The sequence below is a fragment of the Pecten maximus genome, chromosome 8, assembly GCF_902652985.1.
Source record: "Pecten maximus chromosome 8, xPecMax1.1, whole genome shotgun sequence".
NCBI classification, from domain to species: Eukaryota; Metazoa; Mollusca; class Bivalvia; order Pectinida; family Pectinidae; genus Pecten; species Pecten maximus.
The window spans coordinates 8,825,571-9,113,928 of NC_047022.1; the positions used below are offsets into that span (position 1 = coordinate 8,825,571).

Here is a 288,358-nt window from a genome sequence, read left to right on the forward strand (position 1 = left end):
TTTGTCTTAGCAATAGCAGTTAACGACCTTTTATAAGCGTATATATTAGCTTCTTGGCCTCCTGTTCAAGGTCAATGAATTTAATTTCAGCGCATGCGCTCCTTGGTATTATCTTATTGTTTTTTCATATTTAAACTTTATATTAATAATCTATGCACACAATGTACATATTTATGGGGCGCCGTTTTACTATTTATTCCCATTTGGTGATATCACCTATTCAAATGAGTGATATCACCTATTCGAATAGGTGATATCACTTAAGAACTTTTTAAAGTGATATCACCTATTCGAATGAGCGATATCACCTATTCGAATAAGTGATATCACCTATTCGTTTCATTAAGTGATATCACCCATTCGAATATGTGATATTACTCATTCGAATAGGTGATATCACTTATTGAAACGAATAGGTGATATCACCAATTCGAATAGGTGATATCACTTAATGAAACGAATAGGTGATATCACTTATTTGAAAAATGAATTGGTGATATCACTGATTGAATAGGTGATTTCACCTATTCCAATAGGTGATATCACCAAATGGGAATAAATAGTAAAACGGCGCGCCATAGTGATATCACCTATTCGAATAGGTGATATCACTTAAGAATTTTATAAGTGATATCACCTATTCGAATTGGTGATATCACCTATTCGAATAGGTGATATCACTTAAGAATATTTTTAAGTGATATCACCTATTCCAATTGGTGATATCGCCTATTCGAATGAGTGATATCACCTATTCGTCTCATTAAGTGATATCACCTATTCGAATAGGTGATATCACTGATTGAATAGGTGATATCACCAAATGGGAATAAATAGTAAAACGGCGCCCCATAAATATTATTGTTCCAATGGCAAACAAGTCGGATGTATACGTGTACAACCATGTTTAGAGTTGTTCCCCCGACTGGTGTTTACACTGATCATATTTGCCGGGTAACTTAAACATTATTTTTATTTTCGTATACAGGAACTACCTATTCCATATGTAAATTACTCAAGAAAATAGCTACAAACCTCAAGCTACAAGGCTCAGTTCAGGAGAAACAGCATCTGATTGTATGATTTAGTTGTGTGGGTCCTTATACAACCCGGCTATTGCGAGGACGTTAATCCCCGTAAAAGCACACTTAAGATTTTAGAAGTAAGCCTAATTAGAGATTTAAGTAAGCCTAGCACTAATAAGAGATTTAAAGCTGAAATAAAAGTTATTCACAATCTTTTCGTGGCTAAACAGCAGGAAGTTAGTAAATCGGTGTTACTAATCAAGTCATCTTCCTACTTATCTGAAGATAATGTTTGTGACGTCATTTTAATCACGAAGTTATGATTGCCTAAATCTTAATTAACGTTCGCACATTGTTTGGTCACACAACGTAAATAAAATTTAGTTAAACTGAGACAGAAATCACCCAACTCTAAGACAGAGAAAATGCGTTAACATTTTCTGCAACGAACTACATTGACAGGTCCACGTACTGTAAGCTTAAACAAACTGGTAATGGTGTTCATATTATTTTTTATTGTGCAATCTCCTTTGAGTTAGTTTAAATCGTGTTGATCCATGGATATGGTATGGGGTGTTGTGTATGTAGGTTGTATGGGTGTTACGAGATCACATAATTGTACAGTCTAGGGGAGATAATCTAACTCCAGATGTATATGAGTTATTCCCCTTTGTTGTAATTCTTTTCGTTTGTGAGATACATTTTGTGGATTCATATAAAGACTTGGAACAGGAAAGACGTGTCTGGTTTTGCTTGCGATATGTAGCGTAAAGCGAGTTCCCCATACCTCACAACAGTACAGGGGGAAAAAAACAATGACAATCAAAGCTTCAGGATTCTTTTGTTTTGAAAAATTATGTGTATGCACTTTCGTAAGCTACGCCCTACTCCAATAATATTAGAGGTTTACATGACAGGAAACTTTTTAAAGGCTGTCGCAAGAAGACCTCATATACGTACAGGGGTAGCTACGCCCCTGATAGGGTTGGGCGGTAAAGTATGACGTTATACGTAGACCTATTATAATATATAATTATATTAATAGAGTAATTCAATACATAATTATTGTTATCAATTTTTCTCTCTTTAAAAAAACAAACAAACTAAAAAACAACTTGTTCACGGACAAGAATATTTCTGCGGAGTCAATCCATCCATCGTTCTCATTTTCTAGATTTTGACATTTCTTTCTGTATGTTTTGCGATTTGATCACATCCCTTAACATCGCTGACGAGTCATAGAATGACGAACCAGCTGTCTGCAGGTGTAATTCATTTTGGTTCTCGGCTGTTTGTATTCAACTCTCAATAACTTTTGAACGGTGCTAATATCTTGTGTATCTTTAATACAATCCTTTGATGACGCAACATAACCTTGCAAATAAGCAAAATACGCTTAACTATCCGAAACACCTGGTTCCGTCTACAAACCATTCTCATACCAAAGTATGAAATATGTACTCAACCCATCTTCCTATAAACTCGTTTAAATCATGAAATGAAAGTTTAAAAGAAAAATCTATTTCCTACAAACTATTGAACAAATAATAATCGAGATATCAGGTTTATCAACCATAGTATTTGAACTTGAACACAAAATGTGTTTTTTAGCATTTGTACGGTTAAGTGAATGAATATGGGTCGTGGTCTTATTCTCATTGCCCATGTTCAATGGTCTCCAATTATGCAATTTGCTAATATTTATCTGTTGTTTTTATCGATTTACGGTTAGAATTACGATTTCTCTGAATATTTTATGTATTATTAAAGTGAATGCAATCTGGGTGACCCATAACTAGAATGACTTCTGTTTGGGGAAATTGAATCAGCAATTCAGTATCTCGGCCCACCACCTCTTACACGTTAACAGACTACGTATATCAAGGAACATTAGAAATGTCTGACTTCATGACACAGGAAATGTCTTCATCAACCTTTGAATCAGAGCTGTGACAAAGCAACCTTATAATGAACATATAGTAGTGAAATGAATAAACCCCTAATGTCATCATACACGTGTTCTATAATTCTTCTGACGTCATAAATAAATGACGTCACGCGTTCACTTTTGTTTAAGTAGTCACTCGTCGCATTCTGAAAGGAAAATTGATGGTTTATCTTAAATATTTTCTCGTGAATATGACATACGCGATCTATAGAATATATCAGGATTTTTTTATGTAATCGTGGGGAATAGACATTTTGATGACGCCAAGTTGCAGATTAATTAAGATCGTGTGAAAGTTTTGAGGTCAATATCATGACATAAAATGTGTATTTCAAGATGTTTGCAGCTTGACGCTTAAGGTCAGATGATCTCACAAGAGGCACACGGGCATGATCTGTCACATGAGGTATGATACATTTAATCTAAGATCTGATAAATCTTGCACTGTGACCTTGAGTAAAGATAGAGGTTGAACAAACCTTGTAGCCATTCATCCCAACGTGCCAAATGCCTCTAATGTCCAAAGGCCTCTAGTTATTGAGAAGACATTCAAATATTAGAACACATTTGACCTCTGTGACCTTGATAGAAGGTCAAGGTCATTCGTTATCCAAATGCCTTTAGTTATTGAGAAGACATTCAAATATTAGAACACATTTGACCCGTGACCTTAAAAGAAGGTCAAGGTCATTCATTCGAACAAACACTGTTGTCCTTAATCCTACTGCCCTAGGCTGCTTGGTTAGTGATATGTTGGTTGATCATTTCGACATATATACTCCTATGACCTTGAAAGTGGTCAATGTCCCTTCCTACTGCCATTAGCCACCAGCCACGAGCAGGACCCCAGGCATCTTGGTTATTGAGAAGAAGTTGTTAAGTTCAACACATTTGACCCCTGTGACTTGATAGTAGGTCAAGGTCATTCATTTCAATAAATTTTAAAGTCCTTTTGTCAGCATGCTACTGGCCCAATACTGTAAGACAAGGCCTCTTGGTTATTTAGAAGAAATTGGAAATGTTCATAAAAGAACAACAACTGACAATAGGCGATCACAATCGGTGACTTGAGACTTCATTTCAAGTGACCTAAAAATCTTTCTGGTTGTTTCAAATCCAACTGCAGTTTCTCCTTTTGTCTGTGTATGACGCGCTACCAACACCAACAAATCTCCATAATTTGGACCTTGCAGAAATACCAGACTGCCCCCTGTGTGGACAGAGGGGAACCCTACAGCACATACTTTAACTCTTGTCGCATGGCTTCAGGGCAGGGGAGATACACATGGCGTCCCAACCAAGTCTTAAGGGAGCTGGAAGACATGGAAAAAGAACCCAAAGTAAAAGGCCAGCCAACCGAGCTCCAGACATACAATACCAAGCTCAGAGAAAACTTCCAGAATCCTCAGTCAGACAGGAGACTGGAAGCTGACTGTAAACCTGGGCCAGAGACTAACTTTTCCCGACATCGTACCAGCCAACCTCAAACCGGATATGGTTCTTTGGTCACCATTGACAAAGAATATCATTGTCATAGAGCTAAAAGTGCAATTGAGGAAAGGTGCAGTGAAGCCAACGAAAGGAAGAAAGCAAAGTACGAATCATTGCTGTTGGAGTGCAGGGAGAGAGGGTGGCGGACATGTAGCTACCCAGTGGAGGTTGGATGTAGAGGCTTCACAGTCTGTGGTGGAGAATTCTATCTGCATTGGGAGTACCTGGCAGGACTGAAAAATCAGCGGTGCAGAGGATTGCCAAGGCAGCAGAAAGATCTTCATGCTGGGTGTGGATGAGGAAGGACACCAGTAGCTGGACACCCACCACCGACGCGTGTCGACTGATCATCACTGTGGTCTCCCCATCCTGAGTGTACCGAGCTAGGGGTTGAAACACACGATGAGGGATGGCCTCGGCTGAGGACGTCGGCGGTGCAGCAGCATTGACATCATAGCTGTATATAGGTAATTATAATGATACAACAAAACTCAGCTTTTTGATTGGTACAAATTTTATTGCCAACATTTTAATATTGACTTATAATCCGACACGACAAAACTATTTGTGTATAAATCTCATTTTGACACAAACCATACCATAATAGACCTAAAAAGCATATGTGTGGACTTACAAAAAACATTTATGTGTGCTTAAAAACTTCAACTACAGAGAATTATCAATTGTAAGCAACATGAAAATGATGTTAAACTATTATGCAAACTAATTGTTGTAGTATTTTTTGCTATGTACATGTCGGCTAATTAGGTCTAAAATGGTACGCATACATACACATCTATATATATTACCAACAGTTGACAATAATTTAATAAGATATTTGAATCATTCTACATGTTAACAGCATTTCTCCTTGAGCTCAAGACAAAACTGGACACAGAATTGTGAATTTTTATAGTGCAATGTGTCCCTTGTAATATCGTTAGGACTCATAATCACGTTACATAAGTTTAACTTTATATTTTTGTTGTTAGGACTGAAAATCACGTTACATATGTTTAACTTGACATAAAATGTAAATTGGGAATTATTGGAAGGTCTGGCCAACACAGGTTCTGGATTAGACAGAATCCAATATCAAATATTGGGGACTTGACGTCTGGTGTCCACAGGTTTCCAGGTTAGACAGGTTCTTATCTAGAATGTAGAGCAGAACCAACAGCTATGTCTGGAATATTGGAAATTCTGATAAGACAGGTTTAAACTGTCATAAACTGAAGGACAGGCATTAATTTCCGGACCTGTCAAATCCAAAACCTCAATTCAGAAGAATATATTTGTTCAGATTACACAGGTATTGGTTCTATAAAATATCTTAGAAGCCTGTCTGAAACGACAACTTAACATCAGTGGTATCATAATTTTCATTCTAAACACGATTTCAGATTACAAATGTGTTATAACCAAATGGATACAGTTACACATGAATTGACCAGTGAAAACTTTTATTAGGCAATCTCAAGCCCTACTACCGTAAACATGTAATCTGATTAAAATTAGACTTGTAAATTCTGCTCCTCTACAAAACATACAAATTTACGCTAAATATTCACCCTATGTGAATTATTTTGTGATATTGATGTAACATGTGCAAAGGAAAAAAAAAATACTTATCAAATCCGCGAAATTAAATCCCCTACAAAAATAACGACATTTAAAGTATTGAAACAAGGAATTGCAATGTTAATTGGTTCAAAACGATTTTAATATTTAGGCCAGAGAGTCGATGCACACAACCTCAATTATTAGGCCAGAGAATTGGTGCATGCAGTTATAATAGGCCTCGATCATTAGACCAGATAATTGGAATGCAAACCCTCAACAGTCCTGTCATTAGGCCACACAGCCGTTAACCAGCCTCAGTCATTAGGCCACACAGCCGTTAACCAGCCTCAGTCATTAGGCCACACAGCCGTTAACCAGCCTCAGTCATTAGGCCACACAGCCGTTAACCAGCCTCAGTCATTAGGCCACACAGCCGTTAACCAGCCTCAGTCATTAGGCCACACAGCCGTTAACCAGCCTCAGTCATTAGGCCACACAGCCGTTAACCAGCCTCAGTCATTAGGACAGCAAATTGGCACACACACAGCACAGCCCTAACAGGCCAGTCATCAGGCCAGAGAATGGAAGTGCTAAGCCATAACAGGCCAGAGAATGGAAGTGCACAGCCATAACAGGCCAGTCATCAGGCCAGAGAATCGAAGTGCACAGCGATAACAGGCCAGTCCTTATACAGTACTTGGAACACTGGCCCAGATTAAGCTATTGACAAAATAATCAAAATGCAAACTATAGTCGAAATTATTAGACCATAGATCTAATTTTTTGCCCATGCACCAATTTTCATTTCTGAACAGAAGTCGTTAGGTCCAGGAGCTGTCTACAAATGATTTGCCACATAGACTATAGTTGGGACTAATATGTACATAGTTGAATTCAAAGAAATGTCCATTTAAATGTTTATGTACAGGATATCTGCAATGCAATTTCCATGATTGAGGTACCTAGGGTACTAAATAATGATCGACCATATAACATGTTGATGACAGTTGATTGTCACTCAATTTAAATTCTTAAACATTTGACTATAAAATGGATTTATTAAAGGGAAAACATTAAATTTCGGAAAATATCATATTTTGCAGCTCAAACCATGAAGATTGCAGATAAAAAATCTATGAATATCTGGCTTAACTATAATATATCGGGTATGAGCAGTATGACTAGCATAGATGACTATTGGGTTTGGATCAGCCAGAAGTTTTATCTGGTCAAGACTTAACGATCTTCAGACACGAGATGAAGAACAAATAATGAAAATCTCATAACAGGAACAAGAGGTATCAGTGCAATACAAAAACCCAGGCCGGTAACCATGGAGAAATTGCACAGGCCGGCAACCATGGAAAAATTACAAAGATTTTAGTGTTATTGGCTTTGTTAAGATGCGGTGACTTTTCGAAAAAAGTTGGGACAAGTTGGGTTTTAGCTGACCAAGGATTGTTGCCTTGTAAGTAAAAGACCAACTTGACTTGCTATTTATAAAAAAAAAAAAATTTAAAGTGCAGTCACTTATAATTACACCCCAGATATTAGCATTGACAGTGTCTCTTGATTAAGAAGTTCTACACTTTTGGTATTAAATGAGTAAAAAAAACCCCAAAAAAAACCAGTTATGGCGGAATGACGACAAATGTCAACAATATATGCCAAAACCATGAAATGATGAGGGCACAAAAATTTACAGATCAATTCAATATACCAGGGTATCTAATGAACGATTTCCTGATCTACCCCATTTTTACATTTGAAATTAGAATTTCTATTGTCAAACTTTACTTTTGGAAATGCACCACTTCAATTCTACAAACTATAATCATTTTAATACTTACACTTTTCAGTAAGGGATGCCAATTTTACTCTTGCAATATCTGAGGTTTAACATGAGGTTAGTGATATGTATTATGAAACATGAATACTGAATAGACTTTTAGTCATATCTATAATATCACAACCAGTGTTGGATTTTGGATAGGATGAGGGGGCCCATGCCTCGCATGTTTATTATTAGGTTTACACATAAAATAAACCGATTTATTCACTTGTTTGCTGGGTTAATAGCCCTGTGAACAGCCAGGGTAATTTTTAGGCTGGGTCTCCTTGTAGTAGTTGGTGACTACCTCACTGAAAAACATAGAGGAGGCCTGTCGCATGCCATCCAGAGCAATGAGGGTAAAGTGTCTTGCCCATTGACACAATCACAACAGCACAGACCAGTCCAATACACAAACCAATACGGGTCGAGTAGAATCGTCGAATCACGCACCTCAGATAAATATAGCCGAATCCACTTGCATACGGTTCAACAATACAGTGTATACACCATATAAGATCATAGTGTTGACAAAAAGAACTCTCGAATTGATATTTCAAACCCATACACTTCAAACTCTCCACTAGTAATTTGTCTGTGGAAAATCAAATACTGGCTGTGATATACCAAAATCGATTCATATAGGGCTAAAGAAAATTTGCCTTCAGGCCAATATGCTATGTTAACCTCAGTGAGACTTCTTTTAAAGCATTAGTAGAAGGGGATAATAGCTGCTCACAGTATCTCCTAATAATGTTATTGATATTTGACTAGAACATTACTGGTATGTAATCAACCATCTAGAATATTTCTAGTCCTTACTGATTAATCAGAGGGACAAAAAAAAAGTGTTTAGAAGAAATATCAAACCGTAATGCAATCTGATAATGAATATTTCACAGCTTTGTTTCACACTTGGCACTTATCAAAGAAAATTTAGTATTGGATTAAGAACCAGGAAAACAAATATTACCTAAATTATTTTTTGGATTTTCAAAAAACATATATATTGTCAAGCATATTTTCAAACTGAACATAATTTATAAGTTTAAGCGAAACCTGCTCAGAACTTACCTCGATATTATGTTGAGATACGCATTATTTTCAATGCATGATTTTGTTTTTTTTTCTTCTCTAGAAATTTTTCTAAAAAGTTTTCCTTCCATTCGAAATAGTGCTAGTTCTTTAATATATTTATGATGTGAGGCTAATGGTTGCATTGTATAGTATGGGACTAGTCTACTTTCAAATTCAAGGGTTCTTCAGTTTTACCTTGCCTTGTATAATAGGCAATACAGTGCATCCCGTCGAACCTTGATTTTTAGCAATTTCAGAAGTCAAATCACTATTTCTTAGAAATATGAAGGGTCAAAAAATATGTCAAATAGACAAGTCCCTTCAAACCCAAGAGTCGGATCTCATTGGGGCAGTCAAAAACATACTCTCAAGGGTCTACTTGATAACAGTAACTCAAAACCGACACCCTTTTACTTTATTTTTCAATATGTGAGTTGCATACTGTAATTACGGTCACAAAAAAATAATAATATGATAATGGTTTATCACAATAACAATTAATATCAATCAAAATAAGCAGGAACCCGCCTGTCAATAGGAAAACAGACTACATGGCCAACCAGAAATGGTTGATTCATAATTCATGGGCTACATTTCACAATGGACAGAAGGCCCTGGAAGATATGATGGACAATGACTTAAAAGAGGATCGTAATCCACAATTAATAGTAACTTATCAATAGCATTTAACAGATAATACTTCATACTCGCTTTGATGCATTCTAGAAAACAAAATGAAGTAAGTGTGATTAGCACAATCATAAATCAGAGAAATATTTCAGTGTGAACAATGCTTAAATTACATCACTGTAAAATAAGTAGGTTACCAGTTGAACCTCATTTTCTCAAGTCAGTAGGGGCCATGAAAAAAGTAAAAACACGAAGAGATATACATGTACCGAGTATTCCAGGTAACCGAGTATACTTTATATAGTTTTTAGCTGTTTGAACTGAAATTTTACTTCCGAGTTAATCAGGGTCTTTGAGCTATCAGATTTGGAGGTAAAAAAGTTTGACTATGTATAGAAAATCATTTCTGATATGTCAAAAAAAAAAAAAAAAAATGAAAAACACTCTTCTTGATATTTAAACAAATTCACATTGAATTATCATAATTTAATAATAACACAATTTCTAATATGCAGTATCTTACAATTACACCATGATTTGTTACAATCAAATGATTCTACAGAAAAAATCAGAAGATAATTAAGATTTCAAATAAAAAAAAGCATAATATTTCTTCAATCTCTTTCACACAAATATTTTTTGATTAATTTTATTCTTCATTGATAATATTTTTGTGATTATTTTCATAAAAACTGAATCATAACTACATCACATTATAGTTTCCAACATAAAACTAAAGCTGAAAGTACGAATTGGCTACATTTGACGACCAGCAGGTATGTAGGAGTATACTGGAATGTCTACACATAAGCACCGAGTAACTAGCAAAATCTACCACAAATAAATTGCGAAAAATATATATAAAGTAAAAAATAATCCTATTCTGTTGGGAGTAGAAGCAATGATCAGTGAGCAGGGCTCTTTCATCGAATAAAATATTCTTGTTCGATGGGGATATGGCAAAATGGACAAAGAAACACAGGTAGTTGTCTGCCTGCGTCAGTTTTCCCTCTGTGGATAAATAACAATGGTCCCTAAGACGAGCGTCCACGTCATAAGTCCAGACTCGTTACAGTTCCTGGTAAAGCCGAACTCTCCACTCTTAGCTTGCCTTTACTTTTAATGGCTTCCTGCAAATACATGAAGATCATTTTCTGTGACATCCATCTTTGTTAATGTAAACATCATCTTCATTAACAGAGTACCGACATTCTAAACATGGTAGATGTTTTAGCAGCTTTCCTACTTTTGAACTGAAAGCAATGTGCTCTAATATTATTGCACCAATTACATTTACAAGACAGTGCTTTCTGTAGCAAATACTGTTGATGGTCCCAATTTATCCTTGTGCTTAATAGCTAGAATATGATCATGATAACACACTAAAATTGAGGGTAAAAAAATATGTACATTTGCACATTTGAGTTTAAACTTTCGTTTATATAGTATTACCTTCTGTTTGTAGAGTTTTACCTTTTGTCTGTAGTTTTACCTCCTGTTTGTAAAGTTTTACCTTTTGTTTGTATAGTTTTACATATTTTGTTTTGTCGAGTTTTACATATTTTGTTTTGTAGAGTTTTACCTTTTGTCTGTAGAGTTTTACCTTCTGTTTGAAGAAATTTACATATTTTGTTTTGTCAAGTTTTACATATTTTGTTTTGTAGAGTTTTACCTTTTGTCTGTAGAGTTTTACCTCCTGTTTGTAAAGTTTTATCTTTTGTTTGTAGAGTTTTACCTTTTGTTTGTAGAGTTTTACATATTTTGTTTTGTAGAGTTTTACCTTTTGTCTGTAGAGTTTTACCTCCTGTTTGTAAAGTTTTATCTTTTGTTTGTAGAGTTTTACCTTTTGTTTGTAGAGTTTTACATATTTTGTTTTGTTGAGTTTTACCTTTTGTTTGTTGAGTTTTACCTTTTGTTTGTAGAGTTTTACCTTTTGTCTGTAGAGTTTTACCTTTTGTCTGTAGAGTTTTATCTTTTGTCTGTATAGTTTTATCTTCTGTTTGTAGAGTTATACCTTTTGTTTGTAGAGTTTTACCTTTTGTTTGTAGAGTTTTACCTTTTGTCTGTAGAGTTTTACCTTTTGTCTTTAGAGTTTTACCTTTTGTTTGTAGAGTTTTACCTTTTGTTTGTAGAGTTTTACCTTTTGTTTGTAGAGTTTTACCTTTTGTCTGTAGAGTTTTACCTCCTGTTTGTAGAGTTTTACCTTTTGTTTGTAGAGTTTCTCCATTTCCTCCTTGAGTTTATCCAGTACAGCAGTATTAGGTTTCTTTGAGCAGGTTTGTGACTGGAGTTCCGTAATGGAATGTTCTTCTCTCTAAGAAATGAAAACATTGAAATATTTTCCCCATAATCAACCTTTTATTCTGTTAATTGATCTCCCACATAATAGTTTTGCCTGTAACACTAGTGCATAATAATGACATTATGTCATACATTAGAAATGGTAGAACAAAACGACTGCCTCCGTTTGATATTGTTCTTCGTATCTTAAGTTAGATAATTATGTTTTAATGAATTAAAAGAGCTTGCATTGTGTTGATTTTATATGAAATTTCAATTTTGTCAAATTTTGTAATATATCAGAAAATATTTATCGGCGGTCAAAGGGTCAAAATGGTAAAACAGAACTTACCTTCTTTTCTTTGAGATTTTTCCATGAGGATCGCCCGTACAGCCTAAGAAGGGATCCCAGGTTTGTGATATGAGGATGCAGCTCCTATCAATATGACATTTCAAACATTACCGGAAATCAGTTTACAATGGTCAGAGTTGCTAAGCATGTAAATGAAGTGATAATCTGCCTGCCTGGGTCATCTCAAAATACTTTAATGAAATACTTAGATATGATACATTTTACTTTATCACCTGACTGGCCAGTTTAACAATGTAATACGGCCATGTCACAAAGACTGTAAGACACTTGTGATAACACTATTGTGTTGCCATATATAATATATGTCATATGAAGGTCTGTCAAGAAAAAAACATACTGTCAGTGTTGAAATATATATATAGAGTATTGATTTTAAGTTTTCATTTATATTCGATTATAAATATCAGTTATGTGATCAACAAATTCTTCAACTTCTGGCTATGTCATAATCTGACATGGCACAAGCCTTAGTATCAAACTATATATCTCCTTTGATAAATTCTATTTGACATAGCCACTCATGTAAGATCCTCTATTTCTGGAGCAGGTCAGATAGTCTACTGACCTGTAGGATGGTTAGAATAGAGTTTCCTGACCTGTAGGATGGTAAGGAATTAAAGGATATAGTCTACTGACCTGTAGGATGGTAAGGATAGAGTCTACTGACCTGTAGGAATGTAAGGATAGAGTCTACTGACCTGTAGGATGGTAAGGATAGTCTACTGACCTGTAGGATGGTAAGGATAGTCTACTGACCTGTAGGACGGTAAGGATAAAGTTTCCTGACCTGTAGGATGGTAAGGATAGAGTCTACTGACCTGTAGGATGGTAAGGATAGAGTTTACTGACCTGTAGGATGGTAAGTATAGAGTTTACTGACCTGTGGGATGGTAAGGATAGTCTACTGACCTGTAGGATGGTAAGGATAGAGTGTACTGACCTGTAGGATGGTTAGGATAGAGTTTACTGACCTGTAGGACGGTAAAGATAAAGTCTACTGACCTGTAGGATGGTAAGGATAGAGTCTAATGACCTGTAGGACAGTAAGGATAGAGTCTACTGACCTGTAGGATGGTAAGGATAGAGTGTACTGACCTGTAGGATGGTAAGGATAGAGTCTACTGACCTGTAGGATGGTAAGGATAGAGTCTACTGACCTGTAGGATGGTAAGGATAGAGTCTACTTACATGTAGGATGGTAAGAATAGAGTTTACTGACCTGTGGGATGGTAAGGATAGAGTTTACTGACCTGTAGGATGGGAAGGATGGAGTTTATTGACCTGTAGGATGGTAAGGATAGAGTCTACTGACCTGTAGGACGGTAAGGATAGAGTCTAATGACATGTAGGACGGTAAGGATAGTCTACTGACCTGTAGGATGGTAAGGATAGAGTCTACTGACCTGTAGGACGGTAAGGATGGAGTCTACTGACCTGTAGGACGGTAAGGATAGAGTGTACTGACCTGTAGGACGGTAAGGTTGGAGTCTACTGACCTGTAGGACGGTAAGGATAGAGTGTACTGACCTGTAGGATGGTAAGGATAGAGTTTACTGACCTGTAGGATGGGAAGGATGGAGTTTACTGACCTGTAGGATGGTAAGGATAGAGTCTACTGACCTGTAGGACGGTAAGGATAGAGTGTACTGACCTGTAGGATGGTTAGAATAGAGTCTACTGACCTGTAGGATGGTAAGGATGGAGTCTACTGACCTGTAGGACGGTAAGGATAGAGTGTACTGACCTGTAGGATGGTAAGGATAGAGTCTACTGACCTGTAGGACGGTAAGGATAGAGTGTACTGACCTGTAGGATGGTAAGGATAGAGTGTACTGACCTGTAGGATGGTTACAACAGAGTGTACTGACATGTAGGATGGTTAGGATAGAGTCTACTGACCTGTAGGACGGTAAGGATAGAGTCTACTGACCTGTAGGATGGTTGGGATAGAGTCTACTGTCCTGTAGGATGGTTAGGATAGAGTCTACTGACCTGTAGGATGGTAAAGATAGAGTCTACTGACCTGTAGGACGGTAAGGATAGAGTCTACTGTCCTGTAGGATGGTAAGGATAGAGTCTACTGTCCTGTAGGATGGTTAGGATAGTCTACTGACCTGTAGGATGGTTAGGATAGAGTCTACTGACCTGTAGGACGGTAAGGATAGTCTACTGACCTGTAGGATGGTAAGGATAGAGTCTACTTACATGTAGGACGGTAAGGATAGAGTCTACTGACCTGTAGGACAGTAAGGATAGAGTGTACTGACCTGTAGGATGGTAAGGATAGAGTCTACTGACCTGTAGGATGGTAAGGATAGAGTTTACTGACCTGTAGGATAGCCTGGGCTGCTCTCTGTTTACCTTCTCTCTTATTTTTACATACAACCTGTAAAACAGCCACACACATATCAATGGTCATATTCTAAACCAGATTTATCAATAAAAACCTTTTACAATGTTTATCCCCAAATTAGCCCCTCCCCAATTATAAACACCATACCTATCCTCAGATTAATCCCCAACCCCTGTGTTAAATTTGGATAGTGGTTATTTATTCACTTACCTCTTTATTCAAATATCATAGTAAGCTAGGTTTATTTATATTAATAAATTTTCTAGTCCTTCATTCCAGACCTAACTCAGACATACTGTGACTAACTCAGACTTACTGTGACTTAATCAGACTTACTGTGACCTAACTCAGACTTACTGTGACCTAACTCAGACTTACTGTGACCTAACTCAGACTAACTGTGACCTAACTCAGACTTACTGTGACCTAACTCAGACTTACTGTGACCTAACTCAGACTAACTGTGACCTAACTCAGACTAACTGTGACCTAACTCAGACTAACTGTGACCTAACTCAGTCTAACTGTGACCTAACTCAGACTAACTGTGACCTAACTCAGACTAACTGTGACCTAACTCAGTCTAACTGTGACCTAACTCAGACTTAGTGTGACATAACTCAGACTTACTGCGACCTAACTCAGACTTACTGTGACTATCTCAGACTTACTGTGACTATCTCAGACTAACTGTGACCTAACTCAGACATACTGTGACCTAACTCAGACTTACTGTGACCTAACTCAGACATACTGTGACCTAACTCAGACTTACTGTGACCTAACTCAGACATACTGTGACCTAACTCAGACTTACTGTCACCTAACTCAGACATACTGTGACCTAACTCAGACTAACTGTGACCTAACTCAGACTTACTGTGACTAACTCAGACATACTGTGACCTAACTCAGACTTACTGTGACCTAACTCAGACATACTGTGACCTAACTCAGACTTACTGTGACCTAACTCAGACATACTGTGACCTAACTCAGACTAACTGTGACCTAACTCAGACTTACTGTGACCTAACTAAGACTTACTGTGACTAACTCAGACATACTGTGACCTAACTCAGACATACTGTCACCTAACTCAGACATACTGTGACCTAACTCAGACATACTGTGACTAACTCAGACTTACTGTGACTTAATCAGACTTACTGTGACCTAACTCAGACATACTGTGACCTAACTCAGACTTACTGTGACCTAACTCAGACTTACTGTGACATGACTCAGACATACTGTGACCTAACTCAGACTTACTGTGACCTAACTCAGACTTACTGTGACCTAACTCAGACTTACTGTCATCTAACTCAGACTAACTGTGACCTAACTCAGACATACTGTGACTAACTCAGACTAACTCAGACTAACTGTGACCTAACTCAGACTAACTGTGACCTAACTCAGACTTACTGTGACTAACTCAGACTAACTGTGACCTAACTCAGACTAACTGTGACCTAACTCAGACTAACTGTGACCTAACTCAGACATACTGTGACCTAACACAGACATACTGTGACCTAACTCAGACATACTGTGACCTAACTCAGACTTACTGTGACCTAACTCAGACTAACTGTGACCTAACTCAGACTTACTGTGACTAACTCAGACATACTGTGACTAACTCAGACTTACTGTGACTAACTCAGACTAACTCAGACTTACTGTGACCTAACTCAGACATACTGTGACCTAACTCAGACATACTGTGACTTAACTCAGACTTACTGTGACTAACTCAGACTTACTGTGACTTAATCAGACTTAGTGTGACCTAACTCAGACTTACTGTGACCTAACTCAGACATACTGTGACCTAACTCAGACTTACTGTGACATAACTCAGACATACTGTGACCTAACTCAGACTTACTGTCATCTAACTCAGACTAACTGTGACCTAACTAAGACATACTGTGACCTAACTCAGACATACTGTGACCTAACTCAGACATACTGTGACTAACTCAGACTAACTGTGACGTAACTCAGACTAACTCAGACTAACTGTGACGTAACTCAGACTAACTGTGACATAACTCATACTTACTGTGACTAACTCAGACTTACTGTGACTAACTCAGACATACTGTGACTAACTCAGACTTACTGTGACCTAACTCAGACATACTGTGACCTAACTCAGACTAACTGTGACCTAACTCAGACTTACTGTGACCTAACTAAGACTTACTGTGACTAACTCAGACATACTGTGACCTAACTCAGACATACTGTCACCTAACTCAGACATACTGTGACCTAACTCAGACATACTGTGACTAACTCAGACTTACTGTGACTTAATCAGACTTACTGTGACCTAACTCAGACATACTGTGACCTAACTCAGACTTACTGTGACCTAACTCAGACTTACTGTGACATGACTCAGACATACTGTGACCTAACTCAGACTTACTGTGACCTAACTCAGACTTACTGTGACCTAACTCAGACTTACTGTCATCTAACTCAGACTAACTGTGACCTAACTCAGACATACTGTGACTAACTCAGACTAACTCAGACTAACTGTGACCTAACTCAGACTAACTGTGACCTAACTCAGACTTACTGTGACTAACTCAGACTAACTGTGACCTAACTCAGACTAACTGTGACCTAACTCAGACTAACTGTGACCTAACTCAGACATACTGTGACCTAACTCAGACTTACTGTGACCTAACTCAGACTTACTGTGACCTAACTCAGACTAACTGTGACCTAACTCAGACTAACTGTGACCTAACTCAGACTAACTGTGACCTAACTCAGTCTAACTGTGACCTAACTCAGACTAACTGTGACCTAACTCAGACTAACTGTGACCTAACTCAGTCTAACTGTGACCTAACTCAGACTTAGTGTGACATAACTCAGACTTACTGCGACCTAACTCAGACTTACTGTGACTATCTCAGACTTACTGTGACTATCTCAGACTAACTGTGACCTAACTCAGACATACTGTGACCTAACTCAGACTTACTGTGACCTAACTCAGACATACTGTGACCTAACTCAGACTTACTGTGACCTAACTCAGACATACTGTGACCTAACTCAGACTTACTGTCACCTAACTCAGACATACTGTGACCTAACTCAGACTAACTGTGACCTAACTCAGACTTACTGTGACTAACTCAGACATACTGTGACCTAACTCAGACTTACTGTGACCTAACTCAGACATACTGTGACCTAACTCAGACTTACTGTGACCTAACTCAGACATACTGTGACCTAACTCAGACTAACTGTGACCTAACTCAGACTTACTGTGACCTAACTAAGACTTACTGTGACTAACTCAGACATACTGTGACCTAACTCAGACATACTGTCACCTAACTCAGACATACTGTGACCTAACTCAGACATACTGTGACTAACTCAGACTTACTGTGACTTAATCAGACTTACTGTGACCTAACTCAGACATACTGTGACCTAACTCAGACTTACTGTGACCTAACTCAGACTTACTGTGACATGACTCAGACATACTGTGACCTAACTCAGACTTACTGTGACCTAACTCAGACTTACTGTGACCTAACTCAGACTTACTGTCATCTAACTCAGACTAACTGTGACCTAACTCAGACATACTGTGACTAACTCAGACTAACTCAGACTAACTGTGACCTAACTCAGACTAACTGTGACCTAACTCAGACTTACTGTGACTAACTCAGACTAACTGTGACCTAACTCAGACTAACTGTGACCTAACTCAGACTAACTGTGACCTAACTCAGACATACTGTGACCTAACACAGACATACTGTGACCTAACTCAGACATACTGTGACCTAACTCAGACTTACTGTGACCTAACTCAGACTAACTGTGACCTAACTCAGACTTACTGTGACTAACTCAGACATACTGTGACTAACTCAGACTTACTGTGACTAACTCAGACTAACTCAGACTTACTGTGACCTAACTCAGACATACTGTGACCTAACTCAGACATACTGTGACTTAACTCAGACTTACTGTGACTAACTCAGACTTACTGTGACTTAATCAGACTTAGTGTGACCTAACTCAGACTTACTGTGACCTAACTCAGACATACTGTGACCTAACTCAGACTTACTGTGACATAACTCAGACATACTGTGACCTAACTCAGACTTACTGTCATCTAACTCAGACTAACTGTGACCTAACTAAGACATACTGTGACCTAACTCAGACATACTGTGACCTAACTCAGACATACTGTGACTAACTCAGACTAACTGTGACGTAACTCAGACTAACTCAGACTAACTGTGACGTAACTCAGACTAACTGTGACATAACTCATACTTACTGTGACTAACTCAGACTTACTGTGACCTAACTCAGACTAACTGTGACCTAACTCAGACTTACTGTGACCTAACTCAGTCTAACTGTGACCTAACTCAGACATACTGTGACCTAACTCAGACTTACTGTGACCTAACTCAGACTTACTGTGACCTAACTCAGACATACAGTGACCTAACTCAGACTAACTGTGACCTAACTCAGACATACTGTGACCTAACTCAGACTAACTGTGACCTAACTCAGACTTACTGTGACCTAACTCAGACTAACTGTGACCTAACTCAGACATACTGTGACCTAACTCAGACTTACTGTGACCTAACTCAGACTTACTGTGACCTAACTCAGACTAACTGTGACCTAACTCAGACTAACTGTGACCTAACTCAGACATACTGTGACCTAACTCAGACTTAGTGTGACCTAACTCAGTCTAACTGTGACCTAACTCAGACATACTGTGACCTAACTCAGACTTACTGTGACCTAACTCAGACTTACTGTGACCTAACTCAGACTTACTGTGACCTAACTCAGACTTACTGTGACCTAACTCAGTCTAACTGTGACCTAACTCAGACTAACTGTGACCTAACTCAGACATACTGTGACCTAACTCAGACTTAGTGTGACCTAACTCAGTCTAACTGTGACCTAACTCAGACATACTGTGACCTAACTCAGACTTACTGTGACCTAACTCAGACTTACTGTGACCTAACTCAGACTTACTGTGACCTAACTCAGACTAACTGTGACCTAACTCAGACTTACTGTGACCTAACTCAGTCTAACTGTGACCTAACTCAGACTAACTGTGACCTGACTCAGACATACTGTGACCTGACTCAGACTTACTGTGACCTGACTCAGACATACTGTGACCTGACTCAGACTTACTGTGACTGTGCGTTTCCCAACAGTTAGAGAGTATTCACTCTTTTGGTGTTTTAGGGGTTTGACGTCAATTTTACAGTTTGTGTCTCCCATTCCATAGTTTCTGCAAAATGAATTTAAAACAATATTAATGAAAAAAACATCAGCTCATCATAAATGTGATTTCATAACAAAAAGTCAACTGATGTCACGATAGAAGTTACAAGAAAATCTGATATACAGCTTTCTACAGTTAACAGTACTTTACAATAATTGTCATTCTAACTCAAAATCTTTAAAACTAGGGCAAAACATGTATCGACCAAGTAAGCCTTTTATATATATATATTTGCATGGGGAACTTAGATAACACATCTGTGTCACTTTCTCCTAATAAATACATTAAAAGCAACATTTGTATTATTTCGAATGTATCTATATAAAGTCATAGTTTGAAAAATATTTGACAGACCTGCAACAGTATCAGAAGCTTTTATATATATATATATATACACATGCACTTACTATAATTTAATTTTGCTTGTAACAAGGATTTTCATTGGCTCAAAAAATTATGTTATCATCTCATAACATAAAAAAAAATAAAAGGAACTACTTTCAGTGACGACAGCGGAGTAATCGTTGTTCACAGGATTTTGTATTTATCAATGTGTTTTTAAATATCTGGAGCAAATTAAACATGTTAAACTTAATGAAAACGTTTCTTAATGTTGTTAATTAAATTATAAGGGTTAACTGTAATATTTTTTTTTACGTTATTGAGCAATAAGCTCAATGACGTAAAAAAATATTACAGTTAACCCTTAAATACATGTAACAATTAAATTAGAATTTTAAAAGTTAAATTTTCAACATCAGTAGGATAGAGATTTACCTGCTGAGGCACTCCTGTAGGATCTGGTAGGGACTGGGCTGCCCTACTTTGTTACATAGCTCATAGACACGTGGGTCCTCGATCTTGATCTCATCAAAAAACTGTAACACAATGTGGTAAAGATAACAGTGCTGCAGGTATGTTCTCAACAGATAATAAAGCATCAATTCTAGGCATGTTTGGAGAGTCTAGTATCACGCTATACTTTACTCTAACATTGGACAAAGCCAAATACATGATTGCGGCAATTTCAGGTGTTCAGGTGTAATTTGTAGTGAACGAAGCCATGGACAGATGATTCCATTCAGATTTGACATTCACATTGAGTAGAATTCACACCACGGATTCACATGTTGGGACAATTCCTACCAATATTCATATATGTAAATAATTCACACCAAAGATTCACATCTAGGGACAATTCCTAGCGATATTCATATATGTAAATAATTCACACCAAAGATTAACATGTGGGGACAATTCCTACCGATATTCATATATGTAAATAATTCACACCAAAGATTCACATGTGGGGACAATTCCTAGCGATATTCATATATAAATAATTCATACCAAAGATTCACATGTGGGGACAATTCCTACCGTTATTCATATGTGTAAATAATTCACACCAAATATTCACATGTAGGGACAATTCCTACCGATATTCATATATGTAAATAATTCACACCAAAGATTCACATGTGGGGACAATTCCTACCGATATTCATATATGTAAATAATTCACACCAAAGATTCACATGTGGGGACAATTCCTAGCGATATTCATATGTGTAAATAATTCACACCAAATATTCACATGTTGGGACAATTCCTAGCGATATTCATATATGTAAATAATTCACACCAAAGATTCACATGTGGGGACAATTCCTAGCGATATTCATATGTGTAAATAATTCACACCAAATATTCACATGTTGGGACAATTCCTAGCGATATTCATATATAAATAATTCATACCAAAGATTCACATGTGGGGACAATTCCTACCGTTATTCATATGTGTAAATAATTCACACCAAATATTCACATGTAGGGACAATTCCTACCGATATTCATATATGTAAATAATTCACACCAAAGATTCACATGTGGGGACAATTCCTAGCGATATTCATACATGTAAATAATTCACACCACAGATTCACATGTTGGAACAATTCCTATCACAGATTAACATTCACACCATAGATTCACATTTGTAGGACTCATATTTGGGGACAATATCAGATTCATTAAACAACATACCGATAGGTCCTCATCTTTATTAATCTCTTCTGTGACTTTGCTCATTTCTGGGATAAGTATTGTCAGGGTTTCTTTTGCTACAAGAAACAATGGATCATGATAACTAGAAATATCAGTACATTTAAAATTAAAAAGATAGCTAGAAATATCAGTACATTTAAATTAAACAGTACCCAGATGTAATAATGAAAATTAATGGAGTAATCAAAGATGCAACATTGCCAACAAAAGTGCAATTGCAACTTTTTTCAATATTTATTGGTTTATGAATATTCAAATCATTGATGTACCAATATTCATTTGTTTATGAATATTCAAATTCTTGAGTATAATATTTTTTGGTTTATGAATATTCAAATCCTTGGCGTATCAAAATTCATTAATATACCTGAATATTTATTGATATAAAATGTAGAATTTTATTAATATCGTAGAACTTACATTTACAAGAATTTATAAGTGAAAACTTTTTAGTTCAAGTGACGATCATACGACCTCATTTAATGATATCTTGTAGATAAGCTTAACATGGACCAACACGTAGTGATTTCTACATAACCAACCACTCCCCTCTATTAGGTGGGGTAGGTTGGATTAGAATAAATTTGCATAAGGAGAAAAGATTGTGCAAAAGACAAACAAGATATAAACACATTTCAAAACAAATAGTTTCTCTGCAGTGAACATAAACCATAACACATCAAATCATCAACAATCATCAAAGACATATATATTAAACTATATTATGAAAATCATATTTTTACACTTTCATATCCTCGGTTGATATTTTTCTTAGGTCAATACAACAATGTATCAAATTTATCAAAAGGCTATAATTGTATAGTGTTAATAGTCCATTTAAGTAAATCAATTTCTGTTGGATTTATTTAGAGCTATTCCATTAAAATACCTACCTGACCCAAGGACTCCACAATAAATCACTTCTATCCACGGATGGATTGCCTTCCTATTACTATTTAATCTGTTAAATAAATTCTAAAGGTGGTACCCCTTAACCAAACCTGGAGTCCTTGGGTGGGGTAGATGTTTTACTGGAATAGCCCTTAGTGATTATCCAATGTATAGGTAAAACAATTTAATTTTACCTGCTGCCATCTTGGCTGACTTTTTGCTGCTTGAATAACCGGTACCATATTCAATATCACCAATAACAACTGTGGCACTGTAGGGGTTCTGGGCATTCTCTGTGAACAAAGGAATACAAATATAACCTAGACAGTTATTACTGCTACCACTAACTTACAACTACTGACTTGTATTGGCATTCACACAATGATTTATGAACCTTAGAAAGACAATATTAACCTTCACTTGGATGTTGCACACATCTTCATGGTTCTACGCTATCGCAGACACTTACATATACCTAATTCTTTGAAGACACATCTAGGATGAATTCTGATTAGCCCAGACACTTATCTAATTCTTTGAAGACACATCTAGGATGAATTCTGATTAGACCAGACACTTACCTAATTCTTTGAAGACATATCTTGGCTGGATTCTGAGTGTGTGCTGTGCATATTCATGTAAAATACAGACATAGGATTTCCCCAATGGATTCAAAACAAACTCTGCAAATTAAAGAAAAACATCACTGTATCAATTTGATTCATTTTTCCCTTAAATACATTGAAATTTTGTGTTCCTGAATAGTCACTTAAGTAAGGTTAAAAAATATATATGAAATTATTGTGAGACAGTGATGAAGAGGGATGATAACACTTAAACATGTCACAACCTGTAATGAGGTAGCATATAGCCTTAAAGAAAGTTTGAATGATGGGTGAGTAACAAACAGCAGTTATTACCTTTGAGTTTAGGTTTTTCGTCTCCTTTCACTTGTGGAATTTTGCAAGTTATCAGCTTTGTAGTTGATGGCTGAAAAAAAGAGAGACAGAATTCTACCCTGGTGGAAAATCTTCTTGAAAATGACCATTAGTATACAGCTAACTACTGAAATCACTTCCTATCTTATACAATTGTCTTTATCACATACCCGAAAGTCACTGGATATTTCATGTCCAATATACACAACAATAGGATTAAGCAACAGGCTTTGCATGTATAGGCTCTCCCCATTTTACAGCATACTTCTAAGTCAAGGCAGAAGACAATTGTTTCATTAGAGACCAAAAATGAAAGGCCGTTTGGATACCCCCCAACTTTACTTACCAGGGCTGGGCGAGACTGTGACCTAATTGCATTTAAGTGTCGTCTTCTGTCTTTCCATGTTCTACAAAATCAGCAGCATTATCATCATTATGGATTCCTACTTCTAACAAATATAATAGTTATGTGCTCAACATAACTTTTAAACATGGTAGATATTTCACCCCTAACCTTAGAAAGTGGATGTTTTTTTTTTCCATCCTTCTAATGAATTTTGAAACGCGAAACAAAACTACAATATCTATGGCAAAATAGGCTAAGAATAGCCAACAATATGATTTTTTTCTTCACATTTTATAAATGCAATCTTTTTTTGCTTTTCACAATTCTGAAAAGAACACTTTTTAGTGAAAAACATATATCTTTGACATGACTACATATATCCAAATCAGTTGAAAATCAGACCCGGACACTGATAAAGTCATTCAGATTTGGTTTGTCTGATTTATCCCAAATCAATCATTTTTGCTGCATTATATTGGTAGGCACATAATATGATTTCACACAAGATATCTGGCTCACTGTTATCTAAACTTATGTTCTCATTAAGATATTGATAAAATATTACAGATGGAAATAGAAAACTGCACTAATGAACACTAAGATTCATTTACGGATTTAACTTACACCAGTGAGGCATGACAAAGTGATACTAATTTTATTTTATCTTTTATCATAAATTTGATATTTCGCCTGAAAAACCACCTGTGTTTCTGCTACAGGTACCACTACCGATACTAGATTTATTTTTATTCTGTTCCACAAATTGTACCAGAATAAAAATTGTACATGTAGGACAGGCAATCTTTTGATTGTTTTAATAGTTTTTACTGAGGTAATCTTTATCAGAAGAATCACCAAGATGTGATGAAAGTACTTAAGAAGTGTTGTTGAGTTGATCTAGGTAATTTATACAGATTCTAAGCTCATTATCATATTTTATTCATTTAATGATTTTTTAGCCCTTCATTCAACCATACTACTGCTCCAATATGAGGTCTCTGGGTCTCTTGGACATTGCAAAGTTGTTTAAAATTTTAGTATATCTGACCGTGATCTTGGATGTTGGTCAAGGTCATTCATTTGAACAAACTTGTCAACACTTCACCACAGCATGCTACTAGTCATATATCACGTCTCTCAGCCTCTTGGTCATCGAGAAGTTGTTTAAATATTTTTACACATTTGAACTCTGTGACCTACAATGTAGATCAAGGTCATTTACCCGAGCATGATACTTGCCCAATATCGGGGAAAAGTTTATGTGGACTTCAATGTCATTAGTTCACTTGCTAGGGAGGTGAGGTAAATAAAGTGGTTGTATAGGGTTAGCGGAAACACGGGTATCTTTTAGGCCTTATTCGCAGAGCTATAAATTAAGTTGCTGATCAAAGTACAAATTGGCAGTAAAAGTGGTTTCAGTCTGTTATTAAATATCAGATATAATACTCACTTAAATTTTTTTACTGTGATTGTCCTGAATTCAAACAGCTTTTCACAATATTCCCGTAGTTCAGTAGGATCTGAAATATAAGACAGGGAAACTGAATAGAAATTTTTGGTTTTTTATTTTGTTTAACGTCCTATTAACAGCCATGGTCATTTAAGGATGTGCCTGGTTTTGGAGGTGGAGGAAAGTCGCAGTACCTGGAGAAAAACCACCGGCCTATGGTCAGTACCAGGAAACTGCCCCACATGGGTTTCGAATGCGCAACCCATAGATGGAGGACTAGTGATAAAGTGTTGGAACACCTTAACAACTCGGCAACCGCGGCCAGAAATAGAAATTTCCAGATTGAATTTCTATTTAGTGATTATCACAATAGATTTTCCTATATACATGTATATATTTTACTGGTTAAAACTAAATATGTTTCTATTCTGTTACTCGTGACCAGGAAATGTCTGTGCGTTCTGAAAGACACTATCCTACTCTTTTAATATATAGCCCTGAAAATATCATGCAAGAAAAAAGAAATTACCAACCTATCTAACTTGTTACAGGAAACAAAAATATTTTGCCTCTAGGTGCTACAGTAACATAAATATCAGTATATATATATATATTGTATATTCACAGCAAATGCAATATAAATGGACTTTTGGTTCAGCCTACATAACTATTGTTGGTTCCCATATACAGTGGAACTTCGTTAACTCGAACTCGGATAACTCGAATACCCCGCTTAACTCGAAGTACCTCGCCGGTCCCGGCCGAATTCTCTCTTTATCTTAGTAAAAAAAACTCGGATAATTCGAATTCGGATAACTCGAAAAACTCGGATAATACGAAGTAAAAATTTGGTCCCAACAATAAAAATCCTACTTGAAATGTTCGGATAACTCGAAGTATAATTTTCGTCGATCGGTGGCAAACGCCGACATTTTTTAAGAGCTAAATTCCGTTTGTAATACTGAACATATCGGCACTACTAACCTACATGCTATTATAAGTGTTTCATAAATTCATAAAAGAAATTGTCGGTTGAATCTTATAACAACAAGTCTTGGTGATAAAAAGTACTGCTTTACTTACATCAGGTAATTTCCCAAGACGGTCGCCGATATCAGTACACACGATAGTCAACAACTCATCTACCCGTTCGCTCAAGCGGAACTAATCTCTGACACACCGGTAGATCTACCCGGCTGATGTTTTTACAGGTGTAGAAATGACACATTCACCGGCGCCTATTAAATCTTTAAACTGCTGAAACAATAGCGTAATTACTGCCGAGGTGTTCAGAGTACAACTGTAACGGTCAGTGCTGTCTATTAAATCGGATAAAACGCCAACTCAGTTACAGTAACATTTTATACGCACATGCGCAGCCCAACTTCCGGTGCTAATACACATGGAAATGGCGTGGTTATCAATAAAAAGTAAGTAGGCCGATCATACAGTATTTTATATATGTCCAATAAAAGGTAATGGTTCTGTAACGTTTTGTATGCTATCTGTGTTAAACTTAAACGGTTATTTGTTTTGACATTAATAACTTGTTATTTTGTCGAATTCCGTTTTATCGTTTACCTTTTGCAAACATGACTTGCACATCGGATCGTTATTGAAGTGACTAAGTGAAACTTTATCGTGACTGTATATCGGCAAAACTACACCAAATTACAAGTGACATAACGAAACATTACATATATATTTACATGTATTGACCAGTCTTTACACTGATCTGGTGAGCGACGGAGCGAAGTTATTATGATTATATAATGTTGACAAATATTGATCAAACTTTTCACCAAAAACGATAACTCGCTTAATTCGAACACTCGGATAACTCGAAGTTTTTTCGTGGTCCCGTCGACTTCGAGTTAACGAAGTTCCACTGTATATGCTGAAAATCTTTCTAACTCAATAATCAGTCAAACCTGGCATATGTGACCCTTCAAGGGGCCAAAAGGGCAAAATATGACAAGTGGTCTCTTAATCCAGGTTCATGATTCTACAAATAGTAAATAGCATTGGGAGGGGGAAATATGGTCACATATGAGAGTCGCTTAATTCTGGTGGTCGCTAAATCAGGTTTGACCGTAAATCATTTCATAATCATCTAAATAATCCCAATACTTTATCACTTCAACAAGGAAATGCGTGGAAGCTGGATTCCTTTTCTTCTCTTTTGAAAGTGGTCCATAACCAGTAATTTATAGTAACACCACAGCTTTCATGAACTATTAATGTATTCAATCCATCTGCCTTGGGCTGCTTTCCAGTCGTCTTTAAAATAGTGACTCAGAAAACTTGAACCTTACCTACAGTATTTTGTTTCTTTCTATCCTCGGCATATTCTATCTTGATGGGCGGGGCTATCACTGACCCATCTGCAGTGGTCACTAAGGGCGTCTCCTGTTCTCCAGTAGAAGCTGTTCCTGAAACTGGAACAGAAGTGCTTGATTTAGGACAAAATTTCAGTGGACATCGTCAATATTATCATTTGTGTGAATTTTAGTAAATAAAACACCATTTACATTTCACTGCATCGCCTCAGAGCTCTAAATAAACAAAATCAGCTGAAAGTGGTGAAACCACAGGGTGTACACATGTACATGACCTAATAAGGGCGCCCTTACCTTTTTTATAAGAAAAATATCTTTGAGTGTCAAAATGGTGTTCAAAAGTAACAATCCATGTGAAATGTTTTTTTTCTTTATGTGTTCAATTTTCTTTAGCAAATTAAGTCATTGGAACAGAAGTTTTCGCCACATTTAAACTATTCATACAGATGTCAGTATAAAGTGTGCCGAAACTATAAATGCTAAACGCACATACACATTACATATATCACTTACCATATCTTTTTGAAGGTAAAGTAAAAGACTTTCACGATATTAACTTAATGTTTTTAAGATCAGAAAGCTAATAAAAGACACTGTAAATCAATTATTAGGTCAAAGATGAAGTAAAACGATGTCGGATATGATCTGGGAAATCACCTGTGTCTATAAATAGAACACAAAAGAGTTCTATTTAAACATATAATGGCGGAACACAGCTAGCATGTTTTACAAGTTTACGGGAATATTCCAGTGATGTTTATGCTAGATAAATGATAATGAATAGATATCTTCATCAGGAATATTTTCATGACTGAATATTTTACTGTTTCCACAGACTTGGGCATTCTACTGCTATAAGATGAATCTACAAAGCAGTTTGATGACTGATAACAATCATGGAAGTGATCTTTAAACAAAAGTAATGATACCTGTGCCATTAGTTTCACCATTGGAGACTGGATCTGGTGGTTGCGGTGGTGCTTTCACTAGTTCAGTATGCATGTCAGAATTTTCACCATTTGCAATGGGTTCAGGAGGTAGCGGTGGTTGCGATTCCACAGCTTCGTTAGACATGTCAGCATTTTCACCATTAGGGACTGGTTCAGATGGAAGTGGTGGTCGTTCACCCATATACTCTGATTGCATGTGAGAATTTCCACCATTAGCGACTGGTTCTGTTGGTGGAAGCGGTGGCATCGATTCCTGGGACTGTGACCCAGGTTTCACAGATTCAGCCTGCCTGTCAGAACTTTCATCGTTACGGACAGTTGTACCCTGTTGTTGGTCTTGGAATTGCTGAGTATTGGAATTCTCTTTATGTAGCTCTCTCCTGTACTGAAGGCAGGGAACAGCACTAACGGGAATGTCATGTTTCTGAAGAAAAGTTCGAGCATCAAATCAGACACATATATGTACACAAAAAATCCCAGAGAGATCTTGGTGCCCACCATTGAATGATCTTTAATTGTTCCATGTCAGACAGATCTTTTCTTATCTACTATTTCCTTCTTTCCCCTTTTATTATTTCAGTACTATAGATAACAAATTTCACCTGTCAAAATTCAAGATGGCCACTTGTCCCGTCATTTTGTTTTCTCAATGACACAAAATAATGGGCACAAGAACCACAAGGAAACTACATATAAAATTGTGTAATATATATCTTCAGTACTTTTTCAAGAAGATTGTGATAATGTGATTGGTTTATGGACTGACAATGGACAAAGTGATTTGATCTGATGACGGTGCGCTATTAAGGAAAAGCATTGTAAGCAATCAATAATCTTCATGACCAACTTCAGTATCATAAGTAAAATGCTTACTATCAGAAACATGTAAACTATTTGACAAAACTTACTGGCCAGTAAATCTTCTCATTGTTTGTAATTATGTAATTCTTTATCAATCCCCAAAAAACCCCATCTTATTAGGTGTTATTTTACGGTAAGTAAAAGTAAGTTTGACAAACACAGGTCAATTTATGTTCTTTTCATAGGTTTTGAAACCAAACAAGTGTAATCAATATGAGGTTGCCACGTACAGTTTATAAGCAAACCAATGGGATCACAGAACCATTATTATACATTACCCTGACACTGCCTGGTCCGAGAAAATAAGGACGGGCCAAAGTGCACACTCTTGTTGTTTTGTGGAGGTAGACCGGCATACCGCTGTTATGGGTGATCACAACCCAACCCTCTGGTAGCACCTCAAATGGATTGTTTCCCCTCTCTGAAATTAACAGTAACCAACCCTGCCATGTTCAGCATCAATACTATCTCTCATGCAATATCTGGAATATATTGCACATTTTTATGCTTATAATACATGTACACACATTATGTCAGAAAAATATAGAATATTATTTTCAGAGAAAAATATTTTAATACAAATTCCTTTCAGAAATTTGGTCTTTTCTTCTCTCTTTCATGCATAAATCTGTTAACCTCTACATTTATATGTAAAATCCTAGTCTTTCATAGAACATTTTATCAGATATTTATCAATAACATCATTTCTTCAGCTTGAAGGGTATCTGGATTATCTGTCTTAGTGTCTAGAAAGGTACCTGTGAGAACAATCTTCTCTTTCTGTATAGGACAGTCTGTAGTGGTACGTCGTTCAAAGCCTTCATCAAGCCAGGCATAAATTTCACTGTCTTCGAGGTCATCCTCACTGTAGAAATCACCCATGTCATTATCTCCTTCAGCATCGCCCAGGTCATCAATGATCTCAAATTCCTGAGTTCCATCTGCAGGTTCCTTGGGAATATTCTCGGCACTATCTGCCCTCAGCAACTTGGCTGGCACTTCGTCATCTGATTCGTCTTCCTCTTTATCTTCCTCCAGCACAGCATGGGGACGCTTTGCTGCTTTTTGAGGTTGCGGTTTATCTTCCTGCCTGTCAATTTCTCTTTCCTCAAGCACTGTTAAAATTGAATTCTCTAAAGTCACACTTAATATGACTTACAAAGAAAAAGGTACGATAGTACTGTAAAATAAGTGACTTTAAGGAGTAGAAATTTAATTTATTGATTTAAAAATATTTCTGATTCAGTTTTAATTTTTGGAATGAGAAGCTATTACAACTGTTTTCTCGGTCATAATATTTCACCAGAGAGATGTTTTATTATGTTTGAATTCCTTTAATGACAAGACACCCTTATACAATAAATGATTTGCTTATGGATGAATGTTAAATAAGGTTTCTATAAATTCAATTCAAAAAGGTATGTGACAAATGGCGGCACATTCTAAAAGTGTGCCATCATTTCACATTGTAAATAACTGAGTGCTACTAGTCAGTCTCTATAGCAACCTTCCATTTTACCACGCAGTGTTGAAGTGATGCTGATGATTTCAAACACTTACAAGGATATATCCAATCTGGATTCAAGCAGTTGCAAGCTCTGAATGAACCCCTAAAATCTTCACATATTTAACTACATTACCTGAAGCTTTGTCCTCAGCTTCATTAATCTCAGCTTCTGACACAATTTCACCATCTGATTCAACTGGAGCGTTACTTGCTTCTGATGTGTTCTCGGTCTCCGGCCATTTTTCTGGCTCTAGTACTCTTGTAGCATCTTTGATACTTTCCACCTCTGATTCTATTTCCCCTTCTTCCAAATCTCCATCATCCATCTCTGATGTCATTTTCCCACCATTATCAGAGCCAATGTCCAACCTGTCAGTTTTTTGATTGGACGTTTGCGTTGACGATGGTGGTACTGTGGAATCTAGCTCATCTTCCATTGGTCCCGTTTCAGACAAATGTTTGTGTAAATATCGCAAATATTTTTACAAGTCTTCTATAAATGAACAATACACACAATGATAGAGACAAGTCTCAATGGCTGGGTTAATCAATTTTGGATATAAATACACTTTTGACCATTCAAGAACATTCTCCTCATGAAAGATATTGATACCTTTTAAAAGGGACACAATTTCAATGGATAAATAAATATAAACGATTCTGGCGAGAGATGCACACGGTCGGAGTACAAGCAAAGGTTAAGATTTTATTGTTGACACTTCACCTTTACTAATACACCCCACAATGCACTAAATACTATCAAGATAGGATGAAGAGGCATCACATTACAATTCAACAGGCATAAGTTACAAATACATGCACATACTTTGCATTTGCCAAGCCAGATACAATTTTACATCTTCAATGTTTCAACTTAAATAATATCACCCGATCTACATTTACGAAATATGCAGATCGCATATAAAAGCGAACTTCTGGAAAATTTGTAAAAGATTTGCAGATGCTATATAAACTGGAAATTTTATAAATCAATGCATCATATTCAGATATGAGTTCGACATAAAAATGGATTCATGTTCGACTAGGTGTCGCACACAAACTTGGCAGAATGAATCCAATAATACCTAAAAAAAGAAGTCGGATAGCTCGAGGTCTTTTTATGTTTGAGAAGTGAAACACCGATCTACTGATCAGAATGCATGTTACGTGTTTCTGACATCGAGGAAAATGTTGTGGTGAGCGAAAACAGGTGACATCGTCTTCAAAATTCAAGCACACAACAGCGCACCGCAAAAGACTAGATGGTGATTGAGTGCAAAATACGGAATTTCCGCTATGAAGCGGAAAGAAAACTGAATAATATTCATATTAAATAGCTTGTTTGGATTGATAATATTTGTTGCGTGGATATTTTTAATCATGGAAGACTTGTCGTCTGTTTAAATGAAATATTCTCAGTTGAATTAAAGATTATGCTCTATTTGATACTTCGTTTCGCTTTTCATTATTTCATTGACAGCGACACCTATATATTTCACCAATCTGAAGCGCCACCTGGAAAAGCTGAGAAACGTAACATTATTTAGGGCTACTCTGGAAAGGTATAATTAGATGAAGAAAATTAGTTGCCATGTGTTTATCTTGACCTAAGCTTGCACTATGAAATGAAATAACTTAAGTTCAAATTTGCTATGCCGTTTTCCAAAAAGATATTGTTTAGCGACAAAAACGTTACCGATGCTTGGTCACTCATAGATAGGGTTGCATACGTCTCCGATTTGAACAAGTAGATTATAAGTATCTATTAGATATTTCTTTGTCTAACAATCTAGTTTTTAAATGAAGACTAACAAAATTTATCAAACATAATAATGTATACTATTAATACACAATTTATTCTTAACATTTAAATCTGGAAATGAACTAAAAGCATCATTTTGAAAAGAATTTATGAGAATAAATAATTGGGTGTACAAAACAAAACAAAAACAAAAAAACATGCATTTATAGATCTAGAGATGGAAAATTATTAAATTTTGTACTAGAGCTGGACAGGTCGATCATCGGAGACCAGGTATGCATATACGTAGCTTAAGCATATGCATGGTTATTGTTTGGATCGAGGTAACCTGTGTTTGAACGCTGGTCTGGCTTTGCATTTTCTCACTCCTCTTTCAATTCTAGCCTTTGATTAAACCTTGTTTCCAGTGAGGTGAATACTTGACAAGGGAATAACCACACCTGGGTTGTGAGTTGCATGTTCGGTGACTTAGAAAAAGGGAGGGAAGTGTGTAGTGACTTAGAAAAAGGGAGGGAAGTGTGCAGTGGAATTTGAACAGGGCAATCATCTGCAACCAGTTAGCTCAATTGGTAAAGCTTTTGGGCTAGTGTTTGGAGGTCCCAGGTTCAAACCCCAGTCAGGTCGTGCATTTTCCCACTCGGCTAACAATTTCAAATTTTCTTCACAGATTGCAAGAACTATTATTTTTCCACACAATTTGTTTCACTAATTATTAATGGTTGATGTTTCGTGTTAGAACTTAGAATCATGATTCTTTAAATCACATCAATTTCATATAGTTTGCTCCTGGGGAGGGGGTAAACTTTACTTTAGTTTATATAGGGAAATTACATTTTTGACAATTATTTGTTCGATTTCTATTGGAATTCATTCTAATTGGTTAACATTATCAGCTTGGGATGACAGCTTTATAACTGGTATGCACATGTTGACCTTGACTGACCCCTTCGACTGCATGATGAATGGTGCCAAAAAGGGTCAATTGATTTGACTAAAATATTTCGAAATTCAGGTGACCGTCAAGGCCCATGGGCCTCTTGTTCTTGGGTGCAAGGAGGCTTATCACCCATTTCCTAACCTTCTTTTTTATTAGACTTTTGATTTAAAATAACTTCTTCTGTCTGCATTTTTGCAGTTTGTATTCATTTGGTTAATTTTGCATTTCATGTTGTAAAACAATTATTTTATAACACCATAGAAGATATATATAACGATATGCAGAATTTTTCATCGATTTTTTTCCTCTGGAGTTCTGTTTGAAAAAAATGAAGCCCTAGTCCTGTCATGAGTTGATATTTTTATTTTTAGCCCACCATCATCAGATGGTGGGCTATTCAAATCGCCCTGCGTCCGTGGTCCGTCGTCCCTCCGTCCGTCCGTCCGTAAACAATTCTTGTTATCGCTATTTCTCAGAAAGTACTGATGGGATCTTTCTCAAATTTCATATGTAGGTTCCCCTTGGTGCCTAGTTGTGCATATTGCATTTTGGGACCGATCGGAAAACAACATGGCCGACAGGCAGCCATCTTGGATTTTGACAATTGAAGTTTGTTATCTCTATTTCTGAGAAAGTATTGAAGAGATCTTTCTCAAATTTCATATGTAGGTTCCCCTTGGTGCCTAGTTATGCATATTGCATTTTGGGACCGATCAGAAAACAACATGGCCGACAGGCAGCCATCTTGGATTTTGACAATTGAAGTTTGTTATCTCTATTTCTGAGAAAGTATTGAAGAGATCTTTCTCAAATTTCATATGTAGGTTCCCCTTGGTGCCTAGTTATGCATATTGCATTTTGGGACCGATCAGAAAACAACATGGCCGACAGGCAGCCATCTTGGATTTTGACAATTAAAGTTTGTTATCGCTATTTCTGAGGAAGTACTAAAGGGATCTTTCTCAAATTTCATATGTAGGTTCCCTTTGGTGCCTAGTTATGCATATTGCATTTTGGGACCAATCGGAAAACAACATGGCCGACAGGCAGCCATCTTGGATTTTGACAATTTGAGTTTGTTATCGCTATTTCTGAGGAAGTACTGAAGGGATCTTTCTCAAATTTCATATATAGGTTCCCTTTGGTGCCTAGTTATGCATATTGCATTTTGGGACCAATCGGAAAACAAAATGGCCGACAGGCAGCCATCTTGGATTTTGACAATTGAAGTTTGTTATCGTTATTTCTGTGAAAGTACTGAAGGGATCTTTCTCAAATTTTATATGCAGGTTCCTCTTTGTTCCTGGTTATGCATATTGCATTTTGAGACTAATTAGAAAACAACATGGCCGACAGGCAGCCATCTTGGATTCTGACAATTAAAGTTTGTTATCGCTATTTCTGTGAAAGTAATGAAGGGATCTTTCTCAAATTTCATATGCAGGTTCCCCTCAGTGCCTAGTTATGCATATTGCATTTTGAGACCAATCGGAAAAAACAACATGGCCGACAGGCAGCCATCTTGGATTTTGACAATTGAAATTTGTTATCGCTTTTTCTGTGAAAGAACAGAAGGGATCTTTCTCAAATTTCATATGGAGGTTCCCCTTGGTGCCTACTTATGCATATTGCATTTTGAGACCAATCGGAAAACAAAATTGCTGACAGGCAGCCATCTTGGATTTTGACAATTAAAATTTGTTATCGCTATTTCTCAGAAAGTAATGAAGGGATCTTTCTGAAATTACATATGCAGGTTCCCCTCAGTGCCTAGTTATGCATATTGCATTTTGAGACTAATCAGAAAAGAACATGGCTGACAGGCAGCCATCTTGGAATTTTACAATTGGAGTTTGTTATCGCTATTTCTGTGAAAGTACTGAAGGGATCTTTTTCAAATTTCATATGTAGGTTCCCCTCAGTGCCTAGTTTTGCATACTGGGACCAATACGAAAACAACATGGCCGACAGACAGCCATTATAGCTAAATCTTAAATTCTATATATAGGTTCCCCTTGTTTGAATAGTACTAGAGGGCTGTTTCTGAATTTACACAGATAAGTAAGACTTAGAGGAAGGGAAAAGTAGGGAAAAGATCAATCTGACATGGAACCTATAAAGATCATTCAATGGGGGGCGCCAAGATCCCTCTGGGATCTCTTGTTATGTTTTCAATGTCGTACTGACGTGACTAAGTCACGTACCTAAACTTAATTACCAGGGGTCAAGTTTCAACTCAAATTGTAATGTACACTCATTTTGTCAACTAGGAGATATGAAGTAAAGGGACCTTGTAAGATCTAATAAATTATTAATTCATTGTAGGTATGGACCAGTACAGAAAATTATAGAATTGATCTGTCAAATGGAGATTACAATCCAGCTGGAGTTCTGTCTTGTGATTGGTCAATGAGTTCTTCATCATCGATGGTTCGGTACATCTATATTCTGTCATATTGGTAGACTAGTGACGACTTTCGTATATGAAGAGGAGACAAAAAAAATCCTTAAAAGGAAACATGAAACAGGTTCTCTAGAGACTAGAATGTTCTAAAGCTGAATATGTGGAACACATTGTGCAGAGGATGAAATTGTTTCAGACGGCTAGAGACAAAATAAAACCCTAAAATCTATTATTGTTCCGAAATTGAGGGAATGTCCAAGTATTGTTCAAGTGTAAATATGCAATGCAGTGGCAGTGAAAATATGAAAAAAGCTGAAAAAGACGGTTCTACAAAAGATGCGACCAAAGCCACCCAAAGCCAATTAACACTGATAGGAGTCAGGTGTAGTGAAATTTTGACAAAAGCTGCACAAATGCATGAGATTCAAAATGGTACTCCAGAAGCAAAAACAGTAGTTGTGTGTTCTGGTGCAGCTGATAATGTTACAACACCAACCTCAAAGACTGTCAAAATCAAACCAAAGCCATCACCAATCTCCAAGAATGTCAAAATCAAACCAAAGCCATTACCAATCTCAGAGTCTGTCAATATCAAACCAAAGACTTTGCATGGACAAATTCCACAAAGCATTGCACAGACAATCAAGCTAGCTTCAAAGTCCATTCCAATTCCTTCAAAAAGTCGCATGATTGTACTCAACTCTCCAGTCCTGCTGAATAGGGATGCACTGGTACAGGCCAGTCTGAATGCTGTAATGCAATCACAAGGTACCACGGCGACAGGGCAAGCTGATAATCAGGTAATGCAAATCTATATATAGGGTGTAAAAAATGACACTGCAGGCCGGTCTTTTCTTACCTCAGAACATATTTAATTCTTCACTCAAACTAGTTTTATTAAGAAAGATATTCAATTAGCAGACTAGAAATCCATTTGTGTGTGAAAAGTACTGGCTATGTTTTCTCGTGATTAGCTATAGGGATAGAAATGGCTTTTTTAGCCCACCATCATCAGATGGTGGGCTATTCAAATCGCCCTGCGTCCGTGGTCCGTCGTCCGTCCGTCCGTCCCTCCGTCCGTCCGTCCGTCCGTCCGTCCGTCCCTCCGTCCGTAAACAATTCTTGTTATCGCTAATCCTCAGAAAGTACTGAAGGGATCTTTCTCAAATTTCATATGTAGGTTCCCCTTGGTGCCTAGTTATGCATATTGCATTTTGGGACCGATCGGAAAACAACATGGCCGACAGGCAGCCATCTTGGATTTTGACAATTGAAGTTTGTTATCGCTATTTCTGAGAAAGTACTGAAGGGATCTTTCTCAAATTTCATATGTAGGTTCCCCTTGGTGCCTAGTTATGCATATTGCATTTTGGGACCGATCGGAAAACAACATGGCCGACAGGCAGCCATCTTGGATTTTGACAATTGAAGTTTGTTATCGCTATTTCTGAGAAAGTACTGAAGGGATCTTTCTCAAATTTCATATGTAGGTTCCCCTTGGTGCCTAGTTATGCATATTGCATTTTGGGACCGATCGGAAAACAACATGGCCGACAGGCAGCCATCTTGGATTTTGACAATTGAAGTTTGTTATCTCTATTTCTGAGAAAGTACTGAAGGGATCTTCCTGAAATTTCATATGTAGGTTCCCCTTGGTGTCTAGTTATGCATATTGCATTTTGGGACCGATCGCAAAACAACATGGCCGACAGGCAGCCATCTTGGATTTTGACTGTTGAAGTTTGTTATCGCTATTTCTGTGAAAGTACTGGAGGGATCTTCCTGAAATTTTATATGTAGGTTCCCCTTGGTGCCCAGTTATGCATATTGCATTTTGGGACCGATCGGAAAACAACATGGCCGACAGGCAGCCATCTTGGATTTTGACCATTGAAGTTTGTTATCGCTATTTCTGAGAAAGTACTGAATGGATCTTTCTCAAATTTCATATGTAGGTTCCCCTTGGTGCCTAGTTATGCATATTGCATTTTGGGACCGATCGAAAAACAACATGGCCGACAGGCAGCCATCTTGCATTTTGACAATTGAAGTTTGTTATCTCTATTTCTGAGAAAGTACTATAGGGATCTTCCTGAAATTTCATATCTAGGTTCCCCTTGGTGTCTAGTTATGCATATTGCATTTTGGGACCGATCGGAAAACAACATGGCCGACAGGCAGCCATCTTGGATTTTGACTGTTGAAGTTTGTTATCGCTATTCCTGAGAAAGAACTGGAGGGATCTTTCTCAAATTTCATATGGAGGTTCCCCTTGGTGCCTAGTTATGCATATTGCATTTTGAGACCAATCTGAAAACAACATGGCCGACAGGCAGCCATCTTGGATTTTGACAATTGAAGTTTGTTATCGCTTTTTCTGAGAAAGTACTGAAGGGATCTTTCTCAAATTTCATATGTAGGTTCCCCTTGGTGCCTTGTTATGCATATTGCGATTTGAGACTAATCGGAAAACAACATGGCCGACAGGCAGCCATCTCGGATTTTGACAATTGAAGTTTGTTATCACTATTTCTGAGAAAGTACTGAATGGATCTTTCTCAAATTTCATATGTAGGTTTCCCTTGGTGCCTAGTTATGCATATTGCATTTTGAGACCAATTGGATAACAACATGGCAGACAGGCAGCCATCTTGAATTTTGACAATTGAAGTTTGTTATCACTATTTCTGAGAAAGCACTGAAGGGATCTTCCTGAAATTTCATATGTAGGTTCCCCTTGGTGCCTAGTTATGCATATTGCATTAGTTATGCATATTGCATTTTGAGACCAATCTGAAAACAACATGGCCGACAGGCAGCCATCTTGGATTTTGACAGTTGAAGTTTGTTATCGCTATTTCTGAGAAAGTACTGAAGGGATCTTTCTCAAATTTCATAAGTAGGTTCCCCTTGGTCCCTTGTATTGCATGTTTGGACCAGTCTGTCCTGAAAACAACCTGACAAACAAACAGCCATTATCGTTAAATCTCAAATTTTTTATATAGCTAGGATTCCCTTGTTTGAAAAGTACTGGAGGGATGTCTCAATTTGCACAGATTAGTAAAATGAAGGGAAAAGTAGAGAAAAGATCAATCTGACATGGAACCTATGAAGATCATTCAATGGTGGGCGCCAAGATCCCTCTGGGATCTCTTGTATAAAATATACGGTGCATTTTAAGGTCACCTGAGATGCAGGTGGCCTTCTTTTATTTCCTATTGCCTTGACCTACTTTCAAGGTAAAAACAGTAATACATGATGTATACATGTGTTAAGATCTTTAAATGGCTTCTTGTCAATAACCAAGAGATTCAGGGTCATGTTGAATTTTACCAAACATTTTTCTAGGTCACCAGATCGCTAGAGATGAAGTTTCCAATGACCTCTTCTGATAGCCTTTTGGTTGTCATAGTACATATATATTCTCGACTTCTTCTCAGAAACCCTGAATCAATTTCAGTGAAATTTTGCAGAAACCTTCCATGGCCAAAGGCTAACCTAAATTAAAATTACATGTATATATATGGTCCCAAAAACACAGAAACCTAAGGCAGCGCAAAAAGGGGTCAAACAGACTGAAATTTCAAGAGCATATGAAAGTAGAATTGAACAAACTTCATCTAGATAGAAGGGTCTCAAGGTGCTAAAACCAAAATTGTAAACCGTGTGACCCTGATGCCATGTATTTCCCCCTGGGAGGTGTTGAATTTACTATAGTTTATGTAGGGAAATAATGTTTTTTTAGAATCATTCGTTGATTTTCCATTGGAAAAAACCAATTCAGCCTGAGATGGCAGTTTGATTTGGCCAAAAAAGGGTCAAAATGAATGAATTTGAAATTTCAAAACCATTCTTTATCAAGACTCGGATATATATATGGTGAAACCAATTACTTAAAATAGATGGAATGGTCTTGACCAAATTTGTGAATTTCATTCACCTCAGAACCTCACATGTCCCCCTCAGGCCCTGATGGGATGGGGCAAATTTTTTATTGTTTACCGTATTTATTCTAATAAATGCCCCAGGGGCATGAAATTTTTCCAGGGGGGGGGGGGGGGGGGGGGGCGTTTAATGGAGATCAAAATTTCAGAGTCGGTAAGTTGTGAGATCTGTTGTATGTACCCATTTCACACCATGAAACATGTGTATATGTATCCAAAACATTGTAAAACTAAGTGACAAACATTTTGACACCCGTGTATGAAATTGCAAGAAACATAAACTTTGTACATTACGTATTACATAACAACGGTAAGTCCTTTTTCACGAATTGAGAAATTTTTCTTTCCAAAAAAAGGGGGGGGGGGGGGGGGGTTATTAGGGTGGGGGCGTTTATTAGAATAAATACGGTATATAGAAAAATAATACTTAATAGCATCGTTTGTTAAATTAGAAATAATCAAAGAGAATTATCAGTATTGGATGGCAGTTTGATGGTATATGCACATATTGGCCCTGGATGACCACGAAGGACTGATGAACAGGGCTGAAATGGGTCAAATTGACTAAAATTAAAAAAAAAAATCATCTCAAGACTCGGATATCAAATCAAATACCCTTCATATAAAATGGTCTTATAATATAAGGTGCTTTACTGGAATTGCACATTTCACAACTCTTGAGTTTCACATTTCCCCTTGGGGAGGGGGTTAACTTCACTATAGTTTATAGCAGAAATAATATTTTTAAGCATCGTTAGTTGATTTGCCATTGGAAATAACCAAATTATTTAGAATCATTGGTATTTATTGGCAGTTTAATGGTATGCACATATTAGCCCTGTCTGATCATGACCCCTAAGAACTCATGGGAAGTGTCAGGATAGATCAATTTAAGATATATAAGAACTTGGTTGACAATTAAGGACCCTTTGTTTAGTTGATAATTGATGTGACATGATGTTTAAATCTTTCCAGACATCATAGATATTGATTTCAGATCTATGAGCACTAGTACTGCCGCCATATATAATGTATTAGTTCATTGTATGTTATGTATTTTTTACAGGAGACTCCAGTATTTGAAGTTGTTCAGGATTCAATGCAGAAACCATTTGACCCTAAACAGTCGCAGAGTATCAACTCGTCACCAGCCAACTTACAAATTCACCAAGTTCAAGTCCCAGTGTCTTCTAAATCAAACAAAGTGGACTCGTCACCAGCCAACTTACAACTTCGTCAAGTTCAAGTCCAAGCGCCTTCTAAATCAAACACAGTTGAGTCATCACCAGCCAACTTACAACTTCGTCAAGTTCAAGTCCAAGCGCCTTCTACATCAAACACAGTGGACTCGTCACCAGCCAACTTACAAATTCACCAAGTTCAAGTCCAAGCGCCTTCTAAATCAAACACAGTGGACTCGTCACCAGCCAACTTACAAATTCACCAAGTTCAAGTCCCAGTGTCTTCTAAATCAAACACAGTTGACTCGTCACCAGCCAACTTACAACTTCGTCAAGTTCTAGTCCATCTAGTCCAAGCGCCTTCTAAATCAAACACAGTTGACTCGTCACCAGCCAACTTACAACTTCGTCAAGTTCAAGTCCAAGCGCCTTCTAAATCAAACACAGTTGACTCGTTACCAGCCAACTTACAACTTTGTCAGGTTCAAGTCCAAGCGCCTTCTACATCAAACACAGTTGACTCGTCACCAGCCAACTTACAACTTCGTCAAGTTCAAGTCCACGCGCCTTCTACATCAAACACAGTTGACTCGTCACCAGCCAACTTACAACTTTCGTCAGGTTCAAGTCCAAGCGCCTTCTACATCAAACACAGTTGACTCGTCACCAGCCAACTTACAACTTCGTCAAGTTCAAGTCCAAGCGCCTTCTAAATCAAACACAGTTGACTCGTCACCAGCCAACTTACAACTTCGTCAAGTTCAAGTCCAAGCGCCTTCTAAATCAAACACAGTTGACTCGTCACCAGCCAACTTACAACTTTGTCAGGTTCAAGTCCAAGCGCCTTCTACATCAAACACAGTTGACTCGTCACCAGCCAACTTACAACTTCGTCAAGTTCAAGTCCACGCGCCTTCTACATCAAACACAGTTGACTCGTCACCAGCCAACTTACAACTTCGTCAGGTTCAAGTCCAAGCGCCTTCTATATTAAACACAGTTGACTCGTCACCAGCCAACTTACAACTTCGTCAAGTTCAAGTCCAAGCGCCTTCTACATCAAACACAGTTGACTCGTCACCAGCCAACTTACAACTTCGTCAAGTTCAAGTCCAAGCGCCTTCTAAATCAAACACAGTTGACTCGTCACCAGCCAACTTACAACTTCGTCAAGTTCAAGTCCAAGCGCCTTCTAAATCAAATACAGTTGACTCGTCACCAGCCAACTTACAACTTCGTCAAGTTCAAGTCCAAGCGCCTTCTAAATCAAACACAGTTGACTCATCACCAGCCAACTTACAACTTCCTCAAGTTCAAGTCAAAGCACCTTCTAAAACAGTTGACTCGTCACTTTCCAAGGCACACAGCATCAACTCCTCACAAACCAAATTAAAATTTCATCAAGTTCATTTTTTTGCACCTTCTGAATCACCCACAGTTGTCGCATCATCTTCCCACAGTATTAATTCATCACAAGTCAAATTAAAACGTAATCAAGTTCATTTTGCGGCGCCTTCTAAATCACACGTGGACTCGTCACTTTCCAAGGACCAGGTGGTCAACCCATCATCTTCCAAATTTGAACCTCATCAAGTTCGTTTATCGGCACCTTCTAAATCACAAACAGTTGACTCGTCACTTTCCAAGGACCAGGTGGTCAACCCATCATCTTCCAAATTTAAACCTCATCAAGTGCATGTCTTGGTACCTTCTAAATCGCAAACAGTGGACTCTTCACTTTCCAAAACCCGTAGCATCATCTCGTCACAAGTCAAATTACAACTTCAAGCGCATGCATCAGCATCTTCTAAATCCCACACTGATGACTTGCCACCTTCCAAACAGCACAGTATCAACTCGTTACCTGCAAAATCAAAACTTCATCAAATTTATATTGTGGCACATTCTAATAAACACAGCACCAGCTCCTCATCTTCGAAAGTAAAACTTCAACAAGTTCATACTTTAGCGCCTTCTAAACCACCTTTGAAGTTACAAACAGTTGATCTGTCACCTTCCAAAACACACAACATCAGCTCAGCACCAGCCAACTTGAAACTTCTTAAATGTGACTTTCCATCCTCCATGTCACAAAGCATCAACTTGTCTCCACCTTGTAATTCATCAACCTCCAACTCACAACACATTGACTCACCATCTGCTAAGCCAGACAGCATTGGCTCATCATTGACACACTCACAACTTGACAGCCTGTTGACTTCCAGTTCAGTTGACTCTGTACTATCTAGTCCAAATAGCAGTGATGAAATACAATCAGAACAGGACGATTCAATGTATTTTCAGAATGGGATGACAACATTAAAAGTCAAAGAAAATGATGCTCTTATTCTGACTAGCAGTTTGAAAAAATCTTCCAACGGTGTTATAGAAAAGTTTATTAATCATATTCCATGGCAATGTGAATGCCTCCCAGGCCAACGGCAAGCTGTCATGGCCGACCAGGTCATTGTGTGCAAAAAGGGCATTCTTCGACATTTACCAAACATTAGAATACTGCTAATTCACGGCCGGGAGATAGCAGGTGTTGTATTCAAGGGCGTGTTATATGTGAGCTTTACCGAAGTCCAGAAAAAGCTCCTGTCTGCAAAAGGCAAAATCTACTTGGCCAGATTTATAGAAGGACACCGTTCTGATTTGCGGCCTTTGGACAAAGAATTGAAGCTTTATCTTATGAAAGGAAATACCATATTCAGAGTGCTAAGTGAATACATGATAAGTGTTAACGGTCTGAAAAAATTCAAAACTGCTATGCTTGTATATGGTCTACGTGCACAGCATAAGATCTGGTCCAAGAAAACAAATGATTACTTCTTTGTGAGGAAAGGTGGAAAGATGTGGTGTATCTCATGTCATGGTTTCGTTCCTGAGGAGAGTTCCATGGACATATACACCGATATTTGGTTACCTGGCGAACAACCAGAACTTGATGGCAACCCCTGGGAAGCTCAAGGCCAAGACAACAGTGTTAGCTCTATAATCACCATAAAAAACCTGGCTGCATTAGAAGGAAGCAGTATTGACATGGAGTGTGGCTCTGATTCTCTGACTTGTAATTCAGTATATAAAGACACGCATGTAGAGGTTGGTAGTGTTACTATCAGCAGATCCACCTTCAAAGCTTTCAAAGTGAAGGACCTGTGTTTTATCAGCATTTTTCAATTACTGTGGAAAAGAGTCATCTCCCTTAGCTGCATTGAAAGAGAGTTGAATCTTCTGAATGCTGTTCCCCAGCCACCCCCAGCAGTTGTGGAGAAACACTTTAAGGAAACCAATAACATTTTTGTAAACAAAGAGTGGATTGACTTAAACACACTCAGGTGCGTGTGCTGTATGGAAAAGCCTCATGGGGAGTCCCTTGATAAGGATATTATCAATTCAATCGTGTCTGGCAAAATGAAAATGAAATTTGAGTATACATTTAAGGTGGTATCTATGGACAGTTCTGATTTCACTCCTGGATATATTGACAAGTCTGTCACCCTCATTGGTGCAAGGTTCCAGGTGGGCATGGACAAAATCAAAGAGAAGCCATACGCAAGAGGTAGAACAGCTCAAGAGGGAGTTTGGAAGTTACTTAACACTGATATCCCATCTACTTTAAATGACAAGATGTTGGAAAGTGAATGTGATGTTCAACTTCAACACACACAAACTCCTGAGAACAAGGAGTCAGAAGGTGGGTGTGATGTTCAAGGCAAACAAACTCCTGAGAACAAGGAGTCAGAAGGTGGGTGTGATGTTCAAGGCAAACAAACTCCTGAGAACAAGGAGTCAGAAGGTGGGTGTGATGTTCAAGGCAAACAAACTCCTGAGAACAAGGAGTCAGAAGGTGGGTGTGATGTTCAAGGCAAACAAACTCCTGAGCCGGTTCGATTAGGAAGAAAACGGGGGCACAAGACTTCAGAAATATTTGTCAAAAAGAAAAGGAAATGTCTGGAGAATTCAGTGAACCATCCAGTGGGGGAAGAGGTCAATTTACCTCCTCCAAATCTACCTGGAAGCAATGTTCCTGGGTCAGGAGATAACACAATAGATTCCTCTTTTGCCCACCTGTCTTCTCCTGGGCTTCAAAACAGCCAAGTTACAATAAAAACAGAACCAGTGGACTACCAAGTTACAATAAAAACAGAACCAGTGGACTACGAGGATAGTTTATCTGCCCCTGAACATCCTAGTTTTGTGATTGACCAGGGGATTATCAAACATGAAAACATTCAGGGCCTACCAGAGGAGCTATTACCTGATAATGTGAAGTCACAGTTCTTTCCGTTAGAAATGGAATGCGACACAATAACCACTGAAAATCCGTCTTTAGACTCCGTCTGTAATGGATTGTCACCAAAACATGTAGACCAGTTAATTAAGAGAGAAGAATCTGATAGTGAAGAAGACACCTGTCAATTTAAACATGAATATTTGATGCTAGGTGCTAGCTTTTGAAACAGAATCACACTAATATTAGTCAAAACATTAAGATAGAAAGGTCAGAATAAGAGATATCTCATGTCTCATGAAGACCGTTTTGATTTGGTTTAAATTTTCATTCTGATAATGAGACCATTTTTAGCCTATAGGGCTCATAACAAGGACGTTGCATTTGTTAACATTTTTTTTTTTTTTTTGCTGAATTTAATATCCATTGGAATTTGGTGGTATTTTACCAGGCAATGGCTTCTTTCAGGACTGAATTATAGTAATGAGATTCTTGTGTATGTTTTGGTTCAATGCAACTAAAATTTGTTTATGAATAAACAATATTTTGTGAATATAAGATCTGAAATCTAAAAAAAAAAAGAAAAAATTACATAAGAAAGTGAAGTACAGTAAAACCTCTCTATTAGGACCACCTGGGGAACTGAGCGAAAAAGGTATTAATTAAGCGGGGTTGTCTTCCCCTAGTGTGTCTATCACATTTTCAAACAACGTTATGTTTATCATGAAATAAGGGGCAGAATATAGTTAAAATATTATCCATCCTTCAAACTGCCTATTGCAATATTCTATAATGATGAAAATGCAGTCGTCAAAGCAATATCAAACATCTAGTTTGATACAACTTTACAAACAACCCTAATTATCATTATGTGTTGATACAACTTAACAAAGAACTGTTATATAAGATACTTCTATTTTCTTTTATTGCTTAAAATGTTGGGCATTAAAAATAATACAATCCAACCAGGTGTTGAAGTTTTCTTTAACCAGAGGGAAGGTGTCGAGTCTGAACATCCTTTTGTTTTTGTTCGACCTCACTGGCTCTATTTCGTACACTTCTCATTACTGGAGATTCATGCTTTGGTCATGTACTCACCCAGGTATATCAGTGTCATGTACAAAAAGTAGGTCAATTTGACCTACATGTTTATTTGGTGGGGAATTGTAATTCACTGAATTGTCTTTCATATGAAAATGGGCCTCTCATGAGCTTTGGGTACAAATGGCTTCCTCTCTTATCGATACAGCTCATTTGCTCTTCAAATACCAGTGATTTGCTCTCTCCCTTTAGGACGAATCCTTCCTTACACAATATACCTGTGATTTGTGTAAGTTATCTCCCTTTAGGACGAATCCTTCCTTACACAATATACCTGTGATTTGTGTAAGTTATCTCCCTTTAGGATGAATCCTTCCTTACGCAATACACCTGTGATTTATGCAAGTTACCTCCCTGCAGTATGTAGGCTTCCTTATGTAGCGGGACTGGACTGGGTCAATCATTGGTGACCAGGTAGCTCAATATTGGTAGAGCATCCGGCAAGGGTTTGGAGGTCCCTGGTTCGAACCCTGGTCTGGCCGCTACATTTTCTCCTCTCCTGTTACAAAAGTAGCGCCCAACTAAAATACCCACAGTGGTGGTATAAAGGTCTCGTGTGTCTTCGAGGGCGAAGACTTGGGGGGGGGGGGGGGAGGTGTGTAGCGGGACTGGACTGGGTCGATCATCGGTGCCAAGGTAGCTCAATTGGGAGAGCATCCGGCTAGGGTTCGGAGGTCCCGGGTTCGAACCCTGGTCTAGTCACTACATTTTCTTCTCTCCTGTTACACTTACACAATATACTTCATGTAAATTAAATTACCTCCCTGGTGTGTAGCGGGACTGGACTGGGTCGATCATCGGTGCCAAGGTAGCTCAATTGGGAGAGCATCCGGCTAGGGTTCGGAGGTCCCGGGTTCGAACCCTGGTCTAGTCACTACATTTTCTTCTCTCCTGTTACACTTACACAATATACTTCATGTAAATTAAATTACCTCCCTGTCAAATGTATGATTCCATAAACAATAAGCCTGTGATTTATGCAAGTTATCTCCCTTTAGAATATATGATTTGCTTGCACAATATACTATATTAAACCTCCCTTTTAAATATGTGATTTCCTAAACAATGTACCTATATTTGTGTAAGTTTCCCCATTGAGAATGTAGACCTCCGAACACCATACACTGTGATTTGTGTAAGTTATCTCCCTTTAGGAAGTATGATGCCTGTGATTTCTGTCCTATAAAATATGTATCGTGTCTTGTCAAAAGTTTTCCAATATTCTGAGTAAGGTCTGTAATCACTTGGTGGAAATGCTCAAAATGTTCATATCATTGTTTTCCCATCCTATAGAGGTTACTATCATGTGGTAAAATTGAAGAATCTGTCACAGCCATCTTCTGGATGAAACAAGAAAGTTTTCAACCTTTAGTTTTAAACCAAAAGAATCTTAAATTTGACGTTCTGTTAGATTAACTGGTTTTGAATTTGGTTGTTGCTCAGCTGTGATCATCAAAAGAAATGCACCAGTTTTGTTTTTGTCCCAACACCAAACAAATATCTCGCTATGTGCCTTTGATTCTGTCGTGAAATATATATATTCCAGTGATGCAAGAGCGAAAGTGAATTCATCCCCTGGAACTATCCAGCATGCTCTCAAGTAGACCTACCAGAAGATAATGACTAATCCATCAGGTTACTCTCCTTAAACAAGTCATCTTTAACATGATATGAATCTCCTCGCTATTCAACACTGACAATGAATACGCAACAAAAGATGGTAAAAATTGTTGCATAACAACGCCACTAATGGAAAGACTGCTAAATATTTTAACAAGTGAGGTAACAAAACTATCTGATAATTATATTAAATAACAGTGCCCAAAATTAAAGAGGGGCTTAATTTGGATCAAAGAGTCCAGATTTTTGTGATATTGACCTGAAGCGACATCAGATTATTTAAGTTTATTTGTGTGATATCGACCTTGGGTGATTTGAATACACAAAATAGTGAAAGTTATATAAAGATCTATTGAGCATTTATTTTCCATAATCAGTTTATCACATGTTGCTTCAGCAATAAAAATCAATCATTGTGATGATTTAATTGACAGATCATGACTGGGTTTAACTAATTTTGCCAGCTAGTTTTCACCTGTATAAAACAACCACAACCTATAGAGACCAGCTTTTACTAGTTCTCTTAGCACTCATAATAAACTTTACAAATATTACCAGTCACAACTGACAAAACAACATAAATATGGAATTTCCAAATATTACATTAAATCATTGCCGTAATGTTTGTAACATTTGTCCGATGTTTATCTGGTGTTAAATGTAGCCTGGCCAAGCTGTAAACATCTGATTTTGGACAGTACATGTATATGTTACTTAAGCTTAATATATTGGGTCCATTGCTTTAGGAAATGTGAAGCATCGTAGCAGCAGTCCATCCCAGAATCCCAGACTCCTGTCTAGGGTCAATTTGTATATTAGAGACCATACTTTTATATGTCAACATTGAAAGTCTTGCACCAGGAGACATGCCGGATGTTGGCCATCAGGTGGTCAGTCTGTTTGGGTGGTCAATCTATTTGGGTGGTCAGTCTGTTTGGGTGGTCAATCTATTTGGGTGGTCAGTCTGTTTGGGTGGTCAATCTATTTGGGTGGTCAGTCTGTTTGGTAGCCATCTTTTCAGTAGGCTTGTCTCACAGCACCGGTAATAGATTCACATTGATGGTCAAGCTTTTCATCAGTGGTCAAGTTTTCCATCTGTGGTCAAGCTTTTCATCGGTTGACGAAAAAAGATTTTTTTTCAGTGACAAAGCTTTTCTTCAGACAGTCAACCCTCCTAATGGACATCTGGATGCTGTTCCATCATCGTCAGTGAAGAAGGCGATTGTACTCTGCCATCAATTGAGATTTCTTAACAGCATCCCATGTTCTTGCAGCATAATGAAACCTGGTGGTAGAGAAAACAAATACTTTTTAGACATTCCTTAAATCAGCACAGCTTTTGCTGCATCTCTCAAAAAGAGTTAATTTTTTTACTATGATTGATTGAAAACATCAAGAAAAAACTGTTGTAAACTTTTATATGAAACTAACCATTCCTTGAGCAAGAACATAAAAAGAAATATATGCAATGTCTCTACATCAAAGATAAGGCTTTGGAATTATGGAATATTAACTAGAGATCAACCATTTTCCTTTGAAAATGATATATTTAAAGATGCTTAACGCTGAAATTGTATACACTGCAACTCACAAAATGGCACCCACATTATAGATATATCTACTAGCAATTGACACAAACAAATGACAAAATAAGTTTCCCCAATATAAGCTTTCACAATGATGAAGGTTACGCACCAATTTTTCTCGGAAAGTGTTGCATGGGTAAGCTGTTCTCGTGGGAGGGAGTAGATCTGCTGGCGAAGTCCGTTGATCAATGTAATAAAACTCGGATATCCTCTATACTCTGGCAGCAGGGTCAAGATGGCTTCTAGTGAATATAAACAAATATATCATAATTCTTGGTAATAAATGAATCTGATCATAGAACAAGACTGTTTTTGTTTCAAAGGCAGGACAATTTTCATGAAATGCACAATACTCAAAATATATTTCCCATGTTTTCCTCTTTTGACCTTTGACCTCATGATAAAGTTGTCTGTTTGTACAGAGACAAAAGTTGTATTCCTTGCTGAAAGAAAAACCCAAGAGATCTAAAATAGAGGGATCTTGGCACCCACCTTTGAGGGATGGTAATTGTTTTTTTGTTTGTAAGACTAAACTTCTCTATACTTTTCCTTCTTTTTCTCTACTTTTCCCTTCTTTCCTCACAATGTGTTCCGCTTATAATAATTTGAAATCTAAGAAAAACTTTCTGTGAAATTCTAAATTATAATGGTAATTTTGTTTAAAAAAAGTTGCTGTATGAACTATAAATATGTTGTTTTGCACATTACTACTTGAGAAAATCTAATATGACATGTATACCTTGTGATCATGTGGCCTTGACACTGGAGTGAAGTGATTTTTAATTAACACTATATAATAGTGTTACATTTGTAATTGAAAACCACTTCAAAAGACATCATCAATCATCACAATTTGTCAACTAATCAAGGTATGATTGTAGAACAGAAAGGGCAATACATCTACAATAACATTCATAAAAATGCAGAAAAAATGTGTTGGATATATCTTAGGGTATACATTGTGTATAGATATACTAATACCTTAAGTTTCAATTCAAATGAAATATGATGTAAATTTATCATAATTTTTCTTCATCAAAACACTTTACAACCCTAGCTCTGCTGTAAATCTCAACCATAATCAGCTATAAATCTTGAACCACAATCTGCTGTAAATTTCAACCACGATCTCATGTAAATCTTGAACCATGATCTGATATAAATCTCAACCACGATCTGCTGTAAATCTCAACCATGATCTGATGTAAATCTCAACCATGATCCGATGTAAATCTTGAACCATGATCTACTGTAAATCTCAACCATGATCTACTGTAAATCTCAACCATGACCTGCAGTAAATCTTAAACGTGATCTGCTGTAAATCTCAACACCGATCTGCTGTAAATCTTGAACCATGATCAATATCAGAAAACCATGATCCATTAGTCATATACATATACAGTAGCTGGGGTTAGAATGACTAATCATCTATTTAATTGATTAATCTGAATACCACTAATTATCAGAAGGACAATAACTTACCATGGTCGGATTTACCGTCTGAATCAATACGAGGTAAAGGGTAAAGGTTGACATCTGTTTTAACTGATCTTCGGTTCAAACCAGGCAACATTTTCCCATCAGCCATTGTAACTGAACCTAAAGAGTGAAACATAGGATGGTAAAAGAATCACTTAAGGGCATATGCTACATAGCTAAAAATGTATTATTCTCTTTTACAAGGGTTCCACATAAAGAACCAGGATAGTAAATTTAAATTACATTAACTTTTTTATTCAATTATATATATACATGTAAAATAACAAGTAATCTTTGGTTTAAACTCAAATATCAATCAATGACGTAGCTTTATTCCCTGACGTAGCTTTATTCCCCAGTTTGATGGTCTTTTACCTAATCTGGTCATATACATGTATTTTAATTCCTGGATGTAGGTTTAATATGGTTCTAAAGAAGAAGACATCTAGAAAGGTTAATTGATGGAAAATTGACAGACTGTCGCTGTACATCAATTGCATGATAGTTCCTGGTACATATATCTCTGAACTGATAATTTTGCTACAAATTATAAACCTAAATTATTTTTATAATTTTCAAAGTATATGTACTTTTTACATTCACAGATTTTATCAACTTCAAGATTTTATTAGAAAATTAATTTATAAATTTGAAACCAATTTAACAATTAACAAAGATGAAAACTTAGAAGTCTAGAAACTGCCCAATCGATAAATAAAGAAAACTTTATCATTGAAATTTGGATGCACAATTCATGAATAGCATTGTTTACCTCTGTATTTCAGCTTGGATGTTTCGAAAACCTTTATTAGTGTCTGCTGCATCGAATTGAACGTTTCCACATTAAAGTGATCCCATGCAGCTTTGTTCGGTATAAACACTGAAAGGAGACAAAGGATTGTTTTAATTAACATTGAGGCATTACATGGATGTATATGAGGAAAATGATTTTTTAATTTGTACACACAAAACAATAACATATACATACAGGATTGGAAAACAAGCTTAAAGCTTATACTAATTCCTTTCTTATTTTTTGACAACAAAAGACAGAAAAAATGTGACAATATATATTTATACTGTAATTCCTATCATCTACCCCAGTTGCCTTAAAGATTCTTTTGTAATAGGAGTGGAAAAATGCACAGCCAGACGCGGGACCTCCGAAGACTAGCTGGAAGCTCTATCGATTGAGCTACCTTGTCGCCTATAATCGACCCGGTCCAGTTCCGCTACACTTTAAAATTTCATATTTTTTTTTAAGATGAGATGTGACCCAAGGACTATCACAGTATTATTAATTTATATTTACTATGTTATGTATCACACACTTCTTTGATACTGATTAAGACACCCACACACTCTTCTCTCTTTCCCCTTGACCAAGGGGCACTCCAAACTGACATACTGACAAACATGATATATAAGTAAAAGGAGAGGAAAATGGATGGACCGGGGTTAGAACCCGGGACCTCTGAACACAAGCTACATTCTTCCCTCCCTTTTTAGGCACCAAATGTAGTAGGACTGAAAAAATGCACGGCCAGACTGGGGTTCGAACCTGGGACGTCCGAACACTAGCCGGATGCTCTACCAATTGAGCTACCTGGTCATCAATGATCAAACCAGTCCAGTTCCGCTACATTCCTCCCTCCTTAAAGAAAGTCTTCGACCCCGAAGACACACATGGGACCCTATCCCACCTCCATGGGTATTTAGTCGGGCGTCATATGTAATAGGAGAGGAAAACAGCACGGCCAGACCGGGGTTCGAACCAGGGACCTCTGAACACTAGCCAGATGCTCTATCAATTGAGCTACCTGGTCCCCGACGATCAACCAAGTCCAGTTCCCTGCATAATTAAAGGACTAAAGTAACTTTTCAAATTAAAATTTAGGTGCAATAACATATGCAATTATTTTCATATGTAGATAGTCATGCATCCTTTTTTTTTTTACTTTAGAATGACTCAATTTTCAGACTGCATGAAAAGTTTATGTGTCATACAGTGTAACTGTGTGGCCCCTGTTAAGGTTTGTTTGCTGGGTTTATCATCCCATGTTGTAGTCGGTATCTACCTCACTGAACAACATACTTTAGTATTCATATAAAGGAACATAGTGTTGCAGGAAAATTGGTTTGTTGTTATTCCCCCACCCCCTCAAACATGTGAACAATGGCAAGTTGCTTGAATGCTATAGATATTGCTTTTTCAACATACAAAATTTCATTTAAATCTATCCACGAATTGACTTTTAAAATTTGTAATTCATAAAAAAAAAAAAAAAAAAAGAGAAGGAAAAAAAAGGTGAAATTATATAGCACATTATAAAATTGTGAATTAAATTATTTTACACTACTGTTAATAAAATTACACACACATAATTAATGTGTGCATATATATTAGATGAAGACTAGAGGCTATGATACATGTACTATAATTTTATTATTCAATACCATATATTTACTTTTTTGATAATTTCAATTTATAATTGATTCAAATGTTCAAAATATAGTGCAATTATTTAAAATTATAACTTTTATCGTATTCAAAACTTGTACCGAGAAACGATGTAATATTTAACATAACTATAACATAACTACCTATTTTATACTAGTTACTGCATATTAGTTTGTGGTGCGTTTCCTTAAAATCGAGAGTTGCTTCCCTTTGCCTAATTATAATCTGACGTCATTGAATCCAGCCGCCATATTTCCTACGCTGGTCCGTTACTCGAGGTAAAAATCACCACGTGTCTTGTCACTTTTTCAACAAGAAAGAACATTGTATGGTTTCTAGGTAATTTATCATGCTGTTAAATGTTGTTCCAACTCCATTAATGGTCGGTTTCGGCGTGTGTCAGTAGTTCCGTTGTGTAGAATCTTGTGTTGCCGGTTCGTAGAGAATAACTAGGCTACCTAATGTCCACAGTAAATTATGTGGAATAAGTTCCTTATCAGACCCTTACCTGACCAGGCGCATCGCGTTATATTTTTAACAAATATTTTGAACTTGTAGAATTCATGTCTGATAGGTACCATATATTCATAGGACTTTCTGAAGGGTGGAGAGGGGGGTGTATTGGTTGGGTCTGAACTGCAGGGAATGCTAAAGATCTTTGTCTGACCAATAAGAAACCATAATGAGGTTAATGTGTGAAAATAGTTGTCAAAATTTGAGAAACAAAGTAACATACACGTGTTTGAGCAAGGGACCTCCATAGTAAATTGTGTTGTAGAATTATGATGATTTTTTTCTGTTGTAATTCATATGTTGTCTTTTTCATTTTCCTCAGCCTGAGCGAAAGGATTGGTTTTAATTTTTTTTACATATTTTTTTTCCTCCTCGCTGCTCGCTATGATGAACTTGATGTCCAGTTACGACCAACATGTCGGAAAACCAGACCAATCTGATTATCAACTACCTGCCCCAGACCCTGACTGATGCAGAATTCCACTCTATGTTTGCCTCCATTGGCAATATTAAAACATGCAAGATCGTCCGTGACAAGGCCTCTAACTACAGCTATGGTTTCGGCTTTGTCGATTATCAGACACCAGAGGATGCTCAGCGTGCTATACAGTCCCTGAATGGCCTTCAACTCCAAAATAAATACATCAAGGTGGCCTTGGCTCGGCCTGGGGGTGACAGCATCAAGGGAGCTAACTTGTATGTCAGGAACATTCCACGTGATTTCTCCGCTGGGGATCTGGAGAGTGTGTTTAAATGTTACGGTGAGATTATCCAATGTCGTGTTCTAACTGACCAAGATACTGGCAATTCTAAAGGTGTAGGCTTCATACTGTTCAGTCAAAAGTCTTCAGCAGATAATGCGTTGGCAGAAAAAAATGGAGTGCCCATTCGGGAGGGGGATTTACCTTTGATGATCAAATATGCAGAGGACAATGCACAGAAAGTTCGGCCACCAATTCAACCCATGTATCCAGCTGGCCCAAGGGGTTTCCCTGGTGGTCCAATGCGCAACATGCAAAATCGCTCGCGTTATAATCCAATGACTGGTGGGGGCTATGGAAGCCCAGGCAATGGCATGGATCCCCATGAGGGATATGTTCTGTTTGCGTATAACATTGGGCCAGAGACCAATGAAAAGAATCTATGGGCTCTCTTCTCTCGTTATGGTGTCGTACAAAAAGTGAATGTTATTTACGACCACCAGAAGGGCCTGACAAAGAACTATGGTTTTGTCACCATGGCAAATTACAATGCAGCTCAAATGGCCGTCAATTGTTTAAATGGTTACAAGTATTATAAGGGGAAGCCACTCTCGGTGTCTTTCAAAAATTAAATCTGAACACTTTTTCTCGAACTTTTCAATTTTTTGGGGTTTTTTTTCGTTTTAATAAGATCTACAATATTCCATCACATAATTCATGATCCACATGCAGTCCAGCAATTCATGTCTCTCATCAGAGTGCTTTTTGTTTTGGACCTCCATGGATTTTTTACTCTCTCTTTTATAATTCATTATTCATATAAACTAAAGTATATAACTTGACCTAAATGTCATAAAATGTGGGGTAATTGAAATTGCATTTGTTTGATTGCCAGTTAAATGAATCATTGCATTTAGATATGGATATCAATTTAGGTGTTATTTGAGTAATGTAAAAAGACATTGTCAGGTCGGTGTATAAAGCGACATTACGTTTTTCACTATTCCTGGTGTACTGAGAATGTTCTGATCAGTTAAAATGGCATAAGACAATATAAAAAATATGTAATTCTTTGAAACATGTTCAATTGTTGGAAAATACTGATAATAGTATTAATACAAGGTGCTTCCTAGGTCTAGAAAGTCCCTTATAGGGCTTTTCCTGTAAAATAACTTGCTAACAGGAGGACTCCAGATTTGTCAAACTGGAACCACCTACAAAAAGACTGATCAAAATATATACCATATGATCATGAGCCACTTTTTCCAGCACCCATCATCAGGGCTCAAAGTGGATATTTTTACCAGGTGGCCTATTTGGCTCTCGAGTTATAAGTTCTAGGCACCAATTGGAAAAAGTAGCCGTCTAGCCTATAGCTAGTTGTCTTGAATTTATGAAATAAAATCTTTTAATTCTTTAGATCAGTATAACATCTCTTTAACTTTTTCTATTGTGAACATCATTTAAGCATCGACTGCAGCCTTTGAAAGATTTTTTTAGTGGCCAAGCAGGCGCCTTATAGGTCAATAACTGGTCACCACTTGATGTAAATAGGCGCCACTTTGAGCCCTGAATTCATGCATATGATTATTTCTGGCGTCCTCCCATTGGATATGTATTTCATTGGAATAATTCTTATTTACAGTTCATCTGTTTCAATTCAATTGGATAGTTTTGCTTTGCAAGGCATGAAACAAATTTTCAATGTAGAAATGAACATTGATAAGAATATTCCGTCGTTTTGTAATGCAGAGTTATGTGCTCTTGTGAGCAGGTATTGCTTGTTATGTTGCTAGTTTGTGTGAGAAAGTTATAAACGATTTTACTCTCACAAACAAGTGATGTAACAAATACCTGCGCAAAAGAGCAGATCTCGCTGCATTATGAAAAGACAGAATATTATGATGCAAAGATGTTGACAAATATTGCCAAAATCATTAAATGTAGTTCGTGGAATCAATGGAAAACTAAACTTGACAGCCATATTACTGTTTGGAAAACTAAGTTCTGGAAACAATTTGTCTATTAGTCCCTTCTGCCCCTTGTCTTCAATAAGTGCAGACTTTAATTCACAATTTCCTACCTTTGATAATTTTGGCCTACAAATTTTGTAAGTAATATTTAGTTAATCATCTGCTACAATCTACATGCATTATTGAGAATAACGAGATGTGTTGCCCATCCAGGGAGCTCTGTTCTACAAATATATACCAGTATTATTGTCTAGTTATCAGAATGTGGGATGACGAGTTGAGGTAACAATTATTATCTTGTTAAATTATAACCTTTGCATTAAACAAATGCACCCTGCAAGTTACAAGAGTTTGAATATATGTGAAACCTTTACTGAAAATGTTCATGATAACAAACAAGTTTCATGTGTACTTTTCTGACATTTCAATTTTCAACCCATCAAAATCGATCGTATTTGACTGGTATTGCTAAAATAATCGGTGGAGTGGGGCAAAAGGTAAAATGAGTTAATTATAAGATGTTGGATAAATATACTCTAATATGAGCTACATCTAATCATTAAATAGTAAATATTTATATGTTGTACAAAGTACATCAAATGTAATTTTGTGTTGTCTTAATCAATTATCAAAGTCATATCCTCATCACCATCAAAGTCATATCCTCATCACCATGTTTTTAAAACAAATATTACCTGTTGGAAATTAACTGAACTTTAAAAATATTTTGCTTTGTTGCATTTTCACTTCCTTTTCCTTAAAATTTATCTTGTAATGGAAATGATAGGTGTATGTTTTATTGATCAAATTATACCTAACCCTTAAGTTATAATACACTTGAGCCAATTTTACAAAAAAAATGAAGTAAAACCGAATTCAGCATTTTCGGTTCATTTCATTTAGTTTTATGTGATCGGTTGAAATGCAGTTCAGTAGAAAACTTTTTTTATGAAAAAGGGCATTATTGCAGTTTTATAGTATGAACTACTTGAACTTCAATACTGATTTATATGCATACCATTTTTTTTTTAATTTTTTTTTTTTTTTTTTGTATAGACTTAGAAAAAATCCAATATTTTTGGTATAGTCTTAGATGTATAGTTTTTGTGTGTGAAGAGGCTTACAATTCCTAAATGTATACAATCATGTACTGAATAATAAATTTAAATAAACTGGAAAATCCAGACCATCCCCTGAATAAACAGAAATGCAAGACTTTTACTATTATGTCATTTTTGAATTAAGGTTTTCATACAGGTACTGTTCTGGCTCATATTAACGTTTATATACATGGTTATTCAATGCAAACTTTCATCGTCACATTTATTTAGCAGTTCCTTGCATGCTACAGAAACCATACAGTTATACCATGGCCAGACCTGGTTGGCTATGACTACTAGTACATGTTGTACTTAAATTTCTGTTTACAAGTATTCCTTTCATGTGATGATCTGATGCCAGAATTGTTTTGTGTGGGCTAATTATGAAATAAAGACAGGAAACTTTCCTCAAACTTTTACCAAATGGTATATATGTATGAGGATCCTTTTGAATTTCTGTATAACATGTTTCAATTTTCATTTTCAAGTACACTGTATTTTCAATAAATAACTTGAATGATTGGATCTGAAACAAAACAGTTTCTGATGAAAGCAATAAAAACAAATTTTTTGTGTAATTGTCTTCATACATGTGCTACATATAATCAACTTTTCAAACAAAATTCAAATTGTTTATCCTAAATATCGTAAACCATCCATGGTCTTAATCATTTGAGTAAACACCCCAGCAGTTTCTTTGTAAACATTTATTCAAAATAATGTAAGGTATGCTATGTGTGAGAATCCAGCCAGTTCTTTAACACTGTATTAAATATGTGTATAATGTTAAGATTATAATTGCATATATATGGACTGGCAAGAGGTATGCAGGTCGCATCCTACCAGCTCCAGTCTGCGAAACTGGTTCAAAATACTGTTTGTTGTTGAATTTGTATTTCTTGTAGAAGTTGAAGAATGTTAATAAAAACGATACAGAAAATTGAATTTGATGTTTTTTCTTGCTCTTTTAGGAAATGCAAGTCTTGCCTTCAAGATGTATGCTAACTTTAAAAATAGGACTTGTACTAGTACCCTTATGAAAAAGAATTTGTATAATTAGTACCCCAAGGGGACCTTTGTACAAACTCTAATAATATCATTTCTGCAGAGTTGAAATGGCAATAAAAAAACTTGCCATCTTTAGCCTTATATTTTCTACAACCATAGTGATATAAATGTTTTTCATTGCTGTGGTAAAAAGCTATGACAACAGATTTATATACATCTGTCATCAGTTCGTCTGTTTGCTTTGTTTTTTACCCTGTTAACAGCTAGGGTCATTTTGAGGTGGGGTCTCCTTGCAGTAGTTGGTGACTACGTATACCTCACCAATCAAAATACATGACCTGTCGCAGGCCATCCTGATAAATAATGGCTAAGTGTCTTGCCCAAGGAGACAACCATGACAGCACAGACGGGCCTATTTCTAGACTTCCTGAGAAACTGCCACGGGAATGGAGAATCGTACAACACTCCTTGGATCTTCACCTGAGGTTATGTGGTAAGCACTCTAACCGACTGATTTATGGCAGCCCTGCATCAACTCGAGACTGAAAGATGACTGCATATCAAACTCTAGGCATTAACATTCTTTCTCTATAATTTCCAAATTAGTCTTTTACTAAAGAGACTCGGGGGGGGGGGGGGGGGGGGGATTTTAATGAAGTAATATTTAATGATAAATATGAATTGTCCACTGTCCTCGAAGTTCATACCTAGGTTGGGAAAGTAATCGGATGTATCGTCACCACTAGGGTTGTCATGGTTACTGGATGGTGATGATGGTTTCAGCATCTCTGCAGTCAACAAAAATCTGTTAAGAAAATGTTTTTGTTTACTATTGGTATGGCATACTGACTTATATTTATAGTTCACACAGATCAAAAACATTTCAAGCAAAATAACCAATTTTAAAAGACTACTTGCTATAGATGAAGAGTAAAATCATTAAATCATGGTTGATAATTGTTTTGCCAGTATCTTTTTCACGAAGCAGATCTGTTCTGTGTGCACTGAAAGAGCCATAGAGGAAGAATTTACCGTGAATTTACAAATGATTGATAAATCATTAACAAGCATTTTCCAGTTAAATCCATTAGCTATGATTCTTTGGATTTACAATAACAATTTTTCAGTTAATTCAAAGACTTTACATTCAACAGCTATGGTAATTAAAGGATGATACTAAGTCAGTCAAAGGGAGACAACTGAATTACCTCCCCTACCTGACATTATCTCCATGCACAATGCGAGCAATGAATAAATTAAATGTTATGTGATGTAATAAAAGAATTGTGTTTAAAAGGTAAAAACGATATAAATCTTAATTGTCTTTGGACTCTACTTTACCTAAATTGGCCATCGAAAACACACCTTATTTAAACAAGAGGCCCATGGGCCTTAACGGTCACCTGAGATTTGAAATATTTCAGTTAGTTTGATTGACCCTTTTTGGCCCTACCCATCAGCCCCTAGGGGTCAGTCAGGGCCAACATGTGTATACCATTAAGCTGTCATCCAATGCTGATAATGTTAACAAAGTTAGAATGAATTCCAATAGAAAACAAATCATAGTCAAAAATGTGATTTCCCTATATAAACTATAGTAATAGTTACCCCCTCCCCTGGGGCAAACTTGAGACCCCAGGGTCATGAAATTCATAAATTTGGTAAAGCACCTTAAGACCCTTCCAACTATAAAGAGTATTTGATTCCACCTTATTTGGGTATTGTGGAGAAGATTTTTGAAATTTCAGTCAATTTGACCCTCGAGACTTTGTCTCAGGCTAACCTAAAAATTTGTATCATGCCACTGTCGGTAGAATAATCTTGTACTAGTGATGTTACCTGAGAAAGCTGGTGTCTGTGAACCAGTCCTCCACCACAAGTACGACGTGACACACGTTCATCAAGAAGGCTGCTTGCTGGAGGGACTACAGGAAAAACAATTAGGGAATTATGGTTAGATTAATAATTATAGACAAAATAATTAGCATCTGACTATATCACTTAATTGGGCTTGGATTCTACTCATTACTTTTGCAAATGAATTGAAAACTATGTTATATTCAATAAATAAAATCTGCCATTTTCTTTATTTTTCTGCTTTCTTATCTGTCCGCTCTTTATTTTTGTGTTTTGTCTACCTCCCTTACTGATTCCTTGACACCTGTCTTCATATCACCCTGGCTACTGTGATGACAGTTACAAAACCCCAACCCGATACAAATGGAAACACAAGATTGAACCTGCCCTAACAGCCACTTTTAGACCAGAAAATGGAATGAGGAAAAAGAACACAATTTCCTTTGGTAGTGAAATTTTACAAGATCTAATTTGACCCTTAATTAATCATGAATGACTTACCTGAATTTCGATGCAATTTTCTGCTGTACTGTACTCCGAACCGATTTTCTTGTCATGGCGGATTAACCGATCCAAGACTGATGCACTCATCACAGGCTGTCAAAATATGGTTGTATACAAGGGTTTTTGACACAAACAATTGCTTATGAAGGGCTATCAAATCATGGTCACTTTACACAGGTTTTATTATCAGACTCCAAAAATCATGGTCACTTTATTTACACTGGTTTTCTTGACGGTCTAAAAAAGCCATGACCATTTACTAATTTAACAGGACACAGACTTGTAAAGAAGATGGCTCAACATTATACAGTTATCAAATGGGTATGAGGGCGATAGTAATTTTGTCAGCCCCGAAGCAACAACTGTTGCACGAGGGCTTTAGCCCGAGAGCAACCGTTGTTGATGAGGGACTGACAAAATTACTATTGCCCGAATTAACCCATTTGATAACTGTTTTATTATACCTTTACGTTTTTTTCTCTATATAGATTTTTGTGCTGGTATGAGAATCTGCTATATAGTCCTCCATTAACTTGACAGACATTTGTATGACCCTTTTAGTGTTTTGGCTATCTCTGTCCGTTAATAATGACTCGATTTCTACGTCTGTGGCGTTTTGAAAACGCGTGTGTTGACAGTTTCGTGAGAGAAAACAAAATGTTAGGCTACCGTCTGCAACAACAAACAATCTGTGTCAATTAAGCGCTTGCATGTGGTTGTGTCTTTCAAACGTTCTGACGACGTTACAGCAGGGGTGTGACAGTTCGCCGTTTGACAGTTTGCCATGTGACAGTTTTTTCGAACTGTCACACGGTGCGATAGTCCGGGAAACACATGCGCAATACTCTCGAGGCTGATAGTTAAATTATCACATTACTTTTATATAGAGAAAAAAACGTAAAGGTATAATAATTTGTTTTGTTTTTTTGCAAAATTCTTAAGCACCTCCAACTTCCAATGAAAGAATTAAATCTGGGGACCTCTACAAATATCCAGTGAATACTAGCAGAAAGAAAGAAAGAAAAAAAAGAAAGAACAACAAACCTGTGTATCAAGAAAGATGATTCGTTCCCCAGATACAAACATGTCCACACCACTGGTTTGGTGTTCACAAAGCTCAACAGTGTCCTGGGTCTGGGGTGAAAACAGGAACTGTCTACACAACCAAAAAAAAAAAAAAATAATTTATAATAATTTTCAGAAATTATGTACACTTTTATCTTGAATTCCTTTAAAGTCCAGGCAGTGTAATTTACAGTATTTCTAGCTGCATCAAAATCTAACATTTTATTAAATCGACATTTCTATATGTCGATTTAATAAAATTTTCAATCTAACTTGAAAGTCGCAATATTCTAGTTGAAACCGGTTGTGTGCAGTAGTATCAGGACACTGGCCAACCCGTGACTAATTACATGTATCAGTAGGAAAGCTGGCCTTCAAATGATTGATTGAATTTAGATTACATAATTAGCTAACTGCATATTTAACTGAATGTGTCCCCAGTTGTTGTCATATTAATTAATATTAATGAAAATTTAGCTTAGAAATACACAATTTACCAAGAACTTGTATATGAACGAAAGGCTGAGATTCCATATACAATGTAAACAATATGCTATAAAATTTATTTGATTCAACACAGAACAAAATTTACAATCCAATGAATCTGAGCAGTTGATTTGAATAGACTTTTGAACACTTGTATAGCATATATTCAAACTTTGATACTAAATTTAACAAAAGAGGAAAGGGATTGATTGAGGATAAATACTGTACTTAACTTGACACTAGGAAAGGGGCTTATTTGAATATAAATTAATAAACTTTCACACTAGGAGAGGGGCTTATTTGATGATTAATATGTTAATAAACTTTTACTCAAGGGGAGTTTATAGCTAATTGGGGATAAATATCATATGACTGAGAGGGAGCTTATTTGAGGATAAATACTGAACTTAAACGTTGTACTAGGAGAGGTGGCTTATTTGGGGATAAATATGGTTCTTAACTTTTACACTAAGAGAGGGAGCTGATTTGAAGATAAATATGGTTAGGAGGGAGCTAATTTTAGGATAAATACTGTACCTAAATTTTACACTAGGGGAGGGGTTTTATATAGGGAGAAATACGGAACTCAACTCTTACACTATGGAAGGTACCTAATTTCAGAATAAAAATATGGTTTCAAACTTCTGCACTTGGGGAGGGGCTGACTTGAGAATGAGTATGGTACTAAACTTCAACACAAGGAGATTGGGGTTTATTTTAAGGATAAATATGGTGACTGTATTTTGTGACACACAGTACCTGTGGTTGTCGTCAGGTGAGTTACCCGCTAGCAGAGACATTACGGTAGACTTCCCACTGCCCTGAGGTCCAATTACCCCAACTACAAGGAAATCGGTTTGGTCCACCAGCATCTACAACACACAAACACCACTATAGAGGAACCTCGTCAATCTGATGCATTCAGACCCCAGATTCATCAATATTACTTAAATCACATAAAATTCACCATGTAGGAAAGCAAAGCTTTATTAAAAGGAGACTTCCTAATATTTGTTATGATTTCCCATTGTAAATCTTCAGTTCATTAAGAAAACTGCATTAATTTATAGCGTGGCCTCAATTTTGACCAAAGATTATTCAAACTGGAACTACTAGTATGAATTATGAGTTTGTGAGTAGGTGTTTGAGGTTTCAGGACAATTGGCAGTGGCATAGCCACCATGTATGCTTGCATGCCAAAGCATCCGCATTTTTTTACGAAAAAAATGAGGAAAAAAAAGCAGAAAGGGAGAGAAATATAAAGCATCTATATAATTTTTGCCTAGCTACACCACTGATTGGGTCCCATGGGTCTTAACAGTCATCTGAATATAAAGTCCCTAAGTACTGGTTCAGTAACACTGAGAATAATTGGGATTCCATTTTTAATTTTGACAAGTTTGAAAAATTACAACACTTGATCAGGACCATATCAGGATAATTCCTTGCAAGTTTTGATAAAATCCAACAGGTAAAACCGGAAAAGATTTTAAAACAGAATTTTCAAAATGGCAGCTTTCTTGGATTACCAATTGACCTGGAAAATGAAAACACTTGGCCAGGGTCATCTCAGGATCATTCCAGATCAGTTTGAGCAGGATCACACTGGTAGAAGCAGAAATTTGAAACACGAACATTTTACAGAAGGTACATGACGACGGACAAAGCACGATGGCTACAGATCCTCCTGACCCTTTGGGTCAGTTGATCTAATGATAAGTTGGTAGAGAGGAAATTATTTGGTAAGGCACATACATATATAGGTATGTACTTTCCTATATACATGCCTGATATCTCCTACCTGATGTGTGGTGAGTGGATATTATAATCAAAATCAATTTTAAAGAAATTTCTAAACTTTAAATGTTATGCTTCACTGATCTTCACCTTGTGTAATTTTTTCTTATTCTCACCTCCATTGCTGATTCTTGCCACATCTGTGATTCATCCACTAACTTGGTACATCTTGTCATCTCTGGGGGCGGGGCCAGGCGGTTTTGGCTTGAATCTGTCAAGGGGAGACAACTATCACATAAAATATTTGCGTTGGTACACACTAAACATAAAAGTCCTTTAGAATGAGTGAACATAAGTTCCATCCTGTACATAATATTATTAATAGTAATAAATTCTTGTGAAAGAAAAAAATTAATTTCAGAAATCTTCAAAATGAATTTGACCAAATCCTAATTGCTGTTATCAAATTACGTACCACTGTATCTCAAATTTTGAAATTAGTTTAATGAACTTGTGTGTTGTAATTTTCAAATATAATCAATTTGTATCCGTGTATTTCATTTAAAATTTCAAAAATTGAGAAAAATAATTTAAAACAACTTAAAAACTATATAGATTTTCCATTAACTGTCAAGTTAATATCCGGAATAAGTCATCATTGTATGCCAGTGTATTGTTCTTGTTTGCATCACAGGAAGTTGTTTCAATGTTTAGTTTGAAATAATAACTTAAGGTAGCACTGTAGCATGTTTTCAACATTTTCTCCACTGAACTACACCCTCACAAAACTAATCCCCGACATTGTGGCTGAACATACTCTCTGATGAAAAGTGTTGGGTACGCTGTACTGTATGTGTCGGCTGAGGAGGTGGGGTTTCACCAGAGGTCAAAGATGCTGGAATACTGGTCAAGTTCCCAGAGGTAGCTGATGGGGCATCATCACGATTTCTCAACATCACCATCTTTTCCGGAGTTTTACTTCCGAGTGCTGAAGGTGTGGCTGGTCCTCCACCACCAGCAGACCCTCCAGCTGTGGTTGAAGAGCTACCCTATTATACAAAAAAAAAAAAAAAAATAATGAGCACTTAGCAATTAGAAATCATATTTCAAAAAAGTATTCATTTTTTCATTAGCTGTTACTTATCACAATTATATTATGGAGATTTTTTTCCTATAATATGTAAAGTAAATTATACCACTGTTATTTCTAAATATAGTTAATTATTTAAATAGTGACAGTCTGACTGACAAAAGTCAGCATAGAGCTACAACCATATCTATGAACAATTCGATGCAATATTTTGATATGAATCAAATGTTTTCGATTTTCAAAGTCTACCAGTATTTACGGAGTGTTAGGACAACAAACTGGGGTTTGAACGGCAAACCTGATATACTGCCAAACTTGTTATATCGCCAAAATCGCAGAGAGCAGAAGGTGGCGATATAGCGTGGTTTTGCTGTACAATGTAAATTTGAAGTTATATACCTGTTCCTGAGTAGCTGGTTTGGCCAATATTATGGGGCGTGGCTTCTCTGATGTTTCACTTCCATACTCCTCCTAGACATGTATCAAAATTCTGGTGTAATATTAGTACTTCATATATATTTTAAATCCCATTTGGGTACATGTACTTATATTTGATAATTTCACAATTTTTTCCACAAAATCAGAAATGTGTCACAAATCCATCACCTTAATGATGGGATCTAATACTTTGACAAATGATATGAATAATCATAAATGGAGAATTACATTATTTTATTCACAACTGCATAACATATATTGAAATGTTGAATTGGCAGGATGAGATGTAGATCCAGTCTTAATTTTGCCACTGTTTTATTGAATTTAAGTATCTCAAACAAAGGAATTCCTGAAACAATTGATGCTCGACAAACTTGATAAATCAGAACAACATTATCTTATACTACGGGTATAATGTTTTATTGATTGATCAGTATTAGGAGTAGTTGACTTTCTCAAAAGCCTTTTTTGAAGTCTAGATGTTAATGAGGTCTGTTTGGTATTCTTCACCATGAATTCAAGCAGTGTACATGTGCCTCCACTGGGGATTGAACCAATGAACCTTCAACCCTAGGCTTGCCAGTCAACTCTGATTGAGTTAAAGGGAAATTCTCACTAGTACAGCTAAAAGGCCACTGCATCACTTTCTACACTCTATAGATATATATTCCTGTCACTAACCCCCCCCCCCCCCCCCCCCCCCCCCCCTTTTCAAACTGTGTTCAGCCCAAGCACACATCAACTTAAGTTCTAACTCTACTAAATCTCCTATAACTTACAGATGCAGCGGTCAACAGCATCAAAAAGTGTCTCCCCCCAGAATCAACCCCATGACTGTAGGCTTATCATTGGCCCTATCAGAGCTAAAGGAAATTTCCCTTAGTAGCATGAAGTAAGAAGCTTAAAGTGAATTTATCACCGTTTACACTATATACCAGTCACACCATGTTGGAAAGGATACAGAATGCTATATGTATAAGCATGTGACATGATTTTGGAGACCACAATATGTTTCATGATTTTCATTAATCTGCTACACATACACATGTAAATACTTATAGTAGCAATATATCCCTTAACTATATAGAGAAAAAAAATCTTAAGCTCCATTGGTTGAGTGTAAGAATAGTAATCCGAAGGTTGATTCTGGATTTGATCTCTATACTGGAGAAGTTGAAATAACTGGAATTTACAATAATGATCTCTGTAAACATTGGCGCCTTTGTAGACACTCAGGAATTACATGTAGCATTACCTAACATTAATTTATTTGTGAAAGCATCGCTGTGAAGCCTAAGGACGAATTCTTCTCTGGAGGGGAGTATGTAACCTTGGTTAATACTAGCCACAATATATACTGCTCGGCCAGGGAGAGATAAACTTCTCTTTAGATATGCTGCTACATCAGTAGTGTTTCATGCAAAACTAGTAATCCAGACGTACTGCGGTCAATCACCTATTCGATCCCAATGGAAGGCATTGCAATACATTGAATAAATTATGCTCACTATTACACTAGTAAATGTACTGTAGGGTAAATAAATTGGCCTGTGAATTAGAGCCATTTTTGGCAGTAGGTGAAAGTAAAATCATTAATCTGTCATTGTATGAAACGGTCATAACGACAAAAGCGCAAATGTACATGAAGGGGGTCCAATGTTATTTGTCTATGTTTAATATTGTGTTGATCTACTGTAGCGGTAAAAAAGACTTGGAATCGAACTCGGGTCCTCAAGAAACTGGTGTCTATATAAGTTTACAAATATTTATTAATACCGGTCGTTCAGATAAATATTCACAATTAAAAACAAACCTTGCGCTGCCTCTCAGGTCCACCCCCTCTTCCTCCCCTCCGTGGCCTTCTCCTCATCCCCCGGCCATCTCTGTCGCTCTGCGAAGACATTTTCACTGTCTGCCAGCGAGTGTTGTCGTTTTATGAAGGTGTGTTTTTTTTACCTCCAAATTGAAGAGCGCCAACTTTTGAACATTTCGAATTGATATTTATTTCTGGTAGAGTAAAGTGCCTTTATGTGATTATATTTTGATATTATCTAATTTTATATATATGTTTATATTGTCAATTAAATAAAATGTGCTTATGTATGAAAATGACACATAAGCAGAACGTTTCTTTTATTCATAAGATTCATAAAATTAGAATTATTTTGAGATCGTCCCCAGATTGGAACTCTTTTGTGGTGTGAGGCGAAGAAGTGATACGACGGTAAACACACTGCTTATTAACATTTTTATCCATATGATTCGTGTTTTTGCTCTAACGATAACAATAGTGCACGTTCCAGGGGTAAATTTACGTGTAGTGCTTCACCAAAGGGTATTGGAAAGGCTAAACTTCATTTCACGTGCATGCGACAGGTGGTTGGATTAAGCCGGGTCTAGACTCCGTGCGATCTACAGCGATAAGTTGATGATGTCATGATGAACACGATCATGATCATCATGCCACTATTTTTATATGAGGGTACTTATTAATTGTGAAATCTCAGTATTCAGATACCAGAGTCTAGCTGGTTTTGTGTAATTATCTATATATACATTGTTAATGAGTCGCTTAATACTGATATTTTTACTGTTGTTTCTAGTATAATTTGGTTAAAGAGATTTAAATCCAATTTTTTATTTTGTTATATGGACAAGGGTTGATTTCAGGAAGATTTTTAGAAAGTTTTACATATATTTTGCTGAAAACTCATTAAAATTTTCATAGTAGGAACACATTCTTCAAATGCATGAAAATTCTCCTTTAATTCATGATACAGAATTATTCATTTTTAAATTTCAAACTTTCTGTTTAAATCAATGAAATATACAAAATATAACTTATTAAAAAACGGAGATATTTTTATATATATAATATATTTTTTCAGAATACAGCAATATAAGAAATTGTACCAGATAATATAAGAAAGAAGAATTGTTTATACAGTTATACCGAGGTGGAAAAATAAATTTGAAGATATCATGCAGAAAAGCTAAGGATAGTGGCGCCAGTTCAATATTTCTATAAAGGATTGGACATGATTTCAGACAACAGTGAAGGTGCTAAGTAACAGACATGGGATGACGATGAGAATTAATATACAAAATGTTGGTCACCGAGAGGTTGTGTCACTGCACCTGCCTCTTATCATCGGAGAGATTGAGTCAACAACACCACCCTGTCAGACTCATCTGGAGGTTTGGAATGCTTCATGGCCGCAGTACTCAAAAATACACTGGCCAGTTATTGACAGAACATTTAAAGCTCTTGTAAGACTGGGAATTGGAGAAAATGTAATACATTTAAAATTTGAAAATGAGTTATCAACAATACATCTCATCCGCGAGATGCCAAGTTTTGTCCATTTTGTCCGTCCAGTGTACATTGTATGTTCAGACAACGACGGCTATTTTCAGGCCCCGGCAGATGAGGACTGTTCTCCTAACAGTGCTCAGGAAAGAATAAAACTGGCAGCCATGTTGATTCAGACATTCACTGCGGAGAAGATGAGAGAACATGGGTTTGGGAGACAGAATTTTCAGCTTGAACTAGATGAGTGCGGAGAACCTCTCTGCCACATTTTTCAAAGTAAACTAACATTGGATGAAGCCCACAGTAAGACAGGAAATGAATTATGGACCTTCTTTGCAAAAGAACTAATGAACTCTGACTTCGGCAAGAAAGAAACCTGCAAGTGGTTTTGTTTTATGTCTTTCACGAGGTATTTTCCACCTGAAGGCAAAATGCCAAAAACTCATGGCGAGGTTTTGAGCCATACACGCGGCCATACAGCATTAGGTAAGCTTACAGGCTATGACTAATTACATGTGTGGAGTTTAGAGGAATAACAATTTAAATGTCATACCTGGAAACCTCTTTATAACATATTGTAACTTAAATGCAAATTTCAAACTTCACCGTAAAAAAACTTGATACGTATGCAGGTTTTTTACAGTATCTCATTGCTGTTTGTGAAATATTATAACAATTTAGCCAATTAAATTTTGAAAAAGGTTTCCAATTATGTAAACTGGATATTCTTTTAAACAATAGATGATGATGTACATTATCCAGGTGCATCCATTTCCATCAAAGTTTGATGGTATATACAATGATATATTTATATATACATGATTTTTAAACTCAATAACATGGACTGTATACAATTTTATTAACTTTTGATCTAATATCTATGTATTTGTTAGGAGGTGGTGGTCTAGCCCTTTTTGGAACAGGTAATCTGCACACCTGGGCTCCCTCGTTAGAACAGGTATATGCCTACTTCACAAACAACAAGAAGATTGATCGCAGGGAACTCATGGATGACAGTGCTTACAGGTAAAATCTCCTGAGGTGTATTGATATCAGACATTTGTTAATGGTTACATATTGTACAGGTAAGACATTTTACTGTGTTAAAAAAATTGTACAGGCAATAGCTAGGCAATAACTGCTATACATCAGATGAAGTTTGTATTTAATGCAAAACCTGTCTAATCTGACCCCTGAGTAGCACAAACCCTGTCATATACCATTAGTGTTTTTGCTATTATAAATACTGGGTTGTCTTGAGTCCTAGCATTATGTTAGTAAGGAACTACATATTCAGTGGTAAGAAAATATATAATATGCATATAAAAAAATATAATATGTAATGATATATATTAAATAGAATATAGTGTTCTTATTTTTTCCTGTCAATCAGAAAAATATGTGTATCAATACTTGACGATACATTTTATGCAAAAGATATTGAAGATGAAAAATGTGAAGACAAATGATAATTTCATACGCTTGAACTTTTGTCATCTTTATAAGATGAAAAATGTGAAGACATGTCATGATGATTGCATACTTTTAACTTTTGTCCGCTATCAAAGATTTCATGTATTTTAATATTCCCGTTACAGAGAATATTATTGGGCCAACTATGCAACAGGTCTTGGTGCTTCTCTTCACGAACTTGGTCACACTTTTGACCTGGCACATACACCAACGGGTATAATGGCAAGAGGATTTGATGACATCTATAAAGTTTTCACAATACGTAAGTCACGGACCCGGGATCGCAGCAAGACCCGGCACCACTACCGCAGTGGAAGTCGTGACAGCAACATCTCACGGACATCGTCCACAAGCAGTGTAGAGAGCGTGACAGGAAGTAGTAATCAATCCGCAGAAGAAAGTTCGGACCAAGGTCAAGGGTCGGGCCAGCTGTCAGGCAAAGAAAAGTCTAAAACTCAGGGTCAATTGCACCAACAAAGCCAAATACATCAACGACCAACGCAACTGAATAAAAATAAGGATGTATGTTTTGGAAGTCCTCTAAGGAAGGTAAGTCAATCATATGCAGTCTTATGTTTTCTTTCCATATAAAAACATTCAAGTTATTAAATCTCTGTTTTACAGCAGAGATTCATTGAAATCACATTATTACATGTAGTTTGTATTCACTACACTCTGAGACAGTGTACTGTATGGGAGAGATTCTAATTCGAGTCCTGGCACAGCCGATGTGTTGTATTCTTTAAAGGGGCCACGATAGCCGAGTTGTTTAGAGCGCCGGCCATGCAACTTCAGTTGAAGATCCAAGCTGGGTGGTTTGAGGTTTCCTACCTGTGTCTGTTTGTATTTCTCGTAAATCTGAGAAACAGACCAGTATGTGCTGCCATGGTTGGGTCCATGGGAAAGACAGTTTACCGTAATTGCTCTTGATTGCATGAGACGGGTCTCCCACATGTTGTTCAGTAAAGTAGTCACCAACTATTACAAGGAGACCCCGCCTCAGAATGACCCTGGGTGTTCATGGGACGATAAACCCAACAAAGTACTATATTCTTGAACAAGAATTGTGTTCCAGTCAACCCAGCTGTAAATGAATGTGAGATAGGGCAGTGCTAGGAAAGTCAGGTGTATTTAAGCTGTTAGCACCAAACGGCAGCTGCAGCTGTATACCCCATTTGGAGTTGAAAAGGTATTGGCTTGTAGCTAAAGGCAAAGTTACCCATGGATAATGTTAGGCCAAAGAAAAATATAGTTACTTGGCATATAGTTGGCTTGGCGTAACCCGCCTGACCCTGGAAAAATGCACCGACTCAAAACATTTTGTTCTGAAAAATAAAAAATAAAATTTTTTTAATGAATTGACAGTTCCGGATATTTATGTCACAAATACAAATAAGGTTGTTGTGTGTTTCTTTTGTTTAAGAACACAAAATGAATAATGATTTCCATCTTTTGGTTTGTTTTTGTATTAAAGGTTGAAAATCTGTTTTCAGAACTGAGTGGAAAAAAATTCAGCCCTACCTACCTATACCCATATGTAAGACCCCCATGTCGGGTTACAGCAAACCTAGATATTTTTAAGGTTGGCCTTATATATTTGGTAAATAAAGAGACTGCTATATTGCTAGCGGTATCATAGGTACTCACCTCGTCTGTCAATACCTATATATGGCAGTATATAAGAATTTCAAATTATGGATTATTATTTATAAATCTTTAATTTTACATTACATTTTTCAGACAAACCATACCAACAACTATATAGCACCTCCACCTGTTGTCGTCAGAATGGAGAAGGGGTTTACACCGGTCAAGTCCCCATCAACACTCACCTTTAGTGTCAAAAACTATGATGGGACACAGCAACACAAGGTCGTTGCCCATGACGACGGAATAGAAACAGTGACAGACATGCTACTAGGAACAGACGGCCGTCTGCTGGCTAAGTCTACAACCAGAGGTAGGTCACTGTGACCTATATTCTTGTACTAAAGTTTTTTTTGGAGGTGTGGGACATTTAATTATCCGTATAATGTATTCATTTGACTATACCATAACCCCATGTTCATTGTCAAAGGACCATTTATCTGTGCCTAAAGGCCAATGCTGGGTAAACCGTATTGTCTAATCACCATATCTGTCTGTCTATAGGCCAATGCTAGGTAAACCGTATTGTCCAATCACCATATCTGTCTGCCTATAGGCTAATGCTGGGTAAACCGTATTGTCTAATCACCATATCTGTCTGTCTATAGGCCAATGCTAGGTAAAACTGTATTATCCAATCACCATATCTGTCTGCCTATAGGCCAATGCTAGGTAAAACTGTATTGTCTAATCACCATATCTGTCTGCCTATAGGCCAATGCTAGGTAAAACTGTATTGTCTAATCACCATATCTGTCTGACTATAGGCCAATTCTTGGTAAAACTGTATTGTCCAATCACCATATCTGTCTGTCTATAGGCCAATGCTGGGTAAAACTGTATTGTCTGATCACCATATCTGTCTGCCTATATAGGCCAATGCTGGGTAAAACTGTATTGTCCAATCACTATATCTGTCTGTCTATAGGCCAATGCTGGGTAAAATTGTATTGTCCAATCACCATATCTGTCTGCCTATAGGCCAATGCTGGGTAAAATTGTATTGTCTAATCACCATATCTGTCTGCCTATAGGCCAATGCTGGGTAAAATTGTATTGTCTAATCACCATATCTGTCTGTCTATAGGCCAATGCTGGGTAAAACTGTCATGTCTAATCACCATATCTGTCTGCCTATAGGCCAATGCTGGGTAAAACTGTATTGTCTAATCACCATATCTGTCTGCCTATAGGCCAATGATGGGTAAAACTGTATTGTCTATTCACCATATCTGTCTGTCTATAGACCAATGCTGGGTAAAACTGTATTGTCTAATCACCATATCTGTCTGTCTATAGGCCAATGTTGGGTAAAACTGTATTGTCCAATCACCATATCTGTCTGTCTATAGGCCAATGCTGGGTAAAACTGTATTGTCTAATCACCATATCTGTCTGTCTATAGACCAATGCTGGGTAAAACTGTATTGTCTAATCACCATATCTGTCTGCCTATAGGCCAATGTTGGGTAAAATATATTGTCCAATCACCATATCTGTCTGCCTATAGGCCAATGCTGGGTAAAACTGTATTGTCCAATCACCATATCTGTCTGCCTATAGACCAATGCTGGGTAAAACTGTGTTGTTTAATCACCATATCTGTCTGCCTATAGGCCAATGCTGGGTAAAACTGGATTGTCCAATCACCATATCTGTCTGCCTATAGACCAATGCTGGGTAAAACTGTGTTGTTTAATCACCATATCTGTCTGCCTATAGGCCAATGCTGGGTAAAACTGTATTGTCCAATCACCATATCTGTCTGTCTATAGGCCAATGTTGGGTAAAACTGTATTGTCTAATCACCATATCTGTCTGTCTATAGGCCAATGCTTGGTAATAGAATAACAAGATTCAGCACTTGAAACACTTATGAAATTAATAAAGATATAGTGTGTGACTGCACAACTCTGCTACTTATATTAGACTATAAATACATAGCAAGTCTGTTTAGAGCTAATACATGTATTAAAATTTGTTATAATCATATTGATTCTTTATCCATTAACACTAAAAGAAATATTTTACTAATTGTGGCATGATCCTTGAGATGTAATAATTATTTGACGGTAGACGGTTGCCATGACTGCAATTATGACATCACAGCGGGCATGTGATGAATGTCATTCACAAACCTTTAAAACAGACTCTTTCTTCTTTCTTTAGAAAGTTCTTTATCATGCTACAGTTATATGTCCTGAATCTCCTGATTTATAAATGCTTGTTATATGTAACAAACCCTGTCATAACTGATTATATAGCCTTTTAACCTGTTCCTAATCTTACATATTATATTTTTGAGGATATTGCTATAAAAATATTCATTTTTTACAGCTAATTTTGCCTATTTTGTAATGCATGTACATTGTTTGTTATTTTAGAGCGTACATCATCGTGTTCCTCCGTCAGTTCTACCTCTTCTCTCCATTCTCCGTTTGCGACAACTCCTTCCAACCTCCCAAACTCACCTGAAGAGCCTCTAGTCTTCCCAGAAGTTACATTCAAAGATGGCGGTGCCCACTGGTACCGATCCTCTGCTGTGCTTCTCTTTTTCCACAAGTAGGTCAAAAGATCCTATCTCAAGGTTTAGAAAGTAGGTCACAATGCTTATGGTATTTTGCTTTTAAAAGTGTGCTGTTTTTTTCATAAATTCATAATAATATCTCTGTTATATATATACTTGCAATTCCAATATGAGGCTAGTGAAGGTTTTAAAATTATTAATTTAAACTTTTTTATAAATTTAAAATATCTTGGTTTGCTCCAACCCGACCAGGGGGTTTTACATATCGGTAGGTAGGTAGGGCTGAACTGTTTTTGATTCAGTTCTGAAAACAGATTTTCAACCTTCAATACAAAAACATAACCAGAATATAAACTGTTTGGAAATCATTATTTATTTTGGGATCTTAAACAAATGAAACACACATCAATCTTATTTGGGTTTGTGAGACGTAGTTTCAAACTTGCAAAGCAACTTCCGGACATAAATATCTGTAACGGTCAATTAACTAAAAAAAAATAAAAATAATAATAGATAAATAAAAGTAAGATAAAAAAAAACTTTTTAATTTTTACAACAATTTTTTTTGAGTTGATGAATTGTTTTGGGTCGGGCGGGTTACGCCAAACCAACTATATTTTTATTTTGGCCTAATGTAACATTATGAAAATCCTGTTTTCAACTTACTCCTTGTTAGGGAAACATTTAACAAAATAAAAATTTCGAAAGCAAATTTTGGATATGACTTGTTTAGTTTTTCAAGGACAGTGTTTTGAAATATTCAAATTAAAGAATATATTTATAGAGCCCCATTATTTGTATTTTAAGATGGTTCAACAAGGCCAACCTGAAAGATCCTAAAAGGCAGCCAATAATATCAGGGTAAGTTTTTCAATGAGATGGAATTCAGTCCTAAAAGACAGCAAACCATATCAGGGTAAGTGTTTCAATGACCCAGAATTTAAATCTTAAAGTCAGCCAATCATATCAGCATATGTGTTTCAAAAACCTTTATAAACTCCAGTCAACCCATTAGGTAGAACATCCACTACGGTAAAATTACTCCTCAGTTGAATGTCTGTTTTATAGGTCAAAGGTCATGGCCGTAGGAGGAATCCGCCTTGTGGAGTTGCGTAGTGACCCTGAGGGCATTGTATTTTTCCATTGGGAATTCCTTCGGGAAACTCCACCCACAAACTTTGTCCTGAAGCTGTCTGCAGTACGGAACCTCCCTGCAGGAGCAGAAGTGGTCACAGTACTCGCTGAAGACAGCTATGGCAACATTACTCGACGTAAAGTACGATTAGATGATTTCCAGAAGTAGCTGCGTCCAATGTATGGATGGCAAACGGCTTGGTGGCCACGCCCACAGGGTAATGGAATTATGTGGTTTGTAATTAGGTTTGTTTATATATAAATATTGTATGTATTAAATCATATTGCAACTGACTTCATTATCTAGTCACCTTTAATAGAAGTAAATGAGAAAGTATGTTTTAGTTAATGATTAGTCCTGTAGCAAGTCATAATATTAACTTCCATTCATTACTCTTGTTGGTCCGGTATGTAAGTGATTGATGGAAAAACTAGTATACCAAAGGCAGACATATACCAGTAAGTAAGGTTGTAATAGTGACCTCCTCTTTTCTCTTCTGATCACGGGGTTGAACCCCAGTTACCTCGGTAAAACGTGGTTATGCTCCACTATTCTAAGTGACCACCCTATTTATCTAAAATTAATTAATGAAAATCTACTTAAAATTGAATCATTTTTCTTGGTCAAGATATCTGATACAACACCATTCCAATGTATTACGATATTGTATATATTAAATATAGTGTCTGGGGTCCAAACTCAAACATGTGTTGTCAGGTTCCTTATTGTCATTCTGAAGTTTTGTCATCAACCATTTTAATTTATTTTAGAAGACTCTACGGCGAAACAGTTCGAAACGTAGAAAAACATATTTACTTAAACCACCTATAGAAATGATCATAGTATTTTTCAATGATTTCTCACTTGTTTGTTAGTGACGAATTGTTAACAATTGATAATCATTGTTAAAAAACAAAAGTTCGAGGACATTGTCAAGGGCTATCAGGTTCATATGTTAGAATTTTTTAATAATGACAAAGGTCAATAGTTCATGGCCAGTGTCAATGGTCAATAGTTCTAGCAAGATCAGATGCACCTGCCCGGTGACAAAAGTGATAGAGGTTTCAAGTTTAAATCAATTTCAAAGGTCATAAGTTCATGACCTTTGACATGAGTAAGAAGATTCTGAACATTGATAAACATCAAAAAGTTTGTAGGCAACATCAAAGGGTAGTACCAGCTGACCAATGACAAAGGTGACAGATTTAGAGGTTACAAGGTCAAGACCAATGTCAAAGGTCATAAGTTCATGGCCAGTATCAAAGGTCACCAGATAATGAGCTCAGTTGCAATGTTTGATATCGGTGTAAACAGAACATTTTGGGTAACAAACATATTAATGGTGTTTTACAGAATATGATAGTTTTTATTCTATTAATGAACATTTAGAAATGATTTATTTTTAATAAATGAAAGTGTTGTTTTTTCATTATGTCAGAAATTTTGTAACTGTATAAAAGTATATTTTAATTTTTGTGACTATTTTTGGTACTGTCCAGATTGAAATAAACATCTATGCCTTAGGATTTCCTATTCTCTATCCTTATCCACCTATAAGATTCTGTCCTCAAGTTGAAATTTTTTACGATAAAAATCAGGAACAAATTGCAAATTTCAAATGCTAATTTGAAACTGCCTTTAATTGACTTAATTCCATCATAAAATGTTGTCTCTCTATATTGTGTCATAGTTTTCCATCTGCATTTCAGCATCAAATCTTTTGCTACATACATTCAACGCCTGAATATTTATGCAAAAAAAAAAGCAAAAAAAAAAAATAATAAAAACTTCAAGTATGTATTTATTCATCATTTTTGGTAGATAGTCTGTTAGAGCTGTTAATTTAAATTGCATTGGGCAAAATTTAGGTCCTTTGATTTCTTACGCTCTATCATTTAATACTTATAACTTGCAGGTAGCCTTTATCTTGATCCGCATTTCTCTAATTCTGTAAATTTGTAACAACCAACAAGTTTGTTCTGTTATGCTCCCACATTCAGCTGCCATAATTAACAGAACGAAATGAACATGGTGATTTTAGGCTAAGTATGATTATTTTTGTGTTTAAATTAATAATATTACCTATTACATTAATTAAAAAAAGAACTAGTTGTTCAAGCTCAGTCTAAAGAATAATTTTAGCAAATCTATGAAAAAGTTTATAATAATGCATATTAAGATGTATTATTTCATTCTGGTTCTGTGTATAATCTTGTTGATCTGCAGTTGTGATAACATCAATTTGATAAAATAGGGAAAATAGGAAAATGTTTCATTTTGAGAATATTATATTTGAAAAAAATGGGGCAGTAAAATGTACATTTTGAGAAAATGTTATTTGAAAAAAAAAATTGAGATATTGAAAATATTCTTTCGAAAAAGTGTAATTTGAAAAGAAATGGACAAATAAAAAGTTTCTTTTGAAAAAAATATCTTTTTGAAAAAAATGGGCCAGTGAAAACACGAAAACCTGGATAATTACCGAGGAACCATGATAAGTCTCGTAATTAAACTACCTCCACAAGATCGTAAAATAACTTAATATTCAGGAGTACTTTTCATCATTGTGTGTTCATGCTATAAAACAGTCATGATTATTGACTTCTTGATGAGTTTATCAGTGAGGAGATATGTATAGGATATTCACCAATGATATTTCCATGTCTTTGTACAGAATACACTTGATATTTTGTTTTCTCTATGATTTTGTTTGTCTTGTTGATTTACTTTGTTTACTTTGTCATGTTCAAGTTTTTTTGTTTTTTTTTTTTGCTTATTTTACTTTTCACTATATACATTGTGTGTATGTTATTTTTAGCTTCATGATTTTTATTTTGGGAACATCTTTTTTTCATTACATCATTTGATTTTTTGTTTTTATTTAATAGAATATTATATATGATAACCTGTCTAAACTGTCCACTAAATTATCTGAATCTTTGAATCCTTGTCTATATTTGCTCTTGATATTTGGCCAGTATATTTTCTCTTTAAAATTTTGATTATTAATTTAGTAACGGGTTCTGTTTTTTCTGTTCTTTGTCACATTAAACCTCATTAAGGTAGATTGTCCAACAACTTTTCTAAGACGCTGACGGAACACTGACTGTAGCCAGAGAGACAAATTCTAGCAATGGACCTTGTGCAGTAGATAATTAAGACGTTTTATATATACCAAGAAATATTTTGACCTCTATCTCAACTTTGACATTAACCCCATAATCTTCATGTGACCTTTGACCTTGACCACTGTATTGAAAATACAGGTTTCTTGGCAATTAAATTACCAAAGATTTGTGTATAGAAATCATTTATGGTTTAACCAGTTAGTCAAATTGTCATTGTTTTTGTTTTAAATTTGTTTTTTATCTGTGATCATTTTGTCATTTTTGTTATCATTTTATTGCTATCAATTTTGTTGTGTAATGTGTAATATCTACATAATCTCATGTAATTTATTCTAAATTTAATATAAGCTGGAGTATATAAGGATGTGTATTGTACTATTGTTATGGGTCCCCATTTCCATTGACTCGTTTTGTGCCATAACACATGATTACCGTAGTACCATGTAGTGTCATGCTTTAATTCAATAGGAGGTGAAGTAAAAGGCTAAATACTTTTGCTAAAGAAAAAAAAACTGCAAAGAGATTTCCTAGATTTCAAGGTCACAGGGGTCACATCCGTTCAAAACATTGAACTCACTTCTTATGATTGGTAGGATAGGCAGCTATTAGGTTGCTTCGATGAGTCCAGATGACCCCTGCCAAAGTTTGTGGAAAAGAAGTGACCTTTACAAATATTGAAGGTCACAGGTGTCAAATATGTTTAAACATTTAACAGTATCTTCTAATTAACCAAAGGACTAGAAATGCTTGAAGGGTCCTGGGATGACCCTTGACATTAAAGTTTGTGAAAAACAATCGACCTTGTGTATAAAAACAGTCACAAGGGTCAAATTGGTCTTCAGAAATGACCTTGACCCATACTCAAGGTTACAGATGTCAACTTTGTTAAGACACTGATAATTTATTTTGATAACTGAAAAGCAGAGAACTTTCAAAGCAATGAATAAAAATGATTGACACAGGCCCTTTGGGCCTTCTCACGACATGTTTTGTGATAATATAGCTATTTAGGTGTTGTTTTAATTCATAGAGATTTTCCCTAATCTTTAAATATGATGTGTACTGCCAGAGTTTTGTCTGATTTTTTTTGACATTTGCATACTGTATGATCTTAATGCGGAATTATATATATTACATGTATAATATCAATATATAATTTATGTTTGGAAATTTAAGTATATTAGATAATATTATGTGAATTGTTCTCAGTATGATATTTCTTCATTGACAGAATAAGGTCATATTATAGCAAAAGGTGTGTGATATAAAACAGTGTAAATGACATTCGTAGCAGGCATGTTAGGGTGTTATAATTAAAGCTACAGAAATGGTGACTGTTCAATGTAAAATATGGTTGTTCATTCTGGAGCAATATGCTGTCAGTAATTAAAATTATTTAATTTCAAATGGAAATCAGACAGCTTAAAGAGTAGGGATGTAGATATAAACATTGAACTGAATTGATATGGCATTTATGGTTGTTATAAATGGCAGTATTTTCCATACAAACATAACCGTATATAGTCTTCTAAAACTGACCATAATCCCAGACTTGTCCGACTTTGTGAGCCTCGGTCAGTTTTAGTGGACTTAAACATGACATACTGCCATAGCATACATTGCTATTTAAACTTGGCCGCAATACTTTGTCCTTTATTATAAAATAAATATAATTATCATAGATCATAATTATCACAAGTCTTGTATGAATCAATGGTTATTTCCTTATTTTCATAGAAGGTTCGACCACAATTCACAGGAGATGTCTTGGAAAGTTCAAATACCCGGTACTGTTATCGTGTATCTGGATTGTTTTTCATGTACCGGGGTAAATTCCAAAATGGACAATTATTACAGAAAATTAACCTGCATGATCCGTGTTCTAGCATCACTGTATGGAAGGGCGTCGTTTAAAAATACGGTTTTGTACATCTTATCAGATCCAATTATATTTATTCAATACATTTTGTTGATTTCCTGTATAACCAAATTTACCTCCTCCTTAAAAAACCCCACAACTCCTTGTCCATCGAATTACCCAAACTTAATGTGATGTGTTGTATAGTGTTATTTCTCAATGTTGATTGACTTAAGTTGATTAACCATATTTACCTCCTCCATAAAAGCCTATAGCCCTTCCCTATCCTTCAGAAAACCCAATACTTGCCAACATTAACTATTCTAGTAGGAGTGCCTAGATTTTTAGCCCTGTGAAGTTGTTGTTTATCAGTGTTCAGAATGTTTAAAATTCAACAGAAAGAACTGTTTAAAATATCAATTTATGTTGTTTTTAGATATAATTTTTTGTCAACAGGAGGTACCGGGTATGTTAAATCTTTTTTCTTTGCCCAAGGCTGGAAATTTTAAACATGAAAATCACTCTGTACAAATAACTTAGTATATTTTATGAGTTTTTACTGATAGCGCTGAATACTTACTTCTAGTTAATCATGGTCTCCTACTTATCGGAGTTTGAAATAATAAGGTTTGAATGTATTATAAAAGTACCGGGTACATATTTTAGCGCTTATCTGATTTTATAACCTTTCGCGGTGGAAGTGTGGAAATTCTGGATGCACCAATTTAATGATTTGTTAATTTGGTACTGCACGAAAATTTCAGTGCTGCATATTTTGATAATTGCATGCATTTACAGTAATGCCATCTCAATAACAGTAAATAGAGTTTGTTATCTTAGCTTTGATTGGCTGTAATGTAGGACACTGATACAAAGGAAAAATATTTTATTTATGTCAATGTTAGCATAATGTTAAGAGGAGCCAAAATCAATGCTCAGGCCAAAAAAAAAATAGCTTGGTTCTCAGGCCCTCCCTCATCTGCTTTGAAGTAAAAAAAAATTTAAGCCCCTCTTCTCATAAATTGTCCTGGTTTAATTAAAAAAAAAATCTCCCTCAATATTTTTCGAGAGAAGAATGTGTAGAAAAAAAACATTACTAACAAACCTTTCTCCTGTTACAGTATTTGATCATAAAATTTGAGCACAAGTTCATTAATGTGAAACAAAGACAAATAACCATAATAGATCATTGTTTCCCATATTTGAGGTTGTTTATATAAAAATAGATGATTGGTTTGAAAAATAAAAACAAAATTAATGACCTCATCTATTTTTCACCAATAAAATGATAAAAAATCAACTCCCTCTCTCAGCTTTTAAAAAAAAAATTATCTTGAAAACAAAGTAATTAATTTCATTTAGCCTAAATAAAGGCCTGTAATAGCTGATATCATTAACTTGTAATACACATGTACCAACATTGGCGACAGTTACATGGAATGATAATTAACGGAGAAAAAAACGTGGTTCATATGGTGCTTCATTATACACAGGGAAAACATCCAGTAGTTTATTAAGTATTTATTGTTCGGCAGCATTTTGTACCGTAGATATTATATTAATGCATATATTTGTGTATTATTGTTATATTCTGAGATTTTGCTTTGTAATTTTTTTTGGAAAGATATTAATGTGATGATGAAGAGTCTCTATGACATTGATTTGTCTTTATCAGATGAAAGAGTCTCTATGACATTGATTTGTCTTTGTCAGATGAAAGAGTCTCTGTGACATTGACGTGTCTTTGTCAGATAAACGCGTTTCTGACATTGATGTTTCTTTGTCATATGCAAGAGTCTCTGTGACATTGATATGCCTTTGTCATATGAAAGAGTCGCTATGACATTGATGTGTGATTCAGAAGAGTTTCTGTGACACAGATTATGTGTATATTTTGTTTGGCTATTTATTGTACAGTTTTGTAGAATTTTAACATTTTGCCATCAAGGAAAGATTAAGGGGCCGTTTCCATATATCTCCTTTTTCCCCCCCGAAATTACCAAGTGTTTCTGATAAAGCAATGGACTGTGACATAATTAATCTGTTTATTTCAATGATGAAAATCTATCTTAGATCTTTGATTATTGTTGTTGTATCCGTGGGCTAAAGACAATGAAAAACGAAATGCATATTTACCAGTACTAGTTTACTGGTTCTCAGCATGCAATAAATACTTAGAAATAAAGATCAATGTTAAGAGTAAGAATTAAATGTAGAATATATTATTAATCTGCTCAGACTATAACTTGTTAGTACCACTAAGGTATTAGAATGAGTCATTGGTAGTAGTTTGGTAAGATATTATAGTAAATTGCTGGTAATTCGTTTTAGTAAGATATTATAGTAAATTGCTGGTAATTCGTTTTAGTAAGATATTATAGTAAATTGCTAGTAATTTGTTTTAGTAAGATATTATAGTAAATTGCTAGTAATTTGTTTTAGTAAGATATTATAGTAAATTGCTGGTAATTCGTTTTAGTAAGATATTATGGTAAATTGTTAGGTAGTAGCACAGGGGCTTGGCACGATTTTCCAAATGATAGTCTATATATATATGTATATAGTATCCTTCATACACTTTCCAGAAGAAATGAAAGATGGATGTGTGAGGTAAATGTAAATTGGTGCCACTTAAATCATATCTACCTTTATAGAGCTAAATGGCTTTAAATCATTTTATTAGACATGTATCTTCACCATAGCAACTAATGTTATCAAATTGTCGTCTTACAAATTAGTGGGATTGTCTTTGCCTCATCAAAGACAGCAAGACAGAGGAAATCCAAACTTTAAACTCGAAGATACACCTGTTTAAACTATCGGAGCAATTTCCAAGACAATGAATTACATGTATTTTTATATCATTAAGGAAGAATTGTTAAGTGTTGTGATTTAAGGAGATATGCTACATTATTCATTCCATCTGTGGAAATTTAGAGTTATCTCCCTTTGAAAAATTAATTTCTGCATTAAATTTAATAACATGATTTTTGTAACATTAATGTTATAACAAAAGATGTTTATCAATTTATGAAACTCTTTAACAAAGGAGATCCTTATCACAGAATGGTAGCATACATCCTTACTACTGTTTTTAAATGATCTCAAGGTTAAATATTTTATCAATATCATTATTGTTTTTTATCTTCTTTGTTAAAAAGTAGAATTAAGATATATATTTTATTCCATTTTGTTTTTAATATCATATAAAAATGTAGTTTGTTAATTTGCAATTGTTGGACTGAAATCACAATAAATATCATGCATTTTTAGAAATCATGCATGTTTTTTTCTCGCACTTGGGTAGTTGATGAATTTTAATGGTGTATGCCTTGTTTTGTTTATCCCTGAAAATGGCAGCAAAATATTTGATGCAATATGTCAGCAACAATTTATATCGTTAATTGTGGATTTCAAAGGAATGACTAACATTACAAAGGGAAATTAACTCATATCTTCAATTTTTGAAGTACATGTAATTCAAATTTCATTCAAATGAATTCATTCTAAACCTACAACTTGAATTGGTTGATATGAGTTTCATATATTCAATTAATATAAAAAAAATTGTGAGCAATATTTGGAATGGTGTTTTAAATCAGAAATACAAAAAAAAAAAAAAAATACAAAATTTGATGAAATTTATTTGTAAGTAACCTAAGGATAATATGTTTCATTCAATCTTGGAAAATTAGGTTTTATCAAAACAATCGTGCCATGTATCAGAAATAAACAAAATATGGCATAGATTAATGAAATTTGATTAAAATATTTCCCCTGGAAGGAGTCTTATGCAAGTTCTCTCATTCAGACAGAAGTGTATGTGTTTGTGTGCTCATTAGAGTATTGTCTTCTTATGTTATATATTTGTGTATTCCTGCAAAACAGACAGATATATATGGATTTATCTCATAAGAGCTGGAGTTTTACTTCATAACTCCCAACCAGTACATCACTCGTACATTGTCGTTTTGTATTGTTTCATATCATCACATGATTAGCCCAAGTTTCCTCTGGCCCCAACACCTGATGTTAGACATTTGATTTTCAAGGACATTTGTCCGACATCTTGGGAGATACTACTCACCAGATATATGTCTGTCAAAATGTCTAACATCTGGTGTTGGGGTCAGAGGAAACTTGGGACTAATCACGTTAGCACAAAACATCACATGATTCGAGGGAAGAAGAAATAGTAAAATGTGATAAACAGGAAGCCATTTTGTTAAAATAGATTTTTAGGTCACCTGAGACAAAGTCTCAAGTGACCTATTCTAATCGCCTTTTGTCCGTCGTCGTCCGTCCGTAAACTTTTTACATTTTCGACTTCTTCTCCAAAACCACTGAACAATATTCAATGAAATTTGGCAGAAAGTTTCTATGGCTGAAGGTCAACCAAAATTGTGAATTATATGGTCCCCATCCCCCAGGGGCCTGAGGGGTGGGGCTAAAAAGGGTCAAATTGACTAAAACTTCAAAAATCTTCTTCTCTACTATCAGATATGATGGAGTCAAACACTCTTTATAGATGAAAGGGTCTTGTGGTGCTTTACCAAAATTGTGAATTGCATGACCCTGGGGTCTCACGTTTGCCCCTGGGGAGGGGGTAAACTTTACTATAGTTTATATAGAGAAATCACATTTTTGACTATTATTTATTGGATTTGTATTGGAAATTTTTCTTATCTGGTTAATATTATCTGTGTTGGATAACTGTTTGATAGTATGCATATGTTGGCCCTGACTGACCCCCAGGGGCTGATGGGCGGGGCTAAAAAGTGTCAAATTGACTGAAATTTCAAAAATCTTCTTCTCTACTCTCTTATTTGGTAGAATCAAAAACTCTACATAGATGGAAGGGTCTTATGGTGCTTTACCAAAATTGTGAATTGCATGACCCTGGGGTCTCACGTTTTGCCCCTGGGGAGGGGGTAAACTTCACTATAGTTTATATAGGGAAATCACATTTTTGGCTATTATTTGTTGGATTTGTATTGGAATTTATTCAAACCTGGTTAACATCCTCAGCGTTGGATAACAGTTTGATAGTACACATATGTTGGCCCTGACTGACCCCCAGGGGCTGACGGGCGGGGCTAAAAAGTGTCAAATTGACTGAAATTTCAAAATCTTATCAAAAACTCTACATAGATGGAAGGTCCTTATGGTGCTTTACCAAAATTGTGAATTTTATTACCCTGGGGTTTCATGTTTGCCCCCTGGGGAGGGGGTTAACTTTACTATAGTTTATATAGGGAAATCACATTTTTGACTATTATTTGTTGGATTTGTATTGGAACTCATTCTAACCTGGTCAACATTATCACCATAGGATAACATTTTGATGATATGGAAATATTGGCCCTGACTGACCCCCAGGGGCTGATGGACGGGGCTAAAAAGGGTCAAATCGACTGAAATTTCAAAAATCTTCTTCTCTACTCTCATATTTGGTAGAATCAAAAAATCTCCATAGATGGAAGGGTCTTATGGTGCTTTACCAAAATTGTGAATTTAATGACACAAGGGTCTCGCGTTTTGCCCCTGGGGAGGGGGTAAACTTTACTATAGTTTATATAGGGAAATCACATTTTTTGCTATTATTTGTTGGATTTGTATTGGAATTTATTCAAATCTGGTTAACATCATCAGCGTTGGATAACAGTTTGATAGTACACATATGTTGGCCCTGACTGACCCCCAGGGACTGACGGGCGGGGCTAAAAAGTGTCAAATTGACTGAAATTTCAAAATCTTAATTATTCTAAATACCTATATAAGATAGAATCAAAAACTTTTCATAGAAGGAATGGTTTTATGGTGTTTTACTTGAATTGTGAATTTCATGACCCCGGGTTTCACATTTGCCCCTTGGGAGAGGGTAAACATTGCGATAGTTTATATAGGGAATTAATATTTTTGACAATCATTTGTTTGATGTCTATTGGAATTCATTTTAACTTTCTTAAAATTATCAGCAAGGGATGACAGCTTAATATGCACATGTTGGCCCTGACTGACCCCAAGGACTGATGGGTGGGGCCAAAAAGGGTCAATTAAATTAACTGAAATATTTCAAATCTCAGGTGACCGTTAAGGCCCGTTGGGCCTCTTGTTATTTGATATATCTAATATTTATACAGAGTTAAGTTTAGAATATGATTTGCTCATAAGAACCCTGGAAAGTATGCTGAATAAATTTGAGTATTTGAAAGTCACTTAGAGTTGTCCCCCTTTTGACCATATCCTTTTTAATTACACACACGAAGGGAATATACAGATAGATATTGAGGTAAAAATACTGAAAATTGTTATGGATAGAAATATCTAATTCAAATTTTTTTGTTTGTAATATCTATGATACAAACGACCTGTTCTGCCATGGAATATGTCATAGGTCATAATCATATGACTTGTGTTTAATAATACTGTAGAATTTTCAGTGATACAATGTACAAGATGAAATGTTGATTTTTTTTTTTTTGGGGGGGGGGGGGGGATAAATTATCACCCAGTCTGGAATAAATTATCACCACGTCTGTCAAGTCTGGGATAAATTATCACCCAGTCTGGGATAAATTATCACGTCGTCTGTCGTCTGTCGAGTCTGTTGAGTCTGGGATAAATTATCACCCAGTCTGGGATAAATTATCAATAAGCGGGATTGTTCAATTCTATCAACTAATTATCACAATTAATGATGAGCCAACCCAGTTTCAGGTTCTGACCAATCATGAAAATTATTGTGTTTATATACAATATACTTTATACAATTCGACGTAGATTTTGTTAGCCGATTGAACTGGTCTGACCGCATAATTGGAAACAACAGTTCTGACCAGTCGTAAAAATTACTGCATTTTCTTTGAGACTGTATAACGTAATTTTGCATTCTAATTGAACCGGTCTTACCGCATAATTGGAAACAAACAAGTTCTTACCAACTGTAAACATTACTGCATTGATACTGTACCACGTACATTTTGAAAACCAATCCTATCGGTATACATCTTTACCAGAAAAATTTATAACATAATACAAAATTTTCTCTCTGTAATGAAAAGTTTACATCAATTCCAAACTTGTCTGTCTCATGGAGAAATAAATTTGAAGGTTTTTATTTTTGTTCCCACGGCTGCTATGAGCCTATGTGATTGATAGAATCTGATATTATGCTGGTTTTGCTCTGTATAGACAATATTATCATTTATCTTTTTATTATATGTTGCTCAAATTGTCAACAGGTTGACAACCAAAATGGAATATCTTCATTGTTTTTAGGTAGGGTCCCAAAATAGAGTTTAGGGAGGACCCCGGATACGGGAGACAAGGGAGATAATCCGACATTCCACAATGTTGATAATACCAGAGACCTATAGTATATAGGTCTCTGATAATACCAATATTCTAGTTATAAATTGAATCTTTTCATTAAAATAGAACTGGCATTGTTTGTTTTATAGAAACTATTTTTACATGGTATTTATGTTTTCATTGTTTTTTTTATTTTTTGTGATCGATATCTCACAGAGGGATTTTTTTGTAGTTCTGTTATCCAGAGATTTTCATCAAGGACTTGTATATTTTAGATTCAATAATAAGACTGACTTTCTATGAAAACAAATATTTATGAAAAAAAAAAAAATGGTAGTCCAGTGGCACGTTGGTATCACAATTGCCTTTAACCTGGGCAGCCGGAGTTCGGTTCACAGATCAGACTTGAACATTTTATAGGTCACATGACCGACCAATGGGTTCTCTCCAGTTAGGTAAGACTCCTGGCACAGTTCCATCTGGACTAACAAGTGTAATTATTATAAGTTCATAGAACTTGTTTTGCAATTATTGTGAATAATAGTTTCATTATATTTAAAAAGTTAACTCTGATTAATATATATATGGATATGCCTGGTATCAGAATCTCTGTTTGTTGCGACACTTGTGTTAGATCATTGGTGCTTAGCACATTTACAAGTCCAAGACCAGATATAGATTAATATGTATCTCTATATATTAGTCTTTAATCTGTCTTGGACGTAAAAACATTCTAAGCACCTATGGTTAGATGTAGAAATCATATGGTTTACCATTTTATACCTGTGAATATACCTGTAAATTCTAAAATAGAATGGCCAAGCTTTTTATAAAACTAAAGTATCCTCGTTTCGTGTCTTCATTTTGTGGTAGAATGTTTTAAAAGTGTGAACTAACAAAGTTGTATTTTAAATCATTGCGGGTTTGTGAAAGTTTGTAATTGTTGACTGTGTATTTCATCTGAACGTATTTTATCATTTTATGTCACGAAGAATGGAAATAAATATCAGGTATTGTTGATGTTGTTGTTTTGATTATTATTTTCGCAATCCAAGGGATCCGTGCTTGTCATATACAGTGAAACCTGACTTTACTGACAACTGATTTCAATGACACACTTTATTATGCAACCATATACAGAAGAATGGTAATATGCTCAATTGACATTGCCAACACCGACTTTCCTGACATGTTGTCATTTCAATACATTGACAGGCGGCCCTATACGGTGGCGGTACAGTCTGGTAGGTTACACTGGGCATTAGATTTTGCTGTGACCTTTGGCTATTGGAATCAAGTGGGCTGATGAACTCCAAAATTTCATTAAGGCTAGGTCTGTAGTTAGGGATCCAACGCATGCAATCAAATACAATTCCCCTTAACTCTGGGCACTCCAGCTGTGAAATGAGATAGCCTAGACTGTAGATGTCCGATTGTCGTGTGGTTGGAAGACCCGACCTAACCTCTGGAGCAAGCCAAATTGCTGTCGATATAGGATATGTCAAACTCCCTTGAAATGTTGCTTTGTCAAAATCAATGAATCTGAAAGGAAAAGACCTGTTACTAATTCTCTTATTATATACAGTTTTTTTTTAACTTTTAGTTATTCATTTTTCTGATTTGACTAATCAAAGAACTGCTTACAAACGATGATGGGAGAACTTCAAAACTGCCACGCTAGATTTTGCTATAAAATTAATAGTAATACCAAATATGTTTCACTTGTGGGCTAATATAAAATATCAAAATATTAGCCACACTCGTGAAATATAATTGGTATTACTGAAGACATTGTTAAATACACCCTCTATATATTGCTGCGAGGGCTGGTTGATATGTTGTGAGCCTCATATTGAAGGATTTGAATTTTGCCGGACATATTGTATTAAATATAATCCCCTTCAGTATCTTTACACTTTTGCCAGCTGTGTTTAAGGGCCTCAATGCCACTTTTATAGAACTCCTTTTCTTGGTTGTTTAGAATGTCATCCACTGCATATTAGGGTTAGAGTGCCTGAAATAGCTGTTTTCAGTTTTGGAAATAGATGAAAGTCTGATGGAGTGAGATCAGGTGAATAAGGCGGATGCTCAATCAATTTAAAGCCACAATTGTGAGTGGCAGTCATGGCATGACAGACTCTTTCACCCTAACCGATTATGTCCATTTTGCAAAAGCTGCTTGTCTTGTTTACTTTAGAGTGATACCTCGTCGGTATAAACTAAACAAATGAGACCAGTCCTTTGGTACACAAACCTATATAGTCGGAGAATAGTAGGACTTAAAAAGAACATCCTTGAGTACCTCCTTCAAAACTAGGCTCACAACTATAAATCAGCCCTCGTATATACATACATGTAATTATAATAATGTTTCAGTAACCATTTTTTAACAATATAATTAATTTAATTAATTTATATGAAAGACACAAGTCAATATCTTAACTGTTCCCCAGCTGATATTTAAGATTAATCTAGTGTGAGTGGTCAGATACAAAGCCTAGTTATAGCAGGGTTCACACTGGGTCATTTTGACAGATTTCAGAAATGTGATGGACCAAAACATAGAAAATTCAAAGAATTTTGGTGGGCTATTTCGGAAAATATGGGGCAAATAGCCCCATGGCCCCCTCCAGAGTTATTCCTGGTATTGCACAGTCGTGTAGACAGAAAACTAAAAAATACAGCTATAGACATCTCAAATTACATCTACATCTGAACTGTATACACTCTGTGGTACAACAGAAAAAATCTTTCTTGATTGTGAAGTACTGTAGTGTTGTCAGTTATGATTTATCTATAAACTACTACTGTTAACCTTTAGGAACATATCAGAGTATACCTTATTTGGAAGATGGGCGTACTGGTGTCTACAAGGACATTGTCTGATTTTATGTCGTTCACCAGGACACCTTTGTCATGGATGGCCTGTAAATAAAATGTCACAGAAAGTTAAAAAATCATCATCATCACCTTTAACCTTACATCATCATCATCATCATCATCACCTTTAACCTTTCATCATCATCATCATCATCATCACCTTTAACCTTACATCATCATCATCATCATCATCACCTTTAACCTTTCATCATCATCATCATCATCATCACCTTTAACCTTTCATCATCAATTTTTGTTTTAGTACCAGCGACAGGTGTTGCCTCTAGTGTATCCTCACTGAAGACAAGCATTTAATGTCACATTACTGCATTTATAAACACATCGTGCCATCTATGGGAAAACTTTCATTGCGAACTATACACAATTCTTACACAAACAATGGAAATTATTTCTAGCATCTATGTATGCTTGTACCTTTTTTTTTTCAGAAAAAAATCCTTACCTTGAGTCCACACACCAACTTGTAGGCAATGTAGATTTTGATGGCACTGTTAAGAACAATATTTGGGTCTCTTCCATACAGTATTGACCAAAGTGTTGTGCCATTTCCAATAAACTCCTGAGCCAGCATCAGTTTGCCTGGGATTAAAGGGTGAGGAATTAGAAGTCCATGAAGTTTTGGTACAAAGCCAGTGTCCTGTAGAATGGAGAGAATCCTGGCCTCATTTTTGATTTTTTTCTCCAGCTTCAAACTATATCCTGCATGATAGACTTTTACAGCAACTTGGCTGGTGTTGTTTCTCATGGCTAAAAAGACTGATCCTGATGACCCTGATCCTAAAAGCTGGAAAGACTGGAAATCGAACTCCTGAGGATCGAGTACACGGATAACAGGGCACTGCCTTCTGAGGATCTCATACTGTTGTATTAATGTAAAGTCTGTAAACAGAAAAAACAACAATGAAGATTAGCATGTATGAATTAAACAGTGCTTTCAGATTGAACTGTTCAGAATGTTGGAACAATTTCCTTTCTTTTCTTTTTTCTTTTATTTCTTTTTGAATATATATTAGCTAATGCCAACTTCACAATCTGGTCATAAACATCTAAGCTAACTAAGCAAGTTTCACAACGATAAATAGGGAATTAAACACTTCTATCTTCTTTTTTCCAAGCAGGCTGTTCATGTGTTTTCCTTCAACCAAGCCAAAGCCATCTCCGATGATTTGCCATAACAAAATTATTAAAATTATACATTTAGATGATATATATTGTATCTAAATTGAATGACAGCTACTCTAGCCAGCCTAGGATCAGTGAGAAAATATTGTAATAAACATTATTGATGCAAGAAAATCATAACATTCAAGCAGTAAAAAGTGCTTGACTCTGTCAGAATAGAAACATTTTTTGAGAAATTTACTAATACTCACGGGTGCTCGCAATACAGGACTGAAAAAAAAATTATTGTGTTAATTTGACATCTTGGTACCTTTCAGAAAAGAAAAGAAATAGGATTGATGAATGGAATACCGGAATATAAAGGAATTGTATATTTTCGTCAATGTCCTGTATTAAGAAGAAAGATTTGATCTAAAAGGAATTTTATGTAGACTAAAATGTCCGAATTACCATTGTCGATATGGTCTGAAGGTGTTAGGTAGATGTTGAAACTTTTGAAAATTCTAAGTCTTTAGATTTTTAAATATTATGACTTTCAAATCAAATCTATTATTTAATACATATGTAATTCCACAATCCTACACAAAATAAAATACAGCTATACGAATTTTAGTGTATATATTTGGTTTACAGCTATACGAATTTTAGTTGATATATTTGGTTTACAGCTATACGAATTTTAGTTGATATATTTGGTTTGCGATTTAGATCTTTGTTTGATGTACAAGAAAGATACATGCATACAAAGAAAAACACTACAAATTTTCTACTTTTGTGAATGAAAATATACCTGCATAATTGATGGGACCACAGATTGGACATGTGCTGGTGTCATCGACATCTGGAAAACAAGTGAAAATATTCTTACACCAATCCGTTAATAGAGAATGGTGACTTAAACAAGAGCTGCGGGTACTGATTTCATATATATTACACATCTTGGTGCATAACACCATAAATAATGTTGAATTTGGAATTGGTCAGCAATTATATTGACCAGAATTCATACAAGCGTGCCTCATTCAAATTTTTACCAGAGGTTTTGATTAACCAATATAAATGACATCAAGATCCAATTATAATCTAACCAATGGTATTACTGAACCCGCTAGACAAACTGATACCTCCTCAACCCTTCTTCAAATGTTAATGAAATGTCTAATTTCTTTACTGAAAAATTCCATGATGCTATAAGATAAATGTATACCATCAAACGAAATATTCATACGCGACAGTGATCAACCGTCGCTGAAAGGAATGGTAGGAAGCAACATAAGGAAGAGAGACTTTAAAAGATAATGTTTAATAATAATACAGAGTCCAATAAGGATAAAGTAAATACAGGAATAAAGTAAATCATATGATAAAGAGGGCTAACGAGCTATCTTATGAAAACATCAATACAGTTATAGACAATAGTAATAAGAACCCAAAAGTGTATTGGAAACTTCTGGGAAACCTTATCAGAGGTAAAAAAAAAAATATATATATATATATATCTCCTATTTGATAGTACAACAAATGAAATTATATATGACAACAATAGAAGATGTGAACTGTTAAATACTTATTTTAGCTCTGTGTGGGCGCTGTCAGAAAATGTCATAGATAAAGATTTACCGTTTTTTGAAAAGTGGACCAATTCTATTTTATCAGAAATACATATAGTTTCCAGTGAAGTTGAAGACATTATAAAAATTCTAGACGTTAATAAGGTGTCAGGTCCTGACGGTATCAGCCACAGAATGCTACAATTACTCTCAACTGAAATTTCTTTACCACTTTTGTTTTATATTCAAATATCATTTGTCATCTTGTATATTTCATAAGAGCTGGAAAATTGCTCATGTCATGCCTATATTTAAGGCCAATGACGCAAGCATTGTCTCCAATTACAGACCTATCTCGCTGCTAAGTTGTATAGGCAAACGTTTTGAGCGTGTAGTTTATAAGCATATTTACAATTTTTCAATCAAAAATGACCTTAATTATTTACAACTATACCAGTCTGCATTCCTACAACATCACTCCACAACACATCTACTTATTGAAATATATCTTTCAATCATTTCACGGTTAGAAAATTATGAACATTCTATTTTAGTTTTTTTGTTGTGATTTTTCTAAGGCTTTTTACCGCATGTGGCACAAAGGCCTCACAAAGGCCTCTTACATAAACTCGAAAATTATGGTATCTCCGGACCTCTTCTTCGGTGGGTGGCTAGTTATCTTTCAAAAAGAAAACAGGCGGTATTTATCAATGATTCATTTTCCTCTCTTAAGCCCATAAATGCTGGTGTTTCCCAAGGGTCAGTTCTTGGTCCACTTTTCTTTCTACTATACATAAATGATATTTCTTGTAATCTTTCATCTCTATATAGGCTTTTCGCTGACGATATTTCTCTATGTTACTTGTCATATGACCTCTGCGTTTAATAGTTAAGTGAACCTTATCGAGACGAAAGCTAGACGCGATTTATTAAAACTTGAAATTTGGTTCAACGAGTGGCTTTTGTCCTTCAATCCTAATAAAACCGAGGCCCTCGTAATATCAACTAGACAACTTCCTTTTGTTCCGCCCTTTACATTCGACAATAACCCGATCACAATAACAAACCACCATAAACACCATGGAGTCATTCTTTCCGCTGATTGTAAGTGGAACATACATGTAATATCTTTAGACAATAAAGTAACTAGATTTAAAGCCACTCTCCGTAAACTAAAACGTATTCTAAACAGGAATACATCAGAAAAAATGAACCTTACCTATATACGACCATTACTAGAATATGCATGTGAAGTATGGGACAACTGCGGTACAACAATCTCATTGTTATTAGAAAAGATATATCTAGAGGTGAGAATATGTGCTCGGAAACTCTCCTTATTCTACTCTATACTCTATAATCTGGCACCTACTTTTCTTATCGACCTACTGCCAATGTATATTGGCAACATAGCTCCTTATAATTTACGAAATGCAGATTTATTTAGGGAACAACACTTTCGTCTACAATTATCAAAACACTCTTTCTTTCATTCTACTTCAAAACTGTGTAACTACTTAATAACACTGTCAGAAACTCGCCTATAAATATATATATATAATTAAAAATATATAATGTCCTTGTGATGGGTATACATTGTAATAATAATAAAAAACACAAACCAGAAATTCACACTAGCGCTTTCAACATGCTTTGAATATAATTGCTGACCAATTACACCTGAAGAGCTTGCTCTCAAAGCATGTTGAAAGCGCTAGTGTGAATTTCTGGTTTGTGTTTTTTATTATTATTACTATATATATATATTGTATATTTTCGCCAATGTCCTGTATTAGAAAGAAAGATTTGATCTAAAAGGAATTTTATGTAGACCTAAAATATCCATATTACCTTTGTCAATATGGTCTGAAGTTGTTAGGTAGATGTTGAAACTTTAGAAAATTCTTTAGATTTTTAAATATAATGACTTTCAAATATTATTTATTATCTAATACATATGTAATACCACAATCCCACACAGAATAAAATACAGCTATACGAATTTTAGTGTATATATTTGGTTTACAGCTATACGAATTTTAGTGTATATATTTGGTTTACAGCTATACAAATTTTAGTTGATATATTTGGTTTGCGATTTAGATCTTTGTTTGATGTACAAGAAAGATACATGCATACAAAGAAAAACACTACAAATTTTCTAATTTTGTGAATGAAAATGTACCTGCATATTTGATGGGACCACAGATAGGACAGGTGCAGGTGTCGGCAAAGGTATCGGCACCTGGAAAACAAGTGAACATAGTTTTACACCAATCCGTTAATAGAGAATGGTGACTTAAACAAGAGCTGCGGGTACTGATTTCAAATATATTACACATCTTGGTGCATAACACCATAAATAATATTGAATTTGGAATTGGTCAGCAATTATATTCACCAGAATTATACAAGCGTGCCTCATTCAAATTTTTACCAGAGGTTTTGATTATACAAATTGTTTAATTCAATCGGATATTGACCTCTAGTTCTTCTATTTAATCCTTTAGGTTTTGAAAAAGAATTGAAAATGGCATTGGCGACTTACCTGGTACATATATGCCATCTTGGATACTGACTTTGGTCTTTGTTTCACTGTTTGGATCCGGTAATTCTTGCTAAGTCTTTGCTGTTCAGAACACCTGGTATCGAGATCTACACGTTCAGCAGGTTTTTTTTGTTTTTGTTTTTCTTTTTTTTTCGCCAAAAATCTGAAGGGATAAAAAATGCAGCTTACTTGAGTGGCGATATCTTGGGTAACTGTGACCTGTATTTCAGGAGGGCCTCTTTCTTCCAGTTGCGAGTAACTGTTGCATTTGAGTGTAAGCTAACCTTTACACCTAGTGCTTTTTCAATTCTTTTATTACCTTAGGCCTTTCGGCCCATCGGTTTTTAACAAACATATATACATATACATGATACATTTACACAAAATCTCACACTCTACAGTGTACATGTTACATAATAATAAAGCGGTACACATTTTCCACATAGAGTAATGATATGAAATTTCATACATATAATCATTAGATAATATAATATGTAGTTATATGTACTAAGGTATATCGAAATTAAACGGTTAATCCTTACACCTTACAAGGTGCGAGTTGCGTAGGTTTAGTACACTTTTCCGTGCTAAAATAAGTGTCGGTTAACATTGTTTTTTTCTGACTTTATAACTCCCTTGCTTCAATAATAAACATCGAAACTCGCCTTTGGCAACTCGCACCTCGCACTTTGTAACTAGCAACTGACAAAAAGTAAACCTCGTATTTCAGAGCTTGCTGCAATAATTTTGTTGTGCCACCTGGTGTATGAGTTGTAAAATGTAAAATGGTCAACGTAAATCAAATGTTATTTATTTGTAAAGAGAAGGTATAAAAAAAAGTTGAAAGAATAAAGGCCAGTAGTGCCCTAGCTCTTTCATTCATCACAATTTGTTTCGAGAACCAAAATCGTAAAGTTTTAAGTCAAAAAAATAAAATAAAGATTAAAGGGGGGGGGGGGGGGGGGGGGGGGGGGGGGGTAAATACAGTAAAACTCTGTAAGATTATTTTGATTTTCTTTGTCTGAAGTATTTTTGAAGACTTTTATATTCATCTCTCTCTCTCTCTCTCTCTCTCTCTCTCTCTCTCTCTCTCTCTCTCTCTCTCGTGTCAAGGAGACACAGCGTCAGTCATATGAGGACGGGTGTCAAAGAGACACCAACAGTCAAGGTCATATGAGGACGGGTATCAAGAAGACACCAACAGTCAGGGTCACATGAGGACGAGTGTCAAGGAGACACCAACAGTCATGGTCATATGAGGACGGGTGTCAAGGAGACACCAACAGCCAGGGTCATATGAGGACATGTGTCAAGGAGACACCAACAGTCATGGTCATATGAGGATGGGTTTGAAGGAGACACCAACAGTAAGGGTCATATGAGGACGGGTATCAAGAAGACACAAACAGTCAGGGTCACATGAGGACGAGTGTCAAGGAGACACCAACAGTCATGGTCATATGAGGACGGGTGTCAAGGAGACACCAACAGCCAGGGTCATATGAGGACATGTGTCAAGGAGACACCAACAGTCATGGTCATATGAGGATGGGTTTCAAGGAGACACCAACAGTCAGGGTCATATGAGGACGGGTATCAAGAAGACACAAACAGTCAGGGTCACATGAGGACGAGTGTCAATGAGACACCAACAGTCATGGTCATATGAGGACGGGGTCAAGGAGACACCAACAGCCAGGGTCATATGAGGACATGTGTCAAGGAGACACCAACAGCCATGGTCATATGAGGACGGGTGTCAAGGAGACACCAACAGCCAGGGTCATATGAGGACATGTGTCAAGGAGACACCAACAGTCATGGTCATATGAGGACGGGTGTCAAGGAGACACCAACAGTCATGGTCATATGAGGACGGGTGTCAAGGAGACACCAATATTCATGGTCATATGAGGACGGGTGTCAAGAAGACACCAACAGTCAGGGTCACATGAGGACGAGTGTCAAGGAGACACCAACAGTCAGGGTCATATGAGGACGAGTGTCAAAGAGATACCTACAGTCAAGGTCATATGAGGACGAGTTTCAAGGAGACACCAACAGTCATGGTCATATGAGGACGGGTGTCAAGGAGACACCAACAGCCATGGTCATATGAGGACGGGTGTCAAGGAGACACCAACAGTCATGGTCATATGAGGACGGGTGTCAAAGAGATACCAACAGTCAAGGTCATATGAGGACGGGTGTCAAAAGATACCTACAGTCAGGGTAATATGAGGACGGGTGTTAAAGAGATACCTACAGTCAAGGTCATATGAGGACGGGTGTCAAAGAGATACCTACAGTCAGGGTCATATGAGGACAGGTGTCAAAAGATACGAACAGTCAGGGTCATATGAGAACGGGTGTCAAGAAGACACCAGCAGCTACGGTCATATGAGGACGGGTGTCAAGGAGACACCAACAGCTACGGTCATATGAGGACGGGTGTCAATGAGACAAATTGTATTTATAACTATTTTGTAAACTGTGTGATCTCTCTCGAGCCTACAAATGATATGTAAAAACCACAATTTTAGAAGCGTTCAAAACCACATTACTCTAAAAACAAATTAGAGTGTCAAGCAGAGAGAAATGCATGTAGGCCTATATGTATATGTGATATCATGATACGATATTTGTAATTTTAATCACAGATCGTAGACTTTCTGTTTCGCTTTCATTCTGAAGGCTTTCTTTTGTTTGGCTATATAATGTGTACATATAAAAATGGAAAGACTGGTTGAAAAATATCTTCTTTTTATACTAATTGATCCCCAATAAAGATGATTAGGATTGATAGCCTAATCAATTAAATTTTACAACGCATCGATCAAGTTTTTTTTCTTTAAAATATTTTCAAGAAATCACATTTATTTGTATCATTATTGATTCAAAAATGATATATATATATGTAAATATCAATATTAATACTGCGATACATAATATCGTAATAATATCATAACCCATTCAACCCCAATGGTGACTGTATCGTTCCGTATATTGTACAGCATTGAGATATATGCAAATTCGATTAACCAATTATGAGCATGCGCACAGATTGCGGAAGTCACTAATGTAATTTAAATGTGTTGCATACAGTGAATACACACACGTTCTGTTGTGCATTGCCGTTACGGGTAAGTAAGCTCTGCAAACGACAGTTGCATCATAACAAGCTGTTGATTATTTATAAGTTACATCTACAGAACCACCAACATTCAAATTAGCACATGAGATTAGTGCGGACAGGATATATTTTGTTTTGACGATTACCTCCCCTGCCAGTTGTGTAGTACACAACGTCTCCATTGACAGATGATCATAGGCCTATAAGACAAGGACGTCTGCAGCATCTGGTTGATATTTCTAGAAAAAAATATCAGCCCATACTCCAACTATATCTGTCCTATGCTTCGTTTATAAACGTTAACAAGATACAGGCGCCTGTATCGGACCCCTCAATGCATAGATCTCTCTTTAATCTTCTATAAAATTATAATTCATATTTCGGTGTACCATACGTTCTGTAACCATTGTATAGGGTTAACCGAAAGTAGTTGGGAATGGCATGCATTAATACAACCTTGATTGATGCGAAAGTTCTTTTTTTCAAAATGTATGACAGTGTTTTGAATTGCAGACATTTATTGTAACTGCAACATATCACATTGCATGTGTGGCATAAGCCATAACATGGCTTTCTCACTGTATTTCCATCAGTATAATCTTACTATAATGCATCAACCTGCAGGGAGTGAATGAAAAACTTAGCTAGTTAGATAGATATATTCAATAACAATATTTTTGTTGATACTGAGCTGTTGGGTGTTAAACTCAGTGTTTTTGTTCGCATTCAGTGTTAACGTTCCAGCTAGGATTTCAAAAGGGCAGGTCACTGACCCGAAAAAAGGGCATTATTTTTCAGCCTCCCATGGCTTTTGAGCTGGGAAAATTCTGTTTTCATCATATCGTTTTGAGAAATTTGGGAAAATACCAAATTGCAAAAAAACAGTACTGATTTTGTCAAATAAATTTATTGATATATAGTTCACCATGTTTTACGCATTATTAAAGTAAACCACATTATAAGTGGTTTAAAATCATCATGTGCCCATAATATGCCAGCATGGTGAGATATAACTTGTCGCTAGTAAAGTTTTGAATTTGTTGTTTTAATCCTTTGAAAAGATCAACAAGTTCCTCTAAATCGGTCAATGAAAATTAATTAAAGCTCCTTGTTCAGATGGCAAATCCCGGTTAGAATGAATATTCATAACCTGCATGCACTGCACTCCGACCGGGTAGAAATCCCTCCTACTCGGGCTACAGCTGATAGTGTAGCAAGCCCCGCACCGAGCGGTTGAATTTACACATATTTTTGAGAAGAATTTACATATCAATATATGATTTTGATAATTACTATCAGTATCCTAGTAAATGTTTCACTAATTCTAACAAGACCTTCGTGTTTTTCAATCGGTCATTTGTGTAGTATTCGGTATCAAGATGTCTGCATCATTTAGCGCTTGAAATCACTGACATCTATTACAAAGCTTTTTAATGATCAAGATCTAAAACAACAAAGATCGCACGCCTCTAGGCCTACAGGATAATGTTACATGTTTGAAGTGATAACGTTCATATCAGTTAGGTTTGGAAAATCCATTATGGCTTCGGAAATTGCGATGTTATCATTTACAAAATGTCAGAAAGTAGGTAAAAGAAACAATTTTTTTATTTTTTCAACTTTATTAATTGGGAAATACAATATTTTTGGCATAGGGTAAACAGCCGATATTCGGCGGAAATAGGGCCAAACAAAAACACTGACTCTTTACAACTTTAAAAGTAGAGAGTATTAGGTCTCCCTATTAGCTCAGAATAACGTGAATTACCCTTTAGCCAAGTGGTAGGATGTTTGCCTTGAGAGCAAAAAGTCACTAGTTCGAAGTCTGGCATGTGCACGCGCAGGGTATTTTTCCATTACTCCATCCTATTACACAATTATAGACATTTAGACATTAGATATTTTTCCCAATCCGACCAGTTAAAATTCCCAACAAATGATCTATAAACACGTCTTTAAAATCCGGATGGTGCCATCCCGCCTACGTTTTATTGGTTATTCTTGTCTGATAAAGGGAGATAATGCTCCAGAGTCTAAATAAATATAGCATAGATCCATATTTGTGTCTACTTGTTATTTTTACCATTATGTCCATTTTCCCCAATTTAAAAAGCCGCGCATTTTTTCCCAATCCCAAAGCCATAGGCCCCATTCCCAAAGTAGTGAAAGAAAGCCCTGAAAGTACAATAGGGAAATTCCAGGGGCCTGTGGGGCGGGGCTAAAAAGGGTCAAATTGACTAAAATTTCAAAAATCTTCTTCTCTACTCTCAGATATGTTGGAATCAAACACTCTTCATAGATGGAAGGGTCTTAAGGTGCTTTACCAAAATTGTAAATTTCATGACCCAGGGGTCTCACGTTTGCCCCTGGGGAGGGGGTAAACTTTACAATAGTTTATATAGGGAAATAACATTTTTGACTTTAATTTGATTTATTTCTGTTGGAATTCATTCTAATTTGGTATACATTGTCAGCATGGGATGACAGTTTGATGGCATAAACATGTTGGCCCTGACTGCCCCCTCAGGGGCTGATGGGCGGGGCTAAAAAGGGTCAAATTGGCTGAAATTTCAAAAATCTTCTTCTCAAGACCGAAATAAGGTGGAATCAAATACTCTTTATAGTTGGAAGGGTCTTAAGGTGCTTGACTAAAATTGTGAATTTCATGACCCTGGGGTCTCAAGTTTGCCCCTGGGGAGGGGGTAAACTTTACTATAGTTTATATAGCGAAATCACATTTTTGACTATAATTTGTTCGATTTCTATTGGAATTCATTCTAATTTGGTTAATATTATCAGCTTGGGATGGCAGATTGAGGGTATGCACATGTTGGCCCTTTCTGACCCCAAGGGGCTGGTGGGCGGGGCTAAAAGGGTCAAATTGGCTTAAATTTCAGAAATCTTCTTTTCAGACCGAAATAAGGTAGAATCAAATACTGTTTATAGATGGAAGGGTCTTAAGGTGCTTTACTAAAATTATGAATTTCATGACCCTGGGGCCACACATTTACCCCTGGGGAGGGGGTAAATTTTACTATAATTTGTATTGGGAAATCACATTTTTGACTGATTTATTTGATTTCTATTGGAATTCATTCTAATTTAGTTAACATTATCAGCTTGGGATGGTAGTTTGATGGTATGGACGTGTTGGCCCTGACTGACCCCGAGGGGCTGATGGGCGGGGCTAAAAAGGGTCAAATTGACTGAAATTTCAAAAATCTTCTTTTCAAGACCCAAATAAGGTAGAATCAAATACTCTTCATAGGTGGAAGAGTCTTATGGTGCTTTACTAAATTTATGAATTTCATGACCCTGGGGTCACAAGTTTGCCCCTGGGGAGGGGGTAAATTTTACTATAGTTTATATAGGGAAATCACATTTTTGACTGATTTGTTTGATTTCTATTGGAATTCATTCTAACTTGGTTAACATTTTCAGCATTGAATGAAAGTTTGATAATATGCATATGTTGGCCCTGACTGCTGATGTGCAGGGCCAAAAAGGATCAATTAAATTAACTGAAATATTTCAAATCTCAGGTGACCGTTAAGGCCCATGGGCCTCTTGTTAGGTTTAAAACCCTTACTTCCCAGTTCTTGATAATGATTTGACATTGTACATTTTACATGTGCATTATGTCACCAAATTTGAGAATAATTATTTCATTTCCTTAACTTTTCACCAAATAAGTTTTTGAACTAATCAATTAAGTTGATGTCTGCTATTATATAAAACAAATATTTGATAATATTATATTATGTGACATATATATCTAACATAGTAAACTTAATTTGTTTCAGACATGGGATGACCAAGTCAACATCATCAGTTTGTGAAGTTGTCTGTTGACCATCACAAAATGACCACAGAACCACGATTGTTTGGTCCATGACTGGATTGACCACTCAGGCCCTGACCAGCACTATCTGTGTAAGTGCATTATTTATTGTGATGTGTGTTATATTTAGGTACCTATAAGATTTTTACTCTATCTCTCTCTCTCTCTCTCTGACACAATACAGACACTGACTCCTCTCTCTGACACAATACAGACACTGACTCCTCCCTCTGACACAATACAGACACTGACTCCTCCCTCTGACACAATACAGACAATGACCCCTCCCTCTGACACAATACATACACTGACTCCTCCCTCTGACACAATACAGACACTGACTCCTCCCTCTGACACTTAGTGTTGGGACACTGACTCCTCCCTCTGACACAATACAGACACTGACTCCTCCCTCTGACACAATACAGACACTGACTCCTTCCTCTGACACAATACAGACACTGACTCCTCCCTCTGACACAATACAGACACTGACTCCTCCCTCTGACACAATACAGACACTGACCCCTCCCTCTGACACAATACAGACACTGACTCCTCCCTCTGACACAATACAGACACTTGACTCCTCCCTCTGACACAATACAGACATTGACTCCTCCCTCTGACACAATACAGACACTGACTCCTCCCTCTGACACAATACAGACACTGACCCCTCCCTCTGACACAATACAGACACTGACCCCTCCCTCTGACACAATACAGACACTGACCCCTCCCTCTGACACTGTTAGTGTTGGGATACTGACTCCTCCCTCTGACACAATACAGATACTGACTCCTCCCTCTGACACAATACAGACACTGACTCCTCCCTCTGACACAATACAGATACTGACTCCTCCCTCTGACACAATACAGACACTGACTCCTCCCTCTGACACAATACAGACACTGACTCCTCCCTCTGACACAATACAGACACTGACTCCTCCCTCTGACAGTGTAGGGACAATGACCTCCTCTCTATAACACTGTTGGGACACTGACCCCTCCCTCTGACTTTATTGGAACACTGACCCCTCCCACTGACAGTGTAGGGACAATGACCCCTCCCACTGACAGTGTTGGGATACTGACCCCTCCCTCTGACTTTATTGGAACACTGACCCCTCCCACTGACAGTGTAGGGACAATGACCCCTCCCACTGACAGTGTAGGGACAATGACCCCTCCCACTGACAGTGTAGAGACAATGACCCCCTCCCTCTGACAGTGTAGGGACAATGACCCCTCCCACTGACAGTGTAGGGACAATGACCCCTCCCACTGACAGTGTAGGGACAATGACCCCTCCCACTGACAGTGTAGAGACAATGACCCCCTCCCTCTGACACTGTTGGGACACTGACCCCTCCCACTGACAGTGTAGGGACAATGACCCCTCCCACTGACAGTATTGGGACACTGACCCCTCCCAATGACAGTGTAGGGACAATGACCCCTCCCACTGACAGTGTAGAGACAATGACCCCCTCCCTCTGACACTGTTGGGACACTGACCCCTCCCAATGACAGTATTGGGACACTGACCCCTCCCACTGACAGTGTAGGGACAATGACCCCTCCCAATGACAGTGTAGGGACAATGACCCCTCCCAATGACAGTGTAGGGACAATGACCCCTCCCACTGACAGTGTAGGGACAATGACCCCTCCCAATGACAGTGTAGGGACAATGACCCCTCCCACTGACAGTGTAGGGACAATGACCCCTCCCAATGACAGTATTGGGACACTGACCCCTCCCACTGACAGTGTAGAGACAATGACCTCCTCTCTATAACACTGTTGGGACACTGACCCCTCCCACTGACAGTATTGGGACACTGACCCCTCCCACTGACAGTGTAGGGACAATGACCCCTCCCACTGACAGTATTGGGACACTGACCCCTCCCACTGACAGTGTAGAGACAATGACCTCCTCTCTATAACACTGTTGGGACACTGACCCCTCCCACTGACAGTATTGGGACACTGACCCCTCCCAATGACAGTGTAAAGACACTGATCCCTCTGACTGACAGTGTAGGGATACAGACCTTTCCTTCTGACACTGATGGGACACTGACCCCTCCCTCTGACAGTATTGGGATACTGACCTCTCCCTCTGACAGTGTAGGGACAATGACCCCTCCCTCTAACACTGTTGGGACAATGACCTCCTCCTTCTAACACTGTTGGGACACTGACCCCTCCCTCTGACAGTGTTAGGACACAGATCCATCCCTGATCCCCCCCAAATGACACTGTTAGGGCACAGACCCCTCCCCGACCCCCTCCCTCTGGCAGTGCTGGGACACAGACCCTCTTTCTGATCCAGTTGACACAGCTTATGAACCTTTCCAGTCTCTTCCTGTAAACAAATCTGACACTAAGACCCATGGATGTACATGAGTATGTGGTAAGGCAGTGCTAGAGATGTCATGTTTCAAAGCTGTTAGCACCGAAATGGCAGCTCAGACGGTAAACTCCCCAGAGAGTTGAGAAAGACATTGACTGGTTGCTTAATTATCATAAAGGCCAACTAACCATGCCTTGAGCTTTGAAGCGGCTATATATGTTGCTGTGATATAGCTATAGTGGTATATAAAACTCAAAAATGATTTTTTATTTTTATTATGAATAAAAACGTAAACCCTTTCTACCTTGGGAATAAGGACCCACTCTAAATCGCCATCCCATTCGGAACATAACCCGACTCTTTCTCCATCATTTAGATGATGAAGATCTTTATCATTGAAGTTTGAATGTCATGCACTAGTTAAAAAATAAAAAGGAAGTTTATTGAAGTCTTATGACTGCCGACTGTGAGCCAGGTGGCATCTAAAGTTTACCCATTCAACAGCATTCAAGTGGTGATCATATCTGTTTAACTTCACTGAAAGAACATTCAACCAGCTACAACATTTGTTTTAATTTCATAACCGGTTTATATGGTCTGTAGGTACAAGGTATTTGGGTCAGGCTTAACGCACAAGACCAGGAAGACATTTCATTGTCAATATGTGCTCTGATGGAAAATCGTACTTCTGTCTTTTGTTATTGTCTGTGCATTAGTGTTTGTATGGAACACTATATACCTCTGTCTGTAGAACTGTCCACAAAAGCACTTCGTGGATTAGGACATTGTTCAGTGTGTTAGAGTTGTGACTTTTCGAGTGTTAGGACAATGTTTTTCGGATGTTGAAGTTCTATATATATACTTTTCACTAAAGATCTTTTCAAAGGGTGATATATTGCTTGTATTTTGCATGGAAGTTTTATCTAGCTGGTTTCATATGCGTGATAAACATTCTTACCTGTCATCGTAAGACCAATCACAAGTATCCTAGCAGGATTGTTGCCGAAGGAGTTTTCAAATTATCTCATCTTAAATTCTCTGATTATAATTTTATCAGGAAACAATTGAAATATCTGTCAGACGGCAAGAATTTCTTTTCTTTTGATTGTCACAAGAATTTCTTTTTTTAATCGTCAAACTGTCAAATAGTTAAGAATTCACAGCGGAGAAATACCACAGCCTTCTGGGAAATATCCAAAACATTTGTGGAAACTGTTTTATCCAGGAACTAACTGGAAAACTTACAGAACAGTTAAAACTTGGAAACTCCTGTTATGTTACGGTGTTTTTGTCCAGGAAATACTGCGGAACTTTTAATACCTGGAAGTTGAACAGTTATTGAAACTTTTTTAACCAGGATTCAATTACTGAGAGCAATTATCGAGCTGTTTTAAGGTGGGAATTACCAGGAATATTTTCACGAGGAAAGATATTCTGGGGAATATTTTCAATCGTTACACCTCGAATGAAATTAAACTGGGTCGTTTTTTGAAACATTTTGCTGTCCGGGATAGACACTTCAAATGAACATATATCCTAGCCGTTTTACACTGTAAATCATTATCTGCGTTGGAACTACTAAATATCTTTTTAAATTTACTGAATGAAGGTGGGACACAGATCACTACCTGTTACATTGGGAGTATAGTTCTCTGTTAAAACCTATTTTACCTGGTAACAAGAGAACTGAGATATCTACCAACTTAAGTGTGAACCTGTCCTGCATGTATAATATTGTAGCACTACAACGGCTATGTAGTAAACTGGTGTTCAGATAAACGTGCTGAAAAGCGCATGTAAACTTCATACTACAGATTGCATACTAACTCATCGATCTGTCTACCGTTATTGATCGTTGGGGACGTTATTAAACTGTTCTGCGGGGTAAACGATACCCCTGTCGTCGTTTAAACTTTTATCCTGTTGGTTGAGATTCAATATAAGGGATTATATTACAAAAGCTGGAAATGGAAGTCAGAAGTAAGTTATCACTAATAATCTAACTTTTATATTAATTAAGTAACTGTATGTTACTGAACAGACATGCTGTTTTCTTTATCAGCATGCATATGTCTTATATATATATATTTGATGTGATATACCTGCTTATAATTTTTGCTAAGTTACATGAAATAATATTGTCTTTTTCAAATCATTGTCATCGAGAAATATTTCTGTAGATTTTAAAGATAGTTTTTTACTACTTGATAGAATTCATGTATTCTAAGATGAAAATTGTTGGCGCAGAAGATATTTTCTCCCACCTTTCACTGATTTGTCTCCCGTTTTGAGTGTACAAGATTTCTCTGTCTTTTTAGCCCACCATCATCAGATGGTGGGCTATTCAAATCGCCCTGCGTCCGTGGTCCGTCGTCCGTCCCTCCGTCCGTCCGTCCCTCCGTCCGTCCGTCCGTCCCTCCGTCCGTCCGTCCGTCCGTAAACAATTCTTGTTATCACTAATCCTCAGAAAGTACTGAAGGGATCTTTCTCAAATTTCATATGTAGGTTCCCCTTGGTGCCTAGTTATGCATATTGCATTTTGAGACCAATCGGAAAACAAGATGGCCAACAGGCAGCCATCTTGGATTTTGACAATTGAAGTTTGTTATCGCTATTTCTCAGAAAGTACTGAAGGGATCTTTCTCAAATTTCATATGTAGGTTCCTCTTGGTGTCTAGTTATGCATATTGCATTTTGAGACCGATCGGAAAACAAGATGGCCGACAGACAGCCATCTTGGATTTTGACAATTGATGTTTGTTATCGCTATTTCTCAGAAAGTAATGAAGGGATCTTTCTCAAATTTCATATGCAGGTTCCCCTCGGTGCCTAGTTATGCATATTGCATTTTGAGACTAATCAGAAAGCAACATGGCCGACAGGCAGCCATCTTGGATTTTGACAGTTGAAGTTTGTTATCGCTGTTTCTCAGAAAGTACTGAAGGGATCTTTCTCAAATTTCATATGTAGGTTCCTCTTGGTGCCTAGTTATGCATATTGCATTTTGAGACTGATCAGAAAACAACATGGCCGACAGGCAGCCATCTTGGATTTTGACAATTGAAGTTTGTTATCGCTATTTCTCAGAAAGCACTGAAGGGATCTTTCTGAAATTTCATTTGCAGGTTCCCCTCGGTGCCTAGTTATGCATATTGCATTTTGTGACTAATCAGAAAACAAGATGGCCGACAGGCAGCCATCTTGGATTTTGACAATTGAAGTTTGTTATCGCTATTTCTTAGAAAGTACTGAAGGGATCTTTCTCAAATTTCATATGTAGGTTCCCCTCAGTGCCTAGTTTTTCATATTGGGACCAATCCGAAAACAACATGGCCGACAGACAGCCATTATTGCTAAATCTTAAATTTTATATATAGGTTCCCCTTGTTTGAAAAGTACTAGAGGGCTGTTTCTGAATTTACACAGATTAGTAAGACTTAGAGGAAGGGAAAAGTAGAGAAAAGATCAATCTGACATAGAACCTATAAAGATCATTCAATGGTGGGCGCCAAGATCCCTCTGGGATCTCTTGTTTAGCGTGTGCAATCTGTCATACCCTAGGGTGTGACAGATTGCACGCGCTCACTTTCTTCACCGGAAGTACTACCGGAACTAATTTTTTTGTTTACATTACGTCGTCTGCTACGTCAACAAACAAATTGTGTACACACTAATACAAAAATCCCCAGTCTCTAAACAACTACAGACAACTGAACAGTTTCCAAAAACAAAAAATGTCTGCCATTCTTTCAAATACAAATGAATCCCCCAACTGTAGGCCTTCAACTGAAACTGAGAGCACAAGTGCACCTACCTGCACCGATCGCGACAAAATTGTTCAACTGTCACAAGTAAAAAGATCGCACAACAGCATTTCCTTGTGCCCAACTCCGTCCGATGTCACAAGATCAGTGTTTTATGGATCCACAATCAGTGGGGGAACATTTAACATCCATTTCCACAGCCATAATGACAACACAAAGTCGATTTCAAAGCGACCTCGTGTGATTTACTCCGAGTCGGACAGTGATGAGTGAGTGACGTCACCCCCACGTGAAATGGATGAATGGAAATGTGTGCATATTTCCCGTGTTTTTTTTGACATGTGTACTTGTTTACAAACAGACGGAGATCGCCGATGGGAAAACACATAAAGAAAAGAGGTGGGAGAAGAATAATCATTCCCTACCTTGAGGGTGTGACAAAGAAATCTCAACCTTCGGGGGAAACCCTCGGCAAGCCTCGGGTTGGACATTCAAGAATCTCCCCCTCAGGTTGAGATTTCTCTGTCACACCCTCAAGGTAGGGAAAGATTCTATTAATCAGTGGTTGGCTGTTATCTATTTTCAATCAATTCAAGTATTCTCTTGGTATGTTTCCAGTAGATAATAAGAAATGAATTTAAAATTTAAAAAATACATCGAAGAGACCTGTGCATGTTTGAAACCAGCATGATATACACATGTTGTATATATACCAGCATATGTACATGTAACTGTTTAAGTTCACATAATTGTAGTCGTTAAATATTTGTAGTCACAGCTTGAAGTTCTGTACATGTGCATAAATATATTTGAACACTTGAAATATTTAACATATGCTACATGTACAGGGTAAGTTGATATATACCTCCATAAAACATCAAACATATTTTTTTTCTCTGGACACAATTGCGAATGAACTCTTTGTCAATGTAAAAACTGTAACAAACTGATGATGGATGATTCAAATGAGGATATATATATATACAAGCATCAGAATTATGAAAATTAAGATTAAGTTTCAAAGAAATCAGAGACAGCTGAACAAATCAGACATTCTTTATATCATGTAATATATTGGGCTTATAATTTTTTTTGGACAATTTGTGAACTAGTATATATGTACTATAGTAAAAATGTATTAACACCACTAAATAGCATATAGATATATGCTGCTGAGAAATTGAATGTGTTTCATTTTATAATACGTACGCACATAAAGGAATACAATGTACATACAAAGATTCTTTGTAATTTTGTATTTTCTCCTTGAATACAAATTCTTTTGTTTGTAGATTCTATGTTTTAAAAAAGTTTCCTTAATCATAAGTTAGTAGCCATTGATAGAAATTTATTCAGGCTATTTAATGAATTTTGGATGTTTGGGGTTTAAAAAAAGGCCATGACATTAATTGATTAAAATAAGATGTGCCATTTACCAAAGCACTTAGTCTGAACTTGGAGTGTAGAACCCTGATGACATGTACATTACTCAGGGTTTTGCTTATTATGACAATAGAAAATTTTGATCTGTTAAATTACTCAGTTACACTTATAGTTACTTACCTTACTTGTATCTGTGTTTCAGTGGAGAGTCCAGAGATAATTCTTGGTCTTTAGGTTTGTTACAGAAGACTGTAAGTGGTTGGGATCTTCCTATTTAACATTGTTATAGCTATATATATTTATATCGCACATTCTGAGAATTTCTGAGCAAGGTTTTCAAAAATCATAAGGTAGCACATTGTGAGAATTTCAACAAGGTTTTCAGAAAATACCATTGGTAAATTTAGGTTTCATACAATTAATTCAGCCAATTGCAACCAGCTGGTGTTTAATTCACCTGAACAGGGCTCAGATATATATAGAATTCTTAGAGCCATTTGTCACTTTCTATATATAGCTAGTGACAATAGTACAAGCACTTGGCACTATTTCAAATCCACTCGACACTAAATAGCAAGTTTAGACTTTAATGTTGTACATGTCATTGTGTGTGCATCAATCTAATCATAAGTTAAAAATAGATTTGGCTATGAAATAAACAAAACATGACAAAATTATGATAGTTATATATATATTTTTTTAATTTCACATCAATCGGTATTAGGGGAGATTGATTATTTTGTTTAATTTGTCATTAAACGGACTGATTTGTGTAATTTGTGTCTTTGGGATATATTTTCGCATCAATGGATTTCAATTGTTCGCATCAATGGATTTCAAATGTTCAAACACTTTCTGTGTCCATTACATTTTCCTCTGAGTCACTGTCCTACTACGGTAAGGTTCCAGTAGATTTGGAAGTTCAGGTTCTGGTTCTGGGGGGAGTGCCTGTGAGGAACTGGCAGCACTGACATTGTGATCTTTATTGTGACCTTTATTAATGTATTTAGATGTTTTTGCCTGACATAACCAAGTTTCAACTGAGGGCATAGGGTCAAATGCTGAGAGAGAGGAATCCATATTAGAAATTCTCATCAAATTGCACAAGGTTTCCTGTTTTAAGGAGCTTTTGAAACCAGTTTTGATTTGTTTCATGGTGGAAAAACTCCTTTCACATTTGGCAGTGCTTGGTGAGATAGAAAACATTATCTCAACAAGAAGCAATAAACATGACAAATTTGCTGGTCTAGCCTGAAGAAGTGAGGAATACATGTCAAATGGAGCAACTTCCCTTTGCCTGTTGAGTTTAACCTTCAACTCTAGCCATTGTTCAGTCATAACTTTGACTTCATCTTCAGACAACAAAAGTGGAAAAAATTCAGTCAAACTTTGAATCTGTTCACTGCCAAATTGAGAAAGATTTGGAAACTTTGACCATGTTGTAAAATCAAAAACAGAAAAAAGGTTGATGGGTGGATTTTGAACATTCTTGAACCTTTTGTCAACATAAGCAATGATACTGTCTAGAAATGAAGTGAAAACCTTTTCAAGGTCCATTGTAGATTTTGTGATCTTCACTTTCTGAGATCCACTTTCCCACAGGCTAGGTCATAAGTCTGGAGAAAGATTTGCTTTCAACTTGGAAATATACTCGCCCTTGCCACCTTTTAATTCAACCAACCTCAACATTGCAACCTCCAGCTTAACTGACACATACTGACACATCTGAGATGAGCAAATGGTCATTCTGAAACTGTCTGCTGATATCAGCCAAGACTTTAGTAACATCCAACATGAAATAAAGAAACCTCACAAATCTCTCCAAACAAAGTTCTTTCACCATACCCTTTGCCCTCGCCTTATCATCTCCCTTGCCAACACTTGCTGCATGGTTTATATGATACACAATAGTTGGTAAGCTTTCCTCAAGGGCAAGTAATTATATAATGCTCTATACCTACTGACTGGCTACCCAACTAGTTTTCTGTAAACCAGTTTGTTGGATGCTGACTTCATCTAGAATGGATGCAATTTCAACCAATTCTCTCCTTCTTTTGGGTGAGTAAAAATAAAACTTGAATACCTGTTGGACTGTCGATTGAAAAGTTGTCAGATAAGGAATACCTTTCACAGCATCTAACACAGCAAGCTCCAAATTGTGGGCAACACAATGTATAATGACAATTTTCCTAGTCTTTCTTGAATTTTAACTGCAACCTCACCTTTGCTACCCATCATCACAGAGGCTCCGTCAAAATTGCACCCGACAATCTTTTCATTAAGTTTTTGCCTATCAAACCCAACACTTTCTAAACCTTTATCTATGCCAATCAATACACCATCTGCAGTAGCTGAAGACAGGGGGACAATATCAACAAACTGATCATGAGTAACTGGTAAACCATTGCCACCCACAAAATGCACAAATATTGTTTTCTAATCTAGCACTGAAGAATCGGTGGAACCATCTGCCAGAATTGAAATGAATCTAGCTTTGTTTAATTCATCAGCAAATTTTGACTGCTCAGTTGAAGAAATTGCATCAATAGATTTTTTACATGCATCATCATTATGATACATTGTCCCCAAATCAATCCCATTTATCATCTGTAATTCACAAAGGTTTTAAAATTTAGTGAATGGAATATTCTCTGTGGCAACAAAATATGATGAATTAAATAAAGCTGACAATCTTCCTTTCGTAACAGCATCCAATTTTTTTGACTGAGCTGTGACAACCTGTTCAAGGGGCTTAGCTTTGTTTGTAAACACTTTCCATTTGCCTTCACATGTCAGATGTTTTGATGACTTTTGGTGGAAATGTAATGTTTCTTCACGAAAATTCCCCCCAGAAGCTGTACCTTTAAAAAGAGTTAACTTGGTATCTGCAAGATTAGGGAACTCTCTACAATATCTGCAGTACATAACATCTTGGTCGTCATCATGTACAACCCATGGATATTTCGTAATCGAGTCGTTATTAAATTTCCTTTGTGGGCCTTTTCCCCCCTTACTCGAGTCCTTTCGATCTTTATTGTGTTTGACTTCATCATGACCGTCATTTCGTTTTGGACGATATTAAAATCTCGTTGAATTTATTTGGATTCATAACAATTTGTTACAGTGTGATCTAAAATTTTACTCGTCACAAGGACGAGTCGGACCCAAGTGTTCACTCGGCACTTGCTTGTTTTGACCCGGGCAAGACGAGTGGACGAGTGGTTTATCAGACCCTGCTGAACCATTAGTTCACACCAGCGTTCGGGAAATTTCCAATTTGCGAAAAAAGCATTACACTGGCGATAGAAAATTGACTTTGACGATTTTTTGGTGATAAAAAATTGCTGATAGTTTGCAATAATTAAGGATTATTTTGAATCCAATTTCATCATTGCATTACCAGCTGATTTTATATAGGCAATAAAAAAAAAAACATCGGTTAAAACAAAACACTGTCATCGAGATAACATCTGGATAAAATAAGCTTACCATAAATTCATTGCTGACATCTTTATGGTCAATATATAATATATAAGCAAAATTTGAATTGTATTATCATTTGAGTTTGAGATATTAAGGTTAATTAGCTTAATTTATACTTATATACTTCATCTTTTTCATGTTTAATGTGCATATTGGCAGTAAATCTGATCAGGAATCAATAAGAAATGAATAAATATAGCCTGTAAGGCATTTGATTCTTTTTTAGTTCAGTATAACATTCAGTGTTCAATCTGTTAGAGTTGTAACTTTTCGAGTGTTAGGACAATGTTTTTCGGATGTTGAAGTTCTATATACCGTATTTGACCTAATAAGGGCGCAGGGCGCGAGTAATTGACAGTGGGGGCGCCCTTATTAAGATTAGTTATTCTGAAGTTTTATGAAACAGACTATACCTTATAGCAGAATACCCAAGGTTGTGGAAACGGTAAAATATTCAGTCATAAAATTATTCCAGATGAAGATATCTATTTATTATCATATATTAAGCTTAAACATCACTTGAATATTCCTGTAAACTTGTAAACCATGCCAGCTGATCTTTAGACCAGAGAACGTGTGTTCCACCATTTATGTTAAATGGAACTCTTTTGTGTTCTATTTATAGAAACAGGTAATTTCCCAGATCATATCAGACATCGTTTTCTTTGACCTATAATTGATTTACAATGTCTTTTACTAGCTTTCTGTTCTGAACAAAAGTTATTTATCAACAAGAATGAAGTCTTTAGTTTATCTTCAAATAAAGATGGTAAGTTATTATTTGTATATATGTGTGTTTAGTTTTGGGTGCTCTTTGCACTGACATGTCATCTATAGCCTGTAGGAATACACAAAATGTGGCGAAAACATGTGTTCCAGTTACTTAATTTGCTGAAGAAAATTGAACACATAAAGTAGCAAAATATTTCTCCTAAATTATTACTTTTGAACACCATTTTGACACTCAGTCAAAGATTTATTTCCTTGAAAAAAGGTAGGGGCGCCCTTATTAGGTCAAATACGGTATATACTTTTCACTAAAGATCTTTTCAAAGGGTGATATATTGCCTGTATTTTGCATGGAAGTTTTATCTAGCTGGTTTCATATGCGTGATAAACATTCTTACCTGTCATCATAAGACCAATCACAAGTAACCTAGCAGGATTGTTGCCGAAGGAGTTTTCAAATTATCTCATCTTAAATTCTCTGATTATAATTTTATCAGGAAACAATTGAAATATTTGTCAGACGGCAAGAATTTCTTTTCTTTTAATTGTCACAAGAATTTCTTTTTTTAATCGTCAAACTGTCAAATAGTTAAGAATTCACAGCTAGCGGAGAAATACCACAGAACACAGCCTTCTGGGAAATATCCAAATCATTTGTGGAAACTGTTTTATCAAGGAACTAACTGGAAAACTTGCAGAACAGTTAAAACTTAAGAGAAACTCCTGTTATGTTACAGTGTTTTTGTCCAGGAAATACTGTGGAACATTTAATACCTGGAAGCTGAACAGTTATTGAAACTGTTTTAACCAGGATTCAATTACTGAGAGCATTTATCGAACTGTTTTACAGGTGGGAATTACCAGGAATATTTTCATGAGGAAAGATATTCTGGGGAATATTTTCAATCGTTACACCTCGAATGAAATTAAACTGGGTCGTTTTTTGAAACATTTTGCTGCCCGGGATAGACACTTCAAATGAACATATATCCTAGCCGTTTTACACTGGAAATCATTATCTGTGTTGGAACTACTAAATATCTTTTTAGATATACTGAATGAAGGTGGGACACAGATCACTACCTGTTACATTGGGAGTATAGTTCTCTGTTAAAACCTATTTTACCTGGTAACAAGAGAACTGAGATATCTACCAACTTCAGTGTGAACCTGTCCTGCATGTATAATATTGTAGCACTACAACGGCTATGTAGTAAACTGGTGTTCAGATAAAGGTGCTAGAAAGCGCATGTAAACTTCATACTACAGATTGCATACTAACTCATCGATCTGTCTACCGTTATTGATCGTTGGGGACGTTATTAAACTGTTCTGCGGGGTAAACGATACCCCTGTCGTCGTTTAAACTTTTCCTGTTGGTTGAGATTCAATTTAAGGGATTATATTACAAAAGCAGGAAATGGAAGTCAGAAGTAAGTTATCACTTATAATCTAACTTTTATATTAAGTAACTGTATGTTACTGAACAGACATGCTGTTTTCTTAATCAGCATATCTTTTTATATTTGATGTGATATATACCTGCTTATAATATTTGCTAAGTTACATGAAATAATATTGTCTTTTTCAAATCATTTTCATCAAGAAATATTTATATAGATTTTAAAGATAGTTTTTTACCACTTCTAGAATTCATGTATTTTAAGATGAAAATTGTTGGCGCAGAAGATATTATCAGTGGATGGCTGTTATCTATTTTCGATCAATTCAAGTATTCTCTTGGTATGTTTCCAGTAGATAATAAGAAATGAATTTAAAATTTAAAAAATACATCCAAGAGACCTGTATGTGCATGTTTGAAACAAGCATGATATACACATATTGTATATATACCAGCATATGTACATGTAACTGTTTAAGTTCACATTATTGCAGTCGTTAAATATTTGTAGTCACAGCTTGAAGTCCTGTACATGTGCATAAATATTTGAACACTTGAAATATTTAACATATATGCTACATGTACAGGGTAAGTTGATATATACCTCCATAAAACATCAAACATATTTTTTTTCTCTGGACACAATTGCCAATCGAACTCTTTGTCAATGTAAAAACTGTAACAAACTGATGATGGATGATTTAAATGAGGATATATACAAGCATCAGAATTATGAAAATTAAGATTAAGTTTCAAAGAAATCAGAGACAGCTGAACAAATCAGACATTCTTTATATCATGTAATATATTGGACTTATGGTTTTTTTTTCAAAATTTATTTGCTTCATATACTGTTAACATCCTTTACTGGATATACGTTTGATGGTAATTATTTTTACAATGAAACCTGTCTAATCCGACACCTGACTTTTCTGACATCCTGTCAAAACCGACATTTTACTGTGTTTCCATGATGCTAAGTGTAATCAACAACAAATGCCTGACTTTTGCGACACCCTGTCTAATCCGACCAACAGTGCATTCCGCTTAATGGGGTTGCCTATTTGCGGGGACTTTTTACCCGATTAACCGACTTATGCAATAAGCCGAAATGCACATCGCCATCTTGGATTTGGTCCGTAATGGTTGTCAGACTTGGGTCGATTTTGGATGAAAATATATTTGCGTTATTATTGTTAATAAACGGTGTTTTTGTTTGTGCTTTTACTGATGTCAAATTGTCAGATTACTATTACTAACTGTATAAAAATGTATGTATTAAAATAACAAAACCTTAATGATTTTCTTATTCGCGGCACAGTTATTAACAATCGTAGCACCTCAAATCGTGGGTCATACATCCCTGTTTCATCCACATATTCCTAATTTGACATACGATCTAAGGACTCGCCGACAATTACAGCTAAAATCATTTATGTTTATCATAGAGACATTCTTATGTTCGCTTTGAAGTTTAAAATATTCCATATTGTTTCCAATTGCCAAAGCACAAGATCGGTGAAACCGAGTTTATTTAGGTCGTTTCCTGTGGTATAAATTTATACAAACTTGACACTGGCAATCACTGATAAAACAACACGAAATCCAATGTAATGTTTTTTTATGAACCAGTTCTAATCCTTACCTGAATAGGAATTAAAAGCTAATGTCGGGCGTCTGTCCTTTTACTGCTCGCTACAGTTTTTTAAATCAACTGTGTACCGGTGTCGTCACATTTCCCCGTGCATGGCGAACCCCTCTATTTGGATTCGTCACATACAGTAAGCGGTGCCCCTGCGAGATGATATTCATGAGTTCATGAATGTTCATGAATCATTCATGAACTTTCAAGAATACTGTAAGTTTTTGATTCATGAAAAAATGTTCATGAATATTCATCAAATACCTCTCATGAACTCTTCATGAACTTTTATGAATAATTTTACAAATTCATTAAGATTCATGATAGTTCATCATATGTGATTATGAACTATTCATGAACTTTCATGCATAGATGATATTCATTAAAATTCATCAAAATGAATGAAATAGTAAGAACAGTTGATAATGAATTTTGAAGAACTTTAATGAATGAGAATATTATGGGATTATGAACTATTCATGAATTTTCATGCATTGATGATATTCATTAAAATTCATCAAAATGAATAAAATAGTAATGAATTTTGAAGAACTTTAATGAATGAGAATTTGACCTTAAAATTGAACATTTTCTTGAATAAAAAAATACCTTACATTTTAAATTGAATAACAAACTTAATATCTAAAAAGTTTTAAATTTAATTCCATGTCTATATTACAATTTTGATGTTGGCTTAAAGAAGAATAAGGAAACAATAAGAAAACTTCAAATTTCCCGCCAAATTTTCCCGCCAAATTTTTCCCACCCAAAAACTTCTAGCAGGAGAGTTCCAATACATGGCAGCCATGAGGCTTTTCTCACAGAGATGAATAACATGTTATTTTACAAATGAAGGCAAGTATACCTGTTTCATGATCAATACAACACTACCAGGAAATGAAATATTCAACTCTGGAAATATGTCAACCTGTTTATAGGTAAGAATTAACTTAAAATCAATCACCATGCATGTGACCTAAATTTACATAGTGCACATAATATTCAAATAGCTTTGGCATTTCTTAAATTGCATTGCCCATTTAACTAAATTGTTCAAACACACATCATATGTGCAATGAGAATTAATGCAATAATGAAAATAAATCACTCTTATCTGAAGAATATTAAAAGGATTTTCCATCCAAATGATTGTGTAAATATACTCATTTCAAGCAGTTATGAATTTTGAAACAAGTGATAGATCCATTTTAATGCAATTTTTAATGGAAGGACTACAAGGATATTGTCAAACATGCATAGTGATACAGTTCATGACAAACTTTGATGAAATTAAGTGGTAAAATGCATGCAAATTCATTTTCTAAATAAGTTCATAACTCATGAATTAATCATGAATTATCATGAATAGAATAGTTCATGAATATTCATGAAACATGATGATTTTATGAATGAAAATCTTGATTTCAGGATTAATGAATGTTCACGAAATATTTCATTCATGAACATTCATCATAGTTTTAAGTTCATGAATATTCATGAAGGGTTCATGAATGTTCATGAATATTTCATTCATGAGTATTCATCATAGTTTTAAGTTCATGAATATTCATGAAGGGTTCATGCATGTTCATGAATATTTCATTCATGAGTATTCATCATAGTTTTAAGTTCATGAATATTCATGAATGGTTCATGAATGTTCATGAATATTTCATGAATGTTCATGAATATTTCATTCATGAGTATTCATCATATTTTTAAGTTCATGAATATTCATGAAGGATTCATGAATTATCATGTATGGAAATGTTCATGAACATTCATGAACTATGATGATTTCATGAATCCAAAACTTTTTGATATAATTCATGAATGTTCATGAACATAATTTCAAAAAAATATTCATGAAGTTTTAAGTTCATGAATTTCATGAAAATGTTCATGAACAAATCAAGAATAAATTCATGAACTATTCATGAATGTTCATGAATTATTCATAATCGTTTCGCAGGGGTGATATCAATCGATCCGTAGCAATGTCAGACCCAGGTCAAAACCTATTGTTTTGGTTTCTGCTTCGAAGATTTTTCATCCCAGAAGTAAAAGTTTAATTGTCTAGTCGCTTAATTATGCTTTTAAACCCCCATTACGTTTGGCTGCTGCTGACCCTAAAAATAACATTTAATTTTACCCGCAATTCTTAGTCAACTTCCTGTTTGGGAAAACCCCACGAGGCAGAATCAACAACATCATGACAAAACCCCGACATAACATTACCGTTTAAGGTAATATTTAACCGTTTTTTGACATTTTGACCATCTAAATTACACTATTTGTTGATAAATGTCTAAAACTTTAAGAAATACACGATGACTTTCGTGAAAATCGGAGCATTTCTATTTTTTTTGTCCTGATTGTTTATTCGAATAACCGAAAAATGCAACTTTTCCAACCCAATTAAACGCATTTTTTTAACATGATTTAAGAGTAAATGGTTTTGGTTTTTGAAATTTGACCCAATTAAACGAAATACCCGATTAAGCGTTACCCGATTAACTGGAATGTACTGTATATATGTACTATAGTAAAAATGTATTAACACCACTAAATAGCATATAGATATGCTGCTGAGAAATGGAATGTGTTTCATTTTATAATACGTACATAAAGGAATACAATGTACATACAAAGATTCTTTGTAATTTTGTATTCTATGTTTTAAAAAAAGTTTCCTTAATTATAAGTTAGTAGCCATTGATACAAATTTATTCAGGCTATAGGCCATGACATAATTGATTAAAATAAGATGTGATATTTACCAAAGCCCTTAGTCTGAACTCCTAGTGTAGAACCCTGACATTACTCAGGGTTTTGCTTATTATGACAATAGAAAATTTTAATCTGTTAAATCTGGAAAAAATGAGAGAGAGGGAGAGAAAAAAATACTCAGTTACACTTATAGTTACTTACCTTACTTGTATCTGTGTTTCAGTGGAGAGTCCAGAGATAATTCTTGGTCTTTAGATATATAGGTTATATACGTATGTTACACAAGAATATTTGTCATTTTCCTATTTATAGGTATTATGTATTAGCACATTCTGAGAATTTCTGACAACAAGGTTTTCAGAAAATACCATTGGTAAATTTAGGTCTGACACAATCTCTGACAACAAGGTTTTCAGAAAATACCATTGGTAAATTTAGGTCTGACACAATCTCTGACAACAAGGTTTTCAGAAAATACCATTGGTAAATTTAGGTCTGACACAATCAATTCAGCCAATTGCAATCAGCTGGTGTTTCACCTGAACCATTAGTTCACACCAGCGGTCGTGAAATTTACAATTTGCAAAAAAAGTATTACACTGGCGATAGAAAATTGACTTTGACGATTTTTTGGCGATAAAAAATCGCTGATAGTTTGGCTGAAATAAAATCAAAATCGAGACATGTATGTTTAAAACTCTAATACATGTAAAATTGAGTCTTAACACCTTACCTAGGTAAAGGTATATCAACATACAGGTTGTTTATTAATTAGTGCCATACCTTTGTTTGTCGATTACGTCAATCCTCAACTGCGTACTTGACTTGCGATGTGTCAGCGCTGTGTGTACACAGTCCATAGAATACAATCGTTTGAAAGACATTGACTTTTGACTCTTTGTATTGTATTGTATTGTATTGTTTATTCACTTAAGCCTTGGGGGGGGGGGGGGGGTGTTCTCTGAACGCCAACATTTTTTTTAACAATAGGTAGGTGTTGTTTCAGGAAACAATGGGAAGGTATTTATATACTGCTTCATGTATAAGTTGTCTTTTTTACCTGTACAGTCACCTGTTGTTGAACATTATAAGAGCACTTTATAAAAATGTGAATGTTAAATTGTGTCAAATATAATAATAATATGTCCGATTTTTTTAAATGTCAAAATGGGTTATTCCAAGGTGAAATAATGTCACCATTATTGTTCTCCATGTATGTCAACGACTGTGAAATGAATTTCCTAACAGAAGGATGTCCATCTATTGAGTTATATACTATTAACTTGTTTTTAATTATGTATGCTGATGATATGGTTTTAATGGCAGAAACTCCCGAGGGACTGCAAAAAATGTTAGATACTTTATTACTTTACACAAAGAAATGGAACCTTACTGTAAACACTACCAAAACTAAAGTAATGGTTTTCCAAAACGGTGGTAAATTAAGAAAAGAAGAAAAGTGGTTATATGACGGATGTGTATTAGAAACCGTAGATGAATTTAATTATCTGGGGATACAAATAAATTTTAATGGTAAATTTAAGAAAACTCAACAAAAAAATTGCTGAACAAGGAAGAAAAGCATTATTTTCAATTTCAGGAGTATCAAAGAAAATTTTTTTTAACGTTGAAACCCAACTACATGTTTTTGATACATACGTCAGTAGTATATTTAACTATGGGGCTGAAATTTGGGGTTTTCATAAAGCACCGGATATAGAGAAAATCCACTTACAGTTTTTAAAAAGATTATTGGGGGTTAAGAAAAGTATACTTCTAATTGTATGATTTACCAAGAATTAGGGAGATTACCTTTTGTAATAGTGAGAAAATTTAGAATTTTTAAATATTGGTTGAAATTAAAACAAACCGATAACTGTGTGTTAAATGCTTGTTATCAAGATATGTTAGAAAACAGGAATGAATGGTTGAATGAAGTAAAAGAAGAACTGTATAGAATGGGTGTTGGGTATATATGGCAAAATGGGGATATTTATACAGCTGATTATATTATGAATATTGTTAAATGTAGACTATGTGATATATTTATACAAGAATGTAAAGAAAAAATTAATTCATCTTCCAAGTGTTCACTGTACAAGTTTATTAGTGAAAAGTTCTACTTACAGCCATATTTATCAAAACCAATAGGTACTGCTAATTTAAAAGAAATAGCTAGAATTAGATTGTCATCACATAAATTAAATATTGAAATTGGTAGATTTAATAACTTAGAAAGAAATCAAAGAATTTGTTCCTATTGTAACAGTGGAGACATTGAAGATGAATTTCATTTTATTATTAAATGTGAATTTCATTTAGACCTAAGAAAACGTTTTATTAAGAAATATTATTATAATAAACCTAGTATGTACAAATTTATTCAACTTCTAGAAACAGTAAACAAAAAATATCTTTCAAATTTAGCAAAATATATTAAATACAGTAATAAACAAAGAACAGATTTTTTATTAGTATAAAAAAAAATGTCCTTCTACACTCTACCTGTTGTACAATGTATGTGTTAGTCCGGTTGTGTGTGTGTGTGTGTATGCGAGTGTGTGGTTTTTGTATTGTATCATTTCTGTACATGTATATACACCAATGTATTTGTTGAACCGATGAGCCGTAAGGCTCAAGGAAATAAAGAACTTGAACTTGAACTTGAACCTGAGATTTACCTGTGTTCCACAGCATACAGAGTTGTATTTTCCCACATTTTCTTACAACATACAGTGTACATGCATGCATTCAACATAAAGAGCAATAGAGTAACACAGAACATAGTTTTTAATAATTTAGCAACAGATATATTATACCATGTTATAACAGAAGTTGGTCATAATTGTACTTATTTTATGCCATAGAGAAAGTTTATATAACTGAAATAAAAATGTACATAGAGAAAGTTAAAAATGAATATACATACATGTGCATGTACATGTTCCTCTCAACAAAGGCAATATAGCAAGTTTGAGAGCGATATGCTGGAGCACCTAAGGAAAACCAATATTATTTATTAAAAAAAAAAAATAATTAAATAAAAATGCAAGAGCAAAACCCTATTCATTAACTTTTGAAGATTTTTATAATCACTTACAGTCAAACTTGATTAACTTGAACTCGGATTACTCAAAGACCCTGTTTAACTCGAAGTATTACTCCGGTCCCGGTCAAAATCCTTCTTATTCTTAGTAATAAGAACTCAATAATTTTAATTTAGTTGATGTCTTCAGAGAGCAACATCCTGATATTTCAAGATATACATGGCAGAAGAGTAGATCAAGAAAACAAGCCAGACTCGATTTTTTTTAGTATCTGTAAGCTATTTTATTACCAAGTGTTTCTGATTCAGGCATATATTCCGGTTACAGATCTGACCATTCCTTCCCCAAAAAATATTTTGAAATTTAATGAGTTTAAAAAAGGTAGAGGTTTGTGGTAATTTAATAGTCCACATTTACATGGCCAAAATTATCTTGGTATTATAAATAATACCCTTAAAGAAATAAAAGCCCAATAATGTCTTCCTATTTACAATCCTGAAATGATACATAATATTCTAGACAGAGATTTACAATTAGTTAAAGACGGACAGCTATTGAAATTAGAGGAAAAAACACCGATGGAAAATTAAGTCAGAATGACGGAGATTTGGAAAAATTGAGTAAGAAAATATAAGAGAATATTTGAGTAATTGGAATTAAGGGAAGTATAATAACAGCAAAAGCATTATGGATTGAGGAAGGTGAAAAAAAACCCAACAAATTATTTTTACAGTCTAGAAAATAGGAACTTTATGTCAAAAGTAGTTCCAAAGTTACAGCGAGATAATGGGGAAGTAATAACAGAACAAGGGGCTATTTTAGATGAGGTTAAATATTTATACGAACAATTATATGGGGTTCATAGTGATATTTGTGAGGTTAACTCTGATGCTTTTCTGGAAAATTATGATATTCCTAAATTAAAAGAAGAAGAGGTAAATTGTTTAGAAGGTATGATAACTCTAAATGAGGCAGATGAAACACTTAAAAACATGAAAAATAATAAGAGCCCCGGGTCGGATGGATTTACTTTTTTTCAAATGTTTCTGGAAACAGATCTATAAATTATGGTTATATAAACGGTCAATTATCAGTTACCCAGCGTCGGGGCATTAATCACTTATATACCTATGGAAAATAAATCAAAATGATGAGATTATGATGATGATGATGATGATGGAATGGATCTTATGTATTTATGCATGAAAAATGTCTTTAAAAATTAAAAAAAAATCATATATACAATAATTTTAACACATAATATTGTATTGCCAATTTTAAATTAGATATTAGATAAAATAAATATTTTAGATATACATATAAATGCATTATGTTTGGTTATAAATCCTTAATTTAACCTCCAGGTAAGTATCAACAGGTAACTTTTACAGGTAAATTTACATGTTGGCATTGGACCCCTTTTAGGAAAAAGACTATAATCACAATCAAAACAAACTGCTCTACAGGTAAATTCAAAATGTTGGCGTTCAGAGATACACCCGCCTTGCGGCCCATCAGTATTACAGCAAAAACAGAATAATGTCATGTGCATGTACAATAAGGATATCAAAAACATATACAAAATGACTTAATGTTAATTGTATGATATGAAAAATAACCTACATTGTACAAGACAAGAATGACTTTGATAGAATGGCGTACAGCTGTGAAATATATATGAGATAATTGTATGAAGTCATATTCATAATTTGATAGATTGGAAGACGACAGGCATAACATATGAAGTAAAAAAAATGTGCCAGAAAATGTCATTTGCAGGAGGTAACCGGAAGAAAATACATGGTAATTAAACAATACACATTACATATTAAGCTTGAAACATTGAATGTAATATAATAAACTTGATCGTAAATATTTACCTAAATGACAAAGTTCCGTACTATTACGTACTGCTAGTAACTGTACAAGTTTATACGACGACGGACGATTCCAATAGTATTTTTTGATAAATTTTTTACGTAAAGTTACATAGAGAGGACAAATGAGAATAAAATGAAATTCATCTTCTACCTAATTTTGGTTACAATAAATACAAATTCTATGTGCCCTTGGGATATTACGATATCTGCCTTCTTCTATTCTTAACTGATGAGATGATAAATGAAATTTTGATATAAACCGAGAATAAATATCTGGAACTGATTTTGTTAAATAATACTGTAGAGTAAAAGACTCTAACAAAAATTTATACAGATAACATTTTGATAATTTTCAGTAAATTCATTCCTTAATTGAGTAAAATTATCGGTTAGGTGTTGTTTGAAAAGATGCAAATATACTTTTTCGTTATTAACGCTTTGATTTAACCAAACATCACCAAAGCCAGTAGACATCAGGAAGTTTTTAACCTGGCATCACCAGTTACAGTTTCTGTGATTACATACAATCAATTGCAAGCAATATGATGGTCGCGGGAAAGAAGCCATGTGTTTTATTTGAGAAATAGATGATTAAATGGATGGTCATACGCCACTGATATACTGGAAGTTGAGCGTCCAGGTGTTATGTTAGTTCTGTATATTTCATGTTTGAAGTGACGGCACATGCCATGGTCAACGACGTCACTGTCACTGACTGTCAGATCACGATTGACATTTGATAAGCCTATGGCGCGGGTTCTAAATGAAAGGAAGTGTTTTTAAAGGATTATTTTGAGTCCATTTTCATCATTGCATTACCAGCTGATATTATATAGGGAATGTAAAAAAAGATGTAGGTTAAAACAAAACACTGTCATCAAGATAACATCTGGATAAAATAAGCTTACCATAAATTCATTGCTGACATCTTTATGGTCAATATATAAATATATAAGCAAAATTTGAATTGTATTATCATTTGAGTTTGAGATATTAAGGTTAATTAGCTTAATTTATACTTATATACTTCATCTTTTTCATGTTTAATGTGCATATTGGCAGTAAATCTGATCAGGAATCGATAAGAAATGAATAAATATAGCCTGTAAGGCATTTAATTCTTTAGTTCAGTATAACATCTCTCTGTAACTTTTTCAATTGTGAACATCATTTTAGCATTGACTACAACCTTTGACAGTTTAACCAAATCTCAAGTAACTTTTTCAATTGTGAACATCACTTTAGCATTGACTACAACCTTTGACAGATTAACCAAATCTCAAGTAACTTTTTCAATTGTGAACATCATTTAAGCATTGACTACAACCTTTGACAGATTAACCAAATCTCAAGTAACTTTTTCAATTGTGAACATCATTTTAGCATTGACTACAACCTTTGACAGATTAACCAAATCTCTAATTCACAAAATTTTTAAGTGGCCATGCAGGCATCTTATAGCTAGGTCAATAACTGGCCGTTTATGGTGAATTTAAAGCGCCAGGGTAATTTAAGGACATGCCAGGATTTGAGATGGAGGAAAACCAGAGTACCCATAGAAAACCACCAGCCTACGGTCAGTACCTGGCAACTGCCCCACGTAGGTTTTGAGATTTTCGAGGTGTCGGGACACCTTAACCAATCGGCTACTGCGGCAAAATGCAATAAATGGAATGGGTACTTTCTATATACCTGGAAAAACAGTAGGGTCTCGAGATATTGAAAAATCAAATTCCCCAGTTAGGGGTTCCCCTGGATGATGATCCACTCCACTGTAAACTTCAGAGTTACTGTCTTCAAAGTACTGATGTGCTCTTAATAATATTGTGCCATTAAAACTATCCAATAACATAATTTTTCTGATAGAGAAATCTTTAAACTTTAATTTGATATAAATTTCACAACATTTGAACTTCAAATGAGCAATTGAGGGGATGGAGTCATTGGTAATAACACATAGTGAACTAATTGGTTGTATACGAGACCTAAAAACCCTATAAATCTCACACAGTGATCCCCCACCAGCTGGGATACGCTTAGTTGATACAGAGGATCTGATTTAACTTATTCGGTGTTCGAGTTGGTCTATGGAATATTTCTACATGTTGGCCTGATTTGCTATGAAAAGTGAGCGAGTATGAACTGGAAGATGCAAGCATTTTCGTGACATAGTTATGCTACTTTCAACAATATGTGTGTACAAAAGGGGTCTATGGAAAATGACTTGGGCTATATACATATATGGGATTTCAGTTTTCTGTTGACCAATTGTCAAAGAAATTTTCATATATACATGTTCTTTTATATCCTGCTTTTTAACCATGAAATTAATGGAACATCGCACCAAATATTGTTTTTCCCCCAAAATATGAATTAAACAGCACATCCATAAATATGTCCACCATTAGGAATGGCAAAAACACTGATTACCTCCCCTGTCTTTATTGGGAATGTGATTGATTGGCAGGATATAAAACCTGTATAAAACCACCTATCCGTATCGGTTTGAAATGAGGTTAAATTCTACAAATGTATTTACAGTGTGTGTGCTTCCGGCAATGCTTGAAATTTTCTTCGTTTAATTGCCCTTGACAGACTAAGTTTCATTTGTATGGACTATTAGGTAAGTAAAATATATAAGGGTGGATTACTGATTTTTGTAGTGGATCATTGTTACCATTAGATTTTATATGGTCAAAACCAGCCCCTTGTCTGATGTATCGGATCATTGTTACCATTAGATTTTATATGGTCAAAAACCAGTCCCATGTCTGATGCATGGGATCATTGTTACCATTAGATTATATATGGTCAAAAACCAGTCCCATGTCTGATGTATTGGATCATTGTTACCATTAGATTTTATATGGTCAAAAACCAGCCCCATGTCTGATGCATGGGATCATTGTTACCATTAGATTTTATATGGTCAAAAACCAGTCCCATGTCTGATGCATCAGGTCATTGTTATAATTACCATTACATTTTATATGGTCAAAAACCAGTCCCATGTCTGATGTATTGGACTCACATTATTGTCTAAAACCAGCCCAATGTCTGATGTATTGGACTCACATTATTGTCTAAATGAGATCATCATGTACTATATTGTTACTTGTAAGGTTCTGCATAGTGTATTAATTATCTAATGTGTCTGGAATGATATGTTTTCATAGATTTTTCCTGATTAATATCCTATGCCTGTTATTGTGTCGCCTACAATGGATGTCGAAAAAGCGGCACATACCGTATTTGACCTAATAAGGGCGCCTGCCCTAATAAGGGCGCCCCTACCTTTTTTCAAGGAAATAAATCTTTGACTGAGTGTCAAAACGGTGTTCAAAAGTAATAATTCATGTGAAATATTTTGCTACTTTATGTGTTCAATTTTCTTCAGCAAATTAAGTAACTGGAACACATGTTTTCGCCACATTTTGTGTATTCCTACAGGCTACAGATGACATTTCAGTGCAAAGAGCACCCAAAACTAAACACACATACAAATAATAACTTGCCATCTTTATTTGAGGATAAAGTAAAGACTTCATTCTTGTTGATAAATAACTTTTGTTCAGAACAGAAAGCTAGTAAAAGACATAGTAAATCAATTATTAGGTCAAAGAAAACGATGTCTGATATGATCTGGGAAATCACCTGATTCTATAAATAGAACACAAAAGAGTTCCATTTGAACATAAATGGTGGAACACACGTTCTCTGGTCTAAAGATCAGCTGGCATGGTTTACAAGTTTACAGGAGTATTCAAGTGATGTTGACCCTTATTAGGTCAAATACGGTAGGTATTACCTTTTTTGCCATCAGCGGCATCTACAATGTTACAGTTTTGCGTTTAGTTCTGTTTCTGACAAAGCTAGACCAACAAAACCTCTATCATACATATAGCCTTGGTAGTAGAACCTGGGCTTAAAAAACAATGGTAAGGTTTTGTATTTAGATCTTACATATTCGGCTGTTTCTGACAAACTGTAAAAGCTAGAGCAACCAAACTTGTAGGTGTATCTTGAGATGAAAAGCTGAATGCATTGTACTCTTTTCTAGCATTTCTGCGATTTTTGTATAAATCTTTTGGGTTAAAACCTTGAATTTCTGGTATAGAACAAAATCAATGTTAAGGTTATGCATTTAAGTCTTTTTCTGACAAAGTATAAGAGCTAGATCTACCAAACCTTTGTTATAAATGTATCATGGGTTGTAGAGCCTACTGCACAGTACATTTTATGGATGTCTGCAATTTTCAACAAGTCTGATCTTCTGATTTTGACAAAGCGGGACACAGGCGACACATATAAATACATGTCATTCTCATTTTTCTGAAATTGCTCATATTGCTGCAACATAATTCATGAAATATTTCGTAATTCAAAACTTGTAAACTCCATCTTTTTCATTCCTTTACAATACAGCTGTGACACTTAGCAGTAGAATTTCCAGTTTAATGGTCAACATCGTAATCTCATTTGGAAAATGTTAATATTCTGTTTCCTTCTGTGATATGAAGTCAGATATATGTTTGATGCTTGTTGATATGCCTATAGTGCATGGTTCCGCGGTGGCCGAGTGTAAGGTGTCCCGACACTTTATCACTAGTCCTCCACCTCTGGGTTGCGAGTTCGAAACCTATGTGGGTCAGTTGCCAGGTACTGAATTACTGTAGGTCAGTGGTTTTTCTCCGGGTACTCTGGCTTTCCTCCACCTCCAAAACCTGTCACGTCCTTAAATGACACTGACTGTTAATAGGACGTTAAACAAAAACAAACAAACAAGCATGGTTCATTGTCACCACCCAAACATTGATTTAACCTGGATTAGACCTTCGATGTATACGTGGGTATCAATCCTCGATGAAGCAAAAGATGGTTACTCTTCTGGAGCACTCTCAATGATCTTATTCTGGTACTGTTTCAGGAGTCTCCATGCAAATCCATATACTTTTATTTATATTTTCATGTCCTTATTTAATCAATTTTTAATTTGAATTAAGTTTTCATTTTTATGTAAGTATTCTTTGTTGAATTTTGGTTTTGTATTTGGGATTCCTCAACGGACCCCTGTATCTTGTATTATGGAGGCATGGCAATTTGAAGTAGAAAAGTTTGGTCCTAATTATAAGCTATCTGCCTTGCCAACCATAACATAGACACAGTCCAATGATTTTGAATCAGTACAGTTGTATAATATCATTGTGTCAATGCTAGAAAAATATGTTGAGGACACAAAAACAACCTATGATATGACTAAGCACTAAAAAATTTAGGGTAAGTATTGATAAAAAAAAATATTACCTGACATTGTTACAATGCACATTTAGTTTCGGAGAAATTATTTCTTTTTGTTGAGCTGAACAGAGTGTATAGACTTTCTCTGTAGGTTTTAAGGGACACCTGTCAAGATTTAAGTGGACTGTCATGCTATAGCTAAATCTTGTTCATTTTCTATCATTTCATCATATCTACCATTATTCTGTTTGAATGCGGTCATGCCACAGGGACCTGTTACAAGCCATCTTAAATATTGGTACAGGTCCCTGTGAGTAATGTTGGTACAGGTCCCTGTGAGTAATGTTGGTACAGGTCCCTGTGGGTAATGTTGGTACAGGTCCCTGTGGGTAATGTTGGTACAGGTCCCTGTAGGTAATGTTGGTACAGGTCCCTGTGGGTTATGTTGGTACAGGTCCCTGTGGGTAATGTTGGTACATGTACAGGTCCCTGTGGGTAATGTTGGTACAGGTCCCTGTGGGTTATGTTGGTACAGGTCCCTGTGAGTAATGTTGGTACAGGTCCCTGTGGCTAATGTGATATCAAGTTTAAATTTCAAGTTGTTTAGACTTTTTTCAAATATAGATTGATAAATTATTTTTATAGTTACACAAATATACATTCTAATTACTCCCATGATTCTATATATACACGATTAGATAAGACTTCAGTATGCATCCAGAGAAATATTTAAATTACTTCATGATCGTGTATAATTGTCTCATCACACCCAGAGACTAATACACAGTGAATCACTGTATTTTTGTACACATGAACTTCCTGCTCAATTTGATTATAATTTGTTATTTGGAACGATAGCTGTATATACAGCCTTTGTACTTTTCTCTTTTGGCTCTGACTTTGTGATCAAAAGCTAGTTGAGATGGACATGGATCTTAGTAGAGGGCATACATTGCTCCAGAGCCTTATCATAAATTTATAGCTGAAATGCTTTGAACCGCCCCAAAATATGGATATATATATATCTGGCAAGAGTTCATCTCATCTTAAAAAGTTTCTTTTTTCCAATTTTATCAAATGACATAAAGTCCTTTTTATTTGTTGGATGAATCAGACATTTAATCAAAGTTTCCTCAGTGCAGCTTCAACCACAGATACAATTACTAGTTTGACAATCTCAAATGTTACTAGGTGTTTACACAGTGGATAGGTCTGGAAGGTGAGATAAATTTCAATACAGGTAGGCAGTGTTGATTTCATTTTCTGATGTTAATTGTTCTGTTACATTCTGTTATTATTATATTAATGCTCAGGCCTATTATATTGTACAAGGAATTTAGTGGAAAAAAAGTAGTGTCATTGTAAAGCTTCATGTGATATTTTACGATGTGATTCAATTCTTAATGGAAACCATTGAATGAATCACATATCAGATCTGCAGGTAAGTGTGTCAATCACAACAGCATTAGAGTAGATGTTCTTGAATTTAATTTGTTTGTTTTTGCTTAACGTCCTATTAATAGCCAGGGTAATTTAAGGACATGCCAAGTTTGGAGGTGGAGGAAAGCCGGGGTACCCGGAGAAAAACCACCGGCCTACGGTCAGTACCTGGCAACTGCCCCACGTAGGTTTCAAACTCGCAACCCAGAGGTGGAAGGCTAGCGTTAAAGTGTTGGGACACCTTAACCACTCGGCCACCGCTGCCCCCCCTGGAGTTTAATAGGTTACTGTGCATATATATACTATGGACCAGTTGGTAGATGGTGAAATCACGACAAATTATGTTTCATATGAGGCCAAAGGTAAAGAAAATATGAAAATTCCATTCCATATTTGTGCCTGAATTTTATAAATTTGATACACGTTTCCCTTGGAAGGTCACACATGACAGGTTTGACTATGCTTCCTTCAGTCATGTAGCATACATATACCTGTACAGGGAAAACATTGCACATTTGAGAGCTGCATGGGAACATCCTTTTCTATTGGAGCTTATAATTACCTAGCTATAGGTAACCAAATATCATGGTATATCTCTAAGTATTTGTACTCATCAAAATTTTGGAAATTGTGATCTTTGGGACTCATCTGAAAAAAACCTAAATGATACTGACCGACTTTCTTACTCTCGTTGCTTGTTAGAAAGTTAATATAAAATGTATTTGGTGGTAAATATTATGCAACAGTGTAAATGACAGCCACGTACAGATTTAAAGACTGGTTGAAGTGCAGTTGGTTGATAACAGGTGCACAGTGGTTCTAGTGCAGTATAATGAATTTATCAGCAAGCTCTTCATGTTTTTATCTATTGGAAATGTTTGTCGAATGCTGTAAGAAAGATATGTCGGTCTGATCAACACAGCCTGATCAACACAAAACGTTGACCCCAAGGTGTCTACCTGTCTGTCAGTCTCGTAACACCAATATTTATTTATGTTTTACCTGTGTTTTATTTCATTATACCTACACGTACCTGGTTACCTGGCAGGTGTAAAACTTGTATGTTGCCAGTTTGGTGGTATTCTTTACCTGTTAATGAGAAACAGGTCTCTCTATACTTTTCTGGCTCCAGTATACAATTTGTAAAAACACTTGCCTGAAGTATTATAATATACAATGTATATAAAAATCATGTGACAAAGATGTTTTACATGTTTCCTGTCTGTCCTGGAGTCGATTCAATAGCTGCAGGTTCACATTTGATCCTACTAGGCCAGATTAGGCCCGCAGTAAATCACTTAAGGATGTATGCTACCTTCTTATCTTATTACTTTTCCGAAAGAAATGAACGCAGAATTTTTTTTTTTTTTGTAAAACCATGTTGATAGTAGGGTTTAATTAAGTGAAGTGATAACTTAAAGATTTATCTGAAATTATTGAAATAAATGACAATGGAACCTTTAATTAAAATGTCTATTTTTAATCGTCAATTAATTTCATGATTTGTCCAACAATGAGCCCACGCTTATTGATAAGTACATGTGCCCTTATTTGTTGCAGTTGAGTGAAAATGCAAAAAATATCTACTAGTCTAGAAAGGCTATGTGAATTTGGTCTGGAGCATGTAATGGTAAGGGAATGGGTCGAAGGGGAGGAGGTTGGGGGGCAGGGTCTGAGTCACGCAGGTTTTCCCTTGGGTTCTCTCTGGGTTCTCCAGTTTCCTCCCATAGTACGACCCCTTGGACATGGGACATGTCAATCTTGGCTAATAAGTGTGATTAATATAAGTTGATATAACTTGTTTCACTATTGTTGTGAAATCAAAGCTTACATTTGAGTTTGTCAAAGTCAGGTTGTGTGAATTTATTGTTGGATACATCAGTGGGAGTCTATATTGTATGCAGAAAAGGTTTGAGTCTGAATGGATATGATCTAATAGGTAAAATTAAGATTATTCAATATACAATGTACCATGTTTTTAACTGAATTTGCTAGGAATCGTGATCTCAGAACCAGTGAGTTAGTTTGTAACGTTCCTATAAATGTTATTGCAAATTTTGCTTTGATTCATCATGAAATCCACTGGTGAGCAATTTGATACAGGCCATTTTGGCCTTTTGCTGTATTTGTCAATTACAGTATAAGCCGACATGATCCTTTGAATACAGGAAATGTAAACGGTTTTGGCAGTTTTACAATTTTGGTGTCGTGATCTATCTCTGAAGCAGGAATATAAATTAAAGAAGATAGGACTTCACTATACACAGTACTAGTGCATACAGAGGACAATTCCAAGGTATATTTCCTTAAGGAAATTGTACTTGCAGCATGCCCTAATTTTAAGACCGAATGTACCCTCAGGGCAGTGAAATGCAAGGCACTGTGGTGCACTGTACATGTATACGTAGCCATTACCGTAATTGGATGTTTTAAACGTAATTTGATATTAGTTTGTTTGACTGCTATACCTTTTGTCCTGGACGTAAATGCCTCCAATCTGTTTTGATTTATGCATTACAGTTAGAAACATTAGGTTGGCCATTAACACTATTGTACAACACAGAGAGTGTACATGGCAGGGGACGGTGGGAATAACCTAATTGTCTAAGGTGTCGGTAGACAGATCTAATAAGTGTAATCACACTAGTTGTTGATCTCTTACCAGGTAATAGTTACTGGTATGAGTGCCTTCCAGCAGGGTTTTATTAGCAATTTAAGTGAAGGTCTTCATATGGGCTTTAATACAAATCCTGAGAACCCTGGAGGGAACAGGTATGGAATTGAACAGGATGAATATACCACTTCCTGGGAGGACTGGTGGCCGACAGCTGGTCATGATCACTGGCTGGTCAAGGGATGGTCACACTCTGGTCAAGCTGGACATTGTGTCTTATAGTGTAAACAGGGAATTTGAATGTAAAATACATATGACAGATCTGCAGCTTGCCAGTGAGATTGGGATATAATATATCTACAATTGGGATGGTCTAGCGGTGTTTCACTTTTAAATGTTGGATCCCATAAGGTATAACACACTAGCTACCAGTTTGTTCTTGTGGTTTTCTAAGTTGTAGTGGAAGAGTTGATAAGTACGAAATATATTTGAAGATGAAAATTACCGTCTTTTCTGCAAATTGTTTGTTGATATAAATCTTGATGTCTAATTTATAGAGAAAAGCTTGCTTTGAGGGAAAATTATATCCAATAATTATAATTTGTAAACCGTAACAGGAGGGAGATATATATATATATCTTTTTGGGAGAGCTTTTGGTCTATCAATTTGGTACTGTTTACTAGTTGCTCAATTTTGTTAGGCTTTCGTAGATTTAATATTCATGAAGACATTGCAGTGTAAATTTGCTTGGTCAGTAATTTTGTCCCCAGAGATTTAGGGATTACAGTTCAAAACTTGGATGTTTAAAAAAAAACAATCATATTTTCTTCTTTGGTTCTTTTATTTAATTAATGCAGTTGTATTATGAAACATTAGAGAGGGAATACAATTTTTGGTAAACATGTATTATAGCAGACATAATCATTATTTTTTGTTTACACAGTAGAAATATTATGGCTATATATAGGCAAGTTACAGGGATGAAAATGGATGAAAAAAATTGTTGGACAATATGTATACATGTATATTAATTATAAATGAATTCAAGTCCTTGCCATGGATAAATGTATGAAAAATAAAACAAAAACCAAATTTACCGCAAGGTCTTTCTGCCCTCTTCAACTTATCACCCGATGAAGCTGAGGAGGGCAGAAATTAAAGGTGTTGCAGTAATTCTTGATTTTTGTATAGGTTTTGAAATATTTCCATGAAAGCGATCTTTAGAAGTATTAAATTTTCATACTAAAGATAAACATTTTCTTGTATTTCCAGTGATTTTTCAGGCTATTTTGGGGAAAAAATTGTCGGGAATTTCAGCTGGCCAATTGGCAATTTTTTTAATGAAATCTCATTGATAATGGGATCAGTATCCGAACCCATTTATATAGGCTGAAAAATCACACAGCTCCACTCATCTCAAATGGTTAGGTTCAAGTCTGTGTATAAGTTTATATTGTACACTTCTGTAATACATTATAGTCATACAGCTATCGCTTGTGAGGACGGATTTCTTAAAATAGCATATACTTTCTATTTATTTACTCTTGGATTGTCAGTTTTTCCAGAATGGTACGTAGATATTGGATTAATTAAATGGTGTGGTATATATATACTTCAGGGCAGACAGACTGGCTATATATTATAATGGCATTAAACATATCTATAAGACAGTTCTGTTCATAACAAAAAGTATTTTCATCATTCACGTAATGGTGCATACAAGCTATTTTATGACTTCAGCCAGCAGGGTCCATCAGTGCAGAAATAAAGTTCATTAATTAAATAACTTGGTTTCCTCAACAATTTTATCCTCATAAAACATCCTGGTCTTAAGCATGCAAGTATTAGATATATTTTGACAATATCATTGAAAATTGCAATTTAGTACAATTTTGCTTCCTCTGTCTAATGATAGCCGATTGTTTTGTATTTTGACAGATTCCCTAGCACGTGCCCACAGTCACCATGCAGGCGGATGTAAAAATGAAGAAGACGTCCACGCCAATCAGGACTACCCCTGTTAAGACTAATCGTGGCTTTAAGGAATCTAAATCGGACCATATGAGTCTGTCCTCGAAACAGAAGGCCCCTCTGCAGAGCAAGTCTGTTGGCTCTCCACTGGGAAAGCCCTATCTCAGCAAGAGCTATGAGAATCTGACTTTACACCAGAAGAAGAAGCTTTCAGCCTACATTGATCATAGACCTAAATCCAGTCTCGGGCTGCCAAAGGCAGATAGTACAGGCAAACAGAGTAACAAGGAAAACCAACAGCAGAAAGACAAAGAAGGTTTTGTTAAACCAAAGCCTGTTAAGGCTTTCATTGTGGCCCCAATACGCAAGGCTTCCAGCACCCAGCACATAGATAAAAGTGGGAGTAGTGGGGGTGGAGGGGGCACCCCTCACAAAGCATACACTAGTAGGATGCAGGCCATGAAACGTGCACATAGTCAGCAGAACGTCAGTAAGGACAAGCTGGCACGCAAACGAACTTCCGCTCCGGCTGATGTCATGGCTTATAATGCGGAACTTCTCGCCAACTTCGAGAAAGACAAAAAACTACTTGAGGCTAGAATCTCGGAATTGGTGCAAGTCGCAGAAAACAGGAAAGCGGAAATAGAGAAGTTCAAATATGAAACTAAAAACTTAAAGGAACAAATTCCTTCTCATGATTTAAAGGATGAAATTCAGTTTTTAAGGTCGGAAAATAAGTTGTACATGGACCAGTTGAAGGATTTAGGACATCCAGTGGAACAGATAACGGATACAGAAAAATTGTCACGGTTAAAGAGTCAGGGTGCCAAAGGAAGTAAATCTGTGGAAGGGAATGTTCCAAAAAGTATGAGTTGTGACAGTTTGTCTACGGATGGGCGGTGTAACACAGGTAAACTGGACACACTGGACAGGTCAGTGACCTCTGAACCAGGGATGTCCCTGAATGACATTTGTAGCCAAGTGCCTGAGCACCCGTCGCTCTGTTCTCTGGAAATCAGCAATAATTGGGAGAAAGGCAGTAACAAAAGCAGCGATGCTCTCAGTGAGGTCAGCGTGGCAGGACTGACGGAGCGTATACTGCAAATGGAGGAGAGCCACTACAGCACAAATGAAGAACTGCAGGCCACGCTGCAAGAGCTTGGAGATCTTCAGCACAGCGTTAATGAACTCACTGACGAAAACGAGCGGCTCTTCAACGAGAGGAACATTCTGCTGGAGTCTCTGTGTACACAGACAGAAAAACTGGAACACTGTCGAATACAAATTGAACAATTGAAAAGTCTGTTGATCAGTGGCACCTTACCAGATACTACCAACAGGGAGGTACAGCTGCTGGAGCTGCTGAAAGCTGGTCAGGTTGAAAGAGAGGAGATGATACGCAAGCAGAATGAGTACGCAAATGCACTTCACAACTGCGAACAAGACCTACGCGAGTCGCAAGATGTTGTAGATGCGACACGTGATAAATCGTTGCTATTGGAGGACACTGCATCCAGTTTAAAATCTGAACGTGACACATATGCACGCCACAACTCCGAACTCAAAGAGCAAGTGGCTAATAATAGAATAGAGATTTCCCATTACAAGACACTACTGGAGAATGAAAAGACACGTGTTCAGGAGCTTGACCAGTATTGTGCTGCTTCGAAGCGTTCAGACCTGGAAGAGTTGCTTCACAACGCCCTACAAGAGAAAGACAAGTTGGAAGATAAATTGGCCAATACAACAGAAAAATTGCTTCATAGTCAAAATGAGGTAGACAATCTACGGGAGTCACTGCGGTCCCGTGAGGAAGAGATTATGGTCACAAAAAACAATGGACGAACACAGCTGCATGATCTAGAGTACAAGATAGAGCGTCTTGACAAGGAACGCGAAGAAAACAAGATAGAAATTGAATCGTTACGGCAGCGTTTGACTGAGGAGGAACAGGATACGGACCAGCTGCGTGAGGAAAAGAAGTGCCTGGCGGTGGAAGTTCAGGGGCTTCAAAAACAGCTTGATACTGCTGTACAAGATAAGATCAAAATTGATGCAGATGCACGCGAGATCCGGGAGAAAATGGATCAGAAAACCGAGGAGTGGCAACAGTTCCAGAAAGATCTTCAGGTGGCTGTGCTGGTCGCAAACGACTTTCGGGCTGAGACTCAGGAGGACCGTGACAAAATACAACAAGACAATGCTACTCTCGCCGAGAAAGTGGCAAGTTTGCAAAGTGATGTTGACAGGCTACGAGAGGAGAACGAGAAACTGAAATCGCATAAAAATCTAGATGAAAAGAGTAGTACGCCAAAGTCGATCATGTCAAATGCAGAGTTAAAGGGCAAGGTCATGTGTACTGTGGATCGTGAATTGCTACATCTACGTGACAAACGTCAAGATAAGAATGCAACACAGTCTGTGAAAAGCTTGATCCGCTCCATTGAAGAACAGGTGAAGAGTGGCTGTTCATCTCTTCATTCTAGCACTTGTAGCTCGCGGAGGAATTCCGACACCACAGATGGAAATTCTTTATCAGGGATCCGTGAATTCCAGGATCTTGTGAAGTCTCCCTCTTCCCCAAATGTTGAGAGTTCTCCGTTGTATAACACTAGCACTCCAGATGTTACCCTCCGTTCTGCTCTCAAAAAGACAGAGAAACCCTCACCTATACGTCTTTCAGTTGGCATGCTGTCCTTTGATAGTCCCCGATCGCCGTTAGAGACAGGGCCGAAGTCAGCGCCCCCTAGCAGCAAAAGCGAAACATCGCCAACAATAACATCTATACTTTCCAATAGACCATCGGCCAGCATAAGGCGTAGCAGTACAGTCGGGTGAGTCATGGACCAGTAATAGAATATGAAGGACTTTAGCACCATAGAAAATATAACAATGTCAAAACGTAAGAGGCTCATGCTTTAGCATCCTTGCTAGCCAAGGCTTCTGATTACGTTACACTCCACGAACCCTTGGCAGATATAGTCATCAGTTCTGGCCCTCGAGCTGAGGTTCTCCAAAGATTGTACGTCTCTGTATTGAGGTAAAATGCAATATTAATGAAACAGTCGACAATGTAGCTCTGTACTGGGGGCTGCAATTTTTATTTACTGCGAAACCAAGCCTGAATGTAAAATGTGATTTAATTGGATGCCCTTGGATTCCAGGGCGTGGCGGTTTAAACACAACTATATCTGCCAAGGGTTCGTGGAGTGTAACATAATTAGAAGCCTTCGCTAGCGAAGATGATGCTTTAGTGATAGGATGCAGGACTATGTGACAAAAGTGACACTAGTTCAAGTCCTGGCTCGGGCGCTGAAATGTTTCCTTAAGAAAGAAACTTTACTCTGTTGTATTCCAGTTGATTCAGCTGTAAATGAGTATTTGTTAGGGCAGTGTAAGAAATGTCATTTGTAAGCTGTCAGTGTCAAATTGGCAGCTCTGGCTGTGTGCTACCCAGAGAGTTGAGGAAGATATTGGCTAGTTGCTAAAAGACCTAATAACCGTAGATAATGATTTTTGAACAGCTTGGAGACAGCTATAGTGATGTGATATATTGGTGGATAAAACTCCAATTTATTATTATAAAAAAAAAATTCTGTTGATTTAAGAGCAAATTTTACATTCAACATTTTTATTCTAAAATGTTTTTTCAGTAATTACTCAAATTGCTATTGGCCGTTTCATGGATGTGATTCTGATATCTGCAATATTAAGATATTGATTATTAATCCAGATTTGTAGTTTCATCACTCATAGCTTCTATTGAATACAATACGTTATAGTGGTAAATAAGATAAAATATAGATGTTTTAAATCTGATCTTTTCTAGAGTTATCTTGGAAAAGTATTGTATGTGATGTCGTCTGAATTGTTCGTTAATTAAACATAGATGTTGTCTACTGTGTGTGAAATGTCTTGTTCTGTCTGGGTAGGCTGGTGGAGAGTGGCGACCGGAAGGAGGTTAGCTCCAAGGATCCGCTCAGCATGTTGTCCAAACAGATGGGAGGCTCCAAGAGGAACGCCCTCCTCAAGTGGTGTCAGCAGAAGACCATCAACTATCCAGTAAGTAGAGCAACTGACCAGTGGTCATTTAGATAATAAATATAGGATCTGAAATGGATACTAATATCTATGAGATTTTATGCAACTAGTCTTAGAAATCATTATTTTTGCATGCCTTCAAAAGTCAAATCAAAGCTTTGAAAAATGTTTCATTCATAAAATTTCACAAAACTTAGAAAACCTACATCTTGACTGTTTTGATTTTAAGATATGGTGGATAAAACCAAACGGAGGCAGCCATTTTGTTGTGCCATCGTTAATTCATTGTGTAACATCATTGTCCACATGATGGCATTACAGTTCGATTTCTAACTGGTGCAGGCAATGAAAAATGCTCCAAGTATATTACGCTAGCAACAAATGCAAAAATATTACATAGACAAAGTCACTGGTATAAAACTGGCTGGTTATACTAAGAAAAGTGTATAACATAATCTAGAATTGTACAAGTCTTAAATGAACTCCATCTCTATCACTGTTACACATTAATTATGTTGGTTTGTTACACAGAAGGTAGACATCACTAACTTCAGTAGTAGCTGGAATGATGGACTGGCGTTCTGTGCCCTGTTACATAGCTACCTCCCCAATAAGGTGCCCTACGCTGATCTGTCCTCCGAAGACAAGGTGAGACATATCTATTTATAGTTGAAATGTCTTATTTTCAGCAAAGAGCCGTTCATCTCATACATTTATCCTGCTTCAATACCAAAAAAAATCTGCCTCATTATTATTATTTGGGAGAAGAATGTGTTGTAATAAGCATCACCAGCAAACCTTTCACCTGTGATATCAATTATATTCAGCCATAAAATTAGAGAACAAGTGAGTAAGTAAGTAAGTATGTATGTGAAGCAAAAACAAAGGACTATCATGAATCATTGTTCCCACATTTTGAAGCAGTTAATATGATATAGATAATGATCGGTTTGAAAAATATAAAATACATGCCCTCATCTGATCTCATACCAATGAAATGATAAAAAAATATTTCTTTCCTCATTGCTTTTATGAAAAATTGGTCCAAGAATCAAGTAATTAATTTCATTTAGCCTTATTTGATAACTGTGAACATAATTGAATCCCCTGCAGTTATTACCAGTATGCAACTATGCATCAAATGACCAATCTTGTGTCTAAACACCAGTACTAAGGGGAGATAATCAGCTATCTGATACTTTTCCTTGGAGAAAAAGGAGTTCTGTATACCGAAATTGCTTAGATGTATGAAATTGAATTAATCAGACTACAATTCTTTATAATTTCGTTGTTGTGGTAACAATTTGAAGTGAAAAAATTAAGAAAAAGAAGAATTCAGAAATCACTGGGCAATATTTGGTTTCTAGGTATCTGAGGCAGGATGTGGTAACTTATTTAAAAAAACAACAAAAAAACAAAAATGCAAATAATTTTACCTGTCAATCGTTTTGTTAGCTATATTTTATCAGTCTAAGGGGAGATAACTTCACAGTTCGATGCTTTGTTGGGATCTTGCCTGTCATGTCAATCTTGTGTTTATTTACAGAGGAGTAACTTCAATTATGCATTTGAAGCTGCCGAGAGTGTTGGGATATCCTCTTCTATTCTGGTAAGATTGCTATTTTGTACACGACTGTTACACAGCACACTTGGCATAGGTGTGTCCGTCCATCTGTCCGTCCATCTGTCCTGACTGGTTTTCATAATTTTAAGTGTCAGTAAATTATTTGTTAAAAAAAAATCTTTCTCAATATACAAGTACTTTATTAGTCCCCTACGAAAGCCATCTTTCTCGAATCTCATATGGAGGTTTCCCTTGGTCCCTTGTTGTGTATAACACATTTTGGGAATGATCAGAAAACAACATGGGCGAGAGGCAGCCATCTTGGATTTCGACAATTGAAGTGTGTTACCGCTAGATCTCAAAAAGTACTGAAGAGATTTTCCTCAAATTTCATAGGTATGTTTTTCGTGGTCCCTATTTGTGCATCTTGCATTTTGGAACCGATCAGAGACAACATGGCAGACAGGTTGCCATCTTGGGTTGACGTTTGTTACCGCTACTAGTCAAATTTCAATTGTAGGTTCCCTTTGATCCCTAGCTTCTATGAAAGTTGGTAGAACGAAAGACCATTAGGGGTATAAACATATATATTGATAAAGAAATTAATTTTGAGTTTTGTGTTTTACAACCTGTGATACTTAGAATTAAGGACCTGGGATGAGATTATGCCATCTCATACTTGAATTTCATATTGGCCAATATGTATTTCATGTATTAATCCCTTTGGCCCATACAGCTCAGATTTCTTGTGTTTTATGTACACTCTCTTGATCCAGGTTTGCAACTTCCCTCCATATGTGAGCACCATTATATGTTCTGCCTATCATGCTGCTATGTGTGACACTGCTAAAAGATCATTCTATTATGTTCTGGAAACATATTTAGTTATTCTATCAATCCTGTAAGAGCTAGTATGAAGCTTTGAAAAATCTTTGGGAATTTGAAAATCTGTAAAATCTCCAAAGGTTTTTACAGGACTCTTGCTGTTCAAATATCTCTGTTCGAAAGCTTATATTGTAATTAAAAATAAGATTTCGTTTATTTATTTATTCATTTATTTTTTTTTTTTTTTTGCAAATGAGTAAAATGTTTTGAGTGTCTTTACTCTAATCCATCAAAGGAATGTGAGACTATAATGAATTTTGATTGACTATCTCCCTACGACAGTGTTGTTATGGTGTTCAGCCTCTTAGCATCTTTAGGAATGAAAATCAACTCTACAGTATGTATCTGTCTTTATCACAGATATTTCTCAATAGATGACAGATTTTTTCCCTACTGTATGTACACTCTATTTACAGATATATCTATCAAATACATACACTTAATCAGTAGAAATTTTCCAAATTCAATGTTTTTTCTCATTTTTCCTCATATTTTTTTTTTCTTTTTTTCAGAATATCAATGATATGGTTGTGATGGAGCGTCCAGACTGGCAAGCGGTTATGGCATATGTGACGTCCATCTACAAGCACTTCGAGGTAGACGCAAAGTCCTGAGGGCCTCACTTTAGGATGTGGATGAGACCCATGCAGGAGTGTGAGTGTAGGGGGATGTGGAATGGAAGATTGGCAGTATATAGCCATCACGTCACTGTATACAAGTGGAGAGTTATTTCTGTCTTATAAATGTATTGCTTTGGTGCTCCTATCACGTTTGTACACATTGTGTGCCTGTCATGTTTAAACGGACAACAGAAACTGTAACGTACATGTGTAACTGGAAGTTAATCATAAGTGTCGATCACCGACGGATGTTTACTGGGCCAGCTGTCCTTGGCGACAAGTTACATGGGTCTTGAGCCGAAGTAGTTCTGTTTTTTGCTTCTCCATTCATATCCAGACATCACAGATTTGGATGCATTTCTTCAAAGGATTTTGTCCGAGAATGACACAAAGTGTGTTTGTTAGCTACGATTTTGTTTGCCTTGTTGATGTGACTGTATTTTGTGATTATATTTTTATCCACAAATCAAAATTTATGACATCAAGAAAAAAGGAGCACGAAATTCGAGCACCAACAGACGCTTTGTGTGGACCAATGTAATGTTGAGACCAAAAGATACAGTTTGAGTACTGTAGCCAAACATTCTGTAAATAATGTTTTCCTCTAAAATGGCATCTTTTGCAAATGTACTACTTATTTTTTGAGAGATTATAATTTTCTGTTTTAGTGCATTAGTTAGAATTCAACACATTTAAGTTGTTAACTTGTTATGTTTGGTTTGAAGAAGCCTGGATGTTGTAAAAAACATGAAAAGTTAATTTTAAATTTAACCCAGGTTGATAACATTTCATATATTTTTTTTTTCTAACTTTTATCAACATTTTCATGTTTTTTTTTCTATTTTTAACTTCTGTTTTTATCGTTAACTAGATCTTCTGTATTTGACACTTGTTAAAACTTGTACAAACAATATAGGTTTTTACTTTTTAGATAGTTTAAAATGCATAATACAATCTACTCATCACATAATGCTCCCTAATTAGAGATTTCTCTCTCTTTCTCTGTGATGCGGGATATCTGTCTCATTTTGTCACTTTACTATGCTACAGCACAAATCTGGCCAGCACACACCTGGCCAGCACATATACCTGGCCAGCACATATACCAGACCAGCACATATACCTGGCCAGCACATATACCTGGCCAGCACATATACCAGATCAGCACATATACCTGGCCAGCACATATACCTGGCCAGCACATATACCTGGCCAGCACATATACCTGGCCAGCACATATACCAGACCAGCACATATACCAGACCAGCACATATACCTGGCCAGCACATATACCTGGCCAGCACATATACCTGGCCAGCACATATACCAGACCAGCACATATACCTGGCCAGCACATATACCTGACCAGCACATATACCTGACCAGCACATATACCTGGCCAGCACATATACCTGACCAGCACATATACCTGGTCAGCACATATACCTGGCCAGCACATACCTGGCCCCATGCATAGCAGTTTCATTGTCACTCCTAACTTATGGGAAATGCTTAATCAAAAATATACATAAAGGAATTTCCTTCAAATGTTCAGCCGATTGGCTGATTTCAGCCTTTTTGAGAATATCAGTGTAATGTAAACTTGTAATTTTTCCCATTGAAAAGATTGAGTAATCTAATTTTCAGCCTTTTTGCCCTTAGTCCATTTTCATCTCTGTTCAGATCAGAAATGTTGCTAAAACAATGGACAGCTAATAGCAGTTTTGCTACACTCTTCTCCAAGATTGCAACATCACCCTTACCTGAGCTAAGGGACATTATATAGTTACTACTTTTCAGAACAAATCATCATCTCTACACATATTGACTCGCATTTTATCCTGTCCATGTATTGCTGTGCCGCTTTAGTATTGGTTCTGGCCTCTGGAAACAAGAAACACTACTACGCCATGTAGGATATATCAGCAGCTGTTCTTAGATAATTTACATCACTTTTAACTTACATAAAAACTCAACTTATAGATGTGCTTGGTTATATTATATCACAATTTCTGACCATAAAGCCTAACTCATAATCATATCACTTTTCTTTGAAAGAAAATCTGTATTTACGTATACATATTCACACACCGCACCTGGTATTAAGCCCTACTTGTTAACATGTTACTACATTTGTAGATAATAGACAAATTCTCCTTCTGTTTAGATTAAGGTCCGACAATTTGGAGGAAAATTGTGCCAGAATATATAGATATATAGATCCATTCTATAAAATACAATTCTGAACTTAGCTCATAATGCATTACTGCATCATTCATGCATGTATTGCTTATAATTCAAATCTTTGCCTGCTACGTTTAATAATCTTCTGTCTAGAATAACCTCTTGTATCATTCTATGAGCATGATCGAGTGAACAAAATAATCTGAAATCTGCTCCAAACCAGTTAAACCATTCACATATTACTATACATAACCAGAAATACAAGATCCTGTTTTAAATTACTTTTTCGTTGTTACTTTACTTAAATCTGTAGACTGTAGTATTTATTTCTTTAGAAAAAAAAGTCCCTCTTTGTTATTTACAGTTTATGTAATTTTCAGAATGAATGTATTATATATATATGCCAAAGTTCTTCTTTGTTTTGTGTAAATAAATTGTGAATACATGTTGCAGTATTATCTACTATAGTTTAATTACCCAGAATAGCACCAGTACTAACCTGCACATTCTTGGTTTGTGTACAAACTACCATATTTATCTGCATATAAGCCCCTGCCTAGAAATAAGACTCCTTCTTTTTGCAGAATCGTCAATTTGGAAATAGAAAGCTAAAAGTGGTTCAAAAATAAGCACTCCTGAAAACTCTATACTTAAGTTTTAAACTTTGGGAAGAGGCTCAACTGGGATGAATATGGTACTAAATCTTTACACTTTTGGAGGGGGCTGATCTTAGGATAAATATGCTACTAAACTTTTACTCTTCGGGAGCTCGAGGGGGTTTAACTAGGGATAAATATGGTACTAAACTTTTACACTTTGGGAGGGGGCTTATTAACTTAGGGTTTGATTCCTTATCAGACGTGAAAAGCTATGGGGTGAATTGCCCTACCACCTGGGTTTTTTCTCCAGGTACTCTGGTTTCCTTCCACAGTAAGAAAGACCCCTTGCATGTTCCATTAGGTCAACAAATATGATTAATATAAGTTGATCAAACTTTTTCGTAAATTGCTGTAAAATAAAGTTTCCATTTGTCTTTTCCCCTTGATCTTATTGTAGGATAAATAAAAGAAATTATGGTAATTGACTTGTCAACTCAAAACATTATTAGAAAAGCAAACTAACTTCTTATTCATGTGAATGTTTTTAATGTCAAAGCCTGTTTGGATCTTTTCATAATACTTTTGAGGGAAATTAGAGACCGATAATGTGGCTTTAACAGAAAAATCTCACAAATGGTCCAAGACTGGTGGTAAAGGTCAGATTTAAACACAAACCTTGTTTTGCAAAATTGTTGTTCCCATCATTGGACAAAACATTTAATTAGAACCAGTTTTTGTTGCTTTGAATAAAATATTGAAATGTATAAGCATTCATATACATATTTTAGTGCCTGTGATCGTAACAAATATTTACTTATATTCTCTAAGACTATCGATACCATTGGAATGTATTGGTAATTTACCAGAAAAAAATCATATCACAAACGTCAGATAATCAAATCAATGTTTTATCACTACGCTAGCTATATCTGTTTTATCTTTCGCATCCAAAATCTAATAAAAAAGATATGTTCTTAGATTCAATAATAAACAACATAAGGAAGTCTTTTATTAACCTGGGTATGTAGTTTGAATAAAAAACAAACAATTTTAACCATTTTTTGAAGTAACCGATCATCATACAAACGGATGTTACTCAATTATATCCATGATGATTTGTTATACCCAGTTTTGACAAAGGTCTCAATTGTCTGCTTTTTAATAATACAGTAGTTATAGGGTTTTGCATAATAATAACAATAATTGTTCATATTATTGTTTCAGATTCTGTTAATAATTATACCAACTCAATGTCGTTTTATATGACATCTACCAGTGTTTTAATAATGGCTTCAATAACTTTTAATCATTTTAAAACTACTTCAAACAGAACATATTGTACATATTTTATATAGTGCAATTATCATTATGCTTTCTTCAATTGGGAAGATTACCTTTCCACCTCTAACAATATATACATACAGCTTATGAACATGTCCAACTTGTAACTATATATACTGTGTTTGACATAATAAGTGCGCCCCCCCCCCCCCCCCCCCCCCCTTTTTTTTTTCTGAGAAGGATTATGGGTATACTTGCATCAAGGCAAACTAGTGTTTTGCTTTCCTCACTGAACTGCTTTTGTAATCTTTTGTCAAAATGATGTTTCTTAAAACCTGGATTCACATGTAAGATTTGTGTATTTGCAACCCATTCGTGATTTTGTAAAAGCAGTGTGCTTACTATGTCAAATACGGTAGTTGGAGAAAAAGCATTAGTTTGAGAAAGACATTATTTCACATAAGCTTCCCCAGAACTATGCTGTCTGTAATATGTATTGTACACTGTGTTTTATGCATTTGTGATATTCCAGTAAAATATATATCCAACCAAAGTTATCTAGAAATAAAGAAACTTCTATGCATGCTTGGTGCTGGAGAAAAAGTAAACCTTATCGTCAAGTAATGTTTGAATCAAATCTCTTTTCTGGGTGGTCACCGTTTCTCGAAATCTAGAGTCCTCCTCCCTTTGGGTAGATATTTTACTGGAATAGCCTTACAGGATTTTACCTGACCTGCTCATTACGTAAACAATTTGTGTCAATGTTTATAGGGAGAAAGATATATCCAGCTTGCTCAACATTTATTTTTAACTGGAGGAAGTGAGACATGAAAATAGGAAGAGAGATTTAAGATCAACAAATGAGAGTTCATGAGTGAGAGACAAAATGTACTCTAGATCACCTTTTTTTTGTGTTCAAATATTTTCAAGATTTTTCTGCAAACGAGGGGGCCAAGATGATTTTCTAACAAAATGGAGAAATAGTATTGGTGAATATATTATCAGACATATGGGATATCAAAAATCTGGCTGACTAACAAGGCTAAAAAGGATAAAGATATTGGATAAAGTATTTTATCCTAATCTTCTCAAAAATAAGTTCAAAATGATATATTTAATAATGTTCATTTGAAAAAAAACCCATCTTTAGATCAAATTCATTACTGTGATTGATTCACAACCACTCTGGACCTTGTTATCTTGAACATGAATTATCACATATCCAGAAATCATAAGCAATGTATAATCCTAAAAAATTGAACACACAACTTAATTATTATTGAGTCTATATTATTAAAATTGATACAGTCCCATTTCTAGCAATCAGGAGAGCTCGAGATAACAAGGTCCAAATGAAATTGAAATTGAAATTGTAATTGAAATTGAAATTGTAATTCTAATTCACTGTAAAGTATTTACAAATTTATTTATAGCTTATATGCAGCCTTTATACACTGTAAACATTTGATGTATGTTCAGGAGAGGGCCTCGATAAGTCTGAGAACTTGTGCCCAAATCCTATTTGTCACTATAATTATGAACCATTTAAAGGCAAATAAATATGTTTAAACCAACCACTCTGGTACAAAGCCCAGCCCCAAAAATGATAAAAATAGTTCCTAAATGACGTAAAAATAGTTCCTAAATGACGTCATAGTAGGGCAATTGTATTGTAGTCAATCTTAATCCTTAGTGCATTGGATTCGCCTCAAAGCGATTCTGTGACATTTGTCAAAATGGTGTTTAAATCATGCCCTGTAATCTAGACAGCATCAATGTGCTCATATATGCAGCCAATATCAACATTGGGGTATTGAACCGGAGACCGCAAAGTCAAGTGTGAATATTTCAAAATAAGGTGATTTACGGTATACAAGGTGTGAGATAGAGATGTTTTGAGTTGGTTAAGGTGAGTTGAGATGGAAAGTGAAAGAAAAGGTTTTAAATAACGCGCATTTACATGTATATGTAATTTAAGTGATAAACACGATATGTTGAACATATTCACACAAACCTCTCTCAACCCAGACCAAAAGTGTATGGTGACCTTGAACGATTTTGCTGTCAGATGTGCAATTGACAAGAGCTTAACAATTGTTTTGACCTTTGAAGAACTAATTAATTTCTATTTCTGGTTCATTGTGATGATAATTTCACATTTTGAAGATTCGTAGTCCTTTATGGTGGTGTATATTTTCAAATGATCAGCAGTTGTTTTATGCTGCACTGAACTTAGTTCATTTTTGTTTTAGTGTGAATTTTAAGTCATCATTTAATTAGTGCAATGGTTAATTTGTGTGCCAACAGGTCCCTTAAGTAATCTTAATTTCAAAATAGCAAAAGGCCTTTTGTGCAACATGAGAAATGAAATTACTATATGTTTATATAAAGTATTTATCATATATACCTGGTAGTCGAGGGTCAGATATGTACCTGGCACAGGTGGAAATGATAATCAGCAATGTTATCAAACTCTCTAGTCAATGTATAGTTTGTAATCACTCAAGTCCTAACAAAACTCAATAAACTAATTAATACACTCAGACTTGATGTCTTGGTTATTCGTATCTAGGACTGATCAGATGACCTTACAGCCACTGTGTTTTGTTTGTTGTCATGCAGCCTGCATGGACGCTTCGCCACTTTGACCCGGGCCCCTTAAGTACGGAAAGGATTTTAGCCCAATTTTCCAAGACTATTTCCTGATGGAAGGAGATCCGAGGTAATAAATGATGACCCTACTCCACTAAGTGATGAGGTTACCTTGTCCAAGAAGGGATACATTTCATATTAATAACAAGGAGGGATCTTGGAGCCGACCATCAGATGATCTTAATTGAATCTCTGCAAGACTGATATTTTCTCTACTTTATTTTTAGCTCACCTGTCTAAAGGTGAATTAAAAATGAGACGAAGAAATTAATTAAATGTATATCATGCTGGGGTAAAGAGCTACCAACTTTTTCAAACTTGTTCAAATGAATGACTTTGACTTGCATTCAAGGTCACTGGGTCAAAAAGGCTAAAATCTTTTAACAACTTCTCAATAACCAAGAGACCCGGGGAGTTGATATCATGCTTGTAGCCTGCTGAGTAAAGAGCTACAAATTTTGTCCAAATGAACAACCTTGACCTACATTCAAAGTCACAGAGATCGGAAAGGCTACAATTTCTGTCACAGATTGGTCGTCAAGTTGTTTAATTGTTGATATATTTTGACAGGTAGTGTTGAGACAGGAAACTGGTTTACCTATAGAAACACAGTAGTAAAATCTCTTTACATGAGATAAAAACATTTCGGTTAGAAATTCAGTACTGTATATTTAGTCAAAGAAAACAGAACAGAAAAGCATATTCAGGATGACCTACATATTCGCTAACCAAGGGTTACTCTAGCTAAGCTCGGAGATGGATGACTTACAGCCATCGTTTTTCGTCGTGCGTAAGACTTTTGTTTCAGAACGCTACTCCTCCTTAACTCTTGGGTGGATTACTTCCAAATTTGGTTTGAAACATCATTGGTGGAAGGCCATCTTATTTTATATAAATGAGACTGGTCTGACCCATGGGGCTGGAGGGGCAGGGCCCCAAAAGGGGAACTTTGGTGAATTCTTGCTTAAAAACCCCACTCCATCTTAACCCTTGGGTGGATTACAACCAAATTTAATGTGAAACATTGTTGGAGGAGGGTTGATTGGTGGGGCACCAAAAGGGGACCTTTGCTGTGATTTAATTTGCTTTAAAAAGCTTCTTCTATACTGTTCAGTGGATTACAATCAAATTACAACCAAATTTTGTGTGAAACATAAAGGGATTGCAATCGTGATTTATATATAATGAGGCTGGTGTGACCCCTGGGGTCAGAGGAGTGAGGCTTCCAAAGAAGAACTTAGGTTAAATATTGCTTTAAAACGCTACTACTTCTTAATGCCTTTATTGATTACAACCATTTTTAGTATGAAACATCATTGAAATAAATGAGGCTGGTCCAATCCATGGGGACAAAGGAGCTTGACCCCAAAATGGGAACTTGGCTGAAATTTTGTATTAAGATTTTGTTCTTCCTTTAAGCCAAAATGGATAAAAACCAAACTTGATCTGAAACATAACTGGCTGCGTTTGTTATAATGATGCTTGATTGTGGGGTGTGTCCCTGCTGTAAATGTTTGTCAGATGACCATTAAGGCCCATGGGCCTCTTGCATTCAGATACGCACTGCACACATGATAATACATATTCAGTACATTTGTACGCATATTTTGATTTTCAGTAACCTATGACATTGTAAGTGTTGAAGCTGTTTCCATAGATGTTTACATGTACGCTACGCTTCAAAATTACGTTGATAGTAAAATAGTACACAATGCATGGGTAACAAACTATACCAAAGTCGTTTAGTATGAAAACAGAAACATGGTTTCTCTTGCCACGATCGGTGTCGGCCATGTTGGCAGTGGTTTTGCATTGGTACAGTGTTATTATAATTGCTTTTTGTCCGTCGTCGTTTATAGTACATCGTCCGTGAAACATTTACATTTTCAACTTCTCAATAACCAATTAAGATGTCTAGGGTTATGATATATTGCCAGTAGATTGTAGATTAGTAAAGATAAACAATATATTCAAATGGATGACCTTGACCTACCTAAATGTTGGATGAAAGGCAAGCAAGTTTGTTCTAATGAATTACCATGACCTTTCAATGTCAGTGGGTCAAATGTTTTAAGTTTTTAAACAACTTATCAATAACCAAGATGCCTAAGGGCATGGTATTGGACCAGCAGCATACTGGTATGAAAGCTGCAAATTTTGTTCAAATGAATTAACTTGACCTACTTTCAAGGTCACACAGATTAAACGTATGTATTAGAATAATTAAACAACTTCTTCTCAATACCCAAAAGACCCAGAGTTATGATATTAAACCAGTAGCATACAGGGATGAATGGCTAACACGTTTGTTCAAATTAATGACCATGATCGACTTTTTAAGTCACAGAGGTCAAATGTGTTAAAACCTTAAAAAACCTTATCAATACCATAAGGCCAAAGTTCAGGTTTTTGGGCAAGTATCATGCTGTGACAAAAAAGACTACAAATTTTGCTCAAAGGAATGACTTTGACCTACTTTCATAGTCACGTGAGTCAAATGTGTTCAAATGATTAAAGAACTTCTTTTCAATACTCAAACAGCCCAGGGTCATGATATTGGACAAATAGCATACAGAACAGAAAGGCTACCAAGTTTGTTCAAATTAATGAACTTGATTGACTTATTAAGTCACAAGGGTCAAATGTGTTAGAATCTTAAAACAGACTTTTCCAATACCCTAGAAACTCTGGGAACAGGGATACTAGGAAAAGGGCAGCTAAACTTGTTTAAATGACCTTGACCTACTTTTGAAGTCAAATGTAAAAATCTAAAATGATTTTTCTCAATATACAAAAGGCCAGTGCCATTATATTGGGCACAGTAGCATGCTGGGATGAAGGGCTACCACGTTTGTCCAAATTAAAGAACCAAGGTCACAAGAGTCACATGTGTTAAATCTAGGATGAAAAGCAAAACACCATCTACCAGTGAATATATATCAGAATTCAGGTGACATTTAAGGCCCATGGTAAATCTACAGAAATTATCACTCTCCCCCATTTTGTGTATATGTAACCTTAACTAGTCGTTAGCAGTGACATCGGCTATTGCGGATTGCTGCTACAAAAGTAACTCATTCAACTACAAGAAGCAAGAAACCTTGTTGTAGCCCATTAGCCTCGTCATAAACCTGTATGGGAGTGAGACATAACCTACAACGTTCTAAAGGATATAGTTGATTGTTTTGTAGCAGGCCGGGTTTTAATTGTAAATACTGTACATAGTTGTACCAGTGTAACAGTTTTCGTATAGTGGATACGTTTTCTCGGGTCCTATGACTGAGTTCCGTGTGTGCTATACAACGCTATATACACCGGTATTTATCTCCAGCATGACATTGCAAAAGACAATCAACAAAGAGATATATTTAACCCAAGATATTTATTTACACAACAGGAATTTAAACAGAACATTCAACAATACAAGGCCTACAAATACAATCACAAGTAACTCGCATACTGCACTCTAACCCCTCCCCCCCTCCCCCGACTAGGGCTACAGGTATTTCCCTACCTGGTAAACAGCGTTTTAATAAAACATGTAAAACATATATTTATAGACTTTTTGTCTGTAGTTATTTGAGTATCGTTATATCTTGAAACCATTTAACTCACTTTGCCCTTTTGTCGTGGTGCGGCGACAGTCGTCCGGTCGGTTGGCCGGTGGGACGCTGAAAATGGACCTTCATTGAAAATTCACCCCGGGTGACTTCAACGTTGAATATTGACCCTGAATGCCGTTGAAAATTGAACAATCAACAAATTCTTAACTCCGGCTGTGAAATATGGACCCCGTTGAAAACTGACCCTATTACAGATGGTTTACTATTTTATATCTAAACCTTTTGAGGTTTGGCAAATAACAAAAATGTAAATATCCGCTAATAAACGTAAAAATATTACGATGTGAACCTCGAAATCTTATATTATAGGACTCAACACTTTACCTGACAAACAAGTCATTTAATGTCCTTGATACAGGTGCGCATAATCCGCACCTTACCCATGTGACTTCAGTCATACCGAACAAGGAAGTTTAATTTAGATTGTAAATGGTGACGTGTCGTTCACAGTTTGTGTTATTTACGCTTCCTTAGAAGCTGAGATGGCGAGTAAACTGTCTATTCGTAAGGCACAGGTACACGTGCCGGACACGTGTGCGTGGTGTGATAGTGTACAAGACGTAAACTGGTACTGTAATGACTGTCAGGAGGCTTTGTGTGACAAATGTAAGGAGACCCATCAGCGCGCGAGGAGGACCAGGAATGACGAAGTTGTACCGATAAAACAGGCGAACAAACAAGCCGAGGTGGTACCACCAGAGGTATGTAAGAAACACCCCGGTAAAACATGCGATCTGTTCTGTACAGAGTGTAACGTCGCCATTTGTTCAATGTGTTTTACACAGAAACATAAACAGCACGCATTCAAACATTTTGAAGACGAAATTAACACCCAGAAACATTACATGCGTGAGCAGTTGGAAACATTAAAATTCAAGTTAGATCAGTTCAATGAGAAGTTATCAAACCGTCGGAAAGAGAGCACAGCATTCAAAGAAAGTGTCAATATTATCTGTAAAGATGTGAAAGAGCGGGGAACAAAGCTGAAGGCAGAAATAGATTCTATAGTGGACAATGTCCTTGCTGAATTATCATCACTGGTTGCTGAAGAAGACAAACTCCTTAAACAGGATTGTGAACATGATGATAAAAGTGTTAAACAAATAAAGCAGCTGATCGAAGAAGTGGAGCAGCAGTCGGAAAATCCATCAAGTGGAACTTTGTTTGAGCTGACGAGGAGACTGAGGACCACCATACCACTTTATGACGTTACTGGTACGAGTACACATCTATACCTACCAAGTTTTGAAACCGGACAAATTGATATAGAACAGTTGACAAAAATGATCGGATTTGTTAAGGCCGGGAGTAGGAATGATTCAACGCCCATGTATGAGAAGAAGGATATCAATAATCAACATGTCCGAAAACTTACTTCATTCCAAACCCCTCAAAACAAATCCATACTATCCATATGTCTAATAGACGACACCTATGCATGGATATCAAGGTTTGAGTGTCTGGACCTACTCCGAGTCAATAAAAAGGGAAACGTAACGGAGACTGTGAAGCTTGATGTTGCACCTTGGAGTTTGGCTTTGGCCGAATCTGGACTACTGATGACACAACGTGATCATTCAGCATTGATACACAAACTGTCGGAAGACAGACGAGTGACGACCTTTGCCGACATCAGTCCATTAAAGGCCCATAGTATCGGTGTTCGTGACACAGACGAAGTGTTCGTTAGTACTGACACTGCAACAATACTGGTACTGAACATGTCTGGGGAGAAGGTTAGACAACTCTCGTATGGACAGGACTGGTGTCGTGTATTATGTTTGACTGGAGGAAATGTCGCTGTTAGCACTGGAGACGGTTTCTGTCAAGACCTGAATATCATCGACAAATCAGGTCAGATCATACACACGTGGAGTGGAGAACTGGACAATGGTCAGACGCTATCCGGAACGATTCAGAATAGTATAGCATGTGATAAATATGACAGGGTATTTGTACCAGACTTAGATACTAACCAGGTATACGTCATCTCACGGAATGAGGAAAAAGCAAACTGTATCCTGGACGAGAAACACGGAGTACGACATTCAGTGGCAGTAGGTGTAGACAGGTGTGGACATGTTTGGATCGGCTGTAGTGATGGTACAGTGCATGTTATGCAACTCTAATCAACCAGGATATACAGCTGTAGATAAACTATAGATGGTGGGATACTTCAATTCATATTCCTTACAATGACAGTTTAACTCTTTTTGAAGTAGTCGTCGATTGTTGCGACTGTTAGGTTTTATACTTGTACATAAACACCACTTCATTTTACCTTTTCTTATATCGATTGCTTTACCTCCTCATATAGCCTGTCCCGTTTTTCTTGTTTTATGATTGTCGATATAAGCCACAAGAACCTGAAAGCAAGTTATTTAGATGTTCTGTTTTTTAATCAAATGTGGAAATACATTTATGGATGAAATGACGGCCGGCATATGTTTTAATCGCTTGACTTTTAAAGTAGAACCTGTCTGTCCTTATCATAGCCTAACTCATCCGACCAATAAGTGTCTAGTTTACATCTTGCTCGTGTCTGATTCACTCAGAGAGGAATATATGAAGTAATCACGTGAAGTACCGAGTCAAATGTTTCTATGTCAAAACCAACAGTAGATGTATTGTGTCAGTAACACCGGCTTGATGTTAAATGTTTTGTATTTTGCTTTTGCTCACTTTGATACCCCCATCCTATTTCTTCACCTCCATCCGTATGATTATGCTAGAAACTATTTTATCAAACATATTCATTTACTGTGCATTGTCACTATGTAATATTTTCAAACAAAATAGAAAGTTATCATAATTTCTATACATAATTCCCATTGGTATAGTGATATTTAGAACAAAGTTTGTAACGTTACTAAAAGACGTTTTTTTGCTTGTCGTCACTATATAAATTGTATCATGTCACGAAAATTCTTACTACCAGACTAAAAAAAAGTTAAGTTATGTTGTATAAAAAGATCGTCAAAATGGAATACATCAAAATGTTGATTTTCAATGGATGGTTTTGTGGTTTTTTTCACGAACTTTATTATAAAGCAACCTCCGCTAAACTGGAATATATTAGTGCAGTGATAAATTAACTCGCCCATAATACTTATAATGAAAACAATCTACACGAAATATTCTTAGCACAATATTAATTAAGAAGGAGAGTTCCAGCGCTAAAATCCCTAAACTTACGCTAAAATATGTACGTTGACATCATGTGTTTAAAGTGTCGGTATTAAAGTCGAACAAGAATCAACAATATACATATTTAAGTAATGATGTCAAATTTTCAGGAAAAGGATTCGGAGGTTAATCCGTGATTTGTGGATATTTTGTTGTAGATATCGCTATTGTATACGGATATTGTGTTATATATATTGATAGTATATACAATTGTGATGATAGATAAACATTCTTACAAGTATATATAACACGTGATTGTGGATATTGTGTAATTGTCTTATACGGATATTGTATAGATTTCCTATATGTACGCTAAGCGTACTTCAAGCTTCATGGTTTATTTTTGATAGGATGTCAATTAATGAAATCTGAAGATAGGAATGTTAAGCGAGAAGTTGTCACGTGTTCGTATGTATTGTGTCTTATAGTGTTTCGTGAGAGTGTGAGATCCTCGTAACTACGGTAACAGGCTATGGCTAATCAAGGTCGAAGGTCAGTCTTGTTTTTTGTTGGATCGCTAGCTTTAGAGATACTGGTTTATAATTAAGCTTGCAGGAAAGTATATGAGAGGGACATCCTGTTGATGTTTGTGACATACGCGTGGTATTGACGAGAGAGAACGCTGTGTTGTGAATAAAGGGTCATCACTGTAAACCAAGTTTTACTTTTTATATTTTTTCATATTACTGGGTTTATCTTTAGAAAATATAACCTTATGAACAATAACCATTATAATTTGATGATATATGTACATAAAAACATCAATTATTAATTATAACAAGAACTATCTTTAAAAACGATGAACGGCATAGTTTTAATGCTGGTGGTTATAAGGTAAAACTGCTGGTGAAATAAATCAGAGATCTATATACTCTAGTTTATACAATGAAAGTCTTTAAATTATTTTACGATCTAATGCGTTTCAGCACGGGTAACAAAATTTTATAAGTTTAAATCATTTTTGGTGATAAGAAGACTGCATTTGAATCGGGAATATAATTTTATTAATGTGTCATTTGAAAAGATTCATTCTGCATTCAATCTTAAGTTGTTTCGTTTTTAACTGCATATCTGCATTTTGCATTTACCGCTACATTGCCCAATCGCATACTTCATCCTGACCAGTAACGTCACCTGTCGCGTCATATCCGGGGCAAAAAGAAAATTATACGGCTATGCCGAAAAAGGTTATCACAATTCGTTGATCAACAGTCTGGATATGTATATTTTGTGACATACACGATAAAACGCATGCGCACAACAAACTAAAACACATGAAAACAAAAATGGCTTCCAACGTGAATCGACTGCGGTTGAAAACGATAACAGCTTCCGCAATAAAGAGAATAATGGCCAAATGGGTCAAGACAATCCTAGAATTACACTGGGGAAGCAGTACAATAAGATAGGAATAGTTCAAACATGAAAACAGCAGAAATACGGACGCTGCTCGTATTCTGCTTGATTGTTGGATAGTAGGCCATATCAAACTTGGTAGTATTTATACAAACTCGGAAATGTTTACACAAAACTCAGTAATATTTACCCAAACTCAGTAATATTTACCCAAACTCAGTAATATTTACCCAAGCTCGGTAATATTTATACAGTCGCTGTCACTATACAATATATACAATGTTTCCACTTATATACACATAACTATTTGCGCCGGAATATGTACAGACCGTGCTATTTAACATTTAAACCACTGTATAATATCGTTATCCAACTAACCCAAATTGGAATATTTCGACTTGTAAGCTATCGTGTGTTTGTGTTTACAAATGAAAAGTAAAGATTTAAAAATAATTTCCGTGCTAAATTTAGAGGGAGATTCCCAACTAAATCGAGTGGTCAATCTGGACATAGGGATCGACTATGAATATTGGGATAGCACAGAAACATAACTGGAAAGGTACAAAACACGTACATTCAATGGAAGTAACAACGTTTTTACCGTGATGTCCCTGTAATCATTCAACATGTGTTTATGTTCTTTTTCATGTCGAAATAATTGATTTTATATTCCCTCCATGATTGCTGAAATGTGGTATCACTATTTACCTAATAGTGTTGACGATTACCCTAAGTATAAAGATAATTATTATTAACATTCCTCTTGAAGTATTCTCTTCAATATTTTGTCATGAGCACGAATTCACATGAACAGCAAAACAGATAATACCAAAATACAAATAAAGCCTCAGATTTATGTTTCATTAATAAAGGTTGGACAATGTAAGACCGCGTGCTTCTGGATAATAAGTGTCATCTCTTCCATCAACGACATCCGCCATGTTTTCGACACAACTTTTACACCAACAAAATACAATTAACGAAATGTAATGGGTACGGCGAGTTGTATATTAAACCATGGAACTAAACACTGAATATTCAGATTTTGATAGCAGAGAAACAGAACCAAACAGTTTTTGTATACCTTACATCCCTTATTTCAATAGTCACTGGACCGTACATTAAAGACAATTTTTAAAAAGTAAAAGCGTTTTTAAGTTGCTACACTAGGATCTAATTTCAGTTATTATTTTTGATCTATATATAAGAGTAAACATTTCAAATGTCGTTGCAAAAATAAAAAAAAATAAATAAAATTTAAGATAAAAAAAATCAATATATAAAAATCAAACATAAACAAAAACAAAATCAAAGCAGAAAAATATTAATGATATATTCACCTTTGCAATTTTTCGTCGCAAGCGAGACAATAATTCTATATTCGTCGAGATTCAAATATCTTTTATAGCATTTCCAAGTGCGATATTAAGTAAGACGTGTTTCAATTTTGCATAATAATAATAATTCTTCATATTATTGTTTCAGATTCTGTTAATAATTGTACTAACTCAATGTCGTTTTATATGACATCTACTAGTGGTTTAATAATGGCTTCATTATCTTTTGATCATTTAAAAACTATTTCAAACAGAACATATTGTACATATTTTATATAGTGTAATTATCATTATGCTTTATTCCATTGGGAAGATTACCTTTCCCCCTCTAACAATATATACATACAGCTAATGAACATGTCCAACTTGTAACTATATATACTGTGTTTGACATAATAAGTGCCCCCCCCCCCCCTTTTTTTTCTGAGAACGATTATGGGTATACTTGCATCAAGGCAAACTAGTGTTTTGCTTTCCTCACTGAACTGCTTTTGTAATCTTTTATCAAAATAATGTTTCTTCAAACCTGGATTCACAAATAAGATTAGTTTATTTACAACCCATTCGTGATTTTGTAAAAGCAGTGTGCTTACTATGTCAAATACGGTAATTGGAGAAAAAGCATTAGTTTGAGAAAGACATTATTTCACGTAAGCTTCCCCGGAACTATACTGTCTGTAATATGTATTGTACACTGTGTTTTATGCATTTGGGATATTCCAGTAATATATTTACACAACTGGAGTAATCTAGAAATAAAGAAACTTCTATGCATGCTTGGTGCTGGATAAAAAGTAAACCTTATTGTAAAGTACGGTTTGTTTGAATCAAATCTCTTTTCTTGGTGGTCACCGTTTCTCGAAATCTAGAGTCCTCCTCCTGTTGGGTAGATATGTAACTGGAATAGCCCTAAGGGTTTTTACCTGACCTGCTCATTACGTAAACAATTTGTGTCAATGTTTATAGGGAGAAAGATGTATCCAGCTTGCTCAACATTTATTTTTATCTGGAGGAAGTGAGACATGAAGACAGGAAGAGAGATTTAAGATCCACAAATGAGAGTTCGTGAGTGAGAGACGAAACGTACTCTAAGTCACCTTATTTTTGTGTTCACATTTTCAAGATTTTTTTTGCAAACGAGGGGGCCAAGATGATTTTTTTAACAAAATAAAGAAATAATATCGGTGAATTTATTATCAGACATATGGGATATCAAAAATCTGGCTGACTGACAAGGCTAAAAAGGATAAAGATATTGGATAAAGTATTTTATCCTAATCTTCTCAAAAATAAGTTCAAAATGATATATTTAATAATGTTCATTTGAAAAAAACAAAACATCTTTAGATCAAATTCATTACTGTGATTGATTCACAACCACTCTGGTACAAAGCCCAGCCCCAAAAATGATAAAAATAGTTCCTAAATGACATCATAGTAAAGCAATTGTTGTCAATCGTAATCCTTGGCGCATTGGATTCGCCTCAAAGCGATTCTGTGACATTTGTCGAAATGGTGTTTAAATCATGTCTTGTAATCTAGACAGCATCAATGCGCTCATATATGCAGCCAATATCAACATTGGGGTATTGAACCGGAGACCGCAAAGTCAAGTGTGAATATTTCAAAATAAGGTGATTTACGGTATACAAGGTGTGAGATAGAGATGTTTTGAGTTGGTTAAGGTGAGTTGAGATGGAAAGTGAAAGAAAAGGTTTTAAATAACGCGCATTTACATGTATATGTAATTTAAGTGATGAACACGATATGTTGAACATATTCACACAAACCTCTCTCAACCCAGACCAAAAGTGTATGGTGACCTTGAACGATTTTGCTGTCAGATGTGCAATTGACAAGAGCTTATCAATTGTTTTGACCTTTGAAGAACTAATTAATTTCTATTTCTGGTTCATTGTGATGATAATTTCACATTTTGAAGATTCGTAGTCCTTTATGGTGGTGTATATTTTCAAATGATCAGCAGTTGTTTTATGCTGCACTGAACTTAGTTCATTTTTGTTTTAGTGTGAATTTTAAGTCATCATTTAATTAGTGCAATGGTTAATTTGTGTGCCAACAGGTCCCTTAAGTAATCTTAATTTCAAAATAGCAAAAGGCCTTTTGTGCAACATGAGAAATGAAATTACTATATGTTTATATACAGTATTTATCATATATACCTGGTAGTCGAGGGTAAGATATGTACCTGGCACAGGTGGAAATGATAATCAGCAATGTTATCAAACTCTCTAGTCAATGTATAGTTTGTAATCACTCAAGTCCTAACAAAACTCAATAAACTAATTAATACACTCAGACTTTATGTTTTGGTTATTCGTATCTAGGACTGATCAGATGACCTTACAGCCACTGTGTTTTGTTTGTTGTCATGCAGCCTGCATGGACGCTTCGCCACTTTGACCCGGGCCCCTTAAGTACGGAAAGGATTTTAGCCCAATTTTCCAAGACTATTTCCTGATGGAAGGAGATCCGAGGTAATAAATGATGACCCTACTCCACTAAGTGATGAGGTTACCTTGTCCAAGAAGGGATACATTTCATATTAATAACAAGGAGGGATCTTGGAGCCGACCATCAGATGATCTTAATTGAATCTCTGCAAGACTGATATTTTCTCTACTTTATTTTTAGCTCACCTGTCTAAAGGTGAATTAAAAATCGGACGAAGAAATTAATTAAATGTATATCATGCTGGGGTAAAGAGCTACCAACTTTTTCAAGCTTGTTCAAATGAATGACTTTGACTTACATTCAAGGTCACCGGGGTCAAAAAGGCTAAAAAAATTTAACAACTTCTCAATAACCAAGAGACCCGGGGAGTTGATATTATGCTTGTAGTATGCTGGGTAAAGAGCTACAAATTTTGTCCAAATGAACAACCTTGACCTACATTCAAAGTCACAGAGGTCGGAAAGGCTACAATTTCTGTCACAGATTGGTTGTTTAAGTTGTTTAATTGTTGATATATTTTGACAGGTAGTGTTGAGACAGGAAACTGGTTTACCTATAGAAACACAGTAGTAAAATCTCTTTACACGAGATAAAAACATTTCGGTTAGAAATTCAGTACTGTATATTTAGTCAAAGAAAACAGAACAGATACAGAAAAGCATATTCAGGATGACCTACATATTCGCTAACCAAGGGTTACTCTAGCTAGGCTCGGAGATGGATGACTTATAGCCATCGTTTTTCGTCGTGCGTAAGACTTTTGTTTCAGAACGCTACTCCTCCTTAACTCTTGGGTGGATTACAACCAAATTTAATGTGAAACATTGTTGGAGGAGGGTTGATTGGTTGGGCCCCAAAAGGGGACCTTTGCTGTGATTTAATTTGCTTTAAAAAGCTTCTATACTGTTCAGTGGATTACAATCAAATTACAACCAAATTTTGTGTGAAACATAAGGGGATGGCAATCATGATTTATATAAATGAGGCTGGTGTGATCCCTGGGGTCAGAGGAGTGAGGCTTCCAAAGGAGAACTTAGGTTAAATATTGCTTTAAAACGCTACTATACTCCTTAATGCCTTAATTGATTACAACCATTTTTAGTATGAAACATCATTGGGGAAGGGCAATCCTAATTGAAATAAATAAGGCTGGTCCAACCTATGGGGACAAAGGGGCGTGACCCCAAAATTGGAACTTGGCATTGATTTTGTATTAAGATTCTGCTCTTCCTTTAAGCCAAAATGGATAAAAACCAAACTTGATCTGAAACATAACTGTCTGCGTTTAGATAATTTATGGTAATTTGTTATAATGATGCTTGATTGTGGGGTGTGTCCCTGCTGTAAGTGTGTGTCAGATGACCATTAAGGCCCATGGGCCTCTTGAAATCAGATACGCACTGCACACATGAAAATACATATTCAGTACATTTGAACGCATATTTTGATTTTCAGTAACCTATGACACGGTAAGTGTTGTTGTAGCTGGTTTCACTTATCCATAGATGTTTACATGTACTACGCTACGCTTCAAAATTACGTTGATAGTAAAAAAGTACACAATGCATGGGTAACAAACTATACCAAAGTCGTTTAGTATGAAAACAGAAACATGGTTTTTCTTGCCACGATCGGTGTCGGCCATGTTGGCAGTGGTTTTGCATTGGTACAGTGTTATTATAATTGCTTTTTGTCCGTCGTCGTTTATAGTACATCGTCCGTGAAACGTTTACATTTTCAACTTCTCAATAAGCAATTAAGATGTCTAGGGTTATGATATATATATGTTGCCAGTAGGTTGCAAATTAGTAAAGATAAATGGATGACCTTGACCTACTTTTAAGGTCACAGAGGTAGCATGTTTTAAATATTAAACTACTTCAGATATTGGGCCAGAAATGTTGGATGAAAGGCTACCAAGTTTGTTCTAATGAATTACCATGACCTTTCAGTGTCAGTGGGTCAAATGTGTTAAGTTTTAAACAACTTATGAATAACCAGGTGACATTTAAGCCCCATGGTAAATCTACAGAAATTATCACTCTCCCCCATTTTGTGTATATGTAACCTTTACGGAACACTACTCGCTAGCAGCCTAGTAGCCCGAGTTTTCTCTGGTCCTGTCACCGTGTCTTCTTCTTCTTCTCCTTCGTACAACCTCCGTCAAAAATGACGATTACGGTCAGTTTGTAGGTTGGATGCTGTTAAATAAGTGAGGGAATTTAGTTACAGTGAGAGGGTTTTTTTTCTTAATTTTTTTTTTAGTGGAAACTAAGATAAAAACATGAGGTTGTGTTTACGGTGTATGCTTGAGATCAGCGTACAGGTACAGGGCCTGAGAAAACTCGGGCTAGCAGCCTAGCAGTGACATCGGCTATGGCGGATTGCCGCTACAGAAGTAAATCATTCAACTACAAGAAGCAAGAAACCTTGTTGTAGCCTCGTCATAAACCTGTATGGGAGTGAGACATAACCTACAACGTTCTAAAGAATATAGTTGATAATTGTTTAATAGAATTGGTTTGGTATTTGAAGAACCTGGTAAAAAGCGTTTTAAAACGTGTAAAACATATATTTATCTGTTTATTATGGCAAGCCGTTTTAACATTTAATCCCATTTCCTCTTAGGGGATGTTTTTTCACTTAAGTGAAAAAAAACATAATGCAAATATACGTTAATATCCCTTAAGACAAAAAGAATTTCACTTAAGTGAAAAAAAATTATGTGCAGACATAGTGCAAAATACTTGTCCCTTAAGTGAAATTCTTTTCATTTTAAGGTAAATAAAACTGACCATATGTCCATAAAGTCACTCTGTCCACCTATCCACCCCATGGTATAATGGAATGAACCCCTTGGACCTGTCAACTAAGAAACAGCGTGAGTAAACTTCAACTTTGATACGTTCTTATCACTTATCATAAGGGAAATAAATAAAACATATATTTAATGGAATTAAAACATAAGTGAAAGTAAATCATATGGGAAATAGTATTGATTTTACTAACAACAACTGAAGTAGAGAAAAGGTCTCGGAATTGGTCAGAAATTAAACACCCAATGCTTGGTCAATAGATGGACTAGTCCATATCTGATTTATGAGAGTGGGTGTCCGATTTACTCCACAGCAGCATTTGCATTATGTTTTATTTCACTTAAGCGAAAAAGATTTTCCCTTAAGATGAATAGAATCTATTTCACTTAAGTGAAATTCTTTTTCACTTAAGTGAAATAAAACATAATGCAAAAAAAGTCTTTTAACCTTAAGGTAAAAAGTATTTCACTTAAGCGAAATAAATTTGAAGCATATTTTACCTTAAGAGGAAATGGGTTAAATGTTAAAACGGCTTGCCATAGTTTATAGACTTTTTGTCTGTAGTTACTGTACTCGAGTATCGATATATCTTGAAACCATTTAACTCACTTTGCCCTTTTGTCTTGGTGCGGCGACCGTCGTCCGGTCAGTTGGCCGGTGGGCCGGTGTAACGCGGAAAATGGACCTTCGTTAAAAATTGACCCCGGGTGACTTCAACGTTGAATATTGACCCCGAATGCCGTTGAAAATTGAACAATCCGCAAATTCTTAACTCCAGCTGTGAAATATGGACCCCGTTGAAAACTGACCCTATTACAGATGGTTTACTATTTTATATATAAACTTTTTGTGGTTTGGCAAATAACAAAAATGTAAATACCCGCTAATAAACGTAAAAATATTACGACGTGAACATTCGAAATCTTATATTAAAGGACTCAACACTTTACCTGACACACAAGTCATTTAATGTCCTTGTTACAGGTGCGCATAATCCGCACCTTACCCATGTGACTTCATACCGAACAAGGAAATTTAATATAGATTGCAAATGGCGACGTGTCGTTTACAGTTTATGTTATTTACGTTTCATTAGAAGCTGAGATGGCGAGTAAACTGTCTATTCGAAAGGCACAGGTACACGTGCCGGACACGTGTGCGTGGTGTGATAGTGTACAGGACGTGAACTGGTACTGTAATGACTGTCAGGAGGCTTTGTGTGATAAATGTAAGGAGACTCATCAGCGCGCGAGGAGGACAAGAAATGACGACGTTGTACCGATAAAACAGGCAAACAAAACCCGCCAGGCGGTACTACCAGAGGCATGTAAGGTACACCCCGGTAAAACATGCGATCTGTTCTGTACAGAGTGTAACGTCGCCATTTGTTCAATGTGTTTTACACAGAAACATAAACAGCATGCATTCAAACATTTTGAAGACGAAATTAACACCCAGAAACATAACATGCGTGAGAAGTTGGAAACGTTAAAATTCAAGTTAGATCAGCTCAATGAGAAGTTATCACACCGTCGGCAAAAGAGTAAAACATTCAAAGAAAGTGTCGATATTATCTGTAAAGATGTCAAAGAGCGAGGAACAAAGCTGAAGGCAGAAATAGATTCTATAGTGGACAATGTCCTTACTGAATTATCATCACTGGTTGCTGAAGAAGACAAACTCCTTAAAGAGGATTGTGAACATGGTGATAAAAGTGTCAAACAAATAAAGCAGCTGATCGAAGAAGTGGAGCAGCTGTCGGAAAATCCATCAGGTGGAACTTTGTTTGAGCTGACGAGGAGACTTAGGACTACTATACCGCTTTATGACGTTACTGGTACGAGTACACATCCATACCTACCAAGTTTTGAAACCGGACAAATTGATACAGAACAGTTGACAAAAATGATCGGATTTGTTAAGGTCGGGAGTAGGAAGGATTCAACGCCTACATACGAGAAGAAGGATATCAATAATCAACATGTCCGAAAACTTACTTCATTCCAAACCCCTACAAAACTGTCCATAGTATCCATATGTCCAATAGACGACATCTATGCATGGATATCAATGTTTCTTTCTATGGACTTGCTCCGAGTCACTAAAAAGGGAAACGTCACGGAGACTGTGAAGCTTGATTTTGCACCTCGGAGTATAGCTTTGACCAACTCTGGACTACTGATGACTCGAACGGATCAGTCACCGTTGATAAACAAACTGTCTGAGGACAGACGAGTGACGACCTTTGCCGACATTAGTCCATTAAAGGCCTGGTTTATCAATGTTAGTGACACAGACGAGGTGTTCGTTAGTACTGGTACTACAACAATACTGGTACTAAACATGTCTGGGGACAAGGTTAGACAAATCTCGTGTGGACAGGGTGGGAGCTTTATAGCTAGTTTGACCGGAGGGAATGTCGCGGTTATCACTAGAGGTATTGACTGTACTGAACTGAATATCATCAACAAATCAGGACAGATCATATACACGTGGAGTGGAGAACTGGACAGTGGTCAGAAACTATGACAGAACACTCAGGATGGTATAGCATGTGATAAGTATGACAGAGTATTTGTACCAGACTTAGTTACTCATCAGGTATACGTCGTCTCACGGAATGAGAGAAAGGCAAAATGTATCCTGGACAAGAAACACAGAGTACGAAAGCCAACGATAGTAGGTGTAGACAGGTGTGGACATGTTTGGATCGGCTGTCGTGATGGTACAGTACATATTATGCAACTCTAATCAACCAGGAGCTGCAGCTGTAGATAAACTATTGATGGTGGGATACTTCAATCCCTGTTCCTTACAATGACAGTTTAACTCTTTTTGAACTAGTTGTCGACTGTTTCGACTGTTGGGTTTTATACTTGTACATAAACACCACTTCATTTGACCTTTTCTTATGACGATTACTTTACCTCCTCAAATAGCCTGCCCCGTTTTTCTTGTTTTATGATTGTCGATACAAGTAACAAAAAAATGAAAGCGAGTAATTTAACCAAAGGTGGCAACAAATGCATCGATAAAATGACGATCTGCTTATGTTTTAATCACTTGACTTTTAAAGTAGAATCTGTCTGTCCTTATCATAGCCTTACTCATCCGACCAATCAGTGTCTAGTTTACATCTTGCCCGTGTCTGATTGATTCAGATAGGAAAAAATCAAGCAATCACGTGAGGTACCGATTCAAATGTTTCTAAGTCAACACCAACAGTAGATGTATTGTGTCAGTAACATCGGCCTGATATTAAATATTTTGTCTTTTGCTCACTTAGATACCCCCATCCTACTTTCCTATACATGTAATTCTCTCAGGATTGCAGACAAAATTGATCATATCGAACGTTTGTAAGGATTAAATAACATAACCAAAAGGCAGAGCCTCCAAAAAGTGTTACCTCCGCTAAACTGGAATAGATTAGTGCAGTGATAAATTAACTCACCCATAATACCAACTATGAAAACAATCTACACGAACTATACTTAACACAATATTAATTAAGCGAGAGAGTTCCAGCGCTAAAATCCCTAAACTTACGCTAAAATATGTACGTTGACATAATGTGTTTAAAGTGTCAGTATAATAGCCCTACAAGGATCAACAATATTCATGTTAAAGTAATGATGTCCAATTTTCAGGAAAAAGATTCGGAGGTTAATCAGTGATTTGCGGATATTTTGTTGTAGATATCGCTATTGTAAACAGATATTGTGTTATATATATAATGATATTATATACAATTTTGATGATAGATAAACATTCTTACAAGTATATATAGCACGTGATTGTGGATATTGTGTAATTGTCTTATACGGATATTGTATAGATTTCCTATATGTACGCTAAGCGTACTTCAAGCTACATGGTTTATTTTTGATAGGATGTCAATTAATGAAATCTGAAGGCAGGAATGTTAAGTGAGAAGTTGTCACGTGTTCGTATGTATTGTGTCTTATAGTGTTTCGTGACAGTGTGAGATCCTCGTAACTACGGTAACAGGCTATGGCTAGTCAAGGTCGAAGGTCAGTGTTGTTGTTTTTTTGTTGGATCGCTAGCTTTGGAGATACTGATTTATAATTCAGCTTGCATGAAAGTATATGAAGAGGGACATCCTGTTGATGTTTGTGACATACGCGTGGTATTGACGAGAGAGAACGCTGTGTTGTGAATAAAGAGTCATCACTGTAAACCAAGTTTTACTTTTTATATTTTTTCATATTACTGGGTTTATCTTTAGAAAATATAACCTTATGAACAATAACCATTATAATTTGATGATATATGTACATAAAAACATCAATTATTAATTATAACAAGAAATATCTTTAAAAAAGATAAACGGCATAGTTTTAAAGCTGGTGGTTATAAGGTAAAACTGCTGGTGAAATAAATCAGAGATCTATATACTCTAGTTTATACAATGAAAGTCTTTGAATTATTTAACGATCTAATGCGTTTCAGCACGGGTAACAAAATTATATAAGTTTAAATCAGTTTTGGTGATAATAAGACTGCATTTGAATCGGGAATATAATTTTATTAATGTGTCATTTGAAAAGATTCATTCTGCATTCAATCTTAAGTTGTTTCGTTTTTAACTGCATATCTGCATTTTGCATTTACCGCTACATTGCCCAATCGCATACTTCATCCTGACCATTAACGTCACCTGTCGCGTCATATCCGGGGCAAAAAGAAAATTATACGGCTATGCCGGAAAAGGTTATCACAAATCGTTGATCAACACTCTGGATATGTATATTTTGTGACATACACGATAAAACGCATGCGCACAACAAACTAAAACACATGAAAACAAAAATGGCTTCCAACGTGAATCGACTGCGGTTGAAAACGATAACAGCTTCCGCAATAAAGAGAATAATGGCCAAATGGGTCAAGACAATCCTAGAATTACACCGGGGAAGCAATACAATAAGATAGGAATAGTTCAAACATGAAAACAGCAGAAATACGGACGCTGCTCGTATTCTGCTTGATTGTTGGATATTAGGCCATAACAAACTTGGTAGTATTTATACAAACTCGGTAATGTTTATACCAAACTCAGTAATATTTACCCAAACTCAGTAATATTTACCCAAACTCAGTAATATTTACCCAAACTCAGTAATATTTACCCAAGCTCGGTAATATTTATACAGTCGCTGTCACTATACAATATATACAATGTTTCCACTTATATACACATAACTATTTGCGCCGGAATATGTACAGACCGTGCTATTTAACATTTAAACCACTGTATATTATCGTTATCCAACTAACCCAGATGGAATATTTCGACTTGTAAGCTATCGTGTGTTTGTGTTTACAAATGAAAAGTAAAGATTTAAAAATAATTTCCCTGCTAAATTTAGAGGGAGGTTACCAACTAAATCGAGTGGTCAATCTGGACATAGGGATCGACTGTGAATATTGATATAGCACAGAAACATAACTGGAAAGGTACAAAACACGTACATTCAGTGGAAGTAACAACGTTTTTAGCGTGATGTCCCTGTAATCATTCAACATGTGTTTATGTTCTTTTTCATGTCGAAATAATTGATTGTATATTCCCTCTATGATTGCTGTTGTAATGTGGTAATTACTATTTACCTAATAGTGTTGACGATTACCCTAAGTATAAAGATAATTATTATTAATATTCCTCTTGAAGTATTCTCTTCAATATTTTGTCATGAGCACGAATTCACATTAACAGCAAAACAGATAATACCAACATACAAATAAAGCCTCAGATTTATGTTTCATTGATAAAGGTAGGACAAAGTAAGATCGTGTGTTTCTGGAGAATAAGTGTCATCTCTTCCATCAACGACATCCGCCATGTTTTCAACCCAATATTACACCAACACAATACAATTAACGATATGTTATGGGTACGGCGAGTTGTACATTAAACCATGGAACTAAACACTGAATATTCAGATTTTGAGAGCAGAGAAACAGAACCAAACATTTTTTGTATACCTTACATCCCTTATTTCAATAGTCACTGGACCATACATTAAAGACGATTTTAAATTTCAAATGTCGTTGCAAAAATAAAAAAAAAATCAATAAAAAATAAAAATAAAAAAATCAATATATAAAAATCAAACATAAACAAAAACAAAATCAAAGCAGAAAAATATTAATGATATATTCACTTTTGCAATTTTTCGTCGCAAACGAGACAATAATTCGTCGAGATTCAAATATCTTTTATAGCATTTCTAAGTGCGATATTAAGTAAGACTTGTTTCAATTTTGCAAAATAATATTAATTCTTCATATTATTGTTTCAGATTCTGTTAATAATTGTACCAACTCAATGTCGTTTTATATGACATCTACTATTGGTTTAATAATGGCTTCATTATATTTTAATCATTTTAAAACTACTTCAAACAGAACATATTGTACATACTTTATATAGTGCAATTATCATTATGCTTTCTTCCATTGGGAAGATTACCTTTCCCCCTCTAACAATATATACATACAGCTAATGAACATGTCCAACTTGTAACTATATATACTGTGTTTGACATAATAAGTGCCCCCCCCCCCCTTTCTTTCTGAGAAGGATTATGGGTATACTTGCATCAAGGCAAACTAGTGTTTTGCTTTCCTCACTGAACTGCTTTTGTAATCTTTTATCAAAATAATGTTTCTTCAAACCTGGATTCACAAATAAGATTAGTTTATTTACAACCCATTCGTGATTTTGTAAAAGCAGTGTGCTTACTATGTCAAATACGGTAATTGGAGAAAAAGCATTAGTTTGAGAAAGACATTATTTCACATAAGCTTCCCCGGAACTATACTGTCTGTAATATGTATTGTACACTGTGTTTTATGCATTTGGGATATTCAAGTAATATATATATCCAACTGGAGTAATCTAGAAATAAAGAAACTTCTGTGCATGCTGGGTGCTGGAGAAAAAGTAAACCTTATTGTAAAGTACTGTTTTAATCAAATCTCTTTTCTGGGTGGTCACTGTTTCTCGAAATTTAGAGTCCTCCTCCCGTTGGGTAGATATGTTACTGGAATAGCCTTAAGGGTTTTTACCTGACCTGCTCATTACGTAAACAATTTGTGTCAATGTTTACAGGGAGAAAGATGTATCCAGCTTGCTCAACATTTATTTTTAACTGGAGGAAGTGAGACATGGAAAAAGTAAGAGATATTTAAGATCAACAAATGAGAGTTCGTGAGCGAGAGAGGGAATGTACTGTAAGTCATCTTATTTTTGTGTTTACATATATATATTTTCAAGACTTTAATGATAACGAGGGGGCCGAGATGAATTTCTAGGAATATAAAGAAATTCTATTGGTTCTTTATTATCAAATGTGTGGGATATTAATAGATTGTCTGTCAAACAAGGCTAAAAGGATACACATATAGGATACGGTATGTTCTCTTAATTTTCTCAAATTAGCAATTCAAAAAGTCATTTTTAATAATTAAACACTTATTTATTATCAATATGAATGCAATCTAGGTGGCAGATAATAGAATGGCACCCATGTATCTGTCACTCAGGGCACAGTTGTTCAAAGGTGATTAGGCTTATCACACTTTAACAACAATATTAAAATCCTGATCAAATTATATCTGGTAAAACGAACTTGACAAAATTTTAAGAGAACATAACAATGGTCAGTCTCTTCCAACCTGACTGTTTTAAGGAATACACACACTTAGGTTGTGAAGTTCAGGAGAAAGGAGATGTTCGTTATTAAGTGATCAAGCTAATAATCCCCTTTTAAACAATTTGGCCATGCATATTGACAAGCACTTATGTTTAACTCTTGTCTTTCTTAGATAAATACATCCTTTATTTTCACCCATTTCCCTGCATGTTCATTTGAAAGAAAGCATCTTTAGATCAAATTCATTTCTGTGATTGATTCACAACCAATCTGACACATGGTACAAGGCCGAGCCTCGAAAGTGATATAAACATACATGTAGTTCCAAAATGACGTCATAGTAAAGCAATTGTTCTCAATCTGAAACTTTGCTGCATTGGATTCAGAAGTGATTCAGTGACATTTGTCGAAATGGTGTTTAAATCATGTCCTGTAATCTAGACAGCATCAATGCGCTCATATATGCAGCCAATATCAACATTGGGGTATTGAACCGGAGACCGCAAAGTCAAGTGTGAATATTGCAAAATAAGGTGATTTACGGTATACAAGGTGTGAGATAGAGATGTTTTGGGTTGGTTAAGGTGAGTTGAGATGGAAAGTGAAAGAAAAGGTTTTAAATAACGCGCATTTACATTTATATCTAATTTAAATGATGAACACGATATGTTGAACATATTCACACAAACCTCTCTCAACCCAGGCCAAAAGTGTATGGTAACGTTGAACGATTATTTTGCTGTCAGATGTGCAATTGACAAGAGCTTAACAATTGTTTTGACCTTTGAAGAACTAATTAATTTCTATTTCTGGTTCATTGTGATGATAATTTCACATTTTGAAGATTCGTAGTCTTTTATATGGTGGTGTATATTTTCAAATGATCAGCAGTTGTTTTATGCTGCACTGAACTTAGTTCTTTTCTGTTTTAGTGTGAATTTTAAGTCATCATTTTAGTGCAATGGTTAATTTGTGTGCCAACAGGTCCCTTAAGTAATCTTAATTTCAAAATAGCAAAAGGCCTTTTGTGCAACATGAGAAATGAAATTACTATGTTTATATACAGCATTTATCATATATACCTGGTAGTCGAGGGTCAGATATGTACCTGGCACAGGTGGAAATGATAATCAGCAATGTTATCAAACACTCTAGTCAATGTATAGTTTGTAATCACTCAAGTCCTAACAAAACTCAATAAACTAATTAATACACTCGGACTTGATGTCTTGGTTATTTGTATCTAGGACTGATCAGATGACCTTATATATTATAGCCATTGTGCTTTGTTTGTTGTCATGCAGCCTGCATGGACGCTTCACCACTTTGACCTCTGAAGTACGGAAAGGATTTTAGCCCAACTTACCAAGAATATTCCCTGGTGGAAGGGGATCTGAGGTAATAAATGATGACCCTACTTTACTAAGTGATGAGGTTTCCTTGTCCAAGAAGGGGTACATTTCATATCAATAACAAGGAGGGATCTTGGAGCCGATCATCAGATGATCTTAATTGAATCTCTGCAAGACTGATATTTTCTCTACTTTATTTTTAGCTCACCTGTCTAAAGGTGAATTAAAAATCAGACGTAGAAATTAATTAAATGTATATCATGCTGGGGTAAAGAGCTACCAACTTTTTCAAACTTGTTCAAATGAATGACTTTGACTTGCATTCAAGGTCACTGGGTCAAAAAGGCTAAAATCTTTTAACAACTTCTCAATAACCAAGAGACCCGGGGAGTTGATATTATGCTTGTAGCCTGCTGAGTAAAGAGCTACAAATTTTGTCCAAATGAACAACCTTGACCTACATTTAAAGTCACGGAGATCGGAAAGGCTACAATTTCTGTCACAGATTGGTCGTCAAGTTGTTTAATTGTTGATATATTTTGACAGGTAGTGTTGAGACAGGAAACTGGTTTACCTATAGAAACACAGTAGTAAAATCTCTTTACATGAGATAAAAACATTTCGGTTAGAAATTCAGTACTGTATATTTAGTCAAAGAAAACAACCGATACAGAAAAGCATATTCAGGATGACCTACATATTCGCTAACCAAGGGTTACTCTAGCTAGGCTCGGAGATGGATGACTTATAGCCATCGTTTTTCGTCGTGCGAAAGACTTTTGTTGCAGAACGCTACTCCTCCTTAACCCTTGGGTGGATTACAACCAAATTTAATGTGAAACATTGTTGAAGGAGGGTTGATTGGTGGGGCCCCAAAAGGGGACCTTTGCTGTGATTTAATTTGCTTTAAAAGCTTCTTCTATACTGTTCAGTGGATTACAATCAAATTATAACCAAATTTTGTGTGAACATAAAGGGATGGCAATCGTGAGTTATATAAATAAGGCTGGTGTGACCCCTGGGGTCAGAGGAGTGAGGTTTCCAAAGTTGAACTTTGGTTAAATATTGCTTTAAAACGCTACTACTTAATACAAATGGGAACTTGGCTGAAATTTTGTATTAAGATTCTGCTTTTCCTTTAAGCCAAAATGGATAAAAACCAAAATTGATCTGAAACATAACTGCTTGCGTTTAGATAATTTATGGTAATTTGTTATAATGATGAAATTCAAGTTAGATCAGTTCAATGAGAAGTTATCAAACCGTCGGAAAGAGAGTAAAACATTCAAAGAAAGTGTCGATATTATCTGTAAAGATGTCAAAGAGCGAGGAACAAAGCTGAAGGCAGAAATAGATTCTATAGTGGACAATGTCCTTACTGAATTATCATCACTGGTTGCTGAAGAAGACAAACTCCTTAAAGAGGATTGTGAACATGGTGATAAAAGTGTCAAACAAATAAAGCAGCTGATCGAAGAAGTGGAGCAGCTGTCGGAAAATCCATCAGGTGGAACTTTGTTTGAGCTGACGAGGAGACTTAGGACTACTATACCGCTTTATGACGTTACTGGTACGAGTACACATCCATACCTACCAAGTTTTGAAACCGGACAAATTGATACAGAACAGTTGACAAAAATGATCGGATTTGTTAAGGTCGGGAGTAGGAAGGATTCAACGCCTACATACGAGAAGAAGGATATCAATAATCAACATGTCCGAAAACTTACTTCATTCCAAACCCCTACAAAACTGTCCATAGTATCCATATGTCCAATAGACGACATCTATGCATGGATATCAAGGTTTGAGTGTCTGGACCTGCTCCGAGTCAATAAAAAGGGAAACGTCACGGAGACTGTGAAGCTTGATTTTACACCTTGGAGTTTGGCTTTGACCAACTCTGGACTACTGATGACTCGAACGGATCAGTCACCGTTGATACACAAACTGTTTGAGAACAGACGAGTGACGACCTTTGCTGACATCACTCCATTAAAGGCATGGTTTATCAGTGTTAGTGACACAGACGATGTGTTCGTTAGTACTGGTACTACAACAATACTGGTACTAAACATGTCTGGGGACAAGGTTAGACAAATCTCGTGTGGACAGGGTGGGAGCTTTATAGCTAGTTTGACCGGAGGGAATGTCGCGGTTATCACTAGAGGTATTGACTGTACTGAACTGAACATCGTCAACAAATTAGGTCAGATCATACACACGTGGAGTGGAGAACTGGACAATGGTCAGAAACTATCTCAGACTATTCAGAATAGTATAGCATGTGATAAATATGACAGAGTATTTGTACCAGACTTAGTTACTCATCAGGTATACGTCGTCTCACGGAATGAGAGAAAGGCAAAATGTATCCTGGACAAGAAACACAGAGTACGAAAGCCAACGATAGTAGGTGTAGACAGGTGTGGACATGTTTGGATCGGCTGTCGTGATGGTACAGTACATATTATGCAACTCTAATCAACCAGGAGATGCAGCTGTAGATAAACTATTGATGGTGGGATACTTCAATCCCTGTTCCTTACAATGACAGTTTAACTCTTTTTGAACTATTTGTCGACTGTTTCGACTATTAAGTTTTATACTTGTACATAAACACCACTTCATTTGACCTTTTCTTATGACGATTACTTTACCTCCTCAAATAGCCTGCCCCGTTTTTCTTGTTTTATGATTGTCGATACAAGTAACAAAAAAATGAAAGCGAGTAATTTAACCAAAGGTGGCAACAAATGCATCGATAAAATGACGATCTGCTTATGTTTTAATCACTTGACTTTTAAAGTAGAATCTGTCTGTCCTTATCATAGCCTTACTCATCCGACCAATCAGTGTCTAGTTTACATCTTGCCCGTGTCTGATTGATTCAGATAGGAAAAAAATCAAGCAATCACGTGAGGTACCGATTCAAATGTTTCTAAGTCAACACCAACAGTAGATGTATTGTGTCAGTAACATCGGCCTGATATTAAATATTTTGTCTTTTGCTCACTTAGATACCCCCATCCTACTTTCCTATACATGTAATTCTCTCAGGATTGCAGACAAAATTGATCATATCGAACGTTTGTAAGGATTAAATAACATAACCAAAAGGCAGAGCCTCCAAAAAGTGTTACCTCCGCTAAACTGGAATAGATTAGTGCAGTGATAAATTAACTCACCCATAATACCAACTATGAAAACAATCTACACGAACTATACTTAACACAATATTAATTAAGCGAGAGAGTTCCAGCGCTAAAATCCCTAAACTTACGCTAAAATATGTACGTTGACATAATGTGTTTAAAGTGTCAGTATAATAGCCCTACAAGGATCAACAATATTCATGTTAAAGTAATGATGTCCAATTTTCAGGAAAAAGATTCGGAGGTTAATCAGTGATTTGCGGATATTTTGTTGTAGATATCGCTATTGTAAACAGATATTGTGTTATATATATAATGATATTATATACAATTTTGATGATAGATAAACATTCTTACAAGTATATATAGCACGTGATTGTGGATATTGTGTAATTGTCTTATACGGATATTGTATAGATTTCCTATATGTACGCTAAGCGTACTTCAAGCTACATGGTTTATTTTTGATAGGATGTCAATTAATGAAATCTGAAGGCAGGAATGTTAAGTGAGAAGTTGTCACGTGTTCGTATGTATTGTGTCTTATAGCGTTTCGTGACAGTGTGAGATCCTCGTAACTACGGTAACAGGCTATGGCTAGTCAAGGTCGAAGGTCAGTGTTGTTGTTTTTTTGTTGGATCGCTAGCTTTGGAGATACTGATTTATAATTCAGCTTGCATGAAAGTATATGAAGAGGGACATCCTGTTGATGTTTGTGACATACGCGTGGTATTGACGAGAGAGAACGCTGTGTTGTGAATAAAGAGTCATCACTGTAAACCAAGTTTTACTTTTTATATTTTTTCATATTACTGGGTTTATCTTTAGAAAATATAACCTTATGAACAATAACCATTATAATTTGATGATATATGTACATAAAAACATCAATTATTAATTATAACAAGAAATATCTTTAAAAAAGATAAACGGCATAGTTTTAAAGCTGGTGGTTATAAGGTAAAACTGCTGGTGAAATAAATCAGAGATCTATATACTCTAGTTTATACAATGAAAGTCTTTGAATTATTTAACGATCTAATGCGTTTCAGCACGGGTAACAAAATTATATAAGTTTAAATCAGTTTTGGTGATAATAAGACTGCATTTGAATCGGGAATATAATTTTATTAATGTGTCATTTGAAAAGATTCATTCTGCATTCAATCTTAAGTTGTTTCGTTTTTAACTGCATATCTGCATTTTGCATTTACCGCTACATTGCCCAATCGCATACTTCATCCTGACCATTAACGTCACCTGTCGCGTCATATCCGGGGCAAAAAGAAAATTATACGGCTATGCCGGAAAAGGTTATCACAAATCGTTGATCAACACTCTGGATATGTATATTTTGTGACATACACGATAAAACGCATGCGCACAACAAACTAAAACACATGAAAACAAAAATGGCTTCCAACGTGAATCGACTGCGGTTGAAAACGATAACAGCTTCCGCAATAAAGAGAATAATGGCCAAATGGGTCAAGACAATCCTAGAATTACACCGGGGAAGCAATACAATAAGATAGGAATAGTTCAAACATGAAAACAGCAGAAATACGGACGCTGCTAGTATTCTGCTTGATTGTTGGATATTAGGCCATAACAAACTTGGTAGTATTTATACAAACTCGGTAATGTTTATACCAAACTCAGTAATATTTACCCAAACTCAGTAATATTTACCCAAACTCAGTAATATTTACCCAAACTCAGTAATATTTACCCAAGCTCGGTAATATTTATACAGTCGCTGTCACTATACAATATATACAATGTTTCCACTTATATACACATAACTATTTGCGCCGGAATATGTACAGACCGTGCTATTTAACATTTAAACCACTGTATATTATCGTTATCCAACTAACCCAGATGGAATATTTCGACTTGTAAGCTATCGTGTGTTTGTGTTTACAAATGAAAAGTAAAGATTTAAAAATAATTTCCCTGCTAAATTTAGAGGGAGATTACCAACTAAATCGAGTGGTCAATCTGGACATAGGGATCGACTGTGAATATTGATATAGCACAGAAACATAACTGGAAAGGTACAAAACACGTACATTCAGTGGAAGTAACAACGTTTTTAGCGTGATGTCCCTGTAATCATTCAACACGTGTTTATGTTCTTTTTCATGTCGAAATAATTGATTGTATATTCCCTCTATGATTGCTGTTGTAATGTGGTAATTACTATTTACCTAATAGTGTTGACGATTACCCTAAGTATAAAGATAATTATTATTAATATTCCTCTTGAAGTATTCTCTTCAATATTTTGTCATGAGCACGAATTCACATTAACAGCAAAACAGATAATACCAACATACAAATAAAGCCTCAGATTTATGTTTCATTGATAAAGGTAGGACAAAGTAAGATCGTGTGTTTCTGGAGAATAAGTGTCATCTCTTCCATCAACGACATCCGCCATGTTTTCAACCCAATATTACACCAACACAATACAATTAACGATATGTTATGGGTACGGCGAGTTGTACATTAAACCATGGAACTAAACACTGAATATTCAGATTTTGAGAGCAGAGAAACAGAACCAAACATTTTTTGTATACCTTACATCCCTTATTTCAATAGTCACTGGACCATACATTAAAGACGATTTTAAATTTCAAATGTCGTTGCAAAAATAAAAAAAAAATCAATAAAAAATAAAAATAAAAAAATCAATATATAAAAATCAAACATAAACAAAAACAAAATCAAAGCAGAAAAATATTAATGATATATTCACTTTTGCAATTTTTCGTCGCAAACGAGACAATAATTCGTCGAGATTCAAATATCTTTTATAGCATTTCTAAGTGCGATATTAAGTAAGACTTGTTTCAATTTTGCAAAATAATATTAATTCTTCATATTATTGTTTCAGATTCTGTTAATAATTGTACCAACTCAATGTCGTTTTATATGACATCTACTATTGGTTTAATAATGGCTTCATTATATTTTAATCATTTTAAAACTACTTCAAACAGAACATATTGTACATACTTTATATAGTGCAATTATCATTATGCTTTCTTCCATTGGGAAGATTACCTTTCCCCCTCTAACAATATATACATACAGCTAATGAACATGTCCAACTTGTAACTATATATACTGTGTTTGACATAATAAGTGCCCCCCCCCCACCCCTTTCTTTCTGAGAAGGATTATGGGTATACTTGCATCAAGGCAAACTAGTGTTTTGCTTTCCTCACTGAACTGCTTTTGTAATCTTTTATCAAAATAATGTTTCTTCAAACCTGGATTCACAAATAAGATTAGTTTATTTACAACCCATTCGTGATTTTGTAAAAGCAGTGTGCTTACTATGTCAAATACGGTAATTGGAGAAAAAGCATTAGTTTGAGAAAGACATTATTTCACATAAGCTTCCCCGGAGCTATACTGTCTGTAATATGTATTGTACACTGTGTTTTATGCATTTGGGATATTCAAGTAATATATATATCCAACTGGAGTAATCTAGAAATAAAGAAACTTCTGTGCATGCTGGGTGCTGGAGAAAAAGTAAACCTTATTGTAAAGTACTGTTTTAATCAAATCTCTTTTCTGGGTGGTCACTGTTTCTCGAAATTTAGAGTCCTCCTCCCGTTGGGTAGATATGTTACTGGAATAGCCTTAAGGGTTTTTACCTGACCTGCTCATTACGTAAACAATTTGTGTCAATGTTTACAGGGAGAAAGATGTATCCAGCTTGCTCAACATTTATTTTTAACTGGAGGAAGTGAGACATGGAAAAAGTAAGAGATATTTAAGATCAACAAATGAGAGTTCGTGAGCGAGAGAGGGAATGTACTGTAAGTCATCTTATTTTTGTGTTTACATATATATATTTTCAAGACTTTAATGATAACGAGGGGGCCGAGATGAATTTCTAGGAATATAAATAAATTCTATTAGTTCTTTATTATCAAATGTGTGGGATATTAATAGATTGTCTGTCAAACAAGGCTAAAAGGATACACATATAGGATACGGTATGTTCTCCTAATTTTCTCAAATTAGCAATTCAAAAAGTCATTTTTAATAATTAAACACTTATTTATTATCAATATGAATGCAATCTGGGTGGCAGATAATAGAATGGCACCCATGTATCTGTCACTCAGGGCACAGTTGTTCAAAGGTGATTAGGCTTATCACACTTTAACAACAATATTAAAATCCTGATCAAATTATATCTGGTAAAACGAACTTGACAAAATTTTAAGAGAACATAACAATGGTCAGTCTCTTCCAACCTGACTGTTTTAAGGAATACACACACTTAGGTTGTGAAGTTCAGGAGAAAGGAGATGTTCGTTATTAAGTGATCAAGCTAATAATCCCCTTTTAAACAATTTGGCCATGCATATTGACAAGCACTTATGTTTAACTCTTGTCTTTCTTAGATAAATACATCCTTTATTTTCACCCATTTCCCTGCATGTTCATTTGAAAGAAAGCATCTTTAGATCAAATTCATTTCTGTGATTGATTCACAACCAATCTGACACATGGTACAAGGCCGAGCCTCGAAAGTGATATAAACATACATGTAGTTCCAAAATGACGTCATAGTAAAGCAATTGTTCTCAATCTGAAACTTTGCTGCATTGGATTCAGAAGTGATTCAGTGACATTTGTCGAAATGGTGTTTAAATCATGTCCTGTAATCTAGACAGCATCAATGCGCTCATATATGCAGCCAATATCAACATTGGGGTATTGAACCGGAGACCGCAAAGTCAAGTGTGAATATTGCAAAATAAGGTGATTTACGGTATACAAGGTGTGAGATAGAGATGTTTTGGGTTGGTTAAGGTGAGTTGAGATGGAAAGTGAAAGAAAAGGTTTTAAATAACGCGCATTTACATTTATATCTAATTTAAATGATGAACACGATATGTTGAACATATTCACACAAACCTCTCTCAACCCAGGCCAAAAGTGTATGGTAACGTTGAACGATTATTTTGCTGTCAGATGTGCAATTGACAAGAGCTTAACAATTGTTTTGACCTTTGAAGAACTAATTAATTTCTATTTCTGGTTCATTGTGATGATAATTTCACATTTTGAAGATTCGTAGTCTTTTATATGGTGGTGTATATTTTCAAATGATCAGCAGTTGTTTTATGCTGCACTGAACTTAGTTCTTTTCTGTTTTAGTGTGAATTTTAAGTCATCATTTTAGTGCAATGGTTAATTTGTGTGCCAACAGGTCCCTTAAGTAATCTTAATTTCAAAATAGCAAAAGGCCTTTTGTGCAACATGAGAAATGAAATTACTATGTTTATATACAGCATTTATCATATATACCTGGTAGTCGAGGGTCAGATATGTACCTGGCACAGGTGGAAATGATAATCAGCAATGTTATCAAACACTCTAGTCAATGTATAGTTTGTAATCACTCAAGTCCTAACAAAACTCAATAAACTAATTAATACACTCGGACTTGATGTCTTGGTTATTTGTATCTAGGACTGATCAGATGACCTTATATATTATAGCCATTGTGCTTTGTTTGTTGTCATGCAGCCTGCATGGACGCTTCACCACTTTGACCTCTGAAGTACGGAAAGGATTTTAGCCCAACTTACCAAGAATATTCCCTGGTGGAAGGGGATCTGAGGTAATAAATGATGACCCTACTTTACTAAGTGATGAGGTTTCCTTGTCCAAGAAGGGGTACATTTCATATCAATAACAAGGAGGGATCTTGGAGCCGATCATCAGATGATCTTAATTGAATCTCTGCAAGACTGATATTTTCTCTACTTTATTTTTAGCTCACCTGTCTAAAGGTGAATTAAAAATCAGACGTAGAAATTAATTAAATGTATATCATGCTGGGGTAAAGAGCTACCAACTTTTTCAAACTTGTTCAAATGAATGACTTTGACTTGCATTCAAGGTCACTGGGTCAAAAAGGCTAAAATCTTTTAACAACTTCTCAATAACCAAGAGACCCGGGGAGTTGATATTATGCTTGTAGCCTGCTGAGTAAAGAGCTACAAATTTTGTCCAAATGAACAACCTTGACCTACATTCAAAGTCACGGAGATCGGAAAGGCTACAATTTCTGTCACAGATTGGTCGTCAAGTTGTTTAATTGTTGATATATTTTGACAGGTAGTGTTGAGACAGGAAACTGGTTTACCTATAGAAACACAGTAGTAAAATCTCTTTACATGAGATAAAAACATTTCGGTTAGAAATTCAGTACTGTATATTTAGTCAAAGAAAACAGAACAGATACAGAAAAGCATATTCAGGATGACCTACATATTCGCTAACCAAGGGTTACTCTAGCTAAGCTCGGAGATGGATGACTTATAGCCATCGTTTTTCGTCGTGCGAAAGACTTTTGTTGCAGAACGCTACTCCTCCTTAACTCTTGCGTGGATTACTTCCAAATTTGGTTTGAAACATCATTGGTGGAAGGCCATCTTATTTTATATAAATGAGACTGGTCTGACCCCTGGGGCTGGAGGGGCAGGGCCCCAAAAGGGGAACTTTGGTGAATTCTTGCTTAAAAACCCCACTCCATCTTAACCCTTGGGTGGATTACAACCAAATTTAATGTGAAACATTGTTGGAGGAGGGTTGATTGGTGGGGCCCCAAAAGGGGACCTTTGCTGTGATTTAATTTGCTTTAAAAGCTTCTTCTATACTGTTCAGTGGATTACAATCAAATTATAACCAAATTTTGTGTGAACATAAAGGGATGGCAATCGTGATTTATATAAATAAGGCTGGTGTGACCCCTGGGGTCAGAGGAGTGAGGTTTCCAAAGTTGAACTTTGGTTAAATATTGCTTTAAAACGCTACTACTTAATACAAATGGGAACTTGGCTGAAATTTTGTATTAAGATTCTGCTCTTCCTTTAAGCCAAAATGGATAAAAACCAAAATTGATCTGAAACATAACTGGTTGCGTTTAGATAATTTATGGTAATTTGTTATAATGATGCTTGATTGTGGGGTGTGTCCCTGCTGTAAGTGTTTGTCAGATGACCATTAAGGCCCATGGGCCTCTTGTAATCAGATACGCACTGCACACATTATAATACATATTCAGTACATTTGAACGCATATTTTGATTTTCAGTAACCTATGACACTGTAATTGTTGTTGTAGCTGGTTTCACTTATCCATAGATGTTTACATGTACGCTACGCTTCAAAATTATGTTGATAGTAAGATAGTACACAATGCATGGGGAACAAACTATACCAAAGTCGTTTAGTATGAAAACAGAGACATGGTTTTTCTTGCCTGGATCCATGGAGGCCATGTTGGCAGCGGTTTTGCATTGGTACAGTGTTATTATAATTGCTTTCTGTCCGTCGTCGTTTATAGTACATCGTCTATGAAACCTTTCCATTTTCAACTTTTAAGTCAAATGTAAAAAATCTAAAACGATTTTTCTCAATATACAAGGCCAGTGCCATGATATTGGGCACATTAGCATGCTGGGATGAAGAGCTACCACGTTTGTTCAAATTAAAAACCCAAGATCAAATATGTTAAATCTAGGATAAAAAGCAAAACACCTTCTACCAGTGAATATATATCAGAATTCATGTGACATTTAAGCCCCATGGTAAATCTACAGAAATTGTCATTCTCCCCCATTTTGTGTATATGTAACCTTTACAGAACACTACTCGCTAGCAGTGACATGGCTATGGCGGATTGCCGCTACAGAAGTAACTCATTCAACTACAAGAAGCAAGAAACTTTAGCCTCGTAATAAACCTGTATGTGAGCGAGACATAACCTACAACGTTCTAAAGAATATAGTTGATAATTGCTTAATAGACTTGCTTTGGTATTTGAAAAGACCAAATGTCAAAATAATGTTCATGTTCAATTCGTTTTATTTGTCAATCTGAAACAATGCTATATATGGTTATAGTGCTTTAAAGAAATAACAAGGTCGAGCCACTCTAAGGGTCTTAAAGACCTCAACAATTGTTTTTAGAACATGCATTTATCACTTTATGACTAGTAGTGATTTAAATGAATTATGTTCATTTCCCCTATCGGCCCCCGTCCATTTGCATGACCCCTTGGGAGTAAAAGTCATCATTAATTGCAAAATCTGTTTCGTTTCCCCCCAAGGATGTTTCTGACTAAATTGGGGTCAAATTCATTCATAACTTTATGACAAGTAGCGATTTAAATTAATCACCTCTATTTTCCCTATCGGGCCCGCCCCTTTGACCCCATGGGGGTCAGAGTCATCATATATTCATAATCTGTTCCCCTTCCCCAAAGGATGTTTCTGACCAAATTGGGTTTAAATCCATTCTTAACTTTATGACCAGTAGCGATTTAAAGGAATTGCCTCAATGTCTCCTATTGGGCCCAGCCCATTTGGCCCCATGGGGGTCAGAGTCATTACTTATGCCATTTGTAAATCTTTTACCCTTCCGCAAAGAAGGTTTCTGACCAAATTTGGGCAAAATCAAATAAGAACTTTCGGTCCAGGTGAGCTAAAAACCTGGTAAACAGCGTTTTAAAACGTGTAAAACATATATTTATAGACTTTTTGCCTGTAGTTACTCGAGTATCGATATATCTTGAAATCATTTAACTCACTTTGCCCTTTTGTCGTGGTGCGGCGACCGTCGTCCGGGTAGTTAGCCAGGTGGGCCGGTGTAACGCGGAAAGTGGACCTTCGTTAAAAATTGACCTCGGGTGACTTCAACGTTGAAAATTGAACAATCCGCAAATTCTTAACTCCGGCTGTGAAATATGGACCCCGTTGAAAACTGACCCTATTACAGATGGTTTACTATTTTATACTAAACCTTTTGAGGTTTGGCAAATAACAAAAATGTAAATAACCGCTAATAAACGTAAAAATATTACGACGTGAACCCTTCGAAATCTTATATTATAGGTCTCAACACTTTACCTGACACACAAGTCATTTAATGTCCTTGATACATGTGCGCATAATCTGCACCTTCCCATGTGACTTCAGTCATACCGAACAAGGAAGTTTAATTTGGATTGCAAATGGTGACGTGTCGTTTACAGTTTATGTTATTTACGTTCCCTTAGAAGCTGAGATGGCGAGTAAACTATCTATTCGTAAGGCACAGGTACACGTGCCGGACACGTGTGCGTGGTGTGATAGTGTACAGGACGTGAACTGGTACTGTAATGACTGTCAGGAGGCTTTGTGTGACAAATGTAAGGAGACCCATCAGCGCGCGAGGAGGACAAGGAATGATGACGTTGTACCGATAAAACAGGCGAACAAACAAGCCGAGGTGGTACTACCAGAGATATGTAAGAGACACCCCGGTAAAACATGCGATCTGTTCTGTACAGAGTGTAACGTCGCCATTTGTTCAATGTGTTTTACACAGAAACATAAACAGCATGCATTCAAACATTTTGAAGACGAAATTAACACCCAGAAACATTACATGCGTGAGCAGTTGGAAACATTAAAATTCAAGTTAGATCAGTTCAATGAGAAGTTATCAAACCGTCGGAAAGAGAGCACAACATTCAAAGAAAGTGTCGATATTATCTGTAAAGATGTCAAAGAACAGGGAACAAAGCTGAAGGCAGGAATAGATTCTATAGTGGACAATGTCCTTGCTGAATTATCATCACTGGTTGCTGAAGAAGACAAACTCCTTAAACAGGAATGTGAACATGATGATAAAAGTGTTAAACAAATAAAGCAGCTGATCGAAGAAGTGGAGCAGCAGTCGGAAAATCCATCAGGTGGAACTCTGTTTGGGCTGACGATGAGACTTAGGATCACCATACCGCTTTATGACGTTACTGGTACGAGTATACATCTATACCTACCAAGTTTTGAAACCGGACAAATGGATATAGAACAGTTGACAAAAATGGTCGGATTTGTTAAGGCCGGGAGTAGGAATGATTCAACGCCCATGTATGAGAAGAAGGAAATCAATAACCAGCATGTCCGAAAATTTACTACATTCCAAACCCCTCCAAACAAATCCATTCTATCCATATGTCTAATAGACGACACCTATGCATGGATATCAAGGCTTGACTGTCTGGACCTGCTCCGAGTCAATAAAAAGGGAAACGTAACGGAGACTGTGAAGCTTGATGTTGCACCTTGGAGTTTGGCTTTGACCGAATCTGGACTACTGATGACACAACGTGATCATTCAGCATTGATACACAAACTTTCGGAGGACAGGCGAGTGACGACCTTTGCCGACATCAGTCCATTAAAGTCCTGTAGTATCAGTGTTAGTAACACAGACGAGGTGTTCGTTAGTACTGACACTACAACAATACTGGTTCTGAACATGTCCGGGGACAAGGTTAGACAACTCTCGTATGGACAGAGTGGGAGACGTATAGTTAGTTTGACCGGAGGGTATGTCGCTGTTACCACTGGAGGCGGTTTCTGTAAAGACCTGAATATCATCGACAGATCAGGTCAGATCATACATACGTGGAGTGGAGAACTGGACACTGGTCAGACGCTACCCGGAACGAGACAGAATAGTATAGCATGTGATAAATATGACAGAGTATTTGTACCAGACTTAGTTACTCATCAGGTATACGTCATCTCACGGAATGAGAAAAAAGCAAACTGTATCCTGGACAAGAAACATGGAGTACGACATCCAATGGCAGTAGGTGTAGACTGGTGTGGACATGTTTGGATCGGGTGTCGTGATGGTACGGTACATATTATACAACTCTAATCAGCCAGGAGATACAACTGTAGATAAACTCTTGATGGTGGGATACTTCAATCCCTGTTCCTTACAATGACAATTTAACTATTTGTCGACTGTTGCGATTGTTAGGTTTTATACCTCTACATCAACACCACTTCATTTGACCTTTTCTTATGACGATTGTTTTACCTCCTCAAATAGCCTGCCCCGTTTTTCTTGTTTTATGATTGTCGATACAAGTAACAAGAAACTGAAAGCGAGTATTTGAGATGCTCTGTTTTTAACCGAAGGTAGTTATAAATTCATTGATGAAATGACGGTCTGCTTATGTTTTAATCACCTGACTTCTAAAGAAGAACCTGTCTGTCCTTATCATAGCCTTACTCATCCGACCAATCAGTTTACATCTTCCCCGTGTCTGATTGCTTAAGATAGGAATAAATTAAGTAATCACGTGAGGTACCAAGTCAAATGTTTCTATGTCAAAACCAACAGTAGACGTTTTATCAGTAACATCGGCCTGATATTAAATATTTTGTCTTTTGCTCACTTAAATACCCCCATCCTACTTTTCACCTTTATACATAAGCTTATTCTAGAAACTATGTAATCAAACATATTCATTTACTCTACATTGTCGCTATGTAATCTTATCAAACAAAATAGAAAGTTACCATAATTCATACATAATTCTCATTAGTGTAGTGATATTTAGAACAATGTTTGTAACGTCACTAGAAGACGTATGTTTGCTTGAGGTTAATATATCAATTGTATTTGACGTTACGAAAATTCTTGCGACCTGATTAAAAAAATAAAAAATAAAAAATACCCTCAAAAAACCCCAAAAACCCAATTGATCAAAGTAACATGAAACGATGCATAAAAAGATGAATATCCTCAAAATGAAATTTATTAAAATGTTGATTGTGAATTGATGGTTTTGTGTTTTTTTTTCACGAACTATATTATTTTGCCGGGAATGGTCTCAGTATCACATGAAAAGTTCACATTGACACCTCGAAGTTTGACTTTTGTACGCGATAAAATTGTTATATAATGTATACAAGAATAACTTAAGTTTAATTTTGATATACTGTAAACGTACTTATTTAAGCGCAGTCAAATTTTAGCCCAAACACGGAAAATTGTAAAATATGATTTATTAGCGTGGACGTGAATTAGCGCAGTCGTCCCGACTACGCTAAAAAAATCCGGAAAATATTTCAGTTCTAAAATTAGGCACCGACAAAACAGGCAAGCACTGACAGACGACCCGTGTTCTAAAATTAGACATCGACTAAACATGCGACCACTGATAGATGTATGAATAGACGACCCGTGTTCTACAGGTAAGTCACTAGTGAACTGTTTTCATTAAAATTACATGTGAGTTGTAGTTGTTATGTTATTTATTAACTTCCCAAAGCCGATTTCAGTATTCTGAATTTCACCATGTTGAAAAGATTGTTAGTGTCGGCTGTCAATTCCCCACCGCCATCGGCAACTTTATCAGAGGTGTTGGTAATAAAAAGTTGGGCTTACAGAGAGTATTTTTTGTGATTAGTCTAAACAAACATTTTATCCAGCTATTGGGCTGTCCTACGACTTCAATAGGGCATATCAGGTATTACCTGTGTTGGATATATTCCCCCTGTTTGATACCAATGGAATATTCTAGCTACATTGTAGTAGTGGTATCGACAAATGATGGCCGCCGGCTTGCATTGACTACCGTTATACGTAAGTACACTTGTGTAAATATTCAGTTTTAAATTCAAAATTTTAGCGCTGTACATGAATTAGCGCTCCACAAAGAACGCGAAAAGCGCTAAAATTAAACTACCGCTAAAATAAGTACGTTTACAGTATATGTATCGAACTGCTTCGGAAAGTTATTTTCCTATACCTGTAATTCTCTCAGGATTGCAGACAAAATTGATCCTAATGCACGTTATTAAGGATTAAATAATCAAAAGGCAAAGCCTACAAAAAGCGTTACATCCGCTAAACTGGAATATATTACTGCAGGGGTAAATAAACTCACCCACAATACCCAACATAGAAAACAATTTACACAAACTATGATTAGCGCAATGATAATTAAGCGGTCGAGTTCCAGCGCTAATATCCCTAAAATTAATGTGTTTAAAGGGTCAGTATTATAGTCCTACAAAGATCAACAATATTCATGTTAAAGTAATGATGTCCAAATTTTAGGAAAAGGATTCGGAAGCAAATCCGTGATTTGTCACAAGAGTCCCGTTCTATATTGTCCACATTTATATAACAAACTGGCTTCGTATCTCCGGGTACCGGTAGTGTTATTATAGGTTCGCTACAATACCCTCAATACTGCTCCTCGATTGACTTCCTCTTGTATTGGCTAGGGCAATTGTCCTTTTCAGTTAGTGTTGTTGCCCTGCTTTTAGCTTCTATTTTGAGTATCTGTATACGTACATTAGCGATTTGTAGTAGCACAGATATCTTTTGATAATATGTGTTCCGTTCTTATGGAAATGTGTGTTGTTTTTGACATTGATGGTGATGGAAGGAATATTGAAGACAATGAACCAAAGAGGGATCTTGGCATCCACCATTGAATGATTTCTATTTGTTCAATGTATCATAATATGTACTCTACTTTATTGATCTGCTAACATGGAGAATATAAATATTAAAAAGAGAGATATAAAAGAGAATATTTTCCTGTGAATTAGAAATAAAGAAAAACAAAATATAGACGGAATCAATTGATTTCTAAGAAGCTCATTATTAATCAGAAAGTATAATGCTTAGCATAAATGTCTTCCATTTACTTTTTTGGATCGAATTCAAACTTAGACATTCAAATTGTGTATTAATGACTGAGGTGAATTGAAATATTTCAACAGTTTATGTATGTTACATGTATAAATATTGTTTAATCCGATAATATTATATTGAGATCGATTTTGTATTTTGATGTATTGATATTTCCCATTGTACATTGACAATATCAATTTCATGTGAATATCTTTTTCATGGTTTGACGATAATGTCTTGTTTTGAATATACACATTTCTGTAATATATTTGAAGATATAACTCAAAAAACTCTTAATAAACTTCACCGGTTTATGGTGAGAGTACATGCTTTTCTGTGTGATGTAGTTCCATAAAATAAACATATACTTAAGTTTAATACAATTCCTGAGGAAATCTGCTTTTATTGATAGACTCTCTTCTCCTATGAATCATTGCCAAACGTCATCAGCCAGTCAAAAACCATTTTGTAAAGTAAATTTAACGTTATGAAGAACACGGTTTTTAAGCCAATGTCATGTAAGGCAATTTTAATGAAAATGCGTTTTACAAGAAAAGTTGAATTATCTAGAATGTTATCAATTTATCCTGATATGTTATATAGTATCCGATACCAATTTTATTGATTGTGATATACATTTATCAAGTACCATGTGACTTTGATTACGTCATGGACATTCATTTTGTAATAACTTTGATAACTATATTTTATTTTACATTTTATTTCTTGTGAAATAAAGTCAGATAAGTAATACATAAACCTTTTGCCAGGTAAAAACGATGCTTATGTCTATGTTTGATAATTGATTGATATTATTAGAGACGTCCATTTTGATACCAAGGTCAAACAAAATTAATGTGTACGTTTTAATATGGTCATCTGTTCTCATTGATTTCGCTAGTGCACCTCATGTACATAATAGTTGCTTTTGCAACATATATGATCCACACGAACTGCACAGGCTATTCAGAAACATGCATTTTTGCATGTTTTGCCAAATTCAACAGACAGTTTTGCAGATTTTCTGTCCTAAGCAAAGCCCATGGTTAACAATTACTATACCATATAGATAATTGATCGAGGTACTTCTGTTGAATTGCATCAGAGTTATGATTTATATATATGATTACTAATTTTAATTCCACTTGACGACTACAGTAGGAAGAAATGAAATCAACCCCTGCCCGCAGTGTGGCTCAAAGTAGCGACCTCTCACTCTCATGTCGTACATCTTATATATACACCACTAGGCTTTTGGAAAATTGCCGCTATACTTGGCTATAATTAAATTGCAAAAATTTTCCACGTGTGCAAAGTGATAGGAATGCATACGTCGTCGGAGATAAAGTTATATATGATCACCATAAATAGTAATGAAAGTGTTCTAGCGGAAAACAAATATTTGTCAATGTACCTTTACTGAATAATTCTTCCTATTTTTATTGAGATATAATCTCGTTATATAGCAAACATCAGTTATCTAGTAAAGAGCTTTGTAAATTGGGTTTAAATGTGTATATTTTAATTTGGGTAATTTATTTGTTAACATGAATATAGGTAATGATGATTTATATCCAATAGTGTTACCCAAGGACAGGAGTCCGTGTGTAGTCTGTATTGTTTACGGTATCTTCTATCAGGACATAGTATCGACCACTTACAAGGCGAACCATGTGTCAGTATCTAGGACGGTGACATTACACATTCCTGGGAGCACATTAAGCGAAGCGATATTTTGTTAGGTTCCAGCTAAAATTGCATAAATGCTGAATTGATAATTCATAGTTTCAAGTATTCTATTAATATCGTCTTCACACAAAGTTTGGCTCCAACACGAGAATGGTTAATCCTTGGGCATCCGTATTATATAATATGAATGATTATTCGTAATTTTGTGATGTGTCTATATATATACATATAGCTTTATAGAAGAATTCATCAAATGATCATTAGTAGGTGTAGAATACATTTTATCAAGTCACCTATTACATAATAAGTGGGTTGACCAACTTCTGTTAAAAGTTTTCTGATATTTTGGTCGTTTTTTCGATATAGAAATATGTGTCAAATATATATTCTGCTGCTTATTATAATTGGACGGTAAAATGACGTGAGGAACATAAACAACAGACGTGATATAAAACATGTGTCAAGTATATACACACACTACTGTTTATGTGTTATATTACGGTAAATTCACATACACTCTAGTGATGTCTGTGGCCCTCAAACACCCAGCAACGATTTTTGGGACTCAGTTATTTGAGTCATTGACTAATCCTTTTCCTGTGGGAATCTTATTTTGAATGTATACTATCTTTCAGTATTGGGACTTTAAGAAATCTTAGAAATGGTTTCATGACGCACCTGCAAAACTCCTACAAACATGAGGTTACACATGTCCATATATAAATTCTTGTTGTTTGTGTTTTCCGTTGTAGTTCCTAAAAATAGCTTTGTATCCCATAGTTCTTAAAGAGTTTACATGGTCTCATAGATCTACAAGTGTATATATAAGTTTGCGACTTCCCCTTGGTTAACCTCATGTAATATCTAAGCAATTTCGGCAGTATGCTTCAGTGAGGTAGCACTGTAAATTAAAGTCAACGTTAGTTTCCTACTCTCATAAGGAAACAAACATAAATATACCGCAGCCTCCCAAGACACACACACACTACAGGAATGCATCTCTCATACAAGGGCGACCATCCTAAAATGATGATAACTGTTGATAGGATGTTAAATGAGAGAAAATCGATTTTGTTTTGTTAGGCAAATAACTCCTGTATCATGATATGCATAAAAAATGAAAACAATAAATCTACACTATCACATTTGTTAAAACTAAAATAAATCAATTGGTCCCGGATTTTAAATTTGCAGAATTTTCGAAAGTGTGTTTACACAGGAAGCTTAGTTTTGCCTAAAGCAAAATATGGAGACTCATAATCAAGGTAAGATAGCGGGAATACTTAATGTACAACATATGTCTAAACAAAATTTATTCTGTCTTAGGGATAGATATATTAGATTTCAAATAGGTTTTAGAAAAAAAATGTGTAGAGAATTGCGTAATTTTGGGTCAATTATCATAATATTTTGCAATTTTTAAGTTGTAACCATGGTATTCACAGCTCTAGTAACACAGAAAAAAGTTTACTTAACCTTCAGAGCTGTATTAAAATTGACCCTTATTGCTTTGGATGGCAAGCGACTGTCCTCCTGTATGTTGTTCCATAAGGTAGTCACAAACTACTACAAAGGTACCCTATCTCAAAATGAACTTATCTGTTCAAGGGCGATAAATATAAACCTATCAAACAAGATAAACAAGACGCCCGATGTGCAAGTATCGCTCACCTGTCTCTACTACAACTTTAAAGTGGAGTGAGGTCATTTCTACAGATACTATGATGATTATCACCTTATTTAATTATCAGAGTAAGCTATGTTTATTCTTGTCAATAAAAGTTCTCGTCCTTCATTCCAGCATACTTTTGCCCTAATATCAGGTCTCTGAGACTTTTAGCGATCGCAAAATCATTGTTTAAAGATCTAAGCCTATGTCACCCCTGTGACCTTGAATGTAGGTCAAGGTCATTCATTAGAACAAACTTGGTAGCTATTCACCCCAGATTGCTACAGGCAGGGCCGACATCAAGTCCCTAGGTTTCTTGGTTGTTTAGAAGTTATTCAAATATCTAAGCCTATTTGACCAATGTGACCTCGAATGAGGGTCAATGTCATTCATTTGAACAGACGTGGAAGCCCTTCACCCCAGAATGCTAGATGCCCAATATCAAGTCCCTGAGCTACTTGCTTATTGAGAAAAAGTTGTTTAAAGTTTATAGCATATTTGATTCATGTGACTTCGAATAAAGGTCAAGGTCATTCATTTGAACAAAACTGGTAGTCATCTACACCAGGAAACTTCAGGCCCAATATTAAGTCCCCTGGCCCCTTGCTTGTTGAGAGGAAGTTGTTAGAGGATTTAAGCCTATTTGCCCCATGTGACCTTGAATGAAGATCAAGGTCATTTATTTGAACAAACTTGGTAGCCCTGCACGCGAGCATGCTACATACTTAATATCAAGTCCCTGGATCTCATGATTATTGAAAGGAAGCTGTTTGAAGATTATAGCCTATTTGCTCTATGTGACCTCAAACGAAGGTCAATGTCATTTATATTAACAAACTTGGTAGCGCACCCCAGGATGCTACAGGCCTAATGTCAAGTCCTTGGGCCTCTTGGTTATTGAAAAGAAGTTGTTTGAATGTTTTAGCCTATTTGACTCATGTGACCTTGCCTGAAGACCAAGGTCATTCATTTGAACGAATTTGGTAGCCCTACTGGCCTAATATTAAGTCCCTGGGCATCTTTATTAATGATATTAATGATAGATAATGTCAGCATATTTGTGATGTTTGATGTGGGCAAACAAAAGAATACATAAATGTGAAAAATAAATAAATCAATGATTAAATAAATGAATGAAAGAAAGAATGAATGTAATAGAAAGTATACATAAATATTTGCAAATAAAATGTGGTACAAAAACATTTTCTATCTGTCATTGTCATAATACCATGGATCAATGTCCATTTCCTGTCCATCAAATTGTCTTAACCCTCCTCTTATACTCATCGTTAAATGACCTGGTGAGCTTATGCCTTTGTGTATGTTATCCATCCTGCACCAACGTTAAAAACTTCTTCCTAAGAGCCAACGAGCCTAGAATCAAACTGATAGAATGCTGTGATGGAACACAAAAAATGTCTACGAAAAAGAAAAAAAAAAAACTTTACTTAAATTCAAGATCAACAGATTCATCTTTGCCATGCTTGTAGAAAGCTCATGATTATAAGTGTCTCCGAAAACTACCTACAGCATGAGGATCGTCCTGTATTACGAATATCAGAGTTGGATTATGAAGTTATTAAACTGACCTGTTTGTGTGTGGTGACAGACATGTACATTCTTTTCATGACCTCATGGTCAGGTATGTCGAAAAATGGGCCATGTTCAGATACATGTGTGTTTTCTATCAACACAATTAAATAGTTGAAAACATACAATGAAGTGCCAACACAAGTGTGTTGGGTCGGCTTTTCCTCGTCTCTTTACTATGGCAGGAATTCTAATGTTACTCATCTCATGTCAGATTTTAAAGAGGCCAATAACACATTACAAACCTTCAGATTACTGAAGCCACACCACAGTCATAACACATCAATTTATCTGAAAACAAAGATATCAAAACATGGTTTTGTATGATTTTAGAAGAGCTGCTTCAATCAGTTATGTTCCATTTTAATCTGATACGCACTGCTTACACGAAAATACATATTAATTTGTACGCATATTTTAATTTTCAGTAACCTATAACATTGTAATTGTGGTGGTAGCTGGTTTCACTTATTCATAGATGTTGTCTGTGACACATTCATATTTTCAATTTCTCAATAACCAATTAAGATGTCTAGGGTTATGACATATTGCCAGAAGCTTGCAGATTGGTAAAGATAAAAAGTTTATTCAAATAATATTGATATTAGGCCGGAAATGTCGGATGAAAGGCTACCAAGTTTGTTATAATGAATGACATTCACCTTTCAAGGTCAGTGAGTCAAATATGTTAAGTTTTTTTAAACAACTTGTCAATAACCAAGATGCCTAAGGTCATGGTATTGGACCAGCAGCATACTGGTATGAAGGGATGGAAATTTTGTTCAAATGAATTAACTTTACCTACTTTCAAGGTCACACGGGTAAAATGTATTAGAATAACTGAACGACTTCTTAATACCCAAAAGGCCCAGAGTCATGATATTAGACTAGAAACATACAGCGATGAATGACATGTTTGTTCAAATTAATGACCTTGATTGACTTTTTTTAAATCACAGAGGTCAAATGTGTTAAAACATTAAAAAGACTTCTCAATACCAAAAGGCCCAGGGTTATGATATTGAGCAAGTAGCATACTGTGACAAAAAGGCTACAAATCTTGCTCAAAAGAATGACCTTGACCTTCTTTCATAGTCACATTTTTCAAATGTGTTAAGATAAGCAAACGACTTTTCAATACTCAAACGGCCCAGGGTCATGATATTGGACAAATAGCATACAGAAATGAAAGGCTACCAAGTGTGCTCAAATCAATAACATTGATTGGCTTTTTATGTCACAAGGGTCAAATGTTTTAGAATCTTAAAAAAACCTTTTCAATACCCTAGACACGCAGGGATACTAGGAAAAGGGCTGCTTAACTTGTTCAAATGACCTTGACCTACGTTTGAAGTCAAATGTAAAAATCTAAAACGGATTGCCGCTACAAAAGTAAGTAATTCAACTACAAGAAGCAAGAAAACTTGTTGTAGCCCATTTGCCTCCTAATAAACCTGTATGGGAGTGAGACATAACCTACAACGTTCTAAAGGATATAGTTGATTGTTTTGTAGCAGGCCGGGTTTTAATTGTAAATGCTGTACATAGCTGTACCAGTGTAACAGTTTTCGTATAGTGGATACGTTTTCTCAGGTCCTATGACTGGGTTCCGTGTGTGTTATACAACGCTACATACATACACCGGTTTGTATCTCCAGCATGACATTGCCAAAGACCATCAACAAGCAGATATATTCAACCTAAGACTTTTATTTACACGACAGGAATTTAAACAGAACATTCAACAATAGAAGACCTACATATACAAACTCAAACAACTCGCATACTGCACTCTTATACGGAACAAGAACCCCTCGACTAGGGCTACAGGTGTTTACCTACCTGGTAAACAGCGTTTTAATCAAACATGTAAAACAAATATTTATAGACTTTTTGTCTGTAGTTACTCTAGTATCGATATATCTTGAAACCATTTAACTCACTTTGCCCTTTTGTCGTGGTGCGGCGACCGTCGTCCGGTCAGTTGGCGGAAAATGGACCTTCGTTGAAAATTGACCCCGGGTGACTTCAACGTTGAATATTGACCTGAATGCCGTTGAAAATTGAACAATCCGCAAATTCTTAACTCCGGCTGTGAAACATGGACCCCGTTGAAAACTGACCCTATTACAGATGGTTTACTATTTTATATCTAAACCTTTTGAGGTTTGACAAATAACAAAAATGTAAATATCCGCTAATAAACGTTAAAATATCACGATATGAACCTTCGAAATCTTATATTATAGGACTCTTTACCTGACACACAAGTCATTTAACGTCCTTGTTACAGGTGCGCATAATCCGCACCTTACCCATGTGACTTCAGTCATACCAAACAAGGAAGTTTAATTTAGATTGCAAATGGTGACTTGTCGTTTACAGTTTATGTTATTTACGTTTCCTTAGAAGCTGAGATGGCGAGTAAACTGTCTATTCGTAAGGCACAGGTACACGTGCCGAACACGTGTGCGTGGTGTGATAGTGTACAGGATATAAACTGGTACTGTAATGACTGTCAGGAGGCTTTGTGTGACAAATGTAAGGAGGAGACCCATCAGCGCGCGAGGAGGACAAGAAATGACGACGTTGTACCGATAAAGCAGGCGAACAAAACCGGCCAGACGGTACTACCAGAGGTATGTAAGGTACACCCCGGTAAAACATGCGATCTGTTCTGTACAGAGTGTAACGTCGCCATCTGTTCAATGTGTTTTACAACGAAACATAAACAGCACGCATTCAAACATTTTGAAGACGAAATTAACACCCAGAAACATAACATGCGTGAGCAGTTGGAAACATTAAAATTCAAGTTAGATCAGCTCAATGAGAAGTTATCAAACCGTCGGCAAAAGAGTAAAACATTCAAAGAAAGTGTCGATATTATCTGTAAAGATGTCAAAGAGCGAGGAAGAAAGTTGAAGGCAGAAATAGATTCTATAGTGGACAATGTCCTTGCTGAATTATCATCACTGGTTGCTGAAGAAGACAAACTCCTTAAAGAGGATTGTGAACATGATGATAAATGTGTCAAACAAATAAAGCAGCTGAACGAAGAAGTGGAGCAGCTGTCGGAAAATCCATCAAGTGGAACTTTGTTTGAGCTGACGAGGAGACTTAGGACCACTATACCGCTTTATGACGTTACTGGTACGAGTATACATCTATACCTACCAAGTTTTGAAACCGGACAAATTGATACAGAACAGTTGACAAAAATGATCGGATTTGTTAAGGCCGGGAGTAGGAATGATTCAACGCCCATGTATGAGAAGAAGGAAATCAATAACCAGCATGTCCGGAAACTTACTACATTCCAAACCCCTCCAAACAAGCCCATATTTTCAATATGTCCAATAGACGACACCTATGCATGGATATCAATGTTTGAGTGTCTGGACCTGCTCCGAGTCAATAAAAAGGGAAACGTAACGGAGACTGTGAAGCTTGATTTTACACCTTGGAGTTTGGCTTTGACCAACTCTGGACTACTGATGACTCGAACGGATCAGTCACCGTTGATACACAAACTGTCTGAGGACAGACGGGTGACGACCTTTGCTGAGATAAGTCCATTAAAGGCCTCTAGTATCAGTGTTAGTGACACAGACGAGGTGTTCGTTAGTACTGGTACTACAACAATACTGGTACTGAACATAATCGGGGACAAGGTTAGACAAATCTCGTGTGGACATGTCGGGAAACGTATAGCTAGTTTGACCGGAGGGAATGTCGCTGTTACCACTGGAGGTGGTTACTGTAAAGAACTGAATATCATCGACAGATCAGGTCAGATCGTACACACGTGGAGTGGAGAACTGGACAATGGTCAGAAACTATCCATGACGATTCAGAATAGTATAGCATGTGATAAATATGACAGAGTATTTGTTCCAGACTTAGTTACTCATCAGGTATACGTCATCTCACGGAATGAGAGAAAGGCAAAATGTATCCTGGACGAGAAACACGGAGTACGAAATCCATTGGCAGTAGGTGTAGACAGGTGTGGACATGTTTGGATCGGCTGTGGTAATGGTACAGTATATGTTATGCAACTCTAATCAACCAGGAGAAACAGCTGTAGATAAACTATTGATGGTGGGATACTTCAATACCTGTTCCTTACAATGACAGTTGAACTATTTGTCGACTGTTGCGATTGTTAGGTTTTATACTTGTACATAAACCCCACTTCATTTGACCTTTTCTTAAAACGATTACTTTACCTCCTCAAATTGCTTGTCCCGTTTTTCTTGTTTTATAATTGTCGATACAAGTAACAAGAACCTGAAAGCGAGTAATTTAGATGTTCTGTTTTTAACCGAAGGTGGCAATACATTCATCGATGAAATGACGGTCTGCATATGTTTTAATCACTTGACTTTTAAAGTAGAACCTGTCTGTCCTTATCATAGCCTTACTCACCCGACCAATCAGTGTCTAGTTTACCTCTTGCCCGTGTATGATTGATGCAGTTAGGAATATAGGAATAAATTAATCAATCACGTGAGGTACCGAGTCAAATGTCTCTAAGTCAAAACCAACAGTAGATGTATTGTGTCAGTAACATCGGCCTGATAGTGATTATTTTGTCTTTTGCTCACTTAGATACCCCCATCCTATTTCTCCACCTTCATCCGTAAGCTTCTGCTAGAAACTATTTTATCAAATAAATAGAGGATATTGAATGGTTTCCCGTTTAATATAACATTTATTTCACGAGTATGACAGAATATCGAAATATTCTGTCATTCGAGTGAAATATTCTGTCATTCGAGTGAAATATATGTTACATTTAACGAGAAGCCATTCAATTTTCTTTTTATTGCATTTCATCAACTTGAAAACAAAATTAAAAACATAGTGTCAAAAAGTGCGATAATCAGTCATGACGTCATTTCTTTGTGACTTTACTCCACGTCAATCCGACGGCACCATTTTGAAAGGACTGATCAACGCAATTTAAACGTTTTCTGCTGTTATCGGAGAATCTGTGCACGAATAGCTAGCGTCTAGTGAGTATTTTGTCAAAAATTCTCATTGGTCAAAAACAAAAACAAAATATCTTCACTGCAAAATCTTATATTTTCACTTCAAAATCTTATATTTTTACTGCAGCGATGAACAGTGAAAATATTAGTTTTATTTGTTTTATAAATTTCTATATTTCACTGGCAAAAATGCAATAAATTTATTTACTCTGCATTGTCACTATGTAATCTTATCAAGCCTAATAGAAAGTTATCATAATCCATACATAATTCTCATTAGTGTAGTGATATTTAGAATAATGTCTGTAACGTCACTAAAAGACGTATGTTTGTTTGACGTCACTATATTGATTGTATTTTGACGTCACACAAATTCTTACTACTGAACAAAACCCCGATTGATCAAAGTAACATGAAACGATGTAGTTATACTGTGTACGAAGTGAATACCGTCAAAATGAAATTTATTAAAATGATGATTCTGAATTGATTCTTTTTTTCACGAACTAAATTGTTTTTCCGGGAATAGTCGTTGTATCATATGAAAATATCACATGGACACCTCGAAGTTTAATTTTTGCATGCGATAACACAGTTATATGAATAATACAAGAACTTTAGGTTATACAATAACACTGTTATATGATGACTACAAAACCTTTAGTTTGACTTTGATATATATGTATTAAACTCTCAGGATTGTAGACGAATTGGTCATATCGCACGGTATGAAGGCTTAAATAACATAATTAAAAGGCAAAGCCTGCAAAAAGCGTGACCTCCACTAAACTGGAATATATTACTGCAGTGATAAATTAACTCACCCATAATACCCACCATAGAAAACAATGTATACAAACTAAAATTATAATTGAGTGTTTTTATGTGTACATTAACGATTTGTAGTAGTACAAATATCCGTTAATTATATGTGTTCCGTCTTGATGGAAATCTGTAGTCTTTTTGTCATTTAGGGTGATAGAAGGACAATCGAAAACGATGGCCCCAAGACGGATCTTAGCATCCACCATTGAATGATTTTTATTTCTTCAATGTATCATATGTACTCTTTTTTATGATATTCCAACAAGGACATTATGCATATAAAAACTAAGAGAGATATAAAAGAGAATATTAAGAAATTTAGAAATATATTAGAAATAACAGAGAAACTAAATTTCGGCGGGCGCCCTTATTTCTTTCTGGATCCGACTCAAAGTAAAATTTTCATAACTAGGGTCCAAGGGAAACCTGAATATGAATTTTGAGACAAAAGAATCAGACAGATGGAATTAAATGATATCTAAGAAGAAGATTTTATGAATCAGAAATTATAATGCTTCGCCTAAATGTCTGCCATTTTCTTTTCTCGATCAAATTCAAACCAGGGCACTGAAATTTTGCAGTAATGACCGAGGCGAATTGAAATATTTCAATAGGTTTCCAAGCTTACAGTACAGAACAAGTCAAATTATACAATAATGTATATTTCCTGTACAAGTTGCATGTAACATGTATAAGTATTGCTTTAGCCGATATTTTTATATGGAAAACGATTATGTATTTTGATGTATTGCTTTTTCCCTATTGTACATTGACAATATTGATTTCGTGCGAATATCTTTCTCATGGTTTGACGACAATGTCATGTTTTGAATATAAATATTTCCGTAATATATTTGAGGATATAACACAAAAAATATCTTGATAAACTTCATCGGTTTATGGTGAGAGTACACGCTTTTCTTTGCGATGTAGATCCATAACATAAACATGTACTTAAGTTTAATACAATTCCTGAGGAAATGTGCTTTTACTGATAAAATCTTTTCTCTTATAAATCATTGTCAAAACTGCATCAGCCAGTCAAAAACCGTTTTACGGTGAAGTAAATTTTACAGTATGAAGAACACGGTTTTAAGCCAATGTCATGTGAGGCAATTTTAATGAAAATGTGTTTTACAAGAAAATTTAAATTATCTAGAATGTTATCAATTTATCCTCATATGTTATATTGTACCCGATACCAATTTTATTGATGTTGATATACATTTCTCAGTAAATATGTGACTGACGTGATAAACATTCATTTTGTGATAACCTTTAATAAACATATTGTTGTAAATGTATTGTATTTTATGTTTTATTCCTTGTGATCTAATCAGATAAGTAATTCGATCATCAACCATTCGTCAGGTTAAATCGATGCTTATGTCTATGTTTGATAATTGATTGATATTATTAGAGACGTCCATTTGGATTCCAAGGTCAAACAAAATTAATGTGTACGTTTTAATATGGTCATCTGTTCTCATTAGTTTCGCTAGTGCACCTCATGTACATAATAGTTGCGTTTGCAACATATATGATCCACACGAACTGCACAGGCTATTCAGAAACATGCATTTTTGCATGTTTTGCCAAATTCAACAGACAGTTTTGCAGATGTTCTGTCATAAGCAAGGCCCATGCTTAACCATTACTATGCCATAAAGACAATTGATCGCGGTACTTCTGTTGAATTGCATCAGAGTTATGATATATATATATATAGGATTACTAAATTATTATCAGATTTGCTGTTTAGCGACCACATTCCGCAAACAAGTTTGTTTCCCATGATCTAGTGTTTAAGATCGGGGGTGGAGAATATTACTGATTTTTTTAATTCCTCTTGATGGCTACAGTAGGAAGAAATGAAATCAACCCCTGCCCGCAGTGTGGCTCAAAGTAGCGACCTCTCACTCTCATGTTGGACATCTTATATATACACCACTAGGCTTCTGGAAAATGCCCGCTATACTTGGCTACAATTAAATTGCATAAATTGTCCACGTGTGCAAAGTGATAGGAATGCATACGTCGTCGGAGATAAAGTTATATATGATCACCATAAATAGTAATGAAAGTGTTCTAGCGTAAAACAAATATTTGTCAATGTAACTTTACTGAATAATTCTTCCTATTTTTATTGAGATATACTCTCGTTATATAGCAAACATCAGTTATCTAGTAAAGATCTTTGTACATTGATTATAAAATGTTGTTTATTTTAATCTGGCTATTTTGTTTGTTAACATGAACACAAGTAATGACGATTTATATCCAATAGTGTTACCCAAGGACAGGATTCCGGGTGTTGTCTGTATTGTATACAGGACATATTATCGACCACTAACAAGGCGAACCTTGTGTCAGTATCTAGGACGGTGACATTACACAACTACTGTGTTCTGTAACAAGTGTTCCTGGGGGCACATTAAGCGAAGAGATTTTTTTGTTAGGTTCCAGCTAAAATTGCATAAATGCTGAATTGATAATTCATAGTTTCAAGTATTCTATTAATATCGTCTTCACACAAAGTTTCGTTGCAGCATGAGAACGGTTAATCCATGTACATCCGTATTATATAATATGAATGATTATTCGTAATTGTGTTATGTGCCTACATATATACAAATAGCTTTATAGAAGAATTCATCAAATGATCATTTGTAGGTGTAGAATACATTTTATCAAGTCACCTATTACATAATAAGTGGGTTGACCCACTTCTGTTAAAAGTTTTCTGATATTTTGGTCGTTTTCTCGATATAGAAATATGTGTCAAATATATATTTTGCTGCTTATTATAATTGGATGGTAAGATCACGTGAGGAACATAAACAGCAGACGTGATATAAAACATGTGTCAAGTATATACACACACTACTGTTTATGTGTTATATTACGGTAAATTCAAATACCCTCTAGTGATGTCTGTGGCCCTCAAACACCCAGCAGCGATTTTTGGGACTCAGTTATTTGAGTCATTGACTAATCCTTTTCCTGTGGGAATCTAATTTTGAATATCAACTATCTTTCAGTATTGGGACTTTTAGAAATTTTAGAAATGGTTTCAGGATGCACCTGCAAAACTCCTACAAACATGAGATTACACATGTCCATATATAAATTTTGTTGGTGTTGTTTTCCGTTGTAGTTCCTAAAAATAGCTTTGTATCCCATAGTTCTTAGAGAGTTTACATGGTCTAATAGATCTACAAGTGTATACATAAGTTTGCGGCTTCCCCTTGGTTAACCTCATGTAATATCTAAGCAATTTCGGCAGTATGCTTCAGTGAGGCAGCACTGTAAATTAAAGTCAACGTTAGTTTCCTACTCTCATAAGGAAACAAACATAAATATACCGCAGCCTCCCAAGACACACACACACTACAGGAATGCATCTCTCATACAAGGGCGACCATCCTAAAATGATGATAACTGTTGATAGGATGTTAAATGAGAGAAAATCGATTTTGTTTTGTTAGGCAAATAACTCCTGTATCATGATATGCATAAAAAATGAAAACAATCAATCTACACTATCACATTTGTTAAAACTAAAATAAATCAATTGGTCCCGGATTTTAAATTTGCAGAATTTTCGAAAGTGTGTTTACACAGGAAGCTTAGTTTTGCCTAAAGCAAAATATGGAGACTCATAATCAAGGTAAGATAGCGGGAATACTTAATGTACAACATATGTCTAAACAAAATTTATTCTGTCTTAGGGATAGATATATTAGATTTCAAATAGGTTTTAGAAAAAAAATGTGTAGAGAATTGCGTAATTTTGGGTCAATTATCATAATATTTTGCAATTTTTAAGTTGTAACCATGGTATTCACAGCTCTAGTAACACAGAAAAAAGTTTACTTAACCTTCAGAGCTGTATTAAAATTGACCCTTATTGCTTTGGATGGCAAGCGACTGTCCTCCTGTATGTTGTTCCATAAGGTAGTCACAAACTACTACAAAGGTACCCTATCTCAAAATGAACTTATCTGTTCAAGGGCGATAACTATAAACCTATCAAACAAGATAAACAAGAGGCCCGATGTGCAAGTATCGGTCACCTGTCTCTACTACAACTTTAAAGTGGAGTGAGGTCATTTCTACAGATACTATGATGATTATCACCTTATTTAATTATCAGAGTAAGCTATGTTTATTCTTGTCAATAAAAGTTCTCGTCCTTCATTCCAGCATACTTTTGCCCTAATATCAGGTCTCTGAGACTTTTAGCGATCGCAAAATCATTGTTTAAAGATCTAAGCCTATGTCACCCCTGTGACCTTGAATGTAGGTCAAGGTCATTCATTAGAACAAACTTGGTAGCTATTCACCCCAGATTGCTACAGGCAGGGCCGACATCAAGTCCCTAGGTTTCTTGGTTGTTTAGAAGTTATTCAAATATCTAAGCCTATTTGACCAATGTGACCTCGAATGAGGGTCAATGTCATTCATTTGAACAGACGTGGAAGCCCTTCACCCCAGAATGCTAGATGCCCAATATCAAGTCCCTGAGCTCCTTGCTTATTGAGAAAAAGTTGTTTAAAGTTTATAGCATATTTGATTCATGTGACTTCGAATAAAGGTCAAGGTCATTCATTTGAACAAAACTGGTAGTCATCTACACCAGGAAACTTCAGGCCCAATATTAAGTCCCCTGGCCCCTTGCTTGTTGAGAGGAAGTTGTTAGAGGATTTAAGCCTATTTGCCCCATGTGACCTTGAATGAAGATCAAGGTCATTTATTTGAACAAACTTGGTAGCCCTGCACGCGAGCATGCTACATACTTAATATCAAGTCCCTGGATCTCATGATTATTGAAAGGAAGCTGTTTGAAGATTATAGCCTATTTGATCTATGTGACCTCAAACGAAGGTCAATGTCATTTATATTAACAAACTTGGTAGCGCACCCCAGGATGCTACAGGCCTAATGTCAAGTCCTTGGGCCTCTTGGTTATTGAAAAGAAGCTGTTTGAATGTTTTAGCCTATTTGACTCATGTGACCTTGCCTGAAGACCAAGGTCATTCATTTGAACGAATTTGGTAGCCCTACTGGCCTAATATTAAGTCCCTGGGCATCTTTATTAATGATATTAATGATAGATAATGTCAGCATATTTGTGATGTTTGATGTGGGCAAACAAAAGAATACATCAATGTGAAAAATAAATAAATCAATGATTAAATAAATGAATGAAAGAAAGAATGAATGTAATAGAAAGTATACATAAATATTTGCAAATAAAATGTGGTACAAAAACATTTTCTATCTGTCATTGTCATAATACCATGGATCAATGTCCATTTCCTGTCCATCAAATTGTCTTAACCCTCCTCTTATACTCATCGTTAAATGACCTGGTGAGCTTATGCCTTTGTGTATGTTATCCATCCTGCACCAACGTTAAAAACTTCTTCCTAAGAGCCAACGAGCCTAGAATCAAACTGATAGAATGCTGTGATGGAACACAAAAAATGTCTACGAAAAAGAAAAAAAAACTTTACTTAAATTCAAGATCAACAGATTCATCTTTGCCATGCTTGTAGAAAGCTCATGATTATAAGTCTCTCCGAAAACTACCTACAGCATGAGGATCGTCCTGTATTACGAATATCAGAGTTGGATTATGAAGTTAGTAAACTGACCTGTTTGTGTGTGGTGACAGACATGTACATTCTTTTCATGACTTCATGGTCAGGTATGTCGAAAAATGGTCCATGTTCAGATGCATGTGTGTTTTCTATCAACACAATTAAATAGTTGAAAACATACAATGAAGTGCCAACACAAGTGTGTTGGGTAGGATTTTCCTCGTCTCTTTACTATGGCAGGAATTCTAATGTTACTCATCTCATGTCCGATTTTAAAGAGGCCAATAACACATTACAAACCTTCAGATTACAGAAGCCACACCACAGTCATAACACATCAATTTATCTGAAAACAAAGATATCAAAACATGGTTTTGTATGATTTTAGAAGAGCTGCTTCAATCAGTTATGTTCCATTTTAATCTGATACGCACTGCTTACACGAAAATACATATTAATTTGTACGCATATTTTAATTTTCAGTAACCTATAACATTGTAATTGTGGTGGTAGCTGGTTTCACTTATTCATAGATGTTGTCTGTGAAACATTCATATTTTCAACTTCTCAATAACCAATTAAGATGTCTAGGGTTATGACATATTGTCAGAAGCTTGCAGATTGGTAAAGATAAAAAGTTTATTCAAATAATATTGATATTAGGCCGGAAATGTCGGATGAAAGGCTACCAAGTTTGTTATAATGAATGACATTCACCTTTCAAGGTCAGTGAGTCAAATATGTTAAGTTTTTTAAACAATTTGTCAATAACCAAGATGCCTAAGGTCATGGTATTGGACCAGCAGCATACTGGTATGAAGGGCTGGAAATTTTGTTCAAATGAATTAACTTGACCTACTTTCAAAATCACACGGGTTAAATGTATTAGAATAACTAAACGACTTCTTCTCAATACCCAAAGCGTTAAATCTAGGACGAAAAGCAAAACACCATCTACCAGTGAATATATATCAGAATTCAGGTGACATTTAAGGCCCATGGTAAATCTACAGAAATTGTCATACTCCCCCATTTTGTGTATATGTAACCTTAACGGAACACTAGTCGCTAGCAGTGACATCGGCTATTGCGGATTGCTGCTACAAAAGTAACTCATTCAACTACAAGAAGCAAGAAACCTTGTTGTAGCCCATTAGCATCGTAATAAACCTGTATGGGAGTGAGACATAACCTACAACGTTCTAAAGGATATAGTTGATTGTTTTGTAGCAGGCCGGGTTTTAATTGTAAATACTGTACATAGTTGTACCAGTGTAACAGTTTTCGTATAGTGGATATGTTTTCTCCGGTCCTATGACTGAGTTCCGTGTGTGCTATACAACGCTATATACACACCGGTATTTATCTCCAGCAATCATTAAGCAGATATATTTAACCTAAGATATCTATTTACACGATAGGAATTGAAACAGAACATTAAAAAAATCAAGGCCTACATATACAATCACAAAATAACTCGCATACTACACTCTTATACGGAACAAGAAACCCCCGACTAAGGCTACAGGTGTTTCCCTTCCTGGCAAACAGCGTTTTAATAAAACATGTAAAACATATATTTATAGACTATTTGTCTGTAGTTACTCGAGTATCGATATATCTTGAAACCATTGAGCTCACTTTGCCCTTTTGTCGTGGTGCGGCGCAGTCGTCCGGTCGGTGGGTCGGTGTAACGCTGAAAATAGACCTTCGTTGAAAATTGACCCCGGGTGACTTCAACGTTGAATATTGACCCTGAATGCCTTTGAAAATTAAACAACCGCAAATTCTTAACTCCGACCCGTTCCATATGGACCCCGTTGAAAACTGACCCTATTACAGATGGTTTCCTATTTTATATCTAAACCTTTTGAGGTTCGACAAATAACAAAAAATGTAAATATCCGCTAATAAACGTAAACATATCAAGATATGAACCTTCGAAGTCATATATTATAGAACTCAACACTTAACCTGACACACAAGTCATTTAATGTCATTGTTACAGGTGCGCATACTCCGCACCTTCCCATGTGACTTCATACCGAACAAGGAAGTTTAATTTAGATTGCAAATGGCGACGTGTCGTTTACAGTTTATGTTATTTACGTTTCCTTAGAAGCTGAGATGGCGAGTAAACTGTCAATTCGTAAGGCACAGGTACACATGCCGGACACGTGTGCGTGGTGTGATAGTGTACAGGACGTGAACTGGTACTGTAATGACTGTCAGGAGGCTTTGTGTGACAAATGTAAGGAGACCCATCAGCGCGCGAGGAGGACAAGGAATGACGAAGTTGTACCGATAAAACAGGCGAACAAACAAGCCGAGGTGGTACTACCAGAGGTATGTAAGAAACACCCCGGTAAAACATGCGATCTGTTCTGTACAGAGTGTAACGTCGCCATTTGTTCAATGTGTTTTACACAGAAACATAAACAGCACGCATTCAAACATTTTGAAGACGAAATTAACACCCAGAAACATTACATGCGTGAGCAGTTGGAAACATTAAAATTCAAGTTAGATCAGTTCAATGAGAAGTTATCAAACCGTCGGAAAGAGAGCACAACATTCAAAGAAAGTGTCGATATTATCTGTAAAGATGTCAAAGAGCGAGGAACAAAGCTGAAGGCAGGAATAGATTCTATAGTGGACAATGTCCTTGCTGAATTATTATCACTGGTTGCTGAAGAAGACAAACTCCTCCAACAGGATTGTGAGCATGATGATAAAAGTGTTAAACAAATAAAGCAGCTGATCGAAGAAGTGGAGCAGCAGTCGGAAAATCCATCAAGTGGAACTTTGTTTGAGCTGACGAGGAGACTGAGGACCACCATACCGCTTTATGACGTTACTGGTACGAGTACACATCTATACCTACCAAGTTTTGAAACCGGACAAATTGATATAGAACAGTTGACAAAAATGATCGGATTTGTTAAGGCCGGGAGTAGGAATGATTCAACGCCCATGTATGAGAAGAAGGATATCAATAATCAACATGTCCAAAAACTTACTTCATTCCAAACCCCTCCAAACAAATCCATACTATCCATATGTCCAATAGACGACACCTATGCATGGATATCAATATCTGGATGTCTGGACCTGCTCCGAGTCAATAAAAAGGGAAACGTCACGGAGACTGTGAAGCTTGATTTGACACCTTGGAGTTTGGCTTTGACCAACTCTGGACTACTGGTGACACTACAGGATCAGTCACCGTTGATATACAAACTGTCTGAGGACAGACGGGTGACGACCTTTGCCGACACCAGTCCATTAAAGTCCTGTAGTATCAGTGTTAGTAACACAGACGAGGTGTTCGTTAGTACTGACACTACAACAATACTGGTACTTAACATGTCCGGGGACAAGGTCAGACAACTCTCGTGTGGACAGGGTGAAAGCCGTATAGTTAGTTTGACCGGAGGGAATGTCGCTGTAACCACTGGGGGCGGTTTCTGTCAAGACCTGAATATCATCGACAGATCAGGTCAGATCATACACACGTGGAGTGGAGAACTGGACAATGGTCAGAAACTATCCCAGACGAATCAGAATAGTATAGCATGTGATAAATATGACAGAGTATTTGTACCAGACTTATATACTAACCAGGTATACGTCATCTCGAGGAATGAGAGAAAGGCAAACTGTATCCTGGACGAGAGACACGGAGTACAACATCCAAAAGCAGTAGGTGTAGACAGGTGTGGACATGTTTGGATCGGCTGTCGTGATGGTACAGTACATGTTATGCAACTCTAATCAACCAGGAGATATAGCTGTAGATAAACTATTGATGGTGGGATACTTCAATTCCTATTCCTTACAATGACAGTTTAACTATTTGTTGACTGTTGCGATTGTTAGGTTTTATACTTGTACATAAACCCCACTTCATTTGACCTTTTCTTAAAACGATTACTTTACCTCTTCAAATAGCCTGCCCCGTTTTTCTTGTTTTATAATTGTCGATACAAGTAACAAGAACCTGAAAGCGAGTAATTTAGATGTTCTGTTTTTAACCGAAGGTGGCAATACATTCATCGATGAAATGACGGTCTGCTTATGTTTTAATCACTTGTCTTTTAAAGTAGAACCTGTCTGTCCTTATCATAGCCTTACTCACCCGACCAATCAGTGTCTAGTTTACATCTTGCCCGTGTATGATTGATGCAGTTAGGAATATAGGAATAAATTAATCAATCACGTGAGGTACCGAGTCAAATGTTTCTATGTCAAAACCAACAGTAGATGTATTGTGTCAGTAACATCGGCCTGATATTAAATATTTTGTCTTTTGCTCACTTAGATACCCCCATCCTATTTCTCCACCTTCATCCGTAAGCTTCTGCTAGAAACTATATAATCAAATAAATAGAGGATATTGAATGGTTTCCCGTTTAATATAACATTTATTTCACGAGTATGACAGAATATCGAAATATTCTGTCATTCGAGTGAAATATTCTGTCATTCGAGTTAAATATATGTTGCATTTAACGAGAAACCATTCAATTTTCTTTTTTTTGCATTTCATAAACTTGAAAACAAAATTAAAAACATAGTGTCAAAAGGTGCGATAATCAGTCATGGCGTCATTTCTTTGTGACTTTACTCCACGTCAATCCGACGGCACCATTTTGAAAGGACTGATCAACGCAATTTAAACGTTTTCTGCTGTTATCGGAGAATCTGTGCACGAATAACTAGCGTCTAGTGAGTATTTTGTCAAATACTCTCATTGATCAAAAACATATTTTCACTGAAAAATCTTAATGTTTCACTGCAGCGATGAACAGTGAAAATATTAGTTTTATTTGTTTTATAAATTTCTATATTTCACTGGCAAAATGCAATAAATTTATTTACTCTGCATTGTCACCATGTAATCTTATCAAGCATAATAGAAAGTTATCATAATCCATACATAATTCTCATTAGTGTAGTGTTATTTAGAACAATGTCTGTAACGTCACTAAAAGACGTATGTTTGCTTGACGTCACTATATTAATTGTATTTTGACGTCACACAAATTCTTACTACTGAACAAAACCCCGATTGATCAAAGTAACATGAAACGATGTAGTTATACTGTGTACGAAGTGAATATCGTCAAAATGGAATTTATTAAAATGATGATTCTGAATTGACTCTTTTTTTCACGAACTAAATTGTTTTTCCGGGAATAGTCGTTGTATCATATGAAAATATCACATGGGCACCTCGAAGTTTAATTTTTGCATGCGATAACACAGTTATATGATTAATACAAGAACTTTAGGCTATACAATAACACTGTTATATGATGACTACAAAACCTTTAGTTTGACTTTGATATATATGTATTAAACTCTCAAAATTGTAGACGAATTGGTCATATCGCACGGTATGAAGGCTTAAATAACATAATTAAAAGGCAAAGCCTGCAGAAAGCGTTACATCCGCTAAACTGGAATATATTACTGCAGTGATAAATTAACTCACCCATAATACCCACCATAGAAAACAATGTATACAAACTAAAATTATAATTGAGTGTTTTTATGTGTACATTAACGATTTGTAGTAGTACAAATATCCGTTGATAATATGTGTTCCGTCTTGATAAAAATCTGTAGTCTTTTTGTCATTTAGGGTTATAGAAGGACAATCGAAAACGATGGCCCCAAGACGGATCTTAGCATCTACCATATAATGATTTTTATTTCTTCAATGTATCATATGTACTCTTCTTTTATGATCTTCCAACAAGGAGATTATGCATATAAAACTAAATCTCGAAGCTAAATTTCGGTGGGCGGCCTTATTTCTTTCTGGATCCGACTCAAAATAAAATTTCCATAACTAGGGTCCAAGGGAAACCTGAATATGAAATTTGAAACAAAAGAGTCAGACAGATGGAATCAAATGATATATAAGAAGATTTTATGAATCAGAAATTATGATGCTTCTCGATCAAATTTAAACCAGAACAGTGAAATTTTGCAGTAATGACCGAGGCGAATTGAAATATTCAATAGGTTTCCAAGCTTACAGTTCCGAACAAGTCAAATTATACAATAATGTATATTTCCTGTACAAGTTGTATGTAACATGTATAAGTATTGCTTTAGCCGATATTTTTATATGGAGAACAATTATGTATTTTGATGTATTGCTTTTTCCCTATTGTACATTGACAATATTGATTTCATGCGAATATATTTCTCATGGTTTGACGACAATGTCATGGTTTGAATATAAATATTTCCGTAATATATTTGAAGATATAACACAAAAAATATCTTGATATACTTCACCTGTTTATTGTGAGAGTACACGCTTTTCTTTGCGATGTAGATCCATAACATAAACATGTACTTAAGTTTAATACAATTCCTGAGGAAATGTGCCTTTACTGATAAAATCTTTTCTCTTATAAATCATTGTCCAAACTGCATCCGCCAGTCAAAAACCTTTTTACGGTGAAGTAAATTTTACGGTATGAAGAACACGGTTTTAAGCCAATGTCATGTTATGCAATTTCAATGAAAATGCGTTTAACGAGAAAAGTTCAATTATATAGAATGTTCTCAATGTATCCTCATATGTTACATATAGTATCCGATACCAGTTTAAAAGATGGTGATACATATTTCTCAATTACTATGTGACTAACGGTATGAACATTCATTTTGTGACAACTTTTAATAAACATATTGTTTTAAATGTATTGTATTTATAGTTCATTCCTTGTAATCTAGTCAGATCAGTAATTCATAAACCATTCGTCAGGTTAAATCGATGCGTATGTCTGTGTTTGATAATTGGTTGATATTATAAGAGACGTCCATTTGCATTTCAAGATCAAACACAATTTATGTTTACGTTTTAATATGGTCATCTGGCCACATTAATTTCCCTAGTGCTTCTCGTGTACACAATGGTTGTTTTTGCAACATATATGATACACACGAACTGTACAGGTTATTCCGAACGATGCTTTTTTTGCATGTTTTGCTAAATTCAACAAACAGTTTAACAAATTGATGTCATAAGAGAAGGCCATGGTTAACCATTACTATGGCATATAGACAATTGATCGAGGTACTTCTGTTGAATTGGATCAGAGAAATGATTTATGGGATTACTAAAATATTTCTGGATATGTTGTTTAGCGACCACATTCTGCAAAAACAGTTTGTTTCTCATGATCTAGTGTTTAGGATCGGGGATGGATAATATTACTGATTTTGTAAATTCCACTAGATGACTCTAGGTAGCGACCTCTCCCTCTTTTGTCGCACATCTTATATATACACCACTAGGCTTTTGGAAAATTGCCGCTATACTTAATTAAATTGCATAAATTTTCCACGTGTGCAAAGTGATAGGAATGCATACGTCGTCGGAGATAAAGTTATATATGATCACCATAAATAGTAATGAAAGTGTTCTAGCGGAAAACAAATATTTGTCAATATAACTTTACTGAATAATTCTTCCTATTTTTATTGAGATATAATCTCGTTATATAGCAAACATCAGTTATCTAGTAAAGATCTTTGTACATTGATTATAAAATGTTGTTTATTTTAATCTGGATATTTTGTTTGTTAACATGAACACAAGTAATGATGAATTATATCCAACAGTGTTACCCAAGGACAGGAGTCCGGGTGTAGTCTGTATTGTATACAGGACATATTATCGACCACTAACAAGGCGAACCTTGTGTCAGTATCTAGGACGATGACATTACACAACTACTGTGTTCTGTAACAAGTGTTCCTGGGGGCACATTAAGCGAAACGATATTTTGTTGGGTTCCAGCTAAAATTGCATAATTGCTGAATTGCTAATTCATAGTTTCAAGTATTCTATTAATATGGTCTTCACACAAAGTTTGGTTGCAGCATGAGAATGGTTAATCCATGTGCATCCGTATTATATAATATGAATATTAATTCGTAATTGTGTTATGTGCCTACATATATACAAATAGCTTTATAGAAGAATTCATCAAATGATCATTTGTAGGTGTAGAATACATTTTATCAAGTCACCTATTACATAATAAGTGGGTTGACCAACTTCTGTTAAAAGTTTTCTGATATTTTGGTCGTTTTCTCGATATAGAAATATGTGTCAAATATATATTTTGCTGCTTATTATAATTGGATGGTAAGATGACGTGAGGAACATAAACAACAGACGTGATATAAAACATGTGTCAAGTATATACACACACCACTGTTTATGTTTTATATTACGGTAAATTCACATACCCTCTTGTGATGTCTGTGGCCCTCAAACACCCAGCAGCGATTTTTGGGACTCAGTTATTTGAGTCATTGACTAATCCTTTTCCTGTGGGAATCTTATTTTGAATATCAACTATCTTTCAGTATTGGGACTTTTAGAAATTTTAGAAATGGTTTCAGGACGCACCTGCAAAACTCCTACAAACATGAGGTTACACATGTCCATATATAAATTCTTGTTGTTGGTGTTTTCCATTGTAGTTCCTAAAATAGCTTTGTATCCCATAGTTCTTAAAGAGTTTACATGGTCTCATACATCTACAAGTGTATATATAAGTTTGCGACTTCCCCTTGGTTAACCTCATGTAATATCTAAGCAATTTCGGCAGTATGCTTCAGTGAGGTAGCACTATAAATTGAAGTCAACGTTAGTTTCCTACTCTCATAAGGAAAGAAACATAAATATACCGCAGCCTCCCAAGACACACAAACACACTACAGGAATGCATCTCATACAAGGGCGGCCATCCTAAAACGAGGATTACTGTTGATTGGATATTTAACGATACAAAATCAAACCAAATACTCCTTGGCTTCTACTATGGTAGCACACCACAGTAGAACAGCCTGGCCATGGGCGATTTTTTTGTTAAACACATAACTCCTGTATCATGATATGCATGAAAACAATAAATGTACACTATATTTGGTATATTCATTATGTAGTAGTACATACAGGCTTCACATTTGTTAAACCTTAAGTAAATGAATTGGTTGCCGATTTTTAATTTGCAGAATTTTCGAAAGTGTGTTTACACAGGAAGCTTAGTTTTGCCTAAAGCGATAAATGGAGACTCATAATCAAGGTTAAAAAGGGAATACTTAATATACAACATATGTCAAAACAAAATTAATTCTGTCCTAGGGATAAATATATTAAATTTCAAATAGGTTTCAGAAAAAAAAAATGTGTAGAGAATTGCGTCATTTTGGGTCAAATATCATAATAATTGCAATTTTTAAGTTGTAACCATGGTATTCACCGCTTTAAAAACATAGAAAAATACGTTTACTTAACCTTCAGGGCTGTATTAAAATTGACCCTTATTGCTTGGTAGTCACAAACTACTACAAAGATACCCTATCTCAAAATAAACCTATCTGTTCAAGGGGCAATAAATATAAACCCATCAAACATAATAAACAAGAGGCCCGATGTGCAAGTATCGATCACCTGGCTCAACGGAAACTTTGAAGTGGACTGAGGTCATTTCTACAGATACTATGATGATTATCACCTTATTTAATTATCAGAGTGAGCTAGGTTTATTCATGCCAATAAAAGTTCTAGTCCTTCAATCCAGCATACTTTTGCCCTAATATCAGGTCCCGGATACTTTTGGCGATCGCAAAATCATTGTTTAAAGTTTTAACGTATGTCACCCCTGTGACCTAGAATGTAGGTCAATGTCATTCATTTGAACAAACTTGGTAGCTAGTCACCCCAAATTGCTACAGGCAAGGCCGACATCAAGTCCCTAGGTCTCTTGGTTATTGAGAAGAAGTTATTCAAATATCTAAGCCTATTTGACCTATGTGACCTTGAATGAGGATCAAGTTCATTCATTTGAACACACTTGGAAGCCCTTCACCCCAGCAAGCTAGAAGCCCAATATCAAGTCCATGAGTTTCTTGCTTATTGAGAAAAAGTTGTTTAAAATTGATAGCATATTTGATTCATTTGACCTCGAATGAAGGTCAAGGTCATTCATTTGAACAAACTTGGTTGTCATCTAGCCCAGGAAGCTCCAGGCCCAATATCAAGTCCCTTGGCCCCTTGCTTATTGAGAGGAAGTTGTTAGAAGATTTAAGCCTATTTGGCCCCATGTGACCTTGAATGAAGATCAATGTTATTTATTTGAGCAAACATGGTAGCCCTTTATGCGAGCATGCTACATGCCTAATATCAAGTCCCTGGATCTCATGATTATTGAAAAGAAGTTGTTTGAAGATTATAGCCTATTTGACCTACGTGACCTTGAATGAAGACCAAGTTCATTCATTTGAACGAATTTGGTAGCCCTACAGGCCTAATATTAAGTCCCTGGGCATCTTTATTAGTCATAAGAGGTTGTTTAAACGAAAAAATGACGCCGTACCACAGCATAAGCTCACTTGTCCTTTGGGCAGGTGAGCTTAAAACAACTCTTGATATAGCTTTACTTTTTCAATATCCCAGCTAGTGTCAATATGGATTGATAACGTTTTACATTACAAAAACTGATTTTTACATCCTCCATTTTGACAGGCGGAGTTGGAATAGATTCAGGCAACACAACAGGTGGCACAGACGACCCCCACCACAACACAATACAAGGACAAGTCGAGCTAGTGTTTTACAACTTGACCAAATGTGTTTTACTGTATCTTATTCAGGACTATTCAAGTAAAATATCTTCTCAACAAGAGAACTCGAGGTTTGTTAGTACCGACCATCAACATAAGTTATTTGACCAAACAATGCCATATGTTGAGATATTTTTCCAGTACCCAACATGTATAGAACTTTCATATTTCTGTAGTGCTCTTGTCATTAATTTAACATGTTATACATATGTTTAATGGAGTTTCTCCTTAATATGTGTAGTCAGGTTCACACTTCCATTAAAAATTCAATGTAGAACATGGGAAATACTGAATGACCCATTTGGAAAAACTGTTGAAATTCCAAGAGTAGTACACATTGAGTTATGCTGTGGTGTGTATTTAAGGGCAGTTTGCAAACTCATTAAATAAATGAATGAAAGAAAGAATGAATGAATGAAGTATGAGGAATGGATTTATGAATTATTGTGTAAGAATGAATGTAATAGAAAGTATACATAAATATTTACAAATAAAATGTGGTACACAAATATTTTCTATCTGTCAATGTCATAATACCAGGGAGCAATGTCCATTTCCTGTCCATCAAATTGTCTTAACCCTCCTCTTATACTCATCGTTAAATGACCTGGTGAGCCTATGTACTTGTGTATGTTATCCATCCTGCACTAACGTTTTCCTTTAAAAACTTCTTCCTAAGAGCCAACAAGCCTAGAATCAAACTGATAGAATGCTGTGATGGAACACAAAAAATGTTTACGAAAAAGAAATTTTTTTTTTACTCAAATTCAAGATCAACAGATTCATCTTTGCCATGCTTGTAGAAAGCTCATGATTATAAGTCCCTCCGAAAACTACCTACAGCATGAGGATCGTCCTGTGTCACGGATATCGGAGTTGGATTATGAAGTTAGTAAACTGATATGTTTGTGTGTGGTGACAGGTACGTTCTTTTCATGACCTCATGGTCAGGTATGTCGAAAAATGGTCCATGTTCAGATGCATGTGTGTTTTCTATCAACACAATTAAATAGTTGAAAACATGCAATGAAGTGCCAACACAGGTGTGTTGGGTCGGCTTTTCCTCGTCTCTTTACTATGGCAGGAATTCTAATGTTACTCATCTCATGTCCGATTTTAAAGAGGCCAATAACACATTACAAACCTTCAGATTACTGAAGCCACACCACAGTCATAACACATCAATTTATCTGAAAACAAAGATATCAAAACATGGTTTTGTATGATTTTAGAAGAGCTGCTTCAATCAGTTATGTTCCATTTTAATCTGATACGCAATGCTTACACGAAAATACATATTAATTTGTACGCATATTTTAATTTTCAGTAACCTATAACATTGTAATTGTGGTGGTAGCTGGTTTCACTTATTCATAGATGTTGTCTGTGAAACATTCATATTTTCAACTTCTCAATAACCAATTAAGATGTCTAGGGTTATGACATATTGCCAGAAGCTTGCAGATTGGTAAAGATAAAATTTTTATTCAAATAATATTGATATTAGGCCGGAAATGTCGGATGAAAGGCTACCAAGTTTGTTATAATAAATGACATTCACCTTTCAAGGTCAGTGAGTCAAATATGTTAAGTTTTTAAACAACTTGTCAATAACCAAGATACCTAAAGTCATGGTATTGGACCAGCAGCATACTGGTATGAAGGGCTGGAAATTTTGTTCAAATCAATGACCTTGACCTACTTTCAAAATCACACGGGTTAAATGTATTAGAATAACTAAACGACTTCTCAATACCCAAAAAGGCCCAGAGTCATGATATTAGACTAGAAACATACAGCGATGAATGACATGTTTGTTCAAATTAATGACCTTGATTGACTGTTTTAAATCACAGAGGACAAATGTGTTAAAACCTTAAAAAGACTTCTCAATACCAAAAGGCCCAGGGTCATGATATTGGGCAAGTAGCAATTTGTGACAAAAAGGCAACAAATCTTGCTCAAAAGAATAACCTTGACCTACTTTTATAGTCACATTTGTCAAATGTGTTAAAATAAGCAAACGACTTTTCAATACTCAAACGGATCAGGGTCATGATATTGGACAAATAGCATACAGAAATGAAAGGCTACCAAGTTTGCTCAAATCAATAACATTGATTGGCTTTTTAAGTCACACGGGTCAACTGTGTTAGAATCTTAAAAAAACACCGGTATTTACCTCCAGCAATCATTAAGCAGATATATTTAACCTAAGATATTTATTTACATGACAGGAATTTAAACAGAACATTAAAAAATTCAAGGCCTACATATACAATCACACAACAACTCGCATACTGCACTCTTATACGGAACAAGAACCCTCGACTAAGGCTACAGGTGTTTCCCTTCCTGGTAAACAGCGTTTTAATAAAACATGTAAAACATATATTTATAGACTTTTTGCCTGTAGTTACTCGAGTATCGATATATCTTGAAACCATTAAGCTCACTTTGTCCTTTTGTCGTGGTGCGGCGACAGTCGTCCGGTCGGTGGGTCGGTGTAACGCTGAAAATAGACCTTCGTTGAAAATTGACCCCGGGTGACTTCAACGTTAAATATTGACCTTGAATGCCGTTGAAAATTAAACAACCGCAAATTCTTAACTCCGACCCGTTAAATATGGACCCCGTTGATTACAGATGGTTTACTGTTTGATATCTAAACATTTTGAGGTTCGACAAATAACACAAAAATGTAAATATCCGCTAATAAACGTATATGAACCTTCGAAGTCTTATATTATAGGTCTCAACACTTTACCTGACACACAAGTCATTTAATGTCCTTGTTACAGGTGCGCATAATCCGCACCTTCCCATGTGACTTCATACCGAACAAGGAAGTTTAATTTAGATTGCAAATGGTGACTTGTCGTTTACAGTTTATGTTATTTACGTTTCCTTAGATGCTGAGATGGCGAGTAAACTATCTATTCGTAAGGCACAGGTACACGTACAGGACACGTGTGCGTGGTGTGATAGTGTACAGGACGTGAACTGGTACTGTAATGACTGTCAGGAGGCTTTGTGTGACAAATGTAAGGAGACCCATCAGCGCGCGAAGAGGACAAGGAATGACGAAGTTGTACCGATAAAGCAGGCAGACAAAACCGGCCAGGCGGTACTACCAGAGGTTTGTAAGATACACCCCGGTAAAACACGCGATTTGTTTTGTACAGAGTGCAACGTCGCTATCTGTTCAATGTGTTTTACAATGAACCACAAACAACATGCATTCAAACATTTTGAAGACGAAATTAACACCCAGATACATTACATGCGTGAACAGTTGGAAACGTTGAAATCCAAGTTAGGTCAGATCAATGAGAAGTTATCAAACCGTCGGAAAGAGAGCAAAACATTCAAAGAAAATGTCGATATCATCTGTAAAGATGTCAAAGAGCGAGGAACAAAGCTTAAGGCAGAAATAGATTCTATAGTTGACAATGTTCTTGCTGAATTATCATCACTGGTTGCTGAAGAAGACAAACTCCTTAAACAGGATTGTGAACATGATGATAAAAGTGTCAAACAAATAAAGCAGCTGATCGGAGAAGTGAAGCAGCAGTCGGAAAATCCATCAGGTGGAACTTTGTTTGAGCTGACGAGGAGACTTAGGACCACTATACCGCTTTATGACGTTACTGGTACGAGTATACATCTATACCTACCAAGTTTTGAAACCGAACAAATTGATATAGAACAGTTGACAAAAATGGTCGGATTTGTTAAGGCCGGGAGTAGGAATGATTCAACGCCTACATACGAGAAGAAGGATATCAATAATCAACATGTCCGAAAACTTACTTCATTCCAAACCCCTCCAAACAAGTTTTTAATATCCATATGTCCAATAGATGACATCTATGCCTGGATATCAATAATTGGATGTCTGGACCTACTCCGAATCAACAAAGATGGAAACGTCACGGAGACTGTGAAGCTTGATTTTGCACCTCTGCGTTTAGCTTTGACCAACTCTGGACTACTGATGACTCGACATGATCATTCACCATTGATACACAAACTGTCGGAGGACAGACGTGTGACGACCTTTGCCGACATCCGTCCATTAAAGGCCGGGGGTATTAGTGTTAGTGACACAGACGAGGTGTTCGTTAGTACTACAACTACAACAATACTGGTACTGAACATGTCTGGGGACAAGGTTAGACAACTCTCGTGTGGATTGGACTGGTGTCGTGTAGTATGTTTGACCGGAGGAAATGTCGCTGTTACCACTGGAGGTGGTTACTGTAAAGAACTGAACATCGTCAACAAATTAGGTCAGATTATACACACGTGGAGTGGAGAACTGGACAATGGTCAGAAACTATCCCAGACGAGACAGAATAGTATAGCATGTGATAGATATGACAGAGTATTTGTACCAGACTTAGATACTCACCAGGTATACGTCATCTCACGGAATGAGAGAAAAGCAAAGTGTATCCTGGACGAGAAACACAGAGTACGACATCCAATGGCAGTAGGTGTAGACAGGTGTGGACATGTTTGGATCGGCTGTGTTGATGGCACGGTACATATTATGCAACTCTAATCAATCAGGCGATAAAGCTGCAAATAAACTCTTGATGGTGGGATACTTCAATCCCTGTTCCTTACAATGACAATTTAACTAATTGTCGACTGTTGCGATTGTTAGGTTTGATACTTCTACATCAACACCACTTCATTTGACCTTTTCTTATGACGATTGTTTTACCTCCTCAAATAGCCTGCCCCGTTTTTCTTGTTTTATGATTGTCGATACAAGTAACAAGAACCTGAAAGCGAGTATTTGAGATGCTCTGTTTTTAACCAAAGGTGATAATAAATTCATTGATGAAATGACGGTCTGCTTATGTTTTAATCACTTGACTTTTAAAGTAGAATCTGCCTGTCCTTATCATAGCCTTACTCATCCGACCAGTCAGTGTCTAGTTTACATATTGCCCGTGTCTGATTGATTCAGATAGGAATAAATAAAGCAATCACGTGAGGTACCGATTCAAATGTTTCTAAGTCAAAACCAACAGTAGATGTATTGTGTCAGTAACATCGGCCTGATATTAAATATTTTGTCTTTTGCTCACTTAGATACACCCATCCTACTTTTTTACCTTTATCCATAAGCTTATTCTAGAAACTATATAATCAAACATATTCAGTTACTCTGCATTGTCGCTATGTAATCTTATCAAACAAAATAGAAAGTTATCATAATTCATACATAATTCTTATTAGTGAAGTGATATTTGGAACAATGTTTTTAACGTCACTAGAAGACGTATGTTTGCTTGAGGTTACTATATTAATTGTATTATGACGTTACGAAAATTCTTGCTACCCGATTAAAAAAAAAGCAAAAAAAAATATAAAAGATTAAAAAAAAAAAAACCCAAAAAAACCCAAAACCCAATTGATCAAAGTAACATGAAACAATGTATAAACAGATGAATATCCTCAAAATGAAATTTATTAAAATGTTGATTCTGAATTGATGGTTTTATGTTTTTTTCACGAACTATATTATTTTGCCGGGAATGGTCTCAGTATCACATGAAAATTTCACATTGACACCTCGAAGTTTGACTTTTGTACGCGATAAAACTGTTATATAATGTATACAAGAATTTTAATTTTGATACAAATATAGTATATAAGTATATATGTATCGAACTGCTTTGGAAAGTTATTTTCCTATACCTGTAATTCTCTCAGGATTGCAGACAAAATTAATCATATCGCACGTTATTAAGGATTAAATAATTAAAAGGCATAGCCTGCAAAAAGCGTTACATCCGCTAAACTGAAATATATTACTGCATGGGGTAAATAAACTCACCCACAATACCCAACATAGAAAACAATTTACACAAACTATGATTAGCGCAATGATAATTAAGCGGTCGAGTTCCAGCGCTAATATCCCTAAAATTAATGTGTTTAAAGGGTCAGTATTATAGTCCTACAAAGACCAACAATATTCATGTTAAAGTAATGATGTCCAAATTTTAGGAAAAGGATTCGGAAGTAAATCCGTGATTTGTCACAAGAGTCCCGTTCTATATTGTCCACATTTATATAACAAACTGGCTTCGTATCTCCGGGTACCGGTAGTGTTATTATAGGTTGGCTACAAAACCCTCAATATTGCTCCTCGATTGACTTCCTCTTGTATTGGCTAGGGCAATTGTCCTTTTTAGTTAGTGTTGTTGCCCTGCCTTTAGCTTCTATTTTGAGTATCTGTATGCGTACATTAGCGATTTGTAGTAGCACAAATATCTTTTGATAATATGTGTTCCGTTCTTATGGAAATGTGTATTGTTTTTGACATTGATGGTGATGGAAGGAATATTGAAGACAATGAACCAAAGAGGGATCTTGGCATCCACCATTGAATGATTTCTATTTGTTCAATGTATTATATGTACTCTACTTTATTGATCTGCTAACATGGAGAATATATATATGAAATCTAAGAGAAATATAAAAGAGAATATTTTCCTGTGAATTAGAAATAAAAGAAAAACAAAATTTCAGCTGTCGGCCATATTTCTTTCGGGATCAGACTCAAAATTTAATTTCCACATTTAGGGTCCGAGAGAGACCTAAATATGAAGTTTGAAACAAAAGAATAATATAGACGGAATCAATTGATTTCTAAGAAGCTCATTATGAATCAGAAATTATAATGCTTAGCATAAATGTCTTCCATTTACTTTTTTGGATCAAATTCAAACTAAGACATTCAAATTTTGTATTAATGCCTGAGGTGAATTGAAATATTTCAACAGTTTTCCAAGCTTACAGTTCCGTACAAGTTGTATGTTACATGTATAAATATTATTCAATCCGATATTATTATATAAAGATCGATTTTGTATTTTGATGTATTGATATTTCCCATTGTACATTGACAATATCAATTTCATGTGAATATCTTTTTCATGGTTTGACGATAATGTCTTGTTTTGAATATACACATTTCTGTAATATATTTGAAGATACACCTAACAAAACTCTGAATAAACTTCACCGGTTTATGGTGAGAGTGCATGCTTTTCTGTGTGATGTAGTTCCATAAAATAAACATGTACTTAAGTTTAACACAATTCCTGAGGAAATCTGCTTTTATTGATATACTCTTTTCTCCTATGAATCATTGCCAAACGTCATCAGCCAGTCAAAATTCCTTTTGCGGTAAAGTAAATTTTACGTTATGAAGAACACGGTTTTTAAGCCAATGTCATGTAAGGCAATTTTAATGAAAATGCGTTTTACAAGAAAAGTTGAATTATCTAGAATGTTATCAATTTATCCTCATATGTTATATAGTATCCGATACCAATTTTATTGATTGTGATATACATTTCTCAATTACCATGTGACTTTGATTACGTCATGGACATTCATTTTGTAATAACTTTGATAACCTTATTTTATTTTACATTTTACTTCTTTTGAAATAAAGTCAGATAAGTAATACATAAACCATTCGCCAGTTAAAAACGATGCTTATGTCTATGTTTGATAATTGATTGATATTATTAGAGACGTCCATTTGGATTCCAAGGTCAAACAAAATTAATGTGTACGTTTTAATATGGTCATCTGTTCTCATTAGTTTCGCTAGTGCACCTCATGTACATAATAGTTGCTTTTGCAACATATATGATCCCCACGAACTGCACAGGCTATTCAGAAAGATGCATTTTTGCATGTTTTGCCAAATTCAACAGACAGTTTTGCAGATGTTCTGTCATAAGCAAAGCCCATGCTTAACCATTACTATGCCATAAAGACAATTGATCGCGGTACTTCTGTTGAATTGCATCAGAGTTATGATATATATATAGGATTACTAAATTATTACCAGATTTGCTGTTTAGCGACCACATTCCGCAAACAAGTTTGTTTCCCATGATCTAGTGTTAAAGATCGGGGATGGAGAATATTACTGATTTTGTTAATTCCTCTTGATGACTACAGTAGGAAGAAATGAAATCAACCACTGCCCGCAGTGTGGCTCAAAGTAGCGACCTCTCACTCTCATGTCGGACATCTTATATATACACCACTAGGCTTTTGGAAAATGCCCGCTATACTTGGCTATAATTAAATTGCAAAAATTTTCCACGTGTGCAAAGTGATAAGAATGCATACGTCGTCGGAGATAAAGTTATATATGTTCACCATAAATAGTAATGAAAGTGTTCTAGCGGAAAACAAATGTTTGTCAATGTACCTTTACTGAATACTTCTTCCTAGTTTTATTGAGATATAATCTCGTTATATAGCAAACATCAGTTATCTAGTAAAGATCTTTGTAAATTGAATATTAAATGTGTATATTTTAATCTGGGTAATTTATTTGTTAACATGAATATAGGTAATGATGATTTATATCCAATAGTGTTACCCAAGGACAGGAGTCCGTGTGTAGTCTGTATTGTTTACGGTATCTTCTATCAGGACATAGTATCGACCACTTACAAGGCGAACCATGTGTCAGTATCTAGGACGGTGACATTACACATTCCTGGGAGCACATTAAGCGAAGCGATATTTTGTTAGGTTCCAGCTAAAATTGCATAAATGCTGAATTGATAATTCATAGTTTCAAGTATTCTATTAATATCGTCTTCACACAAAGTTTCGTTGCAGCATGAGAATGGTTAATCCATGTGCACCCGTATTATATAATATGAATGATTATGCGTAATTGTGTTATGTGACTACATATATACAAATAGCTTTATAGAAGAATTCATCAAATGATCATTAGTAGGTGTAGAATACATTTTATCAAGTCACCTATTACATAATAAGTGGGTTGACCAACTTCTGTTAAAAGTTTTCTGATATTTTGGTCGTTTTCTCGATATAGAAATATGTGTCAAATATATATTCTGCTGCTTATTATAATTGGACGGTGAAATGACGTGAGGAACATAAACAACAGACGTGATATAAAACATGTGTCAAGTATATACACACACTACTGTTTATGTGTTATATTACGGTAAATTCACATACCCTCTAGTGATGTCTGTGGCCCTCAAACACCCAGCAACGATTTTTTGGACTCAGTTATTTGAGTCATTGACTAATCCTTTTCCTGTGGGAATCTTATTTTGAATATCAACTATCTTTCAGTATTGGGACTTTTAGAAATCTTAGAAATGGTTTCATGACGCACCTGCAAAACTCCTACAAACATGAGGTTACACATGTCCATATATAAATTCTTGTTGATTGTGTTTCCCGTTGTAGTTCCTAAAAATAGCTTTGTATCCCATAGTTCTTAAAGAGTTTACATGGTCTCATAGATCTACAAGTGTATATATAAGTTTGCGACTTCCCCTTGGTTAACCTCATGTAATATCTAAGCAATTTCGGCAGTATGCTTCAGTGAGGTAGCACTGTAAATTAAAGTCAACGTTAGTTTCCTACTCTCATAAGGAAACAAACATAAATATACCGCAGCCTCCCAAGACACACACACACTACAGGAATGCATCTCTCATACAAGGGCGACCATCCTAAAATGATGATAACTGTTGATAGGATGTTAAATGAGAGAAAATCGATTTTGTTTTGTTAGGCAAATAACAATAAATCTACACTATCACATTTGTTAAAACTAAAATAAATCAATTGGTCCCGGATTTTAAATTTGCAGAATTTTCGAAAGTGTGTTTACACAGGAAGCTTAGTTTTGCCTAAAGCAAAATATGAAGACTCATAATCAAGGTAAGATAGCGGGAATACTTAATGTACAACATATGTCTAAACAAAATTTATTCTGTCTTAGGGATAGATATATTAGATTTCAAATAGGTTTTAGAAAAAAAATGTGTAGAGAATTGCGTAATTTTGGGTCAATTATCATAATATTTTGCAATTTTTAAGTTGTAACCATGGTATTCACAGCTCTAGTAACACAGAAAAAAGTTTACTTAACCTTCAGAGCTGTATTAAAATTGACCCTTATTGCTTTGGATGGCAAGCGACTGTCCTCCTGTATGTTGTTCCATAAGGTAGTCACAAACTACTACAAAGGTACCCTATCTCAAAATGAACTTATCTGTTCAAGGGCGATAAATATAAACCTATCAAACAAGATAAACAAGACGCCCGATGTGCAAGTATCGCTCACCTGTCTCTACTACAACTTTAAAGTGGATTGAGGTCATTTCTACAGATACTATGATGATTATCACCTTATTTAATTATCAGAGTAAGCTATGTTTATTCTTGTCAATAAAAGTTCTCGTCCTTCATTCGTGCATACTTTTGCCCTAATATCAGGTCTCTGAGACTTTTAGCGATCGCAAAATCATTGTTTAAAGATCTAAGCCTATGTCACCCCTGTGACCTTGAATGAAGGTCAAGGTCATTCATTCGAACAAACTTGGTAGCTATTCACCCCAAATTGCTACAGGCAGGGCCGACATCAAGTCCCTAGGTCTCTTGGTTGTTTAGAAGTTATTCAAATATCTAAGCCTATTTGACCAATGTGACCTCGAATGAGGGTCAATGTCATTCATTTGAACAGACGTGGAAGCCCTTCACCCCAGAATGCTAGATGCCCAATATCAAGTCCCTGAGCTCCTTGCTTATTGAGAAAAAGTTGTTTAAAGTTTATAGCATATTTGATTCATGTGACTTCGAATAAAGGTCAAGGTCATTCATTTGAACAAAACTGGTAGTCATCTACACCAGGAAACTTCAGGCCCAATATTAAGTCCCCTGGCCCCTTGCTTGTTGAGAGGAAGTTGTTAGAGGATTTAAGCCTATTTGCCCCATGTGACCTTGAATGAAGATCAAGGTCATTTATTTGAACAAACTTGGTAGCCCTGCACGCGAGCATGCTACATACTTAATATCAAGTCCCCGGATCTCATGATTATTGAAAGGAAGCTGTTTGAAGATTATAGCCTATTTGATCTATGTGACCTCAAACGAAGGTCAATGTCATTTATATTAACAAACTTGGTAGCGCACCCCAGGATGCTACAGGCCTAATGTCAAGTCCTTGGGCCTCTTGGTTATTGAAAAGAAGTTGTTTGAATGTTTTAGCCTATTTGACTCATGTGACCTTGCCTGAAGACCAAGGTCATTCATTTGAACGAATTTGGTAGCCCTACTGGCCTAATATTAAGTCCCTGGGCATCTTTATTAATGATATTAATGATAGATAATGTCAGCATATTTGTGATGTTTGATGTGGGCAAACAAAAGAATACATAAATGTGAAAAATAAATAAATCAATGATTAAATAAATGAATGAAAGAAAGAATGAATGAATGAATGTATGAGGAATGGATTTATGAATTACTGTGTAAAGAATGAATGTAATAGAAAGTATACATAAATATTTGCAAATAAAATGTGGTACAAAAACATTTTCTATCTGTCATTGTCATAATACCATGGAGCAATGTCCATTTCCTGTCCATCAAATTGTCTTAACCCTCCTCTTATACTCATCGTTAAATGACCTGGTGAGCTTATGCCTTTGTGTATGTTATCCATCCTGCACCAACGTTAAAAACTTCTTCCTAAGAGCCAACGAGCCTAGAATCAAACTGATAGAATGCTGTGATGGGACACAAAAAATGTCTACGAAAAAGAAAAAAAAACTTTACTTAAATTCAAGATCAACAGATTAATCTTTGCCATGCTTGTAGAAAGCTCATGATTATAAGTGTCTCCGAAAACTACCTACAGCATGAGGATCGTCCTGTATTACGAATATCAGAGTTGGATTATGAAGTTATTAAACTGACCTGTTTGTGTGTAGTGACAGACATGTACATTCTTTTCATGACCTCATGGTCAGGTATGTCGAAAAATGGGCCATGTTCAGATACATGTGTGTTTTCTATCAACACAATTAAATAGTTGAAAACATGCAATGAAGTGCCAACACAGGTGTGTTGGGTCGGCTTTTCCTCGTCTCTTTACTATGGCAGGAATTCTAATGTTACTCATCTCATGTCCGATTTTAAAGAGGCCAATAACACATTACAAACCTTCAGATTACTGAAGTCACACCACAGTCATAACACATCAATTTATCTGAAAACAAACATATCAAAAATGGTTTTGTATTGTTTTAGAAGAGCTGCTTCATTTACAAATGCGTGCATGTATACAATCAGTTATGTTCCATTTTAATCTGATACGCACTGCTTACATGCAAATACATATTAATGTGTATGCATATTTTCATTTTCAGTAACCTATAACATTGTAATTGTAGTGGTAGCTGGTTTCACTTATTCATAGATGTTGTCTGTGAAACATTCATATTTTCAACTTCTCAATAACCAATTAAGATTTCTAGGGTTATGACATATTGCCAGAAGCTTGCAGATTGGTAAAGATAAAAAGTTGTATTCAAATAATATTGATATTAGGCCGGAAATGTCGGATGAAAGGCTACCAAGTTTGTTATAATGAATGACATTCACCTTTCAAGGTCAGTGAGTCAAATATGTTAAGTTTTTTAAACAATTTGTCAATAACCAAGATGCCTAAGGTCATGGTATTGGACCAGCAGCATACTGGTATGAAGGGCTGGAAATTTTGTTCAAATGAATTAACTTTATCTACTTTCAAGGTCACACGGGTTAAATGTATTAGAATAACTAAACGACTTCTTCTCAATACCCAAAGCGTTAAATCTAGGATGAAAAGCAAAACACCATCTACCAGTGAATATATATCAGAATTCAGGTGACATTTAAGGCCCATGGTAAATCTACAGAAATTGTCATTCTCCCCCATTTTGTGTATATGTAACCTTAACGGAACACTAGTCGCTAGCAGTGACATCGGCTATTGCGGATTGCTGCTACAAAAGTAACTCATTCAACTACAAGAAGCAAGAAACCTTGTTGTAGCCCATTAGCATCGTAATAAACCTGTATGGGAGTGAGACATAACCTACAACGTTCTAAAGGATATAGTTGATTGTTTTGTAGCAGGCCGGGTTTTAATTGTAAATACTGTACATAGTTGTACCAGTGTAACAGTTTTCGTATAGTGGATATGTTTTCTCCGGTCCTATGACTGAGTTCCGTGTGTGCTATACAACGCTATATACACACCGGTATTTATCTCCAGCAATCATTAAGCAGATATATTTAACCTAAGATATCTATTTACACGATAGGAATTGAAACAGAACATTAAAAAAATCAAGGCCTACATATACAATCACAAAATAACTCGCATACTACACTCTTATACGGAACAAGAAACCCCCGACTAAGGCTACAGGTGTTTCCCTTCCTGGCAAACAGCGTTTTAATAAAACATGTAAAACATATATTTATAGACTTTTTGTCTGTAGTTACTCGAGTCTCGATATATCTTGAAACCATTGAGCTCACTTTGCCCTTTTGTCGTGGTGCGGCGCAGTCGTCCGGTCGGTGGGTCGGTGTAACGCTGAAAATAGACCTTCGTTGAAAATTGACCCCGGGTGACTTCAACGTTGAATATTGACCCTGAATGCCTTTGAAAATTAAACAACCGCAAATTCTTAACTCCGACCCGTTCCATATGGACCCCGTTGAAAACTGACCCTATTACAGATGGTTTCCTATTTTATATCTAAACCTTTTGAGGTTCGACAAATAACAAAAAATGTAAATATCCGCTAATAAACGTAAACACATCAAGATATGAACCTTCGAAGTCATATATTATAGAACTCAACACTTAACCTGACACACAAGTCATTTAATGTCATTGTTACAGGTGCGCATACTCCGCACCTTCCCATGTGACTTCATACCGAACAAGGAAGTTTAATTTAGATTGCAAATGGCGACGTGTCGTTTACAGTTTATGTTATTTACGTTTCCTGTGATAGTGTACAAGACGTAAACTGGTACTGTAATGACTGTCAGGAGGCTTTGTGTGACAAATGTAAGGAGACCCATCAGCGCGCGAGGAGGACAAGGAATGACGAAGTTGTACCGATAAAACAGGCGAACAAACAAGCCGAGGTGGTACTACCAGAGGTATGTAAGAACCACCCCGGTAAAACATGCGATCTGTTCTGTACAGAGTGTAACGTCGCCATTTGTTCAATGTGTTTTACACAGAAACATAAACAGCACGCATTCAAACATTTTGAAGACGAAATTAACACCCAGAAACATTACATGCGTGAGCAGTTCGAAACATTAAAATTCAAGTTAGATCAGTTCAATGAGAAGTTATCAAACCGTCGGCAAAAGAGTAAAACATTCAAAGAAAGTGTCGATATTATCTGTAAAGATGTGAAAGAGCGAGGAACAAAGCTGAAGGCAGAAATAGATTCTATAGTGGACAATGTCCTTGCTGAATTATCATCACTGGTTGCTGAAGAAGACAAACTCCTTAAACAGGATTGTGAACATGATGATAAAAGTGTCAAACAAATAAAGCAGCTGATCGAAGAAGTGGAGCAGCAGTCGGAAAATCCATCAAGTGGAACTTTGTTTGAGCTGACGGGGAGACTTAGGACCACTATACCACTTTATGACGTTACTGGTACGAGTATACATCTATACCTACCAAGTTGTGAAACCGGACAAATAGATACAGAACAGTTGACAAAAATGATCGGATTTGTTAAGGCCGAGGGTAGGAATGATTCAACGCCTACATACGAGAAGAAGGATATCGATAATCAACATGTCCGAAAACTTACTTCATTCCAAACCCCTCCAAACAAGCCCATATTTTCAATATGTCCAATAGACGACACCTATGCATGGATATCAATGTTTAAGTGTCGGGACCTGCTCCGAGTCAATAAAAAGGGAAACGTAACGGAGACTGTGAAGCTTGATTTTACACCTTGGAGTTTGGCTTTGACCAACTCTGGACTATTGATGACTCGAAGTGCTCAGTCACCGTTGATATACAAACTGTCTGAGGACAGACGGGTGACGACCTTTGCCGACACCAGTCCATTAAAGTCCTGTTGTATCAGTGTTAGTAACACAGACGAGGTGTTCGTTAGTACTGACACTACAACAATACTGGTTCTGAACATGTCCGGGGACAAGGTTAGACAACTCTCGTATGGACAGAGTGGGAGCCGTATAGTTAGTTTGACCGGAGGGTATGTCGCTGTTACCACTGGAGGTGGTTACTGTAAAGAACTAAACATCGACGACAAATCAGGTCAGATCATACACACGTGGAGTGGAGAACTTGACAATGGTCAGAAACTATCCCATACGATTCAGAATAGTACAGCATGTGATAAATATGACAGAGTATTTGTACCAGACTTAGTTACTCATCAGGTATACGTCATCTCACGGAATGAGAGAAAGGCAAAATGTATCCTGGACGAGAAACACGGAGTGCGACATCCATTGGCAGTAGGTGTAGACAGGTGTGGACATGTTTGGATCGGCTGTGGTAATGGTACAGTATATGTTATGCAACTCTAATCAACCAGGAGAAACAGCTGTAGATAAACTATTGATGGTGGGATACTCCAATACCTGTTCCTTACAATGACAGTTGAACTATTTGTCGACTGTTGCGATTGTTAGGTTTTATACTTGTACATAAACCCCACTTCATTTGACCTTTTCTTAAAACGATTACTTTACCTCTTCAAATTGCTTGTCCCGTTTTTCTTGTTTTATAATTGTCGATACAAGTAACAAGAACCTGAAAGCAAGTAATTTAGATGTTCTGTTTTTAACCGAAGGTGGCAATAAATTCATCGATGAAATGACGGTCTGCTTATGTTTTAATCACTTGACTTTTAAAGTAGAACCTCTCTGTCCTTATCATAGCCTTACTCACCCGACCAATCAGTGTCTAGTTTACATCTTGCCCGTGTATGATTGATGCAGTTAGGAATATAGGAATAAATTAATCAATCACGTGAGGTACCGAGTCAAATGTTTCTAAGTCAAAGCCAACAGTAGATGTATTGTGTCAGTAACATCGGCCTGATAGTGATTATTTTGCTCACTTAGATACCCCCATCCTATTTCTCCACCTTCATCCGTAAGCTTCTGCTAGAAACTATATAATCAAATAAATAGAGGATATTGAATGGTTTCCCGTTTAATATAACATTTATTTCACAAGTATGACAGAATATCGAAATATTCTGTCATTCGAGTGAAATATTCTGTCATTCGAGTGAAATATATGTTACATTTAACGATAAACAATTCAATTTTCTTTTTTTTGCATTTCATAAACTTGAAAACAAAATTAAAAACATAGTGTCAAAAGGTGCGATAATCAGTCATGACGTCATTTCTTTGTGACTTTACTCCACGTCAATCCGACGGCACCATTTTGAAAGGACTGATCAACGCAATTTAAACGTTTTCTGCTGTTATCGGAGAATCTGTGCACGAATAGCTAGCGTCTAGTGAGTATTTTGTCAAAAATTCTCATTGGTCAAAAACAAAAACAAAATATCTTCACTGCAAAATCTTATATTTTCACTTCAAAATCTTATATTTTTACTGCAGCGATGAACAGTGAAAATATTAGTTTTATTTGTTTTATAAATTTCTATATTTCACTGGCAAAAATGCAATACATTTATTTACTCTGCATTGTCACTATGTAATCTTATCAAGCCTAATAGAAAGTTATCATAATCCATACATAATTCTCATTAGTGTAGTGATATTTAGAACAATGTCTGTAACGTCACTAAAAGACGTATGTTTGTTTGACGTCACTAAATTAATTGTATTTTGACGTCACACAAATTCTTACTACTGAACAAAACCCCGATTGATCAAAGTAACATGAAACGATGTAGTTACACTGTGTACGAAGTGAATATCGTAAAAATGGAATTTATTAAAATGATGATTCTGAATTGATTCTTTTTTTCACGAACTAAATTGTTTTTCCGGGAATAGTCGTTGTATCATATGAAAATATCACATGGGCACCTCGAAGTTTAATTTTTGCATGCGATAACACAGTTATATGATTAATACAAGAACTTTAGGTTATACAATAACACTGTTATATGATGACTACAAAACCTTTAGTTTGACTTTGATATATATGTATTAAACTCTCAGGATTGTAGACGAATTGGTCATATCGCACGGTATGAAGGCTTAAATAACATAATTAAAAGGCAAAGCCTGCAAAAAGCGTGACCTCCACTAAACTGGAATATATTACTGCAGTGATAAATTAACTCACCCATAATACCCACCATAGAAAACAATGTATACAAACTAAAATTATAATTGAGTGTTTTTATGTGTACATTAACGATTTGTAGTAGTACAAATATCCGTTAATTATATGTGTTCCGTCTTGATGGAAATCTGTAGTCTTTTTGTCATTTAGGGTGATAGAAGGACAATCGAAAACGATGGCCCCAAGACGGATCTTAGCATCCACCATTGAATGATTTTTATTTCTTCAATGTATCATATGTACTCTTTTTTATGATCTTCCAACAAGGACATTATGCATATAAAAACTAAGAGAGATATAAAAGAGAATATTTAGAAATTTAGAAATATATTAGAAATAACAGAGAAACTAAATTTCGGCGGGCGGCCTTATTTCTTTCTGGATCCGACTCAAAGTAAAATTTCCATAACTAGTGTCCAAGGGAAACCTGAATATGAAATTTGAAACAAAAGAATCAGACAGATGGAATTAAATGATATCTAAGAAGAAGATTTTATGAATCAGAAATTATAATGCTTCGCCTAAATGTCTGCCATTTTCTTTTCTCGATCAAATTCAAACCAGGGCACTGAAATTTTGCAGTAATGTCCGAGGCGAATTGAAATATTTCAATAGGTTTCCAAGCTTACAGTACAGAACAAGTCAAATTATACAATAATGTATATTCCTGTACAAGTTGCATGTAACATGTATAAGTATTGCTTTAGCCGATATTTTTATATGGAAAACGATTATGTATTTTGATGTATTGCTTTTTCCCTATTGTACATTGACAATATTGATTTCGTGCGAATATCTTTCTCATGGTATGACGACAATGTCATGTTTTGAATATAAATATTTCCGTAATATATTTGAGGATATAACACAAAAAATATCTTGATAAACTTCATCGGTTTATTGTAAGAGTACACGCTTTTCTTTGCGATGTAGATCCATAACATAAACATGTACTTAAGTTTGATACAATTCCTGAGGAAATGTGCTTTTACTGATAAAATCTTTTCTCTTATAAATCATTGTCCAAACTGCATCAGCCAGTCAAAAACCGTTTTACGGTGAAGTAAATTTTACAGTATGAAGAACACGGTTTTAAGCCAATGTCATGTGAGGCAATTTTAATGAAAATGCGTTTTACAAGAAAATTTAGATTATCTAGAATGTTATCAATGTATCCTTATATGTTATATTGTACCCGATACCAATTTTATTGATGGTGATATACATTTCTCAGTAAATATGTGACTGACGTGATAAACATTCATTTTGTGATAACCTTTAATAAACATATTGTTGTAAATGTATTGTATTTTATGTTTTATTCCTTGTGATCTAGTCAGAAAAGTAATTCATAAACCATTCGCCATGTAAAAACGATGCTTATGTCTATGTTTGATAATTGATTGATATTATTAGAGACGTCCATTTGGATTCCAAGGTCAAACAAAATTAATGTGTACGTTTTAATATGGTCATCTGTTCTCATTAATTTCGCTAGTGCACCTCATGTTCATAATAGTTGCTTTTGCAACATATATGATCCACACGAACTGCACAGGCTATTCAGAAACATGCATTTTTGCATGTTTTGCCAAATTCAACAGACAGTTTTGCAGATTTTCTGTCATAAGCAAAGCCCATGGTTACCCATTACTATGCCATATAGACAATTGATCGAGGTACTTCTGTTGAATTGCATCAGAGTTATGATTTATATATAGGATTACTAAATTATTATCAGATTTGCTGTTTAGCGACCACATTCCGCAAACAAGTTTGTTTCCCATGATCTAGTGTTTAAGATCGGGGATGGAGAATATTACTGATTTTTTTAATTCCTCTTGATGGCTACAGTAGGAAGAAATGAAATCAACCCCTGCCCGCAGTGTGGCTCAAAGTAGCGACCTCTCACTCTCATGTCGGACATCTTATATATACACCACTAGGCTTCTGGAAAATGCCCGCTATACTTGGCTACACTTAAATTGCATAAATTTTCCACGTGTGTAAAGTGATAGGAATGCATACGTCGTCGGATATAAAGTTATACATGATCACCATAAATAGTAATGAAAGTGTTCTAGCGGAAAACAAATGTTTGTCAATGTACCTTTAATGAATACTTCTTTCTATTTGATTTTCATAGAATCTCGTTATATAACTAACATCAGTTAACTAGTAAAGAGCTTTTTAAATTGGGTATTAAATGTGTATATTTTAATCTGGATAATTTATTTAACATGAATATAAGTAATGATGATTTATATCCAATAGTGGTACCCAAGGACAGGAGTCCGGGTGTAGTCTGTATTGTATACGGTATCTTCTATCAGGACATATTATCGACCACTTACAGGACGAACCATGTGTCAGTATCTAGGACTGTGACATTACACAACTACTGTGTTATGTAACATGTTTTCCTAGGGGCACATTAAGGGAAGTGATTGTTTGTCAGGTTCCAGCTAAAATTGCATAAATGCTGGATTGATAATTCATATTTTCAAATATTATGTTAATATCGTCTTCACACAAAGTTTGGTTCTACCACGAGTGTTGTGCCTACATATATACATAATATATACCCTTATAGAAGTATTCATCATTTGTAGGTGTAAACACACTTTGTCATAAGAATCAAGTCACCTATTACGTAATTAGTGGATTGACCTTCCGTTAAAAGTTATATGTGAAGTTTTGTTCGTTTTCTCGATATAGAATATGTGTCAAATATATCTTCTGTTGTTTATTATGATTGGACGGTAAAATGGCGTGACAAACATAAACAACAGACGTGATATCGATTGTTTCGAGGAACGGGGACGTATCTCCAACATGGAGTGCTTAGAAGTTAAGGGCCGTATCTAAAATATGTATCAATTTCTAGATTTTAATAAATTACAACTACGATTGAGACTTTCTTATAGAATTTGTACATTATATAAATTGAAATGGTTTAATTCTGTTAAAATACTATGTGATTTCAAAGAATTGGACAATTTCCATTGATATAAAGTACACATTCTATAAGAAATGCTCTGTCTGAATTGTAATTTATCAAAATAAAAAAAAATGATAAATTTGAGATACGACCCTTTACTTCTAAGCACTCTATGTTGGAGATAGGTCCCTGTTCCTCTAAACAATCGATATGAAACAAGTTTCAGGTATGTACTCATAGTACTGTGTATATGGTAATTACGGTAAATTAACGAGACAATTGGTAATGATAGACGTGCTATAAAATTTGTGTCAGGTATATACACATAGTACTGTGTATATGATAATTACGGTAATTAACGAGACAATTAGTAATGATAGACGTGATATAAAATGTGTGTCAGGTACATACTCATAGTACTGTGTATATGGTAATTACGGTAATTAACGAGACAATTAGTAATGATAGACGTGATATAAAATGTGTGTCAGGTACATACTCATAGTACTGTGTATATGGTAATTACGGTAATTAACGAGACAATTAGTAATGATAGAAATGATATAAAATGTGTGTCAGCGTTATATTAAATATGTGTGAGGTAAACTAAGGTAAATTGAAGGAACGTTCAGTAATAAAAAGCAATATATAAAATATGTGTTAGGTAAATTACGGTTAATTGACGAGACGGTCAATAAGGTGTGATAGGTATACCCTTTTTGAGATATTTCAGGTGAAATTTTCTAGTTGGTTGTGCATTTATAATTGATACGTTTGTGAGTGTCAAAGTGTACTTAACATCAAACAGAACAGCCGAACGCATGTTTATCTGACTTAAGATAGTGAAGCCGGTCGTGTTAAATGCTTGTTGATTTACTTAGTGGTTCCATTATTACTACCTGAATTGTCCTTTTGAGAATATGGATTAACCTTGATTTGGCCTATATATGAATAGTGAGTGTCGCCGATAATACAGAAGACGCCTTTTCTTCCGGAACATCTGGTATCATTCTCGCTGCACTGTTGCCGTCTCCATACATATCTTTGGTTTTGAATATAGGTTGTTATCTTGTTCTTTATGTGATCCCCAATACGATCATTTTCTAAAAGTGTTGTGACCTTAACTTTAACTTTAATGTTTTGTTCTCTTCACTGGCATTTTTTTCATATTGAAGATCCCGACGGTTTATTGGAACCTTTTGTGACGTCAGTTTGTCTGATTTATTAAGGCCTCACGTATGAATATTTTACATATGTTACAAAGATATATTGGCACGATCATGATGACAAGCGATACAAATAACGACTTTCTGAGGCAAGATGATTGAGATAGCTGCTGTTGTCCCTATAATATCAAAGTGAATCAACATAATGCAGAAGGAGTGATGAAAATGGACATGATTGCAAAAAATCTGGTGTGGTAAGAGGGACATATACATGCCACCTGTGAAAGGAAATCTTGTAACTAACAATTGGATTTGACACATTGTACATGTTATACATGTGACTAAAATCTTACATTAAGTGTTACATTGATTTGAACACTTCTCATTCATGTATCTTTGAAATTCTTTTATAAACACAAGCTGAATTTTAACTCTTCTCTTGTTTTTATAAACAAATTAACAATATTTGATACATGGATAGCTTATAATGATACAGAAATAACAAAACAAATGCAGCACCTTTTTCGCGGACACACAAGTCCAGAACAGCGACCTTAGGCATTGAGCTATCATAATCATCCGCACTTATCTCCTGATACTATAGCTATCGAAATATAAAGTTTAGATTAGTCTTTGATCAAACTTAATAGAGAGTATACCGTACCTTCGCCAATGACAGTAAATATGTTATGACAACAAGGGGTATCTAACAATAAGTATGTATTTATATACACATCACTATCTGATAAGGTTTGGTATGTATGTTCGGACAATGAAAACAGTTTACCTGACAATTAAACCAATGTTCATGTAAATAGCAAATCCAGTAAATCACTACTGTGGTGGAATGACATACTACTAACTGGTCAAGTCATCTCTGTTTTTATGCACAAGAACATTGGTTTATGGGCTAGTAAAATGTCACTTAATTTGTAATTTAGCTGACCTTAACCTTACCCATGTGACTAAAAGCCGAGCCGAACAAGGAATTTTAAATTAGAATGGAAATGCCAACGAGTTGTATGTAGTCTATGGTATTAACGTTTAACGTTCAATAAGCAAAATGGAGGGTAAAATGCAACTATACGCTGTATGACGTTACTGTTACGAATGTACTATCACGTCAACTAAGCTTTAAAACCGACCAAATTATTTCAGAAGAGTTGAAAAAGATGATCGGTTATGTTTAGTCCGGATGTAAGAATGATAAAACGCCGAAGCTTGGGAAGAAGAAAATCAGCAATCGAAATGATCGGAAGGTTACTACATTCCAAGCCCCACAAATAAAGGAAATAGTATCCATGTCTTATACTCCGGCTTTCCTCCACCTCCAAAGCCTGGCATGTCCTTAAATGACCTTTCCTGTTAATAGGACGTTAAACAGGGTGAGGCAACTCTCGTGTGGACAGGATGGGAGCTGTATTGACAGGCGGAAATGTCGCTGCTACCACTCGAGGTGGTTACTGTGTATGTAAAGAACTGAATATCGTCAACAAATAAGATCAGACCATACACACGTGGAGTGGAGAACTGGACACTGGTCAGAAACTATCACAGATGAGTAAGGATAGCATAGCATGTGATAAATATGAAATCACGCTTGTCTTGGTTGATGCATACATACTGTCATACATTTGAAGATCATACATATGTACTGGTATGTCCCGAGCGAGAGCCCAGGCCAGGAATGAGTGTCCAGGAGCGACTCGTGGTCAACTCCCTATCTAGGTATAATTTTATGTTCTTAAATACCTATGGATATAATATTCCACGTGATATGGTAATCTAAACATGTCAAAGGGAATAATAACATTCACGTTAGATAGTTTAGATAATACATGACAATGCCAGATTACCTAATGCCTAAGTCAGCCTAACATTATCTGTAATGGTGTAATACATGTAGGTCTAACCCTACTGTACAGACACACTAGCCAATATACATGTATTAGATAACCTTACCTCTTGTCTGGTAAATGTTTGGTAGTCTGACTATCCATACACATGTCTATTATATCTCATAGGTGGACCAATATATTTATACATTTTTGAAATAAACTAAGTTTCGGTACGCACGGCACTAGCCAGGTATACGTCATCTCACGAAATAAGACTAAGGCAAATTGTATCCTAGACGAAATCACGGAGTACGACATTCAGAAAAGTTCTATCAGTGGGATTTAGCTCTAATTTACATTTAAGTGTTGTCATTTTTAGGGTTGGTTCTAAATCCAAGATGGCTGTCACGACAGCTATTGCCAAAAGTACCACTATACTCACTGCTGAGTATGTATACGACAAGGTATTTACAGTCAGATGGCAGTTAAGGTAATTTGGCCTCTTGTCTTAGGTGGATCGACGTCAGCCATGTTAGTAGTGGGTCACTACTATTGCATTGTACATGTCATCGGTTCTATAGAGTGCTTTGCAATTGTGTTTTGTCCGTAGTCATCGTAAATAATTTAAATTTTCAACTTCTTAAAAACCAGTTAAGGGGCCCATGGTTATCATATTGTGTCAGTAGCTTGCTGGTAGGTAGAGCTACCATGTACATGTATGTTCAAATTAATGCCCTTGACGTACATTCAAGGTCACAGGAATAACATTTTATGAATATTAAAACAATTTTTCAGTACCAAAATGCTCAAGGTAATGATGTTGGGTTGACAATAAATTTGATTAAAGGCTATCAATATCATCGAATGAATGGCATTGACCGTTGAAGGTCATAGGGTCAAATGTGTTAAGTCTCCATACCTAAAAGGCCAAGGGTGATGATATTGGGACCAGTAGCATACATGTATAATGGACTACCAAGTTTGTTTAATGAATGACCTTGACTTATTTTAAGGGTTCTTAGAATAGATATGTTCCAGTATGAAAATGGCTTTTTTCTCAATACCCTAGAGGCCCATGGTCATGCTATCTGGCCGTTCGCATGTTTGATTTAATGGTTGTTAAGTTTGTTCTATCTTCGAGGTAGACTGAGTTAAAATCTTCAGAATCATGTAAATCTGTGGAAAAAATCACTCTCCCATTTTATGTGTTATTTTACGGATCACTGCTTACTATATGTGACAGCTACGGTAGATTGACGTAACAAAAGTTAACCGTCACCCATTGAAGAAACGGATGGCCTTGTCGTGACGACTTAGCATTGTCATAAACCTTGACTTAGCTCAGGTATATAGACATAACACTCAGCCGCCCAGCCACACAAGCTAACTATCAAACGCGTTAAACAGCGTTTTAAAACATGGAAAGATATATTCATAGTTTTTTCCCTGTATATTTTCGAGTTTTGATATATGTTGAAACCATTTTTAACCCTCTGCACAAAGGGAAAGTGAGCTTATGCCGTTGTACAGCGTCTGTCTTCCGGCCGGTTGGCAAGCGAGCCGGCCGTCTTCGACGATTTCCTTTAAACAACTTCTCAAAAACCGTGAGGCATAAACATGATATTCGTTCTGTGGCATTCGTGGGCGACAAAGGACTACATACTACAGGGTCTAATAGACAACATTTTTAAACACTTTTTTTAATGTCTAGGAGGCCAAGAAGATCTGAAAAAAGTTCTTTGCATGCTCAGATGTAGGGCTACTAACTTTGTTCAGATGAATGGCATTGGCCTACATTCAATGTCACAGGGGACATATAGGCTAAAATCTTTATACAACTTCTTTTCAATGACAACGAGGCCATTATATCTGAACAAAATGCGTGCAAAGCATGCTAGAATGAAGAGCGACTAAGTTTGTTCAAATGAATGACCTTTGTCTACATTTAAAGTCCCAATGATCATATACAGTCGAACCCGGTTATATTGAAATGCTCGTGGAATGGAAAAATACTTCAAATCAACCGGTTTTCAATATAACCGGGATCCAGCCTTTTGCCGACATATTTCAGTACTGCGCTACGTCAAACAACACACCATTGTTCAATATAGTTGATTTACTTAGTCAGTATTACAATCGGTTCCAAAATGATAATAGTTTCACAGTTTATTAAAAATAATGTTAAGTTCGACGGGAGAAGTCTTCGACTGTTGCTTGTTTTTGTTTATGTTGAGTTCGCGGACACACGTGAGAACAATTTCCGGTACATCCGGGCTACTTAAAAACTACCGTCTGATATCGGACATGTGCGTCGATGATAGATGGATTTTCACGAGTAATTTGAGGGTCGTTGTCAATATCACTGTTCTGTTTACGTTGTTATCATTGTCTGTCAAATCCCTAATAATGGCCTCGTCATTTGTAATTGCCTCGCGTGTAGTTAAATGAGAGTCAATTTCGATGTACATGTATACTGTATATGTAGCAGAAGCCAAAATAAGCTGTGTCCCTCAAGGTATATTCGTAAACAAATACAGATTCATGCTCATAACGAACGCATTTCATGGTTAAAAGTCACAATTTATTTGTATTGTGTAAATCAGAATTTCATTTTTACTTAGATCTATTGATCGGACACACGTACCGTAACGGTCGGTAATCTAAGCTAGTCGTGGCGACTTTCAATTTAAGCGATACAAAAACAATGGTTTAGCATTGCCGGGGGCAATAATTTCCTTTCAAATAAAGCGATATTTCAAATAAACCGATGAAACAACACAAAGAAAAAGAAGGCATTTGGACGGGGATTTTATTTCACTTCAAATTAAACAATATTTCAATATATCCGATTTCAAATTAGGTGGGTTCGACTGTATTCGATAGCCAAGAGACTCCTGAGAGCTGATATTGAGCTAATAGTGTGCTGGAATGAAGACCTACAAAATTTACTAACATAAATAAACCTAGAAAGCATTCTCTGATAATTCAATAAAATGATTATCAGCTTAGTTGGTTTCTGCATAAATGGCCTAGATCGACTTCAAAGTTGTCCCAGTTATTAAGGTACAGAGCCAAGACACTCAGCCAAACAGCAGAAAAGTAAGCTTTTGGGCTTTGTAGCTGAAATGTCAATATCAACATGAACCATTATTTATATTATTTGATTTTAAAGACATGGTGTATCTAACTATCAGCCTTATGCATATACACATTTATATCCAATACAGGTATGCTATGCAGGTATTTTACTTGACACACAAATTATTCAACGTCCTTGTAACAGCCGAGCATAATCTACATCTTACTCATGTGACTGCGGGTCACGCCGAACAAGGAAGTTTAATTTAGAATGCAAATGGCGACGTGTCATATACAGTTTATGTTATTTACGTTCCCTTAGAAGCTGATATGGCGAGTAAACTGTCTATTCGTAAGGCACAGGTACACGTGCCGGACACGTGTGCGTGGTGTGGTAGTGTACAGGACGTGAACTGGTACTGTAATGACTGTCAGGAGGCTTTGTGTGAAAAATGTAAGGAGATCCATCAGCGCGCGAGGAGGACAAGGAATGACGACGTTGTAGCGATAAAACAGGCGAACAAACAAGGCAAGGTGGTACTTTCAGAGAAATGTAAGATACATCCCGGTAAAACATGCGATCTGTTCTGTACAGAGTGTAACGTCGCCATCTGTTCAATGTGTTTTACGAAACACAAACAACATGCATTCAAACATTTTGACGACGAAATTAACACCCAGAAACATTACATGCGTGAGCAGTTGGAAACGTTGAAATCTAAGCTAGATCAGTTCAATGAGAAGTTATCACACCGTCGGAAAAAGTCCAAAACATTCAAAAAAAGTGTTGATATTATCTGTAAAGATGTCAAAGAGCGAGGAACAAAGCTGAAGGCAGAAATAGATTCTATAGTGGACAACGTCCTAGCTGAATTATCATCACTGGTTGCTGAAGAAGACAAACTCCTCCAACAGGATTGTGAACATGATGATAAAAGTGTCAAACAAATAAAGCAGCTGATCGAAGAAGTTGAGCAGCAGTCGGAAAATCCATCAAGTGGAACTTTGTTTGAGCTGACGAGAAGACTTAGGACCACTATACCGCTTTATGACGTTACTGGTACGAGTGTACTACCACGTCCACTTAGCTTTGAAACTGGCCAAATTAATACAGAACAGTTGAAAAATATGATCGGATATGTTCAGACGGGGAGTAAGAATGATTCAACGTCCAAGTATGAGAAGAAGGAAATCAATAATCAACATGTCCGAAAACTTACTTCATTCCAGACACCTCCAAACAAGTCCATACTATCCATTTGTCCAATAAACGACACCTATGCATGGATATCAATGTTTAAGTGCCGGGACCTGCTCCGAGTCAATAAAAAGGGAAACGTCACGGAAACTGTGAAGCTTGATTTTACACCTTGGAGTTTTGCTTTGACCAACTCTGGACTACTGATGACTCTACATGATCATTCACCATTGATACACAAACTGTCGGAGGACAGACGAGTGACGACCTTTGCCGATATCAGTCCATTAAAGGTCAATGGTATCAGTGTTAGTGACACAGACGAGGTGTTCGTTAGTACTCACACTACAACAATACTGGTACTGAACATGTCCGGGGACAGGGTCAGGCAACTCTCGTGTGGACAGGGTTGGAGCGGTATCGTATGTTTGACCAGAGGAAATGTTGCTGTTACCACTTGGGGCGATTACTGTACAGAACTGAACATCGTCAACGAATCAGGTCAGATCAAACACAAGTGGAGTGGAGAACTGGACACTGGTCAGACGCTATCTGGAACGATTCAGAATAGTATAGCATGTGATAAATATGACAGAGTATTTGTACCAGACTTTAATACTCATCAGGTATACGTCATCTCGAGGAATGAGAAAAACGCAAACTGTATCCTGGACGAGAAACATGGAGTACGACATCCAGTGGCAGTAGGTGTAGACTGGTGTGGACATGTTTGGATCGGCTGTCGTGATGGTACAGTGCATGTTATGCAACTCTAATCAACCAGGATATACAGCTGTAGATAAACTATAGATGGTGGGATACTTCAATCCATGTTCCTTACAATGACAGTTTATCTCTTTTTGAACTAGTTGTCGACTGTTTCGACTATTAGGTTTGATACTTGTACATAAACACAACTTCATTTGACCTTTTCTTATGACGATTGCTTTACCTCCTCATATAGCCTGTCCCGTTTTTCTTGTTTTATGATTGTCGATATAAGCCACAAGAACCTGAAAGCAAGTTATTTAGATGTTCTGGTTTTGGATGAAATGACGGCCAGCTTCTGTTTTAATCACTTGACTTTTAAAGTAGAACCTGTCTGTCCTTTTCATAGCCTAACTTATCCGACCAATAAGTGTTTAGTTTACATCTTGCTCGTGTCTGATTCACTCAGAGAGGAATATATGAAGCAATCACGTGAAGTACCGAGTCAAATGTTTCTATGTCAAAACCAACAGTAGATGTATTGTGTCAGTAACACCGGCCTGATATTAAATGTTTTGTATTTTGCTTTTGCTCACTTTGATACCCCCATCCTATTTCTTCACCTTCATCCGTAATATTATGCTAGAAACTATATAATCAAACATATTCATTTACTGTGCATTGTCACTATGTAATATTTTCAAACAAAATAGAAAGTTATCATAATTCATACATAATTCCCATTGGTATAGTGATATTTAGAACAATGTTTGTAACGTTACTAAAAGACGTTTTTTTTTGCTTGTCGTCACTATATAAATTGTATCATGTCACGAAAATTCTTACTACCAGACTAAAAAAAAAAGTTAAGTTATGTTGTATAAAAAGATCGTCAAAATGGAATACATCAAAATGTTGATTTTCAATGGATGGTTTTGTGTTTTTTTTCACGAACTTTATTATTTTGCCGGGAATGGTCGAGGTATTACATAAACAATTCACATTGACACCTCGAAGTTTATCTTTTGTATGGAATAACACTGTTATATGATGAATACAAGAAGAACTTTAGTTTAATTTTGATATATATGTATCAAACTGCTTCGGAAAGTTATTTTCCTATACATGTAAATCTCTCAGGATTGCAGACAAAATTGATCATATCGCAGGTATCAAGGCTTATATAACATACTTTAAAAGCAAAGCCTGCAACAAAGCAACCTCTGATGAATAGGAAATGGGGGTTCTGCGCCACTTTATCCCTCCTTCTTTATTTATAGTAAATCCATCCCTGGCGGGATGGATCAGTGAGGGATCAGTGAGGGATGAGGGATTGACTCCATGACCTCTAATTAGAATGTCCTATTAATTTATAATAATAATTGTATAACTGTAATGATGGATATACTTTACATCAGGTTTATTTATAGACTGACAACTACAAACATGTTGTGTGTTACCTAAGATTAGCATATAAAACTATGAAAATTAGAGAAGTGATTCATTCTTCAATTATGGGTTGGAAGGATCACTTGGAAAATATCTACTTTAATCTTAACAACCCGATCAGTTATGCAGGACCAGAAAAGATCTACAAAATTTAAAGAGGAAAGGAAAGTACGAGGTAGGAATTCATGCCATTCGTCATTTCCTTCAGGATATAGACGCCTACAGCTTACAACGTCCTCTTCGCTACAAGTTTAAGACTAGAAAAGTGATATCTCAAGGTATTGATGCTTTATGGGACGTGGATCTTGCTGATGTATCCAACCTAGAGAAGGAAAACGATGTAATGCATTTCTTATTCGTTGCCATTAACGTGTTTTCGCGTCATTTATAGGTCGTTCCTTTGAAGAATAAACAACATCGGTCTATCATAGACGGATTCAAACATGTCTTTGGTCAGGGTAGAAAACCACAAGAAGTCAGATCGGATCCGGGCAGCGAGTGGAAAAATAGATGGGTAAAACAATATCTAGATAGAGAGGGAGTCGGGCATTACGTCACTCATAACGTCACTCATGCAAACTATGCTGAGAGAGTAATCAGGACATTGAAAGCGTTGATGTATCGCTATTTCACTCACAACCGGACCCATCACTACTTAGGTGTGTTGCAAGACATTGTTCGAAACTACAATGCCTCACAGAAGACCTCACAGTGCTTTGGATGATAAATCACCGGATGATATTGAGAAGACAAATGAAGCATTGATGTGGAAACATTTATACGTGGACTCGAAGAAACCAAGGATAGTGAAGAGAAAAAGACACTCAAAACCATTTAAATTCAAGCTAGGAGATGTAGTACGAATATCGAGTAACAGACGTACGTTTCAACGGGATTACGAACAAAAGTGGACGGAAGAAGTGTTCACTATTAAAGCAAGATACCTCCGCCAGGGTATACCCATCTACAAAATTGCGGACTACGACGGAGACCCGATTAAAGGAACGTTTTACAACAGCGAGATACAAAAGGTCAGTAAAGGGAGAGACGATCTATTTAAAGTGGAAAAGGTGTTGAAACGTCACAAGAGAAATGGAATATCAGAAGTCTACGTCAAGTGGCTGGGTTACCCGAAAAAGTTTAATAGCTGGATCAAAGAAAGTGATATGGAAGACATTTAGCCGATAGTATAAAAGATGAAGATACTCCTTTCCTCGTCATTTATGTTTAGTACGTGGAGGATTAACATCGATCAAAATGAAACAGGTGTAACTTATGCACTAAAGAATATTCTCGAGCTCAAGATTTGCTTCGACATAAGAGAGATAAACATATAATCCAAAATGGAAATATTTTCTCCGACCAAGAAGTACCGCAGGTGCCGCAAGAAGTTCCGCAGGTGCCGCAAGTGCCGCATGTGCCGCAGAAAGTGCCGCAAGTGCCGCAGGTGCCACAGAAAGTGCCGCAAGTGCCGCAAGATGTGCCGCAAGATTGTGTCTTGAAGCATCCATTCACAGCTAATATTTCCGGACCTACGTCCTGTGGAAAGACATTTTTAGTCAAGATGCTTCTTCAACAATGCACAGACATAATATCACCTCCTCCACAGAGAATCATATAGCTTTCAAAAGATGGCAGCCTCTGTATGATATCATTAAATCTACAGTCTTGCCAACAGTAGAATTCATACAAGGGATCCCTATAGATATAGAACAGGACTTGTTTCTAGACATAAACATCAGAAACCTTATCGTGATAGATGATCTCATGTCTACAGCTTCAAAAGATCCTCGTATTAACGAGTTATTTACGGAAGGCAGTCATCATAGGAATCTATCAGTCATAGCTATCAATCAAAATCTGTACTACAACAAAGATCCCACACAAAGGAGGAAATGTCACTACTTGGTAGTGTTCAATAATCCAGTGGATACACAACAAATTATGACCTTAGCTAGGCAGATGTATCCAGGGAAATCACACTATTTCCTACATCAATTTGACGACGCTGTTGCTAACCCTTATGGCTATCTGATGGTAGATTTGAAACCAACCACTCCAGAATCATTACGTTTGCGTGGTAATGTGTTCTGCGAATATAAAAAGGGTTCAAGACGAGAAATTGTTCATTCTGAAAAAGACAGCCGCGGAGAGCAGACGTATTCTGAGGGTGTCAGAGGAAGGAAATTGATCATTCAGACAACGGCAGCCGTAGAAAACAACCCAATAAGTCAGAATATCTAGAGAACCATAATTTGATTTCCTCTTATAATATGGAAGGTAAAATGCATTCATGTTATTATTGTGGACTGGTTTTTGAAAACAGTCACGACTTACAAAAACATATTAAGCATTGGTATCCCGATCAATTCCCATCAAAGCGGAAGATTGAAGAAGTCGATGAAACTGTACCTCGTAAAAAGATTCGTTATGAAAGAATGCTATCGGCGGACAGCGATGATGAATTCGACTTTGGGAGAGGAAGATCATGTTGTGTTTATGAAATTCGCTCAAATAGCAAAGGAACGGAACGAAGAGGAATGGCAGAAGAAGCGGGACAAGTATGTGAAGGAAGGGTTGTCTGAATCAGAAGCAGAAAAAAGAGCAAGCATGAAACTTAAGGAAGCCGACATACAACAATTCATGGATGTATATGAAAAACTCTTATCATACATGCTTCAAGTACGACACCTTAGTCTACACGAGAAAATTATGGACACGATAGAAAGATACATCGACATCGGTATGGATGCAAACAAAGCAATCAGAAAGACGAATATTTAGATTCCATCACACACAACGATGACGAAGAGGGTGCTGATTCTGAAAGTTCTGACAATGAGGACGTTGATGAAACGGAGGACGAAGGCGAAACCGATGAGGATACTGATAATGAATCAGAGGAATAGATTTTCAGCTCGAACATTTTATTTCATAAGTTGTGTTTATATTTAAGAATGTGAATAATTCTGAACACTGTATTTTTGCTGTAAATAAAACGTAAAAACTCAAATGCTGTCATAGTTCTGTATTGATACAATAGAAAAAAAAATATTGATCGACATTTAATGACTTTATTATGGATATTAAATGGTATCATGACATACAAACTTAGACAATAGAAAGGCATACTTTTATCAATAACACATTAACTGATATACTTATAATAGTCTCTTATCTGGCGACAGGGTGTGCTTATTTTAAACTTAATGAACATTTTATTTACGACTGTGCCTATGTTGTAGTAAGCCGACCGAACTTGGACATACCAGTGTTTGGGGTGAGGAGGGAGGTTAGCGTTGGTAGACAACGAACACTGCATAGGAACCATCTCCTTCCGATTGGTTATATACACAGGGATACCCAAGTTCACCCGCCAAAGCCAGTGCACAGACCTAGAGCTAGTACTCCTAGAGCCAGGAAATCTTTAATGCCGCCAGTATAGGTTGAGGTTCCAGAAGTGCAGGAACTGGAGGAGGAGGATGACGATTCAGTCACACTTGAAATATTAACACCAATTGATGGTACAGCAACCCGTACCGAGAATCAGGTGGATGATGTTGGGATAAGGGAGGAAATTCGGGAGCAACATGACGACGGTCATGATGCAGTTAGAGACGAGGTTGCAGAGGACGACGGTCGGCCTCAAGACGTTGAGGAAAGGCAACCCCGGGAACCAGAGGTTGAACTCAGGAGGTCAACACGTCAGAGAAGACTACCTGAGCGTTATGCCTCTGGAGATTTTTTTTATGTCCGTCCAGGAGCCAGACTGGCAACGAAGAGTGTCGTATTTGATGTCACTGGCATCTTCGGATCGGTTCAAAGGACTGCCACCCCAAGTGGATGATGCTGTGCTGGCATTGGTGCTGGACAAATGACGAGGACGCCATTTGACCTGTGGGGGGAAGTATGTAGCAGTTGGTTATTTTGTTTTATGTGTAATAAATGTATTATTGTATATATATATATATTAATTGCCAAAGTGGCATATATATTTAAAAAGATGGTGTGAGTGTTGTAGTTGTGAATTTTAATTGTTTGTCATATTATGTATACTTACCTAATGTACATCAGGTCTGGTTTGTAAAAGTTTTGTATTCCCGCGTCTTGTGCTTACATTTACGTAATGTTCAGATTCCCGCGTCTTGTACATGTACCTTGTGTTGTCCGTGCATGTCATGTATGTGTTGTCACGTGACTGAGTGTACCCGACCTGTAGGACCGCGCCACCCGTGGACTATTACATCAGCGACACACGGGTGAGGACGTATATACGGCTTGACTGTTGACTATCTGCCAGCTTATTGTTAAAGGATAAAGTAAGTTTAAAGTATAAATTTCTAATTATAATAGAGAAGTTGTATAACTGTTTTTCTATTTTCTATTATTGCTGAATATAAATATATATCTAGTGGGGTCCTCCGTTGTGCTTTTTACAACGAGAGGCCGTATTCTATCTTTAAAGTAAAGTAAGTTCTGGTAATTTTAAATGGTTTTATTTATTATATTTAGTAAAATGGATAACGTTAACTTGAAGCGGGTTATTTATTTTTTGGCTTTCTTTCCTTAACAGAACGCATGTGTGCTCGTAATTTATCATACTTTGTCTACGAGTCCCGTAATACTATCGGGAGAGGAACCCCTGTCCAAGTGATAGGGTATGTATGTTATTTCTAGTGTAGGGTAATTGTAATGTAATATGTAACATGTATAATATAGCCGTTATGGACTTTTATGTAGTTTAATTGTCTAGAATTGTATATCCTCTGAAGATATGTATAAATTGTAAAAGGAGGTTGTAAATGTATCGTAATGTAAAGCGCATTAGGTATTGTGAATTGTAGTTTTAAAATTGTGTATTTGTATGTTTTTACAGGGTTTTTCCTGGGGAATAAACCTGTGACAGGCATGAGCTCCCTGTTACACTTATTTCTATCCATGATTCCTGTATAAAACGTTTGCTCTCACTTGTTTGTAACTGAACAGTGTACAGTTTACCGCTTGGCTGATTTCTGCTACGGTGGTGTATAGAGTATACACAGCTGCTAAGAGCCCGATGTTGATACCTCACCTGTCTGAGAGATAATGACTCCACAGGTAAATTTCTGCTCGACTGGTTTCAACTGATAAGGCTTTTGTAAGTAAAATTATTAAATATCCGCAAACTGGGAAAACCCACTACGGGCTTGAAATAATCATGGCTTCGCCTTCGCTAATATAGAATAGTATAGAAGCGGACCCAACCGGTAACTCTGAAAATAAACCTGACGTTAAGTATATCCATCATTACAGTTATACAATTATTATTATAAATCAATAGGACATTCTAATTAGAGGTCATGGAGTCAATCCCTCATCCCTCACTGATTCCTCACCTGATCCATCCCGCCAGGGAGGGATTTACTATAAATAAAGAAGGAGGGATAAAGTGGCGCAGAACCCCCATTTCCTATTCATCAAACCTCCGCTAAACTGGAATACATTAGTGCAGTGATAAATTAACTCACCCATAATACTCATAATGAAAACAATCTACACGAAATATACTTAGCACAATATTAATTAAGCGGGAGAGTTCCAGCGCTAAAATCCCTAAACTTACGCTAAAATATGTACATTAACATCATGTGTTTAAAGTGTCGGTATTAAAGTCCTACAAAGATCAACAATATACATATTAAAGTAATGATGTCCAATTTTCAGGAAAAGGATTCGGAGGTTAATCCGTGATTTGTGGATATTTTGTTGTAGATATCGCTATTGTATACGGATATTGTATATATATTGATAGTATATACAATTTTGATGATAGATAAACATTCTTACAAGTATATATAGCACGTGATTGTGGATATTGTGTAATTGTCTTATACGGATATTGTATAGATTTCCTATATGTACGCTAAGCGTACTTAAATCTACATGGTTTATTTTTGATAGGATGTCAATTAATGAAATTTGAAGATAGGAATGTTAAGTGAGAAGTTGTCACGTGTTTGTATGTACTGTGTCTTATAGTGTTTCGTGACAGTGTGAGATCCTCGTAACTACGGTAACAGGCTATGGCTAGTCAAGGTCGAAGGTCAGTCTTGTTTTTTGTTGGATCGCTAGCTTTAGAGATACTGGTTTATAATTCAGCTTGCAGGAAAGTATATGAAGAGGGACATCCTGTTGATGTTTGTGACATACGCGTGGTATTGACGAGAGAGAACTCTGTGTTGTGAATAAAGGGTCATCACTGTAAACCAAGTTTTACTTTTTATATTTTTTCATATTACTGGGTTTATGAAAATATAACCTTATGAACAATAACCATTATAATTTGATGATATATGTACATAAAAACATCAATTATTAATTATAACAAGAACTATCTTTAAAAAAGATGAACGGCATAGTTTTAATGCTGGTGGTTATAAGGTAAAACTGCTGTTGAAATAAATCAGAGATCTATATACTCTAGTTTATACAATGAAAGTCTTTAAATTATTTTACGATCTAATGCGTTTCAGCACGGGTAACAAAATTTTATAAGTTTAAATCATTTTTGGTGATAATAAGACTGCATTTGAATCGGGAATATATAATTTTATTAATGTGTCATTTGAAAAGATTCATTCTGCATTCAATCTTAAGTTATTTCGTTTTTAACTGCATATCTGCATTTTGCATTTACCGCTACATTGCCCAATCGCATACTTCATCCTGACCAGTAACGTCACCTGTCGCGTCATATCCGCGGCAAAAAGAAAATTATACGGCTATGCCGAAAAAGGTTATCACAATTCGTTGATCAACAGTCTGGATATGTATATTTTGTGACATACACGATAAAACGCATGCGTACAACAAACTAAAACACATGAAAACAAAAATGGTTTCCAACGTGAATCGACTGCGGTTGAAAACGATAACAGTTTCCGTAATAAAGAGAATAATGGCCAAATGGGTCAAGACAATCCTAGAATTACACTGGGGAAGCAGTACAATAAGATAGGAATAGTTCAAACATGAAAACAGCAGAAATACGGACGCTGCTCGTATTCTGCTTGATTGTTGGATAGTAGGCCATAACAAACTTGGTAGTATTGATACAAACTCGGAAATGTTTACACAAAACTCAGTAATACTTACCCAAACTCAGTAATATTTACCCAAGCTCGGTAATATTTATACAGTCGCTGTCACTATACAATATATACAATGTTTCCACTTATATACACATAACTATTTGCGCCGGAATATGTACAGACCGTGCTATTTAACATTTAAACCACTGTATAATATCGTTATCCAACTAACCCAAATTGGAATATTTCGACTTGTAAGCTATCGTGTGTTTGTGTTTACAAATGAAAAGTAAAGATTTAAAAATAATTTCCGTGCTAAATTTAGAGGGAGATTCCCAACTAAATCGAGTGGTCAATCTGGACATAGGGATCGACTGTGAATATTGGGATAGCACAGAAACATAACTGGAAAGGTACAAAACACGTACATTCAATGGAAGTAACAACGTTTTTACCGTGATGTCCCTGTAATCATTCAACATGTGTTTATGTTCTTATTCTTGTCGAAATAATTGATTGTATATTCCCTCCATGATTGCTGTTGAAATGTGGTATCACTATTTACCTAATAGTGTTGACGATTACCCTAAGTATAAAGATAATTATTATTAACATTCCTCTTGAAGTATTCTCTTCAATATTTTGTCATGAGCACGAATTCACATGAACAGCAAAACAGATAATACCAAAATACAAATAAAGCCTCAGATTTATGTTTCATTAATAAAGGTTGGACAAAGTAAGACCACGTGCTTCTGGAGAATAAGCGTCATCTCTTCCATCAACGACATCCGCCATGTTTTCGACACAACTTTTACACCAACAAAATACAACTAACGATATGTAATGGGTACGGCGAGTTGTACATTAAACCATGGAACTAAACACTGAATATTCAGATTTTGAGAGCAGAGAAACAGAACCAAACATTTTTTGTATACCTTACATCCCTTATTTCAATAGTCACTGGACCATACATTAAAGACGATTTTTAAAAAGTAAAAGCGTTTTTAAGTTGCTACACTAGGATCTAATTTCAGTTATTATTTTTGATCTATATATAAGGGCAAAAATTTCAAATGTCGTTGCAAAAATAAAAATAAATAAATAAAAAATGAAATAAAAAAATCAATATATAAAAATCAAACATAAACAAAAACGAAATCAAGGAAGAAAACTATTAATAATATATTCACTTTCGCAATTTTTCGTCGCAAGCGAGACAATACTTCTATATTCGTCGAGATTCAAATATCTTTTATAGCATTTCCAAGTGCGATATTAACTAAGACGTGTTTCATTTTCACCACCCTTATTCTCATTTTGATTGAGTTTGAATCACAGTTTCGTTATCATGTCGACTCTCTTTTGTTTTAATAATGCTGAATACCTTTTATGGAAAAATCGCATTGTTAGTGGAGGAGAAAGGGAAAAGTAACCTTAAACTTCGGACATTAGCTTGTTTATGGTATCAGCAGCCTAAAAGCTTTAACGTATTGGTCTGTCAGCCGGGTGTGGAGTTTCATCTCGCGCCGAACAGCGAAAAAGCGGCGGAACTACAGATCAAGACGAATAAACCCGACAGAAAGACTACTAACGTACGCGACTGATAAACCAATCCATCCTGGCGAATTAACCCACCTGACTACCTATCTGGCTCCTGGCATCACTGGTAAACGAAATAGTGAATCTAAACCATAAACACCTTAAAATAACACACAATTATATTTTTAAACACACGTGTCTCCATGTTATGATATTAATCTTCAGTCAGATTGGTATCAGCAGACAATGTTACCGTGTTAGAGGACTTGATCAAGCAACCGATGCTTAATGATAGGGTCAAACAAGGGTTGGCTATAAAGTTGTATTTGTTTCCAACGCAAATATATTATTTATATCCTCTAGGTCATTTGCATGAATTCAGTAGCATGTTTGTTCTGTAATATGATAGTATTGTGGTTTGGTATAATGTGTATATTTATATCAATGTACATAAAATCATTTAATATCGACATCAATTGGAAGTCTCATAGAGCGCCAATCATATCATATATTGCTTTACGTTCTTTAAATCACCCATTTATTATCACAGATAGATATAAAATCAGGATATATGGTGCCGAGGGATGTTAGATCGCCAGGCAAAAACCTCGTTTTACTTGAAATAAATATTTATGTATTAAAACTGACGATCCTATATCAAGTTAAAGGAATATGTGAACCATTGGTCAATCAATGCTTTCCAATTATTAGTTGTTGTACATTTCAAGGTAAAAAAGTAACCTTTGTGACACTGCTTTGTCTCCTTTGTTTTTTCGTTTTCATTTTACTTTGCATATAGATTAAAAAAACAACTAAAATAACTATATGACCTTCAGTCTCATGGAAGTCACGTGTTATCTGAAATCGAAGTCACGTGATAACCTGCTGACGAAAACACACACTTTATCGACATGAACAATCAAAGAGTTAAAGATGTAGATCACTGAAATGCCAAACAAATCTGATGTTCAACTATTTAAAAATACATTTTTTGGAGGATATACCAACAATATGGAACTTAAGCACTCCTTTCCATATATCCCACACAGCTAAAAAAATATTTTCATATTTTCCAGTGTACAATGAATGTCTGGCAAAACTAAATTGAAGAGAAAAACATATCTGTGTTCTTAAACACTTTTTGTCAGAAAGAATTTTTTTCCCCCTGAAAAAATTGCATATTTATTGTCAACAGAAATATTACATGATAGTAAAGGTAAATTAAAGTTAGTGCGATTCGTTCCTTTTCTGACCGTAATGTGTATTCATTGAAACCTTTTTTTTTGATTTATGATATTTGATACTGAGAGTTCGTATATGTATGTGTCTTTTGATAATGGTTCAGCGAACAGTATCCTCGTACACCAACAGCTAAAACACTGGCATCCTGGGATATGCTTAAGTGTTTATAATACGTCCTTGTGACAAATAAGAGTCAAAACAATGGAATTTGAAGGCTGTTATAGTATTACATGGTTTAAAAAAGAAAAGAAAAAAGGCTCAGGTAGTGGTTTTCGCAGGTAGTGGTTTTCGATTTTTGATGGTTTTATCTGTTCTTTTAAGAGAACCATTTCTTCTTTTTCAAGAACAATTTTCAGTTCTTCAACCTGGGTTCTAAGGTCGGAAAACAACGTGATTAAATTGTTGATATCACCGATACGACGCTGTTACTCAGATGGCCAGCTCTTTGGAAACGATAAAGAGAACAAACAGCACATGAAAAATCACACAAAACATATTGCTGTCTTGATAATTTAAATAAACAAAAAATAAATGCCTTCGTTGAAATGATTTTATGCTTTGAAAATAAAAGTAAATGAGACTTTTGCACTTTTCTAGAATAGCAAAAGCAAGAAACGTTAACATGAAACTTCAAAAGATTACTCAAGTGTTAAAAAATGTCATATAAGTCATTTAAATGTCTGGAATCCGACGTAAAGATCAATTAGGCCGTCTCAGTTTAGTTTTCGATACTTTCCTAAAAGTTCATGAGGCAAGAAGGTAAAAAAAGCAACATGACCCTAATCGCCCCCAGCTTATCTGACAGGGTTTTTCGTTTTCACTAAACGTTTTGTTGTTTTGAATCACTTATGCTCGTGTCATCGACGTTCCAACGTTCTTGAAGCAACATAACGATACACGATTCCTGTCTGTTTTGTTATATGTTGATAAGTGCAAAGGAAACACGAGCGGAAGAAGGTCCAGGAAGAAAGGCCGGAAATAAAATATTAACATCCAAATTAAGCACTAGGTCAATACAATTTTTTCAACGTTCAAAAATGGCGGAAACAATTATTAACTACGACATATATCTGAAAGGAAGACTTTGAGTTCAAGATCAAAATAGATGAAAACGAAGAATATATATAAGGTATGCTAAGGAGCAGAAATGGAACATAATTTGTTAATTGATGTGTTTGTGTAACGCTAGTGATATAGCCAATCCTGTTGTTAGGCGTATATATATATGTATATATCCTGTACTAGTATACTACTCAGTTTGAGGATACTGTCTCCAGAGACTGTTATGTGTTAAAGCAGCTTTAATTCCAAATTAAAGTGAGTGCATTGCATGATGTCAAGGTAATTAATAGAATGTGTGATTTTTTTGGTCAGTGTCTGTCAGAGAAGTCCTTTGATAAGTAAAATATAACTGAATTAATTGATAACTTGTACATAATATGTGTCAGTCGGATTAGACGTGTATACTGTGTAAGAAATGATAAAGAAAAACTATTACACTGATGATTTTTTCTGAATAAGATAAATCAGGATAGTTTGACTGTGGTAACATTCTGGTTTATTTGGTTTCATATATGAAAGAGACACCATTTATACAACTAAATATAAAGGCGTCGGTAGTAAAATATTCTAGACGCACCTGGCTCTGTAAATAGGTGATGTGGATTTATTTCAATGACATTGTGGCAGTGACAACAGATCTACCAGGCATATCAACAAGCATCGAGTGAGTCCAATGTCGCATAAGAAGATATAACATTTCGAAATGAAATAATGACATCGACCATATAACGTTCTCCTGGTATCTATCAGCCTACATCCATTGAAGCACTATTTTTTCTGTCAGCCGTCAATCCTTTGAATGTTTAATGAACTAAGAATGCTTCACCGTAGACAAGGAAATTAACTATTTCGAAAACAAAGATATTTAATAAAGCACATTTCTATGAATCTACTTTTTCATAACGTATATATTTGATCAGGGTAGATCTAATATTTTGCACACCTATTGCCGTGGGTATGTAGTTTTCACCGAGTTGGAGAACAATGCAATCAAAGCCCATTCTAGTCAGTTTCTTACTGTTAACAGCTTACCGCGGGTTAGGGAATGATTCTGGAACCAACACATGCAATTCTTTTTATAATATTTTTTTTTTTTTTTTGCAAATCAATTTAAATCCCCCATCTATTAAATATGTCTTCATACAAGAGGTTAATCTTAATCATCAATTTCTTTCTTTCTTTCTTTCTTTTTCTTTCTTTTTCGTTCTTTCTTTCTAATTATCTTTTGTTTTATTTTTAATACAATAATTATAAGGTAACATCAATAAAAAAAAATATATATATATATATAGTATTTTATCAACACAATCTGGCTTGCAATATATCACTTTGTGGCGTGTTCTTAGATTGGATATGGCTTCACAATTCGATGATAAATAGTGTCGAGGACAGGAGCCCTGGTTGGTCAGAGGCCTCCACTACCTAGTTGATAAAAATACATTTATTTTCTTGATAAAGACTTCAACATGGATACCACGATAACTATCGTACACTCTTTGTTTTGATCGTCCGTCGTGCGCACACTCGCTTGCCTGTTGCAATCGCAAATTTGTTATATTGTGCTAACAACTTGCATATGCCGTGCAATGCCGTGCTTTGAAACAACTTCAAAACTTTAAAACTTGGTAGACTGCTTACGGAAAAAACCCCGACAATTCATTAAGTTTCGTCCCCGCCAAAACTCCTACGTAATAATCAGGGCCGTTATTTATTAACATTATTTGCTTAACCATGATTTTCATACAAAAATGATTTCTCCATCCTCAATTTCACTATCGGTATAATAAGTAATATATATATGAAATCCCAGTGTATGCCTGATAATGTCTTCTTGGATAAAGACACAAATCGACAGTTCCTTCTCAATCTGTACCGTATATCATCGGTAATCAGCCTAATAACGAAAGCTATAAAACTCGTTTTTTTCAAATTGTCTTTATCAAATAAAGTTAAGTAACGAAGAAAAAACAAGCATAAAGAGGAAAAACAAGAGACAACGATATGTATGAATAAACCTTGATACATGAACAGAAAAATAAAACCTCGTTATATATTTATCTGTCAATATATTTATAATGTTGGAAGTGTATCCGACTAATCTATACCTTGATGTGTTTTTTGTTGTATACTGGACATTAACACCTCTGTCGCTTCTGATTGGTGTAAATGCTACAGCTATAAAAGGAACATTAAATAGGATATTTTTTTCCAACATATATCTATATATAAGGATCAATTTAAGAGAGTCGCAAATAGTTTCTCCAGCAAGAAGAAATGATTGCTGACGTAGAAAATACATCAATACGAGAAAACAATTCAAACAAGTTGACATATATTATATAAATATATATCTTTTGTTTTTAAAATGGAATCGTTATTGCCTTTTTGGATTTTCTGCATATTTATCAGAATTTGTGTTTGTAGTGATACGGATGTTTTTCTTCATCAACTTGACATATGTCAGGAAACAATTTATTCGTGCGAAAAGGAAACAAAAAATGTCTTTTGTAGCTGTGACCAGATATGTATTTATTATGATAACTGTTGTTTTGATGCTGCAGTCATTAAAGATAAAAACATCGGTGTAAAGGATCAAAGACAGAAATATCTCGAAATGACAACATGTGAAACCATAGGTTACAGAGAAGCTACCTATTTCACACAAGGGGCGTTTATGATATCTTACTGTCCTGTGTCGTGGGATAGTGACATGGATACCAGGCAAGCCTGTGAACTGAATATGGACACTGATGTCCGTGACGTATTACCCGTTGTTCATGCTAGCACTAATGTAACGTTCAAAAACTGTCATTGTGCCAAATGCCATGGTGTCATAAATTATGTAACATGGTCATTGGAGCTCGAATGTTTAGCGGAAAGGCTACCTCCGTCGCTTTCTATTACTGAGGAAGTGATGACTAAACTTCAAAGTGACCGTTGTAGTTACCGCTTCATACCACCTAATGATGTTATAGTGCATTACTGCTATCAGGAATTCAACTACACAATGCTATCAAACATTTCTGAAAGTGACAACAACTCAGCTTGTCAAAACCGTGTGTTTAGTCCAGTTTTTATTTCCCAAGGTAAACACAGCCGTTATTATAGAACTTTACGATGTCTAATTGCTAATGAAGGACCTATGTACCGAGAACTACTGTATGCAACAATATGTAATTTCATTTTGTCTTCTGAAAATGAGCATACGTTGAAAGCAACGCTAGGCAGTCTGATTGATTTCTCGTCTGTGTTTCGGGGAAAAGTGAAGAAATGTAAAGACAAAGAAATTCAATTATTTGACGAGGTAAGAATTTGTCATTTATGTCTGATATATGACAAAAATATTTGCATACATACAATCAAAATTTAAAACAACACGGTAATTGTGTTTTTCCTTAACTTTTTTAAGCTAAGCAGCAATTTTCAGACTTAGTACAACGTATAGTCTTTTATTTCTAAATATCTACTACAATATGTATTACCGTCAAAAACACACAAGTACCTGATTATGATTTTTACAGTTTGAAGGAATTTCAATCATATCTATCTTTTTTTTAATGGAATTTTCATTCAGCCCCCTAAAACGTATGAAAATGTGTTACACACAAAGGCCCAAATACCCGTTGGCTGTAAGAAATGTTCAGAGCCCTTACAATCTTACCAATGATTGTCAGTCATCAGGTTTATCAGCCACAACACCTGGCCTATTCCATTCCCCTGCTCTTTAGATATTTCACCCTCGAGGAGGTTGGTGTGGGTGTAATTAAGACCTGCACAGCATGCCGTTAAATTATTATGCGATGAGTTCTGAATATACTATTCAATTAAGGTATTAAGCTCAAAGACGTCATTATTACGTGTTACATTTTGTGATACAGATACAAGCATTGCTTCCCTCACCCTACCCTTATACCCAGCTATCTGCCAGGTACATTTGTCTTAACATTGTCATTCTGTCAATATCGTCCTCATAGCCACAACTAGTTTTACTTACAACCAATATCTTCAATACAAATACAGATAGATCTGCCGGCGTGTTAGTTATCATTTTCAATATATTGAAAGATCATTTTTATCTACCAATATAGCCAGGGATATTATTGTTAGAAGATAAATTTCAATACGAATTAAGTCCCTGCTATAACTGCACAGTAAATATCCACGGGGTTGTGTACCAATGAGTCAGTGGTACAACGAGGTTTTCTGGCCTTAACAAAATAACAGAACTTGAACCATGGAAATTAATTTTGAGAAACACATACCATGTTAATAAATATACATACATGTACTTAGTTTATTACACAATTACATTTTGCCATTCCATCAGATTTATATAGGTGTTTTATGCATTTGATTAAGTACTTACTAGGCACATGTTTTACTTAATCTAATTAAAAACGAACGGTAACGTTTAACTGACGTCTAATTATCAGATTTATCAGCATATTAAATATAATATATAATGTTTCGATAAAAAAAAACCCTACTGCTAGGCGATACATCATTTTGAAATTAACTTCATTTTGTGTATATTTGAATAAATGATATTTTTACGGTTAACCGTTTAATGTACATAAAGAATAATTAAAAGTGATGATATTAAAAAAAAGGAAAAAAAAAAAAAAAAAAAAAAGAGAAACAAAAATGGAAATAAAGAAAAAGGAGCTGGAACTAAAAGGAAAAGATATTGCATTTCAGAAAAAAATGGCAATGAAAGAGGAACGATCACAGTAGTCTGCGATAATGACTCTTATACACTTTGTTAAACAGGAAATAAAGTCCTTACACCTATTGGTTTCCTTTTTTCTTACTAGTTCTAATAAATAAAAAAAATATACGATATAGGTGTTTTTGATGTCGACCTTAAATCTTTGTTAGACGTGTGCACATTGCTGTATTGATACCGTTACTTTTATATACGTTAGTGATTACACATTTCACGAGATCTTCGGATTGATTCGGATTCGCTTGTTTATTTTTCACTCAGGTAGATGTACCTGACACTTTTTCTGCACAAAATGCCAAATAAATAAATAAATAAAAGAATAAGAATTCGGATCAATTTCAATTGGTATTTTGGTCAAGTAAAACAATTTACAAAGGAATGAATTGGTTCTTTATGAGAAGATTAAGATTAAGATAATCTAATAAATTTCTGTTTTCAAATATGTTTAGCAACCAGTCCTTTGTATAATTATACTCTAACACGGTGGGTAAGCCGGCAGTGCTGGAGAATCAATTCCAAAGACTCGACCCGTCTCGCTCTCAGTATGACAGTTTGTCAGTAGAGCTACCAAAAGGAAATTCTTCGCTACCTGATAAAAGTGAAATCATTGTTGTAGTCTAAGAATGCAAAAAACTAGATTTTTCGCAAATGTTCATTCAACGCAACTTCTAAGTGCGGTCTTTTTCTAGTTGAATCTAGCCTGGTTTGCGGTGATCATTTCTACTCTGTAATGTGTTATGATATAAGGGATAAGATGGTGAACAGGGTCATCATAGAGAAAGAAAGTAGCTCCGTCAGTGGTAGACTTGTGCTTACTCATCATTTACTGAAGCTGACCTTCTTTAAGCATACCAGCGTAATGTTGTCTGCCTTCCATAGGCCCAAACATATTGGCAGTCAGTCCGATTGTCGGTACCACACTCCGGGATTTTAAAACATTCGCCCATTTGTGACCATTAAACACCATTTTCTGGTTTTCCAGTGGCCGGCATATAGGTCTTACTATCCCGTCAATGAACCCCAAGAAATTCGGAATAGGGCCTAAATGAGATCTAACAGAGGCAGCGAATTAACTAGGGTTTTGTTCAGACATCCAGATTCTCTAACAAATTGCGATGAGTTCTGGCAAGAAATCCATCACTTCTTTCACAATAAAATACATATTAGTAGTTGTTGACGTCCCGAAAAATAATACCGGTCATTCACGACAAGGATGGGATAAATGTCAAAGTATAACACACAACATTTCTACACAAGAACAAAATGTCCCGTTTCGACATTCAATTTTGGTCGGAAGGCAGCTGCATAAAACTGGTATATCGTCTTGTCTGTGTTCTTAGACCAACAGATTTAAAACAGGGACTATCTTTTGAGGACCAGCATTCCTCACTAATCGCTCCAGCAGCCGCATGGACATCATACTGAATCCTGTACGCATGTGGGCTTATGTTGTATTTATACCGAAAAAAATTCAACATGTTTTGAAATCAATACATTAGTTACCAATTTCCTGGTCAAGTATGTACGGTTTTACAACCGGATTTCAACGTCTGGTGCCCAACGCCATAATCTTGAAGTTTTCTCCGGTCCTCATGTTCTGGGCATGAAAACCTCTATAAACACTTGTCAGTAAATAGGGCCAGAGCACCCCGTCGGCGTACTTTTTCGCACAAATAAACATATTATACTTGTTTAACGTACCTACAAACTGGAGAAGAGTGCTGTAGTCTTTTTTCCATTTATTCATATACAGTTATTCAACGGCGTTAGAAACTGGCCTTAATTGAAAAGTGCCAATATATTGACTTAAAAAAAAAAAAAAATTTGATGGTGTTTGAATGTACACCACGTTGTTCACGTACTTTATTTTTCATTTTCAACACATTTTATTGCTATAAAACAAGCCTATATAAGTCCTCTCCTCTTCACGTACACATACCCTTACACTCTGCTCTGTTACATAAGTATTCATTTTGGGTAATAGGATGATGTAGGTGTCAATGTCCATGTTTCGGTATTGGAACTCTTCAGTGTTTTAGGTGTAGAAGTTGGTAAATAGAAAGGAGCAGACGTTGAGACATGAATGAAATAGATCGTTATTAATTAAAATATTTTATTTTCGTATTATGTCCAAGGTGTTCACGTGTAGAAGGTTTTCAGGGCATATTTTCTCTTTATTACAAGGTACACGAGAAAAATATAACATAATACATGATTCTTTTCATTTTCAACAGGATGACTGTCATCGCTTGTACTGCCCAGCCCATTCAGAACCAGCCGGTGGAGAATGTGTTGATATAAAACATACAAGTGATGGTTTTATACTAGATCTTTTGTTTGAAGCGAACACAGATTTTAAAACTGATAGAACTCTGCGTCTAAGTTTTATTCCTATATTAAACACCTTGATGACAGATTTCGGGAACTATATAGGATCGTTGTTATGGTTTAATTATATACATCTCAGTAGGGAGAACACTATACCGGGATTACTATTGAATTCAGAGGAACAATGTTCAATGATTTGTATATACCTCAATATCAAAGGAAGAGCACTGACTGGCGATACACTCGAATCTGAAAGACATTGGATCGCAAGCTATTTTAACAACTACACCGTTAGGAACACAGATGACAGCTTTATACGACATATTGCAGATGTACGAGATATATTGTGTAAGACGAATGTTTCCGTTCGTAATCCGCTATATATACGGGAGATGATTTCAGTCGACAATGATTTACCCTGTCCTGCAGTAAAACTACAATATAGTGGAAACGGATCTGACAGTGAAGGCGAGAAAAACAATTTATCACTTTCAAATTTTTATCTCCGAGGGATTCGTATTTCACCACTGGATGTTGCCTTTGCTAACGGAGACCACTTTGTATGTATTGATACGCTTTTGTCGAAATATCAACTGAATTATCAACAGTACGATATTATGGACAGCTACAGAAGGTATATCAACACAGCATGTGCGTCTATATCAATAATCTGCATGGTGTATTGTCTGATTCAGTATTGTGCCATTCCAATTTTCCGAGACGGAAAGTCCGACATGTTAATTGTCCTGATATTGTTCTTACTTCTTACCCAAACATGCTTCTTCATTTTTTCTCATTTTGAAATCCCAAGCTATGTTTGTGAATGGGTTGGGCTAGTTCATCATTTTACATGGTTATGTGCATTTGTTTTCATGTTTCTCTGTCCATATCGCTTAAATACTGAGATAAGAGATCTTCAAACCTACAGCAGATCGGGAAGAAGGATGGCTACAGTAAAATACATGTTAGTTGGCATTTCTTTACCTTTAGTTGTCATTATCGGCATCAAAACTGCGAACTTACTTTTGGCACCTACAGAGAAATTGTATGGTGGACGTCTCTGTTTTATTTCACAAACATTCGTTATGCTATTTGGTTTTGTGGTCCCAGTATTTGTGATTTTGTGTGGAAACGTCGTTTTGTTGATTTTCATTATTCATTATATGACCTCTACATCTATTGCCGCCAATTCAAGCAGGTCTAACGTGATGGTCTTCATCAAAATATCAACAGTTATGGGATTTAGTTGGATTATCGGCATTGTAGCGATTCTGTCTCAGTCAGATGTACTTCTTTTAGTTTTCGAAGTCCTATCTAATTTACAGGGAACTTTTATTACAATTTCTTTTTCGTGCTCAAGCCGTGTCAAGACATTTTACAAGGGCTGTTTTCAGCAGATGAAAAGGAAGTCTTCAGCAGAACATGCTACGCCTTGCACTAACTGACCTGTTTCGGGTGAGATTTGAAGAAGAACATGTCTTCTCACATGAAACCGATATTTTCTTCGCATCGAGGAAGGTTTAGCATATTGAAAGCTATCTCTATAACCCATTGCTAATTCTCCAGAAGTATTGAGATGCATTCAAGTATGTTACTTTCTCTGACGTAATCAGACTTGTGTGATACAATCATTTGTGGTTAAAATGTTTAGACACTGCTGGTGGAGTTTAGTCATGTAACATACATACCACATTTTTTATTCATTTCAATAATGACAAATTTCATTCTATTGAACCGCACCTCTTTTTCTGTGTTCTGACGATATTTTAGCATTTTAAATATTTTTCTGTCCATATTTTAATTTTTGATTATACTTTTACATCATTGAAGATATTTTAATCATTATCTTGTATCTGGTGAAGATTACAAGAAGTTTTATTATTCGCTGATAACTGGTAAAATCAAACGGGCAGGAAAACAAATAGTAAGATATTCCAATTTGATGGTAAGCTGAGCAATTTTCTAAACTTCAGGCGACAGAATCACAATAGCAAAAAAGTATCGAGGTTAATATTTATGTTAGAAGAGAGTCACGAACAGTAAGATGGAAAACCATATACGTCAAGTGAAATGGACTAATGATATAATCTGAATCTTGAATGAGAATACGGATTTTGAAAAAAAAAAATCTTTAGATTAAATATGAAGGGCAATCGTGTAATGGTGTAAAATATCTGAATGGAGATATGACTCAATCAATTACAAAATAAATCTTTTTTCTTTATTTGGACTATTTGTACATGATTTTGTAAAAGGTAACTTAAATTAATACACAATATTCCTTTTTCTCTCTAGCACAGAACTGAGACTTGTGTATATATTTGCACCTAGCAAGTGGTAGGTGACTAGTTATACCGTGTTATTCTTAGACGTTTCGAAAGTTTGATACATTTTATTTGATCTTTATAACATCAAGAAATACATATATTATTCCCTTGGGTATAATGCTTTTCCTATATTTTAACTATGTAGCAGAGTACTTAAGATAATACATTATCAACGCATTTTACGCATGCGTACTCACACATATGCTTTACTATAGACATATTCACACCTGGACTTGATACCACAACTGCCTTAACAGACATCACACCCCTACCAATACTTAGCAGCCATCAGCTATGTCAGTCGAAACAGGCCAGTTCCTCCCCACACGTGTGTGTACAATCTAATCCTAAGGGGTTACGTCTACATGTTATTGTTACTTGCTATGACTTACATTTTTCTGTTTTAAATGTATTATTATTATCGTTACCCAAGCACAATTATCAAAATGTATAATTTGAAATTGCTTTTCACCTAAACCAATCAATAAATAACATTGAATACTATTTCGATTGTTGTATTCTAAAGACGTAGATTTTCGGCCAAAATATTCTAATAACTCAATCAACAAACACAACCACGTTAGCAGTACATCATATGTTTTGAATCAAGAGGATGTTATTTCTATTTAAGAAATCTGAAGCCCAGTTGTATTTTTGTAATACATTCTATCATCGACCAGCTTGTTATAATATACTGCAGAATTGATCTCTGAATAGAAAGATCATATCTGTTAAATAAACTCATTTGTTCATTTTGTGTTCGCTGACTACGTAGCATTTCATATCCAATGTTATTTGGTTTCAGATAAAGATACTTATACGATGAGTTGTTTAACTGAATAGAGGAAGAGGAAAAAAGAACCAACCAACCCCCCCTCCCCTCCCCCCCGCCTAAACAGAAAACAACAAAACAAAACATTTAAGACAAATTTATATTATTACATAATATCTAATGTATCGTTTAGAAATATATATATAACATAATTGTGATACTGATAGCTGCGTAGGTCAGGATAGGAGTTTTACAATATGACCTGAGTTTATGGACTATCAATATCACATATTTCTATTTGAGTTCCACAGCTCCAGATAGTATTGGTTATACCTGTAATAACGCGCTCAATACATGAACAAGTACAGCTATCGAGTTATTCGTCTAACGCCATTCGATTGCAATAATTATACCCATTTTAACATTGATATATTAACATGAATTACTTTTTTTTCCTTTCAGTACATAAAGAGGCAATTCCTTTTGATATTTTGATAGAAAATACCAATATACAAAAACTAGCACAGGATGTTTTGAAATTGTTATAATTTAATTAACATGTGTCTACATTAGAACCACAAAACATAATATAATATTTTATGATACATATTGACCCGTTATAAAACTTATGAGTTTCGAAAGAAGAATAAGAACATTTACTTTGACTGGCCATTTTTTGTCGAGCATTCTGTATTTTGTAATGTTCCGTAGAGGACGACTATGCCTGTACAATGACTGTGTTGTTTACCACATGTAAGTGGTCATATTGCGATGTTTAGCTTGGTACAATTTGTTGCACATTTTATATGTATCATCGAGAATCGCCAATGTAAAAACACGACAGCTTCGTGACGTGTTGTATTCAGGTATTGTGTGATACAAATTACTATTGTATACGGATATTGTGAGAAGTGTAATATTGTATGTGGATAATTTGTTATATAAATTGATATTGTAAACGGATATTTTGTTATATATATTGATATTGTATACGGATATTTTGTTATATATATTGATATTGTATACGGATATTTTGCTCTATATTGTATATATTGATGATATATTGATATCCTTACAAGTATGTTAAACGTTCTTTAGACTATATGGTTTATTTTTGATATGATGTCAATGCATGAAATCCGAAGGTAGAAATATTAAATGGAAGTTTCACGACCTGTATATTTTATGAGATCGTCGTTCATCACGACAACAGGCTATGGCCCTCAGGGACGAACAAGAGCCTTGTGAAGTTTTGTTGGATCGCTAGTTTAAGAGATACCAGTATATCTTATAACTAAGCTTGCAGGAAATGATATGAAGAGGGACATGCGTTTGTGTTGTGTGTGACATGCGCGTGGCAATGACGAGAGAGAACATTGTGTTGTGGTTATAATCTTTCAACATTTGTCTATGTTCTTTTTCATCTCTACATAACTAGTTATATATTCCCTCCATGTTTGTTGTTGAATTGTTGTCATTCCTATTTGCCTAACATCGACGATTACCCTACGTATAAAGATTATTATTAATATTATCCCTCTTACTTTATGTATTCTCTTAAATATTGTGTCATGAGTAAGAATGCACATTAATAGCAAAACGGATAATACCACCATTCAAGTACAGCCGCAGATTTATGTTGTCATTGATAAAGGGATGACAAAGTAAGACCACGCGCTCCTGGAGAGTTAGCGTCATCTGCTGCATCAGCGACACCCGCCTTTGTTTGACCACAAAATAACCAACATAATACAATTAACGAAATGTAATGGGTACGACAAGTTGTCCATTAACAATGGAAATACATACTGTATATCTAGAATTTTGTTTTGACTACCTATCTGGCTGCTGATATTGCCAACGGTCTGATTTCCATCAGTGGTAAACGAAATAGTGAATCTAAACTCTTAACACCTTAAAATTACACACAACCATACTGATAAACAAATGTGCCTCTATGTTATGATATTAAACTTCATCATTCAAGTCAGATTGGTGTCAGAAGATAATTTTATCGCCCTGCGTTATACGACTTGGTCCAGCAATCAATGCTTAATGATAGCGTCAAACAGGGGTTGACAATAAAGTTGAATTTGTCTCTAACGCAAATATATTATTTATATCCCCTAGGTCGTTTGCATGAATCCAATAGCATGTTTGTTCTGTGATATGATAGTATTGTGGTTTTGTGTAATGTGTATGTTTATAGCAATTGTGTGAACAGAAAAGCATTAAATATCGACAAAAATTGAATGTCTGCTATCACGCCATTCATATCATATGTTCAATGATATTGAATTACATTCTTTAAATCATCCATTTATTATCACAGATAGATGTACAATCACGATATATGGTGCCGGGGGATGTTGGATCGTCAGGCAAAAACCTCGTTATACTTAAAACTTATTGCAATTGATAAGTAATATGAATCTGTGAACCATTGGTCAATCTTTACTTTTAAATTATTAGTTGTTGTACATGTCTAAATAAAAAGTTACATTTGTGACACTGCCTCCTCTCGTTTGATTTTTGTTTTCATTTTATATTGCATATAGATTTAAAAAAAAGCTAAAATACCTACATGCCATAAGTCTCAATTGTTCATGTGTAGTTATTTATCCTTTTAATTGCATTAAGTAAACAGCGCCACCTTGCGTGCGCTAGGAGAACAATGCCCAATAATTATGTTCGAACATCCGGATCTCTTTGATTTAATCAATCAGACAGGTTTACTATATGGAATGAGCTTTAAACACAGCGAAAACACAGAGATCACTAATTATTAAAGTCATAAAACAAAGAGTTCAAACAGATTTACTAACAGGGAGGTCAAACCGTCATATTCACGGAGAGGTCAAAGTGCAAAAGTCATAATAAAGCAGAGTAGATACATTGTAAATGTCTTGGTAGTTTTATCTTAGGACCGTACAGCGGAGATGGAGTTATGTAACGTAGTTTGTGTATATGACTAAAGGGACGTAACTATATTATGATATTTGACATTGAGAGCTCATATCAACGAACAATATCCTCGTACACAAAGTGTTTATAAGACATGGTGTAAACAAAACAAGAGATCCCAGATGGATCTTGGCGTCCACCATTGAATGATCTTTATAGGTTCTATATCAGATTGATTTTCTCTCTATTTTTCCCTTCCTTTTACTAATCTGTGCAAATTGAGAAACATCCCTTCAGTACTTTTCAATCAAGGGAATCCTAGCTATATATAACATTTCAAATTTAACGATAATGGCTGTTTGTTGGCCATGTTGTTTTCAGGACAGATTGGTCCCAAAATGCAATACGAGGGACCAAGGGGAACCTACATATGAAATTTGATAACAAACTTCAATTGTCAATTTGAGAAAGATCCCTTCAGTTCTTTCTGAGAAATAGCGATTACAAACTACAATTGTCAAAATACAAGATGGTTGTCTGTCGGCCATGTTGTTTTCCAACTGGTCCAAAAATAGAATATGCTTAACTAGGGACCAAGGCTAATCTACATATGAAATTTGAGAATGATCCCTTCAGTACTTTCTGAGAAATAGCGATAAAAAACTTCAATTGTCAAAATCCAAGATGGCTGCCTTTCGGCCATGTTGATTTTTGATTGGTCTTAAAATGCAATATGCATAACTAGGCACCAAGAGGAACCTACATATGAATTTTGAGAATGATCCCTTCAATACTTTCTGAGAAATAGCGATAACAAACTTCAAGTGTCAAAATCCAAGATGGCTGCCTGTCGGCCATGTTGATTTTTGATTGGTCTTAAAATGCACTATGCATAACTAGGCACCAAGGGGAACCTACATATGAATTTTGAGAAAGATCCCTTCAATACTTACTTAGAAATAGTGATAACAAAATTCAATTGTAAAAATCCAAGATGGCTGCCTGTAGGCCATCTTGTTTTCTGATTGGTCTCAAAATGAAATATGCATAACTAGGCATCACGGGGAACCTACATATGATATTTGAAAAAGATCCCTCCAGGACTTTCTGAGAAATAGCGATAACAAGAATTATTTACGGACGGACGGAGGGACGGACGAACGGAGGGACGGACGGACGGAGAGACGGACGGACGGAGGGACAGGGGGATGGGGGCACGGACGGACGACAGACCACGGACGCAGGGCGATTTGAATAGCCCATCAAAAACCCCTTTCTTTCATCTGTTTTCCTTTATTTATTGCTTAAGCAATACTCGTAATGTTTGGTCATTAAGTTGACAGGAAATTGATTTTCAAAGCAGAAAGGTTGATACATCTTTAAAGAAGCAATAAAGAGTGTCACTCCTTATAAGATAGATAACAAATATGACAAAATCAAACAAATCATTAAAACGCATTCTATGAAATCATTTAACAGTTGGTATCAAAATCACAAGAAAAGTGTAATCAAATGAATTAGAAATGGAAATGTGCAGTCCCTTTTTGCATTTTCAAAATCAAACAAGGAATACTAGTGCATGCGTTAAAGAAGCAAACTACTCATAGAAAAAATTGAGGGAAATCGGGTTGCGAGTGTTTTCTATATGATTTTAAACCTTAGCTGGAACATGAAGTTTTAGTCTGGATACCCCCCGACATTTCCATGTCAGTCGGATTTTTTTATAGCTTGTATTCTGTTAGTGTTTAACGTTGTACTAACTATTCCAATTTTAATCTTGGTTTGACGTTAAATTAAATAAAAAGTCAATTATTTTGCTAAAATTGTAATCAATAGCAATGCATATTCCTAAAAAAATACACCCTTCTACGCAAGTAAAAAACCTGAAAATGATGAGAACTTTTCACATAAAGTAGGAGCATTCCTGGTGTTCGATATTTTGATATTGACTTTGTCACCAGCATTAAGACGTAAAATAGCGGTTTGTTTAGACGACGCAGCATACACTGTGTCTTCAGTAATCGCCCACCCAACGGTCTGGGCGTCCTTTTCCAGTTCTGAGTAGATAAGACCTCTCCGATACTCCAACCAAACACGTGAACACCAGGTGGAAATAGAAGGCTATAGTCGGGTTAGTTGCTGAATATCCACCCCCTGTAACGTGAAATACAACTGTTTCTCCGTGTAAAAATTATAATTCGAATTCCTTCCCCGTTAACTTTCATATTTGGGTTTAAGAATAATATTAATCACCGATGATTTAATCATTACAAAGGTGCAGACCACAACTTATACGTATCCGTAGCAACGCCAGTATAATAAGAGAAACATCAGTGAGAAGAATCAAGCTGTATTAACCCGATCAAACGTTATTTCATGAAAAGGGGGAACTTTGTGTTTTCGCAAATATGATCCTATGCCTTCCATGGCAAAATCGTAGTTAAGCAGACCACACGTCTACTTGACGAGAAAGCAGATACAATATACACTGTAAGATGATAAGAACTCCAAAGGTTTATTTATTTAATTTCATAGATATATATATCTCATCTGACTTTGTAGATCATTAATATCTTGTTTCTTGTTGTCGTTAACTGGACACTGGCATCTCGGTCGCAGTTTATGTGGTATATATTTTCTTTGATATGCATATCCGATATTTACTGCTCACTTTATGACTGTCCCATATGGCTTCCTCAGCCAAAGCACGTAGATTATTCCAATAATAGTTTACTGGAAGTTAATATAAATACGAGAAGAAAACATTTCTTTTCACTTACAACTACAAAAGTGATATCAACATACCTATACTATATTCATTGCTCATGCTGCAGTGAAGACCAATATCGTTCGTACCCAATTGAAAAGTAACATTAAGATAGCTTTGTAAATCTTACTTTTTTTGAAAATGAGATTGTTATTGCTTTATTGCTTGTTTTGGATTATCTGCATGTCTATGACATTTTGTGTGTGTCGAGACACTGACTATTTTCTATATGAAATTGGCATTTGTCGGCGAACATTTCAATCGTGTGCAAGTGGATCAAAGAATATCTACTGTAGTTGTGACTGGATGTGTATTTACTATGATAACTGTTGTTATGATGCTGCAGCTATCAAAGGGGATCAGAAAGAAATGAGTGAAGATGATCAACACCGACAATACCTTCAAATGACAACATGTGAACTAACAGCTTTCAGAAAAAAAGAGTTCCTAGGGCGGAAGGGGGCGTTTATGATATCATCCTGCCCTTTGTCATGGGAGAATGGCATGGACACCAGGCAAGCCTCTGAACGGTATGAGGACGCTGATGTCCGCGACATATTGCCCGTTGTTGATATGAGCACTAATCTAACGTTTAAAAACCGTCATTATGCCGAATGTCACGGTGTCCAAAATTATATACCATGGCTATTAGAGATCAAATGTTTAACAGAAATGCTACCTCCATCACGTTCTTTTACTGCGGGAGTGATGACTAAACTCCACAGTGACCTTTGTAGTTACCGCTACAAACCACCTAATCATGTTACAGTACATTACTGCTATCAGGAATTCGAGTACACGATAATATCAAACATTTCTGAAAGAGACCCCAACTCAACCTGTCGAAACCGAGTGTTTAGTCCAGTTGTGTTTGTGCAAGGGAGAGATAAGTACCGTTATTTCAGAACTTTGCAGTGTCTTATTGCTAATGAAGGCCCGAAGTATACGGATATTTTGAATGACACTTTTTGTGATTTACTTTTATCCTCCCAAGATGGGTTGGGGACACCATTAACCCTGAGCAACCTCATTGATTTCTCCTCAGTCCTTCGAAGAATAGTGATGAAATGTAAAGACGACGAAATTCAATTATCTGCTGTCGAGGTAAGTATTTTGTATATTAGATGTGCTTCTATCAGTTATTTATGTACTGTGTAATGATTATATTGGTGTTTTATACATGTTTCAGTACATTGAAATCCACGTTGAACTTTGTAAAGAATATTCCTCACATTATGTTTCCCGTAGTTTAATTTTTCAGTTTGAAATCCAAAACACATTAAATAAATCCTACGCATCTGGTTTTTTAAAACATTATATCGTCTTTTCAAGCAAAACATTTGATTTTTCCACACTTTATACAGAGATTATCAAATTAGTTAACACATTTTGCGTGTTTTCGTTTTCATTCTGTTTTCATTCCGTTTAGGAAGTGTTTTCATTTATTTTATTTCAGATATAGACTTCGTTCCGTGTTAGTCATATACAATTCTTCTATTGCCCTTACATTTCATTCAATTCCGAAAATCCTCTGTGACGTTTGTTTGGTTTGATTTCTTTCATTTCGTTTCATGCCGTACGTTCTACAGTGAGGGCTTCTGATCGCGAACGTTGTTTACATAAAAGGCAGCGATGAGAGCCGAGTTGATTTGTTAAACTCTGCAGCTAAATTTCTGTTATCAATATGCATGCTTTATATTTTGTCAAACATTTGATTCCATCATACTTTATCGATTTTAAATGTTGAAATACTAAGAATTTCTTGTAATAGTGCGTTTTAGCGGAAACTTTGATAGTGGGTCTGACCTTTAACTGAGATTGACGATACGTTCGTTCCTTTTAAATATACAATAATGTACTTGAATTGCACATCTGCACCAAGTTCCTCACATATAGAATAACTCGCACATTATATTGGATTATCAATATCACATAGAAGAAAACAAGACATGTAGCAAATACTATTACTTGAATAATCAATGATACAGATAATATAAGTCATACCAAAAATGTACATATCAATATAGTCGTAGGGCTTATTCGTCTGGATTTTGAACCTTGAGAAGACAGTTACCCTTATACACATCCAAGCATTAATTTATATCATTTAAATTAATATTAGATAACTATTTTCAATATCATAGTAATATAATGAAGTAGGAAGTGAACTCACAATTATATATACAGATGTAGCAGAGTAAATATTAATAGATATGATGTGCAAATTAATAGTGTTAAGTTTAAGTCTCGTATCGTCCTTTTGCAGCCTCATACTAAACATCAACATCCCGTATCAATGCTCCATTTTAAATATATGTAAGTCATGATTGTTAGTTTATTACAGGCTCTCCCCGCCCTTACAAATACAAGTGCACAGTGTCTTACATACAAATGCATTTTTTAAGGACAAATCATTATCATTATGTACATGCATCATAAAACAATAATGTTAAAGACACATGTCTGTCAAGTTCTAATGTATGGAAATATCGGTTACCCTCCGCTAGGGACATACATTGACATTGGTAGTGAAATGACGTTATTTCTCCAAGAATATAAAATGAAGAAATGAAGTAAAATAAAAGCAGATGAAGTTATTCAAACGACCAGAACACTCCGCCAACACATACATCTTTCCATGTTTGATTGATCTAAACTTCTCTGTGCCTCCAGTCTACACCAGTAAAGAATACGTAAAGGCACGTTGATACTTGTAAATGAATATGTATCTCTTCATCTATATTTGAATCGCTTCATTCAATATACCAATATAAATTCCGAGAATGTCCCTAATTGATGGTTTCATTCTGACAAAAAGGGATCAGTGTGGCATATGCAGGTCATATTCCATATGTATTGTGCACTGTATCTAGAAAAGTTTAAGGAATATGAGATACGAAATCTAATCAGCGCTTAGAGAATTACGCCGAGATGAAAGATTTCTTTTGTTTTGTTTTTTCGTGTAAAATGCGTTATATTAGTTTGTCTACTGAACATTTTACTACAAACTACTGGATTTTTCTCTCTTTATTACCGGATACATTATCCACAAGAAACGCAATTAGAGAGACTTTTTTTTAAAATACGTACATGATAAGAATATATCACGAAACGTCATTTAAAACTATAATGATGTTCTTTTCATTTTCAACAGGATGACTGTCATCGTTTGTACTGCCCCGCCCATTCAGAACCAGTCGGTGGAGAATGTGTTGATATACAATATACAAGTGACGCCTTCATTCTAGATCTGCTGTTTGAAGCGAATAAACATTTCAAAGCTAGTAAAGCTATGCGTCAAATTTTTAAACCTGTATTAGTCAGCTTCGTGAAAGATTTCGGAAATTATATAGGATCATTGTTAGCATATAATGATATACATCTAAGTCATAGGATCACTATACCGGGATTACTTTTGAATACCGAGGAACAATGTTCTGTCATTCCTATATACATTAATATCGAAGGAATAACACTAACTGGTAATACACTCGAATCTGAAAGGCCTTGGGTGGCGAGATATTTCAACAACTACACCATAATGAATGAAGATGGCAGCGTTATAAGACATATAGTGGATGTACGAGATCTGTTATGTAAGACGAATGTTTCCGTTCATAACCCGTTATATCTCCAGGAGATGATTAACGTTGACAATGATTTACCCTGCTCAGCAGTCAAACTAGAGAATAGCGGAAACGAATCTGACAGTAAAGGCGAGACAAAGAACTCATTACTTTCTTACTTCCATCTTCAAGGAATTGTTATTTCCCAATTGGATGTTGTGTTCGCGAACGGAGACTATTTTTTGTGTATCGATACGTTTTTATCGAAATATCAACTGAATTATCAACAGTACGATATTATGGACAGCTACAGAAGTTATATCAACACAGCATGTGCGTCTATATCAATAATCTGCATGGTGTATTGTCTGCTTCAGTATTGTGCCATTCCAATTTTCCGAGACGGAAAGTCCGACATGTTAATTGTCCTGATATTGTTCTTACTTCTTGCCCAAACATGCTTTTTCATTTTTTCTCATTTTGAAATCCCAAGCTATGTTTGTGAGTGGGTTGGGCTAATTCATCATTTTACATGGTTATGTGCCATTGTTTTCATGTTTCTCTGTCCATATCGCTTAAATACTGAGATAAGAGATCTTCAAACCTGCAGCAGATCGGGAAGAAGGATAACTACATTTAAATACATGTTAGTTGGTATTTCTTTACCTTTAGTTGTCATTATTGGCATCAAAACTGCGAACTTACTTTTAGCACCTACAGAGAAATGGTATGGTGGACGTCTCTGCTTTATTTCACAAACATTCGTCATGCTATTTGGTTTCGTGGTCCCAGTATTTGTGATTTTGTGTGGAAACACCATTTTGTTGATTTTCATTATTCATTATATGACCTCTACATCTATTGCCGCCAATTCAAGCAGGTCTAACGTGATGGTATTCATCAAAATATCAACAATTATGGGGTTTAGTTGGATTATCGGCATTGTAGCGATTCTGTCTCAGTCCGATGTACTTCTTTTAGTTTTCGAAGTCCTGTCTAATTTGCAGGGAACTTTTATTACAATTTCTTTTTCGTGCTCAAGCCGTGTCAAGACATTTTACAAGGGCTGTTTTCAGCAGATGAAAAGGAAGTCTTCAGCAGAACATGCTACGCCTTGCACTGACTGAACTGTTTCGGGTGAGATGTGCTGAACATGTCGTCTCACATGTATACGATATTTTCTTCGCATCGAGGAAGGTTTAGCATATTGAAAGCTATCTCTACAACCCACTGCGAATTCCCAGAAATATTGAGATGCATTCAAGTATGTTACTTCCTCTGACGTAATCACACTTGTGTGATACAATCATTTGTGGTCATAATGTTTAGACACTGTTGATGGATTTTAGTCATGTAACATACATACCACATTTTTAATTCATTTCAATAATGACAAAATTTCATTCTATTGAACCGCACCTCTTTTTCTGTGTTCTGACGATATTTTGGCATTTTACAGTTTTTTTTGTCCATATTTTAATTTCTGATTATACTTTTACATCATTGAAGATATTTTAATCATTATCTTGTGTCTGGTGAAGATTACAAGAAGTTCTATTATTCGCTGATAACTGGTAAAATCAAACGGTCAGGAAAACACATAGTAAGATATTCCAATTTGATGGTAAGCTGAGCAATTTTCTAAACTGCAGACGACAGAATCACAATAGCAAAAAAGTATCGAGGTTAATATTTATGTTAGAAGAGAGTCACGAACAGTAAGATGGAAAACCATATACGTCAAGTGAAATGGACTAATGATATAATCTGAAACTTGAATGAGAATACGGATTTTGAAAAAAAAATCTTTATATTAAATATGAACGTCAATCGTGTAATGCTGTAAAACATTTTAATGGATGTCCAAAAAGTGATATGAAAGATGAAATCACCAGGTAGTGATGGCTTCACAGTGGCATTTTTTCAAAAGACTTCAATGCAGATATGACCCTATCAATTAGAAAATAACTCTTTTTTCTTTATTTGGATTATTTGTACATGATTTTGTAAAAGGCAACTTAATTTAGTAAACAATATTCCTTTTTCTCTCTAGCACAGAACTGACACTTGTGTATATGCCACCTAGCAAGTGGTAGGTGACTAGTTATACCGTGCTATTCTTAGACGTTTCCAAAGTTTGATACATTTTATTTGATCTTTATAACATCAAGAAATACGTATATTATTCCCTTGGGTATAATGCTTTTGAGATAATACATGGTCAAAGACATATTTTACGCATGCCTACTCACACAGATGCTTTACTATAGACGTATTCACACCTGGACTTGATACCATAACTGCCTTAACAGACATCACACCCCTATCAATACTTAGTAGCCATCAGCTATGTCAGTCGAAACAGGCCAGTTCCTCCTCACACGTGTGTGTACAATCTAATCCTAATGGGTTACGTCTACATGTTATTGTTACTTACTATGACTTACATTTTTCTGTTTTAAATGTATTATTATTATCGTTACCCAAGCAAAATTATCAAAATGTATAATTTGAAATTTCTTTTCACCTAAACCAATGAATAACATTGAATACTATTTCGATTGTTGTATTCTAAAGACGTAGATTTTCGGCCAAAATATTCTACTAACTCAAACAACAAACACAACCACGTCAGCAGTACATCACATGTTTTGTATCAAGGGTATGTTATTTCTATTTAAGAAATCTGAAGCCCAGTTGTATTTTTGTAATACGTTCTATCATTGACCACCTTGTTACGATATAATGGAGAATTGGTCTCAGAACAAAAAGATCATATCGGTTAAATAAACATGTTTGCTCATTTTATATCCAATGCTATATGGTTTCAGATAAAGATACTTATACGATGAGTTGTTTAACTAAAAAGATGAAGAGGAAACCCCCCCCCCCCCCCAAAAAAAAACCAACAAAAAAACCCCAAAAAAACATTTAAGATAAAGTGATAGTATTACCTAATATATAATATGTCATTTATAAATATCTATATAACATAATTGTGGTACAGATAGCTGAGTAGGTCAGGATAGGAGTTTTACAATATGACCTGAGTTTATGGACTATCAGTATCACATATTTCCATTTGAGTTCCACAGCTCCAGATATTATTGGTTATACCTGTAATAACGCGCTCAATACAGGAACAAGTACAGCTATCGAGTTATTCGTCTAAAGCTATTCGATTGCAATACTTATACCCATTTTAACATTGATATATTAACATGAATTACTTTTTATTACCTTTCAGTACATAAAGAGGCAATTCCTTTTGATATTTTGATAGAAAATAGCAATATACAAAAACTACCACAGGATGTTTTGAAATTGTTATGATTTAATTAACTCAGTTGTCGACAGTTTGAGACTCATGTGTCCACATTAGAACCACAAAACATAATATAATGTTTTATGATACATATTGACCCGTTATAAAACTTATGAGTTTCGAAAGAGGAATGAGAATATTTGCGTTGTCTGGCCATTTTTTGTCGAGCATTCTGTATTTTGTAATGTTCCGTAGAGGACGACTATGCCTGTACAATGACTGTGTTGTTTACCACCTGTAAGTGGTCATATTGCGATGTTTAGCTTGGTACAATTTGTTGTACATTGTATATATATCATTGAGCATCGCTAATGTAAAAACACGACAGCCTCGGGACGTGTTGTATTCAGGTATTGTGTGATACATATTATTATTGTATACGGATATTGTGAGAAGTGTAATGTTGTATGCGGATAATTTGTTATATATATATTGATATTGTAAACGGATATTTTGCTATACATTGTATATATTGATGGTATATTAATATCCTTACAAGTATGTTAAACAAGTGCTTGCCGATTTTGTGTACGGATATTGTATAGGTTTCATTTATGTACTCTAAGCGTTCTTTAAACTATATGATTTATTTTTGATATGATGTCAATGCATGAAATCCGAAGGTAGAGATGTAAAATGAGAAGTTTTCACGACCTGTATATTTTAAGAGATCCTCGTTATCACGGCAACAGGCTATGGCCCTCAGGGACAAACAAGAGCCTTGTGAAGTTTTGTTGGATCGCTAGTTTAAGAGATACCAGTATATCTTATATAATTACGCTTGTGGGAAATTATATGAAAAGGGACATCCATTTTTGGTATTTGTGACATGCGCGTGGCAATGACGTTCTTGTTCATCTCTACATAACTAGTTATATATTCCCTCCATGTTTGCTGTTGAATTGTGGTCATTCCTATTTGCCTAGCATCGACGATTACCCTACGTATAAAGATTATTATTAGTATTATCCCTCTTACTTAATGTATTATCTTAAATATTGTGTCACGAGTAAGAATGCACATTAATAGAAAAACGGATTATACCAACATTCAAGTACAACCGCAGATTTATGTTGTCATTGATAAAGGCATGACAAAATAAGACCACGCTCTCCTGGAGAGTTAGCGTCATTTGCTGCATCAGCGACACCCGCCTTTTGTTCGACCACAAAATAACCAACACAATACAATTAACGAAACGTAATGGGTACGGCAAGTTGTACATTAAACAATGGCACTACATACTGAATATTTAGAGTTTGGTTTTGACTACCTATCTGGCTGCTGATATTGCCAACGGTCTTATTTCCATCAGTGGTAAACGAAATAGTGAATCTAAATTCTTAACACCTTAACATTACACACAACTATACTGATAAACAAATGTGTCTCTATGTTATGATATTAAACTTTATCATTCAAGTCAGATTGGTGTCAGAAGATAATTTTATCGCCCTGCGTTATACGACTTGCTCCAGCAATCAATGCTTAATGTTAGGGTCAAACATGGGGTGACATTAAAGTTGAATTTGTCTCCAACGCAAATATATTATTTATATCCTCTAGGTCGTTTGCATGAATCCAATAGCATGTTTGTTCAGTAATATGATAGTATTGTTGTTTTGTGTTAAGTGTATGTTTATAGCAATTATGTGAACAGAAAAAAACATTAAATATTGACACAAATTGAATATCTGCTATCACGCCATTCATATCATATGTTCAATGATATTGATCTGCGTTCTATAAATCATCAATTTATTACCACAGTTAGATGTAAAATCACGATATATGATGCCGAGGGATGTTAGATCGCCAGGCAAAAACCTCTTTATTCTTGTAATAAATAAGTATTAAAACCGACGATCTTATTGCAATTGATAAGTTATATGAATCTGTGAACCATTGGTCAATCTATACTTTCAAATTATTAGTTGTTGTACATTTCTAAATAAAAAGTTACATTTGTGACACTCGTTTGATTTTTGTTTTCATTTTACATTGCATATAGATATTAAAAAAACTAAAATACCTGCATGCCTTCAGTCTCAATTGTGTATGTATAGTTATTAATCCTTTTAATTGCATTTAGTAAACAGCGCCACCTTGCGTGCGTTAGTAGAACAATGCCCAATAATTATGTTCGAACATCCGGATCTCTTTGATTTAATCATTCAGACAGGGTTACTATATGGGATGAGCTTTAAACACAGCGAAAACACAGAGATCACTAATTATTAAAGTCATAAAATAAAGAGTTCAAACAGATTTACTAACAGGGAGGTCAAACCGTCATATTCACGGAGAGGTCAAAGTGCAAAAGTCATAATAAAGCAGAGTAGATACATTGTAAATGTCTTGGTAGTTTCATCTTAGGACCGTACAGCGGAGATGGAGTTATGTAACGTAGTTTGTGTATATGACTAAAGGGATGTAACTCTATTATGATATTTGACATTGCGAGCTCATATCAACGAACACTATCCTTGTACACAAACAGCTAAATAACTGGCATCCTGGGATATGCTTAAGCAGACCACACGTCTACTTGACGAGAAAGCAGATACAATATACACTGTAAGATGATAAGAACTCCAAAGGTTTATTTATTTAATTTCATAGATATATATATCTCATCTGACTTTGTAGATCATTAATATCTTGTTTCTTGTTGTCGTTAACTGGACACTGGCATCTCGGTCGCAGTTTATGTGGTATATATTTTCTTTGATATGCATATCCGATATTTACTGCTCACTTTATGACTGTCCCATATGGCTTCCTCAGCCAAAGCACGTAGATTATTCCAATAATAGTTTACTGGAAGTTAATATAAATACGAGAAGAAAACATTTCTTTTCACTTACAACTACAAAAGTGATATCAACATACCTATACTATATTCATTGCTCATGCTGCAGTGAAGACCAATATCGTTCGTACCCAATTGAAAAGTAACATTAAGATAGCTTTGTAAATCTTACTTTTTTTGAAAATGAGATTGTTATTGCTTTATTGATTGTTTTGGATTATCTGCATGTCTATGACATTTTGTGTGTGTCGAGACACTGACTATTTTCTATATAAACTTGGCATTTGTCAGCGAACATTTCAATCGTGTGAAAGTGGATCAAAGAATATCTACTGTAGTTGTGACTGGATGTGTATTTACTATGATAACTGTTGTTATGATGCTGCAGCTATCAAAGGGGATCAGAAAGAAATGAGTGAAGATGATCAACACCGACAATACCTTCAAATGACAACATGTGAACTAACAGCTTTCAGAAAAAAAGAGTTCCTAGGGCGGAAGGGGGCGTTTATGATATCATCCTGCCCTTTGTCATGGGAGAATGGCATGGATACCAGGCAAGCCTCTGAACGGTATGAGGACGCTGATGTCCGCGACATATTGCCCGTTGTTGATATGAGCACTAATTTAACGTTTAAAAACCGTCATTATGCCGAATGTCACGGTGTCCAAAATTATATACCATGGCTATTAGAGATCAAATGTTTAACAGAAATGCTACCTCCATCACGTTCTTTTACTGCGGGAGTGATGACTAAACTCCACAGTGACCTCTGTAGTTACCGCTACACACCACCTAATCATGTTACAGTACATTACTGCTATCAGGAATTCGAGTACACGATAATATCAAACATTTCTGAAAGAGACCCCAACTCAACCTGTCGAAACCGAGTGTTTAGTCCAGTTGTGTTTGTGCAAGGGAGAGATAAGTACCGTTATTTCAGAACTTTGCAGTGTCTTATTGCTAATGAAGGCCCGAAGTATACGGATATTTTGAATGACACTTTTTGTGATTTACTTTTATCCTCCCAAGATGGGTTGGGGACACCATTAACCCTGAGCAACCTCATTGATTTCTCCTCAGTCCTTCGAAGAATAGTGATGAAATGTAAAGACGACGAAATTCAATTATCTGCTGTCGAGGTAAGTATTTTGTATATTAGATGTGCTTCTATCAGTTATTTATGTACTGTGTAATGATTATATTGGTGTTTTATACATGTTTCAGTACATTGAAATCCACGTTGAACTTTGTAAAGAATATTCCTCACATTATGTTTCCCGTAGTTTAATTTCTCAGTTTGAAATCCAAAACACGTTAAATAAATCCTACGCATCTGGTTTTTTAAAACATTATATCGTCTTTTCAAGCAAAACATTTGATTTTTCCACACTTTATACAGAGATTATCAAATTAGTTAACACATTTTGCGTGTTTTCGTTTTCATTCTGTTTTCATTCCGTTTAGGAAGTGTTTTCATTTATTTTATTTCAGATATAGACTTCGTTCCGTGTTAGTCATATACAGTTCTATTATTGCCCTTACATTTCATTCAATTCCGACCATCCTCTGTGACGTTTGTTTGGTTTGATTTCTTTCATTTCGTTTCATGCCGTACGTTTTACAGTGAGGGCTTCTGATCGCGAACGTTGTTTACATAAAAGGCAGCGATGAGAGCCGAGTTGATTTGTTAAACTCTGCAGCTAAATTTCTGTTATCAATATGCATGCTTTATATTTTGTCAAACATTGGATTCCATCATACTTTATCGATTTTAAACGTTGAAACACTAAGAATTTCTTGTAATAGTGCGTTTTAGTGGAAACTTTGATAGTGGGTCTGACTTTTTACTGAGATTGACGATACGTTCGTTCCTTTTAAATATACAATAATGTACTTGAATTGCACATCTGCACCAAGTTCCTCACATATAGAATAACTCAAACATTATATTGGATTATCAATATCACATAGAAGAAAACAAGACATGTAGCAAATACTATTACTTGAATAATCAATGATACAGATAATAGTCATACCAAAAATGTACATATCAATATAGTCGTAGGGCTTATTCGTCTGGATTTTGAACCTTGAGAAAACAGTTACCCTGATACACGTCCAAGCATTAATTTATATCATTTAAATTAATATTAGATAACTATTTTCAATATCATAGCAATATAATGAAGTAGGAAGTGAACTCACAATTATATATACAGATGTAGCAGAGTAAATATTAATAGATATGATGTATAAATTAATAGTGTTAAGTTTAAGTCTCGTATCGTCCTTTTGCAGCCTCATACTAAGCATCAACATCCCATAGCAATGCTCCATTTTAAATATATGTAAGTCATGCTTGTTAGTTTATTACAGGCTCTCCCAGCCCTTACAAATACAAGTGCACAGTGGCTTACATACAAATACATTTTTAAGGACAAATCATTATCATTATGTACATGCATCATAAAACAATAATGTTAAAGACACATGTCTGTCAAGTTCTAATGTATGGAAATATCGGTTACCCTCCGCTAGGGACATACATTGACATTGGTAGTGAAATGGCGTTATTTCTCCAAGAATATAAAATAAAGAAATGAAGTAAAATAAAAGCAGATGAAGTTATTCAAACGACCAGAACACCCCGCCAACACATATATCTTTCCATGTTTGATTGATCTAAACTTCTCTGTGCCTCCAGTCTACACCAGTAAAGAATACGTAAAGGCACGTTGATACTTGTAAATGAATATGTATCTCTTCATCTATATTTGAATCTCTTCATTCAACATACCAATATAAATTCTGAGAATGTCCCTAATTGATGGTTTCATTCTGACAAAAAGGGATCAGTGTGGCATATGCAGGTCATATTCCATATGTATTGTGCACTGTATTTCGAAAAGTTTAAGGAATATGAGATACGAAATCTAGTCAGCGCTTAGAGAATTACGCCGAGATGAAAGATTTCTTTTGTTTTGTTTTTTCGTGTAAAATGCGTTATATTAGTTTGTCTACTAAAAATTGTACTACAAACCACTGGATTGTTTTCCTCTTTATTACCGGATACATTATCCACAAGAAACGCAATTAGAGATACTTTTTTTAAATACGTCATTTAAAACTATAATGATGTTCTTTTCATTTTCAACAGGATGACTGTCATCGTTTGTACTGCCCCGCCCATTCAGAACCAGTCGGTGGAGAATGTGTTGATATACAATATACAAGTGACGCCTTCATTCTAGATCTGCTGTTTGAAGCG

At 35.8% G+C, this 288,358-nt stretch overlaps 16 protein-coding genes across 22 annotated transcripts; 13 read left to right on the plus strand and 3 right to left on the minus strand.

The window, feature by feature from the left end:
• Positions 1 to 11,612: 11,612 nt before the first annotated feature.
• LOC117332469 (microprocessor complex subunit DGCR8-like) lies at positions 11,613 to 32,051 on the minus strand. 2 transcript variants are annotated; one of them, XM_033891386.1, is made up of 16 exons: positions 31,413 to 32,051; positions 30,531 to 30,887; positions 30,051 to 30,193; positions 28,891 to 29,335; positions 27,938 to 28,048; positions 25,623 to 25,692; positions 24,173 to 24,233; positions 23,809 to 23,878; positions 23,470 to 23,571; positions 23,083 to 23,181; positions 21,977 to 22,053; positions 20,705 to 20,805; positions 19,834 to 19,933; positions 14,548 to 14,604; positions 12,198 to 12,281; positions 11,613 to 11,879 (listed from the first exon to the last, which is right to left on the minus strand). In XM_033891386.1, the coding sequence occupies exons 1-16, from the start codon at positions 31,714 to 31,716 to the stop codon at positions 11,652 to 11,654; spliced, it is 2,409 nt and encodes an 802-aa protein (XP_033747277.1). In that variant the 5' UTR covers positions 31,717 to 32,051; the 3' UTR covers positions 11,613 to 11,651. The 2 variants fall into 2 exon arrangements, with proteins under 2 accessions (XP_033747277.1, XP_033747276.1); XM_033891385.1 differs by having other exon boundaries at positions 27,938 to 28,060.
• A 4,609-nt stretch (positions 32,052 to 36,660) lies between these two features.
• On the plus strand, positions 36,661 to 46,706 carry LOC117332097 (serine-rich adhesin for platelets-like). Its single transcript, XM_033890982.1, has 4 exons — positions 36,661 to 37,182; positions 41,393 to 41,842; positions 41,901 to 45,324; positions 45,376 to 46,706. Exons 1-4 carry the CDS (start codon positions 36,661 to 36,663, stop codon positions 45,966 to 45,968), a joined length of 4,989 nt encoding a protein of 1,662 aa, XP_033746873.1. The 3' UTR covers positions 45,969 to 46,706.
• Positions 46,707 to 48,807: 2,101 nt separating this feature from the next.
• Positions 48,808 to 68,413, minus strand: LOC117332424 (protein SMG9-like). Its single transcript, XM_033891316.1, has 13 exons — positions 68,277 to 68,413; positions 66,425 to 66,496; positions 65,753 to 65,984; positions 65,112 to 65,206; positions 63,958 to 64,070; positions 62,692 to 62,803; positions 61,645 to 61,740; positions 61,126 to 61,211; positions 59,994 to 60,091; positions 52,303 to 52,410; positions 51,534 to 51,650; positions 50,158 to 50,290; positions 48,808 to 49,747 (listed from the first exon to the last, which is right to left on the minus strand). The coding sequence occupies exons 1-13, from the start codon at positions 68,364 to 68,366 to the stop codon at positions 49,669 to 49,671; spliced, it is 1,431 nt and encodes a 476-aa protein (XP_033747207.1). The 5' UTR covers positions 68,367 to 68,413; the 3' UTR covers positions 48,808 to 49,668.
• LOC117332425 (ELAV-like protein 2) lies at positions 54,207 to 59,223 on the plus strand. 4 transcript variants are annotated; one of them, XM_033891320.1, is made up of 2 exons: positions 54,207 to 54,269; positions 54,909 to 59,223. In XM_033891320.1, exon 2 carries the CDS (start codon positions 54,920 to 54,922, stop codon positions 55,835 to 55,837), a length of 918 nt encoding a protein of 305 aa, XP_033747211.1. In that variant the 5' UTR covers positions 54,207 to 54,269; positions 54,909 to 54,919; the 3' UTR covers positions 55,838 to 59,223. The 4 variants fall into 4 exon arrangements, with proteins under 4 accessions (XP_033747211.1, XP_033747209.1, XP_033747212.1 ...); XM_033891318.1 differs by having other exon boundaries at positions 54,211 to 54,269; positions 54,827 to 59,223; XM_033891321.1 differs by having other exon boundaries at positions 54,225 to 54,330.
• A 249-nt stretch (positions 68,414 to 68,662) lies between the features above and the next one.
• LOC117332711 lies at positions 68,663 to 78,339 on the plus strand. The gene is made up of 8 exons (XM_033891717.1): positions 68,663 to 68,687; positions 69,352 to 70,262; positions 70,670 to 70,802; positions 71,375 to 71,798; positions 72,990 to 73,209; positions 75,281 to 75,458; positions 76,231 to 76,284; positions 76,492 to 78,339. Exons 2-8 carry the CDS (start codon positions 69,545 to 69,547, stop codon positions 76,724 to 76,726), a joined length of 1,962 nt encoding a protein of 653 aa, XP_033747608.1. The 5' UTR covers positions 68,663 to 68,687; positions 69,352 to 69,544; the 3' UTR covers positions 76,727 to 78,339.
• An 11,613-nt stretch (positions 78,340 to 89,952) lies between these two features.
• Positions 89,953 to 111,869, minus strand: LOC117332428 (serine/threonine-protein kinase MST20-like). 2 transcript variants are annotated; one of them, XM_033891325.1, is made up of 8 exons: positions 111,652 to 111,869; positions 96,980 to 97,142; positions 96,617 to 96,676; positions 93,672 to 93,722; positions 93,133 to 93,151; positions 92,202 to 92,638; positions 91,698 to 91,783; positions 89,953 to 90,400 (listed from the first exon to the last, which is right to left on the minus strand). In XM_033891325.1, the coding sequence occupies exons 2-8, from the start codon at positions 96,995 to 96,997 to the stop codon at positions 89,965 to 89,967; spliced, it is 1,107 nt and encodes a 368-aa protein (XP_033747216.1). In that variant the 5' UTR covers positions 96,998 to 97,142; positions 111,652 to 111,869; the 3' UTR covers positions 89,953 to 89,964. The 2 variants fall into 2 exon arrangements, with proteins under 2 accessions (XP_033747216.1, XP_033747218.1); XM_033891327.1 differs by lacking the exon at positions 111,652 to 111,869 and adding an exon at positions 110,139 to 110,478.
• Positions 100,032 to 151,367, plus strand: LOC117332427 (cytospin-A-like). 2 transcript variants are annotated; one of them, XM_033891323.1, is made up of 7 exons: positions 100,032 to 100,122; positions 103,916 to 104,045; positions 137,616 to 140,482; positions 141,581 to 141,710; positions 142,221 to 142,337; positions 143,236 to 143,298; positions 144,651 to 151,367. In XM_033891323.1, the coding sequence occupies exons 3-7, from the start codon at positions 137,643 to 137,645 to the stop codon at positions 144,750 to 144,752; spliced, it is 3,252 nt and encodes a 1,083-aa protein (XP_033747214.1). In that variant the 5' UTR covers positions 100,032 to 100,122; positions 103,916 to 104,045; positions 137,616 to 137,642; the 3' UTR covers positions 144,753 to 151,367. The 2 variants fall into 2 exon arrangements, with proteins under 2 accessions (XP_033747214.1, XP_033747215.1); XM_033891324.1 differs by lacking the exons at positions 100,032 to 100,122; positions 103,916 to 104,045 and adding an exon at positions 135,743 to 136,087.
• Positions 151,368 to 155,535: 4,168 nt separating this feature from the next.
• On the plus strand, positions 155,536 to 158,937 carry LOC117332667. The gene has a single exon (XM_033891661.1). It carries the CDS (start codon positions 155,580 to 155,582, stop codon positions 157,224 to 157,226), a length of 1,647 nt encoding a protein of 548 aa, XP_033747552.1. The 5' UTR covers positions 155,536 to 155,579; the 3' UTR covers positions 157,227 to 158,937.
• An 8,397-nt stretch (positions 158,938 to 167,334) lies between these two features.
• On the plus strand, positions 167,335 to 168,796 carry LOC117332098 (E3 ubiquitin-protein ligase TRIM9-like). Its single transcript, XM_033890983.1, has one exon. The coding sequence runs from the start codon at positions 167,372 to 167,374 to the stop codon at positions 168,794 to 168,796; it is 1,425 nt and encodes a 474-aa protein (XP_033746874.1). The 5' UTR covers positions 167,335 to 167,371.
• A 7,726-nt stretch (positions 168,797 to 176,522) lies between these two features.
• On the plus strand, positions 176,523 to 177,785 carry LOC117332099. Its single transcript, XM_033890984.1, has one exon. It carries the CDS (start codon positions 176,523 to 176,525, stop codon positions 177,783 to 177,785), a length of 1,263 nt encoding a protein of 420 aa, XP_033746875.1.
• Positions 177,786 to 187,523: 9,738 nt separating this feature from the next.
• On the plus strand, positions 187,524 to 190,652 carry LOC117333771. Its single transcript, XM_033893194.1, has one exon. It carries the CDS (start codon positions 187,570 to 187,572, stop codon positions 189,214 to 189,216), a length of 1,647 nt encoding a protein of 548 aa, XP_033749085.1. The 5' UTR covers positions 187,524 to 187,569; the 3' UTR covers positions 189,217 to 190,652.
• An 8,659-nt stretch (positions 190,653 to 199,311) lies between these two features.
• LOC117332370 lies at positions 199,312 to 201,676 on the plus strand. The gene has a single exon (XM_033891257.1). It carries the CDS (start codon positions 199,363 to 199,365, stop codon positions 201,010 to 201,012), a length of 1,650 nt encoding a protein of 549 aa, XP_033747148.1. The 5' UTR covers positions 199,312 to 199,362; the 3' UTR covers positions 201,013 to 201,676.
• Positions 201,677 to 210,455: 8,779 nt separating this feature from the next.
• On the plus strand, positions 210,456 to 212,441 carry LOC117332075. Its single transcript, XM_033890963.1, has one exon. It carries the CDS (start codon positions 210,501 to 210,503, stop codon positions 212,145 to 212,147), a length of 1,647 nt encoding a protein of 548 aa, XP_033746854.1. The 5' UTR covers positions 210,456 to 210,500; the 3' UTR covers positions 212,148 to 212,441.
• A 9,445-nt stretch (positions 212,442 to 221,886) lies between these two features.
• On the plus strand, positions 221,887 to 223,896 carry LOC117333639. Its single transcript, XM_033893038.1, has one exon. It carries the CDS (start codon positions 221,956 to 221,958, stop codon positions 223,600 to 223,602), a length of 1,647 nt encoding a protein of 548 aa, XP_033748929.1. The 5' UTR covers positions 221,887 to 221,955; the 3' UTR covers positions 223,603 to 223,896.
• Positions 223,897 to 231,586: 7,690 nt separating this feature from the next.
• Positions 231,587 to 235,156, plus strand: LOC117332101. Its single transcript, XM_033890985.1, has 2 exons — positions 231,587 to 231,623; positions 232,906 to 235,156. The coding sequence occupies exons 1-2, from the start codon at positions 231,587 to 231,589 to the stop codon at positions 234,510 to 234,512; spliced, it is 1,644 nt and encodes a 547-aa protein (XP_033746876.1). The 3' UTR covers positions 234,513 to 235,156.
• A 10,406-nt stretch (positions 235,157 to 245,562) lies between these two features.
• Positions 245,563 to 248,197, plus strand: LOC117333389. Its single transcript, XM_033892662.1, has one exon. It carries the CDS (start codon positions 245,613 to 245,615, stop codon positions 247,254 to 247,256), a length of 1,644 nt encoding a protein of 547 aa, XP_033748553.1. The 5' UTR covers positions 245,563 to 245,612; the 3' UTR covers positions 247,257 to 248,197.
• Positions 248,198 to 288,358: the final 40,161 nt, after the last annotated feature.

Coding starts and splice junctions, on each gene's coding strand:
- LOC117332075 (XM_033890963.1), top strand. CDS start 210,501: ATGGCGAGTAAACTGTCAATTCGTAAGGCACAGGTACACATGCCGGAC.
- LOC117333389 (XM_033892662.1), top strand. CDS start 245,613: ATGGCGAGTAAACTGTCTATTCGTAAGGCACAGGTACACGTGCCGGAC.
- LOC117332098 (XM_033890983.1), top strand. CDS start 167,372: ATGGCGAGTAAACTGTCTATTCGAAAGGCACAGGTACACGTGCCGGAC.
- LOC117332427 (XM_033891323.1), top strand. CDS start 137,643: ATGCAGGCGGATGTAAAAATGAAGAAGACGTCCACGCCAATCAGGACT. Junction 140,483..141,580: donor AGGCGTAGCAGTACAGTCGG/GTGAGTCATGGA, acceptor CTGTCTGGGTAG/GCTGGTGGAGAGTGGCGACC. Junction 141,711..142,220: donor AGAAGACCATCAACTATCCA/GTAAGTAGAGCA, acceptor TTTGTTACACAG/AAGGTAGACATCACTAACTT.
- LOC117332370 (XM_033891257.1), top strand. CDS start 199,363: ATGGCGAGTAAACTGTCTATTCGTAAGGCACAGGTACACGTGCCGAAC.
- LOC117332711 (XM_033891717.1), top strand. CDS start 69,545: ATGACGATGAGAATTAATATACAAAATGTTGGTCACCGAGAGGTTGTG. Junction 70,803..71,374: donor ATGGATGACAGTGCTTACAG/GTAAAATCTCCT, acceptor TTCCCGTTACAG/AGAATATTATTGGGCCAACT. Junction 73,210..75,280: donor GGCTAAGTCTACAACCAGAG/GTAGGTCACTGT, acceptor TTGTTATTTTAG/AGCGTACATCATCGTGTTCC.
- LOC117333771 (XM_033893194.1), top strand. CDS start 187,570: ATGGCGAGTAAACTATCTATTCGTAAGGCACAGGTACACGTGCCGGAC.
- LOC117333639 (XM_033893038.1), top strand. CDS start 221,956: ATGGCGAGTAAACTATCTATTCGTAAGGCACAGGTACACGTACAGGAC.
- LOC117332099 (XM_033890984.1), top strand. CDS start 176,523: ATGAAATTCAAGTTAGATCAGTTCAATGAGAAGTTATCAAACCGTCGG.
- LOC117332097 (XM_033890982.1), top strand. CDS start 36,661: ATGCAATGCAGTGGCAGTGAAAATATGAAAAAAGCTGAAAAAGACGGT. Junction 41,843..41,900: donor CCAACTTACAACTTCGTCAA/GTTCTAGTCCAT, acceptor ACTCGTCACCAG/CCAACTTACAACTTCGTCAA. Junction 45,325..45,375: donor AGGTGGGTGTGATGTTCAAG/GCAAACAAACTC, acceptor GTGATGTTCAAG/GCAAACAAACTCCTGAGCCG.
- LOC117332428 (XM_033891325.1), bottom strand. Junction 93,723..96,616: donor TGGTCCCATCAAATATGCAG/GTACATTTTCAT, acceptor CTTGTTTTCCAG/ATGTCGATGACACCAGCACA. Junction 91,784..92,201: donor AGTTGGTGTGTGGACTCAAG/GTAAGGATTTTT, acceptor TTTTATTTACAG/GCCATCCATGACAAAGGTGT.
- LOC117332101 (XM_033890985.1), top strand. CDS start 231,587: ATGCCTAAGGTCATGGTATTGGACCAGCAGCATACTG. Junction 231,624..232,905: donor ATTGGACCAGCAGCATACTG/GTATGAAGGGCT, acceptor TGTCGTTTACAG/TTTATGTTATTTACGTTTCC.
- LOC117332424 (XM_033891316.1), bottom strand. CDS start 68,366: ATGTCTTCGCAGAGCGACAGAGATGGCCGGGGGATGAGGAGAAGGCCA. Junction 66,497..68,276: donor GACCTGAGAGGCAGCGCAAG/GTTTGTTTTTAA, acceptor ATACATGTCTAG/GAGGAGTATGGAAGTGAAAC. Junction 65,207..65,752: donor CCAACACTTTTCATCAGAGA/GTATGTTCAGCC, acceptor TCCCCTTGACAG/ATTCAAGCCAAAACCGCCTG.
- LOC117332667 (XM_033891661.1), top strand. CDS start 155,580: ATGGCGAGTAAACTGTCTATTCGTAAGGCACAGGTACACGTGCCGGAC.
- LOC117332469 (XM_033891385.1), bottom strand. CDS start 31,716: ATGGAAGATGAGCTAGATTCCACAGTACCACCATCGTCAACGCAAACG. Junction 23,879..24,172: donor CACAGTCTCGCCCAGCCCTG/GTAAGTAAAGTT, acceptor TCTTTTTTTCAG/CCATCAACTACAAAGCTGAT. Junction 14,605..19,833: donor TTGGGAAACGCACAGTCACA/GTAAGTCTGAGT, acceptor GCTGTTTTACAG/GTTGTATGTAAAAATAAGAG.
- LOC117332425 (XM_033891320.1), top strand. CDS start 54,920: ATGTCGGAAAACCAGACCAATCTGATTATCAACTACCTGCCCCAGACC.